This window comes from Mytilus edulis, chromosome 7, assembly GCF_963676685.1.
Source record: "Mytilus edulis chromosome 7, xbMytEdul2.2, whole genome shotgun sequence".
NCBI lineage: Eukaryota > Metazoa > Mollusca > Bivalvia > Mytilida > Mytilidae > Mytilus > Mytilus edulis.
The window spans coordinates 49,201,107-49,489,464 of record NC_092350.1 but is presented as its reverse complement, the minus strand read 5'-3'; the positions used below and the strand labels follow the sequence as shown (position 1 = coordinate 49,489,464).

At 32.1% G+C, this 288,358-nt stretch overlaps 11 protein-coding genes and 1 long non-coding RNA gene across 17 annotated transcripts; 4 read left to right on the top strand and 8 right to left on the bottom strand.

Moving 5' to 3' along the window:
• Positions 1–21,034: 21,034 nt before the first annotated feature.
• LOC139483175 (intestine-specific homeobox-like) lies at positions 21,035–59,667 on the bottom strand. The gene is made up of 4 exons (XM_071267211.1): positions 59,511–59,667; positions 23,170–23,357; positions 22,484–22,600; positions 21,035–21,281 (listed from the first exon to the last, which is right to left on the bottom strand). The coding sequence occupies exons 1-4, from the start codon at positions 59,665–59,667 to the stop codon at positions 21,105–21,107; spliced, it is 639 nt and encodes a 212-aa protein (XP_071123312.1). The 3' UTR covers positions 21,035–21,104.
• Positions 59,668–61,460: 1,793 nt separating this feature from the next.
• LOC139481696 (uncharacterized) lies at positions 61,461–63,823 on the top strand. Its single transcript, XR_011654664.1, has 2 exons — positions 61,461–61,959; positions 62,712–63,823. It is a non-coding gene; the product is annotated as an uncharacterized lncRNA (long non-coding RNA).
• A 10,896-nt stretch (positions 63,824–74,719) lies between these two features.
• On the bottom strand, positions 74,720–94,056 carry LOC139481713 (transmembrane protein 117-like). 2 transcript variants are annotated; one of them, XM_071265182.1, is made up of 6 exons: positions 93,979–94,056; positions 87,556–88,607; positions 84,572–84,807; positions 83,901–84,158; positions 76,515–76,638; positions 74,720–75,770 (listed from the first exon to the last, which is right to left on the bottom strand). In XM_071265182.1, exons 2-6 carry the CDS (start codon positions 88,565–88,567, stop codon positions 75,193–75,195), a joined length of 2,208 nt encoding a protein of 735 aa, XP_071121283.1. In that variant the 5' UTR covers positions 88,568–88,607; positions 93,979–94,056; the 3' UTR covers positions 74,720–75,192. The 2 variants fall into 2 exon arrangements, with proteins under 2 accessions (XP_071121283.1, XP_071121284.1); XM_071265183.1 differs by lacking the exon at positions 93,979–94,056 and adding an exon at positions 93,705–93,846.
• A 129-nt stretch (positions 94,057–94,185) lies between these two features.
• LOC139481695 (endoplasmic reticulum-Golgi intermediate compartment protein 2-like) lies at positions 94,186–115,792 on the top strand. Of its 2 annotated transcripts, none has more exons than XM_071265161.1 (11): positions 94,186–94,271; positions 98,842–98,965; positions 102,908–103,016; positions 103,803–103,849; positions 104,899–105,127; positions 106,506–106,601; positions 109,409–109,467; positions 110,370–110,468; positions 111,047–111,144; positions 114,449–114,611; positions 115,582–115,792. In XM_071265161.1, exons 2-11 carry the CDS (start codon positions 98,851–98,853, stop codon positions 115,758–115,760), a joined length of 1,194 nt encoding a protein of 397 aa, XP_071121262.1. In that variant the 5' UTR covers positions 94,186–94,271; positions 98,842–98,850; the 3' UTR covers positions 115,761–115,792. The 2 variants fall into 2 exon arrangements, with proteins under 2 accessions (XP_071121262.1, XP_071121263.1); XM_071265162.1 differs by having other exon boundaries at positions 94,193–94,304; positions 98,800–98,965.
• Positions 115,793–119,529: 3,737 nt separating this feature from the next.
• On the bottom strand, positions 119,530–130,145 carry LOC139481693 (probable methyltransferase-like protein 15 homolog). The gene is made up of 6 exons (XM_071265158.1): positions 130,021–130,145; positions 124,837–125,033; positions 123,553–123,689; positions 122,222–122,416; positions 121,332–121,523; positions 119,530–120,004 (listed from the first exon to the last, which is right to left on the bottom strand). The coding sequence occupies exons 2-6, from the start codon at positions 125,014–125,016 to the stop codon at positions 119,575–119,577; spliced, it is 1,134 nt and encodes a 377-aa protein (XP_071121259.1). The 5' UTR covers positions 125,017–125,033; positions 130,021–130,145; the 3' UTR covers positions 119,530–119,574.
• A 72-nt stretch (positions 130,146–130,217) lies between these two features.
• On the top strand, positions 130,218–145,003 carry LOC139481694 (uncharacterized). 2 transcript variants are annotated; one of them, XM_071265160.1, is made up of 6 exons: positions 130,218–130,414; positions 131,209–131,343; positions 131,977–132,107; positions 135,703–136,250; positions 136,741–136,793; positions 144,149–145,003. In XM_071265160.1, the coding sequence occupies exons 4-6, from the start codon at positions 135,767–135,769 to the stop codon at positions 144,260–144,262; spliced, it is 651 nt and encodes a 216-aa protein (XP_071121261.1). In that variant the 5' UTR covers positions 130,218–130,414; positions 131,209–131,343; positions 131,977–132,107; positions 135,703–135,766; the 3' UTR covers positions 144,263–145,003. The 2 variants fall into 2 exon arrangements, with proteins under 2 accessions (XP_071121261.1, XP_071121260.1); XM_071265159.1 differs by having other exon boundaries at positions 130,250–130,414; positions 135,713–136,250; positions 144,149–145,000.
• A 1,587-nt stretch (positions 145,004–146,590) lies between these two features.
• Positions 146,591–158,218, top strand: LOC139481692 (uncharacterized). Its single transcript, XM_071265156.1, has 4 exons — positions 146,591–149,632; positions 152,025–152,099; positions 153,297–153,388; positions 154,300–158,218. Exons 1-4 carry the CDS (start codon positions 149,604–149,606, stop codon positions 155,022–155,024), a joined length of 921 nt encoding a protein of 306 aa, XP_071121257.1. The 5' UTR covers positions 146,591–149,603; the 3' UTR covers positions 155,025–158,218.
• Positions 158,219–160,253: 2,035 nt separating this feature from the next.
• Positions 160,254–176,958, bottom strand: LOC139481691 (uncharacterized). 3 transcript variants are annotated; one of them, XR_011654663.1, is made up of 10 exons: positions 176,822–176,958; positions 172,837–173,004; positions 172,096–172,205; positions 169,721–169,862; positions 168,828–168,947; positions 167,463–167,648; positions 166,087–166,236; positions 165,554–165,629; positions 162,887–162,995; positions 161,336–162,366 (listed from the first exon to the last, which is right to left on the bottom strand). XR_011654663.1 is itself a non-coding variant. In XM_071265154.1 (9 exons), exons 1-9 carry the CDS (start codon positions 176,874–176,876, stop codon positions 162,024–162,026), a joined length of 1,350 nt encoding a protein of 449 aa, XP_071121255.1. In that variant the 5' UTR covers positions 176,877–176,958; the 3' UTR covers positions 160,254–162,023. The 3 variants fall into 3 exon arrangements, 2 of the variants coding, with proteins under 2 accessions (XP_071121255.1, XP_071121256.1); XM_071265154.1 differs by lacking the exon at positions 162,887–162,995 and having other exon boundaries at positions 160,254–162,366; XM_071265155.1 differs by lacking the exon at positions 161,336–162,366 and having other exon boundaries at positions 162,886–162,995.
• On the bottom strand, positions 176,875–216,271 carry LOC139481688 (uncharacterized). Its single transcript, XM_071265152.1, has 13 exons — positions 216,058–216,271; positions 213,855–214,025; positions 212,196–212,311; positions 210,351–210,516; positions 208,849–208,965; positions 191,325–191,501; positions 190,438–190,556; positions 189,757–189,916; positions 186,125–186,241; positions 185,182–185,364; positions 184,480–184,731; positions 181,928–182,006; positions 176,875–179,866 (listed from the first exon to the last, which is right to left on the bottom strand). Exons 1-13 carry the CDS (start codon positions 216,128–216,130, stop codon positions 179,542–179,544), a joined length of 2,055 nt encoding a protein of 684 aa, XP_071121253.1. The 5' UTR covers positions 216,131–216,271; the 3' UTR covers positions 176,875–179,541.
• A 1,476-nt stretch (positions 216,272–217,747) lies between these two features.
• LOC139481689 (uncharacterized) lies at positions 217,748–243,013 on the bottom strand. The gene is made up of 9 exons (XM_071265153.1): positions 242,882–243,013; positions 239,348–239,518; positions 238,400–238,518; positions 237,165–237,324; positions 224,715–224,831; positions 220,958–221,140; positions 219,205–219,438; positions 218,779–218,857; positions 217,748–218,385 (listed from the first exon to the last, which is right to left on the bottom strand). The coding sequence occupies exons 1-9, from the start codon at positions 242,961–242,963 to the stop codon at positions 218,091–218,093; spliced, it is 1,440 nt and encodes a 479-aa protein (XP_071121254.1). The 5' UTR covers positions 242,964–243,013; the 3' UTR covers positions 217,748–218,090.
• A 4,227-nt stretch (positions 243,014–247,240) lies between these two features.
• On the bottom strand, positions 247,241–264,207 carry LOC139481687 (uncharacterized). The gene is made up of 9 exons (XM_071265151.1): positions 264,079–264,207; positions 260,814–260,981; positions 260,288–260,400; positions 259,536–259,698; positions 257,824–257,952; positions 256,002–256,184; positions 253,443–253,586; positions 251,368–251,452; positions 247,241–247,712 (listed from the first exon to the last, which is right to left on the bottom strand). The coding sequence occupies exons 1-9, from the start codon at positions 264,137–264,139 to the stop codon at positions 247,280–247,282; spliced, it is 1,479 nt and encodes a 492-aa protein (XP_071121252.1). The 5' UTR covers positions 264,140–264,207; the 3' UTR covers positions 247,241–247,279.
• A 5,051-nt stretch (positions 264,208–269,258) lies between these two features.
• LOC139481686 (uncharacterized) lies at positions 269,259–283,679 on the bottom strand. The gene is made up of 9 exons (XM_071265150.1): positions 283,563–283,679; positions 283,103–283,264; positions 280,853–280,971; positions 279,984–280,137; positions 278,079–278,204; positions 276,356–276,532; positions 275,215–275,706; positions 273,506–273,584; positions 269,259–272,055 (listed from the first exon to the last, which is right to left on the bottom strand). The coding sequence occupies exons 1-9, from the start codon at positions 283,627–283,629 to the stop codon at positions 271,695–271,697; spliced, it is 1,737 nt and encodes a 578-aa protein (XP_071121251.1). The 5' UTR covers positions 283,630–283,679; the 3' UTR covers positions 269,259–271,694.
• Between the last annotated feature and the right edge of the window lie 4,679 nt (positions 283,680–288,358).

Below are 288,358 nucleotides of genomic sequence, written 5' to 3'. Positions count from 1 at the left end.
TAATGACTATCAAAGAAGTTTTTGACAACATAAAATTTCCTAAAATTATGCTAACTTCTAATCAAACAGCAAATCATAACAACTCATACAGTTGCCTAAAATACCGCCATCTGCGAAAAACAGCTTTTAAGCATTTCTTCCTATTTAAACATTGTATGTGGTCAATGTAAGATTTAATAAACAAATTCTAAAGAATCTGAAAAATTTAGAGTAAAAAAATATGTGCGCCAATCATCTTATTGCTTGAAATAAAGGGGTGAAACCAAGAGATTGCAATCTGCATTGTAACTACCAGACTGAAATAAACATATTTCGACTTTTCTAATTGTTTGATTTGTAGCTTCATTATAAATATTGATGTAGTGAAAAGACCTTTTATTTATTTAATGTGAATTGAAAATCTAGACCAAAATAAATAGAAAATAAATTGATGAAAATTGAAATTTCAAAGAATGTCAAAAACTAGTAAACACATTATAAAACTTGACTACTTGATTGCTTAAATTGTGTTGTTTATTGTTTACATGCATTAATTCATCAAATAAGAATAATTTTGAAGAAAAAATATCCATTAATACGCAACGATTCTAGTTACAACTAGACTTCCTGAAAAGCTTGAATGACTAGTTCATTTTTATAAGAGAATGACTTCATGCAAAAGTTTGTGATGACGACTGACAAGAAGCTATCATTATCTTGAAACTTCACTTTCCATTGGATTATAGATGATGTCATCTCACTGAATAGTGTAAAATTTGTGACAATGTTGGACTCGTATTTTCCATTGAAATTGAAAATATAGTTTACTCTATCACGTACCTTGAAATCGATGATGAGGGTTGGTTGAGAACAAGTTTTACGACAAAAGAGATGAGCATAAAACAACCCATAAAAACACCCCTTACTACCAATTTATAAACTTTTCATTTCTATGTAACAACATTATAGCAACGCCTGCATATCTATACTACTAAAGGAGGAGACCGATTTCATCGAGCCTCAACTCCTCTGAAATAAAGGCAACTATAGTATACCGCTATTCAATGGTCATCAATCGATTTACTAGTAACTGAAATAAATCCGGGTCACAAAGCAAAAACTAGGAAAACGCATCAACTATAAGAGGATCAAAACGATATAACAGAAATACAGAACTGCTGCAAAAACAAACGCCAGCATACAAAGAAACAGATTATTCGATACCAACTGCCATATGCCTGACTTGGTACAGGACATTTGAAGAAAAATGGTGGTTTAAACATATTTTAAACCAGAGTTCAAATGCAAAGTTGAAATCATTCCTTTGAAATTTTCATGGACGCCACTACGAGTTGGTTGACAATTATGAGATATCTGTTTCGCCAGATGACGACTAATAAGTTTCATCGACGTAACTAAATTGCCGTCAATTCTGCAATGAATGTCATCAACCGAATAAGGCTTGGCACCGAGTTAGGAAATACATGAGCCACAAGACGGGTAAAAGAGAACCGTGGTGTAGTGGTTAGTGCATCGGACTACTAACACAAAGGTTCCGTGATGAAAATTACAGGGACTGAATTTTCGGCTCTTCCTTGACACCATTCGTGAGTATGGTCTTGGGAAACGATGAAAGTCCGTCGGAAGGGGACGATAAATGGCTGACCCGTGTTAAGAGATAGCCATATCTCTTGCACGTTAAACACACCTTTGTAGATTTCGAAAAAGAGCAGGCTAATGCCGCTACAAGGCAGCACTCGCACCCGCAAGGTGGAACGCGAATAATTTAAGTTGCAAAACTTGTTTCCCAATCCAGTATGAATAAATATGTTTAAACTAAGACGGGTGTCACATGTGGAACATGATCTGCCTACCCTTTGGGAGCCCCTGAGTTCGCTAAAATTTTGTTTTTTTTGGGGGGGGGAGGGCTTGTGTTACTCAATCTGTAGTTTCATATTTTATGTATTGTATACTGTTGCTTGTTTTGTTCGTTTTTTACAAGGCTTTGTCAGTTAGTTTTCTATTATTAATTTGATGTCCCTTTGATATATTTCGTCACTATTCAAGTAGTAAAAGGTTTAACAATTATAGATCAGTGTAGCTAAATGTATCATGATAACGATTTGGTTCTATATATATATATCACCGTGAGCAAATTAAGTTATTTTCGCGGATATTTGTCTTATTGCGTTAATCTTCTTCACTTTACTTTGAGGTGTTTTTTTGGCCGATTTTCATTACTGCAAGTTAATGTCTTTAAAGTAAAATAATACTAAAGGGACAATCAACATCTCAAACCATGAATCAAATAAAGTTAATTAAAACCATGAACAAAATAAAATTAAAGTCCAAGAGACGAACAATAGTAAAAAAAACACAGCATACCATGAAAACGAACACTCCTAAAACAGCGAATGATCTTATGAGGTCAGGAAGGGTATTTAACTTTTTCATTTTGTTATTTCACAACTGCTTATAGTGTCATGCATTTGTATTTTTAAAGCTTATGTAGAAAATACTCAAAGCATCTTTTATTCAAATAATTATAGCGATTAAACTTCTAAACACATTTAATATGACTTACTATAACACGATTTTAAACTAAATAAGAAGCAGCCGCATTTTATTTAGTTCGTTTACATCCCGCTTTAGACAACCAAAAGTTTCTAAACAAGATTACTTATTTCAATGTTGCCTACGATTTAGTCACAAAATAATGTTTGCATTTAAACATGATTACAAAAAGTAAAAAAGTTTGACTTCGTAAAAAACATATTTTAACCTCAATTACCTTGCATATATTCTTTTGTTACTTTAAATACCCTTCTTTTATTATGGAAAATCATTCTCCTCCCTGATATTCACAATTAGCGATTAGCTATTTTAACATAGATTAACAAAATGATCGCTATATGCAGATGGCAGATTATTAAGCAACTGCAAACACTTCAATAGAAGGCTGTTCCATGAACAATAATTTATAATTGCATCTTAAAATTACAAAACAAATATTCCTTGACCTAAAACATATACATTGATCTATTTTTTTAGCATACAAATATCGATTCCCCAAAATATTTTTTGTTTCTTGAATAATTTTTTATTTTTTTTTGAATTTGTGATAAATTTCAATTTCCGGGAAATTTTGCGCATTGAATCTGGTATTTTTTGTTTGATTTGGAAATTATGTATCATGTTCCATAAAGTTCATTTGATCTTTTGGAAAATTTTATGGTACAAGAATTAGAAAATGGCGTTTTATTTAGTAATCGCAAACATTGGAATGTTTTTTCATGACCTTTGACCTTGATTTAACAAAAATTGCACGGTACGATTTTTTTACGACCGGGCAAAACAGAAAGTACAGATTAACAGCTTTCGAATGATATATAATACAGCCGTGTGTTAGGTGGGTGCATTAAAGTCGTTAACTATGCGTCTTTTTGAAATAAGTCACTCGCCTATATCTGATGACTCTCGATTGTTGTCAGATAATCAAACGTATATGTACTGATACTATTATGAAACATACATGTAATTTGACTAGTGTATATTACTTCAGGAAACATGAAAATCCGTGTTATTTACAATCATACGGGATATTCAGTAAAAGATTACGGGATGACTCAATCATAGAATACTAAAAAAATCAAAAATCAAATCAGCAAGAAAAGGTTACAGCAAGGACAAAACCGATCATGTTAAAATTTCTTTTTTCTTAAAGGTCAAATTTGATACGTATTTATGAGCAAACAATCCGTTAAAACTGCTGCGTTCCGCTTATATGACGTACGTTAGACACAAAATATGTTCAGCACAAATTGCACTTACTTATCTTCTATGGCATTGTATGAAGTTCGAATACATTGTTAAAAAAAATGACATTTCCATGTTCGAGTTATAAATGCTAAAGCAGCTTGGAATATTTGTGGTAGTCATATAATTCCATTTTGTCAAATATTATAGTTAATGGTGATATTATACAATCTTTGATTAAATTGTACAGATAGTTGAACAATTCACTACATAGTATGTTTTATAATAATATTATCTTGCAGATATTTTTCGAAGTAATTGAAAATAGCAGACGCATAGCTAAGAATGTGTTGCATTGCTTTTACAGAAATTAGAACGCATCAATAATAAGGAGTGATAGAGAAAAAATATGTTTATTTCATGATACAAATCAGTTTCATGTTAAACATAATTGATATTGAAAAGTGCCATTTTATGAATTTGGGTCATTTTAAAAACAATAAATGTATTTGGGTCTGCCAATTCAGATGATACAATATATTTAAGTATATTAACATTGTAGCTCTTGGAACCATAAAGTAAGATAGTAATTAAGATTCAACCAAAAAGATACATTTTTGCTAATTTTACCGAAGACCTAAAATATACCATAACATAGCTGATATTAATTTTGTACAAATATATCCAAGACTTGGTGCACACATTTCAAGAAAGAAGAAAATTTGAATTATAAGGTAAGAGACAGTTCTGTGTATAGTTGAATTTTTATCAAACTTCTTTAAAATATGACTTTGTAAAAATTAATCTCATCAAACTAGTTTTACCATGGTTAAAACAAAAACATAATTTTGCGATTTAACGTAGTAGTTTTAATGTTATTGGGTAGCCAATGCCATGTAATAGGGGACAAAAATATACATTACAGTAACGTACTAGTCAAAAGGTAGTATCTAGAGGAAAATTTTAAATATTTTTTTCCCTATTTTTGTTTGGCCTGCGACTCACAGCAAAAGTGGGCGAGACACTGGAATCTGCAAAACCCTTAAAATTTTGATAGCTGAATACTCACTGATTTTCTAGTTAGTATTACCATAACTTTTGATCAATTGACCATATTACAACTTTGTTTTAACAGTTAGTAAATAGGTGTAAAAATTCATTTTAAAATCAGTAATTACTGGTAATTACTGGGCAGTTTTAGGAATTACTTGTATTTACTAAGTGCATCGGGAATTACATGTAATTCCAAAATTGAAGTAATTACATGTAATTCCTAATTTCACCTATTTGCTGTAACATATATATTATATGACAAATTCAAAGTATAAAATTTATCTTATCAATACATCGTTCTGAAAAATAATCCACGGCGATAACATAATGTTATATGTACATTTCATGCCAGATAAATTATTTTCAACTTCATCTCATGACATTTCAACGACGTAGCGATATTTTATAGACATAGTATGAAGTAGATTGTTTTGAAGAATCCATTTGCGTGTTTTCGTGTAATTCTCACTTCTTATGAAAGGAATATTTATTCAATTGTTATTAAAATTATGCATACTATTCAGCTAATAATTGCTAATTGCATGATTCTTTGATAAATACATTATACTTGTCTGCGTAGTACCTGCTACCCCTATTTGGTCCGCAATGCTCTTCAACTTTATTTGGCCCTTTAAACTTTGATTCGAGCGTCACTGATGAGTTTTTTGTAGACGAAACGCCCGTCTGGCGTAAATACAAAAATGCAATCCTAGTATCTTTGATGAGTACATTTACAGACCTGACATAATAAAAGTAGGCATGGTCTACCAAATTGTTTGACCAGCAATGTTACAGGTTTTGATGTAACCGATAACATACTTGGCAGATTATCACATTTCAGCCACTTCTGATGTCCTCAAATAAGAACTTCAGCAGCATTAGCATTGACCTAGCTAAAATTCCATATATCGGTTAAACAGATTTTAAATACTTTGACATGAAGTTATATGATCTGGTTAAGCTGTCAACCTAGACTTTAAGAGATTATAGCAGCACGATGGGTACCCATTTTAGAAAATCATGACTTAAGAATATGAAAGCATACGTAATTATACTCGATTCATAAATTTTTTATCCGTTTATCCGTTATGTAAAGTGAAATTCTGGTTATTGCGGTAAATTTCTTAAAAAAAGATAATCTTCTCAAAAACTTATATATTACGAAAAGCTTTACATATATCATGCAGAAAGAATTAAAAATATTCACATTCATTGTTATGGCAGTACAAATAGGGAAGGATATGGTCAATGTTATATGAAACTTAAGGAATCCATGCTGAAAGGGAACATTTTAGTTACTTAAAAGAGGGACGAAAGATACCAAAGGGACAGTCAAACTCATAAATCTTAAACAAACTGACAACGCCATGGCTAAAAATAAAAAAGACAAACAGAAAAACAATAGTACACACGACACAACATAGAAAACTAAAGAATAAACAACACGAACCCCACCAAAAACTAGGGGTGATCTCAGGTGCTCCGGAAGGGTAAGCAGATCCTGCTCCACATGTGGCACCCGTCGTGTTGCTTAAGTGATTACAAATCCGGTAAATAGTCTAATTCGGTAGGTCATATTCATGAAAGGGAAGGGGATTGTAGTTACGACGTAAGGAACATATCCGATATCATTTGTGAAACGGTTATTCCATAACGGTCAACCAACTCGTGATGGCGTCCGTAAAATTTACGAAGGGATGATTTCAACTTCACCATTTGGAACTCTTGGTTTAATAGCTTCCTTGTGAGCAGCAAACCTCTATCAAGAAAATCATGATAGGAAATGCAAGCACGGGAATATCGTATCAATTGGGAGATATATACCCCGTATGCAGGTGCTGCTGGAATGTTGCTACTTAGAAATGAAAAGTTCACAATTGGAAAGCTGAAATCATCTCTTTTGTCGTAAAGTTTTGTTTTCAACCGACCCTCATTGTCTATTTCTAGATGTAAGTCAAGATATGAAGCCAACTGAACTGTATCTGTAACTTTTCCGACCTTGCGAAATTTTTTGGAAAAATTTCAACAAACGAAAACGTGTTGATTTACAGTATAGTGAAACAGTTTGGTGTCATTCACACAATAATAAAAAAACGACAGATGTGAACAAAGAAAGTTGCATTTGGGAAAATTCACAAAGGTTGTACAGTTATCTTGAAACATTTGAAAATGTATTCTTAGAAATAAGAAGATGTAGTATGTGTGCCAATGAGAAAATGAGACAACTCTCCATTCAAGTCACAGGTGTAAAACTCAAAGAAAGGCCCAGCAATTACCAAGTGTAAAACAATTCAAACAGGAAAACCAACGATCATGTTTATTTAGAAAAAAAACCAAAAAACGAGAAACACTTATGAACCACATTGACAAACGTCAATCACGTGCATTGAAGAGGCTACTGGCTTGCAGATCAAAGATAGAAAGATTAATGTCTTGAAGCAGAGCATAATCAATGAATACAAATTAAAAGATAAAAAAAAATACACATACAGTTCTTCTTTATTTATTTTCCTTCATCAGGACATCGACAACTTTTATCGGTTGAAAAATACGCTTAGAATGAAATAACTTTCTATAGTGAATTTTCATTTTTGATAAACAGCATTCCAGCTGGAACTGATATTATAATATTCAATAAACGCTCATTAATATCGAACTGATAAACTTATTCTCGCATTTTGTTTGACAGAAAACTTTGAAATTCACGTGTTATTGCATGACAATAAGAAGTCATTTTTATAAATTTTTGGAAAAACTAAAAAAAAAGAAGATTTTTCTTATCCCAAGCATAGATTACCTTAGCCGTATTTGGCACAACTGTTTGGAATTTTGAATCCTCGATGCTCTTCAACTTTGAACTTGTTTGACTTCAGTGGCGGATCCAGAATTTTCATAAGTGGGGGCCCATTGACTGCATAAGAGGGGGCCCGCTCCAGTCACGCTTCAGTGATTCCCTATATAAGCAACCAAATTTTTCACCAAAAAGGGAGGGCGGCCCCCCTGGGCCCCCCTAAATCCGCATCTGGGCTTAATAAAAATTTCCATATGAGCGTCATTGATGAGTCTTATGTAGACGAAACGCGCGTCTGACGTACTAAATCATAATCCTGGTACCTATTGATTAGTTTTACTTTGTACTAATACATTTCCAACATACAAAAAGTATACATATGCTTGATACGATGTTACAATGCTGGAGTCTACAGAGAGAGTTGCTGCTTACACGAAAGCTACATCATCGAATGATTCAAAGGACTTTCATCTTTTCGATTTTTAAAAGGACTTTGTTATGTTTAATGAATAAGTTAAGTTTTTCTTCCAAATAACAGCCATCTAATGTTAATTATTTTGAGAGATTGTGGTATCTATTGTAATGAATTGCACCTTAAATACCTTAAAAACTTTAAACCTCTTTTATTTAATGCACAACTGCAAAAACTTTTAAGATATTCTCATCTTCCGATCTTATCATTTTATAATTAAATTTCAGTCGACTTTTATCGAAATAGTGTTATAACTTAAGTATCATGTTGGTTTTAGTCATGGCTTATATCTATTGGGTCTTAAAACTTTATGTAGAATCTACTTTTGTCATTTATCTATACTTCAACATGTAAATGACGTCATATTTGTGAGCACTCTGCAATAATGTGTTCAGATTTTGTTTAAATGCTTATCTATAAAACAAAAAAGAAAACTTTAGTAGTCTGAGGGTCAAATAATGACTCTCAAAATTATATCACCTTGTAAGCCCATACACTTGTTAATTTTAGTATTTCATACGATTACATTTGGTTGCTAGAGTAGTATTTGATACATGAAACCTTTCTCGTAAATGTTTTGTCTTTTTTGCAAAGCTGCGGAAGATATTTTCGGTGGTGAATAACTTTACATTAATACTTCAAGCCGTATGTGGTGTTTCTTTTAGCTTTATTAAAGTACAATCAATCAAAATCAGTCTTAGTTTGGTTACAAACTTTGGTGAATTCTCTCAATGGTTCGTTTATTGATATGTAAACATTAATATTTTCAAAATATCAAATCAGCTTTATTAATCCATCATTTTCCTGTAAAATGTTAATACATTTTCTAAACTGAGTTATTAGGAATCATGTGCATTGAAGAAGAGAAATAACCGGAAATATCCTAGTTCAGTGCGTTCGAAATTAATATGCCACTCACTATTCTCAACAATAAATAATTTTCCGAAAATAAACAATGAAAGTTACAATTAGTGGTAACAAGTGCAAGTATCAATAACTGAATGAATTGACAAAGAAACACCGATCAGCGCAATGTACAACCGGGACAAATGCAAGCTAAGGGAGCTACCATTTGATTTTTATGGGGGGGGGGGGAGGGGGCTAGGATGAAATTTGAAAAAAATAGGCAGGACAGGAGTTTTGAGTAAAAAAAAAAAGGCAGGATGTGACACTTGCAAAAAAAAGAGGCAGGACCGATTAGAGTGAAAAATAAAAAGGCAGGACAAAATTTTTCATCCTAGCCCCCCCCCCCCCCCCCTAAAAATCTAATGGTAGCTCCCTTAAGTAATACACACTTTTGATATTTCCATCTTTATGATAGTCACATTCTGTATACATACTTAAAACTATCACTACAGGGTTGCAATGTATCATTTCCACCAGACAACATGTATTTTTGTAATTCATATCAGCAAATTAACACCGTTCAAGGAAGTACTTTCACTTCTAATTGTTTACTTTTAACACATTGTGACTTGGATTGAGAGTTGTCTCATTGCAGCTTATATCATATATTAAATCTCTTCTATAAATAAAACATATATCACTTCGAAAGAACTTGTGTTATAACATTGATGTAGCTGAAACGTATATCAATTCAATACACATTTAGTTGAAACTGAAACATAAACAAGGGTTTATATGCACCGATCTCAGAGCAGTTACTGAATCATGATAGCTCAAGACAGGATAAATGAGAATTTTTTACCCATCAAAATGCATGAAATAATGATTTGCAAAATCGAAAAATTATTTTCCCAGTCTGCAACAAAAACAGTTTATATTTCGTTTCCGGAAAATCCTTTTTTGTGTTCTTATATCTTATTCTAAATGCTGTAACTATAATATGAATAATCCCGACATCTTGAAACTGATTTACTTATTTATTGTTTAGCAATTTGTAGCATAAGGGATATATTGAAGATTCTGTTTTTAAATGAACAAGTAAAGAAAACTGTGGAAAATAGATGTCATTCTCTATAACATTTGACTGTGTGGTGGTTTTCAATTATGTTGTTGATCTCAGAATGATCTGTCATTCTTGCTCTAAGCAAACCTTTATTATTTTTGATACTGCACGGCCACATTTTTAAAACCATTTGACCTGTTGTATTATTATACATCTTCGTCCTTTGTTTTCTTGTGGATAATATCGTTTTTGGGAAAAATATATCGTATTGGCAATCAAATAACATTTCATTTTTTATGGACTTATGCTATATATTTTATTTCCTTTTATTACAACCAACAAAACATATATTCACGTATATCTGACAGTTAATTATATACATGCAATAAAACTCTTAATTTAATAAGTAATTGCAGTTGATTGATAACGTCCGACTGATAGACTCATTTGGTAGTGTGATTCATTTGTTGTTTTTCCAGGACAAAAAAGATGCATGGCTGCTTAAATATAAAATAGCAAATGTAAACAATAAACTCTTCTTGGTTCAAAAATTAGAATAACAGAATTAATATATAAAATAAAAATATTTCAATAAAATTTTTAAACAAGTGCTGATTTTGTTGGAAAAGAAATATTGAATAAGTGCTGTAGATACAGGAGTTTCAAATATTTATTTATATTAATTATAGTTTATAGTAAACCATTATCATACAAATTGTGTACCTTAAAGTACGGTATCAGATTAAACAGACATCTATCGAATAGTACGTTTTTCTTAAGACAAATACACTTCTCACATCATCATAGTAAAAGTCGTTTTAGAAAATTAGTAAAACAACAAGAAGTTGGTCTGATGACAATTTGGAATCGGTGTGCCTCTTTAAACTGATATATGCCATGTAAGGTTAATACAAAGTATGGAGATTATGATAAGTGCTTTGAAAAAACACCTATACTCCATGCACTGTAAGTAGGACAACAAATTAAAACTAAACAGTGCCGCAGACACTCAAATAAACCACTGGCACGCAATTGATTAACAATGCTTCCGGGTATCAAACTACTTGTTTTCGCAAGTGCTCAATATTCGTATTGCCTGATTGGATGTTATTATATAATAATGTCTGAAAATGGCCCTTTGAAAGCTTGACATAGGTCAAAGCGTGTAAATTGTGGCATGATTTGTCCAACTTTGGTTTGTTTTGAGTGTATGAATAAGTGTGATATGAAGCATTTTACAGCGCATTTACTGAGTTAACTGTAAAAAATGTGGAATATTGTGTGTTTTCTAGTTATGGTATTGGTCGTCATTCTTCGATTCAATTTATGTTGTATACCTCCTTGGTAATCTATCTTGCAGAATGAGAAGGTTAAGAACAATAGCTTTACATTCTGATGACCAATTTCAAATTCAACCTATAGTTTTCTATTAAATCATGTTTATACGAATACCGCTTATGTTTAAAGAATCTTGATTCTTCTTTGAATAAAAGAAACCCCATATGGAAAATATCTTACTGTGGTTTATATAATCAATATGGTATGGCTTGGGCGTCCGTCAAGTTAATGTTCCTGAATACTTTTTTTAATTTCATATCTTTATATTAGTTTCTAAGAACACATACGTTCATGGTCATTTTTTCAAGTATTCAAGGTCGTCTTTTCACTAATGGCAATGCACAGTTAGTTGTTTATCCATATTTGACAAAGACTGTGGAGAGGACAATGCATCCAATCATTTAAATGTGTGGCCATACTTTCTTGTCCGACAGTAAAAGTATATTCAAATAAAATAGGTATATGTTATTGTCATTCCCTGCAGTGTAGACATCCGTGTATCTGGATAGATATCGAAAACCATAAATACTAGAGATAAATTGTATAACTACGTAGCACGCACAAAACATTTCTTTTGAATAGAATGGATTGCTAGAAAATACAAGTTTGATGATCAAGGAAAGTTACAGAATTTAATTATCAAAATATCTACAAATATAGTTTTAAGATTTCTGACCCATACGGATTTTTTCAACAGCAAAAAAAGTAAAAGATGACGCGTTTCACTTTTTAGTTTGTTTGTGTTATCTAACTTTGTAGGATAGACACATACTTTACAAGGTCTAAACAAAGTTAACTAATTCAATAAACGTCTTATAACAGTTTACTTCCTGTATTTCAAATCATCATTTATCTACCACGCTAAATGTCATGAATACTGTAACTTGACTTGGTTAGTTATGGATTTGTTTCTGAAATATTAATTTTGCTTGATCTTGTACTGTTGCGTCAGTGCTTAGATCTTCCAACTAATAGCTATATGTCGTAGAATCATCATTGCTTTGAACGTATTTCATCAATTGTTTTGCATTATAAAAGTACAATAATGTAACAACAAGGAAATAGCTGTATAACGTAATTGCATGTCTTTTTCTTGTCATTGTAGTATTAGAATGTTTTTACTTCAAATTAAGATAAATGGCTGAAATGTAATTGCAGTAGTGCTACAGTTTTGAATTGACGAAACATGCTCTTACAGTGTAACTAGGTATGACTAAGCACTCAACACATGAGACTGTTAACGTCTCTTGCTTTTGGCATTTTGTCTTATATTCGGTACCCTCCAGTTTTATCCATATAGTTCCAATACAAATTTTGCTTGTTTACCTCTTCTTTTATCTTCATAATTATATTACATATACATGTACTTTAAAACCACTTGAACAAAAATAATATATTAAATCCTTGTATTATTTTATATAATTTGTGGGAGAGAAAAACATACAAATGTTAAATATATGACGAATCTTGAGAAAATCATTTCACTTTTGTTTTAATTGTTTATGTCTCACAAACAAGAGCATTGGTTTTTTTTCTGCTTGTTATGTTCCCTTGTTTCTATACCGACACTTTATAACAGTATTTTCTAAAGTTTGTGATTTTGAAACAGAGGAGCGACTATCCTTAAAAACAAATGCTTGAACGGGTTCAGGGTTTACTATTTAGTTCGATGGTTATATCTATAGTGCAATATTCTATTGACAAAAAGAAATCATCAAATACATATCCAATACATAAAATATTCAGAGGCTACTTTTTGAACATTCGCAATTTGACCAATATTCACTGTCATCAATGCTACAGTTGTTCAACATTCGTTTGATGTGTCTGATTTTTCGATTTTGCCTTTTGATATAAAGTAATTACAGTTTTAAATGTTCTTGACTTTTTCTTTTTTTATAACATAGAAAAGAACATAAAATTATTCAAAAAGATGAAAATAATCTTTTTAAATAATGTTGTAAGTTGATGTGTCTAATTTTTCGATTTTGCCTTTTGATATAAAGTAATTACAGCTTTAAATGTTCTTGAATTCTTCTTTTTTAATAACATAGAAAAGAACATAAAATTATTCAAAAAGATGAAAATAATCCTTTTAAATAATATTGTAAGTTTATGGCATCAATATATAAAGTATGAACAAAATACATAGATTCGACGCTATGATGTTATATAAGTAGTAAATAGTAGCTATGGATGTTGATCAATGTCGTCAACAAAGTATTCACCAAATCTAATTCCAAAGGTTTTTTTCAAGAATTAGTGTAAATCACATATTATTAAAAGCGTGCAACCTAAAAATAATATTACAGGCTTTTCTTATAATTTAATTCTAAATTCCATTTTAAACCGGAGTAATTCATGAAAAAACGTTGATGACGTTACGGTCACATGACAAAACTTTTGTCTATAAGTTGATGAACAAAAAACGCCAGCCAATTGTAAGACCCGTTACATCCAAAATGAAATTGTAGCATAACAGACAATGTTAACCACTTATTGGAAAAGTATCAATCACTGTAATAGAAGTGCAAGACTAAGAAAAAAATGCCAACTTCAAGCTTTATCTAAAAAATGGTAGAGACTAAATACATCGGCGTCAATTCCGGAACAAACCACCTGACGACGAAACTTTCAAACATAGGAAATTTAGTATGAATGTCTTTGAAAAAATTAACAATTATTATATAAGATTTTGTATATTTGTTACTATTTCATGTAAGAACGTTTATTAACCGAATTAAATGAATCAATTACTATGAATATAAAGTTGAAAAAGGTATGCTATGTTTCTCTGTGATTTACGTACGAGCAATTATTGTAAAAGCTAATGGTCAGAAAAATGACAGAAAGTCTGTCGAATCCAGACGATGACATATTTGAAATAACCATCTCGAAATTTTAAAGATTAAATGTAATTGTATCAACAATGGAGCTCAATAATATTTGAAAGTAAAAATCATAAACATCAAACATAAACACCGGGTGTTTTCTGGCATCTGTGCCGCTTCAAAATGTAATAAAATGTGATAAAAAGAAGATTTTTATGTGCAACGTGTAAGATTTTTGGCTTATTATTGTAGAAATTACATGGCAATACATTCAGCAATTCAAAATGTCGGCTTCCTTAGTTACAGACAAGGAGATAGAGAATTCTACGCTAACTGTAATCCATTAAAAACCATTAATACAAAATAATTGCATTAGAATTTCCTTTAAACATGCAAATAAAGAAAACTGTGGAAAATAGTTGCCATTCTCGTTAACCACGGTAACCTTTAGAATATGTTTTTTTTAAGTATGCTGTTAATCTCAGAATGATCTGCCATTCATGTTTTAAGCAAACTTTTATTATTATATTATTTTTTCTTGTCCACTTTAAAAACAACAACATATGACCTGTTGTATTATTTTGCATCTTCATCCTTTGGTTTCTGGTGGTTGATATCGTATTGGGGACATTGGGGAAAATATATTGTATTGGCAATCAAATAACATCTTTTTTTTATGTTCTTATGTAATATATTTTATTTCCTTTTATGAAAATGAACAAAACATATATTTACAAATATTTGACAGCTATATACATGCTATAAAACTCTTAGTTTAATAAGCAATTACAATTGATTGATAACGTCAGACTGATAGACTCATTTGTTAGATTGATTCCTCTGTTGTTTTTCCTTGAAAGAAAAGATTCATGACCGCTTCAAAATAAAATCACAATGCAAACTATAAACTCTTGCTTGTTCAAAAATTAAAATAGCCGAATTACTATATCAAAGTAAATTATTTAAATATTAATTTTAAACAAGTGCTGATCTGTTTTGTTGGAAAAGAAATATGGAATTAGTGCTGTAACTTAAAATATATTTATTTTGATTTAAGTTTATAAAGTACACCAACATTGCACTTATTATATAGTTTGAAGTACAGAATCAGATTGAACAGACAGTTGTCGAATAGTGCGTTTTTATTTAGAAACATACACTGCTCTCATCATCAACGTTATTGTCTGTATTTTAAAATAACTACATTAGACGTATGTTTCATTATAATACTTTATTCTGATTGGCTAACTGCACACCACGTGTTATTCCGTAAGCAGTTGCATTGCTCAATACAACTTTTCATTCATGATAACACGTGATCCAACAATAAAGTGCCCAGGTGAATTAAATGAAAAAAATATATAAAATTCGTGTTTTCATGATCATAGCTAAAAAATGTAATTATAAGTATTGAATGCTTCTTTTTGTAAATTTATTGGGGTGTAAAAGCGTTGACCGAAGTACATTTTGTATGAAGCGCGGAATTCTTAAATAAAATAGCAAAACAACAATAAGTTGGTCTGATGCCAATTTGAAATCTGTGTGCCTCTTTAAACTGATATATGCCATGTAAGGTTAATACAAAGTAAGGAGATTATAATAAGTGCTTTGACAAAAACACCTATACTCCATGCACTTTAAGTAGGACCACATATTAAAACTTAACATTTTTTATATAAGCTTTCGATTTCCAATATTTTGGCCACGAGCATCACTGAAGAGACATGTATTGTCGAAATGCGCATCTGGTGCAAGAAAATTGGTACTGTTAATTTTATTACTACCACTGGGTCGATGCCTCTGCTGGTGGACTATTAGTCCCCGACGGTATCACCAGCCAAGTAGCCAATACTTCGGTACTGGCATGAAAATACGGATTTTTTGTGTTATTAAAATTTGCTGTTACAAAATGATAGAAATTATTATAAATTAAGGAATGTATCTCCCTCAGGCAAAGCTCTGATTCCTTGCACGGATTTGGCTAAACTTTTTGGACCTTTTGGATTATAGCTCTTCATTGTTTTATATAAGCTTTGGATTTCAAATATTTTGGCCACGAGCATCACTGAAGAGACATGTATTGTCGAAATGCGCATCTGGTGCAAGAAAATTGGTACCGTTAATTTTATTAACAGTGCCGCAGACAAACAAATAAACCACTGGCACGCAATTGATTAACAATGCATCCGGGTATCCAACTACTTGTTTTCGCATCTTAACAACTCAATATTTGTATTGCCCGATTGGATGTAATTTTATAATAATGGTATTCAAATTATGTTGTATACCTCCTTCGTTGTTGTTATTTCATCTTGCAGAATGTGAAGGCTAAAAACAACAGCTTTACATTCTTATGACCAATTTCAAATTTAACCTATAGATTTCTATTAAATTATATTTACACGTATACCGCTTCTGACTAAATAATTTTGATTCTTCTTTGAATAAAAGAAACCCCATATGGAAAATATCGTAATGTGATTTTTTTTTTAAATAATATGGCCTTGCAGCATTGTTTGGGCGTCTGGCAAGTGAATGTTTCTGAATACTTTTTTCTTTAATTTCATATCTTTATATTAGTTTCTAAGAACAAATATGTTCATGGTCATTTTGTCAAGTATTCAAGGTCGTTTTTCACTAATGGTAATGCATAGTTAGTGTCCTCAATGTTCTTCAACTTCGTACTTTATTTGGCCCTTTCATTATTTTTGGATTCGAGCGTCACTGATAAGTCTATTGTAGACGAAACGCGCGTCTGGCGTATATACAAAATTTAGTCCTGGTACCAATGATGAGTTTGTTATCTAGATTTGACAGAGACTGTGGAGAGGACAATGCATCCAATCATATAAATGTGTAGCCATACTTCCTGTCTAACAGTAAAAGTATATCAAAATAAAATAGACATATAAGGGCTATGAGTTCTTATTGTCATTGCCAGCTGTGTAGACATCTATGTATTTAAATACTGGAAAACATAAATAATAGATATTAATTGTATAGTTACGTAGTTTACAAAAAACATGCAAACAGTTATCAAAGGAACCATGCAGGATAATAATTTAGTACGTTTTTGTCTACATAAGACTCATCAGTGGCGGTCAGATCAAAATAATTATAAAGCCAAAGTACAAAGTTGAAGAGCATTGATGACCCAAAATTCCAAAAGTTTGTGCCAAGGTAATCTATTTCTGGGATAAAAAAAATCCTTATTTTTTCGAAAAATTCTATTTTTTTTAACAGGAAATTTATAAATCGACCATATAATTGATATTCATGTCAACACCTAAATGCTGCCTACTGGGCTAGTGATACCCAGTTCATGAGACAGTTTCTTTTTCGTAAATGGTATATTGCAGACTAAATACTGAAATTCTGCCTGAATATGTTTATGAAGCAAACTAATCATGAGTAGACTTTACAGTTCTACAGTTTCTTGTATGTATTTCAAGAATATAAAAGTAGTATTTTTTTGAAGCATAATTCCTAGGCATAACGGTTAAAGATGATTGCAGATTTTCCCAACGGACAAAATAAAGATTATCAGAACATATATTATGAGTAAAACAAAAACTCATTCCGTTTTCTCAACTTTTTTTTAATATTTTTACTGCAACTTGAAGAAGTGACTAATACTGCATACAACATTCAACCATGTAATAAGTATTTTGAAAATGAAACACTTTGGAAAGTGTTTTTAATCTCAAATTTTACTATAGTGTTTTTCCACAACTTGCAATATAAGGACATACTTTTTGAGGACAAGACTAGATCAGTATCCCTTTGGGCACTGGTGGGTTTACAGTCATTAATACTTGTATTATTTCTTCGTAGAGACAGTTTTAGCTTTGAGACAATACCGCATAGTAAAAGAAAGAAGATGCCAATTTTAATTAAAAAAAAACTATGTTTGCAAAAGAGGGACAAGAGATACCAGAAGGACAATTGAAATCGCTACTGTTTGCAACCAATTTTCTTTAAACCAGTTTGTTGGTAAAACTTCTTTACTTTGACTGCCGAAAAAAACATTTCAAACGTCTACGTATTTGTTCAACATTGAGATTAACCCATACAACAAAGTAAGTCAAAATGGAACCTCATTCTTAGATTTTCAAATAAACTCTTTGATTTTCAAACATCTGACAAAAGTTGCAGCTGTGCGCCCGTTAGGCTTTACTTTGATTAAAACTTGATGCAATGATATATGTACAACCTCAATGTGCACAATTGGAGCTGTAATATTGTGAACTATATTACAAAACGTATTAAAATAGCAATTATGAGAAATGAAGTAAGGAGGATTGGTAATATATTTCAAACGGGACACACAGACGATTGCTTTTACAATTGCTAAAAAGGAAATATCATATTATTCATTGCAATAAACGAATCGCCTTTCCTGGTTTGAACTGTCATTTTTTCTTAATTTAGATGTAAGATTACCTGCACTATGGTAGAATATTCTTGTAATCGGTTTTGTAATAGCAATGGCTTGTTTTTAACGTATAGTTTAAACACAATTCATGATCGGTAGAAAAGTACACATATTTAGTTTCCATACGGCCTTCAACAGTGTTGATCACTTGCCTTCAGCAACATTTTGCGTGTTTGGTGATCTAACTTAAATTACATATCAGCGTGTTTAATTAACACATATCATCTTTATTTCATCCATCAGCCAAACTGCATATTAGAAGAAAAAGAGAATGATGATGTCCGGTTTGACGTACATGTCGTGTTCAAATATAATATAAGTCGCAATACAAGCATTACATATAGTTACGTTTTCATACTATTCACCGAGTCTACCCAATGCTAAATCCATGGCGTTGTTAGTTTATTTTAGACTTATGAGTTTGAACTTCTCTCTCTGGTATCTTACGACTCTCTTTGATGAAAATGTACCTATATTATTTATTTGATAAACAAACTGTATTCAAATCACAATGAACAATGCACGTGTCCGTTCATAAATTAAGAACTTACAGAAAAGAGTACAAATTCTATCTGGAAATGTTGACATTTAATGAATTATTGCGAATACGCCATTTTGATCAAATAGCTGTTTAAGTGTTTAGGCAGTTATACATCTTTTGATGAGCGTTTCTGATAAAGATAAATCCAGAAAAGTGCTTCGGACAAATCAAATTCATAGAGTGCTATTAAATTGAACTTCGGTTCAGCAAGCGCGCTCGATGTCACATGTCTTAATTAGATTGGTTGCAGCACCTGTTTTTGGTAGAATTCGTTTTGCTCAATCTTTATTTTTCTATGTCATATATAAAGCGTCTTTTAAACTTTTTGTATTTTGGGGATTTTGTTTTCTGTCATGCTGTCTTCGTAAATGGTATTGTATGAAAGGGAAATAAGTATGCTTGTTATGAATTTTGCATATTTGTTTAGCTAAATCTGGAAGAAATAAAGTAGTGTAGAAACACAAAGTATAGGTGGGTTTAGTTTGTAGTTGCTTATAACTGGGTGAGTAATGTTAAAGTGGTTGAACATACGATAGGCGATATAAAAGTGGATGAATTTTCATTGTTTTAAAAAGTAAAATTGAGAATAGAAATGGGGAATGTGTAAAAGAGACAACAACCCGACCAAATAACAGACAACAGCAGAAGGTCACCAACAGGTCTTCAATGCTGCGAGAAATTTCCGCGCCCGAAGGCGTCCATCAGCTGGCACCTAAACGAATATATATTCTAGTTCAGTGATAATGAACATTCTTTACAACGACACATGTTTTAGAAACAGAACCTAGAGTTTTGACGCTCCTGTCCACAACTACAGAAAGCTTAATGTAGTTCAGAGTATCAAACATAAATCGGTATAACGAGAGGAACTGTTTACTGCTGATGTCAACCTTGGCAAAGGGAGCTGCAAAAAATAACTTATAAGTCAAGCATTCATGATCAAAGGGAGTTATTCAAAACATGCCAATATGTGGTTCATAAAAGTACTTTTAGCTTGAATGACAGTAATATACTTAGTAATTGATTTTAACTAGACTACAAAAAGACATTTTTCAATCAAACGCTCTGCATTGTTACTCAATTTACATTAAAGTACATGTATTCAAAGCCTCCCACTATCTACCAACTTTGAATAAACTAATTATCCACATCTTCCTCAATTGATTGTTGACCTTTTTTACATGTTTACCGGTCTCCATGTCTCATCAATAAAGAAGAAAGATCAAAGTACGAACACAAATAAAGGGAATCGAATGTACTAAAACAGAGGCGACATCGGATATAAAGACTCAAACGTGACACTCGAATAATAAAAATCAAATGGTTGAATAAAATAGGCAATGAGAACGCAAAAATCCTAAAAGTATTGCCAAATACAGCGTAGGTATTCTATTTCTTGGGAATGAAATCCTCCGTGTTTCGAAAGATGGTTAATTTATTATTATGACCATATCTATTATAATACACGTCAACACAGAAGTGCTGACTATTGGCTGGTGATACCCCACAGGAACAAAACTCCACCAGCAATGGCATCCACCCAGTTATAATAAATATAATCATCATTTATACCAGGATCAAAATTGCATATGCCAGCGGCGAGTTGTTTTGTCTACAAAAAGCTCGCTGTTGACGCTGGAAAAAAAAATGTTGAAAAGACCAGATAAAGAACGAAACTGAAGAGCATCGAGGACCAAAATCCGCAAAGTTTTGCCAAATACGGCCAAGGTAATCATTTCATGTGGTAGTAGTTATCAAAGGTACCAGGATTATAAATTATTAAGACAAACGCACGTTTCGTCTACATAAGACTCATCAGTGACGCTCATATCAAAATATTTATAAAGCCAAACTATTACAAAGTTGAAGAGCATTGAGGATCCAAAATTCAAAAAAGTAGAACCGATAACACAAAATGTATTTTCTGAACTTTGTTCATATTTAATGAAGTTATCAAGGCCATTCATTCTCAGTTCTTAAGGCACTATCTATTGTTTATCTAGATTTTAAAACTCTTCAAGGTCTGTGGCGATGGTGGGCAGTGTTGAACAGCATCAGTTCTTGTAGCCATACTCTCCCGTCTGACGGCTGAAGTGTATTTAAATAAACTAGATATGTGAGGGATTGGAATTCTTGTCGTCGCATCCAACTGTGCAGTCATCAGTGTATATGGATTCTGAGAAAAGATAAATAATAGATATAAATTGTTTAATTAAGCAGCTAAAATGCGTATAAAGTGGAGTATATTATCATAAGAATTAATTTAAACGCCTTTTATTATCAGTTAACTTCGATTACAGTCTGAGATAGTTTTAATCAATTTAGTATGTTTCACACTGTGCATTGAAATTTCAAACTAGTGTAATTTTTATAAACCTTTCGAATTTTGTATAAAAAAGTACAATACCACAGCTTCACAAATATACTTAATATGGGGACGAAGTCCCCTATAACAGTAGAAAATTCAATAAAAAAAAAAAAAAAAAAAAAAAAATCGGGAAATTTTCCGAATTTTTCATTGTACTAATGACCTCAAAATCGTTCAATTTTTTTTGTCGTGTTTTTTAATTCCCGCATCTGCGTAGAAATCTACAATGTACTTCCTTTTTCCGGTCTCGTTTGTATGCAACTTTGAGTAAAATATATATATCATCAGTCTAGTATAAAATAGGAAGGAACGCAATACCAATTTCATTTTCAAAAATTCCTTGATATGAAAAAAACGTTACCTGATGATAGCGTCTCTTTGTTTACATTGTATTTGACGTCATAACTTAAATAACGTCACAACTAAAATCCCTAACAACAGAACCAAAATCGGAAACGTTACGGTATTTCCGTCTCTTTTCAGTTTAACAAATATTTAAGTTACAAAAAAATAGTTCATACAGACTTCGTCCCCATTAACAGGTAATGCCTGCCTCATATTACATATAATGAGTTTTGTCTTACTCAAACACTCAGTTTTACGTAATAATGTTCAGATGCAAACTTATCATGTTGGTACTAGTTGTACCACGCTTGAGCTAAGCAATTTTACAGGACATTTTTCTACTACGGATATATGTAGAATTATTTAAAAGATTATAACTTAAAAAACCTAATTATAAGTACTCTTTGTTTCGTCTGAAACCACAGTCTCGTTCCTGGTTTTTGAAATGTGTATTGATGTATCAGATGCTGATTTTGATTTCCCTTTTCTCTTTGCCTTTCTTCGAATTAGTAGTTTGTGTTGTTTACGAGAACTTAATGAATAGTACAAAACATCAGGCACAATTGTTATTTCTATTTACACAAGCAAGAATCATTAGAACAAAATCTATTTATGTACATCAAAAATTATAACAAATGTCTTATTAAAATTTAAAAAATATTTACCATAAAAGTTCTCCCAGAATTCCAGACAGGAAACTGAAGATTACAGGAAAAGGTACTAGGAGAAGAACAAAACTTCTCTCTTTTTCTCCACTTTGCTCTTCTATTCTGGAACCAAACCTTAAAGTACAAACAATATTTTGTGCAGTTTTAAATACTGGGAATATATGTAAGAGTTAAAAGATTAAGTCAAATATAAATTAAACATGAACTAAATTTCTGTTGTTTTTTTAAATGTCTGATTGTATCACTATACTGAGGGTTTTTGGGTTTTTTTTTTAATACTTGTCATTTCTACCTCAGGGATAGATTACTTTAGCTTTATTTAGCCCTTTACAATTGGTTTGTTCCAAATAATTTGACCAGTAGAGCTATTAAAGAAACATGGAATTATAACAAATATGTAATATAATACTGTATTTACTTTTCGTTTTTTTTTTTATTTTAAAGAACAAACAATTGTAAAGGCTTTACACATGAGTAAAACAGACATCAGGAAACACGTTATTTCTACACAGCATATATGTATATGTAAATAATCATCAAAGGTACCAAAATTATAATTTAATACGCCAAACGCGCGTTTCGACTACATAAGACTCATTAATGACGCTCTGATCAAAATAGTTATAAAGCCAAACAAGTACAAAGTTGAAGAGCATTGAAGACCAAATGTATATGTAACATACTTGTATTCTCGATTCTGGAAGTTTGACTTTTGATGCTAATCTTTCTCTCAGGAAGACATCAGGATAATGTGTCTTTTTGAATACTTTTTCAAGTTCTTGCAATTGTCTAGTGGAAAAGGTTGTCCTGTTGCGTTTATTCTTAATACAAACTTTAACCTCTGGTGACGGTTTTGGGGCTAATACAGTTTCTGAAAGGTAAAATATAGAGGATAGAAATTTTCGAAAAGATAAAAAGAGAACAATTTGTTTTAAAAGTATTGCTAAGTTACACAAATAATATTACTATTAGGGATAATTGACCCTACCTCTATCAAATATAAAACGTTTATTTCATATCTTTTATATAAATTTTATTTTATTGATATTCAAAAGACCTTATATTTAGTTTAAGTGCCAATATCAATTTTCATTGAGAGTATACAAGATTTGTTCATAGTATTGAATTAGTAAATGAAAAGAAAATTATATTATTTAAATTTTTGAAAAAATTATAAATTTCCTCGATGTTTAGAAAAATAGTTTCCAAACCCATCTTTGATAAGAATGCATTTTCATCTAAAAAAATGACAATCGACATTACTAGTTCGTATTGTTTGTTGTTCTACAAAATTAACGCTTTGTAAAGACATATTATTTACATTTTCCGAATATCTGACAAAGGTCAATAATAACAGACGCGAGCATACTTAAGTACTGTAACTTGGCTTCACTTGGTTATGGATTTATTGGGCATTTTGCTTCAAAATGTACTAGTGTGTGTGTCAGAGTGAACAATTATGGATATGATAGGTATTCATAAATATTACTCTTGTGTATTGGTTACACAAGAAACGTACTTTTTTTTAATAAGTTGTAAGTAAAAACATATATGATCACACCCAACTGTAGCTAGAAAGTTCAATCTCATTTCCTTTACAACGTAATAGCGGAAAGGTTTCAATTTTAAAAAAAAATTGTTTATTTGTCAAGATTTATAAATATCAATGTATCTGTGATTTACGTAAGAATAGTTTTCACAAATGTAGATTGTCAGCAAAACATGACAGCTGTAAAATAACAAATGTGAAATTTCCGTTTAGAGGTCACAAGAATCCTTTATATAAAGTATACCATGTGCTGGGGCACACCAATTAAGGACATACGATACAGTTACAGGGGAGGTAATGACGTTGCTAACGTAAATTGTTATTTTCGCGACGTCAAACTATGACTTATCGGGGAAAGATTCAGTTTTCGACTGATTTTTATAATTGAAAACGTAAATAGTGCATTTTTTTTTTTACATTTGATAAATATACAGCAAAAAATAAGTTTTTTTCTTTATTCATGAACATTTGATAAATATTAGTTATTTCTGAATAAAAAATGTATACATTTTTAGAATATTTTTTAAATACAAAAATTACAATTATCTAACAAAAAACAATTTGTGTTTATAAATCAAAAAAGTTATGTCTTTCTTTCGAAAGGGAAAATACGGCCACAAATCCGAATTTGAGCAAATATACAAAATTTCGACCTCATTTTACTCAAAAAGTAGGACATGAAGGTATATTTTTTATTACGTATTTGATTAAATCAGGTAAAAAATAGTCTATATGGAAATGTTTATCAAAATATAAATACGGGATCAAAACTGAATCAAATGCCCTTAATATTGAGACTACTTTGACAAGCTTTTATCTTTCAAAGAAATAGTTTTTTTTTTCAATTTTAAAGTACAAATAGCATATGAAATATAAAAAATCTGAAGAAAAAAACCCATTTCTTTGGAATTTGTAAAACAAAAGTCACACACAATAAAATTATGCAATAGAACGAGACAGAAAACGGCAAAACATACAAAACAAAAAGCAGAGCGATGCCCTTGAATTATATTACGCCTACCAAAAACAGAACTTTATTAATGCACGTTCAATACTATGTGCATACATTAGCAAGAGATTATCAGGTGTTGCTTAAATATCATGCAGTAAAGCATACCAGGGTTGAATTTTTAAATCCATTATTAAAGAAATGCATTTCAATATCATAACAAGCAATAATTGATGCTGAGTGGCATCATTGCGTTTTGATTTTTTAAAAGGGAAACTGCTGAATATTTAAGGTTTAGTGAAAACAAATAAAAGATCATATGCTTCAAATAGTGTCTCATGCACCAAAGAATAAGCAATCATATTGATTTATAATTGCCAGTAGAGTTGCAAGGGAAACGTGTGTATAAAAATTTAAGAAATACTTGACGCAAGCTATACTTTATTGTAGTTTTAACTTGGGTAGGCATTACATTCGTGATTTTTTTTGCCCGAGCAAATGATTGAAATAAGTTTAAAAAAAAGACAAAGATAGTACTTTTAATTAAACATTTAATTTGCACTTTTACATGCATGATCGGCAATAGAAGTTAACTGATGTTCAAATCCCGTAAATCTATTTAGACAATAGAAATTAAGTGAAAAGTGCTAAGGGGCTGGCATGCACTTCAAAAGGAGCTATATGTCCATGCATTATCATGCATCTACAATTTAGACAGTCAAAATGTCATTGATGGATTCGACAAGATCGTTATATTAACAATTCAGAGACGACTCTTGTATACTTGAGTCTTGTTACTTGAGATTTGAGACAGACTATTGAATCATCGATAGACCAACTCGTGATGGCGGTCCTTAATCTTATAAATATAAATTGTTTTCTTAATATCCATGTTTGGGGATTTAAGACCATTGTTTGAAGTCATACTTTTTTTGTCAATTTCCTCTAGCATGATACTGCAAACACAAATCTGGAATCAATGGTATTCACTTAAAATAATGCCATATTTTGGAGATTTTTCTGTCGACGATTTACATCTTTATAAAACATTCATGATTTTCTTGAATTCTAGGTACTGACGATGTTTATCATCTTAATTACGAGTTTCAGTTCACTTTTTGGGGTATTTTGAATCTTTACTATTTACGTATTTCTGACAACTTAATATACTTATGACGTGGATCGGAACTTATACATCCTGCCATCGCGGTATTGTGTTATAATCAATTTGAGATTTCTTGTCTTGCACTTCTACTTAATATATACTTTGTCTATATTTCTTTTCATTTTTCTTTGTTGGAACAGTTATTTGTTTTATAGGGATTAAGATTATATCACAATGTTCACTGCTGTATCTCAATTTTTGACGTTTATACCTATATTGTCTGCTTGATTTGCTTAACAATTTTAATAAATAATGGAATTATATGCGACTATCATACATTCAAGTGAAATGTTAAATAGCTATAAAACCAGGTTTAATCCACATCAGGAAATGCCTGTACCAAGTCAGAAATATGACAGCTGTTTTTCATACGCTGTATATGTGTTTGAGCTTTTGATTTTGCAATCTTATAAAGGATTTTCCGTTTTGAAATACATGTGATGCGAAAAAAGTACATCTATAAAAATGACAATATATTTGATATTCATGCCAACACCGAAGAAGTGCTGACTACTGTTGTGGTGATACCCTCGGGGGTACGCCAGACGCATGTTTCGTCTACATAAGACTCATCAGTTACGCTCAGATCAAAATAATTAGATAAGTTTGGTATATTTGATGTGTTTCTGCTATATAATCATATCTATCTGGTGATATAAGATACAATTATAATGTTCAGCTATCACATGCTCTTTTGAACACAGTCATTTAATACTTGTTAACAATGATTCATGTAAAAGATAAGTTGATCTATTTTACTCATATGATACAGGCCAGTCGTGATATAAGGATTAAATTTAAGAGCGTACACTTTGCCATGTCAATTTAATATGAATCCTCAGAATTTTTTCTTTTGTTTTAGAGATCAAATGTGAATAAGGACAAAAATGCGTGTTGAATGAAGAAACCAGACAGAGGTTAAATAATGCAATGTTTTTTCATCTGCTAAGGAAAAAATTGTGTGTATTTAATTGAGACTGAAATGAATGGACATAGACAAAACAATACAATGTCACTTTATATTGATAGGAGAAATTAGAACATACTCACTCCTTCTCGTCCAATGAAAAGTCATTGCTTTGCCCTCTATTTTTCATAGTACATGCACTATGAAATGCTATACATGAATGACTTTTCATTGTCAGTTAATTATGAAAGTGAACTCTTAATAGCTGCACTAACGAAGTGTACAATCCCCCAAGGCATTTTCCTTAGGAAAATAGCTTACTGATTAAAGATGAAAGAGCAAACATGGCAAAGATTAAAAACATTTTAAATTTTAGAAAATTTCTTGCATTTGCTAATGGTACACATATATAGAATACACAAAAAAATTATATTTATTTAATTTTTATACCTTACATTTGAGGGAATTATGTACTTTTTCATTCAAAAAAACACAATGCCAGACTGTTGATATATAAAGTAAAGGATTGTTTTCGAAGAAACACAATACATTTAAATGTATCAATAAAAAGTAAGCATTTAATGTTGAATGGTCAGAATTCAAATATTCATACAGAGAGTTTTATATTTATAAAAAAAATCAAATTTTAAAAAGGGAATTTATATAACATTGTGTTGCTGTTTAAAATTTTAAAAAAATCTAAAGATATATAAGTATTACATTTTACCTGAAGCAGAAGAAAAACAATTTATCCTTCACAAACTATGTCAGTGCTATTTTATTTCATCCATTCAAATGATCATTACCTATGTTTTATATTTTAGTTTATTATAAAAAGTTAACTCTTATTTAGGTTTGAATATACAATGGGAAAGGATAGTTTTGTAAGGTCACTCGAAAGTGTGAATATGTTCTGAATTGGTCAGACAATACTTGGTCATGTTTTATGAAGATATAAGCCCTCGGCTTCGCCTTGGGCTTACATCTTCATAAAACATGTCCAAGTATTGTCTAACCTATAAATAAAAAATAATCAAGATATGGTATAATTGCCAATAATATAACACTCCACCGGAGACCAAATGACATATAAGGTTATAACTGTATGTATAATATCACCGTACGGCTTTTAACCATAAGCAAAACTCATTACGCATTGTATGAGCTATGAACTAAAGCAACAGTAGTATAACAACCGTGCAAGGGCTGTGTAGCCAGTCAAAGTCGTTAATAACTTCCATATATATTCTTCTGTTCAAAAGTTACCAATTAGGGATAAACTTAAACAGAGGTAAGCACAACCATTATAAGAAGAAAACCGCTTAACAACATAAACACTGAAGTGCAACAAAAAAAAAAGACTCCAAGATAAAAAATATTAATCCACAACTGATCTTTAAGTATTAGCATGAAAGCTTATATTAAACTGTAAATCGTACTTCGTCATTTGACAGGATATGGCACAATTGTGCGCAGAGTACCGAAACACTTAAACCGATTATTCATTAAGGTGGCCGAAAATAGAATGTGGTAATTTGACAGCATTTTAAGTTGAACACAGTTTAATGGAGGACCATTTATAGTATCAGGTTTTACCTTATTCGAAAACACGTCTTCTTACGACATTTCTTTTTCAATTCATTGATCTTTTGGTCTTAATCAAAACGGAAGTCACTTGCGTCTTTGTATCGAATTTATTTCAATTATTGGATACATTCTTTGGTATACTTTGGATGTTTTGGAGAAATTTCGCTACGACTTAAAAAAAAAAAAAAAGAACACATAAGATTATGAACAAAACTTTCAATTGATCACTAAGTACCATTGCTTCAAATGCTCTTTTGTAACCAGGACTATATAAACATGTTATCTTCTCTTTTCTTGTGATCATTTCTAGGTGTTAATATATGAAAACACTTTTTTTTTAGATATCTTTTACTTTTTTAAAAGTTAATCGAAAGGTCATATAACAAAAAAAAACATCTTTATAATGGTTCCATGATAAACGTCAGGGAAACAATTTCACACTTGAGTCAAGGAGCGAATTGGTCGACAACTAGTCACTTCGACGACTCGATTAAGCGGCTATATATCCACGTATATTTGTTTTAATGATTGTTGCTCTTTAGATAGACACCCATAAAACTAGACCAAAAAGTCTCACCAATTACTGACGTTTTATAATTCGCCAAATGTTTTTATGGGAAGAGTATTTGATATTCGAATATCAATAAGGTGGTGCCGGGAGATGGTTGATGACACGGGGATTTTTTTCCGATTTTTTTTTTTTTTCAAAATCCTCTTGCTCTCCAATTTCCAACCAGCAGCAAAAAAACAAATTGTCATCCACTCAATAATGAGTGTTCTCATGGTGTTCAAATAAAGGCAACAGTAGTATATCACTCATCAATAACATGAAGCGATGAAGCAAAAACAAATCCAGGTCACAATCAAAAACCGACGGAAAAACAAATCAACTATATGAAGAAAACAACGGATCAGAAACACTGAACTGCTACATAATCAAACGCCAACATACATAGACACACACTATTTGATAACAACTTTTATATTCCTGACTTGGAACGGGACATTTTATGTAAAAATGAAGAGATGAACCTGGTTTTTATGGATAGCCAAACATTCCGTTGATAAGGAAATGTTAAGATAACCACTAAAATAACATCATTACGTGAAAGGAAGACAGTACAAATAATAGAAAGAACACGCAGGACAGAGAAATACATAATTGAATAATATAATAGTACATGGTAACCGCAGAATAACAACGGACATACTTCTATTCATTTACGACAGTTCACCATTACACCACAATGGAATTATGAAATATGCGTCACACAAATGTATCAACGCCACAAAATGTGACGTCACATGTAAATTTATAAAATAAGTATAAATCTGGATTAAGTTTGTAATGGTATTATTTCATTTATTTTCTATCCATTGCAATGAAAATAATATAGAATTGTCTTAGTAATGGTGTAATTATCAGTATTTCCTGACCATATCGGGTTTTCTTCTTAACCAAAACCGTGTGAAAACTGTAAATCGAGTCAGTTGATGTGATTTTTATTGAGTGTTAGATAGACAGTGTTTAATTGAGCAGATGTGGGGCTGTAATGTTAGGTATGTTTCATATGGTTTTAAAAGAGGCAAGGTCCATTTACTGTAAATTTATTTCACTGGCAAAAATCGTTCAATCTTACCAAATTTGTAACATTTTCATAGATTCGTGGGTGTACTTTAAGGTTGTAACACCATTAAAAATTAGATCAAGTCACGTTAAAAAAAATGTTTGAAAATGTCTGAAATGTATATGTGTTTATCATATATATGTATAATTTGCAATTATGTCTAAAAACATATTTTCAGCATCGATAAACAGATCTGAACTACGTATTGAATGTTTTGGTATACATAAAATTGCGTCAAATTCGTTTACAGTAAATCGTTGTGTAAAGGAGGGACGAAAGATACCAGAGGGATAGTCAAATTCATAGATTGAAAATAAATAGACAACGCCATGTCTAAAAATAAAAAAGACAAACAGACAAAGCTTAGAAAACTAACGACTAAGCAACACGAACCCCACCAAAAACTTGGGGTGATCGCTTTAATCATCCGTCGACAAATTAATAAATTCTTTAGAAATTTATGTTTATGTCCCTTTAGCAAATTTGATTGTATTTGGATTTTACTCATCTTTTCATATTCATTTTAGCTATGTTGTCCTAACATATATACAAGTACTTATACAACCTATTCTATTGTGGAGATTGTAGTGATTTTGGTGAAGATGAATCCAGCTTGGTACTTCAGCGGCACCAAATTAATAAAATTGTTTTCACTTCGACTCAATGATATTCTGGTTTCACTAAGTTGTTTTCTATTTATGAATTTGATCTCTGGACTGTCGTGTGTGGAACAAATTTGCTGGAAATTGAGGGAAAGTTTGTGAATTATATGTCTTCCTAAGATTCTCTTACGTAACAAATTTGCTTTATATTCATTCAGATAAATTAAAAGAGATGAGGGTTGTACAGTATTGATACAACAATCAATTAGATATTTAAAAGGTAAACTCCATTCTATATAATTATTTTTTATATCAAATTTAAGTTGTCTGACCAGAAAGTTGATGAACCCGGGGTATGTCAAAAAACGTCTCCTCGTTTTTTCTAAAAAAAGAAGTTCATCGGAAATTAACACGTCATTGTTAATACATATTCCGTATCAACTTCACAAATAATATGGTCTTGAAGTATAGATTATGCGTACTGACGTTGTTTCTCGTCTTAATAACGTGTTATACTATTTTTGTATTTGTCTCTATATTAGTTATATTACTTATACTGTTTAGTTTGCTTTTATTAATATCAATTTAATGTGACTCGATACTTGTATATCCCGTCATTGTGTTTTTGTCTTTCATTTTTGCTAATGCGCTTTGTCTATATGTCTTTTTGTGTTTCTTTGATACACATGACGTGGCTCTGTACTTATACATAGACAATAATAGTGCATTGACTTGACATATCAACGATATAAGGATGAGGCTTAGAAACGAAGAAATGCGAGGCTGTGCCGAGCTATTTCCCCGTTTCGGGCCGAATCCGTATATCGTTGATATGTCAAGTCAATGCACTATTATTGTCTTTATATTGCAATCTAAAAATTTTCAATTATTGTTTAATGCGTTAAGGTTATTTATTTGATTTAAATATTGGGGGAAATACCCTTTAAAAAGGCCTCACATCATGCTCGCGGAGAAATATACAACAATGAAATTTACATTTACCTGTTGAAATCAACACTCGATGGTGAACGAAATCGTTTGAGTATGGACTTATAAGCATAAAACATAATAATTTATAGGTTGCAAACAAACAAATATTATCAAATTAAATATGCTCAGTTTCCAATAATGTTGCAAAAGAAACAATGTTGAGTCGTTCCACGCATCGTTGTATGCATTTGAAACAAGAACAGGTTGAAGAGGTCGTATGAATAATTCAATATTATTTCGGCAATTTATATTTAAATATTCATGAGGAAAAGTGATATCAGGTCAGTGACTGTATATGACATAGAAATATACAGTCAACGCATTTTGACTGCTCAAATAGAACGAGTGCAGTATAAATCCCGTTATTGTGCTTTGGTAAAATATTTTGGTATGCTTGTCTTTCATTATTGCTAATGTACTTTGTCCATGTGTCTTTTATGTTTCTTTGATACATATATATGGCATGGCTCTGTACATATACATCATGTCATTGTGTTTTAATTGTACAATGGTAAATTTGTGTATTCTCGTCTTTAATATTTGCTAATGTGTTTGGTCTATATGCCATTTTGTGCTTCTTTGTTACATATTTGTTTGTTTTTTATAGTGATGAGGATTATAACACAATGTTGACTGCTGTAACCCCTTTTTGACATTTTTTTACCTATTATGTATGTTTGTTTTGTTCACACATCGTTGTCAATATAATGGAATTTGATGCAACTTTTATACAAGTGAGAGGTTTAGCAAGCTTTAATATATTAAGAAAAGCCTTGTCAGGAATATTCAGCTACACACTCAATGAAATCGGATCTTGAAGGCCTTGTCATTTTAGGTTGATATTCATTTAATTAAGATTAAAAACTTTGACACATTTTTGATTATATAGTTCTTCTTTGGCATTTGTGAACTTAGAATTGACGTTGGAAGTGTCACACCAGGACTTTTGAAACCTTCTTATATTTAAATGTGAACTCTGAATGAACCTTCTGCTTATAAGTAATCATGTTGATTGGCGTTAACAAGACAGCAAGGTGTGTACCAACTATCCAATTTGAAAGATCAATTATAAATGATATTTCTATAAAACCTCCTTGATGAATTTCTCGATGAGGCAGCTTACAACGTGTAATGAGATTACTGTGAATTCATTATTTTTCGTTGGATACCAATTTTCGTGGAATTTTTCGGGAACTGGTGAACAACGAATTCAAATGTTCAACAAACTGCAAATTTTCTATAGGATTAATATTGTATGCAAAATCACGAAATCAAATGTCCACGAAAATGCAGGTTTTCATCAATCCACGAAATTTGGTACCCACGAAAATAAATGAATCCACGGTAATTTATTTATTTATTATTGGTGTTTAACCGCTTCCATGGGGAGAGTTCGAGCTCACAATATGGAAAAGAAACACACATACATTTGTGCATCTCTAAAATTGCATGTGTCTCTTGAAAAACTAAATAAGGTCCTATGGTTACTAAACTGTTTGGACTTGCCTACATTTTGGGCGCCGAGCCCTTAAAGTTTGAAACAAATGATTTATGAATTAGTAAAAGGTTTTACCCCCAAATTGGACCTAGATAGAACAGCAAAGTCCATGTTAGTCATCGGAACAGCTAAAATTATCTGGATTTTTACTGGTATTGTAATAAAAGTTGTAGATACTCATCACGGATAACAGGCTTATATTTATTACGCAAGACTCGTGTTCGGTTATACTAATGGAGCTCCAATCTGAACAGTAAGGAAGAATTCAAAAATCCAAAAGATTGTATCAAATTTTCTAAGGTCGTCTATGGATGGGAGTAGAACATGTAGAAATATCCTTGGTGTTTCTTGTGACTTTTAACATTTCATAAAAAGTAAATTAATAGAAAGAAACAATATTAATGATACGATGAAATACTTTAAAAAAAACTGTGTACCATTGCATGCATCATTTGCATGCTAGATTTATAAATCATTTCAATCATGCCACTATAGAAACACATGTATTTTGTGAATGGTGCCCATATATTATGTATGGTAAAAACGTTACCATGTGAATTGTAATTTTAAGTGAAAATATCTATCAACGAATTAAGACTTTGACAAACTACTTAAAATCTTATTGCTATCTTTTAAATCTTGCTCTCTTTTGCGTTCTTTATGGTGTTTTTTTTTATACGTAACTTGACGTACAAACTGATATCAGAGTGTAAAACGATATTAAAACGCACTTTCTACGATTTCAATCCGAATAAAACAATTACCATCCTTTGTTCATATGTGGCTTATTAAAGTACTTTCCTTAGAATTGACTTAACTTAAGTCTGAAAAGGTCACGTACAAATAAATCGAAACTTACGATGACATTGAAGTACATATGTGTCAATCACCTCGTGCATGCCAAGTTAAACACCAGACTCAAGCTAGCGAACAATAAGCCAGCGAACAATAAGATGAAACAAGCTAGCGAACAATAAGCCAGCGAACAATAAGAAAACGCACCCACATGATCATGCCTAAAAACCGAAGATTTGCAATAACACGACACGTACTTATAAATATGATGACAAATAAATAAAAATGATGACAAATAATTTCCAATAGGAAGATGAAATGCAATTCCATTTAAACACAGAAAAGTTTAATAATTTATTTGTGTATTTAATAACTTTTTTTTTAAGGCCGGGAATTAAAAAAAAAACTTTCTCCTTTCTCTTTGATAAGGGATTGGTTATTGTCTGTATAATAATAATAACAATTGATAACAACAGGTTACACTATATTACTGTAGCGAAACAATAAGATCTTCAAGCTTATATAATTATACGATTAAAAAAAAACTGATAACCATTATATTCACTTTTCGCCAAAGAAATAGCTAGTTCACTTAATTATTCAAAAGTAAATAGTCACTCTTGTAATTTATTTATTACATTTCGATAAGAGCGATAAGTGTAAGAGTTACACACGAATACACCAATTACGTCAAATAGAATGAAAACGATTTGACATAAATATTTTGGTTAATCTAAACAACAATTTATTTAGAATCAAACCTAACTTGAATCCGTAAACATTTCCCTACGGCAAAGACCCGGATGGGGTAGGGTGACCTTACCATCCCCCTTCTTTAATTCATAAAAAAATAGCTACGGTAAGCCTTTGTCCCCACTATAATACACAAATGATAAACACTTGCCTAAGCTTGCCTGGGCCCAAAAATCCAGGTGGGTAAAGTTACGGAATTTTTTATTCGGAGGTCCAAAGTTGGGGTCGGGTGACCCTACCCTCCCCCTTCTTTAATTCATAGCCAAGTCCCTACCGCAAAGCTTTTAACCACACTAGGTACACTCGATAGGCAATTGCCTAAGCTTGCCTGGGCCCAAAGATCCAGGTGGGTAAAGTTACGGAATTTTTTTTCGGAGGTCCAAAGTTGGGGTCGGGTGACCCTACCATTCCCCTTCTTTAATTCATAGCCAAGTCCCTACGGCAAAGCTTTTAACCACACTAGGTACACTAGATAGGCAATTGCCTAAGCTTGCCTGGGCCTAAAGATCCAGGTGGGTAAAGTTACGGAATTTTTTTTTCGGAGGTCCAAAGTTGGGGTCGGGTGACCTTACCCTCCCCCTTCTTTAATTCATAGCCAAGTCACTACGGCAAGGCTTTTAACCACACTAGGTACACTCGATAGGCAATTGCCTAAGCTTGCCTGGGCTTAAAGATTCAGGTGGGTAAAGTTACGGATTTTTTTTTGGAGTCCAAAGTTGGGGTCGGGTGACCCTAACCTCCCTCTTCTTTAATTCATAGCCAAGTCCTACGGCAAAGCTTTTAACCACACTAGGTATACTCGATAGGCAATTGCCTAAACTTGCCTGGGCCAAAAGATCCAGGTGGGTAAAATTACGGATTTTTTTTCGGAGGTCCAAAGTTGGGGTCGGGTGACCCTAACCTCCCCCTTCTTTAATTCATAGCCAAGTCACTACGGCAAAGCTTTTAACCACACTAGGTAAACTCGATAGACTATTGCCTAAGCTTGCCTTAGCCGAAAGATCCAGGTGGGTAAAGTTACGGAATGTTTTTTTCGGAGGTCCAAAGTTGGGGTAGGGTGACCCTACCCTCCCCCTTCTTTCGTTCATAAAATTTTCCCTACTGCAAAGCTTTTTTGCCCACTAGGTACAAATAATAGGCATTTGCCTAAGCTTGCCTGGGCCCAAAGATCCAGGTGGGTAAAGTTACGGAACTTTTTTTTTTAGATGTAAAGTTGGGGTAGGGTGACCCTACCCTCCCCCCTTCTTTCGTTCATAAAACTTTCCCAACGGCAAAGCTTTTTTGCCAAGTAGGTACAAATGATAGGCACTTGCCTAAGCTTGCCTGGGCCCAAAGATCCAGGTGGGTAAAGTTACGGAACTTTTTTTTTGAGGTCCAAAGTTGGGGTCGGGTGACCCTACCCTCCCCCTTCTTTCGTTCATAAAATTTTCCCTACGTCAAAGCTTTTTTGCCCAGTAGGTACAAATGATAGGCACTTGCCTAAGCTTGCCTGGGCCCAAATACCCAGGTGGGTAAAGTTACGGAACTTTTTTTTTTTAGGTCCAAAGTTGGGGTAGGGTGACACTACCCTCCCCCTTCTTTCGTTCATAAAATTTTCCCTACGTCAAAGCTTTTTTGCCCACTAGAAACAAATGATAGGCACTTCCCTAAGCTTGCCTGGGCCCAAATACCCAGGTGGGTAAAGTTACGGAACTTTTTTTTTTGAGGTCCAAAGTTGGGGTAGGGTGACCATACCCTCCCTCTTCTTTCGTTCATAAAATTTTCCCTACGGCAAAGCTTTTTTGCCCACTAGGTACAAATGATAGGCACTTGCCTTAGCCCAAATACCCAGGTGAGTAAAGTTACGGATTTTTTTTTCGGAGGTCCAAAGTTGGGGTAGGGTGACCCTACTCTCCCCCTTCTTTCGTTCATAAAATTTTCCCTACGGCAAAGCTTTTTTGACCACCAGGTAAAAATGATAGGCACTCACATAAGCTTGCCTGGGCCTAAATACCCAGGTGGGTAAAGTTACGGAACTTTTTTTTTTAAGGTCCAAAGTTGGGGTAGGGTGACCCTACCCACCCCTTTCTCTCGTTCATAAAATTTTCCCTACGGCAAAGCTTTTTTGCCCACTAGGTACAAATGATAGGCACTTAACTAAGCTTGCCTGGGCCCAAATACCCAGGTGGGAAAAGTTACGGAACTTCTTTTTTAAGGTCCAAAGTTGGGCAGGGTGACCCTACCCTACCCCTTCTTTCGTTCATAAAATATTCCCTACGGCAAAGCTTGTCTACTAGGTACAAATGATAGGCACTTGCCTAAGCTTGCCTGGGCCCAAATACCAAGGTGGGTAAAGTTACGGAACTTTTTTTTTGAAGTCCAAAGTTGGGGTAGGGTGACCGTACCCTCTTCCTTCTATCGTTCATAAAATTTTCCATACGGCAAAGCTTTTTTGCCCGCTAGGTACAAATGATAGGGACTTGCCTAAGCTTGCCTGGGCCCAAATACCCATGGTGGTTGAAGTTACGTAACTTTTTTTTGTGAGGTCCAAAGTTGGGGTAGGGTAATCCTAACCTCCCCCTTCTTTCGTTCATAAAATTTTCCCTACGGCAAAGCTTTCATGGCCACAAGTACAAATGATAGGCACTTGCCTAAGCTTGCCTGGACCCAAATACCCAGGTGGGTAAAGTTAAGGAACTTTTTTTTTTGAGGTCCAAAGTTGGGGTAGGGTGACCATACCCTCCCTCTTCTTTCGTTCATAAAATTTTCCCTACGGCAAAGCTTTTTTGCCCACTAGGTACAAATGATAGGCACTTGCCTTGGCCCAAATACCCAGGTGAGTAAAGTTACGGATTTTTTTTTCGGAGGTCCAAAGTTGGGGTAGGGTGACCCTACTCTCCCCCTTCTTTCGTTCATAAAATTTTCCCTACGGCAAAGCTTTTTTGACCACCAGGTAAAAATGATAGGCACTCACATAAGCTTGCCTGGGCCTAAATACCCAGGTGGGTAAAGTTACGGAACTTTTTTTTTTAAGGTCCAAAGTTGGGGTAGGGTGACCCTACCCACCCCTTTCTCTCGTTCATAAAATTTTCCCTACGGCAAAGCTTTTTTGCCCACTAGGTACAAATGATAGGCACTTGCCTAAGCTTGCCTGGGCCCAAATACCCAGGTGGGAAAAGTTACGGAACTTTTTTTTTAAGGTCCAAAGTTGGGCAGGGTGACCCTACCCTACCCCTTCTTTCGTTCATAAAATATTCCCTACGGCAAAGCTTGTCTACTAGGTACAAATGATAGGCACTTGCCTAAGCTTGCCCGGGCCCAAATACCAAGGTGGATAAAGTTACGGAACTTTTTTTTTGAAGTCCAAAGTTGGGGTAGGGTGACCGTACCCTCTTCCTTCTATCGTTCATAAAATTTTCCATACGGCAAAGCTTTTTTGCCCGCTAGGTACAAATGATAGGGACTTGCCTAAGCTTGCCTGGGCCCAAATACCCATGGTGGTTGAAGTTACGTAACTTTTTTTTGTGAGGTCCAAAGTTGGGGTAGGGTAATCCTAACCTCCCCCTTCTTTCGTTCATAAAATTTTCCCTACGGCAAAGCTTTCATGGCCACAAGTACAAATGATAGGCACTTGCCTAAGCTTGCCTGGACCCAAATACCCAGGTGGGTAAAGTTAAGGAACTTTTTTTTTTGAGGTCCAAAGTTGGGGTAGGGTGACCCTACCCCCTTCTTTCGTTCATAAAATTTTCCCTACGGCAAAGATTTTTTGCCCACTAGGTACAAATGATAGGCACTTGCCTAAGCTTGCCTGGGCCCAAATACCCAGGTGGGTAAAGTTACGGAACTTTTTTTTTGAGGTCCAAAGTTGGGGTAGAGTGACCCTACCCTCCCCCTTCTTTCGTTCATAAAATTTTCTCTACGGCAAAGTTTTTTGCCCAGTAGGTACAAATGATATGCACTTTTCTAACCTTGCCTGGGCCCAAAGATCAAGGTGGGTAAAGTTACGGAACTTTTTTTTTGAGGTCCAAAGTTGGGGTAGGGTGACCCTACCCTCCCCCTTCTTTCGTTCATAAAATTTTCCCTACGTCAAAGCTTTTTTGCCCACTAGGAACAAATGATAGGCACTTGCCTAAGCTTGCTTGGGCCCAAATACCCAGGTGGGTAAAGTTACGGAACTTATTTAATTCAGGTCCAAAGTTAGTGTAGCGTGACACTACCTTCCACCTTCTTTCCGTCGTAAAGTTTTCCCTACGGCAAAGCTTTTTTAACCACAAGGTTCAAATGTGAGGCACTTCCCAAAGGTTGCCTGAGCTCAAAGACCCAGGTGGGTTAAGTTTCGAAACTTTAATAATTGATGTTCAAAGAAGGTTGACCCTACCATCCCCATCCTTTCCTTCATAAAATTTTCCCTACGGCAAAGCTTCTTTGCCCACTAGGAACAAATGATAAGCACTTGTCAAAGGTTGCATGGGCCAAAAAAAAATGATGGATACAGTTATGGAACTTTCTTAATTAAGGTCCAAAGTTTGGATAGGATGACCCTACAATCCTCTTTCCTTCATAAAACTTTCCTAACGGAAATCTTTTTTGCCCTCCAGGTACAAATGTGCGACACCTGCCAAAGGTTTTCTGGCCCTTTTTCTGAAGAAGGAGGGTAAAGTTACCGAACTTTCTTAATTGAGGTCCTAGGTTGGAGTAGTGTGACCCTACCATCCCCCTTCTTTCCTTAATAAAATTTTCCCTACGGCAAAGCTTTTTTTAACTACTAGGAACAAATGATAGGCACTTGCCCAAGGTTGCCTGGGCTTAAGGCTAAGGTAGGTAAAGTTATGGAACTTTTTTAATTGAAGTCCAAAGTTTTGGTAGGGTGACCCTGCCATCCTCCTCCTTTCCTTCATAAAGTTTTCACTACGGCAAAGCTTCTTTGCCCACTAAGAACAAATGAAAGGCACTTGCCCAAGGTTGCATGGGCCAAAAGACCCAGTTGTGTAAAATTATGGAACTTTTTAAATTGAGGTCCAAAATTTGGGTATAGGGTGACCCTACCATCCCCCTTTTTTCCTTCTTAAAATTTTCCTAACGGCAAAGCTTTTTTGCCCTCTAGATACAAATGTGCGGCACTTGGCCAAGATTGTCTGGCCCCAAGGACCAAGGTAGGTAACGTTACCGAAATTTCTTAATTGAGGTCCAATGTTGGAGTAGAGTGACCCTACCATCCCCCTTCTTTCCTTCATAAAATTTTCCCTACGGCAAAGCTTTTTTAACCACTAGGTACAAATGTTAGGCACTTGCCCAAGGTTGCCTGGTTCATAAGACCCAGGTGGATTAAGTTTCGAAACTTTTATAGTTGAGGTCCAAAGTTAGGGAAGGTAGACCCTACCACCTGCCTCCTTTCCTTCATAAAATTTCCCTTACGGCAAAGCTTTTTTTGCCCACTAGGTACAAAAGTGAGGCACTTGCCTAAGTTTGCCAGGACCCAAAAGAACCAGGTTGGTAGAGTAACGGAACTTTTTTAATTGAGGTCCATAGATGGGTCGGGTGACGCTACCATCCCCTTTCTTTAATTCATAAAAAAATCCCTACAGCAAAGATTATGTCCCGACTAGGTACAAATAATAGGCACTTGCCCACAGTTGCCTGGGCCCAAATACCCAGGAAGGTTAAGTTACGGAACTTTTTAAATTGAGGTCCAGAGTTTGGGTAGGGTGACCCTACCATCCCCTTCTTTCCTTTATATAATTTTCCTAACGGCAAAGCTTCTTTTTTCACTAGGTACAAATGTGAGGCATTTGCCAAAGGTTGTCTTGCTCCAAAGACACAGGTGGGTAAAGTTACCGAACTTTCTTAATTGAGGTCCAATGTTGGAGTAGGGTGACCCTACCATCCCCCTTCCTTCCTTCATAAAATATATACTAAGGCAAAGCTTTTGTGCCCACTAGGAACAAATGATAGGCACTTGCTCAAGGTTGCCTGGACCTGAAGACCCAGGTTGGTAAAGTTACGGAACTTTTTTAATTGAGGTCCATAGTTGGGGTGGGGTGACCCTACCATCCCCCTTCTGTAATTCTTTAAATAATAACCTACAGCAAAGATTTTGTCCCCACTAGGTACAATTGATAGGCACTTGCCTAAGGTTGCCTGGATTCAAAGACCAAAGATGGTAAAGTTACGAAACCTTTTTTTTTTGGTCCAAAGTTGGGATCGGGTGACCCTACCACCTCCCTTCTTTATTTAAAAGCAAAGTCCCTTCGGCAAAGCTTTTGTCAACACTGGGTACACTCGATAGCCAATTTCCTAAGGTTGCCTTGACCCAAAGACACAGGTGGGTAAAGTTACGGATTTTGTTTTATTGTGTACAAAGTTGGGGTCGGGTGACCTTACGACCCCCTTCTTTAATTCATAACATAGTCCCTACGACAAAACTTTTGTCCAAACTAGGTAAATTCGATAGGCAATTGCCTAAGGTTACCTGGACTCAAAGACCCAGTTTGGCAAAGTTATGGAACTTTTTTAATTGAGGTCCAAATTTTGGGTTTGGTGACCCTACCACCTCCCTTCTATATTTAAAAAAAAGTCCCTACGGCAAAGCTTTAGTTCGTGAAAAAAAATCTGTATGCCGAAATGCTTTGAACATCCCCAGATACATATACAATTGAATAGCATAAAGTTTACCTGATTAAATGATGCATGTGAGTCAATCATGTCCAAGATGTAACCATAAATCAAGATCTTCGATATAGGCAATGTTGACATGATATCGTACCGATATCGATGTTTGCTTCAAACAAACATAAACGGATGTAAATATCAACAATTTTCATAAGACAAACTCAGATATACCAGATGTCGACGATATCGATAAAGTCGAATCGATTTCGATTTGATATCGAAGCTTGCTCTATACATCCATCACATAACCATATTTCGATAGTGCATGAATGCTGGATATTTGAAGATCCAACAAAGTGGAATGTAATGTGTGCCAACACATTCTGGCGATCAACGCACAGATATATCTGGTCAGACCATTCAGAAAGCAAACCACAGTGATCATAACCTTCATGTGAACTGGGGTTGGGATAGCACACAAATCAGCTTCCAGAGATATACATCTGATAAAACCAACAGTTAGACGAGAAATGTTACCGTCAAGGAAGGAAAATATTAAGTAGCTAACTAATGCAAACAAAGTGATATGGAAAGCTTTCGATGATGATCTCATGGAAAACAACTTAGAGACAAAATTAGCAGGAAAAGTTGAGAGCAGTGACGTCCATTATTTACTTCGTAGGAAAGGAGAGATTTTGGGTTGATTACATCTGGGAAAAGAGAAAGAACACGAAGTCAGAGTAACCGCAAACAGTAGAGGAACCAATATAACTGCATGTGTATTTACAATTGATGAGTCAGAACTGAAGTTCAACAAAGTGCAGGATGTTTTGGAGAAAACAAGAGCAGTACCAGGGCCATACAGTATATGTTCCAAGCTAACCAGACGATTGTAGAAGTTTTTGAGAGTAGTTTGGAGAAGAAGAAAGATGATAGATGCTTGGTATAAAACAGATAGATGTTTTGTTCCGAAGGGAGATAACTCCATGAAGGTTGAGTTGTTTTGAACCATCTCTATACTGAACATCGAGGGTAAAAATCCTACCAGTTCTAGCAAAGAACAACACAATTCCTGCTAAGTAATGAATAATGCATAGACCTATCGGTTCAGAAATGAGGCATGACAGAGGTATCCGGATGTATTGACCATACTAGTGTTTTGACTCAGAGCTTAAGAGAATCATAGGAGAAGAAAAGCGACTTTGGCTAGACCTTGCATATGCTTAAGGATTCATACCTCACAAACTGGTAGATTTGACATTGCAGAGGTACTGTGTGCCAACCACAACATGACAATGCTGCAGGAATACTTTGATCACATAGAGATGGTATTTACAGTAGGAGATTTCAACACAGCTTGGCCAGACTATGAGAAGGAATATAAATGGGATGTACATTGTCCTAGTATTGTTTGCAGCAGCTGTTAATCCACATTATGAAGTCAGTTGAAAAACCAGGAAGAGGACCATTAATGTCAACAGGTAGAAGACAACAACCAATATGAGCATTTATAGATGACATGACTATTAATTATTATAAATTAAGAAATGCATCTCCGTCATGCAAAGCTCTGATTTCTTTCACGGATATGGCTATACTTTTTGGACCTTTTGGAATATATAGCTCTTCATCTTTAATATAAGCTTTGGAATTCAAATATTTTGGCCACGAGCATCACTGAAGAGACATGTATTGTCGAAATGCGCATCTGGTGCAGGAAAATTGGTACCGTTAATATTATTACTACCACTGGGTCGATGCCTCTGCTGGTGGACTGTAAGTCCCCGAGGGTATCACAAACCCAGTAGCCAGTACTTATGTAGTGGCATGAAAATACGGATTTTTGTGTTATTAAAATTTGCTGTTACAAAATGTTAGAAATTATTATAAATTAAGGAATGTATCTCCCTCATGCATAGCTCTGATTTCTTTCACGGATTTGGCTATTCTTTTTGGACCTTTTGGATTATAGCTCTTCATCTTTTATATAAGCTTTGGATTTCAAATATTTTGGCCACAAACATCACTGAAAAGACATGTATTGTCGAAATGCGCATCCGGTGCAGGAAAATTTGTACCGTTAATGTTATTACAGCAAACACAGAACTAGAGGGAAGATGGACCTTAGAGATATTGGAAGGAATGATAAATTGGGCATCAATGAAATTCCAACCCAGTAAATTCAAGAAGTTTACTTCTGAAAAAAGGCAAAGTGAGAGATGAAACTTTCGAATTAGCAGGGGAATTTTACCAACAGTCGGAGATAAAATGCTTTTAGGACAGTAGACAGTAAAACACAAAAGAAATACTAATGCAGCTGGTATAAATAGATTGGCTGTCGAAGATAGACCAACGTGGTCTGTCAGGAAGATACAAAGCTTGGATGTATCAACATCGTGTCTTGCCAAGAACACTATGGCCGTTATTGATATATGAGTTTTCCGTGTCCAAAGCTGAGGTTAAGAAAAAAAAAGACTTTGGTTCGGCGTAACAAGAAGTTTCAGCAGCGTTGACAATATAGTGACTAAACAGCAATAACCACTCACTTAATTCGTGGACTGAAGAGTTTAAAGTTACAAAAACACGACAGGTCATGATGGTAAGTAACAGCAAAGATGGCAAAGTTAGAGGAGCCAAAGTGAAGATGAATACAAGAAGAAAGTGAAAAGCATAGAAAGCAGGAAGCAGGAAGTTCGACAAATAAAAGAATAGAACAGTAATATCAATGCGGTAGGTATGAAGCAGCAAGGTGGCTGGTCTATTTGGCAAGGAACTAGAAGCGGGGTGTTTGCCAGGAGCGATATTTGGAGTATGAAGGGATATCGTTTCAGCATCAATCTGAGATCAGTGTATGATGTACTGCCAAGTCTATCAAATCTCTATGCATAGGGATTGATAGAAGATCCAATGTGCACCGTATGCAAAGACAAACCAGCTTCTCTACAACATGTGTTGTTGTCATCTTGTCAAGTGGCACTGAAAAATTGTAGGAACACATGGAGACATGATAGTGCACTGAACACATTAGCAGCGAGGTTGTACTTCGTCAGGAGGAAGAGGAAAAAGGTAAAAAAAAAACATCACTTTTGAGAGCATGGCCAGCACACATGAAGGCCAAAGGATCCATGCAAGAGCAACAGACTGGAGGTTTACTATAGTCTTGCTGGAACTGACAGTCCCTTTAGAAGAAAGGATGTATGAGGTACACGAAAGGAAGATGGTAAAATATCAACAGCTTGTATCAGATTGCCAACAATAGGGATTGAGGACTTAGTGCTTTACTATTGAAGTAGGGTGCAGGGGTTTTGCGGAACAAACAATATGACAAGCTCACAGAACCTAATTAGTGCTAGGAGCAGATAGGGAGAAGCTTATTTCAGAATTGTATAGACAAGAGGAAGTATCATCACAGTGAAGATAGGATGAGAGAGATGAGATCTGGAAAAGTGGCAATTAGATTTATTGAGTGATTTGAAGATATTTAGTGGAAATAATGGACTTATGATAGAAGAGACTTTATAACATGTACAGCTCTGGTGACAGCATCAATCAGTGACAGTACAAAAGTTACATCAGCTGACACATCGGGTGCGATGTAGGCCATCCAGTTTCAGAGTCAGACTGACCCGGCGCACCTCTGGAGATTGCATGGTGTTGAATAGCACAGAAACAGCTGCGGATGGAGGCTGCACATGATAAAGGAAATGGACCAGCATTGTTACGATGTTTACAAGGTTAATCAATATATGATTCTTGAAGTGCATTTTGTTGATAGAGATTATTATACTAGCTGAAAACTTCCAGAAGATCGTGGTTTGCAAGATGTTTGCAATTCTACTCTAATTATCATGAATCCAGAATAGTAAAATTGTTGCCCAAATATGTCAGACAGACATACACCTGTGATAAGGATCAACTTCCAAACAACTACTTGATTCCTTATATAACTCTGCAATTATAAACAGCGCGACAAACTCCCGCAGATGTATGCTTGTGTTCTGCTTGGTTTTTTTTATTTTACATAACTTTTTAGCATCACCTTTGTGTTTATTTTTACTTTTTGAAACATTTTATATGTTTAATGTCAAGATGTTTCCCGTTGTAGTAGATTTTGCTAATTAGGAATTTTCGAATGCTGATGTTGCGATATGAACAAGACATAATCTACACTTGCATAAAATGTTTCTGACGTGAGCATATTAAGGAAGTTCCCTTGTCATGTTTTGGAATTTTTGTCAGAATTTCGGTATCCTCTGGATTTATCCATTTGAATGCCTTAACATATTTTGCCCATTGACCCCCATTTTTCTTTTTATAAATCTTTAACATGCATCATCAGTAAAAGTAATATTAAAATCGTTGTTATTTTTAACAGTTTTTGAGAACATGTTGCCAATTTGAAAATATAAAACAGAAGAAAAGGTTTGATTGCCAAAATGACAACTCTCCATCAGAGACCAAATGACACAAGAATTAACAACTATAGGTCACCGTACGGCCTTCAACAATGAGCAAATCCCATTGCGCATAGTCAGCTTTAAAAGGCCCCGAAATGACAATGTAAAACAATTCAAAAGAGAAAACTAACGGCCTAATTTATGTACAAAAAAATGAAAGAAAAACAAATATTGAAACACATCAACAAACGACAACCACTGAATCACAGGCTTCTGCCATGGGACAGGTATATCCCTACATAATGTGACGGGGTTAAACATGTAAGCGGGATCCCAACCCTCCCTAACCTGACACAGTGGTATAACAGTACAATATAAGAACGAACTATCAAAATCAGTTGAAAAGGCTTAACTCATCAGATAGATCAAAATACATATACTAAAAATACAATTGAACGTGGCCTGGTACTTGTACATCCTATAAACAAAAACAAAAGACACTGAGTACCGATCTTATAATACTCTCAGTATTGACCGCTAGTTCAAAGCCACTAACAACTAATTAAAAAATCATGCATCTAAGACTGAATTATCAATCAGTACATACCCGACATCCAATTTATTTAGTAAAAGACGTCATAAACAGTCAGAGAAAAACATGACCTTGTGCAATGCCAAGATAAGGGTATCGATAGATTGTAGATTCATGAAATTAAAGTGTATATGTATATAACATAATAATAATATTTAGTTTGCTTTTACTTTACTGATAACAAAATCGATATTGATACCAATAAAAACAATATGTATACGATGATCTAATTACAGTGTTGATTTGGTAATCTTTTAGATCAAGTTTATTTGACGGATCGATAAGTTTACCAGGATCTCTTCTTAATTTCCGGACACGGTAAACAATATTTCCGAAAAAAAAGGATGTGTTTTCCCGTTAGAAATAAGTTTCTATAGGTACAGCAAAACTTCAAAACCAAATCTTTATATCTATGGAAGAATTACGTATAGGTAATTTGTGGTAAAGAACATAAATGGAAAGTTTTAAAACATGTTTTGTTGTTGTCCCCTACTACTTTATTTTTTGAAAAAAATAACAATTTTTGTCACATGAATCTACAGTTCCATACTAGAAAAGAAAAACAAATTCTTATTATCAGCTTCATTAACAACATGTTTGTTTAAGTAACAATAATGCTTATTAAAATATACGGGATTATTAGGCTTGCTTAGTGGAAAATAATACTTAAAAGTAATATTGTGTATTAATAAATACACATTCACTATCATATCTTATCTGCACTACAGGGTCAGTGTGAGCTTTTCACAAACATTGATCATGTCTGTCGTTTGTAATCCGAAGTCGTCCAGCGTCGACATTTGTTTACTTTTACAAAAGACGTAAGTAGTTTCCTCAAAAATGAATCGCTCATTAAGATCAAATTAGCATTTATTGTCGTCAGTTGACTGTTTATATTGTGTTGATACATTTCTGTGTTATGTTAAATCATCTAAAGTGTTAACAGTGTTCCTATTATTTTATAAACTTTTCAACTAGAAATTATGTGTTGTGTGAAATGGCTTTCCTTACTTTCGGCATCCGGTCAAATAGTTCCTAAAATAACATTTTCTGTAAATTAAACTTATAGACAATGTATAAACTATTTAGACGATAACCTTTCAAAACAAAAACGATAGAGAAAACTTACTTGTGTCGAAAAAGCTGATTTAATCCTCCTTTTCGTTAAATGACTGAGAACTATATTATGTATCAATGTAGGGTGAAACTTTTCACCTTACTCCAATTTTGGTGCTCCAAAAAAAAGTTCCTTAACTTTACCCACCTGGGTATTTGGGTCCAGGCAACCTTAGGCAAGTGCCTATCGAGTGTACCTAGTGTGGACAAAAGCTTTGCCGTAGGGACTTTGCTATGAATTAAATAAGGGGGATGGTAGGGTCACCCGACCCCAACTTTGGACCTCCAAAAAAAAAGTTCCGTAACTTTACCCACCTGGGTATTTGGGTCCAGGCAACCTAAGGCAAGTGCCTATCGAGTGTACCTAGTGTGGACAAAAGCTTTGCCGTAGGGACTTTGCTATGAATTAAATAAGGGGGATGGTAGGGTCACCCGACCCCAACTTTGGACCTCCAAAAAAAAAGTTCCGTAACTTTACCCACCTGGGTATTTGGGTCCAAGCAACCTTAGGAAAGTGCCTATCGAGTGTACCTAGTGTGGATAAAAGCTTTGCCGTAGGGACTTTGCTATGAATTAAATAAGGGGGATGGTAGGGTCACCCGACCCCAACTTTGGACCTCCAAAAAAAAAGTTCCGTAACTTTACCCACCTGGGTATTTGGGTCCAGGCAATCTTAGGCAAGTGCCTATCGAGTGTACCTAGTGTGGACAAAAGCTTTGCCGTAGGGACTTTGCTATGAATTAAATAAGGGGGATGGTAGGGTCACCCGACCCCAACTTTGGACCTCCAAAAAAAAAGTTCCGTAACTTTACCCACCTGGGTATTTGGGTCCAGGCAACCTTAGGCAAGTGTCTATCGAGTGTACCTAGTGTGGACAAAAGCTTTGCCGTAGGGACTTTGCTATGAATTAAATAAGGGGGATGGTAGGGTCACCCGACCCCAACTTTGGACCTCCAAAAAAAAAGTTCCGTAACTTTACCCACCTGGGTATTTGGGTCCAGGCAACCTTAGGCAAGTGCCTATCGAGTGTACCTAGTGTGGACAAAAGCTTTGCCGTAGGGACTTTGCTATGAATTAAATAAGGGGGATGGTAGGGTCAACCGACCCCAACTTTGGACCTCCAAAAAAAAGTTCCGTAACTTTACCCACCTGGGTATTTGGGTCCAGGCAATCTTAGGCAAGTGCCTATCGAGTGTACCTAGTGTGGATAAAAGCTTTGCCGTAGGGACTTTGCTATGATTTAAATAAGGGGGATGGTAGGGTCACCCGACCCCAACTTTGGACCTCAAAAAAAAAAGTTCCGTAACTTTACCCACCTGGGTATTTGGGTCCAGGCAACCTTAGGCAAGTGCCTATCGAGTGTACCTAGTGTGGACAAAAGCTTAGCCGTAGGGACTTTGCTATGAATTAAATAAGGGGGATGGTAGGGTCACCCGACCCCAAATTTGGACCTCCAAAAAAAAAGTTCCGTAACTTTACCCACCTGGGTATTTGGGTCCAGGCAATCTTAGGCAAGTGCCTATCGAGTGTACCTAGTGTGGATAAAAGCTTTGCCGTAGGGACTTTGCTATTAATTAAATAAGGGGGATGGTAGGGTCACCCGACCCCAACTTTGGACCTCAAAAAAAAAAGTTCCGTAACTTTACCCACATGGGTATTTGGGTCCAGGCAACCTTAGGCAAGTGCCTATCGAGTGTAACTAGTGTGGACAAAAGCTTTGCCGTAGGGACTTTGCTATGAATTAAATAAGGGGGATGGTAGGGTCACCCGACCCCAACTTTGGACCTCCAAAAAAAAAGTTCCGTAACTTTACCCACCTGGGTATTTGGGTCCAGGCAACCTTAGGCAAGTGCCTATCGAGTGTACCTAGTGTGGACAAAAGCTTTGCCGTAGCTATTTTTTTTATGAATTAAAGAACGGGGATGGTAGGGTCACCCTACCCCATCCGGGTCTTTGCCGTAGGGAAATGTTTACGGATGAAAGTTATTTTACATAGGTTTGATTCTAAATAAATTGTTGTTTAGATTAATTAAATATTTATGTCAAATCGTTTTCGTTCTATTTGACGTAATTCGTGTATTCGTGTGTAACTCTTACACTTATCGCATTTCTTATCGAAATGTAATAAATAAATTACAAGAGTGACTATTTACTTTTGAATAATTACGTGAACTAGCTATTTCTTTGGCGAAAAGGGAATATAATGGTTATCAGTTTTTCTTTTTACTCGTATAATTATATAAGCTTGGAGATCTTATTGTGTCGCTACAGTAATATAGTGTAACCTGTTGTTATCAATTGTTATTATTATTATACAGACAATAACCAATCCCTTATCAAAGAGAAAGGAGAAAGTTTTTTTTTTAATTCCCGGCCTTAAAAAAAAGTTATTAAATACACAAATAAATTATTAAACTTTTCTGTGTTTAAATGGAATTGCATTTCATCTTCCTATTGGAAATTATTTGTCATCATTTTTATTTATTTGTCATCATATTTATAAGAACATGTCGTGTTATTGCAAATCTTCGGTTTTTAGGCATGATCATGTGGGTGCGTTTTCTTATTGTTCGCTGGCTTATTGTTCGCTAGCTTGATTCATCTTATTGTTCGCTGGCTTATTGTTCGCTAGCTTGAGTCTGGTAAGTTAAACTTCGAATTTATGTGATCGTAGGCTTCTGCTGCCTCATGCTTTAAATCTTTATAAACAGGCAAATTTCGAGACCCTTAGTATTGTCTGTTTTTATTAGATTTATAATGTTGTAATGACATTTTGTAACTTTTCAATTTTTCAATTCAGAGAACTTAGTCGAGGGGGAAACATTCCGAAATCAAGACAAAAAATAAATAGTTTTCGCAAATATATCCGAAAACTTGAGAAACGAGATCATATACTAGTACAACGGCAGCAGTCCTGATTTTGAAAATAAGTAAAACTAATATTATGGTGTGAGATTACTATATCTCATTTAAGATCTTTGCCAAAAAAAAACAAACAAAAACAGCAAGTTTAGATATGTAATAAAAACCTATATATGTTTCACAATCCTTTCATCCAACTGACTTCAGTGTTATATTACCAATGAATGGAACGTTACTGTCACAGTGATAAACTAAGAGACGTAGGGAAAATGGGAGTCCATAGTGATAAAGTGCTTCCCGTGCTATGAGAATTTAGACTAAATTTAAAACTTTTTAAAAAGAGTTTAAGACACAGGACCGAGTCAGTTGGTTGATAGAAAAAATATATTGGTGAAACACATGCTTTTGCAGCACCTCGACTGAGATATGTTTCTATAATACGACGGTCATGCGAGCATGTCATTGTTTAAAAATGGGAAATCTGTAATGTTATTTAAGAGGGACAAAATATATAGGGGTCCTTCATTTCTGTATTCTTTAGTTTTTCAGGTAATATTCTCAACTCTTTGTAACTATAATGTATTTGAATTTTATAATGTATTGCTGTTTTTATTCATATAAATTCTATAAATACAACTTTGACAAATCACCTAGATGTTCGTGTCCATCTTTTTAAAGCTGTTTTTTAAATATCTTTTCTGTGTCTTTCAGACCGCTATAAGAGTGTGAAAAGGTTAAATGTATTGTACTGCGATTTTTCAGGTAATATTCTCAGCTCTTTGTAACTATAATGTATTTGAATTTTATAATGTATTGCTGTTTTTATTCATATAAATTCTATAAATACAACTTTGACAAATCACCTAGATGTTCGTGTCCATCTTTTTACAGCTGTTTTTTTTAAATCTTTTCTGTGTCTTTCAGACCGCTATAAGAGTGTAAAAAGGTTAAATGTATTGTACTGCGATTTTTCAGGTAATATTCTCAACTCTTTGTAACTATAATGTATTTGAATTTTTTTTATGTATTGCTGTTTGTATTCATATAAATTTATAATTACAACTTTGACAAATTACTTAGATGTTCGTGTCCATCTTTTCAAAGCTGGATTTTTTTTTAAATATCTTTTCTGTGTCTTTCAGACCGCTACAAGAGTGTGAAAAGGTTAAATGTATTGTACTGCGATTTTTCAGGTAATATTCTCAGCTCTTTGTAATTATAATGTATTTGAATTTTATAATGTATTGCTGTTTGTATTCATATAAATTCTATAAATACAACTTTGACAAATCACCTAGATGTTCGTGTCCATCTTTTTACAGCTGTTTTTTAAATATCTTTTCTGTGTCTTTCAGACCGCTATAAGAGTGTGAAAAGGTTAAATGTATTGTACTGCGATTTTTCAGGTAATATTCTCAACTCTTTGTAACTATAATGTATTTGATTTTTTTTTATGTATTGCTGTTTGTATTCATATAAATTTATAATTACAACTTTGACAAATTACTTAGATGTTCGTGTCCATCTTTTCAAAGCTGGATTTTTTTTTAAATATCTTTTCTGTGTCTTTCAGACCGCTACAAGAGTGTGAAAAGGTTAAATGTATTGTACTGCGATTTTTCAGCTAATATTCTCAGCTCTTTGTAATTATAATGTATTTGAATTTTATAATGTATTGCTGTTTGTATTCATATAAATTCTATAAATACAACTTTGACAAATCACCTAGATGTTCGTGTCCATCTTTTTAAAGCTGTTTTTTTTTAATCTTTTCTGTGTCTTTCAGACCGCTATAAGAGTGTAAAAAGGTTAAATGTATTGTACTGCGATTTTTCAGGTAATATTCTCAACTCTTTGCAACTATAATGTATTTGATTTTTTAATGTATTGCTGTTTATATTCATATTAATTCTATAATTACAACTTTGACAAATTTCTTAGTTGTTCGTGTCCATTTTTTAATAAAATTGAGAATGGAAATGGGGAATGTGTCAAAGGGACAACAACCCGACCATAGAGAAGACAACAGCAGAAGGTCACTAACAGGTCTTCAATGCAAATAGAAATTCTCGCACCCGGAGGCGTCCTTCAGCTGGCCCCTAAACAAATATATACTAGTTCAATGATAATGAACACCATACTAAACTCCAAATTGTACACAAGAAACTAAAAGTTAAAATAGTACAAGACTAACAAAAGCGAGAGGCTCCTGACTTGGAACAGGACAGGCGCAAAAATGCGGCGGGGTTGAACATGTTTGTGAGATCTCAACCCTCCCCCTATACCTTTAGTCAATGCAGAAAAGTAAACGCATAACAATACGCACATTAAAAATCAGTTCAATCGAAGTCCGAGTCTGATGTCAGAAGATGTAACCAAAGAAAATAAACAAAATGACAATAATACATAAATAACATCAGACTACTAGCAGTAAACTGACATGCCAGCTCCAGACTTCAAATAAACTGATTGAAAAATTATGTCTCCATCATTTAAAGCTGGATTTTGCATGTGTACGATCTTTTCTGTGTCTTTCAGACCGTTATAAGAGTATGAAAAGGTTAAATGTATTTCACTGCGACTTCAATTAACGACTATGCATCATATGTTGTTAATGGAATTGATTAGTATCTATAAACATTTCATAAATAACATCAGACTACTAGCAGTAAACTGACATTCTTCAAATGTTTATTTTGTTCCTTAACTGATGTTCATTTCAAGAGGATAAAAACCCTACATAAAAAAAAGATTCCCGAGGCCCATATTGTGACTTCTAAATACCCTTTTTGTACTGGATAAGAAAAGTGTTAGTAATATTAATTTCATGTTTATAGATAATAATCAATTCCATTAACAACATATGATGCATAGTCGTTAATTGAAGTCGCAGTGAAATACATTTAACCTTTTCATACTCTTATATCACTTTTCTTATCCAGTACAAAAAGGGCATTTAGAAGTCACAATATGGGCCTCGGGAATCTTTTTATTGTATCCTCTTGGTCTTGCTTGTTTTCCCTCCGTCTTCTATCTTCTTATTTGGCATAGTGTTGTCTATTCTTTATATTCGACTTATTATTTTATTGCCCTTTTGGTTTTTTCGTCCTCTTTTTAAAGGCGGATAAGTTATAATTATCGTCCGACTTACATATTTGAGGGAAAGAAGGACCTTTTTTCGGAACGTCGGGCTTTGGGTCTTATTTTTATATTTGTATTACCTATAGGGACTCGGAATTAAATGAATAATTCGGGATGATATCCTCTCCTACCATTCCTCAAATGTTTACTGTTTCACTGTTACTCAATCTTATGTCAATAATAGTTTATCTGATTGGTTTCATTTCTTGCATATAAAGCGTAATGGCAATGAAAAGGAGCTCCATGACTTATCAATATTTTTAGCTTATTTTGTTCCTTAACTGGTGCTCTTTCGACTAATAGTATCAATTTTAAATTCTTGATTTTTTTTATTTTCACAAACTCTCAACTAAGAACATTCTTAAGCCTGCCTTTTTTTTTTTATTCAATTCTCCGATCTGTACAAACATTGCTTGCAAGGATAAGAATAAACTGTATCGGCAAGTTATTTTTATGACAGAAACTTGCTACCTTACTCGAACTCTGTGTGTGAGGGAATTGAAACATGCAGTAAATTATTGACAGTTTATACATTTAAAAATGGCCTGAGAGAGCTTCGCAGTATCATGAATAACGTCACCATGATATAGTACTTGTTGATCGGGTCTTGAAAAAAATAAAATATTGTTAGCACTTATTCCCTGTTGGATTGAGATTCCATAAACAGTGAAAAAGACCTTTACTAATCTCGACTGTGGACAAAGGGAAGTTACTCAGTTTCAATAGTCATGTTTTGAATAATTTAGAAAAAAATAACCTATATAAAAGTATTTGTCGCAATGAAGATTAACAAAATGTAATTGGGATATTTTAGCCTTTTTGGTTACTAGTATGTACATCGTAAACATTTTGAATGCCAGATAATACGATACAAGTGTTACTAATGAGTGGTATTTCATGGTTAAATCGACAATAGGTATAGAATATATTAACATTAGAAATACATAATGTATATGAAGGTCCAGATTGGGTCCTAATTTTCTGTATCCTTCAATTTTTCTGTATTTTTTCTTTATTCTTTATATTTCCGTATCTCGTTATTCTCTATTCATTTTTTTTGGCCCATTTTTCTCTCATTCTTAACATTTTTGCTCAGTATTCTCTTTTCTGTAAACTCACATCCACTCCATCGTATATTAGTGACATAAGGCAATTAAAAAAGGCAACACTAGTATAAGGTATGCATAGCATTAAAAAACAAAAAAAGAAGCACACAAATTAATTCTAATATTGTTCTTACAAATATGAAATTTGTAGAACAATTTCTATACTATATTAATCGGCCGGGCAGTTTCCACATGATAACATGACAGAAAGAGGACTTTCAAGCATGATCGTTGTTTTTTTTCCAGAAACGACCCACTATGTTCCAAAATCTAAACTTTACCAAAGATTCTATATATAACTGTAAAACCATTCAAACGGGAAACACACGGTATAATTTATATAGAAATCGAAAAATGATAGACTGTACACAGTAACAAATTCCAAGATAATACTAGGGTATATAAATATTCATATATTTATTCATCATCAGTGTTTAAATGTGCAGTCATGTTCTTACAACAACTGTGAAGTGTTATGAATGCAATTATTACATTTCTAAAAAAAACACACTTTTTATAACACAGATAGATACTGATATCATAAATTGGCGAAAACTTTACAGAGTCAAAATCTGAAAGTTTCTAGTTCCTATTGGAAATGCAGTATCAAGTAAAGTGTCTATCATATACTAAAGATATAGTTTTCTACAATTTACCTAATTCTAAAACCTCAAAATATTGTTTTTCGAAGTTTTCTGATCTGATCAATAAGCCGGCTTAGTGTGTAAATTGATCTTGCGCAAAGCAGGGTTCATATCTTATTTTTAGTTACATATTATCTGTCCGATATGAATGTAAGATTTCCAACGGGACGTTAAGTACCAAACCGTTATGCAAAATAAATATAATAATTTGTGGGAGTGCGGATCCATTGCATTCAATTTTTATAATATGAATAATAATATGAAGAGAACTAACACGTTAAACTTTAAAGATAGTGCTTCACTATTAGTTTTATCTCTAAAGACGGTATATTCCTATCATTCTTTACCAATATCAATATGTCGTTTGAATGAAAATTGAATTAACATTTCTTTTGTTTTTTCTGCATTGAGATTCTATATTGATTATAATTTTGCACATGATTGTGTCCAAGTTCAGTTTAATTGAAAACACTATATGAAATCCTCTTTCAGGTTCAGCAATCGAAATGAGAGTGGTTACTGTATACATATAGCACTATATAAAATACGGATATATGGTATCAGTATGATCGAGACCAAAGTTCAAAGGTTTAGGCAATTATAGGCAACTGCTTGGTTTTTTTTTTTATATCAGCCGAATAAGTAATTTGAACTTGGTTCGATTATGAGGCTCCCACAGGGTACCCCCCTCAGGTCGCAAGGTCGCTTTTAAATTCGTCGAGAGGTCGTTTTTAAGCGAAATGTACAGGTCGCATGTCGTTTTTTTCCTAACACAGATGATGGAAGTTGGTCGGAGGTCGTTTTTTCCAAATTTTAAAGGTCGCAGGTCGTTTTTAGAAAGCCATCAGGTCGGAAGTCGCCTCTAAAAAGCCTTGAGGTCGTAGGTCGTTTTTGACAGTGCGGGAGCCTCGATTATCGGTTGTGATTTTTCTTTTAACCTTTCGTTAGTGAACTGTTGAGTTTAAAAGGGGTACTACACATGGGATCTCAAAACGATATCATTCCTTCCCCGTTTACTCGTATGCCTGTCCTTATGTCTAATCTCAAATGTCACATTTTGTTTTCGGTGCATATAGCATGTTCAGGCATTATTAAGTCAATTAAATATTGTTTTAATATCTTTGGTATAGTTTCTGTATTTATTCACAACTGTTTAAAGACTCGACGTATAAACCCATTTTTTGTTGACGCCTAATGATTCATTTGGGTGGTTTGGTTATTTGTGTCGGTGGGTTGTTGACCTTTTTCTAATGTCACTTTCTTCACAAAGAAAAACAGTTGACATATTAAAAAGATATGTAAACCAGTATTTGCGTAAATATTGCATAGAATTTTGTGTTTGTATTTTTTCCTAGATGATTTTAATGTTGATTGACCACGTCATTTGGAGATAATAATAGAAAAATAGCCTTTAAAAACCACGGTCGACACTCGGCTAACCGAGAGTTTGGTCGGTTAATCTATATTGAGTATGCGGCTATATCGGCGGTTGGTCTGTTAATCGGGTTGGCTAAAGTCTGTTAATCAGGTGTTATCGAGAAAATCATTGCAAGGTCAGTATGTTTCATTGTATAACTTTTTAATTATATTTATATCATAAAAACTATTCATGTCTGACAAAACGATTTGGAGTACTGAATCCAGTGTTGTAATTATTTTTTTTCTAGCTTCAATAAACGATCTATAAAATGAAAAGGCGAGTTACTCATCAGTAAATTTATACACATTTTACACACACAAAATGTACACAAAAATGATAAGTTGGTTGAGTTTACTTGCATGCAATATTTTGAACATCGAAAAAAGACGGGCATTATGTTTGTTTACCATATTAACATCAATATGTAAAAAATCTACACGAAAAACAGTATTTTGGTGACATAAATCAATTTTTGATAAAAATGTGGTCTGTTAATGGGTCGGATGTATAAAACTCGGTCTGTTAATTGGTCTGTTAAGAGTTATGAATGACATTACAAGAATAATTTAATTGCTATACTGTATCGGGTGTTATCTGAATAAAGGGATAGACTCATGATTAGTGGCTAGAATATATGGAAACAACACATGAACAATGAAACATAAGTTTAGACAATGGAATCTGAAAATTGATAGAAATGGTTTCAAAAAGTGTAATATCAAAGTAATATTAATTTCAAAAGACAATACATACCGGAAATAAACTCCTCATAGATACCAGGATTGAAATTTTATATTTACGCCTTATATCTACGCCAGACACGTGTTTCGTCTACGAAAAACTCATCAGTGACGAAAAAAAATGTTTAAAAGGCCAAATAAAATACGAAGTTGAAAAGCATTGAGGAAACACAACTAATACCGGAAAGCATTGAGGAAACACAACTAATACCGGCGTCACACATCAGCGTATAGCACTGGCGTGTTCAAAATCATTTACGCTGCCAATACGCTAGTAATTTTAGATGCATTTAACCTGTCAATCATATTTGTAACGTGTGCAAAACGAGCTTTAAGCGTGTATTGGGCGTACTAGAAACGTATGTTGGCGTATGTTGTATGTTTTTTATGCTGCATACAAATTTCCTGGGATTGTAGCGTTCATCAAGCGTATTTACTTTCCTTCATTGGCTAGAGGAATAGGGGAAGGGTTGATATCTCATAAACATGTTTATCCCCGCCGCAATTTTGCGCCTGTCCCAAGTCAGGAGCCTCTGGCCTTTGTAAGTCTTGTGTGATCTAGTATACATATTTTTAAGGGACCAGCTGAAGGACGCCTACGGGTGCGGGAGTTTCTCTCTACATTGAAGACCCATTGGTGGCCTTGGCCTGCTCTATGGTCGGGTTGTTGTCACTTTGACACATTCACCATTTCCTTTCTCAATTTTACCTTTGTATTTCGACGTACTACAAACTTATGCAACGCGCTTTGAACGATTGCTAAGCGTTCCTATGGCATGCAACTAACGTATACCGACTTTGTCAATTTTCTCTGTACGTTTGGTGCACGCCGGTCTATACGCCCATGTGTGACGCCGGCATAAGGTAATCTATTTCTGAGGTAGAAAAGCCTTAGTATTTCAAAGAAAACGCATGGAATTTAACCAGCTGCATTGCAACACATGACAGATTCATAGATGTTACAGACTTTGAACAGACAAAAAAAATAAGGCTGATTGATAACTTGGCGTAAATAATAAATTCGTGCGAATTCGAGCGACCAATCAGTCCATATAACGCTATATTGAAGTGACACACCCTTCAATGAAATGCAAAGAAATAAAATTAAAATAAAAGTTCTCTTTCTATAAGGATACTGTTGCACCGTATTGTAATTTTTCGTACATGTCATTTTTTTCAATGTGAAAATATAAACTAAAGTAGTAAGACTATTGTCGTGGCTAAATAACTCTTAACTGACACGATTTAAATTGTCCAACCCATTAACAGACTGTTAATATTCATTTAAATGTGGTATTACTCAACTTATATAACAATTATGAAATATTTATCAATGACAATTATTTTTGTAGAACCAAAGTACTATTTTGTGTCCTTTAAATCATATATAAAAATGTTTTTTAGCTTTTTATCCAAAATATTGCTATGCGTACAAGCATAAAAACCACATACTTGCGAGACGCCTTTTCGTTTTACTTAAAACTGTGCAGGCTATGCATTTTTTTTACTGGTGGAAAATGTTCTATGATAGATATCATTTTGTCAGACACTTTTCTTTTTTTGATGTGGTTCTCATAATATGGCAAAAATCTGTATATTTAACAGAGTTTAACAATAAATTGTGAGTTTTACTCTTAACAGACGTATAACCAACCCGATTAACAGACCAACCGCCGATATAGCCGCATACTCAATATAGATTAACCGACCAAACTCTCGGTTAGCCGAGTGTCGGCCGTGAAAACGAATTTATCTCATTAGTATTAAAGAGATCTTTCCAAATTGTGGATATGTTTTTCACCTTTCAAACGTGTGGATATTTTTTTTTACTCGGTGTTAATTGCTCCTTCTGTATACCCTGATGGCATTTTGGTGATCTTTAAGGGCGTTACATTGTAAGTCATGCATTATATTTTATTAAAAACAATCTTTCAAACTTACAGTTGTTTAAAACTATAACTGAAATTTAAAATAGGAAGAAGAAATGTTCCTTACCTTTTTGCACTGTTGACGTTTTGTCGTTGTCGACTAGTTGTAAAATGTTTCTTATTGAAAATTTAAGTTCATCTTCGGGAATCTTTTGATCAGGAGGAACACTAAGATCGACTGAAAAATTTCCCCCAGAGCCAAGACTTTCTTCTTGGTCACTCATCGTATCATACTATGGAGCAAAACTGACCACGGAGTAGAAGTTTTGTTACTAATGTTATAATTTTAAGTCAAATAATTTCATTACAAGAACCCACATTTGGAAACCTTATGAATTGTATTTAATATCCTCCATATCATAAACAAGTTATAGCAGATACATTTCAAATACATAAATTTAGAAATTAAGAGGAATATTACAACTAATAATTTTTGTTCAGTGCTTCTTGCTCATGTCAAGTAAGAAGAGGACGCGTTTTACCTTATGAATATATGGCTTCCATGAGGATATTTGATCCGAAAACGCTTCCTTTACATGGGAAATTAACTTTCAATACATTATATTTCATTGCTTTAATTATTGACAAGAGTTGGATTAGAAATTTAGTCAAACAGTGTTAAGATGATGTTGGTAATTAACCGACCTTGTATGGATTTGCAATTAAACCAGTTTTATGACAAACTGGCGGTATAATTGTAATAAATATTATATTCTTATATAAGACGAAAACAGAAATCATAACACAATTCTATATTAATATTTATTCATTTTTATGTCATTTTTTAAAGTAAATGTCTGTACTAAAGGAACCAGGATGTTTGTTTCTAGTATTTTGAGTAATAATTACAGTAACATCATTGATTCAACAACAACAACAAAAAAAAGATGAGGGCATCGAAGGACAAATAAAATGAGCAATATTAGAACGTGACAAATATTATATATACTGTCTATAACTCCAATGATATCATATTATATATGTTTATCTGTGTTGTTAGTATTTTCACTACGCTTGTTTTTGTTGTTTTTCATCGCTTGTGATAAGAGGGATAGAATTGCGTCGACAAAAAGGACTTCCGTTTAAACCGCACATGTATATATCTATATGCGCTTGGCATATGTCAGAATCTCAGAAGTGTTTGTTTAATGATTGTTTCCGCTGTAAGTAGAAGGTCTAGGGTATTTTTTTTTTAGAAAACTGAAGGCTATTTTGTCCTGAATTTGATTAACACAAGTAGGTTTTTTTAAGAACAAAATATAGAATGTTAATGGGTAATGTGTCAAAGAGACAACAACCCGACCAAAGAGCAGAAAACAGACAAAAGCAGCCAATGGGTTTTCACTACAGCGAGAAAATCCCGCACCCGGATGTGTGCTTAAGCTGGGCCCCTAAACAAAAATGTGTTCTAGTTCAGTGATAATGGACGTCATACATAAACTCCGAAATGTATATAAGTAAGAAACTAAAATTAGTGATTTAAACGTTTCTACTGCAGCATTATTCAAGATTTTCCAATGCATTTTTACATAAACAATGGTTTGAACCTGTTTTGTATAATCCATAATATGATCATAAAGTTTTAACTTGTAAGGAAGGGAAGTCACCTAGCAATTGAGTTTTTTTTTTGGGGGGGGGGGGGATTTCTATTGAAAGTAATCTTGGAAAAAAAAATGAAATTGTATTAGAGCTAAATCAAATCGTCCACTTGCGTACCATTCATCATATGTCAGTATTAGAATGACAACAAAATGCATGTCTTGAAAATGAGTAGTAATTAAATATATTCGTCAATAAATGGACCCGTAAAATTCACACATGTAATTCCCTTTAGGCTGCCACCGGTAGGTAAAAGAAAATTTCAAAATATAGAAAAAATTATGAAAAATACCATATTTCTCTCATTCAATCAAAATACAGAATTAATAGATGGAATTAAAATCAAATATCCTCAGCATGAGCATGAGTCATGATTGTCGAACTGGGCTATATATTTAAAAACTTGAATAAAAGAATCAATCTATCTTAGTTAGGTATCGCAACATGTATTTTTAAAAACAGATCAGCTGATCAGTTAGCAACAAGGGTCAATACCTAGGTCATACTATTGCTGATGAAATACAAAGTAATATTTGTCTATTAATAGAAATTACCGTTATGTCGAATTCAAAATGTAAAAGATAATTTTCTCGTTATACACAAATTGACATTGACTTTTTTACTCTTCCAATTGAAATATAATCCTGTTTATTTGTTAAGATTTGATATTTTTCTTCATATATATGACAATATCATAGTATATTATTAATTACTTTAGTAACATGTGGATAACAAAATATCATTTACTTTACATATTCTAAAAATAGATTTGGAATTTATTATAAATATCAACAACTTAGTTGATAGTGACATTATATTTTAATACGGTCGACAAAAAGACGAAAATGAACGCCTAAAAGAAATAGAAATCAGCCGATTGATTGAAATAATTAAAATGAACTGAAACTCCCAAAAAGGTAAGACAATTATTCTTAAATTTAATAATATGTGAAAATAAAAAAAAAATAACAGTGTTTCTGACATATGTCTGAATATAACACGCTACGGTCAAAGTTTCAAATCTGCATTAATTCTCAAGTTTGATCTACCAGTTTTTGCCATGATTGGCTACATACACATTGCGCAACTAAGTTTGAAGCAGTCTATGCATGGTAGTTTTTCTTTCGTATAATATTCATGAATGAAGTGTCGTATAAAGTAGGATGTTTCACTGTTGCCATGCATAAAGGGGGAAAGGTGGAGGGTCGTGTAAACACGCGAGAGGGGACTATTACAATTGCTTACAAAGTAAAAACAATGCGTGGGTAGTGGGTTTTGTTTGAACTTTCACAGTTCTTATACATTATTTTTTTTCGATGAGGGATTGGGGAATTAAAGAAAACCTTATACGGGATAGAGACCGTCTAAAAACTTTAACAATGTTTAAGAGAACAAGAGAGAGAGCTAGATCGAGTGATCGTAAAAGAAACTTATTTATAAGCCTAATTTTTTGTGGACGGTATATTTCATTGATGGTTACTCGCTAGGTACCGGACAGATCGATACATTAATTGTTCATTACACTTAATCATATTGTCACCGAACTTACAGAAATTGGAAAATAATAATAAATTCAGCTTTTGCCACCGGTGTTTAAAGAAAAAAAAAAAAGTGAAATAAGAGCCAGTTAGATAGGTAGATAATAATATTTATTTTTGTTTATTTATAGATATGAATGTATTTGTAAGTGGAGTTAATTACAAATGCACCAGAAATACTGACATGAAGCATTACTAAGCCTGTCCAAATGTGGAGGTTTATTCAAAATATGACCATCAGATAGTAAATGGATAGCAGACTAACCAAATGGTTAGTTTGAGAATGTATCCTGATATGCAACCTTGGCCAACGTAGGTTGTTAATGCCGGCTGACCTTCCAGGGTTAGCCCCAAATATGCCGCCATCATGGCTCGACACGCTAAATCCGGGATGTTGGCCGCTGGCCTCATCTCCGGAGTTACGGCTTTCATCATCTATCGACCTCATCTTCAAAGAGCACTCCGTCGTTTAACTATGTGGCTGATGGAAACTTCAATGAAGCCAATAGAACAAAACATGGACGAACACAGCACTTCAATACTAGCCGATTCACCATCTGGAAAGCAAAACTTTAACGCAAATATTCCTACACCACAAAATACTTCACCAAATCTAAACCAGACAATGCTTATTTCCCAAAGCTCCGCCAGCAACAGTGAAACAGATGAATCAACAACTTCAAGCGACGAAGAAGAAGTCCCTTCTAATAAGATTAGTCTAAAATCCTCAGTTTTTCCTGGTGATTTACTAGAAGAAGGAAAGGAACTTCTTAAAAACTTAGAAAACTATAGTATTTTTACTGAGACTGTTACTTACCAACCTAAATCAGATCGTAACAACACTGATCAAACTGTGTATTGCAAGAACTTGTTTCTTAAAGATCGAAAGGGCAAATTCTACTTTTTCATTTGTCGAGAGGAAAGCAACGTGCTTCTTCGACAACTGAAATACAAACTTAAAGCGCACAGGAACTTTTCGTTTGCATCACCAATCGAAGTTGAAGAAAACTTGCATGTGTTGCCCGGATGTATAACACCATTTGTATTTTTATCTGAGACAGTCTCCAGAGATATTCCCGTGGCAATTGCACGAGACTTGATTCTTGAGAAACGTCTGAACTTTCACCCCTTACATGCTGACTTCGCAACTAGAATTTCTTTCGGACATCTGCTTAAATTGTTTGGACATCTTAAAAGAAAGTTGATAATCATAGATGTATGAATAAAAAATGCTTCTAAATAATATGATCTTTTATTTCTTTTTGCAAATCTTGTTATGTATGCGGTTTTGCATATTATTTTATTTTTATGGTTAAACGTTGATCTAGACAAAATATCAGATAAACACGGGTAGCAGTACATTTTTGACAATATGCTACGATCAGTATAAAATACACAGGAATGGTTTATGTCAGGTGCATTGTCAGGTGCAACCGCATTTATAGCAAATTTTTGCAAATTCTAAGTATTCGTCCCAAAAATGTATAAAAAGACATCAATTGTTGTTAAAGAACAAAAATTTTCTTTGAAGTAAATCTATGTGCTGTCTTTCATAAACAAATGACTATTTATGCTAGATTCGTCAGAAACGTTTTTTTTTTGTCCAAAAGGGAGTTGAAATTCTACTTCGTTTGTCGTAATATTAGATCCTCTAGAACCTTTCTTTAGCTCACCTGGCCCAAAGGGCCAAGTGAACTTTTCTGATCACTTGGCGTCGTTCGTCGTCCATCGTCGTCCGTCGTCGTTAACTTTTACAAAAATCTTCTCTAAAACTACTGGGCCAAATTTAACCAAACTTGGCCACACTCATCATTGGGGTATTTAGTTTAAAAACTGTGTCCGGTGACCCGCCAAACCAACCAAGATGGCCGCCATGGCTAAAATAGAACATAGGGGTAAATGTATATTTTGGCTTATAACTCTGAAACCAAAGCATTTAGAGCAAATCTGACATTAGTAAAGTTGTTTATTAAGTCAAGATCTTTCTGCCCTGACATTTTCAGATGAATCGGACAATGGGTTGTTGGGTTGCTGCCCCTGAATTGGTAATTTTAAGGAAATTTTGTCCGTTTTCGGTCATTATCTTGAAAATTATTATAGATAAACTGTATACAGCAGTAATGTTCAGCAAAGTAAGATCTACAAATAAGTCAAATGATCAAAATTGTCAGTTGACCCCTTAAGGAGTTATTGCCCTTAATAGCCATTTTTTACCAATTTTTCGTAAATTTTTGTAATCTTTTACCAAAATCTTCTCCTATGAAACTACTGGACCAAACTTAACCAAACTTAGCCACAATCATTATTAGGGTATTTAGTTTTAAAAAAAGTGCGGTGACCAGGCCAACCAACCAAGATGGCCGCCATGGCTAAAAATAGAACATAGGGATAAAATGTAGATTTTGGCTACTAACTCTGAAACCAAAGCATTTAAAGCAAATCTTACAAGGGGTTTACTGGTTTATCTAGTAAATATCTATCTGCCCTGAAATTTTCAGATGAATTAAACAACTGGTTGTTGGGTTGCTGCCCTCCCCCCTCCCCCAATTGGTAGTTTTTAAAGAAATTTAGCCGTTTTTGGTTATTATCTTGAATACTATTATAGATAGAGATAAACTGTAAACAGCAATAATGTTCAGCAAATTAAGATCTACAAATAAGTCACATGATCAAAATGGTCAGTTGACCCCTTAAGGAGTTATTGCCCTTTATAGTCAAATTTTAACAATTTTCATTAATTTGGTAAATTTTGGTACGTTTTTACAAAATGTTTTCCTCTATAACTAAATGGCCAAGTTTATTATAGATAGAGCAAATTGTAAGTAGCAAGAATATTCAGTAAAGTAAGATCTACGAACACATCACCATCACAATTTTGTCATGAATCCATCTGTTACCTTTGTTTGATATGCACATAGACCAAGATGAGCGACACAGGCTCTTCTTATTAGCAGGGAATTTTGTGTTCAATATGTTTTCTTGTATTATGGATATTTTTTTTGGAATTCTCTTGTCATTAGGCAACTTTGGGAAACTTTTGTCATTTATCAATTTGGGGTTTGAGGTGATTGACGTATTGTATAGACATATTGTTTATTACTGTTGAACTCTTATCCTAGATTCCTTTTAGTTTTTGTTTACCCTTAGCGGTTTGTGTAACATCTTATTGATTGATTGTTGGTTACAAAACGTCTAGTGGCAAATATTTCATGCATATCCAGGAAAACAGTTTACAGTAAATCAATAGGAATTCAAGAAAACAATTTACACTGAATCAATAGGAATGTCCTGTTATCTGAGAGGTCTTATGGTGTGACGGTAAGGGAAATTTAACTTCCACTGAAAAATAAGGATATATTGAATAGTAAAGAAGTTTTGCCTTGGAAAAGACAATCTACTTAACCATCACATACATTTTGTAAGTGTTGCAAGGAATTTCAACCTGCATAGAGTGTGGCCCTCTTTTAACACAAGGCATCTGCTCTTAAATCCCGTCCTGACAAGAAGTGGCTGCCGGTACGTTTGCATGCCACACAGCCAAACTGACTCCCCAGTTGGATGAAGGGTTTTCAGTCTATTGTATAAAGAAGTGTGACCATATTTCTATTTCCCACTCATCCTTGGGGATGTTTTCTCCATATCTTCTGGTATTAAGTTACATACTGAACAAATTCATAACGTTCAAAACAATACATAGAGATAAAGGGAGATAATCTACTTGTTGGGGGTCCTTCATTTCTGTATTCCTTTTTATACGACCGCAAAACAAATTTGCGTCGTATAATGCTATCATGTCGTCATCGTCTGCCTCGTCGTCGTCCAAAGAAACATTTAGTTTCCGGCCAATAACTTATGTTTTACTGAATGGATCTTTATAAAATTTTACCAGAAGGTTCATTACTACTAAAGGAAGGTTGGGATTAATTTTGGGGTTATGGTCCCAATAGTTTTGGAATTAGGGGCCAAAAAAGGTGCCCAAAATAAGCATTTTTGTAGTTTTCAAACAAAAACTTAAGTTTAAGTATGAATCTCTCTGAAATTATACCACAAGTTTCCATATCATAAAGGGATAGTTAGTATTGGTTTTGGGGGTTATGGTCCCAATAGTTAGGAATAAGGGGCCAAAAAAGGGGGCCCAAAATAAGCATTTTTGTAGTTTTCATACAATAACTTGTTTTTAAGTGTATTAATATCTCTGAAATTATACCACAAGTTTCCATACAACGAAGGGATAGTTAGTACTGACTTAGAGGGGTTATGGCTCAAAAATGTTTGGAATTAGGGGCTAAAAAAGGGGGAAACTAGGTTTTTTCTTAACAATTAAGACAATTTAAAAGCAGTGTAAGGGAGGTAATTCAAAAACATTTAACATACAATGTTGGGTATGTTCGTATTAACCTCCCTTACACTACTTGTAAATAATGTTTAAAGAATGTCAGGTTTTGGACTAATTGCCCCAAAAATGGGTGGGTGGTATTACTGGATTTAATTCACTTGACTGGGAGGAATTTAACTGGTTCGCTCATAATAAACCAGTCCATCTATAGTTAGGTGTTTTAGGATAAACTCAACAATGAAGTGTTCAGTCATTGTTTTGTAAATGCCTTTGATGACACTGATAGGTGATTAGAAATCAGTATTATTTATAACGACAATAATCCTTATCAAACACATCTTCAAATAGACTGTCCTTATGTAAAATGCAAATAAAAACGTAAGCTCCGCCCGATCAGTTGAAATAACATTGTTAATAATTTTTCAAATTTTTTCCCCCCAAATTTTTCAAATTTCAAATTTTTGAAAAGTTTGAAGAAGAAATTTTTAATTAATTGCACAATATTGTGCAATAGATTTGTAAGATCTTGACATTTGTTTTGTGTAAAAACCCATATTATGTCAAAAATTTGATCACAATCCAAATTCAGAGCTGTATCAAGCTTGAATGATTTGTCCATACTTGCCTCAACTGTTCAGGGTTCGACCTCTGCTGTCGTATAAAGCTGGTTAGGCCATTCCTATTCTATTACCCTTTTACCCATCATTCTCTATTCTCTATTATTTTAGCACCTCATTATCCTCTATTTTTTAATTCCAATTTCTCTATTCTTTATAATTTTTGCCTATTTTTCTCTATTCTGCAAATGATTTTGGTTCATTTTTGAAGGCAGTATGGTGACCTGTAGTTGTGTCAATTTATGGATAGTTGACTAATTGGCAATTAAACAACAACTTTTAAGCTAGAGTGCAGAAATGAAATGGCATAACTCCAGAACAGTAAATTATGCTCTACCCCGATTGGAACTCTGTCTGCAAGTATTAATTCTCCGCATTGTGTATTAGTTTCAAAAAGTCATTTATATAAATGCCAAAAAAAATAATAATAATTTCAAGGGGCATAATTTAATATGGTAAAACTGCCCAAACTTGGTCTGCAGGTTTTGGTTTTTAACATTGTGTATGAGTTTCATAAATTTAAGTTAGAATGTTGATACGAAAATGGTAAAAACAGACAGACACACAGAAAGATCAACAGTAACGGTTAACACTTAATGCACAAGGCAAGGACATAAAAACTAATTATGACAGGTGACTGCAGTGACTGCACATCTAAATGGACTATTGGTTAGATTCCTGTTAACATTCCTTACTAAGTGTTTCAAGGGGAGGAAGAATGTAGTATATATCCGTGTGAAATCTCAAAGAATATATTACTATAACTAAAGTTTGGATGAGTGATCCTTAAATCTAACTGCCTGCAAGATTCTCTTCGCTGTGTTGAATACCCATTGGTGGCCTTGGGCTGGTTTTTTTTGCTTCTTTGTCTGGTTGTTGTCTCTTTGACACATTCCCCATTTCTATTCTCAATTCAATCAATAAATAAATAACATAAACAACAAAAACTTAGTGTGGGTAGACAGGCAGATATATAATATGAACAAAAAAACAGTTTTTCTAAACATATTTTTATTCAACTACTAAAGATGGCATGTTACTAGAAGTAACCTTGAAAAAATAGATCAGTTTGTTTGGATGGTAGGCACTATAATATTATTTAAAGGAGATCAATTTATAAAATTAAATCTATTGATCGAAAAATTATAATAATATCATATGTGTACTAGCTGTGTTATGACAAGAGTGTTCATAGGCCCCTATTAATCCTTTTTGACTGAAGACACTAACATATTGAATATTCCACCCTTCTCTTTATTCAAAGTGGCTTGGCAATTTTTTTTTAACAACATTGACTACCCATTAGGGTCTTGCACAGTAGGTCAAAGTAGGTAATTATCTTTTAGGGATTAATGAAATTGCACATATTTTTTTAACCAAATTTCTGAAAATAATTTTTTAACCTAAAAGTTAAGATTCATTACTGCCACTTGCCAAATGTCCATTCAAATCAAAATGTTTTTTTAATTTTCTGATACACTTATGAAAATGCATTTAATTTTCATTTATATTGGTCCTGCCAGGCTTTTAAACATTTTCAGTTGCACATATTTATCTTAATTTCCTAAATATAATAAGCCTGAAAAAATCATAAGGAAATTTACAGCTAGTTTTTCTTAAATTCATCAAATAAATAACGCACTATAACTCTGACATAACTCAGCTTAGAAAAAATGAACATAAATGTGCATTTAACATACCAATTCTTCACCTGAAATTATTTATGTGTAATAATTTTAATCTTACCCTGCATTGTGTAGCCATGCTAAAACAAGTTTCAGCATGTTTAAGGTACATTTTAATACAGATTTATTATTACAAACATTTATAGCTGCAAATTAAATATTGAGTAAAAGAAGAGAATCTATCATAATGCAGGATGCTGGTTAAACAGAAATGTTAAAAAAAAAAATGAAAAAAAAAATGACTGCTTTAGTTTGACGGTATTATTGATATTTTCAAAATCCTCTGGATTTATCCATTTAAATGCCTTAAAAAATTTTGCCCATGGACACCCATTTTTCTTTTTATAAATCTTTAACATGTATAATTATAAGCCATTTTTAAAAGTCTTATATATTTTTATTTATTTTTTAATAGTTTTTGAGAACTTTAACTGGTCAATGATAAAGCTATGAAAAATCAAGAGAGAACATTTTCCCGCCAAAATTTCAATGGTTTATATCTTGAAAAACAAGCACATTGACCCTGATATTTGTTTTGCTTTTTTTATTCCTCAATTAATCCCCTATCAATATATACTAGTTTTATGAAAAGTTATTTATTTTGAAACTGAGCAGCAAACATCCTTAAGCTAATAAAATCTGCTTTTGGGTTTGTGTAATTTGAATTTTTGTATATATATGCCACCAAAGACCAAAAGTTTGTAGAAGTTTTCTTTCATAGATATTATTTAAAAGTTATGTGATGTTTTTATTTCATTTTTTCAGTCATATATATATGCTTTGAGTGTTCTATTTATTTCAAATTCTTTATGATTTATTTATTCGGGTTATATTTTGATATATAAACTAATTTTGCTCTAAATAATGCATCTGAAACCAACATATAAAGGGTAATGCTTTTTCAAAAGCATGCCATGTATTAAGAAGATTGTCCTAAAAATATTTCAATTTGGTCACAGTCAATAGCACTGATATAAGACAACTGTAAAAACAGTAGATATGTGTTTACACATCCTGCATTGCAATAGATTTACTTCTTTTATATTTACAGTTACCCATTTATTTATAATGATATCCATTTCATAATAAAAACAGAATGCCATAATTAACTTGAAAATACTTCTTTTTTAACAGAAAAAACATAATTATTTTATGGCTATTTTAATTTTAATATTGTAAAGAAAATTAGAAAAAAAAAATTAAAATCTACAGAATTATAAAACCATTTCTTGAACTAGCTTGAAGTAATGAATTATTCTTGCTTGCATTAATATCATTGTTTCCACTAAAACAATAAATCAAATTGTTGAGAATGAAAATTTGTTAATTTGAATGACTGCGGAAAGCTTTGTTCTTTAAAAATTAAAATTAATGATTCACAAAAAATAAAGACTGGACACAATGTTTTCTTCCATTCTAAAAATATAATTTTTTTGAAAAATAGAATAGAGATCATAAACTACAAGGAATAAACATTTAAGTTTCATAAAAAAAACTTTGAAAAAAGAATTTACAAGGAGAAAAATAGAGTTATCATAAACTATTCTATAAACTATTTCACTAAAATATAACATGGCTCTAAATTTGTATTATACATAGTTTTCAAATCTAAAAATATACATATATTCTAATCCTCTGTCAAAATTAAATAACCTAAGGATACTTTATGTAACAAATTTTGGCATTCAAATAAAACAATCTGTAAAATTCAAACCTAGAAAAATATATCTCTGCCATTTTCTCTTTAATCATGTGACTTGACTTACAGAGATCAGCACTATCTAAATTTAAAATATGTTAGTTTATAGTCTAAAAAAAATCTGCCAATTTGCCATTTTTTCCTTATCCGTAAATGATATCTTGATGACAAACATGGTTTTAAATAATTCTGTTATGTTATTTGATAGAAAAACAAACGATTTGTCAGTGAAAACTATATACTGAAGTAATCCTTATTATGAGACCATTAAGCAGATTCAAAACACTCTATTTTGGGTCATTTGGTTTTATCATGCTTTTTCCCTATTCCTTATTATTGGGAGAACCAGTAATAGTTGGTATGAAAGGGAAACAACTCTATATTTTATTTTTATCGTCATAGCCATTATTTCAGTAATCAAAGTTTGTAAAGGGCTATAAGAAAATAGCAAGAATGTTTAAAAACCCCCAAAACTATGTTTTTCAGACAACCCATATCAGATTTGTTATATAAAAATAAAAACTTAAGTCCAAAATGTTGTCAATTCCCACAAGTTTCACTATATATATATATTATATATATATCAGTAGAATATTCTACAAATTACAATACAAATAATTCAAGTATATATAAATATGTGTAATACTACATAACATGTATCATAATACAATATTGCACCAGTACCATATATTATTATAATGCTTTTTATATTGTATTTAACATACACAAGATACATTAATACATTAGGTTCATATTATATATCAATTTATACAACAGTTAATTATCCTATATCAAGAATTAATACATAGAGGAGTTTAAATAGAAATTATATTGGTAAATATTTCACTTTGGACCCGTAAACATTACATTTTGTCATTTTATAATTTTCTTATTATCCCATGAAATTTGAATAAATTTGATAGCTGATTGAAATTTTCATCGGATCTATGAACTAGATATTGAAAAAAAAAGGAAACCATATTAAATGATTCTAGTTCAAAATTTTATTTCTGGTTCAAAATCTTGTTTCTAATTCAAAATTTATACAAATAACTTTGCACTAAAAAAAAAAAAACCACTATCTACTAGGAACCCCCTTTCCCCTAAAAAAAAAAATAAAATAAAATTTAAATTTTTTATGTTTGTAGTTTTCTTGGTCCCTTGTTTAAGTAAAGGTAATAATAAATGCAGCACTATTAAAAGTTTTGTACAATTGATTAACTACAGTTAAAATTAACATTTTTTGTGACTTGGTCAGGTTGTTAATAATACAGTTACTATGTGAGGTAGATCTATGCTTGTGTTCAGTGAAAGGACTTTCCTTTACTTTCCGCTATAAATACTGAGGAAAGTCACAGGCCTTGAAATTAAAGTTTGTTACAATGTATCATACCAGCATACTGTGGATCCATTTATTTTTCGTGGGTATCAATTTTCTTGTATTAAGGAAATCTTACATGTTTGTGGGTACTTAATTTTGTGGTTTGCCGAAGTCAGCATAAAAGCCTATAGGAAATTTGCCAATCGTTTTCATTTAATTTCACAATTCACTTGTACCTACAAAAACTGGAATCCTATCACGAATAAGAATGAATCCACAGTATATAATTTCCAAATACATTATATTAATACATCACAACTTTCTGTCTCTTACAATTCAATAATAAATTGAGGATGGCACACATTTCTGGGATTGTTAGTTTTCTATGCCCTCTAACTACACTTATTTGGCCTTCCCATTTGTTTTGATTTGAGCCCAGCTAATCAGTCTTTTTAAGATGAAAAGAGCATCTAGAATACTAAATCTTTGATGACGTTTTTCATAGGATATTTTCCAAATTTCTGAAAATTATTCAGAAATTCAGGGAAAAAAATCTGTTTTCTAATTTACATACATGATAGGATTTGCTAGGAAAACATCTTTACTCTTTAACCTAAACAAATTAAAGCTGTGTTAGAATTAAACAATTGTTTGTTGCTATTAACTTTTGGAGAACATATAATCTTAAACAGTTAAAAATTAATGACTGTGATTACAGGGTATATATTTTCAAGAATTAAGAAAAAATATTTGTTTCCTAGTTTTAACAAATTGGCCGTAAGGAATGATTATTTTGATGAAGACTTGAATTTTTGGTTATCTACACCCATAAAATCAACAAAAATGAGTACCCTCTAATATTAATGAATTCTAAATTTACAAAAATCTATACATCTCTCCATTTCAGAAAATAAGAAAGGCAAAGTTACACTAATATGTCATGTTGAGAACATTCAGAATGATTAATGATTGAAAATATAACATACTTTTGTCAATTTAAATTTAATATATAATGACCATATTTTTTTCAATAGAATATAAACATATGAATTAAAAATATATTGTATGGGGAACAAAAAGGCACATACCATATGAATTTTATGGTTTTAGAATAATAAATATTTTCTGAAAATAAGGAAATAACAAGAAACAAATAAACAAAGCACCAACTTCATAAAACATTATCTAAAAATACAAGAACACAATAAAAAGACTTTCAAGGAATATCTGTGTGTGTCAATTTTTTTTATTTTTTTTTCTCAATAGCTCTATTTTATATCTAAATTTTAGGGGTCAATTTATTTTAAATAAGTAGAATTTAATGATAGAAATCTGAAAATATAATAACATCAGATAGATAGCAAATTAAGTACAGTGTATAAACATAAAAAGCAGTCTAAAAAATAAAAGAAGGAAATAAATATAGATTTGTTTTACCTCAAACTGAATATGAAAACATGCCTTGAAAATGTTCTGAAAAATATATTAATTTACTGGAAAAGTAACTAGCACACATATATGTATGAATAAGGTGAATTAACAAAAACAATATACACATATGACAATGTTCTTTAAATATCAAATAAATTATCACAGGGATAGGATGGTAAATTAAGAATAAAAAATGTTAAAAATACAAAACAAATAAAAAAAACATCAACAGAAAATACTCGTTATGAACATAGAAATAACTGTTTAACAAAACTAAGATTCAACATAATGTTATGTACATGAAAAAACTAAACAAAAACTTGTCTTATTTCTAAATTCCTGCATCAGAAAGATTTAGAAAATTGTGATACATATTTTGTACTTGACATTTTACCTTAAAATGTACAAGGATGAAATAAAATCATTAAATTTACACACACAAAAATTTACATAAAAAAATTAACTTTAGCAGTTTCATGATTACCTATGATACAAAATCTAAAATAATGAATAGAACCATAAAAGTTGTAAAATTGTGGTACAATTGTATGAACTTTTCACTATGCTACTCAATTTTTACTCAAACTTATTTTCGTATTGCAAATTATTCTTCTAACCATTTGATTTTGTAGCTCCTAATGTTTGTTTTTTCACATTTCTATGGCTTCATCAAAGAGAACCATTTCAAATGCAGCAAACCTATATGAGTAATTTAAATCTGATATGAACTAATGCAACAATTTTGAACTAGAACTTCTAAACATTAATTCATGTAATTTTGCTTATCATTTCAAATTCAATACACATTATCGCTAATCCCAGCTGACCCGGCCGCTTGAACTTTTGACGCATACAACAATCACTTTTCCATTGTGGCGTCAGATATTTTGTTTTGTGACATAAAAAATTTACGGGAACCTGTGTGATATCCATGGCCAGTAATGGCGGACAAATAGCGATAAGGTGTATTCAATTGTATTATAAGGCATGTAAGGGTAATGCTTTCTATAAATTGGCGACACATACAACTTCCAACTTTGTAATATATTGGAATCACTACTAATGTTATTACAGTTAATAAGCACAGACATCATTTCAAATTCTATTGCAAGAACATGAAGAAAATGCTTTCAACTTCTACAAATCTGAAACATGTACAACTTTTATGAAAACATTGTACAACATGTACAACTTTTATGAAAACATTGTACAACAAGTACAATGACCATGTACTATATTTGAACAACTATCAATGTTATTTGAAAAAATAAGCGCAGCCTTATATAATTAATAACAAAGCATTAAAACAACAAACAAGGTATTAAGATACTTTGAATCTATTTTTAACCCAAAGAATACAGTAAGCATATTGAGTCCCACTAAAACAATTGTAAATATAAATTTTGTATCTTAAATAATTTCAATTATTCTAAGACTTCATTTTTTTGTCTAATGTATTCAAGGAGAATGAATACACTACATGTTATGGTAATAAGAAAATAAATTTCATACAATAATTAATTCTATGTTGCTGGATCTGTAGATGGTCGATCGTTTTCTGGAAAATCAGCCTTTGTATTTGTATTACGACGACGAGTAAAAGCAAGAAGTTTTGGAACAGCCTTCACTCTGTTTCTGAGTGAAAACTTCTTCCCAAAACCTTCTGTAAATAATCTGAATGAAGATTTCTTCTTTGGTTTTGGTCTTTTTAACAGCCTTCCTGCATATGGATCTGTTTTGGATGGTTTGAATCGCCCAAACTGCCAAACAAGTACTCCAAATGTGATGAAAGCCGCTATTGCAGGGATAAAGGCAATTGCCTTCACTGCTAAACTATTATCATAAAACCGTGAATTCATTACACCATCTTCAGAAATGTATGTCTGATTGGTCAGTGGGTTGATGGTAGAATTCCTGTAACTAAAACTCATCAAGGTTTCGTTATGGTTGTCTAAGCTAAAATCGTCATTGACGGTATGGATTTTCCCGTCATTATCCGTATACTGACCATAATCATATGGAGCGTAAAATATCTGATTCTTCCACATGTTTAGGTCAAGTATCATAACAAGGAACAGGATACCATAGTTGAACCATTTACCTGTAAGACAACATTTTGGGGTTACTGTGGATTCATTTATTTTCATGGGTACCAATTTTAGTGGATTGAGGAAAACTTCCATTTTTGTGGATATTCAGTATAATTGATAATAGATTTGGCAAAGTCTGCATATATATTCCTTAAGGAAATTTGTGATTTGTGGAAAATTTTACTTTGTGGATCCCCTGTACTCACAAAAATTGGTATCCAATGAATATGAATGAATCCACAGTTTACATGGTATATTTCTTCATTAAACCAAACAAAATCTATTTTTTTATTTTGTTCCCAGAAGTTACCAGATAATTGTTTTTGTCTGTCATAAGTTTCAAATATTTTCACCAAGTACTTGAATAATACTCAATAAAAATAAGTAATATTGGTACTTAATTAGTGATGCTGAAATTTCTAGTTACAGTTAAAGGGAAAATACTATTCAAAGGATGATTCAAATTACTGTAATCCATACCTATATTTCAGTGGCTGTCGTTTGTTTCTGTGTTACATATTAGTTTTTCATTTATTAATTTGTATATAAAACTAGGCTGTTAGTTTTCTTGTTTGAAATGTTTAACATTTGTCATTTCGGGGCCTTTTATAGCTGACTATGCTAGAATTTGCTCATTGATGAAGATGTACAGTGACCTTTAGGTGTTAATTTCTGTATCATTTGGTCTCTTGTGAAGAGTTTTCTCATTGGCAATCATACCACATCTTCTTTTTTATATACATATTTAAACATACCTGTTATATGGATCTGCCATTTATCTGGTCTGAAGCATTTAGGAATGTCAAACCTGATATGGGCTGTGTTTATACCAGGAAGCTTTATATCGATAGCACTCACAAAATATGGAAAGTCCCAATCCTGAAATAAAAAGATCTCTTATGGAAAGTTGTCTCAATACCAACAGTGTTCCAGCTAGACCGTTTTCAGAGGGTGCAGCGCCCTCCCTTTGCCGAGTGGCGCCCTTTGCCCTTTTTACAGTTTCCAGGGCGCCCTGCCTTTTTTGAAGATCGATTGCATATTAATTTGTTCATATTGATATGATACGCTAATTACTAAATTTTACCTGGGGAAAAGTTTATGACTTTGTTTACCACCCCAAGCTAATCAACGGTTGCAACTGGTGTCATAATCTGTTGTTATAGGTAATCCGTTTTATATCGGATGGGTCATTAATGATCATAAACATTAATTCATTCAAATAGAATAGGTCTGTCGGCAATTATCTTTGAGGAAATGTGCATACAACTTGGGCACAATTTGCGATGTTTACCGTAGTTTCATGGAGGAAACGTAATGACAGAAAGTTGAAAACCATAATAAACTCGTTGAAGAAATTGTTTACTTGTTTTCCGTGAAATAAACAGAAAATTCAGACGTATTTGTCATTGTTTGCCTTCATTTTTGATACGAAAATAACAAAATCGGCTGCCATATTGTGATCATATTTACATCATATTTATGTACTGTTTATAATCCTCCAAAGAAGGAGCACACCCAAATAAAGAAAGATAACTCAATCTGAGTTTTTCCCTAGCATTGAGTAAGGCAGCAACCATTTGATTTTCTGGGGGGGGGGCTATGGTTTTTTTTGGAAAAAAAAGTTTGTTTCCAGGTTTTGGTGAAAAATATAATTTGTTTTCGACCCTGAGAAAAAAAATTTGTTTGTTTCACCCGCAGCTGCCACTATATATATGTAATGCTAAAATTGAAAGAAAAAATTTGTTTTCGGTTTGTCGCTAAAAAAATAGATTGTTCTTCGCCGAAGACAAAAAAAAAAGTTTGCACAGAAAAAAAAAACATAGCCCCCCCCAGAAAATCAAATGGTTGCTGCCTAACCCATTTACATATTCTAAAATATGTCTTCATACTTCTTGCTTTAGAATATATATGTTTAGGTATTTATTTTGAGTTATGGGAAAAGTTAAAGAGGGTCTTAGTAGCAGTGTTGGTAGGGTGCCTTGGTTACTTTTTCTGTATTCTTTATTTTTGATACAATTTAAGCACAGCAGGGGAAGAAAGGTGAAACTGGTAAAATGTGGCAGACCATAGAAACAGTATGAAACATAGCATCTTTCAAAACATGCTGCATATAAAGTTCAACTGTGCCAAGCAATGATAAAAAAACTTGTGTGACAAGCTGCTTGACAAGTTTTTCAGCCTTAAAAGTAGAAAGATAAAGTTCTATATGGGCTAATGATGTTGTTCTTGTATAACCTGTGATTCAACGAATAAACACAATGTTTGATTAACATCTTTTATTAAAATATGCCCTTTTCATATTATCATATCGCGTGTTAAATGCCCTTTTCCAGGATTGGCACCCTGCCCTTTTGAAATCCTAGCTGGAACACTGACCAACCATAACACATCTTATTTTTATAAGAAAAGAATATTGAATTAAGGTTGGTGAACAATAAAAGAATATGATATTTTTATAGGTTAGTTGGTCATCTCAACATGATTGATTTTTCTTGCTTGAGAAAGAGTGAGAATCAAAGCGTGAAAGCGCTGTAAAGGCAGTTAATTACAGGTTGTGTGTATTTCTAGTCCAGTTATATCATTATCTTCCATAGAACAGAGGTGGTTTGTAGAATTTAAGATTTAGAGTTCTTTTGTACCTAGTTCACCTATATCTATAGTCTACTGTTTACAGTATATTTTCTGTGCCTCCCATGAAATGCATTTTTAGCCATGGTCTTGTCAGTTTGCTTTAAATTTATGAGTTTGACTGTCCCTTTTGTGTCTTTCGTCCCTCTTCTTTAGACATATAAGAACTTTTTCTTTTCAATATAAATAGACTATTTTTAATTATTGATTGTATACGCATATTCTATGACTCCCATAAAAAATAGTTCACAAAGATTGACTAGTCTCTGTACTGTGTGTATAGCAAGAACATCAAGTAACATAATGGTAAATGTACATAGAAACATGTCAACTTTTTTGATGACCATACCTGCCAACTGTCAGTATTTGCAGAGTATTTCCCCCATCGAGCTCGAGGCTCCCAAATGGCAATTTTGTAAGAGCAATTTTGTCGACTATTTTAAAGAAAACAATTAATTCAACAATGGCTATGAGCTTGTTAATGCACGAAGAAGCCAAAAACCACATTAGAATATATTTGAAGGGAATCCATGACAAATCGTCCCACTTTTTCACTAACTCGCCCCACTTTAAAAACAAGAGTGTACACACTGAAATGTCTCGCCTTCTTTACTAATCATTGATATTATGTTGATAGTCCTAATAATAAAGCTTTATTACAACTGTCACTTAATCTTAACATAAACCAAGAAAACTAAACATTGACCTTTGGACCATGAAAATGAGGTCAGGGTCAGATAAACCATGACAGGTTGGCATGTACAGCTAACAATTCTTCCATACAACAAATAAAATTGACTTATTGCTTATAGTTTAAGAAAAACAGACCAAAACACAAGAGCTTAACACTGAGCAATGAACCGTAAAAAATGAGATCAAGGTCAAATAAAACCTGCGCGACTGACATGTAGATCATGAAATATTTCCATACACCAAATATAGTTGACCTATTGCATATAGTATTAGAAAAACAGACCAAAACTCAAAAACTTAACTTTGACCACTGAACCATGAAAATGAGGTCAAGGTCATATGACACCTGCCAGGTAGACCTGTACACCTTACAACCATTCCATACACAAAATATAGAAAACCTATTGCAAACAGTATAAGAAAAACAGACCAAAACACAAAACTTAACTATAACCACTAATCCATGAAAATGAGGTCAAGGTCAGATGACACCTGCCAGTTGGACATGTACACCTTACAGTGCTTCCATACACCGAATATACTAGACCTATTGCTAATAGTATCTCAGATATGGACTTGACCACCAAAACTTAACCTTGTTCGCTGATCCATGAAATGAGGTCGAGGTCAAGTGAAAACTGTCTGACGGGCAAGAGGACCTTGCAAGGTATGCACATACCAAATATAGTTATCCTATTACTTATAATAAGAGAGAATTTAACATTACAAAAAAATTTAACTTTTTTTTCAAGTAGTCACTGAACCATGAAAATTAGGTCAAGGACATTGGACATGTGACTGACGGAAACTTCGTAACATGAGGCAACCATATACAAAATATGAAGCATCCAGGTCTCCCACCTTCTAAAATATAAAGCTTTTAAGAACTGAGCTAACATCGCCGCCGCCGTAGGATCACTATCCCTATGTCGAGCTTTCTGCAAAAAAAGTCGCAGGGTTGACAAAAAAACTGCCCCAACCTGGATTACCAAATCGCCCCACTTGTGAACTGTGTTAAATCCGGTTAATATTACTCCTGCCAACTGGTCCCACCTAATGGAAATCGGTGAAATCTAGATAAATATATTATTAACCAGGATGAATTTAGTAATGCCAACTCGCCCCACTTATGGAAAAAGATGTTTTCCCATTGAATATAAGTTCAATTCCTTATATTGCATTATGATACATTTAACAGGTTTCTTTTCAATTGTTATGCAAATAACTAAGCTTTAAAACTTACAGTTATTCTTCAACAATGAGTTTTTTTTTTAGAATTATATATAATTTCAGTATATATCAATAATAGTAATTAAATTAATTTTCGGTTTGTTTGTATTCTGTGTAGATTAGTTTTCATTAAAGTGGTGCGAGTTTTTATTATTAATTATATATATATATATATATTAATCTAAATATTACCGTTTTTTTATTAGTAGGGCGAGTTGGCAGGAGTAATATTAAACATGATTTAACCAATTTCACATGTGGGGCGATTTGATAAATCAGTTTGTGGCGGTTTTTTAAAAAGTGGGGCGATTGACCAGTGGGGCGACTTGTCCTGCTTCCATTTGAAGGCCCCCTTGAAGGTTTTGTATGACTATATGAACCATCTTTCACGTAAAACCCCCATGTGCATTTTGAAAAGTTGTCAGATATGTTTCTAACTCCAGGCAAAATCTACCGAAATGAATGAAAAAGAAGTTTTCAATTAAGGCTCTGTGGCCATAACAGCTGTCTCATTAGCATTTTAACAACTTCCCATATTTGCAATTAAAACAATAGAAGAAAATTATTCAACGCAAAAACAAAACTTACATGTAAATATGAAATTCTCTTTACGGTATGAGTTTTTCTCATTGTTTGAGATTGTACAGTAGTACCTGTAACTGCTTATACCTATTTCTTATTCACTTTTGCTTGATAAACTCACTAAATATCATATACATTGTACCACATCTCCTTATTTTTATAAGCATTCCAATAACATGAACAATTGTAATTCAATTCTATATACCAAAGAAAAATGAACTGCACCACTTTCATTCACTAGTATGCATCTTTTGGCAAAATACAAGTTCTTAAATGACACAATATATATTTATTGATAAAAAAATAAAATTTAGTATACAATTCTTTAACAGGTATAAAAAAAGCACAGCTGTGTCATAACTAGTGAAATCTGTGCTGAAAACATAGACATTGATGGTATTTGAGTAATTCCATATGTGAAGCTCAACATTAGCTCGTCAGTTGGTGGTGGACAGTTATAGTTCCTTCCTGCAGGCTAGGATGAATGACTTTTCAGGAAAACCAATTTCACAAATCAAAACTTTCCTCTAGATTTCTCCTACAATATTCATCCAGTTTAGTTCTTTTGTTTTAATTGGACACCGTCATGATTTTTAATTTTGCAAACCATTCAGTCTCTTGATTGCAAATGGTGCATGAAAATAGGATGGGTATGGCAGTAGACAAGTCTCTTTAATGTGGGTTTGTGCCCTGAAAAAAAGTTTTATAACTTAAGTTTTTTTGAAACTTGTGCAACACACATACCTAAATAACTATAACATAGAAGAGAGCATCATTCGTGTCAATGTTTCGTTCCTGTTTACATTGTCATTGATATTTTTTCAGAAAGCCTGAGGCATAGCTCATGAATTCCTGTCATTACATCCTAAATTAATATAATTACTGCTAGAATAATTATCAGCATGATATACGTACACTATCATTGTACAGCCCAAGTCTTCAGTATATATAATTGTTGCATTCATTCACTCCTGTGTTCAGTCGTTCAAAAATATTTAAACATCAACAAATGAACTTTAATAAGGACAAGAAAACACTAAAAAGATACGTACATACCACCCGTGTTTTATAAGTGTATTTAAAAGAGAAATATATCTGGTTAAACGATGTATAAAGGAGAAATATATCTGGTTAAACGATGTATAAAGGAGAAATATATCTGGTTAAACGATGTATAAAGGAGGAAAAATTGTAGATATTGCATTACGATGCTTTCTACCTAATAGCACGTGGATATGTTTACATATTTAGACTTGACCCAGTATGACCCGTACCTTGTAGGTCACCGCCGTCGTTTAAACACTAGACTACAGTCGTGTATAAGACAATAAAAAGCTTAAGCCTGTACTATTTGTGTGAAGTAAATGTGTTTGTTCTGTACATTTAAATTGTTTTACCTGATAGCAAGGACGTATATCTATCCGTTTCCTTCTCAATTCACTTTGTCAAATTCTTCGAACTTCTTCAAAACATACGTATTACTGCGCCCGGAAGTGAGAAAAATATGAGAAATCCTTGTAAAATAATGCTATCTTCAATTTTGTGGAATCCATTTTGTTATATTTATTATACAAAGATAAAAAAAGTTACGATTAATTATGAATTTGCATATCATTATACGGAACGTTTATGGACTATTTTTCCATAGCTGTATGTCGGTCATTTTGGCGGGAAATCATGTACACATACACACGTAGATTGGCTGGTACCACGTATACCCGATCGTAATGTTACACATCACATATATCAAATAGCTAAAACCTGGAACGTAGTACCGGGAACCAGGATAATACGTAGACAACATACATAACTAATACCGAAATTGAAAACGCTTTACGGTTTCTCGTTCATAAACCGAATTCCGCTTTGAATTATAGAAGATGCAATATTAATCATGTTCAGTCGACTTTTCATTGTTTTATCAACGTCTGAAAGAATCTTTAGATGTCAGATAACACTCGAAATTGACCCGACCTCTTTCCACACGGAATACACATAATGATAGTTTGTAGTCAGGTTGACTGCTTATAATGCAAAATACACACTAATAACAAGTTCTATAAAACGAACAATACACACTGATCGTTTCTTTAGTCCCCAATGTAAATGAAAGAAACAAAAACCATATCATACCATAAAAAGAAGAGGAGAAATTCGAACATTTCCGGATCTATTTCTGGCAAAAAGACCCCCTGCATAGATTGCTTATGAAAAGATGAACCTCATGACTTAAAAGTCAGGCCTTAAAGCACTGCCTTTAAAAACAATTGAGTAACTATAACCAATGATAATCTGTTTATCACTATTTTGTCTATGATGACATCGGTTTACATTGGCAAAAGCACATGCATCCTTAGTTTCTAGCCTTAATTTTTCATATCACTCTACTGTGCTCAGAAAGAAAATTATCAGTCAGTAAGATCAAAGAAAAATTTCGTAAAATAGCAATAAATAATATTATTAAAATTATTAATCAGAATATTTTCCCATTATGTGAGTCTGCTCACAAGATGATGTAGGTGTCTTTTGAGATAGTATTAGATCAATGGTTCAGCTGTTTTGATCATTCTGGTAGAAATAGTTTATTAGAATTTTTTTGTAGATCTAATTATGCATAGGAAGCAGGGTCAATTCTTACAACATCTCAGTGGAGTGTCAGCAAAGGACAGTAACATCAGTTGCATGGAAGCTTCACCATAACCATAGATTTCAGAGTTTTCAAATTCAAGTCTTAATGTTAGCTTTACCATTACAACTTTATTTTGATATTTACAGTTTCTTTTATATATTTCTGAGTTTAGTATGACATCCATTATCACTGAAGTAGTATACATTTATGTGTTAGGGGCCAGGTGAAGCATGCCTCTGGGTGTGGAATTTCCTTCTGCATTGCACATCCATTGGTGGCCTTCGGCTGTTATCTGATCTTTGGACAGTTTATTGTCTCTTCGACACAGTCCCCATTTCCATTCTCAATTTTATTTGTGTATATTTAAAATAAATATTACCTGTACAACAATTAATATATCCATGACCAATATAAAGGATGCTAAGAAAGCTCGGGAAACCTCGTTGCTGGATAAGAAGTCTCGATGAAGTTTATCCCATTGTATATAATCTGTAGCGATGGTGAACAGAACAGTGAAAGAAGTAACTGATGTCACGATCCAGAACAAAATAATTCTGTTATATTTTCTATTCCACCATTTTCTGACTGGTCTGCCCCAGTAAGGATATAGCTTCTCTTGAAGCATCATATCTGTAACCTGTTGAATTAAGAAAAGTTTGACTATTTACAATTTGCATGCAAAACTTCTATTGAATATACATGATATAATTTGGTTTGTAAAAAGTATATATTAAGAGCAATTAAGAGATAAATTCTGTTCAGAAGTGTTTAAATAATTTTGTGAAGAAAACTATCAAGTTCATTTAACATATTGATATATTCAAAGTATTACTATTAGCCTTTACCCTGATCAATACTTATTCTCAAAGTTCAGAATTAAATTTTATTTTAGAATACCCCCCTCCCCCTCCCCCTCTTAAAAATAAATGGTCATTTCCTAAGGAAGAAGCTACATGAACTAGCCTTTTTATATTGGACTTCAAATTCAAACAAGAGCACGCTTTATGTATATCTATTTGTCAAAAACAACTAAATAATGAATACAAGTACCATCCAAGCAGTAAAAAAATCTCCACACCAGGTTCCAGTGGCAGCTGCCTTCATAAAAATAGAATTGGATAATCCAAGTAATCCAGATATTCTATAATCTTCTGTGGAACTTCCTCCAGCTAGGAGGAAAGCATTATACAACCAGGAAAAGATAAATACACTGATCAGTGAGGATAAAAACATAATCATCCAAGATCCTTGGTCTTCACAGAACATCTTCAGTCTCAACAGTTTACCTGAAGAAAAAAATAAGGATGTAAATAAATGGAAAACAAGTTAAAATCAATATTTTATAATGAATATTTTGTTTTGGTTTGACGTTAGTGTTAGAATTGACAGGTGATTCATTTAAAAATGTGCACAAAAATTATGTAGGCTTAAAAGATTTTATAATTTCAACTGTTTTGGAGCATCATGATTCATATCTGTTATCTGTTTATTGAAGACAGGAATATGACAGTTGTTATCCATTCGTTTGATGTGTCAGAGCTTTTGATTTTGCCATTTGATAAGGGACTTTCCGTTTTGAATTTTCATTGAAGCTCAGTATTTTTGTTATTTTACTTTGTGCATAAAAATTAAGGTTCATAGAAGATATCTTTATTTGTAACTGTGTTGTCTTTAAACATTTAACATGTTTAAATGACATCAATCTCCTTATGTGATATATTTTCCACAAAGAGGAAACAGCAATAAAATTCAATGTTACACAAGTAAACAATGGTCAAATAACTTAAACTTGAGTTCTTACATGTCTTATACAAATGTTATAAAAGGTGCATTTCTGTTCATGCTTATTTGATCTAATATAGTTACTTTTATGCAGAATGACGCTTATTATATAACGCTCATAAAAATGATGTTTTAAACCGAATGCATAATAAATCGTGTAATTGAAAACAGACTAGAAAATGACATGCATTTAATTAAAATACATTTGTCATGCCATTTTGTTCCTAATGTTAAATACCTGTTAATATTACTGTTAAAAGAAAATAAGAAAGCTTCTGAAAAGTTTCAATTTCTTAATATAGAAATTTTAATAGGCAAATAGTATTGTTTGTGGGGTGGTACTGCATATTACCACATACTGATGTTATACATTTGCAGTTTAAAAACTATTATCAAGTTCTAGAACCTGATAATTCTCAATATTACACTGACTGGCATTTGATTCAAAGGAGGAGTTGTGTGCACAGCAAAACAACATGCAATCAAACTTTGTGGTCAGTCAAAAGCAAGACAAAGATGTTTGAAAGTTATTTTTGAGGGAATTGAAAGAATTTCAAGTAGACTTTATGATATGTTGTTCTTTTCAAAAGCATAAATATAGGAGAAACTTGTCATGAGAAATTGTAAATGGACAGATGTAAAGAGGGATGGACAAAGTTAAAACTAAAGAACTCTCTAAATTTCAATGCCAGGCCCTTATCAATTTCTATAATGACTACAGTTACCTCAGGCTAAGGGAGATAACAAAAAATTATGCATAGCTCTTAGAAATTGCCTCCCTTGATTAAAAAAAGTTCACACAAGCCGATTCTTTTAATATCACTATGTAATTATGGTATTACAGAGATATTTTATAGCGGATCACCATTAATGCATTTTTGACCAGGATTTGCTGAAAAATTCACCACAAAGAGTAAATTTTATTTAAATCACCTGTACATAATTAAATGCCTCTGAAAATGTCACCCATCATGCCCAAAGCATAATTTTGGGGTTTGCAAAATGAACCATGATGACACATTCTATACATGATCATAAAGGCTAGCCAGCATACCATGGTTCCTTCATTCCAACACAAATTTATAAAATCAGCTAATAATGTGTGCTTGCAATTTGTCAAACAAGGCTCTTCAAATTGGGAGAAGTATATATGAATATATCTGCAAAGTTTTCTATTCACTTCATTCAGGAGAGATAAAGTCTGATAAATAACATCACTTTTACTATTCCATTAAATTCAAAGATAAAGAATTTAAACTTCTGTACAACTCCTCCCTATTTCCCTCAGAGGAAGCCTTGTTAGGACATACATGTACAGTACACACAAGGTGATTCAACCAGAAACCTTTTAAGTGCTGATTTGTGAATGATATGAGTTGGTTTATTTTAGTTGATACCACTTGAACTTACTTGTGACGTAATTGTATTGTGGTGGATATTCAAGTTTTTGGTTTTACCAAATTCGGAATACAAGTCAATTGAAAATTTGTTCTTTATTGAACATTTAAATTTGTGGTTAAACTGAACCCCTTGAAATTTGAATCCCACAAATAATAATGAATCCAAAGTCTATATATAGGTCTTTAATTTGTGTTATCGCCAATATCCCCTCAAATCATCAGCAGTCACGATGATTCATTGTTAATCACTGGACAGCAGCAATAGTGATTTTTAACTGAATATCCTTGTGTGTACTGTATTACCTCATGTGTGTTGCATGTTTTATATATAATAGAAAAAATAAATATATATTAGCATTTGCACTGCTTTGTAATATGTACTGACTCGTATAATGAAGAAAAAGGTGATGTAATTAAGAACATCGAACACTTACCAAACTGGTAACCATCAAAGGTGAAAATATTACTTCATTAGTATGAATGCATAAGATGTAGTGATCATCTGGTTGGGTTTTTTTACTCCTTCATGTATAATTATTATTATTTTTTAGGACTATCAGGCCAATATGATCATGATGATGGTACTAAAATATTGTAATGACTTGACTATGTTTTGATTTATGTAATACATTAGTAAGCTAAAGATGTGTTATAGCCTACCATTAATTTGCATCAGAATCTATAAAAAAAAATAATCTAAAAAAAACGATACATGTATATTTCTGCCATACATGCCATAAAGCCAAATAAGTTACTTACAAAATATTTACTTCTATTAAAGGTACTACAGACATGTACAAACTTAGTGGTTTTTGTTATAATACTTATATGTATATATATTCATGCACTTACAGAAAAAAAGCTTGTGGACTACAAGCTTCCCAATAATCATCCCAACAATTATAGCAGAAAACCACAAAACAACTTTTAGTAAGCTCCATGCGTTTGACGGGTACCTTGTACACACGAAGGCAAAATCATTGCCAACTACAGGAATATTGCATTCTTTTTTACTGTGGGCTACAGGATCTTCAGCATAAATCAAGAAATTGCAAAATGTTACAAAGTAGGCTATAAATAACCTAAAATATGGGTGCTGGAAATAATATTTGAAATCTTTCGCCTCTTTATATGAGAACTGACTCAATGCATCCACTTGGTCTTCAGCTGTAACCTTGGAGTAACCATCTAATTCATCGACACCAGCTTCAATAGTAATTTCATCCATTTTATTAGTTGAATTGTTTAGTTCTTTTCCATTTAATTTTATAGATGGTTTTTCAGAATCTGTTCCATTTGTAGAAGGTTTATCTGAATCTTTTTTTGTGTCTTTAGCCGTTTTGGGAGTTTCGTTTGATTCTTTTTCATCAGTGTCATTTGCCTTTGTATGAACATGATGTAAATGAACAGTCATATCTTCCTTGGTTTTGCCTGTGTTTTCATTCCTCTGTTCCTTGCTATTTCTCTTGTTTTCCTTTGAACTGCTGTTGTTCATGTCAGCAGTTACTGCAGTAACTTCGTTTTCTTTTATTGATCTTTTCTTTTTTTTCTTTTTTGGACTTTTACTGCTTCCATTCCTCTGAATTTCTTTGTTTTCATCATCATTTCCTTCCTTATTTTCAACTATTATGTCTTCCTTTGCAACATTCTCCTCTTCTTTGCTTTCATTTTTCGCGATGTCATCTTTCCCATTATTTTCTTTAGAATCATTATTATTATCCGCCATGACAGAATTCTGTTGAATTTTCAGATCGTTGTCTAGATCTACAACCAGTAATCGATCTTGACTTGAAACACTGTGTTTGTCATCATCGTGGTGTTGTTCTTCAACTACGCCAGGAATTGAAACAGTTTTACTTGCCATTTTAACCCCATTATATTCCACACATCATGCACATTAGCTCCTGAAATGATAAGATACTAAAATTGACTTTTCATGTAACGGTAACATAAATTTTCCTGATCAGGCATAGTTAATGTGGTTCAAATGACAAAAATCTTACCAAAATAGTCAACTGTTATAAAACAACATTCATCTCTATTGCATTAAAAAGTAAAAACACAAAAATACTGAACTCCGAGGAAAATTCAAAAAGGAAAATCAAAAATCAAAAGGCAAAACCAAAAGTCCAAACACATCAAACCAATGGATAACAACTGTCATATTCCTGACTTGTGTTTATAATGCTGCCATTTCAAGGTCCATTCAGTAATATTTTCATACATAACGATCCTTCAAAAACAAGCTCTAAACTTCTGATTGAGTAAAGCCAATTCAACTGGTATTTTATAGCGTGTCACTCTATGTTGCAATATTACACTATTCATGCTATTGTTTCAGGTTTGGTGAAGGTTAGCACATGGTCGGTGTGGTCTATTAAAATGCATTTGATTAGGGATTTGTTTCTTGTTTCTCATTTTTTTTATAGATCAGACTGTTGTTTTTTCAGTTTGAATGCATGGTTTTATACTAGTAATTTTTGAGGCCCTTTATAGCTTGCTGTTTTGTGTGAGCAAAGACTCTGTAAAGTAGGCAGTACTTTGACCTAAATAAACGGTTAGCTTTTACAAATTGTGACTTGGATGAAGAGTTGTCTCATTGGCACTCATACCATATCTTCTGATATCTAATTTATTTGGATGGTGTGCACTTTCTAACAGTATCATTCTATATAAACATTTTTTAGGATTCAAGTGATCATCAGAACCACAACTCTCGAAAATGCTCATTTCTGGATTTTATAGTCATTTCCTGTCTGTGTACTGATCCAATTTTTAACTCATACGAAAACATATGACGCCGTTTTTTGGACATGCGAAAATTGCAAAGTAATTGGAAACAATAAAAAATTGTAGTAAGCCTTGCCAAAAAATCTAGATACATAAAAACATTCGACAAAACATGCTTTAAAATTTTGAGTAAACACCTGAATAAAAACTCAACAGGGAAAACTGTAAGCAGTGAAAATTATTATTAGTACGAAAACACATAACAAGATGATAATATATGATTTCTTTGCGGTCCATTACTGATTTTAAATTCACCTCTGATTTCAATATCCATCGTTAAAGCATAAAACCCATAAAACTTAAAAATACAAGTCAATAGTAAATTTGCAATTGATGAGGGGGGATAGGAGGGGTCCTGGTCCCGAAATCCCAGGCTTAAACACGGAATCCTGGGGGCCAAAATTTAAATAACTTTAATCCTGACATCCCGAAATTCGAAAAAAAGAATTCCCGGATCCCGAATGGGTCAATCCCGAAATCCTGATCTTAAAAACACCTGATCCCGGAGTCCCAATAAAGGTCCTATCCCCCTCATTGATATGTTAACATTTGCTGACATATTGAATCTGGTGGAATCTGATCAGTGTTTTCATTTCCAGAGTCCAGATATTTTGTGATTGTAATTTCATTCTTATTAGTGAAAAAATTAAGCAATAAAACTATACAAATGTATAAGTTTAATAAATTTAGCGTACATTGAGTGCTTTAAAATAATGTAACAATATATAACGTTTTTTTTTTTTTATCTTTTATTTGTTTTTCAATAGTCAGGATTTTACACACCCCATTATACTACCACCTGACAATGGTATCAAGGGGTAAATACAGAATATATAAGAAAAAAATATAGCAATATATAACGTTATCATAGTATGTAACCGTAGACACAAATATTATTGTCATATTCATAATTAACTGGATCCTTAACCAACCCTGTATTGCAACAATTAGCATGATTTAAGTCTCCAATGTAACAATATTTTTTTTATTATTGTTACATTTCCACTAGATGACTAGCATTTGTAACTGTATAAGATACATGTATATATGCACACTGTTAGTGTTACAGACACATATTTAGCAGTCAGAGCTCAGACATAAATAAGTCTGAATCTGCTTTTGACTCATAGAGGTCTAAAGTTGTAAGTTTTGAGATTTGTCTCCCTTTAATACAAGACATTTAATAAGTCAAATATTGTTAAGCAAGAAATAATTGACCAGAATCAAAAACTTGCAAATATCGACTCTTACAAGTATATTTATTTAAAGGTCATGCATCTAAATCAAATAATGACAACATTAAAAGACAATGCTTTGTCTTCTAAAGAAAAATATGAATGAGAGTCTAAAAAGTCGGAGACAATGTTAATAAACCTTACAATGCAACCACCTGGAACCACACTTAATGAGGTAAAACATCTGTGTTTAGTAAGGATGTTCAATAAGATAATTAAATATAGATAGCTCAAGTCCTTGTGAACTCTCAGACAGGTTTTTGCTGTCATAGGTGGTGTACTTTGGCCACCAAGTACAATAAAGTTTTTTCATTAACATAAATAGACCTTAAAACAAGTCTGTCATTTTCTGACTTAGATAAGTCTAAAATTGAAAACACATTTTTATAATAAATACATGTTTTGACTTCTTTAAAGTCATAAGAAACTTCTTTAAAGTCATAAGAAACGAGTGACCGGTGAAAAATAATGTTCTTCCAATTCTTGAACCAATGCATACAAACATTTTTTCAATCGGTCAGTGTTGTTGTGAAAATATGGCAGGTAATTAAAGTTTGTGTTTTGAAGCCGAAGTTTAACGATTGTCACCTGTTTGTCAACAATCAATGAACAACCAACAAAAAAGCATGGAAATTGAGCACGTGTTTAACATGTAAATTCAGATAATAGTTTATTTTAAGGACATCCATGCGTATTGCGATCATCAGATTTTTACGGGATGGGTCACACTGAGGTCACTTTGCATACAGAAAATATGTCGGGGGAATTGCTTCCTTCCTTCCAGGAAGCAATTAAAATAAAGTAAACTTCTTCTAAATATGAATATATTAAAGAATTTTCTTCAGAAAAAAGTATATGTAAATAAGTTTTATAATGAAAACTATCCATTGAGTTATAAAAAAACATATATGGACCATAATTTGGTATTCGGCCTTTGGTTTCTTTTTGTATCCTTTTTTATAAGTTCTAAAATTTTAACTTTTATTTTGTGGGTTGTGTTGGTGTTAGAATAGTATGAATGGAACAATTGAGTTTTTCGAGAAAAAATTAATACATTTTGATTCACCGTTTACGTGACAGGAAACCAAACAGGAAACCAATCTTTATTTTCTTTATTTTGCACAATATAATTCAAAAGGCATAAATAAACACCATTACTAGTGTTACTTGCTTCATGTTAATATTTAAAATCTATTTTCAATGTTATATTAAAGTTTTTTTAAACGTGACAGGAAACCATAAGAAACCGAAAGCATTTTTTTAGTTTTATTTTATTGCAAAATCTGCTTAAAATAATCTGAACAGTATACTTTTTCTTAAAATCCATCTTAAATGTAACAGTATTATAAAACTCCTAAATATGTGCTTGTTTTGAAAACAATTAGTACAATTTATTCAGAATTTTCCATATTTTCTTCATTGATACAGGATACCATAACCGTTGTATCTTGATGTTTTGGCCAAAAAAATATATTTATATTTGGTTTTGAAATTCCAGTTATATAAAATTTATTCCAAATCATTGGCAATGTAAAATTCTTTAAATCCAGTAAAGAAAAAAACTTTTAACTTGGAATTAAAATCTTTAAAATAGGCACCATGTGATATTTGTGACCTGTACACCATCTACATGGTTTCCACATTTTAACCTACTTTAGTGGGCTAAAATCAATAAAGTTCTTCCTTTCAAGTCATGCCTGGTAAAAGTTTACTTTTCCTTTGACAAGTTTATTGCGTTTCTGAAAAGTGTTTGCAGAACATGAATAAAAAAAAATAATTAAAAATTGTGACAAAGTTACCAACTTTGTACATTCCTAGTGTAACGGTATATTAACATGCATTTTTCATTTGATTATCTTTATTCACCTAAAATATCCAGTAATATTTACTGCTGAAGCAAAATCAATCCAACGAACATCGGCACCATGATAAGAGACGTAATTTCGATTGAATTTTCCAAGGACCCTTTACATCGTTATTGGGAAACGTAGTGTGTTTAAACGTCGGTCAAATTTGAAATCGATTTTGTCAAGTCATTGGGCATTTATTTTCACACAAGATCGTATGTAACATTATGCACATAGGAATAATAATAGACCCCCGGCGCAATCTCTTTGAAAATTGTATTTTCCTTTTTTAAACAAGTCGAAACAAGTCTACAGATTATGTTTGCTAACATCCCGTTGGAAACAAAAACAATGTTTAGAACTAGTATATCGTATGTCCGGCTGTAAGGGCGTGATCACATGTTAGTCACATGTTTCACGTATGACCGGAAATGATTAGAACTTAAGGACAAAAACAATTTTAATAAATAACTGGACTTCTGTTTCGTGTGAAATGTAACGCATAACGATAACGTCATTTTCTTACTTAATTATTACGAAGATCAAAACAAGAATGTAAATCATCTCTGATTTACCTGTTTGAACATCTCGCGAGAGTTCATATTTGCATATTGTTTTTAAGAATTCTATTACAACAAAGCAGATTACATCATCTAAAATTTGCGTTACGAAATCGGACACAAAAATCACGCCACTGTTCTTACATCTGCTACATAAATACTTATAGTTCTCGGCATTTTCTTCTCACTATTCTTATTGGTCGATGTTCTTTGTTATTTGAAAGCAAAAGTTACGAATTTGCTGGTGACGATTATCTATAAATCAGTCAGCGTTATGCTCTTCGGAAGCAAAAAGTAACGCGAGAAACGACACAAAAATACGGTTGTAGAATCTTTGAAATTCGTATATTTCAATTTTTTTTCTAGGGAAGAGTAGCATACACTTGTATGTTAATAAAAATAATGGCATCTTTAGATGTAGTTACAACTTTTCTTACAGTAATTCAAATTTTATCACTTTTCTATAGTTATAGGAAACGGAGCCCAATAGCAAATTATGGTCCATATATGCATTATTTTTTTTAATTTGAAGTTTCTTATGATTTAAGTCAAAAATTCAAAAATGTTACCTCTCAATAATTAAACTGACTTTTACTGTATGGCAAATTTATCAGTTGTTGGATTTTTATTTATCCGATGTGTGACTCTTCGTTTAATTGACCAAGACACACCCTTATAACATCAGATAGATGGATTTATAACAATTTTGATATGACACCCACGTAAACAATGCTATGTTGCTAGCACCCTTTTATGTCTGTTTGTGTCATTATATAATAAAAACTAATTGTATTTTTTGTGAGTGTGATATTTGTTATTTTAAAGCTTAGAAACTATGTTTACCATTTCGGCATTTAAAATCTTGACAGATTTATGTGTCTCAGGCATGATTTCACATAAGAATGTTGACACATTAGTTTCGTACTCAAAGATTTTTATTTATTAAAAAGGAAAAGAAAAATGTACGACTGAATAAATGAGAAGACATAGACTTTCAATAACTATTAGTTTTATTAATAGAAATCTCATATAGATCCGTAAGTACTAGTCAGCAAATAGGTAAAATGTTGTAAACTTCCGGTTGAAGATTGTTGATGATGTGGGAAGAACAAATTGGCTAATTTATAATTTGAAAAGTATTTGCACAATAAGAACATTTTTTGATTCCTGTGGCTGAAGAGAAAATCAAAAGAAAACTCAGCGAAACAGCGTTTCAGGCATGAATATTTCATGAATGAACATTTTCCCACACTATTTTTTACTATGTTTTACTTGAAATTAAGTAGAAGCCGGAGAGGATCTCCTGTAGTTGGTGATCGCAATACTGGTATACCAGTATTGTCCACAATACTGGTATAAAAATTTTGTACCAGTATTGTAACTTTTTATTAAAAAACCAGCAATACTGGTACATTACTGATATACCAGTATTGTTGTTGTATTGTTGACTAGACTATATTGAAGATCAAAGGGAGATTAAATGAACTCAAAAAGATTATAGAGGATAATTGTGAAATCAATTAACAACCTGTTAAAAGTCATTAATATACTGGCACAAATAAACAAAGGATTATTGAAATAAACTCAATTAATATCATCATTATTATTTAAACAATTGCTAATAATTTATCATATTTCTTTACTTTATTTAATTCAATATACATGATATAGATAAAATAGAAGAAACGCTTATTAATTATCTGAGTAAATATTTAATAAATTCAAGCAAATTATTACACTCTTATATTAAACACTGTAAATTCAGCATTTACATGTATGCCTGGCCATCAAATATTTTGACAGATATTTAATACATGTATACATTTTTTTGTGTACTAAGGTCATATTGTGCATTTCTTTCAGTTGTCTTTATTTTCTTATTAATCTCTCACAACAAAAGATATCAATTATAAAATTAGTTGCTGTATAGGGGAACCTGGTTATAATCCTTACCTTACCTTACCTCTGTATGTTTAACCCCCTTTGTAGAGGAACCATAAGCTAGTATGTATAACTTGTGATATTTCTTATATACAGTGATGCCTCCACCAAATATGTTGCAATGCTGAGACTATTTACACAGTGAGATCCTACCCACACACAATTATATTACAAATCCGTTATCATATATATGTGACACTTTTAATAAATGATTAATTACCTATACTGTTTATTTAAAAAAAAACACAATACTGGTACAATACTGGAATACAATACTGGTACAAAAATTTTATACCAGTATTGTGGACAATACTGGTATACCAGTATTGCGATCACCAACTACAGGAGATCCTAGAAGCCTGAGTGTATGGAAAGAGTCCGGTATGCGAGAACAAGTTGATATTTGACTAAGTTGTCGGATAATTGACAAGTGATAATGGTTTGATTTATTTTAACAAAACACTGTTACATGTGATAGAATATAAAATAATCAATAATTGTTAAAAGGAATCGAAGATATATCTTATGAAAGATTTTTTACTGTCATCAGTACAAATACCCGTGGGCATAATTGGAAATTAGCAAAACCTAGATGTAACACTTCTTTTCGATTAAGACATTTCTCACAACGAATTATTAATGATTGGAATAACCTACCAGTTGAAGTTATTTCATCAAAAACTGTGGAAGCCTTTAAAATTAGTATAGACCGTCATTGGGAATCAGTCATGTATCAGTTAAGAAATTGATGAGGACACAAATAGTTTTCTATATAACTTTTTAATTGTGTGAAATATTGCACCAAATCATGCAGGATTGATGATTGTATCGGTTTTGAAAGTGTACCAAAATAGGGTGGGCTAAAAAGGATAGGATCCTTCCATATGAGCCCCACAACGATCTTACAGGTATATGGCTAATCATTTTGCTAATGTCTCAGGCCAAGGAAGAGTAAAGGTAAATACCGGCTTTAATAGAAAAGTGCATTGTTTTTGTCAAACTGACATGTACATCGATCTGAAAGTTTTGATGCCAAAAATCATTTGAAAACTTTTAATTGCGTTATTTAAATACTAGCTGTTTCACATTCCAATGTGGATATAAGGACTTTCACTTGTTCAGTATGCTCTATCTATCTAATATCTATCTTCCTGTCAAGGAGTGGACTCATTTTTGAGTGTACATGTATATACTGTGGAGTAGTGTCGACACACTGATATCTTGGATGGCGTGTCGAAAATGTTCCACAGAAGGGGAAGCTCGGATGTCTGGAGGTATGTTGTTCTAGGATATGATGGTGGCTGGTATGAATGAATATTTGAAACAAGCTGGTATGAATGAATATTTGAAACAAGCTGGTATGAATGAATATTTGAAACAATCCAGTCTGGTCCTTATCTGTCTGATGTTGTTTGACACTGAACCAGGGGTTCTGGTGTTAGGATGGCTGAGCAGGTGGTGTACAGGAACTTCTACGATATGGTTTATGATTTTGTAGAACATGATGACTCTGTTCCTGGCTCTCCTGTGTTCCAGTGGTTCCCAACCTAGTTGCTGAGTCATTTTAGTTACGCAACCAGGTTCCCTCGAGAAAAAGTCCCCCATTGCAAATCTGGCAGCCTGGCATTGTACGTTTTCCAGTTGATGAATTTGTTGATGCTGGCAGGGATCCCAGACAGCACTGGGCGGCATACTCGAGGTTTCTACACAGGAATCCAACAGATCTGGAGGCTTTGTCTGTGGTCTGGTTAATGTGCTCACACCAAGACAGGTCCTTGCTGATGTATAAGCCAAGGTATTTCCTACCTGGGACGCTTTCAAGGGTGTGGCAATGCAGATGGTAATCGCATATGGTGGGTTTGCGTTTCTTGCTAATATGGATGGTGGTACATTTTTGTAGGTGGAATGCCATTTGCCAATCATTTTCCCATTTTTCTAATTTATCTAGGTCATCTTGTAGCTTGGTGGAATCGCTAGTGGATCGAATAGCACTATATAACAGGCAGTCATCAGCAAAAAGTTTCACGCTCGAGTTAACTGATTCAGGGAGGTCATTGATGAAGACGAGAAAGAGCAGGGGTCCCATTACTGTACATACCCTGTGGTACACCAGAAACTACCTCTGCTTTGTCTGACATAGTTCCTTCCACTAGGACTCAAGTTGATCTAACTGACAACAGAAAAACATTGTCTTAATGACATTTTTATCATAGCATCCCTATAACTTAAAAGCAACCGAGTTATCATCTACTTCTTAGAATATTATAGTTCAGTGTATCAAGACCAAGATCAAGCTTAACATTTTCTAAAGACAAGTGCCGTAGAAATTATTAAAATGATTTGATAACATGATTTGTCCACATACTAGAAAAAAATGACTTTCTTGGTGCTTAACAATGCAGTGGCGGATCCAGAACTTTTTTATCCTCACACTTTATTCCTGGGGCAGTATGATTCTTTAAGATTGACCTATAATTAACAATGTGTTTCCTAACACAGTGGCAATCAATGGCAATGATTACTAGTATATCAAATAAATGGCTTAAAACAAAAATTTCAAATGTCAAATTGTCTCAATGGTAAATTACACAGCAGCAACTTAAATGTGTTACAGGGTTATAAGCACCTCAGATCAACATTGTACATGTATAAATCTAGTATATAAACTTTTTATTCCTGTGGATTCATATTCTTTAAGAATTAAGTATCATAAATCTGGTCTTCAAGTTTGAGTCTTATCTGACTTGCTATACAAAAGGCAAAGTATATAAAGCCAAGAGTTTAAAAGAACATCATCATGCAAACACCATGAACACAAACATAAATGATCAACAACATCATTGACATTAAACCTGGGAACACAGTATATGTCTATATCTAATAATATGAGGCAGGCATTACATGTGAAAGGGGACAAAGCACAGGCACTTGTTTCTATTTTTCTATTTATATGGATAGTCCACCTTCATATGGATAGTAACAAGTGCCTGTGGGACGAAGTCTATATGAATTATTTTTTGTAACATCAAAATCTGTTAAAAAAGAAACAGAAATACTGAATCGTTTCTGATTTTGGTTTTTGTTGTGAGGGATTTTACTTGTGACGTAATTTAAGTTTTGACGTCATGTTCAATGTAAAAAAAGAAACATGATCATCAAGTAACGTTAATTCATATTTTAAGACAAAGAATTACATGTATTAAAAACTTGAAAAATGAAATTGGTATTGTGTTCCTTGAGCTCCTATCTTTTACCAGACTTCTCAAAGTCTCATGACAACGAGACCTGAAGAAGGAATTAGATTTTTGCGTTCTGTGCAAATGCAGCCTGCAGGAATTAAAAAGTGACCAAAAAATAGTTAACGATTTGGGTTCATTAGTACAATGAAAATTTGGGGAAATTTTCCAGATTTTTTTATAATTTTTTTTATAGATTTTTTCTAATGTAATAGGGGACTTAATCATTTAATATATATGTTCCTGAACAAAAACAATAAAAACATAGGAAAAAAACGTTGAGTTTATTTAAGGCAGCTGTTGCCTACGAAACTCAAAAGAGGACAAAATCATCAAATCTGACTTTAAAATACTTAAGGATAGCTATTGTTAAAAGCAGATTTATGTTGAGCCTGCAACTTCTGTCACAGAAAGTTTGACATAGTGATTGTGATACATTGGAGGCATTATCTAACTTCTTAAAAGCTTTCTTTATTAGATATGTTAGAAGGTGGAAGACCTCACATTATAATTTGTTTTCTCATTTTAGGATTAAAGAATGAGGCGATTGAATGCAGTAAACAGGAAGCAAGCATTGAAAGTTGTCAAAGAACTTGATGCTTTCCCAAAAGTCTTAGATGATTACAAAGAAACCACAGCTACTGGAGGGGGAGGTTAGTAATAATAGATAGTTCATCACAAGATGTAAGTTGCCAACTTAAGATACAGTTGTTTCTCTTGGCCACAAAGTTGAAGTGCAAATTTTTATATTTGACCGACTAAGTTAAAACATTTACTACAAACAATTTTGATTTGGGCACAATGGTGAAGTACAAACCAATTTATTTTCCTGTTTGACTAACCAATAAAACATTTATTACAATTTATAGAAGAAAACATTCTGATAAGAGACCATGGATACATTTTGTATATTGAAGTGGTTAATGAAGATTGTTAGTTTAGTTTAAACATATTTATTTAGTTTTTATAACAATTATGGTTAATTTATGAGTTCACCCCGAATATGTCCAACATTATCTCAACAATGCTCAAAGGAAATAAATCTTACTCAAATTAATTTAATCTAACACTTGTATAGTGTTCAGTGTTGGCTTTTATTTTGCGAAACACTGATTCAGAAGTGGTATCCCTGTCCTTGTTGTGTATGCCCTTATCATACTTATATTTAAAAGTTATAAATTGGTGTATTAACATAGTTGTCTTTAATATTGGCAATCATAAAACATTTCTGAATTTTTATAGATGTTCAATGGTTATTCTTGCAGTTCTTACAAAGTTGAAAAGCTTAAAAATGTTACTGTTAAAATTGTGTTGACCTACAATATAAAAAAGAAGATGTGGTATGATTGCCAATGAGACAACTATCCACAAAAGACCAAAATGACACAGACATTAACAACTATAGGTCACCGTACGGCCTTCAACAATGAGCAAAGCCCATACCGCATAGTCAGCTATAATAGGCCCCGATAAGACAATGTAAAACAATTCAAACGAGAAAACTAACGGCCTTATTTATGTAAAAAAATGAACGAAAAACAAATATGTAACACATAAACAAACGACAACCACTGAATTACAGGCTCCTGACTTGGGACAGGCACATACATAAATAATGTGGCAGGGTTAAACATGTTAGCAGGATCCCAACCCTCCCCCTAACCTGGGACCTGCATATAAGTTTAAATGCCAAATTAATTAATGTTTATAATAAATCAACAGTAAACTAGTTTTTTCCCAATGAGGAACAGAACATGTAGAAAGTTCCAATACTTTTATGTAGACTTACAAAACATCTAAAATTTTAAAAAAAATGTCATTTTAAGCTCACCAGTTCCTACATGTAGTTTGATTTTAATCAGGTGAAACACATGTACATGACTCAAAGTTGCAATTTTAGATTTTGATTGGTTATTTTTCGAAACTTTTTCTTTGAAAACTAAAAGGCAAAATGTTTTGAAACTGCAAAACTATTAATGATTTAAAGCTGTCAGGGTGGCATTGGTAGAACAAAGTTCTCGCTGAAACCTAGAAAATATTTAAACATAATTTTTTAAGTAAATAAACTTATTAGTCCTCCACTGATGAAGTTGAAGAGGATTTAAGGTTTGCACTCTGTCTGACCTAGAAAATATTTGACTTAATTTTTTATGGTAAAGTCCTTCTGGTAAATTAGTCTTTCACAATTTTTTTCTTCGTGCTTGAAGATATTCAAGTGATATTTGTTTAAACATGACAAGTCACAGACCAAGTTTAAAGTTTGTTCCAGACTAATGATTTTTTGCAGAGTTATGGTTCTTTGACTTCTTAGACAATTCACTAAAATAATCATTTTTCCCCATTTTTGTGGTTACCGGGGCATTCATGAATATATTGATCTTTTGAATTTTTTTTTAGTTTTCTCAAATTTTGTTTTTTAGATTCCTTGTTCAAATGAATATCTATTATTGCAATTATCATGATTATGATAAACAGCTAAACCAACACCTATATTCTAAGTCATAAGGTAGAAGTGTAGTCCTAAAACTGTTATATGTAATATAAGTGTAATAATAGGAGAACTTTAGCTAGGTTGTTATCAATTTTGAAATTGATCAGTATGAAATGTGTTATAGTAGAGTCCATTTTCACAATGGGGAAATTTGGCAAGGAATTATGGACTTGCTCATAAAGTCCAGTGACTCCAGTCGATTCTAAATAAGGTTTGCTGACTTTGGATAGAGATTAGTCCAGGTTTAATACATGACTTTTGTGGATTTTTATGGCCCTGCAACCCAGTAATATAGTTTTACCCTTGTCCACAATTCCGTAATTCTGTCATTCAGTCATTCCGCAACAAACCCTTATACAGAGTTTTTTTCTAAACGCCTTCAGATATTGTGATGATTTTTGGCATGTGAGTGAGTTAACCAAGATAAGTTACAGATCAAGTTTGAGTTTTGTTCCGCTCAGCTAATTTTTGCTGAAATTACGGGCTATGGACTTTGATAAATTGTTGAAAATCACAGTTATACAGACTTTTTTTCTAAACACTTTCAGAAATTGGGCTGATTTTTTGTATGTGAGTTACTCATGATGAGCTACAAATCAAGTTTATGTTTCGTTCTGCTCGGCTAATTTTTGCCAAAATTAAGGGTTTACAACTTTGAAAATTGTTGAAAATCACAGTTATACAGACTTTTTTTCTATATACCTCCAGATTTTGAAGTGATTTTTGATATGTGAGACTACCATCATGTTTGTGTCCACATGTGTTATTGAAATTGCAGATTTTTGAATTTTTTGAAACGGGGCCATTCGTGTTGCTTTGACACATCTAGTTTTCAATAAAAGTATTAATAGTCCATCTCAAATACATGGATTTATTTTTGCAATAATAGATTAGTCCATTTTAAATACATTAATAATGTTTATTTTCAATAATAGAATAGTCCAACTTAAATACATAAATATTTCTTTTTCCCCTATGGATTAGTCCATCATTAATAAATGAATATTTAGTTTTGTAAAAGATTAGTCGCCTTAAATACATGTCCATTGTTTTTTTTTCTGTTATAACTGATGATGTAATAAAAGGTTACTTAGTAAATGTCAGTGTTAATTTGATAGTTTGATCTAAGTCTTTAAGTATCAGTGAACAATATTTGCTGATTAATTCGTTTAGTATGAAGGACTTGCATATACATGTAATACACAGATTTGTGTATACTATTGAATGAAGTTTGTAATCCACTTGTTAACCTTTTAAGTGTCATTACTGAAGTACACTCTTAAGTTTAACCCAATGAAGTTCATCTGTAAAGTTTTTAGTACTAAGAGTATTTATTTGTGTATTTGTAATTTACATCTGTATTTGTAAATAAAATAGCAATAACTTGTTTAAAAATAATTTTTTTAATGAAATTTCAAATTAGCTTTAATATTTAAGCTTCTTCAAATTCATTATTATGATTATCAAGAGAAAACCATCTAGAGTAAAATTAAGTTTTTTAAATGTTTAATAATACCAGTAGATTTTAAAGTGTTTTACTTACATGAATTACAACCACAGTACATACAACTACTCCTGTTAAAAAATTCTACAAAGTGTTATTTAAACTTTTTTTTAAATCCTATAAATGCAATAAAAAAACATGTATATACATGTATTATTGAAGTTTTGCATTTAAATTTTGTATAAATTTAACTTTGTTCACACCAACAAGTTTTGTCCTTTGCTTATGATCAGATAAAATTAAGTATATTTTTCTAAAAGTGTATCATCTGTTGAATGAGAGGTTTTTCAGCATGCAGAATATAACCAAAACTGAGCTGAAAAATGTACTTTCAGACTCATTGTTTATTCTCTGATTTCTGTAGCAATGCTCTCCAACTTTATATTTATTTTACTTGTCCTTTGTAGTGTATAATTTTGAAATAAAATATAAATTATGAAAGAAAGATATGGGTCAATTTACATGAAACACCTACATGTATGCTCCAAAATTGAAAATTAGTTGAAGAAAAAATTGAAAGTGGCAAAAGAGGTGACCACTGCAACACTCCCCAGTGAGAATCATTAAAACATTTTGAAACTTTTACATATTTCATTTCAGTATCTTTGGCAGTGTTTGGTGTTATCATCATATTGGTGCTTTCTGAGGTGATATATTATGCCAGGACAGAGCTGAAGTTTGACTATGAAGTTGACACACAAATGGATGGGTGAGTTGAATAACAAAGTCAAGTACATTGTAATTGCTGATGTTTAAGAATGATTGCTAGTCTGTTTCAAAATAACAAGCTTTATAAAAGACTGTTATAAATTAATACTATATAAATCAACTGAAAAAGCAGAAAAAAATGAAGGGACAGTGTCACAGTGAGCTTGTTTTCTAGATATATAAGCCATTAAAAATTTGGCAGCAAATAATTCTCTCTAGATTTTTCATACACTTTTCAAAAACGATAAAAAGTTAACAAGGATATTACTAGATTTTCAAATATGACATTTGAAACTATATGTAATTAGATTAAATGAAAAGAAAAGTAGGTGTCAGTGGGCAATTTTTTTAATGGCCCTACATCATGTACATGGATAAAACCATATGTTCTTAATATCAGGCAAAAAAAACAAAAAAAACAAGGAGCAGTCATCCTTAATATGACTAACTAAACATTTGTACAACTTGTTTGATGGCAACCATGATTGTAACTAGAGTGACATGCAGTAAAACGTCATGTTGTAACAAATAAATGTACATGTAATTAATCACTGCTTACATATTTGTTAAATATTTAAATTTCTGGGTCACCTGTACCCATGAAAACAATATATATACACACATGACTTTTAATTCTGATAATGCTTGAGTGAGTCTTTATTTTTGTTTCAAACCTTCTCACTTTTGATTTGGTATTTATATTATTAAACTGCATAGTGCAGACTTCATCATATTTCTAGTACATGTCCTGAATACCATTTATAAATTATTAATTTATTTTGTTTAGAAAATTGAAGATCAATATAGATATAACAGTGGCAATGAGATGTAATGGTAAGTATTCATGGGGGAAGCCTTCAAGGGAACAACAAAAATTCTATCATGTTCGTCCATGTACATACATGTATGTTCATACGTTCGTTTCATATAAAACTGTTTTCATCATTTATGCACATTTCAAGCTATACATAACACATAGAATTTAACCCTGAAAATAAATACTCATTTATATTCTTTGGATACATCTTCTGACATCAGACTCGGACTTCTCTTGAACTGAATTTTAATGTACGTATTGTTATGCGTTTACTTTTCTACATTGGTTAGAGGTATAGGGGGAGGGTTGAGATCTCACAAACATGTTTAACCCCGCCGCATTTTTGCGCCTGTCCCAAGTCAGGAGCTTCTGGCCTTTGTTAGTCTTGTATTATTTTAATTTTAGTTTCTTGTGTACAATTTGGAAATTAGTATGGCGTTCATTATCACTGGACTAGTATATATTTGTTTAGGGGCCAGCTGAAGGACGCCTCTGGGTGCGGGAATTTCTCGCTACATTGAAGACCTGTTGGTGACCCTCTGCTGTTGTTTTTTATTTGGTCGGGTTGTTGTCTCTTTGACACATTCCCCATTTCCATTCTCAATTTCATTGAATAAATCACCCTTTTTAAAAATAGTTGATCTGCACTGATTTTGGAACCTGTTTGTGGAAATAAACCTTGAATATAGACTTCATAAAAATCTGAAAAGAATTGTACTGATGATAGTGCTTAAATATGCAATTTTCCATATATATAAGGGGCATAACTCTTTTAAACATGACAAATCAAGACTGATTTTTGAAATGGTCCACGAAGTTGTGAATATAAACCTTTGATTATAAAGAATTGATAAAAATATGGTAAGAATTGTACATGTAAGACTGGATGAATGGACTCTGGGTATTTTTATGCATCTAAAAACTAATGATGTAAGGGAAAATTAAGATATACACAGATCAGCCTTGAACTGAATGAAACTGTTATTCCGCAGGAAACCACTAAAATCTAAATGCAGTGAACCAAATAAATTAATAATTTGTTAACATGTTTTTGTACTTTTTATAGCATTAGGAGCAGATGTAGTTGATTCTACAGGACAAAATTTTGGTCATCAAAACTTTGGTAGTTTAGAGATGGACGACACTTATTTTGAACTTTCTACAGAACAGAGACGCTATCTAGATATCATACAAGATGTCAATAAATATTTGAGAGAAGAATATCATGCCATACAAGAACTTATGTGGTTATCAGGTTCTGTTTATACATCGTTTAGAAAAGGCATGCCAGAAAGGTGAAATTCATATAAATCACACTGTGGATTCATTTATTTTTGTGGGTACCAATTTTCATGGATCAAGGAAAACTAACATTTTCGTGATATTTTAATTCTTGGTTTTGCTTAAGTCTGTATACCAGCCTTTTAAAAAAAATGGTTATTGATTGAACACTTAATTTTGTGGTGCACCTGTACCAATGAAAACCACGAAAATTCATATCCAAGAAAAAATAATGAATCCACATTTAATTTAGTACATATAAAATTAAGCAGGTGGGGTTTGACTGCCAATGAGACACCTTTCCATCTGAGTTCATAGGTCAATGTGTACGGCCTTCAAAAAAGAGCTAAACCCATACACCACAGCAAGCCATAAAAGGCATTGAAAAGACAAATGTTAACAATTCAACTGAGAAAATGTCCTGATTTATGTACACAAAAAAAATAATATAATGCAACAAAAATTTCTGAATAACAGGCTCTTAACTTACATACCTTTAAAGCAAAAAGTGTGACAATTGGTATTTGAATACATAGAGAAACAAAATAAAATTCCACAATATATTGACGGAATTTTTCTATTTTCCTGCTATAATAAAATTGAATTACACTTTTATCAGAGTAACAACTGTTCTATAAAGTAAAAACAAACCATTTCTTACAAGATAATCATCATTAGCTATATATATATATATATATATATGTTTAATCTGAATTTCAGATGAAAATGAAATCATGTTGTATTAAAAATGCAAAAAAAAAGGCTTTTCTCCAACATAAACCAATCTTTTTACTTATAGTTACTCAGCAAATGCTTAAAATATTGAATTTATTAACATCACCAGTTATAATATTCAAAATTATTACATTGAAGTGAATTCATGGCAGAGAAATGTTTTAGTAAAATGGCAAAAGGATCAATTAGGTAAACTTACATCAGACATATTTCCAGGGGTTGAAATTAGCGCTAGTCCGGTAGTCCGGGACTAGTAAAATTTGCGTCTGTCCAGTAGATTTTGTCAGCTGGTGGTCCGGCGGACCAGTAGAAATTTGTCGATAAAAATCACTGACTGCTTCGCATTCTCCGTTTGTTAACGAAACAATTTACCTGTGAAATCAATTACACGGTACTGGGGGGTATTACAATTGCTCAAGTTAATTAATATCTCGGGTGAGCGTCCTTCACAACAATATAAAATGTGGAATTTTTTGGAAGGAGTTAAACTGCCGGACAAAAAAATTAAGATAACTGAAAATACCCGGCTATTGAAATGTAAACTTACATCAGACATATTTCATGCGAAAGCAGGAAAATCACAATCTTGTAAATATATTTTTTTTCAAAATGTAATATTCTTTTAAATATAATAATTATTATTTTTTTTTTGTACAGAAAAGATAAACCATCCCACCGTCCAGATGCCTGTCGTATCCATGGAACTCTCGTTGTCAACAAAGTTGCAGGAAATTTTCACATCACTGCTGGAAAGTATGTACAGAATGCAGATGCAAAAATAAAAAATTGTCACACCATGAATACAAACAAGGCTAACATAGGAATCCCCTCCACAATATTCATTTTCATTTTTACAAATTTGTTTTATTTTTGTCAAAAAAAATCAATCATTGAAATACTGGTAATCTCTTCTATCATACTTTTTTCTTTGAGTTGTTTATAATTACAGATAATGACTTTAATTTGTCCACAATATATTTATTTTCAATTTGGTAAAAATAATATTGACCATGAAATAGTGTTTTAAAATACTTCTTGTTTACTTTTGTGGTTGATGCACATGAAAATGGGAATTTATAAAAATTGATATTTTCAAGTAACAAACTTCAGAATAAAATTGAATATATACTGACCGGCTTTAGAAACGCAACACTAGATTATTCTTTTCAATTTTCATTTTTAATTATGCTTTTTTTTGTAATCAAACTGATGAATAGAAAGTTCTGTCATTACTTAAATGTTTGAAAAAAAAAAGCAGTTCGAAAGTTGAATTGATTACGTCATTTTCGATGTTCAAATATTGTGGTATACACTGAAACCCTGGTTTTCCCCTTACCAATGAACGTGTCACTGTCAAAAGCAATGCCTGCCTATAACAAACGCCAAAATGATTGTCAGAAAGGTCAACCATTATGTTCGGCACGTTTTGGTTTCTGTTTTGCACCTTCTGATTTTGCCGTTGTTCCACCCATTACAATGTGTTTTGTCAATTATGCGGTTTAAACTTTAAGGCTCTAAATGTTTTTCTGCAGTCGATTCTTTGCTAGTTCAGTTAATGGGAAACATTTATGGCATAAATCTGTGCAAAATTTCATTCATCAAATTGGTTAGCAGTTGACGTTGCGGCCGTAGATCTGTCTCACAAATGACGTTGTCTAATCAAATTCTATTGACGTTGCATTGTCACTACATGTTGATCTAGTCTTTGATGGTCTTCAACAAATCCAGTCTACCGGTATCATTGTCGGAAGGACAGTAAGACGAGTTTCTGAAGTCAATTTTTTGTGTTGCAGCACGTTCACGTTTTCCTGTTTGCAGAATTCTAATGAGTTGATACAGCTTTTCATTCCTGAGTTTTGGCAATATGGAGATGCAACATTTTTTAAATGATTAAAGTGTGTCCAAGGATTGAACGAACTGTTTCACAAAGAAAAAAAACCGGAAAAAAATCTTTTATTGGCTCGAAATTTCTCTTTCTGAAATTTCGTGCGATCTAAAAAATCTGGTATGTTCAATAACCACAGGTAAGTCAGATGTTTTTTTTTCGAAAGGGAAAGACATATGATGAGCATGAATAGTAGTTGGATGAGGATCAAACATTATTTGGTGAAAAAAAATCTACAAAATGGGTGTTGCGTTTTTAAAGCCAGTCAGTATATATAGTAAATTTAGAAGTCCTTATTAGCTAGCCAGTTGTAGAAAAATCCAACTATCTCTCTTTAAATGGTTCATCCATTAAAGTCCCTTTCATTTTAAGAAAGGTAAATGTAGCTGAAAAATTGTTTGTCCCAGAAAAGACTTTTCTATTTTCCAATTAGGTAACTTTTTCAAAGTGCAATCCATTTTAAAAAGGGTAAATCTTATTGATAATGGTATATCCCAAATTAGATCAGTCCATTTTGTCTCTAAATGAATACTGTTTTCAAATCAGAGTATGAATTGGCTGCTGAGTAGCAGTTTAAGAGATAATACTTGTAACTGTTAATGACTATTTTTTCTAAAATCTGTTAATCATTGATTCATTGAAGACCCATTGAACATGTTGAACAGTTTTTAGTGATGACATCTTACTTAAGTATGATAGTTTGTTTACAAAATCTAGATATTTGTTCACTCCTAATGATTACTCATGATGAACTAATGTGAATTCATATAACGTTTTGATAACATCTCTTCTGAAAGGTGTTTAAGTTTGATTTTTTTTTTGGTTGTAGGACATATTATATTTTGTATTAAGAGGGATGTATTTTTTTTCAGAAAGTTTTCAGTTTTAGTTTATTTCAAGGTAGATTCAAGACTTTTTTTTAATATTCTATTGTGCTTAACCTCAATTTATTGTCAAATAAAAGCTAAACCTAGAATTATTCTAATTGGCAATACTCTTTTATTTTATTGGTCACAAATAGTAATAGCATTTCGAAACTTTTAGTAGAGCAAAATTTTGCTTTCAAAATACCACTGCGTACCCAGTACATTTATACAGAAAACTTTCATCAGTTTTTTTTTATGGTTTTTGATATAACACAATTTCTTTCTGCCCATCCCTACATGTATACTTTTACAAAGGTGTAAGTAATCATGAAATTATTTGAAATTATAAAATGTTAAAGTGAACAGTTAAAATCAAATAAAATTTGTGTGACAGTGATGAATTATTATCTCCCTACCCCAGAGGCGGATTTTGGGGGAGGACCCAGGGTGCCCCCCCCCCTTTTTCTGACCAAAAAAATAGTTGATTATATAGGGAATCACTGAAGCAGGCCCATAGAAGGCCCCCTCTGAGGCAGTCAGTGGGCCCCCACTAATGAAAATTTCTGGATCCCCCTCTGCACCCCAATACAAAATAGGGAGGAACTATGTATTTCTTCACCCTTGTCTGTACAACCATCCCTCGATCCATCCCTCAAACCTTCCCTCCCTCCATATTGTTGTTGAACAGTGTCATTTAAATTATATATGAGGCCTGCAATGTCACTGTGACTTATACATATCTTAAACCAGCGGGGGCAGCATCCTTTGTTACTTTTTCAATTGCTTTCATGAATATTTTTTCTTTTTAGATCAATACCAGTATTCCCAAGTGGTCATGCTCATATTTCATTTAACATTGGAGATAATGGTAAGAAATAATGATTTATTATTTATTGACTATATATAGCTAGACAAATAGCACATTTATTTTTAAGGTGGTACATACCACTACAGGGAGATAACTTCGAAAAATCAGCAGAACATTTTTAATCATGTTTTATTGCTATTAGAAATATTTTAAGCTTTCAATTATCAAAATCAAACTGCTATATATCATATGTAATTTTTTCGACATAGTGTGTGGTTCAAGTTTTTTCAACAATAAGAAAACCCCTGGACATGAAAAATGTTAAACAATTCAAATGAGAAAACTCATGGCTAAATATAATACAAAACAATTTAAGAAAAAACAAATATGACAGACTTGAACTTGCAACAACACCTGAACTACATATTCCTAACTTTAGACAGGATAATAAAAAATGTGGCAGATTAAAAACATTTGTGAGCGCTCAACCCTTCCCTGACATGGAACAATAGTGTATGGAAATATCATAAGGACCAACTGTAAAAATCAGTTGCAATTGAAAAGTGAAAAGATTTATACAAAGCACAAAAACAACAAACATAAAAACAAGACACAAAAGCACTGATAGAAGAGCTCTTGCAGAATTTGAATCTGGTTTTATTCTTATTACAGCTTATAAATAAATCATGTTCTCTTAGACTACATAGTTGGTCCTTTATGTGACTACTCAAACCTTCATATATTACTACAACAACTATGTAACTGATTTATTTATAGTCTAAAGATAAACTAAATCTTTTTCTTTTTTCTAGCTCACATGAAAGCTATATTTTTGATAGTATTTTGATACATACTTTCTTAATATGCATTTGTTCTGATTGTTGTTATTTCATGTAAAAAGTAACAAATAATATATGCTGTATAAATTTGTAATCTTTCTTAACGCGTATGATTTATTTCAGAAATGAATTATACCCATCGTATAAACCATTTGTCATTTGGAGATATAGTCCATGGCGTTGTCAGTCCATTAGATGGAGAAGAAAAAATTACCAAAGATAGTAAGTTAAGGAGAAAGACTAAAGTTAAAAAAAACAATGCTACAAATTCCCCTTTCATAAAAAAAAACTTATGCTAAGCTTTGAATCTTTATTGATCTAAAGCTGTAAACTTCTATATCATTTGGTCTGTGGTTATTAGTTGTCTCATTGACAATCATATTAAATCCTCTCATATTCTTAGAAACATACATTTAGACAATTTTGATAATATATTAAACACTCAAAAGCAAAATTTGAAAATATTCTAAAGGGTAGAAAAAGTTTGAAAACATCTGATGTTAATGTTTGACATCAGAAGTGACTTATGACATCATAATGTTCAGGTGTAAAAGACAAGGGCAATATTTCACAGAGGTTTCTTTTTTGCAAAAAGATAGTTTTTACTAAAAGAGATGTTTGTTTTATGATGACGTACATTTGCTAACATCTAAATCATTTGATCTCTGGTGGATAGTTGTCTCATTGGCAATCATACTACACAATTATATTTTTATATTTTAATAAAATCTATGCAAATTTATTTAATGTGGTATAATGGTATACTGGTATACGTTGTGACCAAATACTTTTTTTTGTAGATTATCATTTATTCCAGTATTTTATACAAGTTGTACCCACAGAAGTTAGAACCTACAGAGCTAATGTTGATACCTACCAGTATGCAGTTACTGAAAGGGTAAATTATCAAATACTATTCTCCAAAATTAAGTTTTATCTAATGCTTAATATGTGCATACGGAAAATTTACCAGTATGCAGTTATTTTTATGCCCCACCTACGATAGTAGAGGGGCATTATGTTTTCTGGTCTGTGCGTCCGTTCGTCTGTGCGTCCGTCCATCTGTCCGTTCGTTCGTCTGTTCGTTTGTCCGTCTGTCCCGCTTCAGGTTAAAGTTTTTGGTCAAGGTAGTTTTTGATGAAGCTGAAGTCCAATCAACTTGAAACTTAGTACACATGTTCCTTATGATATGATCTTTCTAATTTTACAACCAAATTAAACTTTTGATCCCAATTTCACGGTCCACTGAACATAGAAAATGAAAGTGTGAGTTTCAGGTTAAAGTTTTTGGTCAAGGTAGTTTTTGGAAAGATTAGAACTTGTTCTAAATCTTTACTTAGGCACCAGCCTCCCTAACAACAGGACAGGTTAGCTACTGTTACTAAATGTATTCACACTGAAATATAGTTCCCTATGGTTCTGATATATGTGCACATAATACACATATAAACTGAAAAAAACTGGGTATATTATTGGAGCAGTTCATTCAAGAATGTATGTCATTAAGGTGTGTTGATGTGCAGGCTTTTAAAAAACATTTTGATAGGTAACTGGGTATTGATTCAACTAGTATGATTGACAACTGTCATTATCACTAAACAATCAGAGACAAGGTGAACCTTTAATTACAATGCCCCACCTCCTAAACTGCCAATCAAATTGACCACATTACCTATCAACCTCAGTCTTACATAATTATACAGACCACTCAATATAATTCTTAATACACAAGTATTTGACCTCATAATTGAATACACAAATGTGTATATTAGATGTTTGATATTTATAAGGATGATAGATTTATTTATTGCCAAATACTTTTGATCTACATTACATACAGTGATTCTGTAAATTATATCTGAAAGATAAATGATTAATGGATTAACAAGATCTTAAAAAAATGAAATATGAATATAAATATGAATAAGTAAAAGGTATTCAAGTAAGGCCTATAATTTACTTGATTAATTTCCAATAATCATCTGTAATTAATCAACAATTAAATTAGTAATTTGGGGGGGGGGGGGGTAACTTCGATATTTTCTTGGTAGGGGTGTGCCATTTTTGCCTCAAAAAACGTACCCATTTTAATATAACATTCACTGAAATTCAGTACCTATAGTTATATAAATATTTAAGAAAGAATGACCTATACTTATATACAATATTTAAAATATGACCTATGCTTATATAAGCATATAAGCACTGCTTATATATATAAGCACCAACTCACCGGGGTTCATTTGGGAACTTATTTGAAAGCACTTTGTTTAAAAGGTGAACTTTCAAATGAATTGATATAATTTAATATAATAATTGACCATTAATAATGTATGATTCTCAATAGCATATTTATATATGATATGTAGATCATACCCCGAATCAATATATAGTTATCAAACGTAAATGCATTTTCATATAGGATATGTCATTAAAAAGGAGGGTCAATTTTATATAAAATCTCGCAAAATTATGACCCATATTTTTGGCACATCCCCGTATACCCAATAATAGGAAGTTGACCCCCCGTGATTATAACAAACCATTGTTTATTAGTTTATTTCCCATCAATCATTATGTCTATTTTAATCATTTGAATTTTTATGAGAATTGAATACATATGTTTGCAATCAAGAAAGAGTTACGTTGAAAAAGTACATTTTCAATGCCCTGTGTTGAAAAATACTTTAAAAATTGATCAAAAGGCACTCTAAAACTTTTAATCTTCAATGCCCTATAACCTCTGTTTCAACTTACAAAATGCCCCATAACAACATTTTTCAATTTTGTTTGTTGACACTTTAAAGTTTTAAGCTGTTGGTCCAGATTTATGTCTTACAAGGATAGTTGGTAACATTTACTAGAAGAATTTTTGCATTTTTTTGTTTTTTTGAAACATGTTCAGAACCGGCAACATAATTTCGATAAGATATAAACTGCAGTTTAAATAAAATTGTACAAATTAAGAGACCCATATTATTTAATTTGAGCTCATTTTATCTTCATACTGGAAAAGCAAGTTTCCTTCTAAAGACCTGCTGTAAATGCAATTTTCAGCAATAGTGCTTTATTAATGTTCATTTTTCCCCACCATACCTTAATATGAAATAATTCAAACTACTCTTCTAATCTTTCCATGAGTGATTTCCATCACTTTGATTGATGAAGCTGAAGTCCAATCAACTTGAAACTTAGTACACATGTTCCTTATGATATGATCTTTTTAATTTTACAGCCAAGTTAAATTTTTTATCCCAATTTCACGGTCCACTGAACATAGAAAATTAAAGTGTGAGTTTCAGGTTAAAGTTTTTGGTCAAGGTAGTTTTTGATGAAGTTGTAGTCCAATCAACTTGAAACTTAGTACACATGTTCCCTATGGTGTGATCTTTCTAATTTAATGCCAAATTAGATTTTTTACCCAATTTCACTGTCTATTGAACATGTAAAATAATAGTGCAAGTGGGGCATCCGTGTACTTTGGACACATTCTTGTTATTTAGGTAATAATTCAATTGCCATTTTAGAATTTAAAGGATTATGGGTAATTCAATGTTTGTACCCTGAAATGAAAATATTGTAGAGTTATTGATTTTAGTTGTTTGAGACATTAATAGCCAGTCATTGTGTTTTAATGTAAGCTCAAAACATAAGCTGGAAATCTTCAGATTTTAAAATGACAGAATTAATGAAACCGAAATAATTCCTAAACAGTTTTATCTGATTAATGTTAATTGAACAAAGTAAAGTTCTTTTTTCCCATAATATGAAGTTCTAGTTTGAATCCAAACACTTTCTACATGTAATGGTAGTTATCTCCTTCAGAGATTGAAAATAAAAACAAACTTGAGCATCAATTTTCAAAAATGACTTCTCAACAAGGGGAACTAACTTCTTTTTTTTTCTCAAAAACAATTATTAGAAATTCTTAGTGACTGGAATTATAGCAATGCATTTATTATTGTGTTTTTTCAAGAATGGACAAAACTGTGAGTTTAATTCTTGCAATTTCTTAAACATCTGCCTATAGGTATATATTTCAGTGAGTTATCAGAATGCAAGTTCTTATTATCATGATCCTCACCCAGTTGCATTATTCACATTAATAAAAACCTGCAATAATTTATGAATAAACAGTAACCATAGTGGTGTTGTATATCAGTTTATAGAAATGTCATGATTTTTTCTGTTTTCCTTTTCAGAATAGGACAATAAATCATGCTAAAGGAAGCCATGGAATCTCAGGGATATTTTATAAATATGATTTAAATTCATTGAAAATTCGTGTAAGAGAACAGCATCAACCAATATGGCAGTTTTTGGTTAGATTATGTGGTATAATAGGTGGTGTATTCTCAGTTGCAGGTAATTTTGCATTATGGTAACTTCATTAGTGTAGGTACTATAGATAGTTAAGTTATCACTGACTGAAGATTGAATATTTGATTTGAAAAATGTGACCTAATCACAAACTAATACATAAATACATAGGTTTGTTTAAAGGGAACTACTTATTATAAGTCATTTGTACATGTTATGCAGTTGTATTAGCATTGTCACATCTCATTTCCATGGTTATTGTTTAGTCATGTACCTTCAGTCATGATTCATAGACTTTGAATATTTGCAAAACTTACATGTTAGAGTGTTGCTATTTTAATTTCAACATTTTCATTATCAAAAATACAAAAAAGCAAGACATATCTGGAGGGGACTTTAGGTTTGCACTCTGTCTGTCTGTCTTTCCATCTGTCAGTCCGGTCAGTCAGATTTCCACACTTTTTTTCTTTGTTCTTGGAGATATTAATTTGATATTTGGTGTAGAGTGTTATCATTCCAAGTTATAGATCAAGTTCAAATTTTGTTCCGATCTGATGATTTCTTTTTGTTTACACCATGACAAGTTATAAAACAAGTTAAACAAATTTTCTAGTATAATGATTTGTCACCCGGTAGGGGACTATGTATTGCCATGCCATACTCTAAGAATGCTTGTATATTTTCAAATTAAATAATTATTGCGAGTGTGTTTATTTACAAATTATGAGTTATAGAAAAAATTGAAAACAACAGGTTTAATAATTTCAATGCGTCTGAAGTGCTTTTCTCGATTTACCTTCATCAGGAACGCTCAAAGCCAAACGTTTGAAATCAGAAGTGTTATACTGTGAAAAAAAGTATAGTCTCTGTTTAAAGTTCTGACATTATTAACAATGTGAATAAGGTTGTTATTTATGCAAGAATGTAAATATTTTAAAAGGTAGGAGCAGGTTAAAACCAAGGTTCCTAATTTAAATAGCTGTACATGAATTTTTTCATAATTTTTTTATTTCAGGGATGATGCGAAACTGGAGTGGATTCTTAGCTGATATTATATGCTGTAGATTTCATTTAGGAAAATATAAAGAAAGTGACAGTTCTTCATCATCTTCACAAATTTTAACACAATCATTGACAGATGACAGCAGTTTTAACAATTCACCAAAAGTTAATTTATTACAATCTGGTACCTGATCTGAAATCCAAATAAAATAAGTTTTTACAAACTTTGTATTTATGATGGCCATTTATACTAAAGCAATATATGGCAGTTCTACACTTCTGCCATTTATTTTTGGCTTTGTTTATCTTTCAATAGTTTGATTTCAGTTATATTTCTTCTGTCCATCCAAAAAAAAACAACTTGCCATGATGTAGCTAACAGTGTTGAAAGTACCGTCAAACACCAACAATCAGTAGATCAATGGAATGTGTAACTGTATGAACTCAATAAAAGCTCACCTTTTTTCTTAGTTTATTGTACCATAGTTACCTCTGCTGGTGGACTATCAGTCCCCGAGGGTATCATCAGCTCAGTAGTCAGTGCTTCGGTACTGACATGATTAAACAAACTTTACTAAAATTGTCCGTTTATAAATTTTGAAATTATTATGAAACTAAGGTTTCAACTCCCTCAGGCAAAGTTGGCTTTAGATGAATTTGGCTATTTATTTTAGGTATTTTTAACATATAGCTCTTCAACGATTTTCGGTACTTATACATCTTTGGATTTCAAATGTTTGGCTTTGAGCGTTCCTGATGAAGGTAAATCCAGAAAAGCGCTTCGGACGCAATAAATTATTAAACGTGTTGTTTTATATTTTTACATCACTGGGTCGATACCTCTGCTGGTGGACTATCAGTCCCCGAGGGTATCATCAGTTCAGTAGTCAGTGCTTCGGTACTGACATGATTAAACAAACTTTACTAAAATTGTCCGTTTATAAATTTTGAAATTATTATGAAACTAAGGTTTCAACTCCCTCAGGCAAAGTTGGCATTAGATGAATTTGGCTATTTATTTTAGGTATTTTTAACATATAGCTCTTCAACAATTTTCAGTACTTATACATCTTTGGATTTCAAACGTTTGGCTTTGAGCGTTCCTGATGAAGGTAAATCCAGAAAAGCGCTTCGGACGCAATAAATTATTAAACGTGTTGTTTTATATTTTTATATTTTTATATTTCTAATGTGTCAAATTTAATGCAAATTGCAAGATTATAACAATACAATTTGAGTGTGTATGGATCAATTTACTTCAGATTTTAAGATAAAGTAAGGACTGATAAATTGACCTTTTGGTTTGCACTATGACATTCAAGACAGCAGAGAGCCTTGTTTGAAAAGACATTATGAAAAAAGAGTAACCACACATAATAGCCATTTTGGAAACCTACATACACTCACAACTTGAACAACATAATATTTCACACACACCATTTGTGGGAAATTTAAGTTGCCATCCCTGGGTCTATTTTTTTTAAGTAGAAGAGGGGTGAAAGATACCAGAGGAAGTCAAACTCATAGATTGAAAATAAACTGACAACGTCATGGCTAAAAGAAAAAGACAAACTCAAACAATGGTACACAAGACATAACATTGAAAACTAAAGACTAAGCAACAGGAACCCCATCAAAAACGGGGGGTGATCTCAGGTGCTCCGGAAGGGTAACCAGATCCTGCTCTACATGTGGCACCCTTCATGTTGCTCATGTGACAAACCTGGTAAATAGTCTAATTCTGTTGGTCAAATTCGTGAAAAGGGAACAGAATTATAGTTACGACATAAGGAACATATCCGATATCATCTGTGAAAAGGATATTCCATAACGGTCAACCAACTTGTGATGGCGTCCGTAAAATTTATGAAGGGATGATTGCAACTTAAGCATTTGGAACTCTTGGTTTTATAGCTTCCTTGTGAGCAGCAACCCTCTATCAAGGAAATCATGATAGGAAAGGCTGGCCCGGGGAATATCATATAAACTGGTTAGGTTTATGTAATGCTATTTGAACCCCCTACCCATGGAGTTTGAACAGGACTTTAGCTTTGTACTACATCTGTCTGTGTCTATCCATCCTGCAAATCTGGCAAATCAGTTTTTCTTTATGCTTGAAGATATTGATTTGATATTTAGTGTATTGTTTTGTCTGACATGACAAATAACAGATCAAGTTCAAATTTGGTTCCAGTCTGATGATTTTGTGCAGTGTTATTACTTTTCTGCACTCTTTTGGTCTAATTGATTTCATAATTGTTATATATTGTTTTATCTTGACAAGTTAGTTCAAATTTGAATTTTATCGGTCTGATGTTTTTGTGCAGTTATGGGCCTTTGACCTTTAAATTTCACTTAAATAATATTTTTTTTATAGGTATAAACACCATGACAAGTTAAAGATCAAGTTAGGATTTTGTTCCAATACAATGATTTTTTAACCAGTAGGGGAACTATGTTTTGCCATGCAATACTCATGATTGCTTTTTTTTCTGCAGGTTCATTTACGTACCCATTTTAACATGTTTAACGTTTTCTGCTCTATTCAATTAAATTTTTGTAATACTTTCAAAATACAAAAGTAATCCTGGTACAGCATATTATTAGAAATAACATTTTTTTAAACTGCTTCTTTAATTTGAGGAAGTTTAAAAAGAAATTATTTATGACCTTGAAAGTGCATTATACCAAGACTTATCAAAATTCCTTTCTCAACTTTAGTCTTTTTAATACCCTGCTAAAAGGAAGGGTTACACCAGTTAACATATGTCTTGAATGAAATATTCCTCATATCTGTTGGTACTACAATATCAGACCTTCCTGAAATTAAGCATCAATATTCATGTAGGGCAAGCTTAATTCACAACATTTCTCTTAATTTCCTTTTGATATTTTTGTTGTTTGATTTGTGCCATTAATAAATACATAGAATTGTAAGTTTGACTGTGGTACATTGTTGAGGGTTGTTCCAAAAACTTTGGGGATAGGAGGAACCAAATCTAATTACATATATGTGCTGGGTAGTTGCATTTTCATGAGAGTTTTGTAAGAATTGTAAGTAAAATAACTCTAGTGCACATGATGAAATGTATAACTTGTTTTACTGAACATTAAATTTATGGTGATAGTCTTAAAGATAAAGGATTTACTACACAAAGTATCACACAAAGTTTAAAGATTTAAAACATTCAGGGCAATGAGGTTAAGGTCAGATAAATGATGTCAGACAGACATGTTCACCTTACAATTATTCCATACACCAAATGTAGTTGACCATACTGCTTATGGCAACTGAAAAACAGATCAAAACACAAAAACTTAACATTGACCAATCAATCATGAAAATGAGGTCAGGGTCAGAATATACCTTTTAGACAGACATCACATGTACACATTACACAAATTTCATGCACCAAATATAGTTGACCTACTACTTACAGTATATGAAAAACTTATCAGAACACAAAAATTAAACATTGATCAATGAATTATGAAAATGAGATCAAGGCAAAATGAAACCTACCAGGATGACTGACCCCTTTCAATCATTCCATACACTGTATATAGCTGACTTACTGCTTATAGTATAACACCATATTCCTTTAGCATTGATCACTTATCCATTTAATAAGGTCAAGGTTATGTGAACTCTATCTGAAAGGTATGTAGACTTTGGAAAGAACCCACATATACCAAATATAGTTATCATGCTAGTCATAATAAGTGAGAAATTCACATGACAGATATAGTAATCCCAATATCCAAGGGGATTAGTCTTGATGTTGTTTGGTGTTTTAGTTGTTTGATTTTTGTCTCATTGATTGACCCATATCATCTGTTTTTTCTTGTTGTTGACAAGGTGGAAGTATGTGAGACACAAAGAGCTAATACTGCAACAGTGGTTTACCAAATACTCTGTATATGGAATATTATTGGCAGGACCATACATACAGCAACATCATTTATGGGAATTTCTTTTATTTCATTGTATACAAAAACTTGAACACTATAATTTTCTGGCAGCTCTAAGTTTAGCAGATCTAGCTCTGGGATTCTCCTTGCACTCTTCCTCATTAGGATGCATAATTTTCTTAGAAATTGGAGACCATTTCTTATCATTTAACATTATGTTCAAACTATCTACATCATAGGCATCATTGAATTTTCTAAATTTGTCACTTAATCTCGATTTATCTCGTAAAGACATGTTAAGTTTCTCGTCAATGTCAATTCCATGAAAATGACGTTTAACAATCCGATCTTCCAAGCTATGAAATGTTAATGCAAGACATTTCCCCTCTGGTTTAAGGAAATGATGTGCTGCCACAAGTCCATTATGCAGTTCATTAAGTTCATTATTAACAAAGATCCGTAAAGCTTGAAAAGATCTTGTAGCTACAGAGGCCCTTCTATTCAATTTGTCATTGTGGTATTGCCTATAAAATAACAATTTAATACTGAATAAGTATGAAGCTAAATATGTAAGTCAGAAAAATAAAATTTACACAACCTTCCAAATGATATATATAAAATAAATACTATATGAATTAGGTGCATCATGATCAGAAGCATTACACATGATTTACAATCAGGAATTTTCACTCTTTTGAAAGCCAAATATGATTAAACATTTTTTCAAAAACTTGAGCTGTGTGACCAAAAGGAACTGCAATACAATAGACAAATTAAAAAATCACACAAATATATCTATATATGCTAATTTAACTAAATCTCATTTGATGTTAAAGTAGGGATAAGATACAGTTGGTAAGCAGTGCATTTAATACATCTACTGACATCAAAATCTTCAAGATTAGTACAAATGTAATACATTTAAGGCAAGAGTTTTATAATATGTTATGTTTTTTCTTCCTTTCTAACATGCCATTTTTAACCATCAAGGATAAACTCTTGAACAATGTCATTTACATTTCTTGCGCTTGACTTTCATTTTGTCATCACAAACAATTTAAATTTGATTTAACAGATATTTATAGATTATCATTGATCATCTCAACGAGATTGATTTTCTCGCTCGAGCCAGTACGGCGAATGCGAGAAATGCAATCGAGTTGAGATGACCAATGATAATCTGTTTATCGCTATTTTACCTATGACGACGTTGTCAATTTCATGTCAATTTCGTTAGCAACGCCACATGCCTCCTTAGTTTCTAGTGATAATTTTCCATATCAAGTGAGTAACATGATATGAAAATTATCACAAAAAAAGATCAACGGAAAAATGCACAAAATACCGATAAAAAGTTATATCACAGAAACAGCTTGGGCAAACCACTCACTGTTCCCTACCTTCCCTACACCTACCTATCTGCATGCTGTACAACTTAAATCAAATACTGGATTTCTTTCAGAAAAAAGGGTTAAAAGATTTTCATTTGTAGCAGTAGTACTGTATGCTGAAGAGTCAAGGATAGCTGCTTTTGTTGTCCTATTTTAATTCGCCTTTTCAGAAACTAGAGGACTATGGGTAATCTCATTGTTCGTACACCAAAATGAAAATAACGTTACTTCATAGTTGAATTTCAATTGTTAAGAACGTTTTCAACCAATCACTTTGGTGTATGTTTTTCAATATATTACCCAGAATGCATCAGATTCTGAAACGGCGAATTGACTGGAAAATTTAAAACAAATTTCAGCAAATTTTATAAGGGCTGTAATATATAGTACAACTATAATGACATTAACTTTCTGAACTGATCTTTACAACTACAATTACAAACTTTAGTTATAAACTCACTCTCCAAAAACTGATTCAATAATGTCCACAAGTTGTTTGGTTTTTCTGATTTTACCAAACATGTATCTCCACTCCACCAGTGCTCTAGCTATTTGTTTGGCTTTTTTCTCGTCCCCATACTTTCTCAATATTTCTGTTAGGTCTTTTTCTTCTAAGTTATTCACAACATCCATGGCTGACACAGTATTCTCTCTTAAAAAATATATTTACATGTACAGAATTATCTAGTGCTACATTTGTAATAGTATTTTCATGGTTGATTATTTGTTTGTACTTATAATAAAAATCCAAACAAAGTTTGTCAATCTTAGTTAAGCCTTTGGTCTTTACCACAAAAGAAAAGACAAGGAAACTTCGTCTTTTCTTATACTTGGCTCTTATTTTGTATTGTGCATTGTGCATTTTGTATTATGTATTATATTTCCTTTCATGCACACCTCTATATTATGTAACTCTTGTAAATATTTTTAGATTGGTGTTAAACTATATAGCTATGTGTATGTATCCTATAAGCTGTATTGCTTTCGGAATAAAGTATTATTTTTATACTATATACAGTCATGACAGTGGTGTCTTATTGTTGTCTTTTTGACACATATGTCATGAGACATGTCACTTGATAAAGTTAAACTCCATGATTGTGTATCTTTGTTCTTTATCAAGAGTAAAAAATTATATTAATATCAATTTGAGATATATAATATGGCTCTCCCTTTAATGTTATGATTTAATGAATATCTGGAAGAAAAGAATTGGAGAGATCCAAATCTGTATTTGCATAATTAATTAAATTGTGTAGAAATGTCAAAACAAATTTGCATGTCAGGATTTGATAAAGTCAAAGCTAAACACATTACAATAAGTGTCGGAAAAAAATTAATGCATGTTACCTGCCCTGATCCATTCTCATATCTAAGATTCCATCTTTAGACAGACTAAAGCCTCTTTCTGGTGTGTCAAACTGCATAGAGGAAGCACCAACATCAAATAGAAATCCATCTACAGATTCTGCTTCTATATTTAGGTCTGCCATAATCTTTGGTAGGCTGGAAAACGTTCCAATGCATGGCATGATTTGTCCTGGGCTATGGAATAAGGTAATATGTAATTATGTTTCAATAGGTAATGTAGGGAGACGGATTTATAAAGTTTTTCTTGTTTCCACATCCCTGTATTTATATTGTATATTTATATTTCATGCACTTTTTGAATAAATATTGTTTAAACTAATAGGTAATGTGATGGTGCAACTTTAATTCCTGAAATACATGTAATAGATTGCATAATTTGTATTTCTGTATATCAACAATGAGTGAAGTGCCAAATTACGATAAAAACATATTTCCTTCAAATGTGTCAACGATGACCTGATGCAGTGGATTCCATACTTATTAAAGCTTTCTTGGACAAACTTTATTGGTATGTTATCATGAATCTTTTGGTTGACCACTGTTTACTCTTACTTATAAAAGATCCAATTTTAGTCTCTCTATTGAGGAATAAATGATAAAACCAATAGCCTCACATACTGCTGTGGATTCATAAATTTTCGTTGGATACTTATTTTCCTGGATTTTGGCGATACAGGGGAACTACGAATTTAAATGTTCAATGAATTACAAATTTTCTAAAGAAATGTATGCCAACTTTGCCAAAATTACAAATTTAAATATCCACGAATATGCAAGTTTTTCTCAATCCACGAAAATTGGTATCCACAAAAATAAATGAATCCACAGTTTATAGGCAATCCCACTACAACAAGTCACAGAAGTGATGTTTTATAATACCTTGGCATGTATTGTATATAGACAACTTTCGAGTTAGAACCATTTCCGTCAAAAACTCTGGTTTTAGTGAACGCCATTTGTGCGTTTAGGGGCGTCCTCACATCCATTCCAATGTTGAGCGAGTGGTTGGAAATTTATAATTCTATATTGTACAAATTATTCGGCAAATTGAATTCTCAAAATTGAAAATCGGCACTGCTGTCATTAGGGAATTTTCATTAAGTACCTACAAAACAACCATTATTTCTAGTTTATCGTGCTCAATGACGATCAATAAGACACTTGATGAAAGTAATTATATATATAAATAGTGCAGGGATACAGGCGACCCCTTCAATCTGGTAAATGACTCATAAAGGTGCGTATAATTGACGAGTTTTTACCATTGACGGATGAATTCGAAAGTGGTCTATTGTGTTATTTCACATTACTTGTAAATTTTGGACAAAGCTAAAGCTGACTCGTGTGCTTTTGGATCCTGGTCAAGACAAACAATTCTTGCTTCCGGTGCTCTTTGTAAAATTGCTTTTGAATGACCTCCAGCTCCAAATGTCATATCAACATATATCTGAAAGTATAACATAAAAACATTATCCTTGGTATGGTAAAAAATCAACAGCTGTGGATCAATTTGATCAAATTGGGGCAAAAATTAAGCATGTGAATTTCTATAAAATTAATATCCAAGGGCATATAACTCGTTTAAATATAAAAGAACAAAGTTTCACTGTCAACCATGTTGCACTTATGTAATATTTCCAAGGGGCAAAATGCTTTTAAAAAATGTTGATTTCCACAATTTAAGAACTTGTCGTAGATACTGCTGATATTATCTACAGTAAAATTTTTATAAAAATCTGGCAAGACTTGTACCAGTGAGAGGGCTAATAAGACGGTACAGATAGCCAGTATTTCAATGTCCCCACACGTCACACAGGGAAAAAAAGTTAATTGGCACTGATGTTAGAACTTGTCTGAAACCTTACTGATAAAAACCTCTCATATAAGTTTGATTTAAAATAGGCAAAAATGGTACTTGTGAATGTGCTTTTAATGCAATTTTCCTTATAATTTATATTTGCAAGGGGCATAATTGTTTTAAACATGTTAAAAATAGCTGATAGGCATTGACATTTGTACACATGTGCTAGGCATTGCAGATACATTTTGTATAAACCTCTGATTCAAGTTTGATATAAATCTGGAAGCATGGTTGATGTTCCAGTAAGAATGCTTACAACATGTACAAGACAGAACAGAAGGTTGTACACACAAAAATAATTTAGTACATACTTCTACACATTCTAGGTCTCCAGAAATGTGTTGTATGGGTGATAAAAAAATACTTCAAGTTAAGGTTGGGGCCTGTAAAAATGTATAAACCCGCTGCATTTGTTTGAACCTGTCCTAAGTCAGGAATCTGATGTTCAGTAGTTGTCGTTTGTTGATGTGGTTCATAAGTGTTTCTCATTTCTAGTTTTTATATAGATTAGATTGGTGTTCTTGTTTAAATGGTTTTACACTAGTTATTTTTTGGGGCCCTTTATAGTTTACTGTTGGCGGTGTTAAGGTAGTACTTTGACCTATAATGGTTTAGTTTTACAAATTGTGACTTTGATAGAGAGTTTTTTCATTGGCTCTCCTACCACATCTTCTTATAAATATCTATTTAACATTATATTAAAATACCTTCTCTGAAAACACAAAGTACTTACGTTTGAATCTTTAGGGTCAAGAACATCAACTACTGTGTCCACCATGACAGGGATATGACCACCATACATCTCTGTAATCAGTTTAGATGTAGATGATATACAATTATGTTGGGTCATCTTCATGGTCAGTCTCATTCTATGGAGGACTGACCAAGTCAACATTTTGGTTCTTTGTATCATTTAATCAAAAATCTTATCTGAAAATACAAATATGATATGTAGACATTACTAGTTATTTTGTTTCCCTACATTGTTATACCAATCTGACCTCAAGTATTGATATTAAAGAATTCTTTCTTGCCAAAAATGAAAATAAAGTAGCATGCCAGGGATTTAAACTAGAGGCTCTCAAGAGCCTGTGTCACTCACCTTGGTTTATGTGCATATTAAACAAAGGAAACAGATGAATTCATCAAAAAATTGTGTTTTGGTGATGGTGATGTGTTTGTAGATCATACTTTACTAATCATTCTTGTGATTTACAATTTTCTCTATCTGTAATGAACTTGGTCCTTTAGTTACAGAGGAAAACGCTTTGTAAAAACTTACCAAAATTTACCAAATTAATGAAAATTGTTAAAAAATGACTATAAAGGGCAATAACTCCTTAAGGGGTCAACTGACCATTTTGGTAATGTTGACTTATTTGTAGATCTTAATTTGCTGAACATTATTGCTGATAACAATTTATCTCTATCTATAATAGTATTCAAGATAATAACCGAAAATGGCTAAATTTCATTAAAAATTACCAATTGGGGGGGCAGCAACCCAACAACGGGTTGTCCCATTCATCTAAAAATTTCAGGGCAGATAGATATTTACTAGATAAACAAGTAAACCCTTGTAAGATTTGCTTTGGTTTCAGAGTTATAAGCCAAAATCTACATTTTACCCCTATGTTCTATTTTTAGCCATGGCGGCCATCTTGGTTGGTTGGCCGGGTCACCGCAAACAATTTTTAAACTAGACACCCTAATAATGATTTTGGCTAAGTTTCGTTAAATTTGGTCTATTGTTTCAGAGAAGAAGATTTTTATAAAAGATAACAAAAATTTATGAAAAATTGGTAAAAAATTACTATTAAGGGCAATAACTCCTTAAGGGGTCAACTGACCATTTTGATCATGTTGACTTATTTGTAGATCTTACTTTGCTGAACATAATTGCTGTTTACAGTTTATCTCTATCTATAATAATTTTCAAGATAATTACCGAAAACAGACAAAATTTCCATAATATTACCAATTCAGGGGCAGCAACCCAACAACCCATTGTCTGATTCATCTGAAAATTTCAGGGCAGATAGATCTTGACCTAATAAACAATTTATCACTGTCAGATTTGCTCTTAATGCTTTGGTTTCAGAGTTATAAGCCAAAATATACATTTTACTCCTATGTTTTATTTTTAGCCATGGCGGCCATCTTGGTTATTTTGGCGGGTCACCGGACACAATTTTTAAACTAGATACCCCAATGATGATTGTGGCCAAGTTTGGTTAAATTTGGCCCAGTAGTTTCAGGAGAAGATTTTTGTAAAAGTTAACGACGACGGATGCCGGACGCCAAGTGATGGGAAAAGCTCACTTGGCCCTGTGGGCCAGGTGAGCTAAAAATGCACTTTTTGCCTTTTAAGTAGCAGGGTTTATATGCCTTTGTTGCTATCATTTAGCTGCAAATTCTATTATAGTTGAAAAAATGCTATAATAATGGCTTTACATAATGAACTGATACTTTCTGAACAGATTTTTCCCAGCAGTGGGAGTATTTTTCCTGTAAAGTTCAAGGTTTCATCTTTCAGATTATGTTATAAAATTCTACTGTTGGTGATAAAAATTGCTCTGTTCGGGGGTGTTGAAATTAGTGGAGGTTATTAAAATAATGATACTTAAGTTAAAGAAGTGATTTTTGGGAAGGAAATTGAGGTACAACATATGATACTTAAACAAGTGATTTTTATGTCATTATCCTAGATTCAGTACAAGGTTATCACCTGAAATGACCTGGTCATCCTATCAACACAGATGTTGGTTCTGATAATTTTAGAAACATAATTAGTCCCTGGATCATTAGTATTCTATATTTAAAGCTAAAATAAAATTAAGTCACTTCTTCTAGTGATTAATTTGTAATACTGAAATAGGTGATTATTAGAGAAAGACAACTCTGACTTCCAACCTTTATGGAAATAATGTTACTTGAATCAGTGATTTAGAAAATCACTCATTTAAGTAAGTCCCCTGAATGATAACTTCTTTGTGTTCTTAGTACATTATAAGTGATACAAAAAGGCACACATTTATTTTATTTGAAGAAAATTAATTGTCTGAACTATACATGGTAAAGTTTCTGATATAATATTTCAGTATCTGCATTATGGATTTCCACTGCAGAACAATAGTATAGATGAATATGGTCAAAACTAATGTCAAAATAATTGTATTTTAATTTTTTTCCCAGAATTTTTTTTACAATATAGCCTTGCAAGACAGACATGACAGAGGCGTCCCAGAAAAAAAATTAAAATAGCCTTGCAAGACGTCATAGACATAATTATTTGGACTAGGTCAAAAAATGTCCAACAATTTTGTAATACAAATGTACTTATTAATAAAATTAACGGTACCAATTTTCTTGCACCAGATGCGCATTTCGACAATACATGTCTCTTCAGTGATGCTCGTGGCCAAAATATTTGAAATCCAAAGCTTATATAAAAGATGAAGAGCTATAATCCAAAAGGTCCAAAAAGTATAGCCAAATCCGTGAAAGGAATCAAAGCTTTGCATGAGGGAGATACATTCCTTAATTTATAATAATTTCTAATATTTTTGTAACAGCAAATTTTAATAACACAAAAAATTCGTATTTTTATATTAAGGTTCATCTGAAGGAATTGAAAAATATGGCTGTTTTTACACCCCAAAATCTACTATGAGTACAGACAAACTGATACATTTAGGAAAGTATTAAGGCATGGCTGGACCTAGGTATATAAAAGTTATATGAAGTCTATGTTTCAGAAAATTCATTTCTTACCTAGGTTTTGACGTGCATTTTTTTCCAGACTGCAGAAGATAGCAAAATATACATACACACAAGATTCATTTGATATGGTCCACTTAGTTACACAGTTTAAATCACCTATTGTTTACAGGTGTCTACTGTCCATCTATTGTCAATTTACATCAATACTACTCACAACATCTATTATAGGAGGGGAGCCTCTCAAACGTTTTTCCAACTTAGTTTATTTTTGCATCTTCTGCAGGAATGAAAAAAAATGAATAGCAAAATCCAGAAAAGTTTTCAATTTTCTTAACCATAAAACATGTAAAATGCATTTACAATTTAGTTATCTAGGTCCAGCCATGCCTTACAACTTCAACATGTGCACAGGTTTGTCTGTACTCAGAGTAAAATTAGTGGTTTAAATACGGGCATTTTAGCCAAAAGGTTATGATGAACCTTAATGAACAGACCCAGGCCCAGGGTGCAAACCACACCATGACAGGCACTTGGGATCTCCTGTAGTTGGTGATCGCAATACTGGTATACCAGTATTGTCCACAATAAGTATTGTCCACAATACTGGTATACAAATTTTGTACCAGTATTGTATTCCAGTATTGTACCAGTATTGTGTTTTTTTTAAATAAACAATATAGGTAATTAATCTTTTATTAAAGGTGTCACATATTAACATATGACATTTATTGGGAATGATTGTGTTTAACTGATGATGCCATAGATGGTACACTGTGATTGTCATCAAATAAAGTTTTAAATCTTCTGATTTTTTTTTCTTTTAAAAGGGAACCGTATTGTCTCAGCATTTTAACAAACTCTGTACGTTCTTCTATGTTTTCTTTCAGTTCTCTCTTTCCAAGATTCATGCAGTATATTTTAGTGAATTTTATATTGACATTAATGCTGATATAGCTTCTGTATCAATAGCATTGGTATTGTCTATTTCTTCTTCAGATGTGATTTCTGCAACCCCTCCCCCTTTTTATATTGGTATTTAGGTATTCAGTCTCTGTGGACTTTCTCTAACGCTTATTAGATTACAAGCTATTTCAATCGTTTAAACTTGGCTTCAAAACACAGCATTTAATGAGCATCCATATTTGTTAAATCATAACAAACAGAGAGAAAAAAAATTGACGATTATATGATATATTTGCAAAAATAATGATAAAATCATGCACAGAAGACTAAGTTTATGATGTATAGATGCATTGGTTCAAGAATTGGACAAACATTATTTTTCACCACTCACTCGTTTCATATGACTTTAAAGTCTAATTATTTGCTTGAATTTATTAAATAATTACTCAGATAATAATTAGCTTTTATTTTATTTATATTGAATTAAATAAAATATAGACTATGATAAAATTATTAGCAATTGTTTAAATAATAATGATGATATGAGTTAATTTCAATAATCCTTTGTTTATTTGTGCAAGTATAGTAATGACTTTAAACTGGTTGTTAATTGATTTCACAATTATCCTCTATAATCTTTTTGAGTTCATTTAATTTCCCTTTGATCTTCAATATAGTCTAGTCAACAATAAAACAACAATACTGGTATATCAGTAATGTACCAGTATTGCTGTTTTTTTTTAGAAAAAGTTACAATACTGGTACAAAATTTTGGACAATACTGGTATACCAGTATTGCGATCACCAACTACAGGAGATCCGGCACTTGTTTCTATCCATGGGAAGGTTGTCACTCATATAAATAAAAGTTTTATATGGATACTAGTCGACTTTCCAATGGTCCATGGAAATGGTGGCATGGATAGAAACAAGTGTCTGTGGTGCCAACATGTGGTTGCAAACCACAGGCACTTGTCTCAGAAAAAAAATTCCTATATACCTTATTATAATTTTTTTTTCTGAGACAAGTGCCTGTGTTGCAAACTCGTCCAAATAATTATGACGTCAGTCTGTCAAGGCTATTTTACGACGTCGTAGTTAGTCATCCCAGAAAACATTAAAAAAGCCTTGCCAAATTTCATAATAAATTATTTGGACTAGTTGCGAACATGCTGAAATTATTGATCAATGCAATCAATGCAATAATGAGAGCGAAATTTGGGCAAACAACAGACCTGGATATAGGCTATTATTTTGAACGTGGATACTATTTTAATATGTGTAAGCTTACTATCTTTAGTTGTCTGTCAGTATCACCAGTGTGTAGTAGTTCAATATTTAATTGATAGACTGATAGTGACGATATCCTGGATATTGAAACATCAACCAGAATCAAGTGGAGACAATTCGCTGGAAATTATCTCCCCTTATACAAGTACTTTCACTTTTTAAAAGCAAAACTACATGATTCCCGTCATTTATGGGCGGAGTACTAGGGTACTAACCCATAAGGGAAACATTTATGGGGGTCCATATAACATTTTAAAACTTTATTTTATGCAGAAAGCGATGATTTAAACCAGGATGTAGTTTACAATCTCTTGCATCATATATGCTTCAAGACACAGAAAGATGTTTATTTCGTTTTAAATAAGGGATACACCATGTACATGGGCACCACAGTAGTAAGAACTAGAACACAATAGATGATAAACACCGTATTTGTGATCTAAATGTTAATAAAGATTTTTTTTTTGAATTTTGCTCTTGCTGATTAAAATATGTATATCAAGGATTATCTATAGTAAGATAAGATAAGTATTAAGATAACTCTGTACCACTATTTCCAGAGGATTACAAGAACTTATTGATATCCAAAGGACAAATAAATTTTTCTTGCTGAAATTGATATTTTTTTTTGGGGGGGGGGGGGGGGGGGGGGTTAGGAGGGTCCTGATCTCGAAATCCCAGACCCAAAAACATGAAATCCCCAATCTGGAATTTAAATAATTAAATAAATTTAAATCCTGACATCCTGAAATTCGAAAAATAAAAATTCCCGGATCTCGAAAAGGTCAATCCTGAAATTTAGAGCTTAAAAACACCCGATCCCAGGGTCCTGATAAAGGTCCTATCCCCCCTCATATTTGTCTTTTCACAGTCATTTTCCAAAAATATGAATCATATAAATACATTTCATTATTATTGCAAGTAACTGCACACAGTTCTGTATTATATACTAGTTATGCATGTACACAGCAGTCTTCAAATAGCTTCTAATTTAAAATGTTTATCAAAATAAAAGATATAGTTTACTGCATATTCCTCCCTTCTCAATGATTAAAGATAAAAATTATTTTGAAAGAAATGTTATAAATTAAAAAAAATATATATACATATTTCACTATGAGTCATATCAATATTCTATTTAGAAATCCATTTTGTGATTATATATATATTGAATCTTTAACTCTTTCAGGTTCTTAATTTCTAACCAGACATTACTATTTAATTTTATCTATTTTGTGGATCATGAGCCATCTTCACTTGTCATCAGTTAAACCAGAATCATGATACAGACCTTCAACTATTGTTTAGTGAAGCCAACAGTGAGGTACATTATGATATATAAGATCATTGGTTTTCCTGTTTGAATGGTTTTAAACTATTAATTTTTGGGGCCCTTTATAGCTTGCTGTTTTTGGAGTGAGTCAATGCTCCTTGTTGAAGACAATACATTGGTCTATAATGGTTTACTTTATAAAATGTGACTTGGTTGGAGAGTTGTTTCATTGGCACTCATACCGCATCTTCTCATATCTGCTATAAGACTATCGTTTTCCAATAAGTGAATACTGCTGTTTATAAATATGAATGTATACATGAGATAGCATTTCTTTGAAACTAGATTAGCATGGCATAAGTACATCTTATCTTGGTCTCTTAAATAAACAAATTAACTTCATGATACTCATTTTTGGTGCACATCATTTTCCATCATACATGGTTTTTGTTATGAGCTTTCAAATGGTGAACAGATGATGGTAAACAAGACTAAATTTTTGTTTTATTCAAGTTCTGCAGAAACTCAGAAATTTAGGTAAAACAAAAATTCTGACCATCAATTTTGAGAATGATTACTTTCAAAATACTACTTTAGTATTTTCAATCAAGGCAGGAAGATTATGTAAGGTTTATAACATATGTTTTTGACAACTGCATAATATTTAACCTTTTACTCTTTCAGGTTTGGAAATTAACAGACTGTTCGGTTTAGTGTTATCAATAATGGGGATGGAGCCATCTAGACTTATCATCAGTTAAATCAGAACCTCAATCTTTGACAGATCTTCGACTTATTGTTTAGAATAGCCAACAGTGAGTTACATAATAAGATACATTGTTATACAAGTCATTATAAAGAGAAAAATTTATTGACACAGTTAAAAAACATGTATCACAGGATTTTCTTTTTCTCCATTTTCCAGACTTAGACTTAATCCTCTTCATGTTCTTGAACACATAAGGCATCAACAAGGGACCTCCAACTCGTTCTATCTTTCGCGATTCTTTCTATTTGTTTCCAGGTGTATCCATGTCTTTTTATCTCTGCTGCTATATCTCTCCTCCATGTGCCTTTCGGTCTTCCAGGCTTTCTTTTCCCTTGCGGTGTCCATGTCAATACCTTTTTCACATGCCGGTTGTTATCCATTCGCAGTATATGTCCAATATATTTCCACCGCCTTCTCATGATTTCATTCACTATATTCTTCACACCTGTTCTTTCTGATAGTTCACTGTTTGAAATTACACTTGGCCATCTGATGTTAATTATTCGTCTCAAACAGCGTCCTTCGAATCCTCTAATTCGACTTTCTACTTTTTTGGTTGTTTTCCATGTTTCTGAACCGTACAACAGAACTGATCTTACATTGCTCACATACAATCTGATGTTTGTCTTTCTGGATATTTTGTTGTTTTTCCATATGTTATTCAGGTTTTTGAATGCAGAAGCTGCTTTGCCAATACGGATGTTAACTTCTTCTTCAATATTTCCTTCTGCATTTACTCTACTACCAAGATAATTAAATGAGTTTACTTGTTCCAGTTCTTTTCCATTCACTGTTATTGCTTTATTGTTCTTTGTACCTATCTTCATCACCTTAGTTTTCTTTACATTTATCTTCAGTCCTACTTTTGCTGCCTCTGATGTTACTTTATCTGTCTTTTTCTGCATGTGTTCATGTGTGTGAGAAAAGAGGCTGATATCATCAGCAAAGTCCATGTCCTCCAAAAATGTTGTTAGTCCCCACTGTATACCATGATTTTCAGTTGTTGTCTTCTTCATTACCCAGTCAACCACCAATATAAAGAGAAAAGGAGATATTATGCATCCCTGTCTTACTCCAGATGTTATTAAAAACCAATCTGATAGTTTTCCATCATGTCTGACTGCACATCTAAAACCATCATACATTTCCATAATGATGTTAATTATTTTTTGTGGAATTCCATACATACTCATGATGTACCAGAGTGACTCTCTATGGACGCTATCAAAGGCTTTTTCGAAATCCACATAATTTATATATATGGGTGACCTCCATTCTAGTGCCTGTTCTATAATATTTCTCAGTATGAGGATGTTATCTATACATGCACGGTTTGTTCTAAATCCACTTTGTTCTTCCCGTAGAATGGTATCGATTTTGTCTTTGATTCGTTCTAAAATTATTCTACAAAGTATCTTACCAGGCACTGATAGTAATGTAATTCCACGCCAGTTGTTACAATCTGTAAGGTTACCTTTCTTTGGTAGTTTTATGATGATACCATCTTTCCACTGGGTAGGTAGTATTTCTTTTTCCCATATTTCATTCAGCAAATCACGTAGGATGTTCACGTTGAGATTTATGTCTGATTTTAGTACTTCTGCTGGTATGCCATCTACCCCAGGAGCTTTGTTGTTTTTAAGTTTTTTAATGGCTGCTTTGATCTCATCATCTGTTATGGGTCCCATTTCTATTTCTATTGGTGGTGGAGCTTCCTCTGTCCTGTCAACTGAGATTTCTGGTTCAGGCCTATTCAACACCTCTTCAAAATGCTCTTTCCATCTTTCCAGTTGTTTCTCAAATTTGCATATTGTCTGACCATCTTTATCTTTGATGTGAGTACTGTTGGTATTTACTCTGTCACTAAGCTGTTTTGTAATGTTATATAGCTTTCTCATATCTCCAACTTTAGATGCATTTTCAGCCTCTTCTGCAATCTTATCTATGTATGCCTTTTTGTCTGCCTTAGCATTCTTTTTCACTTCCTTTTCCTTACTATTGTATAGATCTTTTGTTCTCTCTTGTTGTTCTCCTGTTGCTTGGTTGGTTTTTGATTTTAACAGTTTTCTTTCCATAATTAGAGCCCAGGTTTTTTCAGATATCCATTCCTTTCTTTCTTTATTCTTGTAACCTAAGATGTCTTCACTTGTTTTTAAATAAATTTCACTCATATGTTGCCATTTAGAGTTTATGTCAATCTCATTTTCTTCAAGTTGTAAGACCTCAAATCTGTTCTTCAGTTCTATATTGAAGTTTTGTTGTATTTCAGGTTGTTTAAGTTTTCCAAAGTCTATGATCTTGCTTGGTGTTTTGCATTTATTTTTTCTTAATTTTAGTCTGATCTTTCCAATGACTAGGTGATGATCGCTGTATACATCTGCACCTCTTTTCACTTTCACATCTAATAATGATGACCTCCATTTCTTATTAATCAGTATGTGATCGATCTGGTTTTTCACTTTCCCATTTGGAGACACCCATGTGGCTTTATGTATGTTTTTATGCTCAAAGATTGTTCCCCCAATTATCAGATTGTTCATAGTACACATCTCCACTAATCTTTCACCATTGTTGTTAATTTCTCCAAGCCCATGTTTTCCCATCACTTCTTCTGAACCTATGTTAGTTGAACCTACTTTTGCATTAAAATCTCCAATGATGGTAAGTACATCATGCTTTGGTGTATCCATTATGATCTGATTTAATTTATCATAAAAAATCTCTTTCTCATTATCTGTATAATCATTTGTTGGGGCATAGCATTGGATAACGGTCATGTGTCCATAACTGGTCTTCATTCGTATTTTTATTATTCTTTCATTTATTGCTATCCATTCTACAACAGACTTGCTTGCCCTCTTACTCAATTTTCCAATTCCTCAAAATTTTACAGGAAAGTGAACATTTCTAAAAAATTGAAGAAACTTTGAAACAAGCTAAAGCCTATTAGTTTTTTGGTTAAAAATTCGATTGACCCAAAAAATGCCCAGAATTTATGTTCCCATCTATAAAATAATGCTCAAAGAAGGACAAATTTCCTTATGAAATTTAGTCCATTATAACACAGATAATATTTAAAAAAACAGATAGTTTTCAATTTGAAAAGAATGTTAATCAGTGATATATATTTTGTGTATTTTTGAGACATTATTTCATAGATGGAATTGTCATGAAATTTTGTCTCATGAGAGGGAGGTTATCATTATTTTATATTTTGGCTACTTTTGTGATAAAGATAAATTGCAAACCTCGATCCTATTCTTAATTTAATTTAGTCAGCTAGGTAAGGAACAAGGGAAAAATCCAAGGTGCCTGTGATGCTCACCTGCTATTTTTATTTACAATTGATGCATGGAATAATGCAACCTTTACAAGTTTGTTTTAGTTTCAGAGATACTAATCAAAAACTGCATTTCCCCTATGTTCTATTTTTAGCCATTTCTGCCATGTTGGTTGGCAGGTAGGGTCATCAGAAACATTTTTTTTAAACTAGATACCCTAATGCTGATTGTTGCCAAGTTTTTTATTTTAAATTGTCTCACTTAATTCAGGAGAAGACTTTTGTAAAAGATTATAAAAATTTACGAAAAATTGTAAGATTTTACTGATTTCCCTGAAAACAATCCACTGATTGTATTTAGATCTTTTCAGAAATTTCCACATTAAACATAGTAACAGATTGATGAAGTTGTAACAGCAGCAGTCATGGGAATAAGCAGTGTATTATTTATTAAAGATGTATTAGAAGTCTCAAAGTTGTTCCTTCTGAAGGTTGTAGAAAGATCAGGGATATCAAAAGATGAACTCTACAGACGAGTCAATAACTCCAATCTTAGATATTTGTCACCGAAGACAACGACAGATCTTGATAGTGCAATCATTAAGGGGGATGCTGCTGACATTATAGAAATTAGTACTTTAATTATACATTTAAATATTGCATCAGATTTTAAAAAAGGTTCAGAATTTGAGGGAAAATTATATGATGATGTCAGAGCTGTAAGGAGAATAAGAAATAAATTGAAGCATACTGCTAGTCTATTATCAAACGAGGAATGCAATGGCTACTTAGAAGAGCTTAAGGATCTGGCAGTTAGATTTGAAAACCATTTAAATGCTGCACCAAACAAATATCTTCACCTTGTCCATGAAATTAGTATCAAGAGAAGGCAACATCTTATTGTGGATGGTAAATAACATATTTATTATATTATATCTGTTAATTTTCTAAGATTCCTATGATAGGCATCTATCAAGCAAGGCTGTTGCTTAAACATTTAATAGTTGACAACTTGTGTGTGTTTTTTATATTATGTAAATAAATAACAGTCATACCAGACATTTTACATCAGTCGCCTGCTTGTCAGAAAAAAATAAAAGACATGCATACAAACACAGACATTTTTGGTAAACATCAAATACATTTTATATAAGTGTCAGTGAGACTGTCACCAAACAACACAAACAACAAAAAAGATTAAGATGTCATTTTTCTTTTCTACATAATGTCTGTTCAATATTGCATATTGTTTGAGTGATTGCAACCGAAGTATAAACTTTAAAACATATTTAATATGTTTTTGTAAAATAAGCAAGACTTTGCTTAGTTAAAAGGATAACAAACCTAATAAATTACTACCTACATTCATAAATATGGTTAATTTTTATATTTAATGTAGCTCTCAGAAAAAAATATTGCCTACAAAAGATACAATTGAGGGAAGAAAGGGAGGTAAGTCATGCAGTGATTATATATAATTGAGTGTATATATATATTCACATGATACTATAAATTCAGAAATTATTGCATTTATTATTGAGATTTTGTCATTCTAGACTAAAATGCGATTTTGATTTTTAGGATGAGAAAAATCCAGTTTAATTCATATGATTCTTTTTAAAATGCAAATCATTGAGATTATATAACCATGGTTTGCAATAATAAAAATATTGCAAAAATTTCGTAATTTACTGTATATAAACATGATATAGCATATTAAAAAACAATTACTAACCAAAGATTTTAAAATTGGTATTTCTTTCTTCTCTGCTAAGCATGCAGCATTAAGTAGTAATTAGAGCAAAGAATTGGGACATGGAGCCAGAATAGTAAGTTTGGTTTGTATGACATTTCTTCCTTTGATCAAGGCACATTAAAAATCTGGCTCAGTGTGTTTCTCAATTCTATTGCAAAGCAGGCTTTACATTATTATTGCATTAACATTTTCTCATCCATAATTTTTCATATCAAAGTCTTTCATAGTTGACTGTACACTATGGGATTGAAGACTACCTGTAGTTGCTTACATCCACATCATTCTGATGGATATAGGGGTTTCATTGGCAAGCATACCACATAACTTTATATGTATGTTTACTTGAAAAAGTGAAGTTGAAAGCAGTTAAGGGGCTCCACGGGTCTAAATCAAATTTTTTTTTTAAAGATTAAATTTTTTTTTTAATATAGGATTTCCCTATATTTTTCTATAAATGAACTTTATCTTATAACTAATAAAGAAATAAAACAAAAAGTTGGGGTCAACGTTCATTTAAGCTAACAATCTGCCTTGAAAAAGAAGCATACATTTTTGTAAAGGTACCTTTTTATGTTGAACTAATAGGAGAAATAGAGGTAATATCGAAATTAAAAAAAGAAATTAATTACAGAAATAGAACAAATTTTACAATAGTATAGTTTAAGTACAGCTTATTTGAAAATAATAATAAAAAATATAGGTCACCGATGAGATAAAAAAGATATTTCAATTTTAATGCCAAAAAAATGGGCATTTTTGCACCAAAGGGAGATAATTTGAAATTTTTCAATGATATATACATTTTGAAAGCCATCTTGGCTAACACAAATTGTTTTTTGAATGATTTTTATACGACCGCAAAAAATTTTGCGGTTGTAAATTGGTATCACATCTGCGTCGTCATTATGGTCCTCAGCGTTGTCCCAAGAAGGATGGTTTCCGGATAATTACTTTAGTATAAGTAAACAGAAATCAATAAAATTATAAATTTACGTTTGAAGTTGGATTCATAACAAAATGGACATATATATATATATATATATTATAGTTAATTGCTATTAATAAGTATTGCAATATGCATTGTGTTTAAATGTAATATCAGTATTTAGTTCTATTATAATCTTAAATTAATCATAATTCTATCTTACTTTTGAGATATAGTTTTTCATATGTGACGTCATTTTTGTGATGTTTCAAAAATTTCATAAATTCAAATGTGACGTAATTGTGTGCCTTTTCACCACTTCGTATTTGATGTCTTTTTTATGATTTATTGCGTTGAGACCTGGACTGAGTCGGGTGTGTCTATTCTGTGTTGGTCTTTGCATTATGTATTCGGGTTTTGTTTTCTGTAATTAGTTAATACCTCAGTTTCATTATATATATATCTTTTATATTCATTTGATAAATTTTATTATTATACTTCACGTTAAAATGCCATATTTTGATTGGCTAAGATGAGGGTGTCAATTTACTCTATCACATGGCTGACTGGGTGACATTTTTTTTTAATGTTACCCTCTCGTCTAGACCAATCGGAAATCGATAATTCAAAGCACAATGAATTGAATTTACATCAAGGAATTAAATACAATGCTTGAGTTCTACGTTTTGGCTCAGATTTTATTATCGCCTGTTAAAATAAATAAAATAAAACATCTTGCTTGACTTTTGTTGTGTTTTTCTAATGCCTGTAACATTGTTATGAACATGACGTCATAGAAAATACTTTTAAAATAAAAGTAATCTGTAATTTTAGCCAATACTGATAGGACATTCAGTATAATAAATTAAATAACACATAGCTGAGAGGGTGATAGAGCAGATTGGAACCCCTCGAAAAGGCATTGTCGACCTTGGCTTCGACGCGGTTGACAATGTTTTCTCGGGGTACCAATCTGCTCTATCACCCTCTCAGCTATGTGTTATTTATATACTGTTTGCAATAGCATTAATTGTTGTAAATTATAAGGATGTTCTTATCCCAAGCATAAAAACATAGCCGTATATGACACAACCTTTTTCAAATTTTTATCTTCAGTGCTGTACAACTTTGTACTTTTTTTCACTTTCGATCTTTTATATCTGGGCGTCACTGGTGAGTCTTGTGTGGACGAGGCGCTTTTTGGGCATATTGAATTTTAAAGCTGATGCTTTTTGTTATCTATTAATCATGTGTTTCTTTGTCTAATACGTTCTCCTATTGATTTGTATTGTAGTCCTGTAATATTTATAATATGTTGTCATTTCAATGTTATATTTAACATTGCCATTAAAGTGCGAGGTTTTGGCATGCCACAAAACCTGGTTCAACTCACCATTTTTGGCAGTTAAGCTGCCTATTTTTTATGCGAGCACCCTATATTTGTGTTTTACCCAATAAATGCTGAAATATGTGCCATTGTTATTATCTAGCTGGATGTTATGTTATTTATAACTAATTGGACAATTTTTTTTTATTTCATTGACTTGTTTCAAAATGGAGTGAGATTCTGACTACCTTTTTTTTTGCATGTTGAATAACTTTTATAATGTTTGATCATGTTTTGGTTATAATAGTGTATTGCTATATTTTATTGTTTCATTATTTCAGATCAAAGGGACCAAGCTGATAAAAAAAATTATCTTTTGTGTTTTTCATTTAAAATCTTCAATCTTTTACTCATACCAAGCTATAAATACATTCAGTATAACACCAAGCAATTAAAAACAACAATCATGATTTTCCAATTATTCAACTGGAATTTGAATTAAAATTGGGTGCGAACGTGTAGAGTGCGAATATTTTGTACTGAAACTCAAAATTACTTTTTGACAAATTTTATTGTTAAAATCCAATACAATGTGAGTCTTTGTGACAGCTGGGAACAGTTTATCTAACAATATATATGGTCCTGGTGACAGTATATACATTTTCTTTATCAGTAATAAATGTTGGTAAAGCAAGTTAGATGCTTTTAAAGTGTTAACATATTACTGCAATTTCAATGGGTATTTTTTTTCTCAATTTTGATGGGTCAGTTAAAACAGCTGAAATTTTCTTATTTTACACATATAGTTCAACTAGATTATATGATATCTGAATGTAAGCACATCATATGATATGTATGTGGAGTCCTTTGTGGCACGCTACCCCCTCCTGTTTGATAACTTTGAAACAAATGAGATCCAACACCTAAACCATATATATTCATGTATGGGACAATAAACAAATCATATAAAAAATATAGGTGGAGTTCGTGGGGCCACTCTTTCTCTTACTGTTTGATAATTTGAAAACGGTTGAGATCCCCACACATAAACCATATATATTCATGTATTGGACAATATAACAAATCAAATGAATTAAAGGGGGAGTCCCTAGGGTCATTGGACCCTCCTGTTTGAGAACTTGGAAACAGTTGATATCCTCACCCCTTAACTATTTACTCATGTATGGAACTAAATAACAAATAAAATAAAATATAGGGGGAGTCCCTGCGGTCACCCCACCCCTCCTGTTGTTTGAGAACTTGGAAACAGTTGAGATCCTCACCTTTAAATTAAACCATATATTTTCATGTATGGGACAAAAGAACTAATCAAATGAAATATAGTGAGACAGTGATATTGTTGGCTTTTTTCAAAACTAACTCTACCCTTTTGAACCATGAATTTGACTAAAACTCCAATTTACAGACCCATTTTCAAGAGTCAAACCCTGCTTTAAAATACGACCCCATTTTGTCAGTGATGAAACATAAATAAACCCTCAAATGTGCACATATAGTCATTTTAGGCAAGAAAATTGTTTAAGTGAGTGTTTTTCAGTTTCTCTGCATGCACAATTACTACTGAGACTGCACTGTTTGGGAAAAAGTTGTCTTTTTTCGGAATAATTTTAAGCCATTTTATTTTTAAATTGGGATTTTTCTCCAGGAGAAAAAGCCTGTATTCTCCACTAATTTAAGGCAAACAATATCACTGGGAGAGTCCTAAGGGTCACCCTACCCAATCCTGTTTGATAACTTGGAAACAGATATATATAATGTATATTCATGTATTGGGCAATAAAACAAATGAAATGAAATATAGGGGAAGTCACTGGGGTCCACCCCCTCCTGTTTGAAAACGTCATAGAAAATACTTTTAAAATAAAAGTAATCTGTAATTTTAGCCAATACTGATAGGACATTCAGTATAATAAATTAAATAACACATAGCTGAGAGGGTGATAGAGCAGATTTGGAACCCCTCTAAAAGGCATTGTCGACCTTGATTTAATTTAAATCATTAAATGAACATAAATGTACAATTATATATGAATGTTTAATGTTTGTTCTTTTAAATCTTAAAAAAAAATTTGAAGCAGCATTAATATTGCCACAGTTTTCAAAATTATGTTTGCTTTGGTTTTTGGTTAACTGCCTATAGTGCTTACAGCGCTTTGATTTCCTTTAAAAATGTCCTGTACCAAGTCAGGAATATGGCCATTGTTTTATTGTTGTTCGTTTCAGTGTGTGTTACATTTTAACGTTGCATCGTTTGTTTTCTCTTATTTTTAAGTGTAAATTCACCTTGCGATAAGACGTGTCATGGTACTTGTCTATCCCAAATTCATGTATTTGGCTTTGATGTTATATTTGTTATTCTCGTTGAATTTTGTCTGATGCTTGGTCCGTTTCTGTGTGTGTTACATTTTAGTGTTGTGTCGTTGTTCTCTTATATTTAATGCGTTTCCCTCGGTTTTAGTTTGTTACCCTGATTTTGTTTTTTGTTCATGGATTTATGAGTTCTGAACAGCAGTATACTACTGTTGCCTTTCTTTAACACAATGTTTATAACTTCAAAAGAAAGCTTGGGATTGACTTTGGGGGTTATGGTCCCTACAGTTTAGGAACCTAAGGGGCCCAAAGATAGCTTTTATCTAGTGTCAGAACAATAACTTGTGTATAAGTCTGAAATGTTAAATACCACAAGTAGAAGCTTGAGATATATTTTAAGGGTTATGGGGCAAACAGTTGAGGAATGAAGGGTCAAAAAGGGGCCAAAAACAAGCATTTTTGTAGTTTTAAGTCAATAAATTGGAGTTATCTTTCTTTGTCCAGAATGGTTATGGAATCACCTAAAACCAATGCTTTATATAATCTTCTTTGAAAATTGGAGTTATCTTTCTTTGTCCAAAATAGAAGTTGAATCAATGATTTATATACACTATACAATGCAATATTAACTTTACTACCAACTGATAAATTAAAGCAATCTTCAGTGATTACAAGCGCTTTGATTACCATTCTAGGCTTATGCCCCTGTACAAGTTGAAAAATTGAATTTTTTTTTAGGTTATGTTCTCTTAACATAAGTTTGTCTCAACTAAATTTAATGAAATGTGTATATAATGCTCATTACCTCTAAACTTAGTTTAAAGTTCAATTTTTGGCAGCTTCACTTTTACAGTTCTTGAGTTATGTCCCTTTATAATGTTATATGCTAGCGGGGGAATCATCTGTGTCCTTTAGACACATTCCCCATTTATTTTTTTAGAAGTTACTATTAATATTAACTGACCCATGTTAAGAGAGAGCCATATCTCTTGCACGTAAAAGACACCCTTGTAGATTTCGAAAAAGAGTAGGCTAATGCCGCTATAAGGCAGCACTCACCTGTGACACACAAGTTGTGGCTAATCACATGAAAATGTGGCCAAGCAAAAAAATAGATATTAGTCACTTTGGCTATTGACATTTATTGACTACTGCTAACACAGACAGGGATTAATATAAGTGGCAAAACTTGTTTCCAAATCAACTATAAATAAATATGTTTAAACTAATTAATATTAATTTTAACCATGACTGTATGACATTTTATATTTTAATATTTTTTGATGTATTTAAATGAGTAGTTAGTGTTGCAAACTCCATTAGAAATTTGAATTGAGATTATTTTTGGAATAAGGGAAAGGGGGAAGTGAAAAAATAATTGGGGTGGGGGTAATTTTTTTTTCTCATTTCAGATTTCAGAATTTAAAAAGAAAATTTCTTCAAATATTTTTTCTTTCAACAGCATAGTTAATTGCTCAAAAGCAAAATAAAATTGTTAAGTTCATTAGACCACATTCATTATGTGTCAGAAACCTATGCCGTGTCAACTATTTAATCACAATTCAAATTCAGAGCTGTATCCAGCTTGAATGTTGTGTCCATACTTGCCCCAACCTTCAGGGTTCGACCTCTGCAGTCGTATAAAGCTGTACCCTGCTGAGCATCTGGTTTTACCATATGATAAAGTAACAACTAATTAAGGTAATAAATAAAATTTGTAATGAAAAAAAAAATGTTTTATTTTTTTCAGAAATTTTTATACCCTCGAGCCTCCTTAAACAAGAACAACTTAATTGCTACAAATTGCATTGCTCTTTCCATGCATGTGTTTAAATGCATTTGATATAACAGTTTTTGTTTATTCGTTTTTGATGTGACACATATTTTATTATAGTCTAATTTCAATAAATTAATATAAAGAAGTGTTGTAAGGCTGAATATGGGGTCTCCAACATTTAAAAATTACTTTCTAAAAATATATCCTAGTATTTGATGTTTGAGGTTGAATCATCACAACAAGTAAAGAACATAAGACTAAATGTATTAGAAAATCTTTTAAAAGTGCAATGAAATTATAATTAATAAGTTTTAAAATTACTTAACCAAGTGAACATGCATTGATGTGTTGGTAATTTTGATTTAAATTATAAGAAAAATGTACCATAAATTCTGAAATTTAGCTCGAAAAAGTTCGTACATGTTTTGATTCTTTAATGCAGGTCATGACCTGTATTTTTATTGTCACAGGTCGACAGGTATGATGTGTTTTGTCATTTGATTTTGCCATGTGATTAATTTACTAGGACTAAATTCCAATTAGATTTTCCTCTGAGTTTAGTATTTTTGTGATTTTACTTTTTGAATGTCTGTACCAAGTCACTAATATGACATTTGTTTTCAATTTGTTCTATTGGTTGATAAGTTTTGTGACTACTGGAAGCTTAATCATTTATATCCATATTTTACAGAATCCTTTTCAATGTATTGATATATACCCTAGTGAACATATGTCAGAAGATATACCAAGAAGGTACAACAGCAAAGTAAGACCAGTGGAACTAAGGTATGTACAGGCGTGGTAAGGGAAATACTTTTATGATGAAAAACAGTCAAAATCTTGCAAATTGACTCTAACGATAATTTTAGTGCATGATGCTATTGTACTGTAACTTTCTTCATGAGGATAAGAAAATTGACTCATTTTGACAGACAGTAGTGTTTGTCATGATTTCTATTTTAGTCCACAATGTTTGAAGAGTCCATTCGTGAAGATTTTGATTTAAGTCCTGGGTGAACGACAGGCTCATTATAACCTGTTTGATGTTACTGTTACATCTTGAAATAGCTGAAAACATTTTAATATTTTATCGAAATGGTTGAAAACATGTTTTTGTCCATATGACAAATGTATGATATTGAGATTAACCTTTTAAAATTGATGTTGTTGACCATGTTGACAGATATCTAGATTTTACTATAAACTTGTTCCTCTTCTTTCATGACCAATAATTAAGTCATTAAGATATTCAGGTAAATATTACTTTTATATATTATTCTTCCCCTTCTGTTCATCCTCTTCCTTTATGATGTAGTGTTTTGTTTATGGGATATGTAATTAAATGTTTTTTGTTTGTTTTCCCTAAAAAATACCTTTCCCTAAGTGCTGAAGTAATCCGTAAGTAAATTTGTTGAAATAAGTGCATGTTGTTAGAGAGTTATGACATGGTGTTTGCTTTTATATTTGACATTTTTGTCTTCCTTTATATGTTTGACATTTTTGTCTTCCCTTTTTATATTTGACATTTTTGTCTTCCTTTTTTATATTTGACATTTTTGTCTTCCTTTTTTATATTTGACAATTTTGTCTTCCCTTTTTATATTTGACAATTTTGTCTTCCCTTTTTATATTTGACAATTTTGTCTTCCCTTTTTATATTTGACAATTTTGTCTTCCTTTTTTAGCTCACCTGGCCCGAAGGGCCAAGTGAGCTTTTCTCATCACTTTGCGTCCGGCGTCTGTCGTCGTCCGTCGTCGTCGTCGTCCGTCGTCGTCCTGCGTTAACTTTTACAAAAATCTTCTCCTCTGAAACTACTAGGCCAAATTAAACCAAACTTGGCCACAATCATCATTGGGGTATCTAGTTTAAAAATTGTGTCCGGTGACCCGGTCAACCAACCAAGATGGCTGCCATGGCTAAAAATAGAACATAGGGGTAAAATGCAGTTTTTGGCTTATAACTCAAAAACCAAAGCATTTAGAGCAATTCTGACATGGGGTAAATTTGTTTATCAGGTCAAGATCTATCTGCCCTGAAAATTTCAGATGAATCGAACAACCTGTTGTTGGGTTGCTACCCCTAAATTGGTAATTTTAAGGAAATTTTGCTGTTTTTGGTTATTATCTTGAAAAATATTATAGATAGAGATAAACTGTAAACAGCAATAATGTTCAGCAAAATAAGATTTACAAATAAGTCAACATTACCGAAATGGTCAAATGACCCCTTTAGGAGTTATTGCCCTTTATAGTCAATTTTTAACCATTTTTCTTAAATCTTAGTTATCTTTTACAAAAATCTTCTCCTCTGAAACTACTGCGCCATATTAAACCAAACTTGGCCACAATCATCATTGGGGTATCTAGTTTAAAAATTGTGTCCGGTGACCCGGTCAACCTACCAAGATGGCCGCCATGGCTAAAAATAGAACATAGTGGTAAAATGCAGTTTTTGGCTTATAACTCAAAAACCAAAGCATTTAGAGCAATTCTGACATGGGGTAAAATTGTTTATCAGGTCAAGATCTATCTGCCCTGAAAATTTCAGATGAATCGAACAACCTGTTGTTGGGTTGCTACCCCTAAATTGGTAATTTTAAGGAAATTTTGCTGTTTTTGGTTATTATCTTGAAAAATATTATAGATAGAGATAAACTGTAAACAGCAATAATGTTCAGCAAAATAAGATTTACAAATAAGTCAACATTACCGAAATGGTCAAATGACCCCTTTAGGAGTAATTGCCCTTTATAGTCAATTTTTAACCATTTTTCGTAAATCTTAGTTATCTTTTACAAAAATCTTCTCCTCTGAAACTACTGCGCCATATTAAACCAAACTTGGCCACAATCATTATTGGGGTATCTAGTTTAAGAATTGTGTCCATTGACCTGGTCAACCTACCAATATGGCTGCCATGGCTAAAAATAGAACATGGGATAAAATGCAGTTTTTGGCTTATAACTCAAAAACAAAAGCATTAAGAGCAAAACTGGCATGGGTTAAATTGTTTATCAGGTCAAGATCTATCTGCCCTGAAAATTTCAGATGAATCGAACAACCTGTTGTTGGGTTGCTACCCCTAAATTGGTAATTTTAAGGAAATCAATTTTTAACAATTTTCATAAAATATGTAAATTTTTACTAACACTTTTAACTGAAACTACTGGGCCAATCATTATAGATGGGGATATATGTACGCAGCAAGAATGTTCAGTAAAGTTAGATCTACAAACATATCACCATCACCAAAACACAATTTTGTCACGAATCCATCTGTGTCCTTTGTTGAATATTCACATATACAAATGTACCAAGGTGAGCGACACAGGCTCTTTAGAGCCTCTAGTTATATTTGACAATTTTGTCTTCCCTTTTTATATTTGACATTTTTGTCTTCCCTTTTTATATTTGACAATTTTGTCTTCCCTTTTTATATTTGACATTTTTGTCTTCCCTTTTTATATTTGACATTTTTGTCTTCCCTTTTTATATTTGACAATTTTGTCTTCCCTTTTTATATTTGACATTTTTGTCTTCCCTTTTTATATTTGACATTTTTGTCTTCCCTTTTTATATTTGTCATGTTTGTCTTTATATGAATAATAGTTTTGGAAAAAGAGTGTAAACATTTACTTATTAAGTAGTGGCAAGACTAAAAATCAGAGATGGGTTTAAATATTTCATTGTAACTTTTGGAAAACTATTTATGAAGATTTCATGATGAGGTTTCTCTCAACAACTATACATGAGGTAGGTGAACAATATGTTTTTTTTTTGCTTTGTTTGCTTGAGTGTATGTCTGACTATGCTTGATATTCACACAAGACTTGTACTGTGGTTTATTTATTCAAGTGTATGTCTGACATTATACCTTATATGGTAACAGTACTAAATGAGTATTTTATATGCTTGAGTGTTTGTATGCCATTTTTGTTTCAAATCACAATCAGTGGTGATTCAGTTCTTGCATTAACTATAGCTAAGACTTGCAATAAATGTTGTAATACAAATGAAATACATGTTATATCTTAGAGTTATAGAATTGAAATAATTGTATACATACCATACATTGACATAAATTAGGTCAAACGATTTTTTCTATAGCTTATAAGAAATTTGATAATTTCATATAATTTGTTTTATAACAGCACCAAAATTGTTATATTGACACCTGCTTGACTCAATTTCCTGCTACAATCTATGTCTAGCATTGAAAAAACTGCATAAAGCTTTTTCAAAACACTAAATCACTAAATTCAAGGTGAAATTGGACTGGTAGTAATGCGTTATACAAAGAAAACACTATATGGATAATTTTAGTGATGAATATGACACTTTCTCAATTTTTACCAGTTCTTATTTGTTAATATCTTACTCAAATAACAAAATTCTTACATATATGTCTTAATTTTATCAGATATTATTACCTATATAAGTTTACACCAATTCCCTTTAAAATAAATGATACACTAGGAAACCCAATAAATCAAGAACACACTAGATAATTTGACTGAAAGAAATATTTATACTATAAACCAGTCTTAATATACATATTTCATTGGTTGCAGTCTTGGAAAATGCAAAAAAGTAAATAATCTTCGGGTAAAATCTTAACTGTGTGCATGCTAAATGACCAAAATAGACAGAAATACCTTATTCAATAGCAATTTCAGGGGTGTTATTTGACACCAACATAATTACTACATAAAAATTAATGTGAAATGAATACTAACAGTAAATGTGACACATTTTTATTGTTATGGCTATGATTTCTAAAAATTTTATTTCACATGTCTTTGATCAGTAATAGGTATACCACTAATTCATTGCTCCATTACTTTCTAAAATGGATTATGCAATTTCAAACATAAACGGTAACTTTGTCTTAAATTCAAACAAAATTGCAGTTATTTCATGTCAAAACTATACCTTATCCTGACTTGTGCTGAGAAATTGCATATATAGAGCATATTGGTTTCTGGAAGTTTTATAGTACAAAAACAGGTATTTTTTATTTGAACAACAGGGCAAAAGTGCCTCCTATTAAAATGTTATATACTTCTTTATTATTCAAAAAGAAACTTTCAACAAGGGTTCTACTGTGATCCTAAGTCTCAAAGCCTTCTTTCGTTACCAAAATTACGCAAATATATCAACAATTGACAAAGATACAGCTATACAAATAGGAACTATTCTGTTTGAAATATGTACTATGTTTTAGTATGTCCTTTCCCACCAGACCTGTAATGATGCATCTTTAGAGTGTTAATAAACATGAGACACAATCAAATATCTTTTTATAAAAATGTAGTTAGAATGTATATTAACAGCCTCTCACAAAAAGAATTCACTGACCTATATACATTTAGGCTTAGTTCATTTTCATTATGATTAAGGTTAAAGTTCATAACACACTTGTAAAGTGGTAATTGTTCAGTACTTTTCTCACTGATGTTCATTTTCATTTCAATATTGAACTGTTTATATACAGCAATTAGTGTGGTAAGGGGACAAAGAAAATATATTATGTGAGAAAAAAAATATGAATAATGTTTGAATCTCAGTGAGTTAATGATATGAGGCTAAAATTATCAATTTGCAAAATTAAAGTAAACAATATATGTATATTTTGCAGGCTTTTGCCTAAAAGAGTTGACCTTTATAACATGTTTGACTGTATATAATAAACAATTTATGGGTAAATTTTGAATATCAGGAGTTATAATAATATTAGGTTCTACTATTTGACCTTGAAGTTAGTTTCAAATATGTTAGCTTTTGTTTTTGTGTGAAATAACTAAGATATTGCAGGTGAGTTGCAATAAGATAGGGAACTAAGTCTTATGCCTTGTCCGAAAAATAAGCACCAACACTTACAGTATAGCTTTATTTTCTATACAGATGTAGATAGTTATAGTTATATGACTATAAATATTGCTTTTTATTTTGAGTATTCAATTTGATACTATTTATTCTGTGCTAGATTTGACAACAAATCAGATGAGTATGTTGAAAAGGACTGTGATGCAGAAAGAATCAGGCATGGCAATGCAAAACTAAAAATACAGGGCAAAGCAGAAACAAAGATTCAGGGCAATGCAAAATTTAAAAAACAGGGCAGAACAGAAACAAAAATACAGACCATGACCATTGCTGATACAGAAGATGAAAGGTACAAAGAGATTTCTCTTACCCTCCTCCTCTCTCTCCTCCTTAACCTTCTTCTCCTCTTTTTGATCATCACAATATCTGTTGTTATTTTCATCATATCTTATAACAAAAGTGTCCCTGGTTAATTTATAATGATAGGCTTTTGATCAGGGTGGTACATATAATTTATATTACTAAAATTCATTGGCTGTTATACAATGATTTTCCACTCCAGAAAGTTTCATATTTAAAATGCAAAACTTGCCAAGAATGAATTTAAATTACATAAAACCTAGACAGTAGAGAAAATCTTATTGCAAGATACTCTGCAGTAGAATCTGTTTTCTGATGATTTTAAATGATAAGTAAAGAAGCATATCTCTTTTTTTCACTGATCTTAAAATATTCGTTATCTCTATATAATGTGATGCCATCAGACATGGACGCCTTTTTAGCTCACCTGGCCCAAAGGGCCAAGTGAGCTTTTCTCATCACTTGGCGTCCGTCGTCCGGTGTCCATTGTCCATCGTCCGTTGTCCGTCGTCTGTAAACTTTTACAAAAATCTTCTCCTCTGAAACTACTGGGCCAAATTTAACCAAACATGGCCACAATCATCATTGGGGTATCTTGTTTAAAAATTGTGTTCAGTGACCCGGCCAACCAACCAAGATGGCCAGTCCATGGCTAAAAATAGAACATAGGGGTAAAATGCAGTTTTTAGCTTATAACTCAAACACCAAAGCATTTAGAGCAAATCTGGCAGGATTAAATTGTTTATCAGGTCAAAATCTATCTGCCCTGAAATTTTCTGATGAATTGGACAACCCATTGTTGGGTTGCTGCCCCTGAATTGGTAATTTTAAGGATTTTTTTTTGTTTTTGGTTATTATCTTGAATATTATTATGAGTAGAGATAAACTGTAAACAGCAATAATGTTCAGCAAAGTAAGATTTACAAATAAGTCAACATAACCAAAATGGTCAGTTGACCCCTTTAGGAGTTATTGCCCTTTATAGTCAATTTTTAACCATTTTTTGTAAATCTTAGTAATCTTTTACAAAAATCTTCTCCTCTGAGACTACTGGGGCGGGCCAAATTAATCCAAACATAGCCACAATCATCTTTTGGGTATCTAGTTTAAAAATGTGTCCTGTGACCCGGCCATCCAACCAAGATGGCTGCCACGGCTAAAAATAGAACATAGGGGTAAAATGCATTTTTTGGCTTATTACTCAAAAACCATGCAAAGCATTTAGATTAAAACTTACTGTGGTTACATTGTTTATCAGGTCAAGATCTATCTGCCCTGAAATTTTCAGATGGACCGGACAACTTGTTGTTAGCTTGCTGCCCCTGAATTGGTAATTTTGAGGAAATTTTGCAGTTTTTTGTTATTATCTTGAATATAATTATAAATAGAGATAAACTGTAAACAGCAATAATGTACCTACAAATAAGTCAACATGACCAAAATGGTCAATTGACCCCCTAATGAGTTATTTTTTTTCCTTTATAGTCAATTTTTAACAATTTTCATAAAATTTGTAAATTTTTACTAACATTTTCTACTGAAACTACTGGGCCAAGTTCATTATAGATAGATATAATTGTAAGCAGCAAGAATTTCAATAAAGTAAGATGTACAAACACATCACCAAAACACAATTTTGTCATGAATCTGTCTGCGTCCTTTGTTTAATATTCACATAGACCAAGGTGAGCGACACAGGCTTTTTAGTTCCTCTAGTTTAGTGATTTCATAATCGAAATTTCAGAGAAAAGCAAGTAACTTTGACCTATAAAGAACTAAAATGAACCAGGTTGGTTGTATAAAAAGAACCAACCTGTAGGAAAAATGTATAAATCTGGTACAAATCAGGGAAATTAAATTGACTTATCACATACTGTGCAGTCTTTATTATTTGTTGGATACCAATTTTCGTGGGTTTTGTTGGTATAGTTGAACCACAAATTTAAATTTTCAACCATTTTTAACATATTTTCAATAGGCTTTCTATACAGAGATTGGCAAAACCACAAATACAAATATCTACGAAAATGGAAGTAATCAGCAATCCATGAAAATTGATACCCACAGAAATAAATGAATACAAAGTTAATCAATGGTCAACAATTATATTATGATATGACTTTTAATATAGTACTGTAGTTTCATTTATTTTTGTTGGCACCAATTTTCACAGCTTCAGTAAAACTTTTATTTATATGGAAATTTCATGGTTTAAACAAAGTCTGCTTATATAGAAACAAGTATAGAAAATATGTAATTCATTGAAAATTTAAATTCATGTTTACTGCGTACCAACTAAATATAAAAAAATTTTATCCAACAAAATAATGAATTCACACCAATTAAGATTGAGAGTAATATTTGATTGAACTTTATTGTAGACAATTTGAAAACTATAGCAAAGACTGTAAACCTTGTCCAGTAAATAATGAGAGCAGACTAAAGACAACTGATAAGTAAGTATATACATGTAATGTATATTTCTGAAAAAATTATTGTTAAAATATTATTTTATAAAAGAGGCAAAAGGTACCAAAAGGACATTTAAAATTCATACATGTCATAGGTTGAAGAGAAAAGACAACACCATGGCAAAACAAAACCCCAAACCAAAACTGTTTTTTAAAACAACAGTCTACATAGAAAAAAGACAGAGCAATTAAAACACCACTTAAACTTAGAGGGATGGCAGGTTGTAACCCTCATTTGTTGTATTGGAACACAGAAAGTAGGTGACTGACAGATTTGAAATGTTCATAACTTAACATTTTTTTACTTGCAACTGTTCAGCTGCTGATTTTATTTAAAGTAGTATTTATGAAATATGTGGTGAAAAGTTGAAGTTCATTCCCAATATATTGAAAAAAAAAAAGAAAAAATCACAATGTCTGCAAATAGAAAGCAGATATCTGATAACAAACAAAGTGCTGTTTATGTGCAACTCATCACTGAAAACCTGTTGACAAAAAAATGAAACTTATTTCTGTTCAGTAGTTTCAGAATTTTTTTTATGAATCAAATATGTTTATTTACTAAACAGACATATGAATGGACACGTTTTTTTCAATATGCCTACATTCAGGTAAAATAATTATATAGAAATAGGGATAGCAGAAATGCCAAAAATACTGCACAAAACAGACCACATCAACCAGCAGTATTCCTATATATTGATTATAGTTTTACCTAGGAAGAGAACCTGCTTAAATTTGTTTACCTGAGGCATGATTAGACAAATCACATGGAGATATGGGCTATACTTCTTTAGACAGCAACATAAAGACATAAAAAAACACATTTTACATCCAAAAAATCAAAATAAAGTTCTCTTTATTGTCCATGTACCAGCAACATTCAATTCTTTTAGAAATGTCTTGGTGAATAAATTTTGATTCTATGTTGATCTCTGATAGATAAAGGGGTATGCATATACCATAATTATCAGAATTTGGAAGCCTTTCAGATTTTTTGTTTGCATGATATCAAAAGTTATCACCAAAATAAAATAATCAAAGGAAAAATGCAAAAAATATGTAGGGATAATGTTTCATTCATTATATTTTAGATATATTTAAAAACAGAAGGAAGACATTTTACAAATTTATGAATACATGTATAATTAAAAAAAGAATTTTGTCATATTTATGTTTCAGAAAGATGATACCCTCCAATACAGTATGGCATAAAGCTGAACCAGAAAAATATGTCAAGCTTAAGGAGCAAAAATCCTTTCAGATTATTGAAGGTTTGTAATAAAGTCTAGATTGTTAAAAGAAGGACTATAGAAAAATCCAAATTTCTGCCTATTTTAAAATTATCAATCTTCATTTTGTAAATTTACAGCATATAGAAGTACATGTTTCTGTATGCATACAATGTACTTTGTCAATTTTGACCTCTATATCTTAGTGGTTTAAATCTAGTTTACAGTGAACTCTAGCCTGTCAACAGTGAGTTTATTTTGAGAAAATCAGGAAATGTCCCTAGGATATAAACAGGAAGATGTAGACTATGTAATAAAGTGCAGCCGACCATGCAAGGGCTGTATAGCCAGTTGAGGTTGTTAAAAACTTCCATCATCAATAAAGTATACTGAGGATTGATTAATATTTGTTGGATACGAATTTCCTCAATCCACGAAATTTGGTGCACATGAAAAAAATAATTCCAAAGTACATCACTTAAAAAAAAAGATAAAATAAAAATCTCTGCATAATTGATTGGTATCAATCTTCATTTGGTAACATATATAGAAGGACAATTTTTTCTAAACTCCTTCATATATAGAGGTGATTGTTCATATGTGAGTCTACAATGATGAGTTTCAGATTGACTTTCGTCTTGTTTTTGCTCTTCTGTTTTTTTGCAAAAATTGAAGAAATAAACAATGTATATATCTAATATTAATATATATTTTAAATTATATGACTTGTTTTTAAACAGATTAGGATCAGTTTGTTAAATTTTGAAAAAAAACAGACATTGATTAATTTTTTCTAAAGTCACTTCACTCCATAAATTTGGAACATTGAACAAAATATTTTCAAATGTATCATTATTGAAACAAACAGATTCTACCACTTTATATCTTGTATGTACAAAAATGTACTTCTTATAAATGTATGAAAGCCTTTACATTTATACATGTCTTTGTAGATACAGTTGATATATTATTCTTTGAGGAGGGTGAAACAAATAATTATGATAATCTAAAAGAGGACCTAGAAGAAACTGGAATTACAATCATGTCGTCAAGAGAAGTCAGCCTCCCAGGAAGACCAGTTTTAGATAAGCTAGCCCAGATTAAGCCAGCATTGGTTTTGTTAGAGAAGGAAACCATTTCTTCTCTTCAAGCATACCAGCTTCATGTTGGCTTAAAATATCATAATAAAGCAACATTTTTATTATTATCACAACTAGAAAGAGCCAAGAAGCCTTCAATACAAATTAGAAAATCTGGTTTAAGTGGAAATTATGAATATGACCTACTTCTATGCTATTGCCCAAATCATGCGTATGACAAAGAAAAAGCCATTGCAATTAAGAGCATGATTAATGCTGCTATTGATGATGTTAGTGTGAAATTATATGAAGAGGTTACAACTCCTGGTCATTGCACCTTCTTGCATGCAAGGCCAAAACGCTACATTATACTGTTAACCAAAAATATGATAGAGCCCATGCCTTTCATTCATAAAATTGAGACGTTCATTGTTACAAGAATGGCCGCAATGGAAAACCATATGCCACAAGATTTATTTATGTTACTAGTGGAGGACAAATCTTTAGTTCCACCATCTTTAATCCCATTGAAGCAGATTCCTCTTCAAGATATGGTAGAGAAGAATCAAGATTTCATTGACTGGTGTAAAAGGACTTAAAATCAAAATCATTGAAACATTCAGTACTTAACCTGCCATATTTTTTGTGTTTTATTGAAGAAAAGTAAAACTCAGAATTAAAGTTTGTAAAAGATGTAATTTTTAGAAACAAGTGAACTCCAACTTTTATGTCTGAGATGATTTCGGATACAGCACTTCATAACTTTTATTTTTATTAGAAAATTTTATTGTATCTTTTCAAGTATTAACTATTTTGCCTAAATGATTCATCATTGGCAGTTATAAAAACTAAACTTTTAACAGAATTTTCTCATTACCATAATGCAACAATGATAACAATATTGTTAAATTTTCAATTATTGCTTGTATTAGATTTTGTTCTAATAAGTGCAACTGTATTTTTATACATTTTGATTACTTGTTGTCTGGAAATGGAATGAGCAAAATATGATTGTGTTTTTTTATTTTCCTAATCCTTTTATATTGGTCAACTGCGAATGAACTTATTTTGTCAAAAAGAAAAGATGTTTTGAAATTATCCATATTCCAGTAATGCTTGGTCCTGTTGGTCCGAGACCACAATTGTTGTCCCTTGATTTTCGTAATATATAGTCCCTAGTGTTGACAGTGGGTTACTTGCCATGAATTTTTATACCCCTTCCAAATTTATTCCTCCATGTTTAATGTGTCAAATTGCAAGAAGGGGGGTGAAATAACACTGTAAAAAAATTTGGGTCCAGAATTTTAAAGGAAAGTAGTGATTTGGTCCAGCTAAAAAAGGTTTAAAATTAACACTTCGGAAAGCTGTCAAAAGATTTCAAAACGCCCTAAACATAAAATTGTCCATATTTTGAGTTAGAGTTGATGAAGTTTTCTATAATTTTGATATAATTTGTCCCAAAATTAGTACAACACACTGTAAAAGTTTCTTTGAGAAAGCACAGGTGGGATTTTTTTAATTTTTATTTATGTTCTAAAAGAAATGCACTACGAAATATTTGTGGTCTCGGACCTGTTAATGTATGGTATAAATGTTCAAAAGAAAGTTGAAGCATTTACTAAGAATGAAATGAGTTTATTAAATTTCTAAGGATACATTTTTTAATTACATTTTATTTTTATACCTGCCCTTTTTGTAAGATACAATATTTAAAAGTCATTTTATCCTTTAAAAATAACTTATTATATTCTCATAAGCTTTAATTTTGAAAGTTTTATTTTTTACAAAATAAAAACTAATAATATTTTATACCTTATATAATTTTTTACACAGGAATAAAAAGAACTATTCCTGAAAAAATAGCATACTGCAAGAAACATAGACTTTAAACAACCACCTAAAGTTTTATTATTAGGCAAGGTAAAACAAACTGCTTGCTTCAAAAAATTATATGTCAGCTGGATATTTGTAAGTATAACCATGAACATCATTATCTTTTTTAAAGTTAGATGTATCTTTCCCTGAATGCAAGTTTTACTTTGCTATTCGTTTAAATAAATTTGCAAATTAATCTCTTTGTATATTTGAAACTTATGGTCTTCAAATTTTCAACACATCTTTTAAGAATGGACGCTAATATAACATTAAAAATTTCTACTTTTTTTAGGGGATTTTTTTTATGTCACAAAAAAGGCTTCTGGTCTGTTAGTCTGCTGGTGGTTAATTCTTTTATCTATTTTCTATTTCTAAACTCAGGATAAGGTTCTGTTTAATAAGATGGTTACCATGAAGCTTTATATGTTATACAATTAAAGCTAAGAACACTTGTTCATTGGTGTGAACTTTTAAAACATACACCAAATAAGGGTTTTATCTATATTTTGTAGTTCACTGTCCATAATTGTGTGATAGTGAGAGTCTGTCCTGAGAACACATATTAATGTCAGATTTTTTATATCTTTATTGTTTGTTGTTGAATATATTTTGTTATATATATTTTTTGATAATATATCATTGATGTTTTTATTTGTGGTCAGTGCATGTGATTAGAATATAATACATGCAGTGGTCTACATTCAAAGACCTTTATACTGTTGAATTAAAACTGTAAGTGAAATGTGAAGGGACCAAAATTGCATTTGTGTTGACTTTTCCTCCAAATAGTATGACATTGATAATAGATGTGACCACTGAATGATTATTTGTTAACTCACCTGGCTAAAAGGCCATGCGAGCTTTATCCACTCATAGGTATCAGTTAATAGCTTGATTAGTATGAAATGTGTGACACAAGATTAAGAATTAGGTTTTTAAATATCTAAGAATTGCTGTTGAAAAACTTTTTTTTAGCATATTTCATTTTTAAAACCTATTTATTATTATATTTTAACACCCCTTTTTTGTAGTATTTCATGTTACAAATTATCATTTAAGTATATTTCTTGTACTGGCATGACTGGTATTGATTTGATTTTTATTCATATTATAGTCATTGGTTTCAAGTTCATACATTCCCGCTTTTATTTTTGATGAGAAAAATCTTTTTATGTTTAACTGATCAGTAAATCACTTATTTTTTTCTGTTTTAGGTCTGAGACAGTTGAATTTCACTTTGTAGAATCTTATAATCGTTTGTACATTTTTAATCTTTTGATGTTCTTTAGTTTTATGCATTTTTATATACTTAATCTCATTTAGATAGGATGTTTGGTTAAAAATTGAACAGTGATATTATAATGCTTAGTTTTTAAATGTTTGTTTCATTTACAGTTCAGGCTTGAATACTTCAGTTTTGTTGGTTTAATTGTAAAATGTATGGGGAAATAATATACAAGTATTATTACATCATGTTATTTGCTGATATATAAAGCTTGTATCACTGTGTTGACATGTGCAAGATTATAATATATAATTATGATTTTAACAGTGCAGTACAATTTTACATTTTTCAAATCTGAGAGCTAGAATGGCACAGATAACTTGTATAATAGCAAATCTGTCATAAAATTGTTATTAGCTGGAAAAAGTTAATGGTACAAATTTTGAAACATGTTTTCACATCTCAACAACTCAGACTTCTTTTTCCTAAAATGTGTTCATCAAAAGAATACCTTGGGAAAATATATCGTCACAAATTTGAATTTTGTACTATTTGTTGGTTATTCTGTTTGTTTTTTTGTTGTGAAGAGTATTTCATAACTTTGTCAGAGTAAGTTGACAGTTTCCTGCATGATGAACAAAAACATTCTACATGTTATAAATTATAATTGATCTAGAATGTCCAAATATACAATTTTTATAAATTTCCTGTTTACAAAACTTTGAATTTTTCGAAAAACTAAGGATTTTCTTATTCCAGGCATAGATTACCTTAGCCGTATTTGGCACAACTTTTTGGAATTTTGGATCCTCAATGCTCTTCAACTTTGTACTTGTTTGGCTTTATAAATGTTTCGATTTGAGCGTCACTGATGAGTCTTATGAAGACGAAACGCGCGTCTGGCGTACTAAATTACAATCTTGGTACTTTTGGTAACTATTTGATATTATTTGATGTCTCTCAAATAACCTTCGATCATCCATCCACAAATTAAGGCATAATTAATACATCCAATATCAACTTATCAACAAATATTTATCTTTTCATACCACAACTAATACACAAATAATATATATAATTAGCATGACCCATTAAATCAAGGTTACCATGAACAATGAACAGTATGTTCTCGACTGTTAAATTTGTGCAAAAATGAACCTCTTCCAAAACTGACACACAAGCTGATTAAGGAAATAAATATATAGAAACTGGTTTTAAGCAAGCAAGGAATATGACAGTTTTCCATTCGTTTGATGTGAATAAGCGTTTGGTTTTACTATTTGATTATGGACTATGAATTTTCCTTGAAGTTTGTTATTTTTGTTATTTTACTTTTTATAAATAGTTCTTAAATATTCTTGAATATATTTTAATGTATTTTTTTTCAAGTGACTTTTTTTGAGACAAATAAATAGACTTACATTTTTGAAATTCTTTACGATTGACAACTACAAATGTAGTCTATAATTTATGACAATCGGTGTCAATTTTATCAACTCACCATCATTCAGCCCAACTCATAGCGATAATATATCTCAGATTGGGAAATATTTTCAGAAAAATGCTCGGACCGTTCTAATTATTTGAAACCAATTTTAAAGATTCAATTGATTACAAGTATTGAAATTTAACTCACCATTATACATTTTAACACAAATACTTCCCAGAAAGATTATTAAAGGCATTGACTCAAAAAGAGACATGTTTTCATAGTATAATATCTAACCAAACCCGTAATTTTCCATCCGTATCACATTACTATCGAGAAATTTTGTCAGGTTTAGAAAGTTTTGTACTGCCTACATGATAGGTAGAGATGGACACGAGAAGTCTGGCTCCTTTATGAATTAAAGAAATCCCCTCATTTTTGTAAAACATGTCTTGATAAATGATTTTTGAACACATTTAAACTACTGTTGCCATTTATTTCACTCAAGCTTAGTAACTTAACTTTAAAAGTGTCTGTCGAGTGACCAGACCTTTAGAAGCTAATGTTTATCATGTCTTTTCTCCTTGTTTTACCATGTTTTCAACGCTGTATATTCCATTATGTTTACTTGAATTTTAATCTGATTAAAAGTAAAATAACAAAAACACCAACTTCTCGGAAATTCAAAACAAATAGTCCCTTATCTAATTGAATAATCAAAAGCTCAATCACAACACACAAATGGAAAACAACTTTCATATTTCTGCTTTTGTAAAGACGTTTAATTATGAAAAATATGGTGGATTATACCTGATTTTAAAGCTAGCGGGCAGCATTATTACAGATTGATATTTGTTATTGATGTTCGTCGGTTCGTCGTAACTTCAATCCCCTTCTCTTTCATGAATGTGACCTACCGAATTAGACTATTTACCGGATTTGTTATAACATGAGCAACACGACGGGAACAGGATCTGCATGATTACCCTTCCGGAGCACCTGAAATCACCCCTAGTTTTTGGTGGGGTTCGTGTTGCTTATTCTTTAGTTTTCTATGTTGTGTCATGTGTACTATTGTTTGTCTGTTGGTCTTTTTCATTTTTAGCCATGGCGTTGTCAGTTTATTTCCGATTTATGAGTATGACTGTCCCTCTGGTATCTTTCGTCCCTCTTTTATATCCGTATTTGATTTTTTTGGTCATGTGTGTTTATTTGAAATACGGAGGCCTTGCTCATAAAAACACTCTATTTTTAACTTTAAATAAAAGCAATCAATGCAAAATAAGAGAAAACATATCATTTTGAGTATACCGTGTTGAATTAAAACAAACAAGTAACTATTGTTCATGCTCATCATTAGAATGGTAATAAATCAATAAATACAGTTGTTAAGTTCTTGTCGAACAAAAAATGTTCGTCAAATGTTTTTGTTACAATTCTCATCAAATATACCAGGATTCATTTTTTGACATATCTGTTAGATAACATAAATTGTACACATGGCTATAGATATACGATTTATAATCCACCTTTATATATTTCCAAAATAGTGTAAATTAAATTATTTTAACTTTTACCATGCATTACCTGATCAAAATCAAACAGTCTATGCATCAATATACAGAAATTTCAATCAAAAAAAGTCAAGTCCACTGGACGGATAAGCTGTTCCTACTCAACTAGTGTCAGCCATCGTGTTTATATAGATAAATATAAGTCCACTGAAAATCGTTTTCTGTATTTTGGCATTATCGAGGAAACGTTTCCATAAAAAAAAAACAGCGCCTTTCATAAACAAAAGAAAGATTTCTAGTTAACTGATACACAAGGGATCAGATATGACTTCTAAACCATATGATAAATAAAGTTGATTATTCTGTAATTTTTTCAGGCATATCGCTGTATAGTAGATTTACCGTCGTCAATGTATTTGATCCTTTTTTAAACATTTGTTTTATGTACGAGAAAGTTTTTTCCGGTTGATTAAAAATCGGTTGTTAATTGATTAATATTTGGCATAAAAAAGAATATTCGAGAATTGAAAAAAAAACCAATGCGCATTGTCGTCTTGAGCTGAATCATTGAATGTATGAATTACATATTGAAGAATAAAGCTAATACATGCTATTTTAATATTATCCAAAGTGTATACATGTTTTCAACAGTTTACCTTCTATTTGTTAGGACACTGGTCCTGTTTAAATGAGCGCAAATAAAAGAATGAACATCATGCTTAACTCTTGTAATGGGGGGGGGGGGGGGGGGGGGTGATATGATTGTATCGTATATCTTAAACCTATTACGATTATTTTGTCTTCCAAATGGCATCGATTGTAATTAAATAGTGGACTATTGATTAAACATGAAGTAATAACAAAACCTTTGTTATGATTTGCAAGATTACGCTTTTAATAATTCATTGATTCTAAGGAATTTAAAAAGAGAAATGACAAATGTCCCCTTGTTATGATTCACACCAACGTTTAAGGTTAAACGATAATAAAGGTTATAATGATAGAAAATTAAGTGCTTTTATCATTATACATGTATATCAAACAAAATCATCCTTCAATATAGATGAATATAAAAGCAAAGAATAATACTGCGCGTCATATTACTGACAGTTATAAAACCAATTTTTTTTTTTAAAGTTTGCGTACTTTTAATACTTTTAAAGGGCAGTCAGGACCACATATGGTATTTTTGACAGACGATGCAAAGCTTCCAGTTTTATATAATTGTGTATCTTGTATGAATACTTTTTCGTGTTCAATGTTAGTATTTAAATTTTCAGTTAAACACAAGAATATGCCAACATCAATAAAAAGTGTATTTAACACTTGGGTATAATATGTATAAAAGAATATCGTTGGAAACCATATTTATCAAATGAAGCTGTAAAACGTCTCGTTTTGGTCAGGGTTAATAATCTATTAAATGCCCTTGTAATAAACCAATCAGAGCCAAGCGGCCCAAACTGATAACATAAAGTATACAGTCATCAACATGATACTTAAGAAATGTTTCGATATGTTTGTATACTTTGTATCATTAAAATACAGATACACTTCATAAGGGAGACACCTCGTTTATACGAACTGATATTTGCACATAATCTCCCGAGCTAACAGCAAACTTTTTTTCAGGGTCCTTTGTATTTGTATGATCATATGAGTCTTCACATTCTTCAATAGCATTCGTAGTGTCATATATATTTCCATTTTTATTTTCTGTCCCCTTTTTGCAATGATTAATGTGGTCATATTCCGATTGTGTCTGTACACTGTAAATGTTTGAGTTTTGCTTGAGATCTGTATCTGGCTTTCTGATTTCAGCATTTGCTTTATCACAATCTATAATCTTTGAAGGAGGATGTTTCGAATGGAGGCGGTGTGAATGATTCTTTTTTATCCTAAAATAAAATAATAAGTTAAGATATATATTAGATTTATTCATATCTTTAAAATATGTTAGCTGAATTGTTGTTATCAAGCTTTATTTTATCAATGGTATCATGCTCTCCGTTTACGTTCTTTAATGCCCTAAAACAAATTATTAGAATTTAGATTTTTCAATCAAAGCATTAGTTTGTTTGTATAGTAACTTTGCATATATAATATACGAACTCTGACAATTGATTCCAAATTTTGTTTTTAACAATTTTAAAGGCTACCCTCGAGATCATGTAATGCATATATTAAAAAAGAAATTATCAGGTGATAGGATACATCAATTAGTGGTGACAGATCAGCAGGTTTTAAATAGTTCTTACGCGTAGATGTTTCTTTCACAATGTGATAAATATTTGGTACATTTTTGTATGAAATGGTTACTTCTGGACCTATTTTAACAGTCGAACCCCTTCAAAATATATTTTATTCTACAAAGCTTGTTTAACTTGAAATGAAAGAGATTTCACCTATCGTAAATACCTGTTTTGTGCTGTCGGAACACTGTGAACCAGTCCGTTCTTTATCCAATTAACGATATGTTGCAATTTTCAGCACAAGCCAGCTTAAGGTATAATTATCACTATTTTAACTGAAGACAAAATGGCTGAATTTAATATATATAGTAATGTAGTCATGGATTGGTGGATGTTAGACTAAAGGGTGATGGTACATAAAATTAAATATATAGACCTAGTGGGCAATTTGATTTAAATGAGTCTTTAACAATTATCAAATGTAGATGTCCGAGTTCGTATAACAGTAAGAACAAGCAGATATATATATAAAGCTAATACATATTTTTGTTTTACATTTCTCAGTATCACTTTTTATTACGTCAAACATGCAGCAAAATAACAACCCTTGATGCTAGATAAGAAATCGACCAATAGTTGTGCACAATCACATTGGTATATCTACTGTCAGTTAGAATATGTATCCACCAAACTTTTGCTGTTATCACATCTTTGATGTATTCGTTGTTGAAATTAGTGTTGTTTTTCATCTAGTAAGATTTTCCATGACCCCAAAAACAAGGATACTGCACATAAAATACAAAACTATACAAGAAAAGTTGCAAAGTAAGCAACATGTAATTCGACTAAAGACCTGGATAATCACAATTGATCCGGATGGGTTATATGATCTTACTCTTTATATGACAATACGAGTTTATACGATACTGCTCAAACAACGGCAGGTTTGTCTATATACGCACAACTAATTACAGTGAGTTGACTGTTAGTGTTGCTCTCCACCAATTGCAACTCATTCAAAATTTTGACCAAATTGCAATTTGTTTTTTTAAAATCAAATTGTTCAACTGGTCAGAAATTTGAACCAACTGCTGTAGAAAAACCACAGCCAAGTCATGAAAGTGCAAGGTGATAAAATAAAACATACTTACAATCCTATAAGACTTTTAACTCCACTATAATGATGTTGTGACAAAATTAGTTTATCAGTGTGTATAGTTATATTATAGTCATTTCCATGCTGAAGGGGAACTGTTTATTTTGAATTGCTATTAAATTGTCCAAACTAAGCTTTCATATAGTTTTTCTTTCTTAAATTATTCTATATTTATAAGAATCAGATATCATTTTAAATAAAACATCATATATTCAGTGAAATATGTGTGAAATAACAATATGCTATTGATAAGTTTTCAGGGGAGATAACCTAAAATATTATTCTTGAAACTTTGAAACTTTTTATTTCACTAAAGGCCTCACATGAGGCATAATAGTACAATAAATTTAACAAACAATAGTATGCATGAACTAACATATATACATATGAAGTAGGTGTATGCAGATGAAAGGGTAATATCCATATATTATCATTTAAATACAGACATAACAATTTTGCAAAATTTTGCCAACCCAACAAGTACATACTTATCTTGACTACTCATTAAATTTGACAAGCTTACAGTATTTTTGTTTTTATATATATGATCAGGTATAAACTTTAGTCTTTCTTGAGTAAAAAAGTTACAATTACATATCTTTTGAATAAAGACTTTTTGAAAGAAAAGTTATTATCTCCCCCATGGAAACTTCCTACAAACATATATTGCAATTTTACACATATTTTATGAGAATCAGACATTATATGAATTAAAACATTTCATATTCAGTAAAATATGTGTAAAATTGCAATATATGTTTGTAGGAAGTTTCCATGGGGAGATAATAACTTTTCTTTCAAAAAGTCTTTATTCAAAAGAATAATATTTTAGGTTATCTCCCCTGAAAACTTATCAATAGCATATTGTTATTTCACACATATTTTACTGAATATATGATGTTTTATATAAAATGATATCTGATTCTTATAAATATAGAATACTTTTAGAAAGAAAAACTATATGAAAGCTTAGTTTGGACAATTTAATAGCAATTCAAAATAAACAGTTCCCCTTCAGCATGGAAATGAATATAATATAACTATACAAACTGATAAACTAATTTTTGTCACAACATCATTAAAGTGGAGTTAAAGTCTTATAGGATTGTAAGTATATTTTATTTTATCACCTTGCACTTTCACATTTTGACTGAACAATTTGTTCAATATTCTGACCAGTTGAACAATTTGGTTTAATAAAACAAATTGCAATTTGGTCAAAATTTTGAATGAGTTGCAATTGGTGGAGAGCAACACTAACAGTCAACTCACTGTAATAAAACGTATTCAAATGATTTCTTTTAATCTTCAACATAATGAAGTTCAGAGGAATTACGTAGATGAAGATGTAAAAACTCTAAAAATCAAATTTTAATTTAAAAATTTAAATACAAAAAATATGCTTGACCTCCAAACTAGGCAAAACCAAGTATGTCAACAAATTAAACGTCTCCTATTCCATGTTCAGTATGCGTCACTTGCAAAATCAAAATATGACAATAGGAAAATGAATACAAGAAGCATATATATCAGAAAAGTATTCCATTCTCATTATTATAAAGATATCAAAAATGCATCGTCGTCGGATTTGAAAACAAAATACAATCACATCTAAACTTCAAAATCCTTAATAAAATTCAGACATTTACTGACTTGGACAACCAACAGTATGTAAATTGATTTTACAATCCTATAGTCAGACATCACAATACATCTACTGCTCGGGTTTGTACTTACCTCATACATAAAAGGACAATTACTAATCCAGCAAAAACTACTACTGATATAAGAACAACTATTAGGGTAATATGATCTACAAAGTAAACACCACATGTAAAAGCTTACATCATTATTTTATTTATTGGTCTAACACAAAATATAAGCAGAATTATTTCGTATTTGTACCTACGTCTTGCATACGGCAATTGTGAACATAGTAGTACATTTTGCGGAGTTTTTGTTTTTTTTACCTCATTTGCTTTTTCTTTAAATAATATAAGCGTATAGATTAACTTGATGTCGTGACAAAGATCACATATGACCGTAGTGATTTATCGAAGAGGTTAATGCTGTATGAAAATTGTGTAATATAATATTTTATAATGATTTGTATGTTATTTTCATTATTGTTGTAGCACAGTCATTGGGGTTATTGGTGACAAAATACATTTTCTGGTGATTCGTTTTCTACTTTTTTATAAGTCTTGTAACATTCGATTGTATAAACAATTTGTCGTATCAATATTGTTTTATTTAATTATCTTACATACCACGTTCTACATCTAAACCACCTGTAGGAATTACATCTGGGTTACTGCATAACGCTGGCAATGATTTCGTACAATCTTCTACATATCTTTTTAGGTTACCACTTCTGTCTATTGTGGCAGCTACACAGTGATCTCGTGAATTTGTTATGTCTTAAAAATATTTTGAATATTTATACACCAAATCTATATTGCTAAAACTTTAGTAGGTTTCCTATATGAAAGGGATTTTGAATAAATAAGCATATTCAGCTGCGGAAAATGTATATTCACCGCGCAAAACGTCGCGTGCTTTTACATGTTTAATTTTGGTAAAAAACGTTTGATGTACAATTGGTTTTGGTAAATAATTTCAGTTACAAACATTTCTCTCGGAATATGGAATAAAACAATAAGCTGTCTTTTGTTTCGGTAAATAAGTGGTTTAATTGACTTTTGAAAAACTGATATTCACTTCGGCCGTTGGCCTCAGTGAATATCAGTTTTTCAAAAGTCAATAAAACCACATATTCACCTCATCAAAAGACAGTAATTGTATATTATTTTTCTTGAGAAAAGATTATCTTGAATTTGTAGTACAGTTATAGATTTTGCAAACTTAAGTTTATATACGACACAAAGGAGGTGACTGTTATTTTTCATTAAGCATGTCATTTTCTTTAAAAACGACATCAGATTCCAAGGTTCGTCATATCAAATCATACGATGAAGACAAATATACCAGACCGTGCCATAACGCATCAGCCAAAACTAAGCAACTCAATTTTGGCAAATGCGAATTTGGTCATAAGTCTCATTCGAAGGTATCATAATCGAGGAAGGTCAAAAATGTTGCAAATTTATAAAGATACAAGAAGTTCACCTTCAAACTTCTGTTGAAGAAGAGTCTTTGAGAATTGGCAAACATAATGAAAAACCAATTGCAGAATTGCACACCTAATTGGATTTGTTTTTAAATTTAAAAAACCAAAACAGTGAATATGATGTACTTGATTTAAATTAATGACGTACAATTGATACACCCACATTTACTTACCAGTTGCAAAGGAAAATATTTTTAATTTTTGTTCCTGTTGAAGGAAACCATGAAAGACACTTCAGCCGCAAAATGTTTATGAAAGGTTATAGCTTTTAAAGCACTGGGTAAATGAATCTTTTTCATACGATTTTGGTAATTAGATTCGTTATCATTCAAATTGCATGGTTTGAATGTTTCTTCTGAAGGTAAATCATGAAAAAACCGTTAGATGTACTAATTGTTTATAGCGTTATATTCAATTTCTTTTGTTTGTAACTTTGAATCATTTAAAAAGTTCATTCAATGACATATCTTAAAACTGAAATCCTATTCTTTTAATATAATTACAAAAATAACATACCGCTGTAAAAAGTATATGTAGGACGTCTGATATCCCCAAGCCAATAATAGGTATCGCTTAAAAGCTGCAGCTTCTGCAGACTGGTAACAGAATACAATCCTAGTTTGCCACTGGAACAGTGCTTATGAGACAGTGTCCATAAATCACGAATCGTCTCCGCCTTTTGTATGCCAGTCTTGTTTATTTCTATAACGTAGTATAATAATAAAAAAAATGTGACCTTGGATGGAGAGTTGTCTCACTGTAACTCATACCACATCTTTTAATTTATATTTAACAACTGACGATTTTTCGTACGCCGATATATAACGTGAGGGCACCCAAATTACGCCTATTTTGACAGTTTTTTTAACCTACGTTTATTTATGCTTCAGACAAATATTTTCATTATGTGTTTATTTGGAGATGTATCATTATTTACTATATGGTTTCACCAATTTATTTTGAATCCATATGGAATCATAGAAAAATTGGCCTGAACTGACCTCCAAACCATCAATGGTTCTGTAATGAGGAGTATCGAAAGTTCCTCCATGCTTAAATTCGCATCGTCAAAAGTCGAATAACAGAGCTTTTGTTTAATTTCTTCAATTATTTTGAACAATTTGATATTAGTCCATGTTTGCTCTCCCTTTTTTTACGACATGGATAATTTTCAAAAGATGACGTTTTGATAACGTCGCATGGCGACGATTCCGTACATTTTGCTTTTTCAGTAAACACTTCATCTGTTGAAAAATACTGTGAACGTTTTGTGTATATCTAAATAGTTTTACCGATGTTGAAAGACGTGCATAGTATCAAATCATAAAAATACAAATTATTTAGTCTTTAGGAAATCTTGTAAAGTTATTGCTGCTATTTTTGCTAAAAAGGTGGTACTATTTGGGTACTCGGTGCAATTTGGGTACCGTTACGTTAAGGGTATAATATGCATAAAGACACATTCACCATTTCCTTTCTCAATGTTATACTATACAGACAGTTCAACAAGAGGGGCAAATAATATAAAAGCCAAGCTAGCACGTAAAAAAAATCCGAAGGATATTCGAAGTATAAATCGAAGTTCTGACATTGCAATGGAAAAAAGAAGCAAAACAACGACAAGACAGACAATAATCTTCAAAACACAACATAGAACACAAAACTGATACCACGTTAATCATTCTCAGAGCACCCCCCCCCCCAAAAAAAAATAAAATAAAATAAAATAAAATAAAATGAAATGAATAAATAAAAAACTAAAAATAATATAGTAATTTTAGGGTAAATCATGGAGTAAAATACTTAGCCTTCATGGATTTAAAAGAGTTGGCCTCTTATTTTCAATTAGTAATTGCTTTAATAATTCGATATTGCTCTTACCATGTTCACAAACTTGGTATAATCTTAAATCACAGCGACTTGCCCAATAAAAGTCTGTCCCAGGATTGTTCTCTACCACTGTCAAGCAGTCCCCTATTCCTACCTCTGCTTCAATTGATACTATAACAATTAATCAGTAAATCATTTATTTTGCACTGTAGGAAAATAAAACTATGTAAGACAATTCGTTCTGAATATTTGAGATAATTCAATATTTCATTTTTTTAATTCAAATTGTCGTCATGTCATCAGAATTATAATATATTCTTTTTTGTACAATTTAACCCCCTATAAAAGTTTTTCGGAAAATGCTATCACATATTTTTACAGTTGAACCTTAGAATACTTTTGGATAGTTCTACTGTAAACGTGGTCCCAGGAGTTCTCTGTTAAAACAGTGATATGACAATTCTAAAGAAAGGTTAGACTGTCCTAACTGTCCTTACCGTTGTATATGGAATACCATAAATACGATATTATAAGATCGCTGAAGGAAATAATAAGTACAGTGAAATTGTCTACACCGACTATTTTAAGAATAAGAAATTTGTTAGATTAACTATAGGTTTTCACGAGTGTCAACTTAAGAAGCAGTGTATTGTGTTAAGAAGAGTTTGGTATAAACAAGTGTATTTTTTTGGAGAGTTGAGTTCAGGATTGTAAGTGTATTACAATAGTGTTAAAATACACACTGATACCACATAAAAACAAATCTGTTTTTACTAGTTTTGAATATGATCTACTACATTTAATGAATTAAAAACGAATAATTTTGAACTCGCTTTTAACGAAGTTTGGCGAATACTTTTTATTCAATATTTTGCAATACGTCATATGTTTTATTTTTTATATAATTGTATATGTTTTGTGGTAGCTGTGAGTAGTGAACAAACCTTTTTTATATACAGCATACATAACTTCTTCATTATCATCGACACACAAACCATCATTGTCTTGAACACATGACATCGATTCACATCTTTGATCATTAATTTCTACCATAGAATCCGATAACGGGCAAATACATCTTGTTTGCTGTAATACGATGCATAGAATATTGTATACATCTCCGTATATTCTCATATTTGACCAACTTTTATTTTTCTAATTATTTAAAAATGCCTTGCAGAATCTTTTATTTCTTACTCAAAGCCTAAATGGAATGTAGTAAACATGTCAAAATAATAAAATTACCGACCTGCAAGGAAATTAAAATCGGAAAGCCCGTAATCAAATGATAATATTCAAAGTTCAAACATACCAAACGAATGGATAACAACTGTCATATCCCTGACTTGGTACAGACATAAAGCGTCTTAAGTGTGTAATTTCTTTCGGTGAATAAGACGCGTTTTTGATTTATATTTTTTTTTGGAAATGGGCAATTTCTATTTTGCCGGTCCTTGATTAATAACGTGATCATTTATTAATACAAAGAAGTCAGAAAAACAAATGTTAAGCCCCTACTGTAGAACAAATAGAAAAATCTTTATTATGAGGCATAATTGGTAGACTCGATTTGTATAGTCTGATATACATGCACCGATGGTATTTTATTCCTTTAAACGTTTCATACGTAAGTTAAAAAGTTCAAATAAAGTTCGAAGTTGAAGAGCCTTGAAACCTTATCAACCAAAACGGGCAAAAGGTACAATAAAAGCTTAACAAGGAATCAGTGTTTTGCATGAGGAAAATATATTCATTAAGTTTTAAAAAGTTATATAATTTTGTATATAATTTCTACAATTAAACTCTGTAAAACAAATATGGAATTAACACTTAATAAAATGTATGCGTCCGATGCGCTTTTTTATATTGATCTTCATCAGAAATGGTCAAACCAATATTTGACATCCAAGGATTATCAGACAAGAAAAACGTGAAGAGTTAAATGATTTTTTTTTTACTAAACATTAAAAGCTAGTTAAACCTTTTCCGAGGGAGTTTGAACCTTAGTTTCTAAACAACTGACCTTTTTGTAAGTGGCAATGTATGTGAGGTTTACTATAAGTCTTCCCAATACCGAAATACTAATTACTGAGCAGTCAGGATTTTACTTCGTCAGAATTATCTCCCCATTACGCCAGTTCATTTTCACAATCGTAGAAATGGAAGCCATTGTAGGGATGAAGCGCTACCAATTTTGCTCATGGAAACCGATAAATTTATCCACATTGTACCATTACGATCCTTATATGTCAGTTTTATTTTAAAAGACAAATGTATCAACTAGCTAATGAGCATCAGTTAATGATCGTGTCTGCATTGTTTCAACTTAAAACTATTGTCTGATCGGTTGTCAGGAGGAATTTTCGAAAATTCATAAACATCCAAAAAAATTCTAATTAAAAATTTCGTGGAAGGGCAGACTAGATTTTGTTAGTGTATAAAGACTATAAACCCTACTTTTCACACACAAAAAAATAGATTTTTTCAAAGATATGCATTTTCATCATCCAACTTGTAAGACTGTCGTCAAGTACTTTCAGTAAAAAATAGCTATTCGAACACACCTTCTTTGTTTTTGTGACTCATTAGATAGGTATTTCACTTGACCCATATATTTCATCTTTTAGTACTGTTATTTCTTTGTGTTATAAAGTCAATCTGTAGCTTTGATATATAAAAATAATAGAATCTGAAGCGAGACAATGCATGAAATAATCTTACTTTGTACGATAGCAAGACAAAATATTCAACTCAAACACGCCCTAACATAAAAAGGTGCACTCGATTTTCTCTTTTCGATACAATTGTTACCCATTTTTTGGATTTTTTTCTTGAGTCACATAATGGAAGGGCAGACACGAAAATTTTTGAACTAATAGATAGATATGTTTTCCGTCCGTGGTAATTTTTTCAAAAAAATCGGAGGTTATGCATTTTCTTCATCCAACTTGAAAGATACCCATATCGTCGACTTGAAATTTAATTGTTCTGCTTAACTATGTACTTGATAAATTGAAAACTTATGCAAATGGTGTTTTTAAAATAAAAGACCTCGTAATTGAAAAGAAAATTGTAATTTTGTTTGTTTCTATTAACTTTTAAAATTTTTGTCACTATAGTAAACAATACAGTACACATTTATCGCCTTCTCTAACAAAGAGCTTCGATTCTTTTGTTCTATTTCAACCAGGTTTCCGACTGTGAGCGTAGGCTACAGACAAGAACTCATTGTCCACCTACAGCGGTATATATCTATTGGATATTTACTTTAACTTTATTACTTAAATCAATCCTTATCATGTTATTTAAGTCAGACTACCTGGACTCCAATATACTGATAATCACTGCAAATTTTCAAACACTCATGGACTTGTTTTCCTGCTGTTACGTACGAAAACGCCTTTTTTTGTCTGTTCACTTGAAAGCAACCTGATGAAAAAACAAAGAATTAGGCTCCTCAATACAGTTTCTGTTTTAATTTATTTTCAAAGAATCTTTATTCAAAATGACATTTAACTGACGACAAATAATTTATATTCATGTTTCAAAATCCTCTGAAATTCATTTGATATTAGCAGACTTAATAATACAAATTTTCCCATAGTAGCTTAGGTTGTTTCGAGTGCTTATTTCTTCAGTTTTCGCATATTTTTCGCCCTTGCACTGATCTGTTCTGCTTTACTCCCATTTTTATTTACCTATAATGTCTGTTTGTTTTGTTCACACATCGTTCTCTATATAATGAAATCTAATGCGACTATCATTCAGGTGGGAGGTTGAGCTAGCTATAAAACATGGTTAACTCAACCATTTTCGTAATTAGAAAATGAATGTACCAAGTCAGGAATATAACAGTTGTCATCCATTCGTTTAATGTGTTTGAGGTTTTGATTTTGTCATTTGATTAAGGAATTTCCTTTTTAAGCTTTCCTCGCAGTTCGTTTTTTTTTATTTAATTTTTTGCAGTAGTTTTATTAACAACATCACCCGAAACGTTCTTTCATTTGTAGTAGGACTTTGTGAAATTCCTGGTCATTGAGAAAATTTAATGCGAACATACCTAAGTATTCTATCCATGGGGAATAAGTAGCCGTTGCGTCTATCCATACTGCCTGTATCATATCAGATGCTGTTTTCACATTACTATCTTGTCCAATCAGCTTACAACTTGATTTTGCCTGCATCCATGTGAAACTGTCATTTGTGATAAATGCCTCATTGCTCTTTACTGTAAAGGATTGACAACGTTTTGAAACACAAGACGATAAAAGTCATGAAATGTCATGGAGAAAATTGGACTTAATGTATGATTCTGTGTGTTCCTAATATAAACTTTACAACTATGACCTTTGAAACAACCAGACACTGTCGATTGGACAGTTAGATCTTTTAAACTTTTTACAAAAAAATGACCTTTGGAAGAAGTCAATAAACTAGAAAAGAAAGAACTCATGCGTCAAACCTAATACGTAAATTCAAATATGAAGAATGATTTGATTTCTTCAGTTTTGAAACAATAAATTTGAGGATCAGGACATAAATCCCACTCTTTGCCAAATACTGAAATATCCTATTTAAATCTTAGTCACCAAAGAAGTGTATTTATAGACGAATACATTTATAAAACAAACCACGCTTATAATTTATTGTGTCAAACGCGCATGTTGTCTACATTAGACTCATTAGTGGTGCACTAATTAAACCAGTTACAAGGCTGAATGAAATACGATGTTGAAAAGCACTGATATCAAAAATTTGTAATACGGCTTAGGTCATCTCATATATAGTGAGGTACCTTTTCCTGGGAATACGAAATCTAATTGATTTGAATAATTCCCCATTAAACAATCAGTAAATTTACAGAAACAGAACGTATTGATGATCTTTCCTGTCAAAATATAAGTGTTGACTACAAGAGTATTATTGGCGTAACATTTTATATAGATATATTAAAAGAAGATAAATGTTTATATGACAGATGTATGAGACATTTATTTGTCTTTTAAGAAGACGTGCTTTCATCTTTCAATTTATCATCTTAAATATAACAATTTTAAGGAAATGATAGTATGTTTTCCATGTATTTCTTATAAATGGAATGGTTACACAATATAATTGTTAAACGTTTGTCAAACATGAATGAAAGTTTAAAGTAAAAGTCAGTGTCAGCCTTTTTCTAACCATTTAAAAAAAAATATCTCGATAAGGAGCTTATTTTTTTCCTTGAGTATTGTTCTAATAACTTTAAGCATTAATTTTTAATTCTTTTAATCAGGGTTTCCCCTGGGTCAATTATTTTTTTCGCCACCTCTTTCGCCAAAACAATATATTTTTCGCCACTTTATTATTTTTTTCGCCAAGTAACATAAATATATTTTTCGTTTAAAATTTACCTTTTATCTACCCCCCTTTTCCCCTTAAATAAGAAGATTTTGCCCAATTGTTATTATGACTATTCTCTCAAACTTATTTTAGAATCTACATTTTAATGAATAAACACTAAACATTTACTTTAAAACAACAGAATTTTTTTTAACTTAAAAGGGAAAAATATTTATTGTGTTTTAAACAACTTTCCTAAAGAGGGGCCCACTATACTTTAATAATAAAGAAGATATAAGTCCTGGAATATAACAAGATTAATGGACATGTGTTGGTCATTTTATACTAAGAAGTGTTTTTTACAACAAAACAAAAGCTTTTATCATATGAAATTGAGGCCTCATTTCATTTGTAGTCAGTACATTAAAGGGTTACTCTCATTCGAGGGGTTGTTTCAACCTTTTGGATAGATTTCTTCATAACGACAGTTTTCTTTCATTGACCATCGTTATGAAAAAGTTGAGACGTAAAACTATGCTTGAAACACGTGTGTCACTCAAACGACTTTAAAGTAGTCTCCCTAATCAATTACGTATATTAAAGTCAAAGGATAATTAAAGTTTTAAATCAGAGATTTTTCTTGCTTTTGAACATTTTTCGTCCCAACATCTTTCTTTTCTGAACTATTTTTAAGAGGAGAGGAGACGTCAAAAGTTTGCTCCAAACACGTGCGTCGCAAAGTGGTAAATAAATTCTGTATGTGACATTTAGTGGAAGCCATTTAACCAGATCATTTTGTCAAACAATTTAATCAACACCTTTATTAATTAATCTTTTTTTGTCGATAGCTATAAAATGCAATCAGCTGATTATTGATTTTCTGTCAAAATCTTAATAAGGTCAAGATAAATTCCGAGTATTGTCTGATCAGGTAAAGTCCGAGAAACTCGAAAAAAGTAAATAAACAAGATGGAGGAAAATGAATCGTTGTATATATTTTTATCGCCAAATTCTTTCGCAAATGACGAATTTTTATCGCCACAATTATTATTTTTTCGCAAATTGCGAAAATGGCGACCGCCAGCGGAAACCCTGCTTTTAATTTCAACTTAGTACACCCTTAAAGTCAAGCGCTTATGACGAAACATCCAGCGTTTATGATGTTTGAAAAGTAGAAATAAAGTAGAGAGGAAGATATAGAGATATCCACCGAAAATCTACACCAAACCGCTACTACACTGTAGACATATTAAAACATATAGCGATAAACATCTCACCCCTTATTTTATTGATTTTGTATTAACATTGACATGTAAATTCGAGAGCCGTAATTATAAAGTAGATAGCTGTAGACATATAGCATAAGCTGTTAATCTAAATAATCTGGGGATTTAAAATCATGTGCAACAACGTCCATAAATGGCATGTCTAGCACTGTACATTGCAAAATCAGTGCTTGAGAGAGTAAAAGGTCAAGTACTGCATAATGCGGGGTTCACACATTGCCGATTATTGCTCCCGTTTGAGATCAGACAGCGATACGACACGGAAAGTGAAAAAGTCGGATTACTATCCTCAATTATCTGGAATTGTCTGAACGCAGTCGTGTAAGATCGTAACAGATTCCTACGGGTCGGATTGGGTCTGAATAGTTCGGCGAAGCACCCCGACAGTTAGGTGCATCCCGTAACATTCGTGGAAACTCAGCCGATTTTGTCTAGTCGGATTAAAATCGTGCCTATGTCGTGACAGACTCTGATGTATCGGATCAAAATCCTAACAATGTTCTGTGTATTCTGGACGGTGTCCTGTAGAACGGGAATGATCATGAGAAATTTTTCTTTGCTGTTTTTCTGCCGATTGAGTCCAGATTGCATTCAGATCTGGTAAATTGCGAACCGTTTTTTCCGAAACTGTTCCGGAACAGTCCCGTTATTAATACGAAATTCGTCAATGATACTCACGTCAGAGTCCCGACAATTAGAGAATACAATACGACTGAGACCAGACAAAGTCGTTTGCAATGCGATAGAATGGACCGTGTTAGGATTGCGTTCCGACAGTACCTGATCATTCCGAGTAAGCCGACAGTTATCAAACGGATAACTTCCGTCAGCGTCGGTCCACTTTCTGGTCACTGTATGATCTCTGTCGTATTACATTCGGTAGAATCGGGGCACCGTCGTGACAGACTCGGTCAATTTTACCAGGCGAAAATTACAAATTGGATCAGAAGCGGATTGAGAACGGGATTACCGGGTTACATTTGCTTGGAAACGGTTGAACATTGACGCTTCCGGAACAATATCTGATTGTTGTCGTGATTGAATTATTTGTTTTACAAATTTTAATTAAAGTTTGAATTTTCTTTCACGATTTAGTTTACATCTACAGCGTAGGATTTGGTATTTCCAGCGTTGGATGCGACACTGAACTTAACATATCAAGCCCTAAACGCTAGACTTAAAACTTTCAGCGCTTGATGCTGACTTATCATGTGCAAGGCAACAAGCTAGAATCAACATCTCCATCGTTTTGCTTTAATAATCACTACTCTTTATTTGTACGAGTGGTTCTATTGACAGTAATCCCTTTGAAATAGGTTGAACAGGGGTAAGAATACAAATACTTGTAGCCTAAGATATTAAGTTGGAGAAATATATGACAAGATTCCACGAAGGTTAAGGCATTATATATCATGCATTTAAATCGTCAAGACTTACCTTCAGAATCAACTATATATACACAGAAAATAGTGAGGCTCCACAAAAAATTCATGACTCGTTACATCTTTAATGGGCAAACATGGCTCACAAATTACAATATAAACGACACACAATCGTTGAACTCTCAATACTTGTCATTACTACGGAAGCAATTGAGAAAGTACCACTTTCACATAATACTTTACATATTGACAGCTACATCCGTCTTTTTGTCATCACTTAGATTAGATGTACACTCATAAACCTATAAGCTTTACACTAGGCCTATATGTAATTTTCAGGTTAAAATGTTTGATAATCATATGCTTAAAACAATGTTCGCATGTACTTTTTCTCGTGTCCGGAATAATACATGAGAGATGAAATTTACCTGTAAAAAAGATCAAGGTTTAAATATATAATTTATTCAGAAAACATGTGATTCATACGGTCTTCGTGCGTACACCTTTGCGATTATGGCGAATTTAAGTAGTTTGTTTTATTGTATTACATGCAATTTATAACTTCACGGATATTCCGACAATGTTTAACATAGAAATGTACAATCTAATGTCATTTAAAGAAAATTAAAAAAAAACCTGTTTGTTTCAAAAACATCCAGTGACCCCTCCCCTACAAAGCAAAAATTATCAGAAAACAAACTAATAAAACATAACAAATATGAAAAAATAAACAAAACCTTAATTAAATAAAATGCATTTTCTCCCTTATTTTCCTTTTTTAATAATTTTTTTAATAATAGGAATAAAAGCTACACATGCAACAAAGTCCACAAAATTACTTAAAAAAAATATTGTATCTTAAAGTATTTAATGGATTTTTAAATTGATTTATCTAGTCTATAATATGTTGCTCATTATTTTATGTTCCACATACTGAGGTATTTGACATTCACCATGATCAAACCCATTCAAAATATTGATAGTCTGTAACAGCAGAGAAGGTTTTTTTTTTTAACTTAATTTGTTTTTTTAAAGGGGCATTTACTATTAAATGAATGTTCACCGATTTCTCACATTTGATTTGTGGCACACTGAAACGTACGTATATTCAAATTACAAAAAGTCAAAATTCAACAATTGACACAGCATGAACTAAAAACATGTTTCAACATTTTGGGTGTTATTTATTCTTGACGACATTATATTAACTAAACAAGATAAGCTCCTAATTTAAGGCAATGAATTCAGGAATAATATGTTTTACTGTAAAAATTCTATTTCACATTCATTAACAAGCGTTTTAATTTTTTAATCTAAAATGAGAAAAAGATATATGGTACTTTTATTTTGAAAGTTGTACATATATTATCATTACAAAAGATGAAGATCTAGAGAAAAAAAACCAATGTGAAACAGACATATATAATTTATTAGGAAACCCAACCAGACAAGACTGTGTAACGGGATTATATGTACAAAATAGATAACTGCACATACATGTAATACATGATAGAGGTGGTAAATTAAACTACATTATCATGAATAAAGGCGTTATATATATAACATTTAAATTTAGTTAAAATTCTACATTTTGGCATATCAACCACCCTTTTCACGTTTGCATATTCATTCAATATAACATGATTTTAAAGGTTTGCGCATAGTACATCGTGGTAAGAATCTCGAAGAATAGATAACAAATCGGACGAAATCTCTCATTTATCGGTATGTTTCTCAATCTCGTTGTTTCGATGGGATGGGATGTATGTAATACACTTCAATTCACAACCCTGCTTTAATTTCGAAAAGGTATGTTTCCCTGCAAAATTTTGCTTTAGCGTTAAATATTTTTTACCCAGATGAGTCTATTCTATAAAACAAAACATCTTTTACTTATCATAAAAACCCCGTTTTTTTAATAATTGTTCTTGGAGACAAAAATTTAAATAGATTTTCATAAGAATTAATCTTTACGCGTTTTGGAATATTATGTATTTCACAAAAGTGACAGTCATTAATATATGTTTCATATAATTTAACCATGTTAATTATAACCTTCAAGTTCCTTCACCTATACAGTGTACCTGAAAGCCTGTTATTATTATTATATGTGGCTAACTTGTCCCATAAACATACCAATTTGAATTTTTGCAGCTAATTTATCATTTTGTTAGTTAACTGTAAACGGATGAATTATGTATCAAACAGTTCTGATCATTGTTCAGCATATATATTTTTTAAATCGTTCTGTGATAGACGTCTTGACATGACGAATTCATAGAAATTTCTGTAAGACGGGAACATACTCTTAAAATCGATTGCAGAGCATGTAAATACTTCAAACTTATTTTTAGAATTACATATGAATTCGTCTGCTTGGGTTCATATAAGTGTTTGCTTATAACATATGATATAATCATCCTAAAGATAGACATGCCCTTTGCGTGTGACATTAGTATTGTATATCAACACAACTGAAATATGTACATAATGAACAATATTCTGATATACACTCGTATTTACTTGAATAAAAAGAAAATACAATTCATTAAATGGAATAATTTCTAAATTGATATGGTTCATAAATTGTATTAAATCTTTAAAGATGCTTGTATTTCTTATTGACATCCAAAGAAAGAACAAATTGCTTACAACTCTTGAAATTACTATAATATAATAGACAGTAAATATTTTTTTCTATCACAAGATATGGATATCCTCCAAAACAATTTGATACTACATTCAATAATTAAACTCAGTTTATAAGTCTTTACTTTATGATGTGTCAACAACCTCACTGACTTGACTGTAACCCATGGAATGGCAAATAAACAACTGCTCTCCCATTTCTGATTCGTTTGAAATTTCGTATTTGTTTTCTTCCTCAATTCTTACATTCTCCATTGTGTCATACGTACTTCCGTCTGGGTTTTCTCGATTACGACGATGGTCTATGTGATCGTATGTGTCCTCTGATGTAGAGGGCACTGCTGTTTGATTGGTGCTTCCTTTTCGATTAGTTACCTTTTCAACCTTTGCATAAACCACATCCTTTCTAGGCGCTGAATGATTTTGAGAATTTGCAGGTAGTCTCTTCATTCTACAATTGACAAAACCTATGAAATATCATTTGCATTTAGATTTATTGATTCAGTACACATGTCACGTGTAAGTTTTATCCAACCAAAAGCTTGTGAAGCTCAAAATAAGCATGATTCATTTGGGATAAAAAATTAAGGATAAAAAAACCGAAACAAAAAACAAAACAGTAAAATCAAAATCTTTTAATTGAGAAAAGTATCACTTTACAAATTTCTTTTCATATATAAATAATCAATTCCCCCCCCCCTTAGTAGCAATATATCAACTTCACCTGCGTATGGAATATACATTTCCAGACTTATTTGATATTCAAGAGCTTGTAGCTGCTACTCAGACTCTGTGAACCAAGGGAATGTCAAAGAACGTCTCAACCTTTTTAAAACAAAAATCATCGCAGGATACCAAATCCTTGTTTTATATTCTATATCAACTTCAAAAATAATACCCGACGGTCTTAAAGTTTAGATTATGGGCACTACTGACGTTGTTTATCATCTATATAACGTGTTATGGTATACATTTGTTTCTTTTTGGTAAATTCTTGTATTTTTATTTTTCATTTGTGCTTTATTTGTTTCTTTGTTTAATATTTCGTTTGTTTTTATAGTGATTAAGATTATAACACAATATTGACTGCTGTACCCCTATTTTAATATTTTTACCTATGATGTCTGTTTGTTTTGTACCAACATCGTTGGCAATATAATGGAATTTTATGCGACTGTAATACAAGTGAGAGATTATGCTAGCTATCAAACCAGGTTCAGTCCACCATTTTCTACATATAAGAAAATGTCTGTACCAAATCAGGTATATGACAGTTGTTATCCATTCGTTTGATGTGATTGAGCTTTTGATTTTGCCATTTTATAAGGGACATTCCGTTTTGATTTTCCTCAGAGTTTGGTAGTTTTGCGATTTTACTTTCTGTGCTCCTTGAGAAAATACTATAAATGGACGATATGAAGAATAATGAATATAATAATAAAATGATTATTACAATAAACACAAAAAAATTAACAACACGCTTTAGTCCAGTCATGTAAGTTAAAGAAGAAACAAGATCGAGAGAACCTTTTCTAGTCAATGTGTGGATATTGATTTTATATACTTTTTCCTATTCGTTCTGTTGATAAGCAATTTTATCAAAATTCAGTTTCATCAACAATGGAAATTAATAAGGGACACACAACAAGTGACATCATCAAACAAAAGATAAAATGTATATATGCGGATATACAACCTCGTGGAAGGTCAAAAATTGGTTCGCTCATCCAGCTTTTTCGGTAGGATTTATGTTGCTTATTCTTGAGATTTTCTGGATATTGTTTATAGTTTGATGTTCGTTTTTCGTTTGATTCAGGTCTTGTCGGTTACTCTGTGAGTTGTATTGTTGTATTGTCCTCTTTATTATTTATGTCTTGTTGTTGTATTGTATAAGAAACCGAATATATCGGTTGTTACTGACAGTGATACGGTTTCTCAATTATATATAATAATTACTCATTTTGTAGCTTGCTCATTGGTGCTAAATTCTATGTCATTTAGAAATGTTCCATTGGCAACCGTACCACATCTTTATTTTCACAATACAATTTACTCTATCATTTACTGGTATATTCATTCTTATTATCTGAAATTATTATCCGTTTTGTCACATACCTAAGTAATAATAGATTTTGGAATAGATATTTTTTGAAACATGTGCAAGTTTCATAATCCAGCGACTACCTTTGTGTAGTTCGTTTGCAGTTCGTCAGGTTTAAACTACAATTTTCTTCAACATTTCTTGTACCACGTCAATACTTTGTTTTGTCGGTTATTGTGGACTTTGCCTTTTTGAATTTACATTATGAGTTCGGCATTTTTGATATACCTTTTTATCGTACAGTTTACTAGTTTTCAAATCCATATATGACTTTATAAGCCTTTTCTTTGCCCTTACTAATAAGTTGGAATTAAAATATCTAATATGTTTTAACTTTTAATGTTCAGTAGAGTCGTTTACTAGAACCATTTATGTGTTTAATATTTAATAAAATGATCATATTATACAAACCTTATGCACACAATAATTATTGCAAGAACCACTAGAAATGTCAGACTTGATACAGCTATCAATCCAATACGAATCAAATCTGCAAGATAGTTTTATAATGATCAAAACTAAACTGATTTCCTATTTAATTAGACATAAGAAGATGTGGTATGAATGCCAACTCTCCAAACGCGCGCCTGTCACTAATACAAAATTTCAATCCAGGTATCTTTGATGAGTTTATCTATCAAACGTTTAAGACACAATGTGTAAAAAGTAATCCAATATGAAACAAATCTGCAAGATACTTATTTTGTATGGAACTATAAATAATAAGATGTGATATGAGCGTCAAATCTCAACCCAAAACACAATGTGTAAAAGTTAAATAATTATAGGTCAAAGTACGACCTTTAACACCAGGCTTCTCTCACACCGAACAGCAGGCCCTAGACCACAATTAATTCCTCTATTAGTTCTTTATAACGTTTTGTCTCATAAAAAAAAATTGAACTGTTCTTTTTGGCAGATCTTTTGTGTGTGTAATGTACAGTACAAGTCCAAAAATATGTCCACGTTTCAGAAACATTGCATGTTTACAACTTACAAATTTAGCCAATACACATCCATACCCCTATGGACAAGTCAAGAGATGTTCCGAAAACTGTAAATATCACCTTTTTGCACCTGACCTAATCACTCTTTCCATATCAAAATCAGTTAAAATAAAACATCTAAAAAATTATTTCACCTCTCTTCTTTCATTTCCACCTTATAAAAGCTAAGAAATGTTTGAGAAAAGGAAAGAAAAAAATTTAAGAAGAAATACACTTAAATTAAAGGGAACTATATTCGAAAAGTGGGGTCATTAATTGTGGTCTTGGGCCAGCAAACTATAAAAGGTTAAACTCAATTAAAGAAACATATTAACAAAAACAAAAGATACACTGAACGAATAAATTGGACCTATGACACAATATGATTAAAATAATAATGTTTTTATGTTGGACATTTCCTTGTATATTATTGTTATGCAATGGCTGTTCTATAACATTTATCTCTCTTATGTATGTAGGACTCAAATCTATGGCGGGTTCCAAATCTATGGCAGATTCCTAATCTATGGCAAATGTGACGTTACAAACGTCAAACAAATCAAATCTATGGCAGTTTTTTGTTTTCTCCAAATCTATGGCAGATCTTTTTCATAACGTCATATAACATGATGGAACCCATAAATTTGAACAACACTCCAAATGAAGGCATTTATTTATAAAGCGAAAGATCAAATTACCAGATACCAATTATTAGATTCGTAAAGTAGGCGAGGCACCGGGTTCAGCAGAACCCTTCTGAATTTTTATTGATTTCTTTTGCATAAAACAAACTGCCTACTTGTTTGTTAGAAGACTTACTTGTTGGTTTAATGAACAGGTCAAACAATTCCATGCAGAGATTAGAAAGGGTATATTTCAATTCTGAAGTTTGTATAAAGGTATATGAATTTGATTAGTTTCGAAATATGTTGGTTGCCATCACGATTTGGTTGACCATTATGGAATGTTTATTGACATGCTCACGTACATTTCCACTTGTTTAAGACAAGTCATTGGTCTGTACTGCACTGTTTCTCATTTGCCGTAAATTTGCCATTGATTTGGAAACAACAACAATCCGTCATAGATTAGGAAATTACAAAACTTGCCATAGATTAGAATGGTGAAAATCTGCCATAGATTTGGATAGATAAGAATCTGCAATAGATGGCTCAAACTTTGCCATAGATTTGGAAACAACAAAAATCCGCCATAGATTGGTATAGTAAAAATCGACCATAGATTTTGGATGGCATGACGTCACATTTGCCATAGATTAGGAATTTGCCATAGTTTTGGAACCCACCACAGATTTGAGTCCTGCATATATATTGTCGAAAATAAGATAGCAACACTTTATAATTTCTATTTCTGAATTTACCTCCATCAGCGTCGGTAACAGCCGAATATATAGAGGTCAAATATAGATAAGAACCGAAAATGTTGAAAACTGTATGACAAAAAGACCTTTTAAAGGCATATCCGATACAGTTTTAATCCCACGGTGATTTATTCATTCAGTATCAATTCAAATGTAATTCTGAGAAGAGGGTGCGATTCACTCTTTGCAAGCTTATGAATTCAATCACTCTAAAATGCATATTTTCTCGAAATGCAGCAGTTTTACGTCGCCAACAATATCATTTTAGGATAACAATGTCATTAATTCCCCTGATACTGTATCATATGCCCTAAAGGTAAACTTTTCCTGCTAAAACTGTTCATGCTTTTCTTTTGCGTAAGCTGACACATATATAACTACTGTACAGTAATTGTGTTTTCCTTAATGTTAGATTACATTAATGCTTAAAATTTAACCAAATATGCAATGATCCTCAAAGTCGAAGATAAATAGATAAAATAGAAAAAAAGGCAGGATGACAATTTATATAAAGAAAGTAAAGATACACTAATAATAATCCTCCCCTCACCCATAAAATCAAATAATAGCTTCCCAAGAATAACATTAAAACTTACTTTTACTCGAAAACTGACCAGCAGTCACTTCATATTGATCTTTTGATATCATATTATTTCCCTTTTGTTCTGTCTTTGGCTCCCCAGTTGGAGCTTGGGAGGTTAACATTTCTCTTCCAGTGGAACCATCATGTGGACTATATGATGGAGTCATGCATAGACCTGGGAGTTTTTCATTACATCTGATGGGAAATCTTTCAAGATAGCCATTGTGCTGAACTCTTGCAGCGACACAATATTCTGGGTTTGTAACTAAAATATAGATGTAAATTTAACATTTAATTCAAACTTAGATACAATTACAAAGAAGAAGAAAAACACGAAAAAACGAACCACAGTAAAAATGAAATTTCGTTACTGGCAATTCTCCTATGACAGAATATTCAAATCATTTTTTTTTAAAACTTTTTCCATGTCATTCATTGTGTAAACTGTAGCTTTAACTCGTTCTTATTAATTTTCCTAGGATTATTTTTTCCTGAAGTAGTTTCCCCTAAAATCCCGTTCAAAGAAATAGCGCCCTGGTAACAAAGAACTATTTTAAACACATAATGTGGATCAAGATTAGCAAATACAGTAATTGCTGCATATGTTTACATGCATGTTAGATGTTATGTAAATCGTTGAAATTTTTTAAAAAGAAGATTTTTGTAACAATTCATTTGTATGTTTTGAATCCCATAAATGATGATGGACGCTTACGTTGTTCTTGAATCCACCTTCTCGTGTTAGACAACCAATATGTCCCGTCGACTGTAAAATGAGTGCTATCGGGCATCATGCTGTAACGGGCTAACATGTATGAGTCCGGGCACGTTTGGAATGAACTTATCCACGAAAAGCGTGAATATGACTGTGGATAGAAGGCATTGGAATAAACGCTTTCTGTGAAGTAAAAAAAATAACCCAAATATAAAAAAAAAGGATATGTCATAATGTGGCATGCTTTTCTTGTGGAGCGTTGTTTTATTGGCAATCATACTACATCTTCTTTTTTATATTGTCAATAGAATAACTATCAAAAAGAGTTGAACATTTTTTTAAGCAATTGTACGGCCTTTAACAATAAAATTACCGTATAGTCGATATGGAAAATGTGAGACAATTAAAACGTGAAAACTGATATAACAAACACCCGTTTCATATAGTCAATTGTTACACGATTTCAAAACAATCCCATAAAATTTTACATTTCATCAACTTATATTACCTACAAAGATTACCCTGTTCAATGAAAGGATAAAAGGAATAGAATTTCTTCTACGTAACTATGCCGATGATAAAATTGAATGTGTCAAAGAGACAACAAACCGATCAAAGAGCAGAAATTAGCCAAATCCGATGATGTTTGTATAAATGAATTTCTCATTAGGTTCTTTTAAAGTGTTTAATTTGTCAAAGAGATTTTCTGACAGGATTCATATCTTTTAAACGATAAGAATTTACCAGATATGTGTATGTTAAGGATTAATCTTCCCACATTTATGATAGTTCCAACGTCCAGTAGTAAAAAACTTGGCCGTCAAACTCTTATTGTGAAGACTTTCAATAGCCTTGAAAGCACAAAACTGACCGATACGTTAGTGTGGAAGGTACTATAATAAAGTCTAATAAATTTGATAAAGATTGTATACATTGTACTTACTAGAAAGGCAAAGTCGATGAAGTTGTGTTGAACATTTCAGTGCTAGGAAATATGATGAACCGGGTCTAATAGAAATAGCCAGACAGTTTCCAAAACCATTTGCTTCATTGATGGTTGCTTTTTAATGAAATAAATATATTGAAAACCAGCACACTACATGCATGATATACTCGAGTTTTAGAAAGAAAAAAAAAACAATCACCCTAAACACTTGCAATTTTTTGGCTTAGCATATGCAGACATTATGTTAACTATCATTGTCCAAAATAAATAGATCCTTACACAATGATATAACTGTTTTCACGACTGCATGAATTATCACAATTTAGAAAGTCATTTGTGCAAAGCCTCGAGGTAACAGTATTTAGATATTTTATCATCAAGGATATTTAATGTCCGCATAACTCTTTAGACGGTGATATAAAACATCCTCTCTTTTCCATAACACTGTACTAACGAGGACTCGTATTTGTTTTAAACAATCTCAAAATACTTTACATTTCGATATCATATATTTGAATATCTGCTATCGTACTAATGCGTCGATAGCATAGAGTAACCGTTATAAACAGTTAAGATGGTATTGGAGTCTAATAAATAATGATAGAATGTGTTACTTCTTTGATAAAACGTATAGTATATATTGAAATTTGTTCAAAGATATTATAAAAATGATAGGTCACCGCGCATTTTCTCAAGCTATAGGTTATGACAAAATGACACATTTTGTATGGATTATACAGGAAAAAAATCATTATGTGATTAGAAGCTAAACCAATAATAGAATTTCAAAATAAAATACGAGAAGATAGCTTTTAAAAAATGCTTTCAGTTAAGGGTGAAGGTTTGGTACTATTAAAACATTTAAACCCGCTGCAATTGTTTGCACCTATCCTAAGTCAGGAATCAGATGATCAGTAGTTGTCGTTTGTTGATGTAGTTCATAAGTGTTTTTCGTTTTTCGTTTTTTATATAGATTATACCGTTGGTTTTCCCGTTTGAAGGGCTTTACACTAGTATTTTTTTAAGGCCCTTAATAGCTAGGTTGCTGTTCGGTGTGAGGCAAGGCTCCATGTTGAAGACCGTACTTTGATCTATATGGTTTACTTTTATAAATTGTGACTTCGATGGAGAGTTGTCTCTTTGGCAACGGGTCGCCGTACGTTTTTTCCGGCTAAAATACAAAATAGGAAAAATTCCACGTAGATTCTTTCAGAAAATGCACTATTCAGAGGTAACTCCCCTTAAAATGTCAATTTAAAAACATTGAAAATAAAGTAAAAATAATCTACACTTATAAAAAAAATTAAACATTTATAAGTTATTATCTTTTAAATTACTGTTTGAATGAAAATTCATATAAGTTATCTGCATTCCTGCAACAAATTTTGCTAAATAGGTTGAAAATTAAATCTGGAATCAATTTCACAAAACATCGTAAGTTTAAGTCTTAAGTGTTATACTTAAGACTTTCCTAAGTGCAATCCTAAGACAATTTCACAAAGCATATCGTAAGTTTTAATCCTACACTTAGGACCACTCTTACGATTAAATCTTAAGTCTTATCTTACGACCAGTCTTAAGATATAAATACCTTAGCAACGTACTTTCGTTTCATCGAAGCATGCGCAGCGGTATCTCCCTATGTAAACAAAAAGGGACGGAATACTTTCCACGTAGATCTGATGGAAATTAATAAAAAGAAAGCCACACTATTCAGAGAGTGGGCTTCTCGTACTCTCTGCCAGTTACATCCAACATTTCTGTGATAAGAGGAGAGTTCCCACTAGACCACGATCGCACCACGCTCATTGCGATCTAAAATATATTCAGATCGTGGTGAGGTCGCGGTATGAGCGGCATGAAAATGTAAATTTTCGTTGCTTTCACGATGCTACTATATATACGTCCTCATTACGCTTCTAAAACGATCCCGCTACGATCATACCACGTTCTCACCGAGCTTATTCTGCGACCTAACTACGCTTATCAAGATCTTTGATACCACGAGTTATCCGATTGCAACACGATCTTATCACGCTTCTACTGCGATTATAGCACGTTCTTATCACGATTACACTACGTTCATACCGCGATCTTACTACGTTCTCAGCAATAACGTCAACATCGTGTTCCATATCATTACAGTTCCATTCCTTCTATTTCTGATTAATACGTAGATTTCTCGGAAACAATACAGTCATGACACCAAAATCTACTAGAACACGTGGGCGTGGTGGGAGGGGTTGATGTAGAGGCAAAGGGAGCTCTGATAGTAACGAATCCTGACCCAGCAGAGATGACAGACCGACCAATCAAGCCTAAATTACAACCTATTGCTGGTCCATCAAGCTCAAATGACGATATTTTAGTATACGATAGCAGAAATGACACAGATGTGTCAATAGATATAGGAAGATGTGGTATGAGTGTCAATGAGACAACTCTCCGTCTAAGTAACAATTTATAAAAGTAAACCATTATAAGTCAAGGTACGGCCTTCAACACGGAACATTGGCTCACATCGAACAGCAAACTATAAAGGGCCCCAAAATTACTAGTCATACCATTCAAACGGGAAAACCAACGGTCTAATCTATATAAATAAACCGAGAAGGATGGTTGAGCCGTTAGAGAAAATGGACAAGAAGTGCTAATTACAAAAAGACAAACAAAACCTGAAGAGATTTCATATATTTTATGTGAAAATGACAATGAGAATGATGGTCGTAGTATGAATGTAGTGAGGTCGTAAGAAGAGCGTGATGAGGACGGCAAGGGCGTGCTATATCGTACTGTGGTCTTGAACAGCGTGGTGTAAACGTGGTATGGTCGTAGTGGAAGCGTATAGTCGCGGTGAGAACGTGATGGTCGTAGTGAGGTCGTAATAACGTCGCTGTGAGATCGTAGCGCAGTCTCTCTGAATAGAATCACGATTTCGCTACGCTCTCGCTACGATGGCACAGCGATCTTTGCGATCTTACCACGACCTCAGTGCGCTCTCACTACGCTTCTACTACGACCTGATTTCACCACGACCGCACCACGATTGTTTTGAACATGTTCAAAGTTGACCACGCTCATCACGACCTTGAACACCTCACCACGACCGTGCTACGACCTTACTGCGATCTACACGATCGTACTACGATCATCAAAATTTGCATTTTTTTCACAGATCGTAGTGCGATCGTGGCCTAGTGGGACTGCGGTATTAAGTTCCCTGTTTTTTACAATCCAAGATGGCGAAAGACACTAATACCACCTTAAGGGAGACACGATAATGTGTTAAGCACCGGGTAGATCTTTGTCGAATTTCAATACAGAAAGATACAGGAAACTTCTTGAACCCTGGTTTATTCAATAGATCAGGTGGATTTACATCAGTCCCAGAAAATACTAGACGCTTTGATTTAACAGCCAACAGAGCATTATCATCATAGAAAAGCAGGTTAACAAGTAAAACACAGAAAATGAAAAGTTGACCTATTTGTTGAAGTTTGAGCGGGAATATCAAAAAAAATATCAAATTATTAGCACTTCAACAATATCTACTTTATGATGATTTAAAACAAAAATTACATGGTCCTTGTAATATAACACTATTTCTATAAACGTTGTTTTTAAATTACCTGTTTTATAAACAGAAAAGAAACAGGTATCTTTCGGAACACCTTGTTTTCCACAAAAAGTATCTGGATCTCCTCGGCATTTCACCGGGTATATATTACAAGGACTTCTAATGAAGTGAGAGTTCCACTCGATATTATCTAAGCAGATGCACTTGCGTTGCTGAAAAAAGACGGAAGAGATATCTGAAAAGTAACAGAGTTTTAAACGATTATATATTTTACACACACACAAACGCGTGTGTATATATTTCCTTGCAGAGGTTCAAAAAGGATGAAACTTGCATCTTAAATTGTAATTACAATTTTAAATATAATGAAATTGTGGATGCTAACTATTAAAAATGCCCTTTACTTTATGACTTTTTTCATGAAAATTGTATGTCATCAATCCACTCAAACTTAAATTTTGATTTTGATTCTTTCAACACAGACTTCATAATTATATATATATTACCTGTAAAGGGGGGGGGGGGGGTGGTAGGAGGGTCCTGATCCCGAAATCCAGGGCTTAAAACCACAAAATCCCGAAGTCCAGAATTTAAATGAATTGAAATCACAAAATCCCGAAATTCGAAAAAAAAAGGGTCAATCCCGAAATCCCGAGCTTAAAACATCCGGATCCTGGAGTCCAGATAAAGATCCTACCCCCCCCCCCCCCCCCCTCTTTTGCCACCCTCTTACCTGCAAGCCAATGAATTTAAATCCTTGGCAATACAGCAAGCAATCGGATAACTGTGTTCCTTCTTTCACTATTACACTTTTTGCTTCCTTTATCCTTTCTTTCTGCAGTTCAAAACAACCTTTTATAAAATGAGAAATAAATGTGATTTACTACAACTTCATTTATTTACCGTGCAAAAAGTTATTGCAAGTTTTATATTTACAATTTCTTCATAATTTGTACTTTGGGCTATAACAGTTTACTTTTTTTTCAAATTTTTATGTAGATAGAGATTTGTCTAATTATAGCACTCATACCACATCTTCTTGTATCTATATGATAGATTTAGAAAAAAAATACATCAAAAGCATTCTAATAAATCAAATTACATTTTAACACTCAGTTAAGTTTTACATTAAAATTGTGTTTTATAGTTTCGTTTGTCAGTTGCTACGTGGAACAAATGAGAATTGGATATTACCATGACCTTGTGTACAAAACTTTCTTTTAGATATGACGTTTTCTTTCTCTTGGTTGACCAAGCCATGTTCCTTTTCCAATAGAATGGAGTGCCCATGTTTGACGTAGCTGACTATGCGGTATTGGTTTTGCTCATTGTTGAAGGCCGTGTGAAATTTTGAATACATGTTATGTTTTATGAACATATTAACATGCGGTATGGGTTTTACACATTGTTGAAGGCCGTACAGTGATTTATAGCTGTTAATTTTGGTGTCATTTTGTCTATTGTTGAAGGTGATATCATTGGCAATCATACTACATCTTCTTTACACATATACATAAGACTTTTTGTGAATAATGCAACGTTTGACATATCATAGCCAACCCATGTTTAAAGTAGAATAAAACATGACATTAGAGAATTATTTCTGAAATTTTATTTTACCTAGATATTCTACCCAAGGTAGAAATGTAGCAGTCCCATGTGTCCACATGAGACGAGACGTCACGGTCAAGCCGTTTATCTGTACATGCGTAGATTCAACTTCAAATAGGGTGCAGAGATTCCTGGCTTCAAACCACGTGTAATTTTGACTGGTTATGTACACACGTAAAGGTTCATCTGAGAATAGATATAACACTTAAAGCAAAATTACTGGAATAAGACATTGACCAAAAAGAACATATTTATTGTACAGTGCACTTGACATCACCTCCAGTTTTTGGATAGGGTTCGTTTTCTCTATCTGTAGTTTTCTACGTTGTGTTTTGTATACTATAATTTTTGTTTTTGTTTTGTTCTTTTTTATTCGTTTATCGCCGTAGCGTTGTCAGTTTATTTTCGAGTTCGAATATCATTTTGATATCTTTCGCGTCTCTCTTTTACTGAAATAGAGAACACTGCATTCGAAGTTTAAAGAATTGTTGAAGGCCGTACGGTTCTTGATTTTATTTCTTTTGTTTTGAGACCCAAATAATACCAATGCAAATATAAGGTAAAAGTCCGAGTCAGCCTTTTCCCGCCATATTTTAAATCTCAAATATCTCGTAAAGGAGATCCATGACCTATCAATATTTTTAGCTTATCTTTATCCTTAATTGATGCTCTACAAGCTTATAGTATCAATTTTGATTTCTTAATTTCTTAATTTTTACCTAACCTCACCTAAGTACATCCTTAAAGTCATAAGAAACGAGTGACCGGTGAAAAACAATGTTCTTCCAATTCTTGAACCAATGCATACAAACATCATAAACTTAGTCTTCTGTGCACGAATTTATGATTTTCTTCTTGTAAATTTCGTATAATAGTCATTTTTTTATTTCAATCGGTCAGTGTTGTTGTGAAAATATGGCAGGTAATTAAAGTTCGTGTTTTGAAGCCGAAGTTTAACGATTGTCACCTGTTTGTCAACAATCGACAAAAAATCAACAAAAAAGCATGGAAATTGAGCACGTGTGTAACATGTAAATTCGTATAATAGTTTATTTTAAGGACATTCATGGGTATTGTGATCACCGGATTTTTACGAGATGGGTCACACTGAGGTCACTTTGCATACGGAAAATATATCGGGGGAATTGCGTCCTGGAAGCAAGCAATTAAATTAAAGTAAACTTCTTCTAAATATGAATAAATTAAAGAATTTTCTTCAGAAAAAAGTATATGTACATAAGTTTTATAATGAAAACTATCCGTTGAGTTATAAAAAAACATATGCATTATTTTTTTTAATTTGAGGTTTCTTATGACTTTAATTAAGTATAAATGAATATAGTTTGATATACATTTTACACATAATGCCGGGGAGACACATGTACAACATTAGTTGGTTCAAATATAATATTACTATATACTACAAGGAGGTACAGTTCTTTCATTACGGCATAAACAAAATGTTTAACCAAAAAAAAAAATGTGCCAAACGCCTAAAAGAGTATAACGTGTCATAACCCGATTTGCAACATTTCTCCTAAAACTAAAAATTGTAAAACCTTGTTGTCCATCAAGAAAAGAAACAGTGTGACAATTTTCAAGGAATGAAATGCCGCTAAGGAACAAGGGCGTAGAGGTAAATCGACAAAAATGGGACAGACATAAGCACGCAGTCTACAATGTTAACGTTACAATATTGACAAATGATACGTGTACACTTGTGTGAAATAAAGCCGGTCTTTTGTTTTACTTTAGACGTACATGGACGTTGCATTGTTGTGAAGATAGATATTGCTTATGCTCCGAGGCATTCATGCTTGCCAAATATTTTTGGCGAGGCTCTTGTTTCTGAATCCTTAGTTTTCTGTTTAGTGCTTTGTGGACTTTTGGTTATGATACTGTTTCTATTTTCCAAACTTTTGACCTCAAATGCTTGTTATACTAGAAACTATCAATATAAGAACAAGAAAATGTAATATGATTGGCTAAAAGACAACTCTCCACAAGAGACCACATGACACAGAAAGTAGCTGTAAGTCCCCGTACGGCCTTCAACCATGAACAAACCCATACCACGTAGTAAGTAATAAGAGACCCAGAATGTCAATTGTAAATTAATTCAAACGAGAAAATAACGGCCTATATTGTCTATATCCCCATCTTCTTGAGCATCATTGAAATATTTGCCACTGGACATTAACACAAATGGATCTCTATCCTAATAATTTTGATTTGAAATCATGTTTTTTTTCTCAGTAGTATAATATAATATGATCTATTTTATAATTCGTTCAACAATTTAATCTCAGTTTAATCAAAATAAAACGAGCATTGTCGAACGGTATATAACGTACGGCCGTTGTAAAATCGCACGTGTATAGGGAAACTCATACAAGTAAGCTAGACTGAAAAAAACCCCAACAGTGTACTATTGACTATTACGACTGCCTATACGTTAGACAGAAGGTGGCTATACATGGTCAAATAGAAAGTTCGAAACAAATTATACTATAAAGCTACATTAAAAAAAAATTCCATCTAATCAAAATGCAAATAAGAAAAAAAAACCTTACCCTTTAGAGTATTTACTAAACCAAGGATAAAAGTTACAACACAGGGTGTGGTCACGTTTCTCCAACATTTGGTAATTAGACTAAAATAACATTAGGGATTATGGGGTCCTCTTAAGGACTGGGTCTTGATATCTACCTGTAATTCACCTGTTCTTGACCAAAATATTGTTAAAAAGGTATATAATTTTTAAAGATATTGGAGACTTTTAAAAAATGTAGACTATTAAAAAATGTATATATGATATATACATTTTTTAATAGTCTCCCAAAATTGTAAAAGTCCATATAGTCTAACACAGTGATGTAATTTTTTATTTTATATAAAAAAAAGATGTGCATGGTATGATAGACAATAAGACAACTCTCTACAAGAGACCAAATGAAACAGAAGTTAACAATTACAATGTATACAAAAAAAGAAGATGTGGTATGATTGCAAATGAGACAACTATTCACAAGAGACCAAATGACACAGACATTAACAAATATAGACCACCGTACGGCCTTCAACAATGAGCAAAGTCATACCGCATAGTCAGCTTTAAACGGACCCGAGAAAATAAATGTTTAACAATTCAAACGAGAAAACTAACGGCCTAATTTATGTACAATATAATGAACGAAAAACGAATATATTACACAGCAACGACAACCACCGAATTACAGGCTCCAACACTCCCCCTTATCTTGAGACATTGGTGCAACAGAACGATAAAAGAACTATACAAAAACATACATAAACAAGCAACAAATAATCTAAGACTAAATTATCAATCACTACACATCCAGTATCCGTTTCCGTACTTTTTTGTTCTCTATTTTTCATAATAATGTATTATAGATTACAATGTTGCGATCTTGAATAAAAATTAACATTTTATATTTTGAGAGCTATTAAGAATTTATATATCTTGAGTCATTAGTCTTATATAAAAGTACAAAACGCAGTTTATTATCACCGATACAGTTTATTCAAAATTCTTAGTCAACTTGCATTAATTATCCAAAACTTAAGTAACAAATTGAAAATACTAGTAGTGCACAATATTCACCAAGCCAGTTCCCACAGTTAAACACTATAGAGATCACGACGCGACGTGATGTACCCACTTTGTATCAGCTCCGTTTTCGTGGAAAAAGTGGATAGATATACGACTGACTATTCATCTACTAAGACAGTATACCACGAAAACTGGCTTCGGCTCTAGTGATATACAGACAGAACGTCTAGGTAGATATACGGTTCTTTGCACTAGAAGACAATCGCTTTTGTGACTTTTTACATAAATAAAACTTGGCTGTTTTGCATCGGTTTAGATTTTAACATCTACATGTAACACAAATACAAAAATATATCAAGTAATAGAATAAATTACTAAAATGAGGTACAGTCAGTGAACATTTCGATTTTTCATGTTACTTTTAATAAAAAAAAATCTTTTAAAAAAAAAAATTTCGAGATTATTTCTTCATAATGTTTTATGAAATTTTCAGTTTGATTAGAATTTCCCTTGTTTATTTAAGGATTTTTTTGTCGAATAACCTTTTTAATTTTGTAAATCAAATACGGCGGATGAAAATAATTACGTAACCGTTTCTAGTTATACTCGACCAAAAACATATGGATATAGGAAGATGTGGTGTGAGTGCCAATGAGACAACTCTCCATATGGTTTGTTAATGTTTTAATATAAATATTTTTTAACAATATCCAATTTTACAATATTTTAGTTAAGACCTGATATAGTTGAATTACAGGTGATTATCACGATGCCAGTCCTTATGAGGACCCCCTAATCCCTAATGTTGTTTTAGTCTAATTATCAAATGTTGGAGAAAAGTGACTAAACCCAACACAGAATGCTAAACCATGCCATGACATAACATACGCCATAACTACTAAATATGTTGTTACAAGTGCTGTCACCCCATTTATTATTAATTATGTTCAAAATCGGAAGTTAGCGCTTATCTAATCAATTTCCTTTGATAGGTTTGGATTATTTATAAGAAAAAATACACGTAATTATATCTTGTTTCCTGTATAATTGAGATCTTATGTATTATTTTGTATACATTTTAAAATGTTTACAATTATGTATTAAATTATATGTTTAAATTCATTTTTGCTCATATATGTAAAAAGCAAAATATTGTATATAATATGGATAAAATGAGAGGAAGTATGAAATACCTCGATGAGAAAAAACACCCCAAAAAGTTAATAAAAATATTTGTTTACTTTAAACAGTCCATGCTGTTCGTCAACATTCACACCGACCGAGCTATACACATTGGAAATTAATTAAATAAGACTTACAGTTGCAAGTTTGATGGTTGTTGCTTACCGTTCAGTGACAAATATTTCATGCAAATAGTGAACGATAATAAATTTAACAAAATTATATTATATGTTGTTTCTGAGAGTAGATTGACCACAATTGCGAATTTTGACTACCATTATGAAAGGGGGCATGGGGAATAGTGACAGAGGTATGCCTTTCCACATGCCAAACGGAGTCTCAAAGAGTTATAGGAACGGTTATATGGCATACAGACAATAGATAGGATAGATGTCTGCAATCCAACTTGTCACGGCTATGTACATTCGTCAAAGCCAATCAGACAGAAAATGTAAGTTTTTTTAACAACATCAGGATGAAATGTACTTTGGGAATAAAAATTGGTATTGTTTTGAAGAGTCAACAACCCGGCCAAAGAGCAGAAAAAAACTGAAGGCCACCAATGAAATAAAACAAAAAAAAATCATACAAGACTAACAAAGGCCACAGGCCGCTGACTTTGGACAGCCACAAACATGCAGCGAGGTTAAAAATGCTTAGTGAGATCTCATCCTCGCCTATACCTCTAGTCGATGCAAACCGCAATACACACAGTAAAACTCAGTTAAAAAGAAGTCCGTGTAACTCAGTTTGAAAAGTATCTTATTTGGTCGTTTTTACTGTGATATGTAGAAGCGGATTTAGGGGGGAGAGGGACACGCCCCCCTCCCTTTTCTGAAAAAAAAGAGATTGATTATTAATAAACAAATTTATATATTATATAGGGAATTACTGAAGCATGACCGGAGCGGGCCCCCTCTTATGACAATTTCTAGATCAGTCACTGATATGAACGGTTCACGAAGTCGAGGGAAATTATGACTATTAAGTTACATCTGATACGACGATAAACACAAGCACAAATCGCTGATGCCACTAACGTCCATCAAGCGGTAATTAGTTAATTAGTCAACGCAGGCGCCACTGGACATTCAGCAAGCATCAATAAATTAGTCCATCACAAAACACTGGTACTTCATTTACATATATCCAATATCAATAGAAAGTATTTAAACTTTCTAGGAATGTCATTGTGCATTTTGAGCTCCTATTGTTTAGGGATTTACTTAGCGTATCACGAATTTTGACATGGCATACTATCTTTCTAGTGATCGTAAAAAATATTTTTAATTATGAGATGTTCTATGATTGCCAATGAGACAGCTATCTATTAAAGACAAAAAAAAGTAAAAATGATAGGAACAATTAAGACTTATAAGTATAAGTCATGTTTATGTTGTTAAATTGTTGCTATAGACTCAACTATAAGACAGTTATTTTTAGTTTTGATTTTCAAAGCTTTTGATTGGCTATTAATTAATTATGACATCATTGATCGTTTAACATTGTTACTGCCAGGTCTTGTGTCTTATCAAAGTTTATACAAAGTTTATTCATCATTCTATATTTTATTACAACTTATTTATACTATTGACATTATTATCATCATTCGATATTGATACGTTTTCCAAGGATATAACTGTTCTCAGATTATTTGCGAAGTGTAATTAAATCATAAACACTCGGACATTGACCTTTCAGTGATCATGGCCGATCGCCGTGCACCTCGTTTCAGACAGAGGTCTAATCAGTGGAACAGTTCCGACCCAGCTAACTGGACTGCTAACAAATTGAAAGTTGAATTGGAAAGTATTAACATTTTTGTTCCTGTTTCTCTGGGAAAAAACATGCTTAAGAAAATTTACATGGATAATATCGCGCGTAGGAACATCGCCCCAGCTGACCAATAGATGACAGGCAACACCTCACAGACATTTCAGCATCATCAGACAATGCATCAAATTCAACTACTTCTGATGCAAGTTCTAATTTGAACACAGACACAATAATAATTATTGCCAGTTCTAATCAAGCTCCCGTTCAAAGAGATTTAACCTCGGACAGCGGAAGTAATTCGGCTAGAAGCAGATCCGTGACAGAACCGCGGATGAATTTTCAGATTGGAATGACCGGAACTACGTCATCTAATATGGCGGCGCCCAGTGCCAATGTTATCTACATAATTCAGATATATTTATTTTACAATCACCAACAGTATGTTACACATTGTCATTATTTTGTCCGGCTTTCTCATCTTATGATTTTAAACTATAACTTTATATTATGCAGAATGATTTTAAGGATGTGGCAATTACAGGGGTTTTATTTGTCAATGTATTTTTTCATAAATGACAGTATTTCTGACTTTTTCATAGTTTGTCAAAGTACATGCTGGGTATTTAATTTGTCTCACTATTTCCCCGTACGGTTTTCATGAAAGACTTTTTTCCTGGCAGAACTTTTGTACATTAGGTCATATTTGAGAAACACCCATTAACAAATTTTCTTCATCATCAATTTTACTTAAAAAGTAATCTTTATGCACTTAACTTAATTCTGAGGCGGATAATTTTCTTAGTTGTGTTAACATAAAGTCATCTCTTATATCTTTGAAAGTTGGAGTACTTTGATTGATTGTCATGCAACATGTCCTAGATAACTACGGAAATAAACCCCACATCGTAGTCATAAATTTGTTCTCGTTTTCTGGATTGCGACATTGCCGAATAAGAAATGGAACAGGAACTGCTCTGATGCCACTCTGATACATCTGACATTGATCAATCGGAAAAATTGAAACGTGAGGTCAACATATAGATCAAGTATGTTTATTCCTTTCATATTGTCATACAGTAATAGTTAACGGTAGCATCATAGAATTGATAAAAAAAAAAAGAAGGTTAAATGTAACACATATGAAGTCATAATGCAAAACAATGTACAACAAATACATTGAATAAAAGAAGAACACATTTTATCTTACCTCCTATACATTTCCAGGAATATGATTGGTTAAAAGCATCCGCGTGCAAACCGTGTATATTTGATATTAGGTTAGTAGGGAGGCGGGGCTTATCTCATACACGGTTAGTAGTGGAGTTACGTCCCTTTATATTCCTTATTAGGTAAGAATGGGGCGGGGCTTATTTCATACACGGTTAGTAATGGTGTTATGTCCCTTTGTAAAAAACAAAACGGTACTGAGAAAAAATCTTAAAAGTTCCAACAAACGAAGAAATTGATGATTAAGATTGAAAGAAATTCATAAAACACATTTAAACCTTACAAGTCGTTATTGTTGGCATCTGTTTTTGTAGGATCAATGGAAGTATTTTCTTAGCGCTAACAGTATTGAAGACTTGCTCGTTTTGAGAATCACTAGTCTTAATTTCACACGTTAAGATAGTCGGTAAGATAAATTCGTTACATAGTGTGCTAGTGACGTAATACGGTATATATGGGGTCAGTAAATTCCATATGGGGATTCGAGCTTCGCTCTCACCCCATATGGAATTTACTGACCCAATATATACCGTATTAGGTCACTAGCACACTATGTAACTAATAGTATTTGTTTAAAATCTAAACATTAACAATATGATTGTTTCTAAATCACACAACGTAAAAAACTGAAAATAACATATCAAATATACACAGACACACTATTAGAAACAGACATATATCTACATTGATTTGACATGCACATTTTGATAAAATTGATGTTCACTTTAGACATAGTGTTGTCATGATTTTAACAAAAACAAGGATCAACCTTCAACTTTTAAGGACTTTACCTTCGATAATTTAGAAATTTTAACTCGCTTTTTCTTTATTCATTGATCCACCCATTCATTTTTTTGCTATTCAAGACATTTTATTTCACTTGATATAGAACTGGGGCCTCGAAAGGTATAAATAAATCCAGGGCACATAATCCCCATTATCAAACATAAAAACATAATCATTGCTTTTTATAATCACTGTTTGAAATTTTCGTCACAGTACGTCACATTGAAGTTGCAACATCGATTTATTTTTTGATAATAATCGTAGTGGACTTTATTTGCATTCATATCAACAAAACAAATCGTAGTTTCATTATTATAAGCAACATGCAAATATTGTTTAATTCATACAGTTTCTATCAAACAAGTTAAAATATCTGTGGCAAGAAGAACATTAGAAAAATACGTTTACAATGATAGTTTTTAAAATGTGTTACTTTATGATTTTTTTTTAATAATAAACAAAAAAAACAAATCGTCTTTCTAAGATCAATTTGGTGCGGTACACCCATTACCAACAGTGAGGAAAGAGCAATAAAAATAAACATCGATACAGATAGAAAAAAAATGTACAAAAATGTTCGAGTGCATAAAACAAATCCTGAGATTTCTGATACTCGATATAATAAAAAAAAAAAAAAACCCACCTTACATTGATATATATCATAACAGACATTTCATTACTAATATTTACGTTAGTAATATATGATTTTTTTTCAGAGCCTCTGAATATATAAAAATGGACCATGAGTTTTTACAAAGCATAAATGTTTTCATTCGTCCTACCTTTACACATATAATGACTACTTATTGATTAATGCTATTGAAAAACAATGATCTTAATGAATTTTTAAACACTTTGGCATTTTATTTATAAAAGTTATGGTCAATAAACGTTCTAGCCAAATGCAATATTAAACAAAGAAGCTTAAGCTCATATAATATATAACTAAAGATAACGCCCCCATTAAACGCGGACATGTGTTTTGTGTTTGTTTTCACAATTACTTTCATTCTATTTACATAGTTCTTTGATAGCATAGAAAATATATTTCCGAATCAAGGACGTATATTATGGGTTAGTTATACATCCTTGGTTTGAATATAATAAAACTGGTATTCCATTGTTTGTAAAATAGATAGCTGTGAAGAAAGTATAAAATATAAACATTTAACAAAAAAACATCCAAACCATTGTCATTGAGTCATTGAGAATTCAAATGATTACATTCAGAAAAATCAGTAACTTTAAAGCATAGAAAATAGAGCAAATAAATTGAAACAAATGATCAGTCAAAATCCACCAAATGATGTAATTGAAGTAAAACGTATAATATGGTATAGACACCTCTAAATTATAGAAGACCGTATATAAAACTCTGATATTAATAAGCAGATGTGATATTAGTGCCAATGAAATAACCCACCATCCAAGTCACAATGTGTAAAAGTAAACAATTATATGTCAAAATACAGTATCTAAGTATGTTTTGGTCTTCTTGTCTTGTTAGGTTGCTGTCTGACCCCCAGTCACACCTCCTTTTAATCCATACTTATGATCTGAACACTTGATATAAGTTTCTTAATCTATAGTTTTCGGTTTTGCAACTACAGTAACATGACTGTATTCCGAAGAAGCATCAACAAAGCACGGTCTTTCCCTGCCAGTCTCATTTGTATGGCTGTAGTCATTTTCCTCCACAATTCCTATTTTGGACATCGTATCATAATTGCTTTCATCTTTGGGCGGCATGTGATTCAAACAGCTATGATCCATGTGATCATAGGTATCTTCTACTGGAGATTGTCCTGTTGTTTGATTGGTGGTTCTGTCTTGATTCATTGACCGATCAACTTGCGCATAAACTACATTTTTACCATCAACAACGATTTGATTTTGGGAAGAGTTTGATTGTAGTCTTTTCATTCTGCAAGTTAATGACAAACAATAAAAAAACCCATAATTTGCGTAAAACGGTAAGTTGCGTGAAACGATTTCAAAGTTACGAAATATGAAACTCTTACTTTTAGCTTGCAATATAAGAGAAACATATGAATTGAAATTGAGAAATTATCACATTTTCCCGACAAACGAATGTAGTATTTTAATTACATATTCATGATATCAATTCGTACAACACGTGTTTTAATGTATATGTCATTCCACTTTTACTGCCATTATTTGGTATATCACTTCATTTGAATTTTGGTGTATAGTTGTGTCAGTGGCAATCATACCACATCTCCTTATCTTTACTAGTATATTAAAACATGTAAGGGAAATTGATATCTATATATATAAATATAGCTAATGAATGCATAATAATTGAGTTATAGCTACCGAATGCACAATAATTGAGTTGCTGACCTGTTTAGTAAAAGAAAAGAGATGTTTACTTCATATTTTAACTGATTTCCATTGACAATATGCCACCACTCATGAACATATGATTTTGTTTCATTCTTTAATGAAGACTAACCCCTTTTACATTATTTTAACAGTTTTCTTCATAAATGGATTATTTATCATAAAATAACAAAATAAAGGCTCAAATTTACAAACCTTATGATGATACAGATGATAAATATTACAACTGCTACTATAATGATCAAACTTGTTGCAGCAATCACAGAAATAAGAAGGATCTCTACAAAATAATTTAAGATTAGCTTAAACAATACACCGAAGAACAAACAAGCGTATAGCTATTTGTATGTGTGTGTGTTTGTGTTTGTGTGGTTGTGAGAGATTAAGGAAGTGCAGTTATTACATGAGTTTTGAAAATGAATTATATAATGAATTATTCCTCAATTTCTTAATATCGTATGTACAATGTATTATAATTTGAACTGTTTACCAAATATCTACTTGAATTTGGAAATAACGGTATTGTATTTAAAAATTGAGTTCACAGAGCGATGCTACTGAATGCTTTCAATTTTGATAAAAGAACATTTCGAGGCTCAAAATGTGACTTTCATGTGTATCTTGTGAGAAATGACATACCAAAAAAAATAAAATAAAAAAATAAAAAAAATCGGATTTCAAAGTGGTGGCTTTCTTAGTTACGGACTATTAGAACGTGGAATTTACCCCTTCCAAATATGTGTAAAATTATCGTTACAAACGAATTGCATTATAATGTGTGATTTATTGTGTTAATTTCTAAATAGAATAAGTGATGCAAGATAAAAATTAGTAAGTTGGAAGCAATGACCATATTTTCCAAATTTACATATTGACACAGTTTCGGAGAATGTTTTTGCCGATTAATTGCATCTCAATGATTTTCATTACGCTTTTAGAAATGATTCCATATGTTAAGGAATTTAATAAAAATCCATCATATTTACTATTAATCGGAGGTTGGTCATCTGGTGACTTCATTTTATTTCCATTAGTTTCAAGGTCAGGTATTTCACGACTTGCACACATACAATGTAGTTTTCTATCACATCTTATGGGAAACCGTTCCAAACGTCCATCTTCTTTAACTCTAGCAGCGATACAAAATTCAGGATTTGAAACTAGTTTAGATATAAAAATAAAATTTGAAAATAGAATATTGACACTTGCTTGACATTTCTATTTAAACGAAAGGTACAAAAGGCAAACATGTTATTCAATTGGGGAATAAAGCACATTGAAAATAGCTCCTAAAAATGCATTAATTGCACCGATGTGAAAACACAATTCAAAATAACGAGAAAGCGCATCTTAATGTCAATTCTAATGTGAATGCATTATTAGGTTTGATGCAGTCAGATGGAAGTGGAATCTGAATTGATGTATCATACGAGATACTGGAAGAACTTTAAGGTTATCAGCACTAGACCAAATCATACTTAGTTTATATGTTTATATGTTCGTGAGCTAATTGAGTGAGAGGAAACATGAGTACATGCAGTTGTGTTACGTATCATACCAAATACATATGCCTTCCAATATTACGGGTTAGAATGTACATCAATGATATAACAATGAAGAATTATTTGCAATTGACAAAAAGGATACGTCTTCGGTCACGCGCATGTACACCAAAAAAAAATTTTTTTTATCTAAAAGGTTCAAATTATCAGCAGAAATTCTATGAAAACACAAGTGAACTTTTAGTCCATTGTCTTAAACTGTCTTTTTATACTAAATCAAAACTTCAAAACAAACAGTTCTAAACGAAGTCCGACTTTATACAAGGAGACGTCACAGGGGTAGGAATGACACTGAGACAACTATCCACCAAAATTGAAATGAAAAGTAAAATCACAGAAGTATTGTACTCCGATTCAAAACAGAAAGTCCCAAATCAAATGGCAAAATCAAGAGCTCAAACAAATAAAACGAATGGATAAAAACTGTCATATTCCTAATTTGGTATAGGCATATAGTCAATGCACATACGAAACAGGTATCAACAAGGTCTCGAATACAGAATAAGTTAGAAAATGTTTATCCCATATGCAGGTGAAGTTAATATATTACTACTAATATGAGAGAAATTGATAATTTCAAAATCAAAATCTTCCGTTTGTCATATATTCTGGTACTGAGATGACCGTGTATTTCAAATTTGAGGTATAAGTATAAAAATGAGGCTGAGGGAGCCGTGGTTATGGTTTCTTTAATTTCTATTTTTGGGGGATATTTTAAGGAAAACCAGAAAAAATTTGATTGTTAATGGAAAAAAAACCCAACATCACCAATATATCTGAATGTGAAAATTAATGACCTGGCTTCTTTGATCTTCTTGTTTTTGACAAGTGTATAAAGGAATTCCGACTCATATTAAAATGAGAAAAGGTAGATTTTAAAAAATTAATAACTCAGCCTTGATAATCACAAAAATAAATGGTTTGTTCTGTGGTAGTTTGACTTACAATGTATTTGAAAATAAATATCTCAACAGGTCTAATCGAAAGTATGAGATGGCATCAGATTCTTCATAAAATTCATCTTTTTTCCAAAAAAATAAATCGGGAAACACTTCCAAAAACTTTTAACAATAAAAGTATAAATATTATCAAATATACTTGAAATGATTGAAAATGGGTTTCTTTTAACTTGAGGTATATTGTCTCAGGAACACTTACCTCACTTTTATTACAGGGAAGTAACTTCATTGAGGCAAATAAGCTCATGTAGGAAATTTCAAAACCAAAAGCTTGTCTTCATATCAAATTGTTTTCACTGAGAGCTTCTTGCAAGAAGCAAGTTCTGTTCTCCTTGGACATGGGCCCTTTTTTTCAGGATCAATGTTTCTTATTTATTTGTCATTTGTTCGTTCTGTATTCTGTTATTGTTGCATTCCCTTTTTTAAGTTAGTAATTTTGTTATTAACTTAATCATGAGTTTAAAAAAAAAACAGCAGTCACATACTTAACTATGAGAATTACATTTTTGCTTTATCCTACATTTTGGTCTTTTAATGTTGTCCCTAAAAACTTAATTCCTACACTGAATCTACACATTTTGCTTTGAGACCAAAATATTGTCAAAAAATGATTAAAGCAGAACTTGCATTTTCAGACTAAGAAAAGGTCTGGGATTAACACCCAGAAAGCATGATTTAGCATCATTTGTATAGCTTCTTGGGGGCTTCAGCAGCATCAAAACCCTTCTAAAAAAAATTGTAATATGTTTGGCACTAATTAATAAAAAGGCAAGTTGCAGCAAAACTTTAATACTGTGTATGTATGTAATACATGTATACGCAGTTGGCAAGATTCAATCATGCAGAGGATAATGGTTAATTCTAATTAAATGGTACTTAATGACAATGATTATACATAATAGTTACATGTATTATTTATAACATGTATAATAAAATTCATTTAAAAATTGTATGTTTTTAAATATTATAAATATAGTTGTGAAAATGAATAATCAGTCCCATGTTTTAATGAAAATGAAAAATCTTGCTTCAACAGTGCAGAAAATAAATAATCTGTCCTCTTAGTTTACAAAAATAAATAACCGATCCAAAACAAATCTTCCTGCCCCCCCCCCCCCCCCAAAACAATATCAAATGGTCGTCCTCTAACTCTTTTTTTAACAAATATTTTGTCAATAAGAAGCTCAAGCTTTCTGATCACTGATTCCTCTGTGTAGCATGTTTTATATTTTTTATTCACTTTATCAAATATGCCGTATGTTATCCAAAAGTAATAAATTTAAAGCGTATGCTGACATTTTTATGTTAAAAGGCATTGTGTATTATTTCTTTTAAACGATTTTTTCAATTTCACACGGATAATGGTGATATACAGGGTTGAAAAAACAAAAAATTGATAGAACAAATATGACAGAAACTAAAGTTATTTTTTGTGAACGTGTAGTCGATATAATTACTTACATGTGCCCTGAATCCATCGTCGAGTATTAGATAACCAATATGTTCCCATTCTTTTTACAATGTCATTATCATATACCAAACTGTAACGTGATAACATTTGAGATGGTGGTGGACAGATATCAAAAGAATCGATCCATGTTCTGTTATCCATATTTTGCAACCGGTTATTTTGAAGATGTACAACACCTGCAAAGAATAATATGTTTTCATTTTTTAATAGAAATTTATAAAACAAATGCATGCATGCAGTTTAGAATAATGCTACTACTATTGCCGTTTGCTATCATTCTCTAGATTGCATGACAAAAAAATTTGAACGTTCTTTTATATAAAGATAGAACGCATAATTCGTTAAAAACAAATTGAAAAACAGCGGTTCACACAATGCTACACGAACCAATAAACATATTAAATTGGCACGGGAGGGATTGTACTTTCATATATGAATACACTATCTTTCAATTAGTTTAAGTGGGGTCTGGAGCTGGCATATCAGTAACTGGTAGTAGTCCTTTGTAAATGTATTTATCATTGTCATATTTAGTTTTTTTTTGTTACCTATTCTGACTTCGGACCTGGACTTCTTATTTAAATTTAGTTTTACTGTGCGTTTTGATATGTGGTTCTTCATTCTATATTCCTTTTGCACCTGCCTGAAGTCAGGAGCCTCTGACCTTTGTTAGTCTTGTATGTTTTTTTTTTTTAACTTTAGTTTATTTATATGTTTTGGAGTTAAGTGTGACGTCTTTTTTCACTGCACTAGTGTACAATTTTATTTCGGGTCTAGCCGAGGACCACCTCTGGTAGCGGATTTTTCTGCATGCGTTGAAGACCCATTGGTGGCCTTCGGCTGTTTTCTGCTCTTTGGTCGGGTTGTTGTCTCTTTGACATAGTCCGCATTTTAATTCACAATTGCATCGCTCTATTCTACCTCAAATGTACATATAATAAGTTGCATTCGCGTTGATGCCAAAATGACATTGATGATACAATTATTTGGACTATATTCATCTCCATTGTAATAAGTGACACACTATTTTCATCAAATCAAAGTATAAGTGATCATTTCAAATTAACCAGCAGACAGCAAATCTCGACAGAAAGCACAAGCCCAGGAATAATAGATGTTACATTTAAACGGAAAAAAAAGAAGTGTGGATAAAGAAAAATCATCGCTCCTTTCCGAAATTGTTAACATATTGCATAAAGTCTTGCATTTTACTGCATTATATCAGCCTATCACTGCATTATGTCAGCATATTACTGCATTATGTCAGCATATTACTGCATAAAGTATGTTTCTTTATACTAGTTGTTATGATATTCCAAAGCTTGCATAATCTACCTTGAACTGCTTGATAAAGCACGGTTGCTTACCAAGAAGATATTAAACTAGAAGTTCCATGTGTCCAAGTTAAAATCTTAGAAAAATATCCTCCAATTGTCGAAACCACAATCCCCTCCTTTTTTCATTTCATGAATTTTGCCGAATCAAACTTATCACCGATTTGTAATTACATGAGTAACACAACCGTGTGTATATTTTTTACAAAGTCGGATTTGTATTTCGTTTAAAATGATACATTAAGCACAGTTAATTTGATTTATGAAACAAACATTCATCAATTTTCCACACTGTTTATAATTCTATAATTGTTGATTTACAATGTAAACGAGAGAAAACTGAAAAATATATTGTTAGTATTGTGCGAGCTCGGCCACTTAGGTTGTATTCACTCTAATTGAAATTTGCAAGTTCTCCTTATTAACATCTAATTGATCAGTTTGTCTTTTTTTTAGCCATTGCGTTGTCAGTTTATTTTCGATTTATGAGTTTGAATGTTCCTCTGGTATGTTGCGCCCCTCTTTGAAAGTATTTTAAAAAGATGAAAGGCCTTTTGGACAGACGACAATATTTAGAGAACTTTCGTCAGTTGTTTGTTCATTATTTAGACGACAATGACTGCTGATAACTCTTCTTGCTATCACAACGGATAAAATTACGTCTGATGATACTTGAAATTGGTTTAAAAGCTTGACTTATTTTGATGCGTATGTATCTGTAAGTTAAATGAACTAAACTAATTATCTTTGCTAGCCAAGGGTAACGATCCAGTTCCCTCCTCTCCACCCTTGGCAGATAAAGCCAAAATTTGTGATAACAATGTTTGGCCATCTATCGATTGATTAAAGACACACCCATTCCGAATACATTATTCTTGACCAATGGTAGCATTTGAAATCTCTCTAGTGTGGAGGTAAAATACGGTGGCGTCTAGAGTCTACAATCTTCGTGAGGCAGGAAACGAAAATATTATATTGACATTCCAACATTTATGCAAAAGCATACACAGGCACTTTTATTGGTTCTTTAAGAACACTTTAATTGTCACTAACTAAGTCTGATGTTTTTAGAGATAAAGACTTACTGCACAATCATTACGTGGCAATTGTTTACCTACATTTTCTACATTTACACGTAATTATGCTAATGACGCATTTTGATTCACTGCAATGAATGAAAATCATTACCTGGTAGTTCCAAAATTCTCTCATAATCCGCCAAGGATGAAGAGGAGCGAAAAGGATCTTGGCTAGAGAAAATTTAATCTAATTAATGAGAGTTTGTTTTTCATTCTTACCATCCAAGCAAATCTGAAAATATTCCGTTGAACAGTTTTGGGCTACGTAGAACACTGAATTATTTTTTCTGCCAACAGCTAAGCAATTTCCATTATCAAGTCTTTCGCTCACATTAACTGTTCCAATAAGATACTAAATATTACAATATTATTGATAAAATTTGTATTTAAATACCTTTTTGAAAAAAATAAAAATAGAATAAGATATATATACTTTATTTTTTTTTTACTTTTTACATAGTTATCATCGTGTAATGTGTTTTCGTACTAATAACAACTTTCACTGCTTACGGTTTTCACTGTTGAGTTTTTATTCAGGTGTGTACTCAAATTTAAAAAGCATGTCCTGTAGATTGATTTTAGGTATCTATTATTTTTGTCAATGCTTACTACGATTTTTTTACTGTTTCTGATTACTTTTCGATTTTTGTATGTCAAAAAAACGGCGTCATATGTTTTCGTATGAAAGAAAAAAATGGATCATTACACGGACAAGAAATGACTACAAAATCCGGAAATTAATATTTTCCAAAGTCGTGGTTCTGGTGATTGCTTGAATCATAAAAAAAGTTATTAAATACTTTTCAGTATTAAAAATTACTAGTAAATCGTTTTAGGTTGGTGTTTCGTTTGCTTAAATTTTTAGATTTTGATTAATTTCAGATTGGCACCTGGTTTGTACAAAATACATGATTTTTTCTAAAATAAAGTGCAGTTTTTAAAAATGTAGGATTACATATATAAAGTTAAGACTGATGTCATCTTCTTGTATCAAGGATGTATAAAAAAAAATGTCAATGAAATATTGACACGACGATAGTACTAAAAACGTATTGCATAGAGTTAACAACAGCATTTTCAACATTTTACTGTTAAAACAACTATATTATAATTCAAATATTCAAGAAACTGACATATTTTATGACAAAATGTCAAACATATTTCGTTAATAAATCAGAAATTTGTAAACCATTTGTTCATGTTGGTTCAAACTTATACAAAGTTAACATTGACCGGTTTGCTTTTAATTTAAAGCATCCGTTCTCAGAGGGCACATAGCCCACCAATTTTAGCACACCTGACCCAAGAGGGTCAAATAATATGTGTGCATCCCTTGTCGTCCGTCGTCCGTTAACTTTAACAAATCTTCTCCTCTGAAACTACTGACCTAAAATTAGCGAAACTTACTAGCCACAATTTACTAGAGTATTGAGTTAAACAAAATGTGTCAAGACGGTTGCCATGGCTAAAAATAGATTATAGGGGTAAAATCCATTTTTTTGGTGTTATGTCTCTGAATAAACAAAAATATATCAGTTGCATTTATTTTGTGACCCCCCCCCCCCCAACCCCCTAAAAAAAACAGGTAATTGTTGCGCCCTAGCTGAGTTTATATTACAGTTTCCAGGGCGGCCTGCATCTGCTTGATCAATTTGCATAACATCTCTTTAATTCCTACCTAAATTATGCTCATTAGTTGACCATGAGTTTGTGTTTTATACCTTTTTGATATATTGAAAATGCATCCTTTATATAACCATCGTTTCCCGATCCACAAAAAGCTGTCTTGTCTCCTTGGCATTTTGCTGGGTATCCTTTTGTGTTACAGGGTTGTACAACGTAATCACCTGTCAATTCTAAATAGGGCAGGCACACACAGTTTGATTGCTTCGAAATGTTAGAATTAAATACATATAATGATAGTATATAAGATCAAAATGATGCAACGAGTGCTGGTACAATATGGTATTATAAATGTTATTCTTTATAAGTTTGTTATATTATTTTGATTTAACTACATTTAAGAATTGAATGCTACTTTTTGTAACTTTATTTGGATGTAAAAGCGTTGACCGAAGTACATTTTGTATGAAGCGCGGAAGCGTGATGTGCAGTTAGCCAATCAGAATAACGTATTATAATGAAACATACATCTAATGTAGTTATTAGATATTATTCCTGCAGCAACTACAGAATAATTGTTTCATTGGTTGTTTATGAGGTACGTGTTGATCATTCTTTTGTTTTCTCTGTTGTGATTTGTTTACATTTATTTGTCTTTCGGTCGTTTTTTTTTGCCATATTTTTTTCGGCTGATGAGTTTACATGCCCATTTGATCTTTCTTTCTCCTTTGTTCTATGCCATGCCACTATTAGGAATTTGCCTATAAACTTACAGATAGGACAATCAGTTATTTTCATTATTATATGATAATTATTAACCGGGCAGATGCCTCAGTCTTCTTAATAATTGAAGTAACGTCACGAAAACCTCATCAAAGTTATCTGGCTAATTCAGTACGCTATATGCGCATTTTGTGCGCATAGAACTCATTAGTGTCGGGTGCATTATTATACTGATCTGAGCAAGAAAATTAAACAGTGTGTATATGTGAAAGTATTATAACACCATGGGTAGATGATATTAAACCGGATATGTTAAATAAACATCTTAGGATCTTGGGGTACAGATACCAGAGTGGAACATTCATTAATTGCATATGTATTGTTACGCCCCTTCGTCACTTATCTAACAATCAGTAGGATTGGAGGTTTGCCATCATAAGATACATGTACAGTAATATAAGTCATCCGAAGTGGTAATCGTCATACTTGCCTGAAGATATTGATACAAAAAGGCGATGATGTCATAGCAGAATTTCAATCAAATATAAAGGTTTGAAAAATTGAAAAACTTATTTATTGTGGTCGTTTCCCCATGTAACAATTTTGGACTGAGTCTTGAGTTCAACGACCAGTGCTGTATGTAAAGATGGCAAAGCATACTCTGTCGACTTATTCGCTCTCACTGCATATTTCAATTCAATACGAATATGTCTTTTGGTTTTAAGTCAAATCCGACTTATTTTCGAAATGATAGTCAATGCTATTACGCTACTTATAAGCTTGCGAGACCGTGAAAATTGAGCCATAAAATAAATTGCTTAGTGTTAGAAAATAATGTCAAAATACAATCCCATGTTTTACCGTACGGTATTTTAATCCCATAACGAGAAAGATTTTATTTGTACTTTTGTGTGACATTTTGATGTTTAGATATTTTAAAACATGCTGACCGAAAGTCGAACTTTCAAATTTATTTTTGTGTATGCAAAGTTTAAATAAAGTAGGCGCATCTATTTGAAAAATTGACCAATTATTGCCCGTATCATATTTGTTTATCGATATTCAATCTGGTTTTAATGATTGTTTGATTATTTTGTAGGATTTAGTGTTTTGGATATGCAAGTAAATAAACGAAGTTATCTTATAAATCAAAGAATACAAACACAAATAAGATGAGTGTTATCAGCATTACCATTTATGTAAGGTGATGCAATACTTACCTGCAAGCCAAAAAAATCGTATTGTTTGCAATGCAACAAACATTCTTTCAGTTGTGTTCCTGGTTTTACATTCACCTTTTCTTCTATTAAACCATGATATTTTAATCCATAGCATCCTTACGAAGACAAATGTAGTTTTTGTTAAACTTTATGACTTTAGAGTTCTTCTTAAATTGCCATAATAAATAAGGGAAAACATTATCGCGTACTTCCCAATCCAAGAAAGGAAGAGAAAAAAAACCCCACAGATAACTTGTCACTATAATAATTGCTCAATAAAAGGACATATTTAGAAATCAGGTTTTATTAACTGTTGCATATAAAGCCATTGTAAGCTTAACTCAATTGAAAGCTGCTTGTCAACACCACAATGTTACCGCCATGAATTGGTATCATAAACAAGAAATCTTGTGGATGTATACAACATTTTATTTTACATCTGCATACAGAAAATGTTCTATTAGTTGTTTCAGTTCTTCAGATATATATCTGCTATCCAAACCGTATAGGAACTTGCTATGGAATACTGTGACAAAGCATTTGTCAACTATATATGGAGTGTGAACAACTCCTTGGGTAAGATGTGATTCTTAAACTGTTAGCTAGGCTGCCTTCGTTGATAGTTATGATTTATAAATTTTCTACCTTTTATACTACATTATCATGAAACCTAATTAAAGAGTTTCCTATATGACAAAAGTTTCTTTGATTAATCTGAGTATAACTATTTATGTTACAGTCATTGCAATCAATTTTTTTTCAATTTCATAACTGTAAAATTTGCATGCAAAGAAATGATTGACACCATAATTAGTTTTTTGATTGATAATATGTATATTTGTTTTAAAAGATAATGTCAACCGGTAGCTGTTTTATATTACAATTGAACATTCCCTGTTCTTGATTTTGCAGATTCACTTTGTTAGTGTTACGAATCTGAATAAGTTGTTTTGAATACAAGTCAAGATATAACTATATATTTTAAAAAAATCATCTGGTAAGAATTCACATTCATATTACATATAGAAATTGTCAGAGTCCGCCTGAACTCAATTTTCTTAAAAACCAAACATCAACAGTGATAAGTATCCTATTATAAACATAACATGATAACATCCGTTCTTAAAAATATGATAAAAAATACTTCCATGTTTTCTAATTGTTAATTTGTCCTTCCTTAGTGGTTTTTCATTTTATCAATCCGTCTTGTTTCCATGATTGATCTCAAAATGTGCTTTCGAAACAAATTTGTATAGCAGTAACACGGCAGTTGTCACTGTAGACCTTTCCAAACCATATGAGGTCCCCAATGTCTTGTTGGGGTTCATGTATTTGTTTTACCAATTTGTTTTTCGCATTTCGTGATAATTTTTTGTTTTACTGTAAATACCAATTGTCATGGGTGAAAGTAAAGCACGAATTTAAATGTTCAACAAAATACAAATCATATATAATCCTGAATGCTGACATTTATAAAACCACGTGATCAAGTATCCATAAAATGACCGAATTTCCTCTATCTAAGAAAATTGGTTTTGAGAAAAAACAAATCAAATTGCCAATTATGATTAGATTTCTTTAATTCTAAAAGTGTCCTATTTTTATTGCACAATAGGTGAACTAAAAATACAAATAAGTATATACTAAACACTAATTTACCTAAATATTCTACCCATGGTAGATATCTGGCACTGTCACCAGTCCACATTAGGTCAGAGCCAAAAGTTTGAAAAGTTATATTTGTATGTTCATTTCCAATCAGTGAACATTTATTCCTGGCTTGATACCATGTATGTGTTGTCTTCGTTAAGGAAATTTGAACATTTTCACCTACGATTAAAATAAAGAATTCAGTTTATTTCTCAAAAGACAATTTGAAATAAGATAAAATTAATGCTCTCGGAAATACTCAAAACTGAGATATCAATCTTGTGTATGTGCGTATATATCTACTTCTTTTGCTGAACATAAAATTCGTTTTATGTCTGCTTCTGCATCACACCTGTTTCAGGTTGTCGGACTAGTACTCTTACAACTGTTTAAAAGAACTCGTTATATTTAGAACTCGTTTTTTGGGAAGTCTTAGGTATGTTTTGCCCTTTTTGTCGGCAGTTAATCTCTCTTAAAATGTATGATTTGTTTTTCTGTTTACTGCAATCCGCACAATCTTACCAAAAAGAAAGTTCCTTATTTGATAAAAAAATTGTATTCAGATCTTTAAGAACCTAGTTCTATTGCGATCGATACAGTTCCCGTTTTCTGTATCAAAACTTATAAACATTCACGAATTGGGCATGCCAAGTAATCAATTTGAATATTACGTTGCTATATGAAACATTCATGAATCAAAGCCACCGATATAGAAATATTGGACGACATATATTTCACTTTAAAATTCCTTTCAGAAAACTTGAGAATTCTTTATTGTTCGTATTTGTGTTTTTGTCATGTTATTTATGAGTTTTCTTCTGAGATTACTCATTTTTATTATCGGTTCTTTAATGCACGTTTTAAGTCGACTGATCCCAATTTAAAAGCAAAAGTGTTAAGATTTCTAAAATTCAACATATTCATATTTCTATCCAAAGTAAGGAGCTAAGAAAGTGCTTATATCTTATATTGTAATGGTATTTGGTGCAATAATGTAATCCATTATTGGAGCCACTGTTGTAGTTTTGAGCTTTTTTGTATCAAAAATTGCTGATTAAATTGGTACTTATTGAAATTGAAAGATCTTTTTTTTTTTTACATAAATAGTATTTATTGTTTATATCAGTGTAATAATGTGATCGGAGAGAAAATGTTTCGATTGAAAAAATGCACATAGAGTATCAATAATTCAGGGGGAGAAAAAGTAACATCGCTTATAATGCTCTTTCATCTCAAAGCCAACAAGATACCTTCATCATCGAGCTCCACTGTTCCCTGGCATTACTTGTGGAATTGGTTTAATGTAAATCACTCACACTACATGTGGGGTGATATCAATAAACTATTAAGTGATATATCTAGTGGAAATATCTTACATATACTGTTTTGAGTCTGTTTACTGAGTACTTTTTATGTCCAGACATTATATTTAACTTTATGATTAAACATCTGAAATTATAGACTCGCATATGAAGGAAGTTAGTGTAAACGTCACATTTTAAATGCATGTTTGAATAAATTTTACCCATCCCTGCACTTTTATTAATGTTCTTCCTTTTTATTGAACCATTAACATGATTAATGTATTATTGAAACATTACATGTATGTTTCAGAAGAATCCGTTATTTTGGTGGCATAACAACGCTTGTGCGTCATACTACAATTCACCTTCATATCCAAATGAAGTTCAACTTCCAATTCTTAAATGAACCTGATCCGAATTTCAAACTGAATTTGTTATTGAATACCAATGTTAGATATACTATTGGTTAACTCATTATATATTTTGTAATGCGACAGGTTCCCCGGGTGAGAACCCAGTTTAATGGTAATAGTTTGAAAGAATATTATGATTTTGAAATCTCTTTTGCCAAGTAATCTTTGTTGCTGAGACTTAAGAAAGGCTAGCATAAAATGTAAGTTTAGATTCAACCTTGAACAGGCCAATTGTTCCTGAATCAAGATATATGCGTACAGAAAAATAAACAATGTTTATTGCATTCAATGATCTAAGTTTAATAGAGTAAAATTGTTCATGTCAAACATTGCTAACATCAGCCTAACTACAAATTACTATTTCAAGAATAAGCCATTGTCCTTCGTTAGTTGCTTATTGAACCAATTACAAATAATCTAGTACATGTGGGAAATTCTAACAAATGAATATATAATGTTTTAACTCCATGTAAAAAATGAAAGAAACTCACTTACCTTTTACATTAATCACTGAATCAAAAATTAAGACCAACAAAGGTAAACAAAGGAGCTGATTCATAATTTCCATTTCTTTTCTATTCAAAGAGGACTTTTCTATACTATTTTAATCACATTCAAAAATTATTTTGAACAAATTGAACGAGGAAGTCGTAGAACATACATATACATTACAAGTGATAAAAAAATCTAAAAAAAATCACGTGTTTCCTTACATCAAATATAACTTGAAAATATCATAATCATTAAAGCCATAGAATATTTGTAATGATTGAAACGAATTTGTAACGTAGGTGTTTGATGAACAAGAATACTTCCTGGCTGTTTTGTTTTTTACATTTTGTGTTATAACAACCGTATTCTCTTCATTATCAATGTATATATGTATTTGGTGGATATAAGTTTAAAAAGGTCAATTTTTATAAAATATTCCATGTCCATAGATGTTTTTTGTTTTTTTCATCTTTGCTTGATTATTCATTAATAAATCTGTGTTTGTAACATATACGCGCAGTGTTTATAATGTCTTTATATTGTAAGTTAAAATATTTCATGTTAAAGCTAGTGCATATACCAAGTTGAACATAATAATTTGTAGATTCCTTTCAAAATATCCAGCCATAGATTGTGCGAACTAAACTATTTTTAGAAAGATTTCTGCCTCAAATTAGTGAGACAAAGCTACTTTGAGTATCACATGACTTTTTAAATCACTTTATCATTTATTTTACTCAATTAATGACATGTATCAAAAAACGTCTTTATCTTGATGTTGGCGGAACGAACAGGTTTTATATAACAAGGATACTTTATCGAAATTGAAAAAAGAAATTTGGATAATTTATTTTCTGTCGTAAAGTGTTAATGTAAGAGTCTCTTAAGAACAATAACTATCATGTTGTTTGTCTTTCCAAGAAAAGTACAACATGCGTCATACATTTATTCGACACTCCTGCTTTAAGATTTTTTTCTTAATCCCGATTTGTCGTACTTCTAATATATCATTATTATTTGGGCGTTTCAGAAATTCAAGTCATTTTGCTCAATACCAACTATATTTTGGGAGTCCTCAGAAAGTTATCTTATATTATTTTTATGATCTAATTGATTATTTTCTCTTCTACCTCCATATTTTGATTATAACAGATGCAGGGTACACGTCAAAGAAGCAGACGAAAATCAAACGTCTAACCACCTTACAGAAAAACAAAACAAAAAACAAAAACCAAACAGAAACTAACAAGAATCTGATATCAATGTCAAATTAACCAAAATGTATTACAACAAATGTCAGTAGATTTTAGTATAACATTAGTTGATGATTGACACGAACGAAATGAAATTTGAAAAGTATCACACGATTTTTAAAAAGGGTCAGGATATTAGTGAGTTCTTTAATTGCTAACACATTACTGCAATGCGATTCAAGTGTGCAAGGATTTTCGTATATTGTTAATACACTGAATCATTATATACGTCACAATAATGTAGGTTGTATTGAGTTTCATCGTATGTATTAGCAATTCTCGACAATATTTGTGCGCTTTATCATTTGAAAGTACTGCCCAAATATACCAATGTCCTGGTGAATTTTATGTGGTAGGCAATATCTATAGTCTGTCGTATCGATTACGCAACGATGTTTAAACGTCTTTGATTCAATTGTTTTTGAAAAAAAAATCACCTCTGTTTGTCTGATAGACAGTGAAATAAGTCCTTTATCGGTTGGTAAATCTTTTACATTATCTATAAGCAACATAATATTTCAAAAGCAGGAAAATGAAATCGTAAAACAAATTTGATCAGCACTGAGTCAGGTTTAGACAATTCATTAAATTCAAGTTTTGCTATCGCTCAGGGTAAAATATTTGTCATAAAGGGCCAACCCGTGGTAAAATCACGATATATTCGAGCCCCCATGAATTATTTCTTAAATATTACACTCCATTCCAATGAAAAACAATGCAGCGTTAAAGTTAATGAGCTACGTCATTGAGTTATTTAAAGCACTATCAACATGGTTTTTTTTTTTAAATCGAAACATCTTCTATTTCTTGATAATCCGCCTCCATTTTTCTTTGTTCTGCAGTTTTATTAATATCACGCTGTGGCTGTCTGTCACTTGTGACATCAACTTCAGCATTGTGCAAGATATCGTAATTGCTATCGATTTGATTCCGATTCTGATTTAAACTTTGATAGTGCATGTGATCAATTGTGTCGTTAACTGTTTGATTTCTGTTCAAGTTGTTAGACTCATTCTCGTAAACCACTTCATTTTGTGAAACAAGTGTCGGTTGCTGTTCAGTTCTCGTTGAAGTTCGTCTAAATTAGAAAATATATTAACTGATTTGTGACAATATTTCAATAAACCATTTTCTACATATAACATATGAATATACCTGTACAAAGTCAGGAATATGATAGTTGATTTTCATTCGTTTACTTTGTTTTGGCCTTTGATTTTCCATTTGATAAGGAGAGTTCCATTTTGAAGTTTCCTTAGAGTTAAGCAGTTTTCTATTTAATTTTTCAATAAATATTCATACTACTGCAATAACATTATGTTTATATTTATTAACTAAAAGTTATCTTCAAATGAGATATGATAATGATCAAATATGTTTGAAAGGCTCATCCCTCTACAGCTCTCAGAGATACCTTTTTATTGATCAAGGGGAAATGCAGAAATAAGATACTGATTATAAAATAACAAACCTTATGCAGATGATAACTATCACAGTTGCCACTAGTATTATAAAACCTGTTGCAGCAATCACGGATATAAGAAGGACTTCTACAACACAAAATAAGCTTAATAAAGATACCAAAGCACATAATGTGTGTGTGAGTGTGTGTGTGTGTGTGTGATAGACTTTATAGTTTTAAGATATATAATAGTTATCAAAGGTACCAGGATTATAATTTAGTACGCCAGACGCGCGTTTCGTCTACATAAGACTCATCAGTGACGCATTGATATATAAGGGTTCAAGCTATTTCCAAGTAAGTCATTATGGTCAAAGTATAAAGCATAGTTTCGGAGAACGTATTCGACGATCGAATGACAATACAATTTAGTATTTATATTGCGCTTTAATTTTACATTGCACCGTTTAAATAATTAAATTCAAACATATTTACCATCAATTGGTGCTTGGTCATCTGACGGCGTCCTTTTATATCCATTTGTTGCATGCAGATATTGTGTTGCCTCAGTTATAGCTGTTGAAAAAGTATTTTCTGACGGGACATAAGCCGACGTCCATTCACGACTTACACACAGACCAGGAAGTTTCCTTTCACATCTTAGTGGAAATCTTTTAAGACTTCCATCTTCTTTGATTCTGGCAGCGATACAGAACTCAGGATTTGTAGCTAATTATGAAATCATTAGAAATGATGTATATTCTTTATAGAAATTTCTATTTAATAAAAATAAAGTGAATGGGTAGCATTCAACTCAAACGTTGAGTACACTACTTTACCACTATTTCTGAACAGATACATACAATTTACATATATGGAAACAAAATGCAAAGGACGTATCGTAATGTTGATAAAAATGAGCGAATGAATTATGTATACTGGATTTTCTTATTAGAAAAAAATTGCGTCAATGATTAAAATGTTATTAAATCTATTTAAATAAAAAGGACCGTGTGTGTAAAAACACAATTCAATTGCTATGATAATATTAGTCTCTTTGTTTCGCGAGTTTTCTTAAATACGCTTTGTTTTGTCACAAAAAATCATGGCAGGTTTCATGAAAAGGAGGAATTTAAAATTTTTATTTATGAAGAGTTTTTTTTGTGTGTGAAATAAAAAAAAACCAAATATTTATATTAGTTTCCTTTTGTTTTGCTACTATACAATGACACATATTCTAGCTTTATGATGCTAATAATCACTAATTCTCGAAGTATATTACTGAACACTTAGGTGATTAGCTTATTTATCAGGTTCCACAAAATATCTGTTGGCTTCTGCTTAAGTAGCTTATTGCTGTTTCTGATTCATTTCAACTGCTTTAAGCGGGCTTATCCTGTTTCGTTTCGATTAAAGTTAATTTAATAAATACTAGTTTGGATTATATGTGAAGACGTTTACCTCATGGATTACATCACTATACAACTATTGTCACAAGAGGCTAATTGTGGCTGTCGATGTTGAAAAATACAAAGCTGTACTCGAATTGAATTGAAGAGTCTCATGTGGAGCAGGATTTGCTACCTTTTAGTAGCATTAAGATCACTCGTAGTTATGTTGGGGTTCGTGTAGCTTCGTCTTTATTTTTCTATGTTGTGTTTTGTGTACTTATGTTTGTCTGTAGATCGTTTTCTTTTTTAGCCTACTTTGTCAGTTTATTTCTGATTTTTGAGTTTGAATGTTCCTCTGGTATCTTTTGTACTTCTTTTAAAATCATATACACATGTTGGTATATTCCTGCTAAAGGAATTATAAATGTATTGCTATTGTAATGGTATGTGATGTTCTATTACGGATATTTACTCGAAGATTCATAATTCAGAATTGAACATTTCATATATCGGATTGGATTTGGCGGTATGAAAACTCTTTGTATCATTAACTTCAAGTTAACAATACGCATCTGACTATCTCGTTCGAAGGGTCCAACATAAAAAGTAACAGACATGCTGTATCATCGACGAATATCCCACATATTGTATCAATTCAAACAGAAATGTTATTCTAAAATTCTATCAAATAACTATGGACTAAATAAGATCACTATCGAACCATATTCTTACTTTGAATCCTCGCACAAACACCAATGAAGGGCAATATTCTTATCCCCAATTTAAAGATAAAAAGCGAACATTTCTTATAATCATTGTATTCTGATATCTATAGATAGTCGAAATAATACACCTACAAGTGCCTTGAATCCATTTTCGTGTATTAGATAACCAGTATGTTCCCGTTGCTGAAAACTGAGGTTTATTATATACCAAACTGTAACGTGCTAGCATGTATGATTTTTGGCACAACTTAAAAGAATCAATCCATGTTCCAATTGATGTATTTTGCTGGTAAAATTTGTTCGATGATACACTATCTGTGAAATATAGTAAATCTTATTTTTTTTAAAAAGAAGATAATTAAACAAATGACTGTTATGTTGTCTAGTTTGTATATCAGTTCTTTTTCTAATTACATACTTATAATAATATCGTAAAATCAGTTTTTGAAGTCTTTTTGCAATAGGCCTGCATATAGATATGAGTAAATATATATCTCTATGTGAGCCCCATCTCGTAGATAGTTAATAATAACATATGCCATATCAAGTCTCTTGCATATTTTCGGAGACAATCGAGTAATTTACCCATTAACGAGAAACAGAAGCTTACTCACGTCATCCGCTATAATTATTTTGAATATTTTATTCTTGTCATTCGTCCTCATAGTCATATACTAGAAGTTTGAGGTATATAACACGATCGAATAATATTAATCACAAACAAATACCACGATCGAATAATATTAATCACAAACAAATACCAACAAACGAACATGTAAAAGAAAACAACTGCGTCTGAATAACATATCGTCATGCATCATTTTCAAAATCACGTCACATGTTATCATCTAGGAGGTGTACTAATATTTTTTTTAAAGTGCAATAAGAACCATTAAAGTTCAGTATGACAATAGTGTTATAAAAGTATAGGTAGGCATTATTTTTGGACTTGATAAGTTCTTTTGCAGACTGAGAAACACTATATCTAATTTATTTCTAATCTTTATTTAATTTGAGGAAAATAAACTTGGTTAAATAATGTCAATGAGCTTTGTTCGCCTTGAATCATCCATTGCAAAATAACCGATATTTCTATATTCAGACAAATCTAAAAGTAATTGTTCTTACATATGCAAAGACATGATACTGTCCAATTTATGTTTGACAATATATGTGAACGATGTTTACGAAATAGTTCATGGCAGCCGTAGATATTTTTTCATTAGGCATCTATATTCGATTATTTTACCCTGAGCGTTAGCGAGGGGTGAAATAAAAATATAAATAGCCAACCCATTATTATATGAAAACAAATCTACGGCTGACATGAATTATTTCGATTCTAATTGTACAAATTCGGTAATTTTGTTAACCGTGAAAGCCCTATTGAAAAGATACTGTTTTGGCTGTTCCGTTTTACCAATTTTAATAATATTATTAATATAATATAGTTCAATGATTATTTGTTTAGTCGCATTTTTCACTTATATATTTTCTTCCAGTGTAATTTTATTCGTTCTGAGGCGTACAATAAACTTTAGAACGCCCGTTATATACATTTGATTTTTTGTTTACTGAAATATACCTGTGACGTCACCTTATTCCGTTGCTATGCCAAGACAATAACATCATTTAACCGCCTTAGCTATCTCCCTTATCTACTGTCTAGTACATGTACATGTAATATGTTAAGTATTTGTTTTAAAATTCTCTCCATTGGTAAGCCTGGTACTAGTATATTAATGATTTTTTTCCACCACTGGATCTGAGCGTTTTTCTCCGAGCAATACGAACACTCACGTAACTGGAGTAATACAGTACTAATAAAGGAAGATCAAGTTTCAAGTCTTTGATTGAAATTCCAAAGAATCATAACACACACCTATGATTTATCATGCTTTCGTCTTTGGTAAGTATCGTGGAAGTATATGTTTGGTTTCATAATGAATTATCAATGCCTATTTCCTTTACCAAACATTCTGTATATTGCGATTAACAAATACCAAAAATAAAATTTGGGGGAATTTGTCGTCTAGGTAAGGCATGTGCTTAGAAACATATGGGTCTTTAAAATAGCATGACTATTCATAGATCCATTTAGTCTTTTGGTTCTAAGTTCTATGAAAAACAACACAGCCTTAACCCATTTGGGAAGGTATTTGTGTCTTTTGTTTCGCATTTAGCATTTTGTATTTTTTTTGTATTCTAGTGTTTCATTTTTGCGTATGTGCTTTGTTTATATACTATTTTGTTATCTCTGTTGACATATTTGTTTGTTTTCATAGTGACTGAGATAATAACACAACGTTGTCTGGTGTATCTCTATTTTTGAAATTTTACCTAATATATATAAAAAAGAAGATGTGGTATAATTGTCAATTAGACAACTCTCCACCAGTGTCCGAATGACACAGAAATTAACAACTATAGGTCACCGTATGGCTTTCAACAATGATCAAAGATCATACCGCATAGTCATCTATAAATGGGCCCGACAGGAAAAATGTGAAACAATTCAAACGGAAAAACTAACAGCCTAATGTATGTCCAATAAATGAAAGAAAAACAAATATGTTAGACATCAATAAACGACTGAATTACAGGCTCCTGATTTGGGATAGACACAAACATACAGTATGTGGCGGGTTTTAACATATTAGCGGGATCCTAACCTTCACCCTAACTTGGGACAGTGGTGTAACAGTACAACCTAAAAACAAGCCATAGGATTCAGCTGAAAACTGCCTACCTCATCAGATGGATACACATAGAAATCAATATAACAAAAACACAGAGTGGGCGAGGGCGGATACTTGTATATTCCAACAACAAAATTTAATTTGTTCAAATTCAGGTCAAAAAAATCGATTTTATGGTTATTTAATGTTACAAAGTTTCACATAATTTTGCCGTTTTTTCCATGTTCGTTTCATACTTTGTATATTTAATTTTGATAACCTTTTTAATTATTTGGATTTTGAATGGTTAGCTTTTATCAGTTTATCATAAAAAATACTTCCTATTTAAATTATCTGTTTAACACGGTTGTATAAATCTGCTTTTTAAAACGCATTTAACAGTTGCCGTCAACTTTGTGCACCCCGTCATAACGTTCGTTTGAATAATAAAACATATAATGGAATTTGATGCCACTTTCATACAAGTGAGCGGTTTAGCTAGCTTTCAACCAGATTTAATCCAGCATATTCTACATGAGGAAATACCTGTTCCAAATCAGGAATATGACAGTTGTTTTCCATTCGTTTGATGTGTTTGAGCTTTTGATTTCGCCAATTGCAAAGGAACTTTCCGTTTTGAAATTTTCTTGAAGTACAGTATTTTTGTTGTTTTACTTTTATAGAAAATTGCCTTGTATAATCCTGAATTTCATCAGTCTTTTTAATGAAACTCATCATAGATACTACGATTAAAATTTTGTACGCCAGAAGCACGCTTCGTCTACAATAAACTCAGTAGTTACGCTCGAATCGAAAAGTTACAAAGGTCAAATATAGTACAAAGTTGAAGAGCGTTGATGACACAAAATTCAGAAATAAGTGTTTCTGATGGATATATTAAGAAACATTAAAAGTGTTCGTTATGTACAGTTAAATCCACCACTTTCGAAAGATTACATTGGAATGCCGGAGTCCGAGGCGACTGAGGATAATTAGGATTCATTTACCGTAAGAACCATACGCTTCATTCTTTAGAATCTCTTGCCAAAAGAAGACGATTTTGTTTTGGTAGTTTTTCTTGACTTTAAAAATGGACATGATTATCTCAGTCTTTAATTGATTATTATAAAATAGATAGTAACTTACTATGATGCATATGTCTTTATTGATATGGTATCACATTAGTATTAGTTAGTCTTGTTCCTACTCACCTTTTATACAAATCTGAAAAGCTGTCGTTGAACAGTTTAGTGCTATATAGTTAAAAGAATCATTGTTATTGTCAACCGCTAAGCAATTTCCATCATCAACTCTTTCAGTTACATTCACTGTCCAATGAGAAAAACGGAATGATTGCTAATAAATACCATGCATTTCAAAGCCGTTTTACAAATAGCATTCAAATTTCTCGTTTAACAGGAAGAAAAATAATCATTACCAATATAATACACAGTTAACCATGAAAAGCACTCGCTAAAACGGCTGTTGGACTTTAATCAATGAAGGTTTCACCCACATAGTAATCAGTGCTCCAGTACTGACATGACTTATAATAAATTTTTAAAAACATTCTTCTTTGAGAAATAAATCAATGAAGGAACTAAGGTTCTAACTCCTTTGGGAAAGTTTGATTTTTTTAGATCACTGTGTAATATAGCTCTTTACGTGTTTGCGTTTCTATACACAAATGACTTTAGGTGTTTCGGAAAATTGTTCCTGATGAATTAGAATCAGATCAGACACACGAAAATTATGAAGTTATCTTTTTATATGCATCGATACATGTATTTAAAAAAAAACCCCAAAAAACCAAATAGTTTGACTATAATTAAAAGTTAACAACTCTAATTTAAAAAAAAAATCAATCAAATGTAATCACATTGATACTTCCTGCAATGATTCTAAAATGAATATGTACGACCGAAACTAATGGCAAATCGTTTTACGTATAAATGTTAATCATGATAAGTCATAGTTATCGTGGTAAAATTCCTTACTCTGCTATTATCCGACAAAAAATTATTTTTAAAAATAATACAAATTTCATAACAATTAAATGGTATCGTGTGTTGAAAATAAGATTCAAATGTGCATTTTTCGTCCTCGGAATATTATAATACAAAAATAATAAAGGATTTATTTATAGTCTTTTAAATAATAGAAGAATAAAGTTTTTGTCTAGTAATATATATATATATAACAAGTCTAAAAGGGTTCAACATCACCAAAAACACAATAAAACGAACAATATGTTAGATATTTCGAATAACAGATATCCTTCCTCGGTAATTGCACGATGACAAATGAATCATGTCAATTCAAATTAAGAATCTATCAAAATCTTGAAATTTATACAATTTGAGCGAACGCTGGAACAATTTTTAAAAGGAGTAGGTTCGATAAGGGCCTAAATTGGCCCCCTTTTTTAGGCTAAATTTCAAATTTGAATTAATTGACCAATATCACAATGAATAATATAGGGTTATTGCATGAATATTGGGGAATATTGTCCCGAGTAGAATTTTATATTGCACGAGCTTGCGAAGCATCGTTTTGGAATAAAGAACGATAACTCTCTCTACACGACCCATCTGAAAAGTTTCGTCACTCTCGTTAAATCTCGTACGATTATTTTTTTTAATGGCGGCCGAATTTAACGTTTCAACGCGAGCTTGAAAAAACGGGACAGATCGGAATAATTTCGATGTTAAATACGACATGAATTTTTATTTGTTTACAAAAACAAGAATTCAGAAATTTTGGTAACTTGTGTAGCTTATTTAAATTTTATTGTACCACGGAAATTACCGAAGTTAGGACAACAACATCTGACGTCATCATTCGTCTGCTTCAACTTTCCATTATCAGTGAGGTCAAAACAAACTACTTGCATAATCACAGGTACTTCATTTAAAAGTCACAAAATCATAATTAACGATAACATATTTAGCGTAAAAGTTCCTTCCAGCCATCTGCAAGCAATACATTTCTTTTTTTTTTATTATGACCTAGTCCAAATAATTATGACGTCTGGCAAGGCTATTTTATTTTTTTTCTGGGACGCCTTCCTACGACGTTGTAGGAAGGCGTCCCAGAAAAAAAAATAGCCTTGCCAGACGTCATAATAATTTTGACTAATTATGACCATGCGGCATGCAGGGTAAACTCCGGTGCACTGATTGACCAAGACTACTTATGTTGAATCTGCCACATAATTCCACACATCAAGGAACAGTGATAATGACGTTGGTTATACTGTTGAATATGATCACGGTTATTCATGTAGCCAATGGCGAATCCAGATCTTTTCATAAGGGGGCACACGCTTCATAATCAACAAATTTTCACCCACGAAAAAGCCCCCCCCTCCTTTGGATCCGCCTATGGTAGCCAACAGACTAAATCACAACTTTAAAACAAAACAAAAATATTCAAATGATTCACAATCTTTTAATTCTGTACTTCCTTTGGCAAACTCTAAACACATCTTTTTATTGATTATGTCACATATCAGATACATGTATCTACCTTATAAGTCCCAGGAGAAGGAAACTGTTTTGTTTTCTCTCTCTCTAAGTTTAATCATAAAAGGAGACTTGAGTCTGAGTAGTATATATTTTATGCATCAGTTTAAACCTGACCATAACATTTTCACTCTACCAAGTACTTTATCACTATATTACTACCAGGTTCACATTTCAACCTATTTAGCAATACACTTATGGTTAATACATGTATATAACATCACAGTACCAAAATTACACTCGGTTACCAAATTGCACCTATTCAGCAAAAAAAAAAAACACCTACAGAAATCATACAAGTTTTTTTTTTCACCATGTTAAGTTATAATTATAATTATCATCTTTCTAAAATGAGCAAATTAAATTTGTTTCCAGCATCCTTTTCTTCAAAAAATAATAGTTGAAGCATGGAATAATGTCAAATTGTTTGAAATATTTTAAGAAATAAAACAAAACATCTGTTTATATTCCAGTTTTAAGGATTTGAAATTACCCATACATGTAATGATGTATGGAATTTGGGTACTGACCTCATTACAGTGTCATGGATTGTTTGGAGGTCATTTCAAACCCATTTTTCTATGACTCTACATGGACTCAAAATTAAATTGGTGTAACTATATTGTAAACAAGGATAGTCTACAAAATAAGCAAAGAATAAACTTTTGCCTGGTACATAGAAAAGTTGGTGAAAAAAACTGATAATATAGGTGCAATTTGGGTTTTCTCATGTTAGCAACTTCACAACAGAACTACAAATTTATTTTCATGACCAAAACAAAAAAAGTACAAAACTAAAGGCAATAAAATCCTTCTCCAAGCACAACCTGATACGACCACAGATGTATATTTAGCATATAAAAAACACCAAAGTTTTTATGTCAGTTGAAATCAAACATATTTTAATTTTGGACCCTTCAAACTTCAATATGGACTAATTTGAAAACATGTATCAGGTGAACTCAAATATTTCTATTTAGCAGAAGTCTTTAACTCCTTAATTTCATATGATAGTTAGTCCTACAAAAATATTGAAAATGTGTACATTTTATTTTTTTTTCTAGCTTAGTCTCTCTCACCTTTTTGATCACTATTTATGTGTTGCGTCTAAATAAGAATTGTAACACTTTGTAGTGACTGAACAGGTTAAACAAATACTTCTCAAGAAACAGAAAAAGAAGACAACTTGGAACAGCACAAGTCATGCCAGTATACATGTTTGTATGAATAAATACTCAGATCAGAATAGCATGGACAATATGTTAGGTATATGTCCTTGTGAATATATAGTGAGGAAAGTTATCAATAAATCTGCAGATAATGCAATTTTATCAAGTGTTTTGTACAGTTTCTGTTAAAATTTTCACACAATAAGTGAAACATTCAAACAGGCTAAACTAAATTTTTATCACTGAAAGTTTCAAACAATGACAAGTGTTTTATTTACCAAATAACTCATGTGTTTCTGTGAGAGAAAAAAACATGTGCAATAAATGCCAATTTTGGTAATTAAAGGGAAAGAATATCCTTTTGCAGCGCACTGGCGCATGTCAATTGTGAATATATATATACTTACCAAATATATTTTCTTTATCATGATACTCACGTCATTATCAAGAAGTACATATCATAGGAAAAATGCACCAATTACAGATAAAATATTCAAAACACCCTATTTTGTTTGCATCTCCTGCCAAATCAGTATTTGTTGCATCTATCTATATATACTAGACCAGTAAAATCAATGTAATTAAGTTAAATTTTGGAAGAAAAACCCAAAAGTTTGAAAAAAACCAACCCAAATATGTTTTACCATAACCAAAAAATCAATTCTAATCTTCCTTTTGTGTATTGATCCTTCTAGTAAAATTTCATAGAGATCCATTCACTTATACTCAAGTTATTGTGTGGAAACCAAATGTGTCTTCTCGAAAACAACTATGACATGATTAAGCATTACTTGAAAGCAAATTTTTGACATGCTTGTATTTCCCATTTCCATTCTCAATTTTATTCTGCTGTCATATAAAAACTTGAAAAGTAAGGTACATCATTTACATGTAACAAAAAAATATATATTCAAGAAATGACATAAAACTGACTCTGAATACATGAGACTCACAAACTGAAGATGATCGATCAGGAATACAACTGTTTTTTTATTCGAGTCAGATTTTTTTCACCGAAGCCTTTCAGCGCTATCAATTGAAATTGTTTAGTCAAAATTTAACACTAGTATTAAGGTTTATCATAACAAATTGGCAAATATGGCCAGTATCACCTAAAAAACTACTGTTTACAGACTTATCTGTGTGGTTTGGGAAGTTTTAAATGTTTTAGATATATAAAAGTTAAATTTATTTTGCATATCTGAAAGATAAAATCAATTTTGGTGAAGGTCTGGATTCAAAATATTTTTTTTGTCCTCTGCTTGAACAGATTTTTTATTCATCAATTTGGGAATCAGGATATTTTTTTAGGAAAAATACCATAACCCCTCCTGCCTTTTCAAGTTCAATGATCGTTCCCTAAACATTTTCCATCTGAAATTATAATTTTATTTTAGACATAAACAATATGTTAATGTAGCCTGAGACATTCGTTCTGAACATGCATAAAATATTTGCACTGGAAGTTAAACAACCAACAAACAATCAATATATATAGGACATTGTCTTAGTATTTATTTAACAGTTAGCAATACAGCTTATAGGTATATCATAAATATGTACATTGTATAAAGCTGGCATTTAAGGTAGCGCCTTCCTCATACTACATAAATGATTAGGGAGCATGCGAGTGTGTTTGCAAAGTGATTTAAAACCAGTTGTTTTTTGTTAGAATACTACAAAACGGTGACCACTGCACTCGTCTGGCGACCTGTTTCCCATAGATATGCGTTTTAAGTTTTTATGCCACAAATAGAACATAATGTATTTTAAATACAATTAATAATATAAAAAAGAAGATGTGGTATTATTGCCAATGAGACAACTATCCACAAAAGACCAAAATGACACAGACATTAACAACTATTATAGTTCATCGTACGTCCTACAACAATGAGCAAAGCCCATACCGCATAGTCAGCTATAAAAGGCCCCGATAAGACAATGTAAAACAATTCAAACGAGAAAACTAACTGCCTTATTTATGTAAAAAAAGAACGAAAAACAAATATGTAACACATAAACAAACGACAACCACTGAATTACAGGCTCTTGACTTGGGACAGGCACATACATAAATAATGTGGCGGGGTTAAACATGTTAACGGGATCCCAACCCTCCCCTAACCTTGGACAGTGGTATAACAGTACAACATAAGAACGAACTATAAAAATCAATTGAAAATGGCTTAACTCATCAGATGGACAAATATACAAGTGGACGTGGAATAAGTTTTCTAATTGATGATTAACTCCGATATCATCCATACGAAAAATATAAATCATAATAACACCTCTCACATAGCTTCGGATTCTATAAAATAATACGATAATATTATGTTTTAACGTCCAGTAGGTGATCTTGTGATCACAGATTCCGCAATGTTGAAAAATAAATGATTTTAAAATTTTGAAATTGAAGGTTTTCAACAATGAGAATAAACTGATCGACTCTTCTTGTCACCTTCTTATTTTCATATAAATCGTATTTCCTTAAGACACTTGTCAAAAACAAGAAGATCAAAGAAGCAAGGTCATTTAATTTCACTTTCAGATATATTGATGATGTTCTTTCAATTAACAATCCAAACTTTTCTGATTAGAGGTTCCATTAATATATCACAAAAACTAGAAATTAAAAAAAAAAAAAAACAGACACGGCTTCCTTCGCCTTATTTTTAGACTTATGCCTCGAATTTTGGAAAAAAAATACACGGTCATGTCAGTACGGAGTTCCGTATTTTTGTGATTTTAATTTTTATTAAGTAGCTGCATGTGTTACCTTTTATCTATTTAATAACTAAAAAATATCAAAGTAGTTTGATTGGCTGATTGTTAATATCTTCATGTCAATAACCTATACAATACTCATGTTCTTGCCGTATAACATAACTGACCTAGCTTTAGAACAGGAATATTGTCACTTCTTGATTAACTTGCCAGAAAAAGGTTTGATACATTTTCCGACTCTTACTTTTAACTTCCTGGATCTTCTATTCAACATTTTTTTTTACATTAATCGGAAATGGGTTACTATAAATAACAATAAAAGGAGAATGACAAATATTGTAGAAAACACCTACTTTATGACGGGAACACACATCTCACATGATATAGGGAAATGAATTCCTTAAACAAACGTCAAGTACCGGAAAGACTTCATATAAGTTGTTACTAAAATAAGCTTATGATTAGAAGGCATATTTTATTAGCCTTAAAATGTCATTTATAAAATAAAAAATAGCTTAGTGAAACTCATCAGTAAAAAAATTGAAATCATTTTATTGTATAGCAATATAATATTTTAAAGTAAAACTTGGTTTAAACTAAGATTTAAACGTTGATGACGTCATGAATTTTGAAGATTTATTGCACTAGTGCAATATTAGAATTTATTGCACGCTAACTTTTGGTTACGTTCTGTGGGAAATATTATATTGCTATACAATAATAGCTAATATAGTGACAACATAGAAAATAAGTCTTTTTGTTGCAAAATTACGTTCCTGTGTATTATTCATGACGTCACAAATAGTACTCATTTTGATTTTCCACGAAAAAACAAGGAAAATGGGTAAATTTCCATTGAATATTTGGACAGGAAACATAGAGCGCATACGTCGACAAAAAAGATCTTTGACAAGAATGTTTGTAAAGACATTTTACATGTCTAGCTTGAATATTAAGGTTGTCGACGGCTGCGCTTTATGTTTCCTGATCATAAATTTGGCTGAAATCCTGCCGATTTTGTCATATTTCACCAAAATCCCTTATTTTGACCTAACTCGGATGTAAAATTCAAGGCCTTAGAATAAAACTATGACAGAAATTGTTCTATAACACTTTCTCACATGTATTTAGGTCAACTAAAAACATTTTTTATCTTGTAGTATTGAACTTTATAATTGGGGCCAAATATGACCCTTACCGAACTTACTCCTTTCCAAACACGGCGCAAAGACTACAAAGATATGCCAAAATAAAAATAGTTATTAACGATGTGAACTGGCACAACTCTAAATTCCCAATGGTGGTGACAGTTGAGATGTTAAACAACTGCGTGGAAATACAGTCCTAATAAACAGTCCTGACAGATCTAAGCTGGTATAATATTTAAAATATGACAACGGTAGAGCAATTGCAACAGAGACTGCGTTTTTAAACATCCCAAAAATATAGTAATTAGATGATAAGAAAAATGAGTAATAAATTTTTACTAAGGTTAAAGTCACTGATAAGGTCTTTGAATCGGAGCTAAACACATTTATTCTTTAAACAGTTGTTGGCATGACACGGGTTATGTTCTTCTCATATATGTTATGATGGTATGATACTAAACCCCTAACGGGAAGGATTGTGCCTGATGTTCACATGATGAAATCATAATCTTTCAGTCAGTTTAATTGAAGTCTGGAGCTGGCATGTCAGTTAACTGCTAGTAGTCTGTTGTTATTTATGTATTATTGTCATTTTGTTTATTTTCTTTGGTTACATATTCTGACATCAGACTCGGACTTCTCTTGAACTGAATTTTAAGGTGCGTATTGTTATGCGTTTACTTTCTACATTGGTTAGAGGTATAGGGGGAGGGTTGAGATCTCACAAACATGTTTAACCCCGCCGCATTTTTGCGCCTGTCCCAATTCAGGAGCCTCTGGCCTTTGTTAGTCTTGTATTATTTTAATTTTAGTTTTTTGTGTACAATTTGGAAATTAGTATGGCGTTCATTTTCACTGGACTAGTATATATTTGTTTAGGGGCCAGCTGAAGAACGCCTCCGGGTGCGAGCATTTCTCGCTACATTGAAGACCTGTTGGTGACCCTCTGCTGTTGTTTTTTTATTTGGTCGGGTTGTTGTCTCTTTGACACATTCCCCATTTCCATTCTCAATGTTATTAAGTAATAGAACGTGGCTGCGTATTTACACATCCCTGCCAACTGTAATTAAAACTAGTAAAATTCAAAAATTCCTGAAAAGTGTAAGAGTCCAGTACGGAAGCCGGAGTTACTGGACACGAAGTGATGGCAGGATATTAGTGATGGTAGGGAAAATGAGTGACTCTTCTATGTTTTTTCGTTAATGCCCTCTGGGGAAACTGTCCTGAGCTTTCTTATCCAAAAACTTTCCTGAGCAAGTCTGTCTGCCTTTGACCAGTCCTCGTTGGGATCTATGATGGTGATGGTAAGTTTTTTAAGATCAGCTTGGGCGTGCCCATGTGATTTTAAATGACGACTTACGGGGAGGTCGGGCTTGCAGGTGTAGTCACTACGATGACCATTCATGCGTTTGTTGAATTGCTGTTCTGTCTCGCCATCATACTGCATGCCACATCGACACTGAAGAATGTATACAACATTCTTGATTTTGCAAGTTACATTACAAAATATTGTGTACACAGACCCAGTGGAGTGGCAAGTAAATGTTTGAGTAACTGAGGATGAAACTAAAGTCTTATCTAAAGGTTTAAATTTTTGCCCTACTCCTAGTTACATAGATAATATGAAACTGGAGGATGACCTTAATAACTTTGCCAGAACCCTCAGAATTAAAGAATACTTTGGTAACAAGGATAAAGAGGAGGATAATGAGGAAGACACAGCCACGTCCAACTCGGAGGACGAAATCATAATTCCGCATTTTAAAGAGAAGAGTTCATGGATTCCAAAGCCCAGCAAATCTGCTACACTGGAAGATGTTATTGACAAAATCAAATCAGATGTTGTTCATCTAGCCAGCAATAGGTACTCATCGTTTTATAACACCGCTTCTGACGAGAAAAAAGCCATACAATCGCTGTGAAACCGAGATGATATTGTTATAAAACCAGCAGACAAGGGAAGTGCCGTTGTGATAATGGACAAAGCCAACTACATCGCGGCAGCAGAGCGTCAGATCTCTGATGAGAGATTTTATAAGAAACTTGACCATGACTCTACTTCCGAGTTTAGTTCCAAAATTAATCCTGCGTTACAAACCATGCACAATGACGGTCACATAGATGAGGATACAATTGGATATTTAAAACCAGAAAACGCCAAGCCTGGTCAATTGTATATTCTTCCTAAAACCCACAAGGTTAACAACCCTGGTAGACCCATTGTATCCGCCAACGGCCACCCGACTGAGAAAATCTCGGACTTTGTAGACTTTCATTTAAGATCTCATGTAGAAAATCTTCCTTCTTACATTCAAGACACTACAGATTATCTTCGCAAAGTGGAATCCATGAACCCTCTTCCTCCGGAAACCCTCCTTGTCACTTTAGATGTCACCTCATTGTCTACCAACATACCTCATGATGACGGAATACAATCGTGTAGGGAAATATGGGACTCGAGCAACACTTTAGAACCACCTACCGAATGTTTAGTCCAGCTGCTTCCTCTGGTCCTGAAATGCAACAATTTTACCTTTAATGGTGAGAATTACCTTCAAATAAACGGAACAGCGATGGGGACGAAAATGGCACCGTCTTACGCTTATATTTTCATTGGCAAATTAGAGAAACAAATTATTTCAACATCTTTATCCAAACCTTTGTCTTGGTTCCATTTCATCGATGATGTTGACATGAAATGGATTGAATCCCAACAAAAATTGGATGCTTTTATCAGACATGCAAACAACGCCCACCAGTCAATTAAATTTCCGACTCTAAGATATCTTTCTTAGACACAACTACATCTATAAAGGACGGTCTCATATCAACAGACCTCTACTGTAAACCTACAGATAAACATCAGTACCTTTCTCCCCAAAGCTGTCACCCCAAACACTGTACAAAAAGTATCCTGTACAGTCAAGCTCTCAGAGTAAAGCGGATTTGCTCCTCTGAGGAGGCTGTCACTCAGCGGTTACAGGAACTTCGCGGATTTTTAATCAAACGAGGCTATAAGAAATTGGACATAGATAAGGGGTTTGCGCGTGCTAACAATAACAGCCGCAATGACCTGTTACAGTACAAAAAGAAGAGGCGCGGCAAAATAGTTCCATTTGTTTTAACATACAATCCCGCCTTTACTAACCTTTCACGTTTGATCCGTGTCAATTGGTAAAGTATTGCCAATCACCCAAAATTATCCAAAATCTTTCCCGATCCTCCTGTCTTAGCTTTTCGGAGACCAACAAGTCTAAAAGACTTATTTGTGAAAGCTGCCGTCTCGCCTAATAAAAGCTGTTCAACTACAGGATGGTGCAAGTCATGTGGTAACAAACGATGTCTGACTTGCCAACAAATACTGAATACTCAAACATTTACTTGCCACTCCACTGGGTCTGTGTACACAATATTTTGTAATGTAACTTGCAAAACCAAGAATGTTGTATACACTCTTCAGTGTCGATGTGGCATGCAGTGTGTTGGCGAGACAGAACAGCCATTCAACAAACGCATGAATGGTCATCGTAGTGACTACACCTGCAAGCCCGACCTCCCCGTAAGTCGCCATTTAAGATCACATAGGCACGCCCAAGCTGATCTTAAAAAAATTACCATCACCATCATAGATCATAACGAGGACTGGTCAAATGCCGACAGACTTGCTCGGGAAAGTTTGTGAATAAGAAAGCTCAGGACAGTTTCCCCAGAGGGCATTAACGAAAAAACATAGAAGAGTCACTCATTTTCCCTACCATCACTAATTTCCTGCCATCACTTGTGTCCAGTAACTCCGGCTTCCGTACTGGACTCTTACACTTTTCAGGAATTTTTGAATTATACTAGTTTTAATTACAGTTGACAGGGATGTGTAAATACGCAGCCACGTTCTATTACTTAACCTTAATAAAAATTTATTACTCATTTTTCTTATCATCTAATTACTATATGTTTGGGATGTTTAAAAACGCAGTCTCTGTTGCAATTTCTCTACCGTTGTCATAGTTTAAATATTTTACCAGCTTAGATCTGTCAGGACTGTTTATTGGGACTGTGTTTCCACTCAGTTGTTTAACATCTCAACTGTCACCACCTTTGGGAATTTAAAGTTGTGCCAGTTCACATCGTTAATAACTATTTTTATTTTGGCATATCTTTGTAGTTGGAAATTTAAAAAATTGTTCCAGCGTTCGCTCAAATTGGATAAATTTCAAGATTTTGATAGATTCTTAATTTGAATTGACATGATTCATTTGTCATCGTGCAATTACCGAGGAAGGATATCTGTTATCTGAAATATCTAACATATTGTTCGTTTTATTGTGTTTTTGGTGATGTTGTACCCTTTTAGACTTGTTATATATTATATTTTGTAGTGTACTGAATCGTTTTTATGATCCATCGCTCCGTAAGATTTATCGTTGACTATTTATTCAGTCATTTAATATATATATATATATATATTTCTCGAATCCCGGCGAGGGAAGAACCAAAAATTTGCGAAAGCAAATTTACAGATCTAACATTGTTGGGTTGATGTTTAGACGAGTTGTATATACATTATGTACACAGCCATGTATCACCATCATTGATGGCGATCCGATGGATACATCTGTTATAGAGTTGTCACTGACTCAGACGTACTTATATATATAAATATATATATACAACTCGTCTAAACATCAACCCAACAATGTTAGATCTGTAAATTTGCTTTCGCAAATTTTTTGTTCTTCCCTCGCCGGGATTCGAACCCATGCTACTGTGATATCGTGACACCAAATCGCCTGCACTGCAGCCGTCCCACGCTAGACCACACGACCACCTGGGCTCTATTAACGTTTGTCAAATTAAAAGGTTTTCTCTTCCATTTTACAGTGTAAAAAAATTGCCATCAGTCTTTACAAAATAACCCGATGCAACTGAAAGAGAGAATAACCACTACGTCCATGACGTTATTGGGTGTTTTTATTTCTCTTTCTGTGATAGCATAATCTATAATCTGCAAGTTCGCATGTCATCGCCATATTTCCAACTAAAATATGTAAAACTATAGTCTGTAATCGACTTTGAGATTGAACATGTTGTACCTTTTTGATATATTGAAAAGACCTCTGAAATATATCTCGACTCTATCGTTCCACAGAAAGCGGTCTGGTCTTCCTGACATCTTGTTGAAAATGCGTTACATGGGGTTTCAAGGAACTCACTTGTCAATTCCAAAAAGTGCAGACACACACAGTTTGATTGCTTAAAGAATTTAAAATTGCATACAACAAATGAGGGTATAGTATATTAAAATGATGCAACAAGTAGAAAATGATACTATGAAAGTCATTAAAAAATAGACTGAGTTTTAAATGATACAATGGCGATTGATATTTTAGAATACCTGGATATTTTTTCTTATACATTTGACGTGTATTTTTTTTATATTACACAAGAAGATATGCATTTTACTACGGCAGCATTGTACTTTTTACTTGTATTATAATTGTTTAATTTTACTGAGTAAAGATTAAAGAGCCCTCCGGTGTAATGTTTTTCACATATAAATGACTGTTATTTGTATAAAGCTTCCATATGCCAGTTATTCTATTTGAATAAAATCTTGGAACACATATGGCTAAAGACAAGATTTGAATGTGATTTATATTTATAAACCTGATGAATGAACGCATGTTTGAATGGTGTGTATCTGTAACTTATATGAGTTATAAAATTAATATATGAATAAACTTATTATAAAAAAATCGGCTTTGATTAAAAAGACAATGACAGACAAACATCTAACGATCTGGGGGCACGAATAAAATATTTTTTTGTAAAATAAAATTTCCTTTTTTCTGTTTATATCAAGCTCGCAATACTCAAAAAAATAAGTCATCAGATTACTGGCCTTGTGTCGGAATAATTTGTCCGGATAAAGTCATATGTTTGACTGTACGGCCTTTGAATCCTTTATCGTAAAAGATTTTGTATTCGTACATTTTGCAATATTCAGATGGTCCTTATTTCACAAACGTACTACGTACTGGAAAGTACAACTTTTAAACGTATTTTCTTCATTACCTTTTTACTATATGAATTGGTTAAAAGGAGCGAACCATATCTGTTTTATAAGTAAAGTAATAAAATAGTTATGTTAACATTTCTTTTTATCGGTAAAATGTCTTGTTGCAATATGTGTTCTTTTTGTAATCATTCGGTGTTTTATCTATAAACAAAAACATGTGTGTGTTTTAAGCTGTAGAAAAGTGGGAATACAAATAAGATTAGTCGTATAAACAGATTTACTATTAATGTTGGGTAAAACAAACTCTACCTGCAAGCCAATAAAACTTGATTGTTTGCAATGTAACAAACACTCTTTCAATTGTTTTCCTGATTCCACATGTGTTTTATCTATTATCAATTGTCGTTCTTCTTTTAATCCAAAACATCCTTACGAAAAGAGAAAGAAAAGTAGGTTAGTCTGTTTTTTTTTGTAATTTACTGTTCTCCAATTGCTAAAAAGTGAAATATGGCTTTCGCTAAAGACTTAAGCAAAAACAGAAAAAGAAATTGAAGACAACCATATATACTATAATACAGTTAAATTATATAATGTGTGTTGGAATAAATGTATTTTTTAATCCCAACGAAAAAATGTATATTTTCAGCAATATACACATATATGTGGATGATACATTGTCTTTGAATAGTTAGTGATGTGTCTACATAAACACATTATTTTCGAATTCATATGTATGTACTCAATTTTACGAAAGCAAACATTAAAAGTGACCGATGACCTCTTCAGACCTTGACATGAGTATTTCACATGATAATATCCATACCAAATATTTTGAAATGCGGGGCAACGTTTCCTTTCCTAAAGGTAATTTTTCTAACTTTATTTCATCTTTGTTGTTACGACTGATCACTAGATACGCTTGCTAATCATTTTTTTATATAGAAGAAATACGACGGGTGTTATTTAAACAGAAACCGATGCCCTTTCCGGGTCACCTGAGTTGCCGAAGTCTTTGATACCGGTTATGTTCAATATGTTCAATTTATCCATGGCGTTGTCCTTTGCAGTTATCGTCTTTGAATTTGTAAAATCCCCTTGTTATCTACACTTTGCTTTTAATCTGCAAATTAAGGATAATTTGACATCCATTTCACAATAAAATGGAACATTTGTGACTATGGTTAACAGTAAACTTGACACTTATACATGTTATACTGTCCCTTTTCATTTTTTTGTTTTAGCTATAAACATATTTACCTAAATATTCTACCCATGGGAGATATCTGGCACTATCACCAGTCCATATAAGGTCAGAGTTTAACGTTGGAATAGTTATATTTGTATGTTCATTTCCTATCAGTGAACATTTATTCCTGGCTTGAGACCAAGTATATTTTGTCTTCGTTAAGGATGTGTGAACATTTTCACCTACAAATGAAACCAACAATTCGTCTTATTAACTGAAATGATATTTAGAATTTAACATTCGTGTTATGTCAGAGTCTAGTAAGTGTTTAACTATACCAGGGTTGGTTCTTTTGTGTAATGACTTTTAAAAAAATAGTAAAATCACAAAAATACTGAACTCCCAGGAAAATTCAATCGGAAAGTCTCTAATAAAATGACAAAATCAAATGACAAAACACATCACACGAATGGACAACAACCTGTCATATTTCTGACTTGGTACAGGCATTTTCAAATGTAGGAAAATGGTGGATTGAATCTGGGTTTATAGCGCTAAACCTCTCACTTGTATGACAGTCGCATTAAATTCCGTTACATTTACAACGATGCGTGAACAAAACAGACATAATACATAAAATACTTTTATCAAAATATGGGTACATCAGTCATCACTGTGTATATATTTCAAAACACAACAGATATTCTAAAAACGCCTTCTTTGGAAGTCTAAGACCCCGTTTACACCAGTGTAAGATCTATCTTCAATCGGACTTAAAAACAGTCTACCTCTAGAGGTGGTTTTAAAAAGATCGATGTTATTTGAATCGATCTTTTTTGGTGTAAACGCTTAGGTCGATCGCAATCGATCTTTTTTCGGGTGATTGTTATATTTAGATACAAAAAAATAAAGGTCAGACAGGTTCTTTTTATGTTGTAGTGTAAACGCACTGGATTAAATATGATCTATCGCGATCGATCTTGCGTGGGCAATGTAAACGCAAACTGGTCCTTTTAAGATCGATTCAATTATTTTGTGGTGTAAACGGGGTCTACGATATGTTTTGTTATTTTTGTCGACATTTAATCTTTGTTTACAGATTGGTATTTTATTCTATGTTTACTACATTCCGCACAATTTTATCAAAAAAGTAACCTATTTAATACAACAGTTTTTGACCTTCATGTAACTATTTTTGTTTCGATTCCGTTTTATTTAAACTTATAAAGATACACTAATTAGACATGCAAAGGAATCACTTCTTTAAACATTATTTTGGTATTTGAGATGAAGTAATCCGCCTAGTTCGTGGTTTATCTATCAGAAATGGGTACCTCTTATGGCAAATTATTTGTCTTTCTGATATGAATCACAGTCAACGCAAGACCTCAACAAGACCAATTGAAATGCCATATCATAATGCCTTTTTAATCATCAATATCTGCATGAGTTAAGAGTCTTTCCTGTTTACTTTAATTGTATAATTTGTGTGTATCTATTGTTAGTTAATCGGGGTTTAAAGGGGTGATCTAAAGAAACAAGATGTTACCGTCAAACTATTACCATATACCAAACCAGAAATGTTGGTGCTTGTATTATAAGATAATGTTATAGTCATTAAAAAATGGTTTATACTTAAAAAAGAAAGAAAACACCATTTAATGAATTTCTTCTCAAATGATATATTGTAGTAAAAATGTGTCAAGTGAAACCTAGGTAACGTTACCTAAATCAAAGATTGCTATTTGAAGAATGACCACTTTTACTTATTTGTTGTTGTCTGAACGTATATAATCTAGTGTATGCAGAACATACGTGTAAAAACGAATTGAAAACATCAAACTTACAATTCAGTTTATTCACTGGATCAAAAATGAAAACTAAGACGGACAAAGCTAAACAAAGTACATTATTTACAGATCCCATTTCTTTTCTATCCATAATGCCCTTTTTGTTACACTAATGCTCAATTATAAATGCACTTAATGGGAAAATCTTAAAATGACAACAAAAACACTTTTAAAAAAGCTCATTGACAAGTGCTTCCTGACATGTAATACATTCAATGGCAAGCATTCATCATGCAACATTTAATAAAAATATGTATGTAGGCAAACAAAATATATCTAATGATTCTTATTACAATATGTTTTATAACGTGAACATATAATAAAAATACATTAATCTTAATGTTTGTTATTTTTTTAACAAATTTGGTCAAGAAAAAGTTTCAGCTCTTTGGATTTTTTTTATCAAGAATACTTTTCGCCTGTTTATTGTCATTTTTTGTATTATTGCTTGCTTTCAGCTTCGCTTCATTATCTTTGTAGTTCGGTACGTGAATATGTTGGATATCAAACAAAAATAGAAGATCTTCTCTCGTTCAAACATAGCTTTCTCTCATCTTTACGGGCGCTGCGAAAGACTGACCACCACAAAACAGCACAAAAGTGATGAGTCTGGCGTTAAACCATAATCAATTAACCAATCAATCTATCATCTTTGTTGTAACATTTTAGTTTTTTCACTAAATTGGTCTTGCAGTGTCAGTCTTTTCCCCCCAAGTTGAATTATATTTAAGTTTCAGCTTAGTGCATATACCAAATTAAATTGCCCATTTAGTAAATATTATTTGAAATATGTAGGTACAGATTCTCACAAAGAAACGATTTGGCAAGTTCAAGTATTCTAAAAATTGTCTTTAATTGAGTGAGACATAGTTATTATGATAATCAATATAAATTTCACTTAATTATTTCTTTCACTATTATATGCATGTATTAATCAACGTCTTAGGCAAAATGTATTTGGAAATTGATAAGCCCGTTGGAATGTAGTCACAGAAGGAACAGGTTCTATACGATAACATATATATTTATATAAATTCATTGAGGCCATTTGGAAGATTATTTCTGTTTCAATGTAAGTTTCTTATATGAACGATTAATATTGTGTATTATTTGAAATGTGAGAACGGTATCAACTGTTGAGAAGGATCATTCATATTTCAGTCAGTAACTGCAAGTACTCTCAAATCTTTACTATGCGTATTTTGTTGTTGTTAAGAATGAGGGATGGATAAATACCCTACCTGTCTGTGTTTTTGGTTTGATGTTTTTTTTCTGCTTTGTATCGGTCTTTTGAACTAAGCTTATACATTTGTGTAGTTAGTTAATATATTGTGCTGTAAGACCATTGTCGCAGGTTATGGGGAGGGTTGAGCGCTCATACATTCTTGATTGCTTTGTCCCAAGTTAAGAGCCTGTAATTAAGTGGTTGTAACTGGTTCATGCCTGTCATATTTGGTTTTCGTAAATTGTTTTGTAATAAATAAGGCCGTTAGTTTTTCTCAATTGAATTGTTTCTGAAGTTTCATATCGCAGCCTTTTAAAGTATAGACTACTAAACGGTTTGGTTTTTTTTCTCATTGTTTAATTCATTACTGTTACCTATGATTGCTTACATCCACTACATTTAAGTTTGGGGAAAGTTGTATCATTGATAAGCATACCATATCTCCTCAATTTTATATTGATAACAAATGTAGTAATTAACACTGTTTAAATCATGAGACATTCCACTTAGAAATTAGAAATGTAACTTACCTCTAAAACTATCGAATAGAATAAGGATAATGATAACGTCGACGTCGAATGTTAAACCACGCCATGGTGTTACATAGTCCATACCAACAAGTATGTAATAAATTGTGTTGTGACTTATATATTTATATATATGTATATAAATTTAATGCAAAATCGGAAGTAAACGCTTTTTAAAGATTTATTTAAATTTCCTTAATAGGTAAAGTTATAGTTGTAGTACTGAATATGTATTACAATAGTTAGATGCACGTAATTATGACTTCTCGTGAGCCATGTTTTATATGAAAATGTACAATTTAGTAAAGCAAAGTTTACTATAAACTATAAAAATACTACAGGCAGTTAAATTTATAATCATGCTTTATGTATAGGCTAGACAATTCTAATTCCTAATGCGATTTAAGTTCAATATTATTATTTTTTTATATTAAACAATATTTTTTTTTATAGAAAATAAAATAGTTACCGTAACATTCAATCACTATACACAAGTGTCCATGATGTATATGGAGAGTCAAACTAACCAGATTAGACAGATTATAATAGAGTAGCACCAAACTGATATTGGATGTGTACTGATTGATATGTTGGTCTAAGATACATGATCATTTTTTATTAGATTTCATTGGCTTTGAACAAGCTGCCAGTACATGGGAGTACACTCAGAACTGTACCTAGTGTCTTTGTTTGTTTTTGATTTGATTCCGTTCGGTGTGTGTTTTTGATTGATGTTTTCCTGCCTGGTATCGATTTGACTAGTTTATAAATTTTCAATTGATTTGTATAGTTTGTGTATATGTTGTGCTGTTACAATATTGTTCCATGTTTATGAAGAAGATTGAGCCTTCTAAAACATGTGCAATTCCGACACATTATTTACGTGCCTATCCCAGGTTAAGAGCATGTTGTTAAGGCAGCAACCATTTGATTTTCTGGGGGGCTATGGTTTTTTTTGGAAAAAAAAGTTTGTATCCAGTTTTTGGAGAAAAAAATAATTTGTTTTTAATTCTGAGAAAACAAATTGTTTGTTTCATCCTCAGCTGCGACTACATGTAATGCTAAAATTGAAAGAAAAAAATTGTTTTCGACTTGTCGCAAAAAAAAAGAGATTGTTTTTCATCGCAGTCGAAAAAAAAAGTTTGTACAGAAAAAAAAACCATAGCCCCCCCCCCCCCCCCCCCCCCCCCAGGAAATCAAATGGTTGCTGCCTAAGTGGTTGTAGTCGGTTCATGTCGGTCATATCTGTTTGTCGTTAAAAACATTATTTAAAGTAGGTCGTTTGTTTTCTCAATCGACTTGTGACATTTTTTTTTATGTCGGGGCCTTTTATAGCCGCTATGAAATATTGTGTTTTTCATTGTTAAAGTCTGCCTATAATTTTTTATAATTGGTTATCATATCACATCTCCGCATTTTTATATTGAAATTAAGTATCTGTAGGAATTAGATATTACACTTTGTACCTGTACTTCGTGAATAATTACTAGACAAAACCATAACTGGAAAACAAGAAAAACTTCCTGCAAATGTAGGTGAGTTTTTACTGTATAAATATAAGTATGATATAACTTGGTTAAAATGAAAAGTCCCTACTTCAAGAACGTCGTGTGATTTTTGAGTGATATAAGTGATACATACCATTGAGAATAGAAACGAGGATTGTGTCATAGAGACAACAACCGATCAAAGTGCATAGAAATATATAGAAACAAACCACCGAATGAGGAAGGTTCACTTCTGTTTTTGGGGATATCCATTTGACGTGACTCTGTACTCATGCATCCCGACATTGTGTTATTGTTTTATTATTTTTGTATTCTTAATTTTCATTTATAGTAATGTGCCTTGTCTATATGACTCTTTGTGTTCCTTTGATACATATGACGTGGCTCTGTACTTAAACATCCTGTCATTGTGTTATTGTTCTATGGTAATTTTCGTATTCTTGTCTTTCATTTTGCAATGTTTTTTTTCTATACGCCGTTTTGTATTTCTCTGATACATAATGACGTGGCTTTTTTTTAAGAAGAAATTCACAAAAAAACAAATTGACAAACACAAGCGGGTCAAGGGAAACTTTGAACTTAGATTCTGCAGATGATATGCCTTCACATACTATATACTATATTCTGTTCATACTTCAGAACGACATTTTCTTTATATATATATATACCTGTGTAACGTTGATATGCTAATCAACGGATGTACGTCAAACGATTGATTCTACATCAGAGTTAATAGTAACCCAACCAGGTGCCTATCATGATAAGGATTCGGTCCCAGTACTTTAAACCGTTTAATCCTTTATGGGTGGATTTAACATGAATAGATCAAATCGTATAATGAAAAGCAATGAATGAGGTTGTTAAATTTGATACATGCCTTTGTTTGCTTCTTTGTTACATATTTGTTTGTTTTTATAGTGATTAGATTATAACACAATAGGGCAATTCCAGGATACAGTTTCAAACGAATATGTTATGTAACTTCCATTACCATGTGATAAACATATATGCATCGTCATTTCCAAGTCATGTTGAGCAAACGGGTAAAATGTTTGATTTTATACTGCACAAAATATTTGGGAAGTTAAAATCTATTCTGTTGACCCGATTATAAAGGTGCTGCAAAGTTTTAATAGAACAGGGATGCAGCACGCCTTCTATCGGATAAACGACGGCATAAAGGCGTGAGAAATTGACTGATCTTTTCCGTTGAGAAACATGATTCAAGGAATTACGTATGTTGATTGCTGTACCCCTAATTTTGACATTTCCACCTATTATTTCTTTTTGTTTTGTTCACGCATAGGTGTCAATATAATGGAATTTGATACGACTGTCAAACAAGTGAGAGGTTAATCTAGCTAAAAAAAAGGTTCAACCAACCATTTTCTACATAAGAAAATGCCTGTACCAAGTCAGGAATATGAGAGTTGTTATCCATTCGTTTGATATATTTGAGTTTTTGATTTTTGCATTTTTTTACGTACTTTACGTATTGAATTTTCCTCGGAGTTCAGTATTTTGGTGATTGTACTTTTTCAGTGAAATTGTAATTAAGTAATAATAGACCAATGTTTATCAGAAAGAAATATGCATTCTAAATGCATAAAAACGGTTAGTCGGGCTGATATATCTAACTATTGAAGTTGCGAAAAATGTAAAAAAAAAAACCAAACCAGCAGATATAATTAAGGAGGAACTAGTATATCAAAATTAAGAAAATAAGATGTGGTATGATTGCAAAAGAGATAACTCTCTACAAGAGACCAAATTACACAGAAAATAACTCCTATAGGTCACCGTAAGGCCATCAACTATGAGTGAAACACATATCGCAAAGTTAGCAATAAAAGACCCCGAAATCACAAATGTAAAACAAATCAAACAAGAAACCTAGTGGCCTAATTAATGTACTTCTATGTTGTGATGTTACACTTTTGTTTCGAATAAGGGTCAATTCGTACCATTCAAACGATGAAACCCGCTGCAAATGTTTGGAACTGTCCCAAGTCAAGAATCAGATGCTCAATTGGTGTCGTTATGTGGTTTGTTTCTCGCTTCTCGTTTTTTATATGGATTAGACTGTTCGTTTGCCTGTTTGAATGGTTTGACGACAATTTATTTTGAACCCCTTTATAGCTTACTATTAGGAGTGTGTCAAGGTTCCGTATTGAAGAAATTACTTTGACCTATAATGGTTTACTTTTACAAATTTTGACTTTGATGGAGGGTTGTCTTATTGACACTCAAACAACATTTTTTCTATGTAAGACAGCAACATACTTTAACCACTGAATTACAAGCTCCCAATTTTGGACAGGCATATACTACAATATCTTAATCATAGGATTTTACACATGCTGCACATGATATAAAAAAAAAATTACGGCAAAATTAAGACCATTGTGGCTCTTATTTATTGAACTGATTCACCGTCAAAGTCTCTATGATTTAAACAACTGATTGATGTAACTTTATAAGATTGATTTATATTAATGGGGGCTCGTTCGGTAAACCATGTACTTAAACCATAACTATGCGGTATGGGCTTTGATCATTGTTCAAGGCCGTACTGTGACCTATAGTTATTAAGTTCTGTGTTATTTGGTTTCCTGTGGAGTGATGTCAAATTGGAAAAAATACCACATCTTCTTGTTTACATGTACTTTACCGTGTTGGCATCTACTGTAATATCTGTAATTGCTCCTATATATTACTTGTGTATTAGTTTGTATGTGTGTACATATGCATTATGAAATATGTATTGCGTGTGTCTCTATGTCAATAGAATTTGGTTTGTAGAGAAATAAAAGATAATGTCATTGTCTCATTCGGATAACATTTAAATAACAAGTTAGCTAACAATATTTTAATTGATGACAAATGATTGAAATTAGTTAACAAAGCTGGTCTCACTGTAACCAGTAGCAACGTTTGTGGTTACTTTCCCCTTATTTCTATCAAGATGATGATAATTATCTTCGTCATACTTTTCAATAAGTCGCACAGTGTCATATTCATTTTGAGGTTGATTTTGAAAATGTCCATGCATGCCTTTGGATATATTAATTTTATCATAACTGGATTTAACTGTATATGACTGGTCGCAATATCTCGCAGGTACATCAGTTGTGGTGTCATAAATATTTCCGGATGCTTTATTGGTAACATTTTGGGAATGATTAAGGTGATCATACGTAAACTGTTCATTAGCTATTTCGGATGGTCGTTTCGAACATTCGGAAGCTTCGTTGATTTCAGTATACACGTGGCCATCTTCGGAAGTATTGTGATGTTGGTCTAGACTTAACAGTTTCTTTTTCAATCTATTATAAAAGGAAATGAACGACAAATGTTAAAGCATAAATATTGACATCTCAAGGAAAAACATAAATTAATTTTACAAGAGAAATTATACCTATGTTTTCATTCTAAGAGCTGGAAATACGTCAATTAAGGTGAGAGGTACGTAAATGAACGCCTCTAGCGGAAAACGGGAAAATCGACGTTTGTTGCTATGGAGTTATCTCCCGTACACCAGAAAAACTATTTTCAAGAAGTTGGAATATATTCCGCTTCGTCGGAATAATGGTCAATTTGGTGGAAGAGTATTGAATGCATCTCATCAATATGTAGCAAAAAATGAAAAATGTAAAATAAAATATCTTGTAACAGTTAAATAGTGCTTCCAATGAAAATGAAAGAAACTTGGCATGTGTCGTGATGGCCGGAGAGTTGGTGTACTTGTTCCGTACTCGTTGACCAACTTCAAGTTCTATAAAACTGTTTAAAGTACAAAGAATGGGTCTCGGAAGTATTTTGTTTATACTTTGGGGTAACTGTATATAATGCTAGGACGCATCGACACAAAAAAAGAGATTAATACTTATATTCTTGATTTGATATTCCTGTTATGACTGTAATATGACCCTTATTTTTTCTCATCACAATATAATTACATAAACCTTTCTTTACAGTGCTTTCTTTCACGTCCGCGATATGGTCTATATATATAGAATTTGAAAATGAAAGTAATATTTAAAAAAAATAATTTATAGTTAAAGTTATTGAAAAGCAAAATAGTTTAATTGCTGCCTGTGTGACATGAAATTTGTGAAATACTAGTATAATGTCGGAAATTACTTCAGACGGGTAAGCAAGAGAAAGGGACAATACACATGAACGAGAATCGGAATGGGGATGAGGCCTTACGCACGTACAAACGGGAATAAAACTGTCTTTCAAAATGAACGAACATTAAAAATAAATGTTACACGTTGCTTTTCACTACAAGCTTTCCAACATGAAAAAGCGGCAAGGGAAAAATAGAGATCCGCTGACTGAAAATTACTCTTTACCGCCACTTCACAAATAAAATAATTAGCAAAGTACATATATTATACTGAAGATTAAAAAAAAAGTCTGCGTGCATCAATCAATTCATTTTAAAATGCGCCAAATTTCGGAACTAGTTATTTCGATTTCAGTTGATACTGTTTGTATACATGTGCAAATGCTGCTATAAAAAAAAAATTAATATAGTTTTAATTTTTGCTATACGTATTTCTTCTCAATTTTCGCAAAACTTAAAAAATTATAAAGTATGAACAGGAATTTTGTTGGCATAAATTACGAGGTAAATAATGCTGTTGCCGATTTCCAATCGCTGCATGCAGCTTTTCTATTCAGTACATTGTTAGCTTGATCATTACAGCTCACAAAGTCTAGACCGGATACATTTATCTGAACGTCGTACAATGTGTGTTCAAAGTCCATGATGAACAATTAAAAACAACACATTGCTGAATGGGGGATAGATCAGATTGGTACCCCGAGAAAACATTGTCAACCGCGGCGAAGCTGAATAAAAAAAAAAAAACACAAACAAAAGATGAATAAGTTGGAATTTATATACAACAAAAAGTAAGGATAATATTCAACAAAATTTGAAACATTCTTTTTGTTTGTCTCTTGCCTATAATTTACATTTGTCCCACATTTCCTTTTGTGTCATATTAAACACAAGTTTGCAAACGACCAGTGCTATTTGGATCGAAGTATGTGTTCATGTTTGTGTTGTGTTCTCGTGCCTTTGGAACATTATTTTAAATATTTCATATGCATGACCCCCTGCAACTATCGGGGGAATAAAAGTGTACTGTTGTATTTTTCTTTATGCACCTGTCGTAGCAGAGGGGACATTAAGTTTAACGCTTGTTCGTCCGTCGTACCGTCCAAAATTGATTGCTGTTCTCAAACTTCAGTAACATTATATGCAAGCAGGAGCATCATCTGTGCCCCACGGAAATATTTCCCCATTTAGTATGTTTTCGGCTTATTAGGTTCAATTTACCGTTGTGCGGTATATTTTGCCTTCCTTATTGTGAAGCAGTAAAATTGTGGTCGAAAATGTGAACATTGAATGTATATCGTCATTCGGAGATTCTTTTTTTTTTTAAATAAGAGGTATTCAATATCCTTTTACAGACAGGATGACATGCTCTATAGCGCATTTGAATAGCCAAATAAATTATAATGAATAATATAAGTCGTTGTATTAGCCTTGACGTTGCGTAATCCTTTCGGCGACGTCGTGGGTTTTCTCTCTTTTCCCGTCAGCAACACGCTTTCAACGGCTGCTTTATAAAAAGGGAGTTCGGTAACCCCATGAAAATTATATATCAAAATAAAGGAAAATAATACCTTAAAAACATTTGATTTTTATAAAAAAAATCGTAGGATTGGTTTAAACTGCAGATGAACTAAAACTTGAAATTTCTAATTTTTTGTTTAAATTTGACGTTATGACTATGTACTTTATGTTGTTTCCTTACCATCTTCAGATGTCTGGAACTCGGAAATTAGATCGGTGACCAACTTAAATTTTTCGATTTTTTATTTTCTTTTAATAAGTTCTACGTGCATGCAATTTCTTTTAACAATCACAGGACAAGCCATTTACGTACCTGTTACCTTAACCCAAGACAAGATTAAAATGATTAGACTGCAACACAAAATGCAGGAATTATTGGTGTACGAAAGATACCATTCATTTGCATTCCATGTTTATAAACACTAAACGGGTAAAGACAAGCCTGCGTAGGAACAGATGAAAACAAATGATCATTCCTACAGAAGTCCTCGTCACATTTGAACAGTAATTGGTCGCCCTGCTATCAGATCTCTTTCATTTTTAAATGAGGAGCTCCACATTTAAAATAAACGGATGAGTTTATAAGAAGAAATCCTTAAACAATGAATAATATTTTTGAGCGGCACCTATTATTTAAAACGTGAAATATTGACGAGATAAATTATAAATCCTTGTATTTTTGTCTGACTATTTTCAAATTACGTCTGAAAGTTTTTCCTTCATACATTATATATAGTATCTCGGAGCCTTTTTTTCATATTACAGAATTTCGTCTCAGAATTTTATAATTTTTCAACTAGTACCGTCTCTAATGTTGGACATCTTAGTTTTTGGTCAGGTAAAATCAACAAAAATAAGTAAAATCAAATATATAATTGATGCCATTTGGAGGAAGTGTATTGTTACCTGAAGATTTTGTCGTGTATTGGAAACTTGAAACAGTTAACTATCCCAAAAATCCTACCTTTTGAAAGCTTTATTTTGATTTTTGACGTTGCTCTTACTAGACCGAGTACCAGAATGTTCTTCCTCAGAGCCGTTAAACCGTCGAAAATTTATAAATTCCGGAATCAAAAACTGGTTATTATGAAAATTGTTGAATTTCCCAAAAACTGAAAAAGGTCAACTTTTTTTATTACAATGTATCACAAACATGTTAAATGGGTGGCAATTTTTCTAGTGTTGGACGTCTAGGTGGGCCGAGGGGTATGCGATCATGATCACTACTAATTAGTCTATCATATCAATTATATTGTACCATGACATCGGTTAATAGGCCGAAATTATCCGTATTTCTGCATAGATTAATGCGAATTATGTGTACTTGCCTCACACGCCAAACGATTACACTCAGTACGACAGAAACTGCTAACACAACTACTACTGTAATAACAACATTCAAGCCAGGACTATCTGTAAATGTATATCCTTAGTTAGCATGTAAATTACTTTTTTTTTCGAAAAAGTTTTGTTCAGTTGCAAATGAAGGAAATTTTATGAACTTTAGAGAAAGGAATACAGTATATGAAAATCACATAGCTGATAGGTGATGGAGTAGATTAGTTACCCGAGAATACATTGTTAACATGAGACAAAGCCGAGGTTGGCAATGTCTTTTCGAAAAGAAACAGTCGGCTTTATCACCCTCTCAAATATGTGTTATTTAATTTATTATATTTAATGTTCTTTTGTTACTGTCTATTAAATTTCGAATTCAAAGTAAAACAAGAGGCTGTCACAACGACAGCAAACCGTATTTATTAATATTTATTTGTGTCCTGGCAATATCACAAGAACCATTACTGATGAATGGTGAAAGTGAAAATCGTCAATATCAAATTTGACCTCCATTTTGTCATCAGTATCAACATATTAAAATTTGAAAAGTTTAGTTTGAATGGTTCATGAGTAAATGCAACAACGTGAATGGAAACGCCATTTTACAATCTTTCAAGAACCATAACTCCTGAACGGTAAAAGTCAAAATCGTCATTATTAAACTTGACCTCTATTTTGCCATCAGTAACAACATATAAAAATTTCAAAAGCTTTGGTTGAATGGTTCATGAGAAAATGCATGGACACGACTGGAAACACCATTTTTCAATCTTTCAAGAACCATAACTCCTGAACGGTAAAAGTCAAAATCGTCTTTATTGAACTTGACCTATATTTTGTCATCAGTAACAACATAAAAAATTTGGGAAGCTTTAGTAGAACAGTTCATGCGTAAATGCACGGACACGACTGGAAACTCCATTTTTCAATCTTTCAAGAACCATTACTCCTGAACGGTAAAAGTCAAAATCGTCATTATTAAACATGACCTCCATTTTGTCATCAATAACAACATATTAAAATTTGGGAAGCTTTAGTAGAACAGTTCATGCGTAAATGCACGGACACGACTGGAAACTTCAGTTTTCAATCTTTCAAGAACCATAACTCCTGAACGGTAAAAGTCAAAATCGCCATTATTGAACTTGACCTTCATTTCGTTGTCAGTAACAACATATTAAAATTTTAAAAGCTTTGATTGAACGGTTCATGAGTTAATGCACGGACAACATTTAATTGCCGCCCGCCCGCCCGTCCGCCCGGCCGGCCGCCCGCCGTACATCCCCAAATCAATAACCGACATTTTTGTCACAAAAATCCGGTTAAAAAAACTATGAGGTTTTGTACATATTAATAATTTTTCGTCTGTAATAGAGCACACAAGTGACTTAGCGTCTCCTTGAACAGGAACAGAGTATTTGCCATGGAGGTAGAGTAAATTATTTCTTGATACTAACCAATCAAAATTTGACATTTTGACATGAAGTATAATATTCTACAATAACATATAGCTGAAATGATAGGTACCACTAGCCACTCATTCTCAACCAGACAAATCTTAAATTGCCCATGTTTATATTTTCCTCGAGCGCTATATAAAGGCAACAGTAGTATACCGCTGTTCAAAACTCGTAAATCGATGGACAAAAAACAAAATAGGGGTAACAAACTAAAACTGAGGGAAACACATTAAGTATAAGAGGAGAACAACGACACAACATTAAAATGTAACACACACAGAAACGGACTAAGCATCAGACAAAATCCGATGAGAATAACAAACATAACATCAAAACCAAATACATGAATTTGGGATACCGTGACACGTCTTATAGTAACACTTAATTTCTTCTATGTGTTATTTGATTCATCATGTTTAGTTATCTGTTCAATGTTTTTTTTAAATTGCTGATTATTTTTGCCAAACTGGTCTGTTATAAAAGTTTTTTAAATTGTTGATTTTCATTTTTTCCAATTTTTTAATAGATGTATGTACTGTCGTTGTTTGTTTGTTTGCTGTTTTATGGCAGCTTTTGCCGAATATAATATCAAATAATAAAAGTACCTTTATCGGGATTTGAATCATGATATTCCTGCCGATTTAAGCATAGTGCCCGTAAACGTGTGTCGCATTTTGCAACAGATCTCTTCAGTCTACCAATGCTAGTGATTTTTGCAGAACCACAATATTTCAGTTCCGGTTCAGGTTCTTTGAAACGGTGAAAAAGAAAAGTTAATTTCATTCTTGAATAATTATTGTTTCATATCAGATTAAAATTCAGCTTTCCTTTATTAATTATATTTCCCTGTCTGTCGTCAACAAAGTATTATAATGATTTGTTGACTGACGTCGGCTATTTCTATCACTCTTACTTATTACCAACCCGTTGCAGCAAAACGATTACAATCAAATTTCTTGGATTTTTTTTCTTCAATAAAATAAAAATGAGTGTTACTTTTTTTGGCAATATCGTACTACGATATATATTACCATTAGAATGGGAGCATCCATGACATGAACGAAAATCATATTGCTACATTTATAAATACCCTCGTACGTTATTTTAGTATAATGGTTTGTTTGAAACAGTAAATGAGTTTCAGAAAGAAAAAATAAAACTTTATAAATTTCGTGGGTTCGAAGCGCTTTTCATCAGACACGCCAAAAATACATAGATTTGAAAGCCAGGGGATATATAAAACGTATAAATCCTCATAAGAGCTGTACGTTCAAAAGGGACCTCAACAGAATAGTCAAAGTCAGTAAAGGTCATACTCTGCACGAGTTAGAACACACGTTTTAAGTAAGTGGTAGTTGTTGGATGAAATATGTTCTTATCATCGCGAACAAATATAAATTAAAACGTCTATTCAATACGTTACTGAGTGCTAAATGTAGCTGTTGACTAGATGGTATTGACACGCTTAACTGAATTCGCTCAATTTGAACTTCTGTAAGCTAGAACACGGCGTCTGTTGCATATAAAAGCAGTTATACTTTTTTTTAAAAACGGCGAAAAAATAAAGCTTTTAAAACCCAATAGAAAGAATCAAACGTAATTGTTGCATGTAAAACATTTTCCTGAAATCGCAATAATTGCATTTTTGGCCGCTACTCAACAATTCAAAAATAAATGCAAGCAAATATATCTGAATCTACATACAGTTGGGTGCAGACCAAGCATTACATAAAGTAAACGCAAGTTAACGCGGCGTGCACATATTTCGTTAGTTAACTTTAAATTTCGCGTTTACTAGTAAACGCCCGTTTACTTCATTAACGTTAACGCGGTCAAAATGGAAATTTCTAATGTCTACTCGAGTAAACGCGCGTTTACTTTGTGTCCGTTTAGTCAGTAGTAAACGGCCGTTTACTTCAGATTTCACAAGTTTAATTTTACGTGCACGTAAAAGTAAACGGGCGTTTACTACAGATTTCTCAATTGTATTTTTACGTGCACTTGAAAGTAAACGCGCGTTTACTTTTCGCGTTAACTAATTGTGTATCTTATAAAATAATCGTCGTGTGCATTTGTACATTTATTTATGTTGTTAAAATGACTTAATATTTTACGTATATGTGTTTTGAACCTTAACATTCAAAAACACTTTTTATTAGAAATATAAACATTTATCTAGCGGATATTTCTAGATCATTACGAATTGTTTCGTCAATAAATTCTAGATGTACTTCCTCTAACATTTTCTGTCTAGTGTTTACTTTAAAGTCAGTAACAGATCCACTCTGACGGAAACGTCGTAGAAATGCACTTATCCCCTGTCTAGAAACTTGAACATTATCTGATCGTATCAACTCATCTCTAACTTCAGTATGTTTTTGCCAGATCTTCTTAATATACTTAATATCCTCTCACGAATGGTTTTACAGCTCCAGGACGAATTTCCATTTTGTTCTTATATGCAATGATTAATTTTCAATAAATTAATTAAATAGGTGTCATTTCATTAAATGCAATCGTCAATGTGTTGATCGAAAATGGACAGATGGATATTTTGATGTACCTTATCATGTGATATATTAGGTCAGTGTATCCAGGATACGAGGTCAATCTGCGTTAACGCGCGTTTACTACAAACAGTAAACGGGCGTTTACTTTTTTTTTTACAAAAATAGAAGACACGCCTTTTTCGCGTTAACGCGAAGTAAACGCGAAAGTAAACGCCCGTTTACTCTTTACAAAATTAGAAGACGCGCGGTTTTCGCGTTAACGCGGAGGTAAACGCGAAAGTAAACGCCCGTTTACTATTTATGTCTACTTAAATTTCTGAGTTAACGCAGAGTTAACGCGGCGTTTACATGAAGTGCACGCGAGTAAACGCCGCGTTAACTTTTTAGGCCCGTTTACATGTAATGCTTGGTCTGCACCCAACTGTAGTTGCGTACAAACACATCGTCTGGACTGGCAACATCTCCCAATAATAGACTGATTTCTCCACACAATTGAGTTATTTTTTGCATTAAATATCTTATTTTATTAAACTTATTTTCGCAAAAGATATAAAAAAACAATATTTTTTTGTTAAATCTGGACATACAAGCACCAGAATGCACAATGATTTAACTATTAGCAAACATGAAACTTACGTAAGCTTATTTACTTACCTGAGTAAAAGTGAAAAGTTGGTCTTCTTATATTTCCAAGCCAATAATGTTCACCTGATCTTAAATGTATTGTCTGGTTTAAAACCACTGAATATCTTGCTAGTGTTCCGCTAGAACAAGTACCAAAGGCCTTTGACCATACATATTTATTATTTCCCGCTGTGGGCACATTAATTTTGTGACCTGTATCAATATTTATAAAACTGAAGATTAAAACAGTGATTGCTAAAATTTTTAGATGATATAAAATAAGGAGATAAACATAATAGGGTATGGTTGCCAATGAGACAACTATCCACCAAAGTATGAATGAAAAGGAACAGATTACTCAGAATAAACAGAAATACGCAAAGATATAACTAAACACAAGATTTTAAAACTATATTTTAGAGTTGCAAAGTAGCATTTTTTTTTTTTTTGAGTATTTGCCCCATTTAAGCACACCTGGTCCCAAAAATGACCAGGAAGAAAAAAATTGCAAATAGGTCAACATCGATTAAATAGTCAGTTTTCTCTTACATGAGTTATTGTCCCTAAATGACGATTTTTAGACGTTTCACTGTTTTGGTACAACACTATATAAGATAGATTGATTGAGGTTTGGATGCCTTATGTCCCTATATAAGATACAGAAAAACTAAACATAAAATACCACCAATACAAGATAAATTAATAGATTATATTCAAGTTGATGAGTGTCCATTGTTAAAGATGAACATATATGAGCTAAACAGGCTCTTTAGAGCCTCCAGTTTTTCTCGGAAAATAGAATAACAGAAGATATTTGGAAGAAAGTACAATGTAGAAACAGAATGATAATATCGATTTACAGATGTTTTTGATAATAACCAGGTTAGAGAAAACAATTCAAGCGCAAGTGAAACCATACTAATACAGTCAAAGCCGGCCATGGGTGCTTCAGAGAAGAAGTGCAATTGATTTAACCTGTTGATACAGATATATCTGTTTGCGCTACATCAACCACTAAATGCGCAAAAAGACTTATAAATTTATAAATAGAAAAAACGCCATGAAAAATTCATGAAAAAGCGATTTGGTCAATACATAAAATTGTGATTCTTAATTATATACACATGTAGTAGTGTATTTCTATTTGTTATGTTTCTAGCATATACTTTATTCCATAACTCAAATCCAGGAATTATTTTTCTTCTTTTTGTATGCAATTATAAGCACATATAAGAGGTTCTGAAGTGAGCACAATTGTTCCAAAATAAAATTTTACTTGATAGATATTCTTTTTAGGGATAATTTGTACATTTTTTATGACTGAAACCAGAGCTTTCCATAATATAAATACATTTGTAGTAAGAAAAGACGAAGAACAAACAACCCAAATATGCTTCATTTAGATTGCAGGAAAAGAAAGATACACCAAGTTTACTTCAATTACATAAAACACTACGAAGAAATCATAAAAATGAGGGAGTGAGGGAGAAAAAAAATCCACCATATGGAGAATAATTAAAGTTTTAAGTGAATTATTTAACGTACCCCCAAACAAATTTTTTTTTATTCATTTTATTAAAATATATATTCTCATTCTAACGTTCATAAGTTGTAAATTAACATATAACAATTAAAGAGAACGAGATCACACAGATTCATAGTATGTCAAAGTGAAGTTTTGGCTATAGCTAGCGTACAATTTTACATACCCTTTCTCACCCTACACCTACCGAATGTCTCTCTTTTGTTTGAACATCAGGATAAATGAATGCATAAAAAGCGAACTTAGCGGAAGAGAAACGCATACTTTTAAATCTAAATCATATTGCATGGATATACACAATAGTCCCACCTGTTTGACATACACGAAATAAATGACGGTCACAAGGAATGGCCTCGTACGATGTTACTCCTTTTCCACCGATATCATTCTCAACTACTGATAGACAATTCCCAGCTCGTATGTCATTTCTAGAAAAGACTAACATCATAGAAATTAATTAGCTACCATACTACAAAATAAACCTTGTCTATATAATATATGTATTTATAATAACTACAATGAATGTATTATAAAACACTAAACTCTAGGTGAGGTCCAGTTGCACTTAGGGATCAGGAGAGTTTAATTTTGAGATGATGTTGCACTAAAGTTTATAATTTATCATTAATGGTTATTTCCCTAAAAAGGTGTTTATACCATGATTACTAAAATAAAAATACGTTTTTACATGTTTCACTCGTTAATACATCAGTTTCACTTGCTATCTAAAAATTAACCAGACGTTTATCTAATACATGTAATAGTACTGATCATTTTCCTGTTTTGATTATAAGAAATTTTGAAGAAGTAAATTTAACCCTGCTATAACTTTAGATTAGCTGTAAATGATACATCCAACACACTCACTTATATACATACTCTTAAATGTAGTAATTTGTTTAATATGCATTTTCACTTTTTTTTTCTTTTGAAAAATGCTGTTAGTGTCGTATCTAGACCACTCTCCTCAGAAATTTGTTTTGCATCCACTCGTATACACATTTCAGTTTTTATCCAACGCAATCATATGTGTGAACGTTGTTTTCAATTTGGACTTGTTTATATTTTTTCGTATGGGTTTGCGTATGGGTTTGTAAAATATTTGCCTTCTAGTTTATATGATCCGTTTATCCTATTTGGACTCAAAATTAAAGAGTATATCCTGCATTGCGGTAAATTGTTTGGCCTTCCAAATATCGTTTTGATACTCACATCACTGAAGTGACATTAATTGTCGATACCCAGTAATGATGTTTGCACCTCATGTTAGCGATATACTCTCTTTTCCGCTAGTTATTTGTTTTTTCAGTTTGGTATTACGTGTATTAAGATCCATTTTGTTACATCTGCTGTCCCAAATGGCAGTCAGCTGGGTTTAAGAACTTCCATTGTTCGACCCTTTGCTCTCGTCCCATATGAAATTTACTGACCCCAAACATATCGTATAAGGTCACTAGCAAAATGTGAATATAATAATACTGAGTTCTATATAACATATGGAGATGTGGTACGATTGTCAATGAGATAGTTATTAACCAGAATCAAAGGACGTGGGTGGAAGTAACCTTCCAATTGAAATAAGTAATAACCTATGGATTGTAATCTAGTAAGCAGAGTAGCCAAGGCACTGTTCATGAGATGTCTAAACAGGTTTAATCGATTCCTGCTAAAAACTATATCCAAGGAATTATATGCAAATGCTAAAATGTAGTTCTAGATATAAGAAGATGTTGTATGAGTGCCAATGACACAACTCTCCAGCATGTCAAAATTTGTAAAAAAAGTAGACCATACAAGGTCAGAGTACAACCATCAAAACGGAGCCTTGGTTCACACAGAACAACAAGTTATTAGGAGATAGAGTGACAAGTGTACAACCATTCAAACAGGAAAATAAACGGTCTATCATTGATAGACTAAATTCGACAAAAACTAGTTTACATACAGATATGTTTATACATTTGGTCGTCATACATGTAACTTCAGCTCGGTTTTTCTTTATGAATTTTTAAATGAAAAACCTTGTTTTCTGTACACGGCATAAATCTCTAAATCATTACAATTGGTATCTACACATAATCCATTGTCATCATTCTCGCATTGCTTTGCCTTGCAATCAGGATTAGAATCACCATTATTTGGCGGATGATGTTCATGATGTTGTAGACAAGCACATCGTCCTTGCTTTAAAAAAAAATGAAAAAAATAAATTTAAAATACTAAGAAAAAAAAAAACCCAAGAACCTGATAGTTTCATTATAAATATATAAAAAATAATTTGTTATCAAGTTTCAAAAAATCACATTTTTCTATGAAAAATTGAAGACAGAATTCATAGATTTATAAATTAAGTGTTTCAATAATAATATTCTTTCCATACATAAACATACACCACTTAATATGAATAGCATTAAAAGCTTATATAAAGAAAATGTTTTAAATACATGTACAGTCGAACATTGAAAAGTTGGAAGTCGAAATTTCTTAACAAATTTATCCAAAAACTTATCCGAGCTTCGAAATAAATGGGGTCGCAAGTTGGGTCATATTTTCCGATTTCAGTCCTGTTACGTAAATCGTCGTTATGTTACATGTATGTTGAGATTGAACTTGCTACTCCAATCTATCTGCATCAATAGTAAATGTATTGTTAAAGTGAATTAATATACAATGTGCTTTTGCTTTGTCATGGCGGGATGTTTTTGATTTAGATGAACGTAGTATCTTTGAATATGTTGAAACAATAAAGGCCGGACTATGACAAATCATTTACCTGAAGACCGATGAAATTATATGTCGTGCAAATTTGCAGACACTGTTTTATCTGTTGTCCTGATGTAACATATTCGGGATTTCCAGCAATTTCATTTGTAACTTTATAACACCCTAAGATAGAAATGTTTTTTTATTATGAAGACTTAATACTACAGTCATATGCAAACTAAACATTCTTTGTCATCTTTCATAACCTGAAAAATAACAATTGGGCAGCTTTGGTCCTAATTTGTTATATTTTTTTTTCACCATTGAAGACTTCCAGCAACAGTAAAAATACATCTACTGGAAGTTTTCGTTTCTCTCTTTTTTATATAGATTAGACCGTTTGGTATTCCGATTGAATTGTTTGACACTTGCCATTTTGGGGCCGTTTATACCTTGCTGTTCTGTGTGAGCCAAGGCTCTGTGTTATAGACTGTACTTGGACCTATAATGGTTTTCCGTTTACAAATTGTGAATTAGATGGCGAGTTGTCTCATTGGCACTCATTCCAGCTCTTGTTCTATTTATCTATATAGTACCTAAATATTCTATCCATGGAGAATAAGTTACTTTAGCATCTATCCACAATTCTTCGTCAATGCCACTTGATATATTTACGTAGTGCTCTTGTCCAATCATAGTGCAGTTGTGTTTTGCCTCTCTCCATGTATAACGGCTATTAGTAACGATTGCGTTAGCTACTTCTCCTGTAAATGGCATCAAATTTTTTTTTATAATTTTCACAAAACACGTTGACCTTATACAGATTTTTGTTATATTTGCTTAAATTTATAGCTAGTGTTCGACTTTCAGACGATTTTTTTTATCATTCGCTATGGATCTCAAAATATCCAAATGAGGTTTTATTTTAAAGAGCACGTATTAATTTACATTGTACACAGCAATACTGCTGATCGATATTAATGTAGAGAAAAGTAAAATCACCAAAATACTCAACTCCAAGGAAAATTCAAATCGGAAAGTCCCCAATCAAATGGCAAAATCAAAAGCTAAATATCAGAACATATTTAGAAAATGGTGGATTAAACATTGTCTTAAAGCTAGCTAATCCACCAACTTGTATTACAGTCGCATTTAGTTCTACTATATTGACAACGATGTTTTAACATAACAAACAAGCATAATTAGTAAGAATGTCAAAAATAGGGCTACAACAGTCAACATTGTATTAATATCTTAAGGGAGTTCACTTCTCAGTTTCAAAATAATTAACTTTGTCAAAACACCAGTTTATATTGATATCGGATTAATAAAAAGTAAAATCACAAAAATACTGAACTCAGAGGAAAATCAAATCAAATCAAAGCAAACAAAAGAGCAAAAACAATATATAGGTCAATGTGCTTACATGTATGTTCGAGATATAAGTCATTGAAATTTTGGCGGGAAAATATTCTCTATTGACTTTTCATACATTTATGATTGACAAGTTTAAGTTCTGAAAAACTATTAAAAGATAATTAAAATTTAATAAGACTTTTGACTTATCATTATACACGTAAAAGATTTATAAATAGAAAAATTGGAGTCAATGGGCATTTTTTTAAGGCATTCAACTGGATAAAACTAGAGGATTCCGAAAAACTGACAAAAATCCCCAAAACATGACAAGCGAACTTCATTAATCATTATAAACAGTCCTGTCAATTGTATACCTATAAGAAACATTAAATTAGTTTACTCATATCGTATACGGTTACTTCCCGATTGTCCAACTTTAAAAAAATTTAGAGTTCTGATTGTCCCACATGAAGATTTCTGATTATCCAACATTATTTTATGAACTAAAATATTCTTAGATAAACAAGGTAACTGTTGTTTGTTTTGCTAAATCAACAAAAGAATTAATTATTGCACAATATATATAGAAAACTGCATTTTTGATAGAAAAAAAATAAAAAATCTGATTTATGAAATATATATATGTATACAATGTTACGTTATTTATTAAACCAATGTCAATACCGTAATTTTAATTCCTTTTTTTCTGTAATTTTTTCAAAATAAATACAGAAATAATGCATGGAATTTAAAAAAAAAAGGATATCTATAAACTCATTTACATTCTTCACTCTACATGAACTTGTTGATGGAGAGATGTACCCACTAGACTAAGTCTTTACAATTTTACTAGGGAAGACAGGATATTCATACAACACTCTCTGCACTATTGAAGGATACTAACACCCATCGTCAGATCCACCTGAACCTAACAACTTTCTTTATTGATATTTATGATAACAAAGCTGCTGTCTGGAATTTGCCAAATTAGCCTGTCCAAGAATCACAATTGAAGGTTAACCGGTTGTTTTCTAATATAAAGGCTGATATCATCAGATGGGTACAAACAGAAACACATCTTACTAAAACACAAAGTGGACGCGTAGACGTACATTACTACAACAAAGACACTAAGTACTGTAAAATATCTAAGAGTATTCGCAGTTACATTCAAAGCTAATAAAAATAAATAAAATAGGAATCTTAGACTAAGATTTTATGACTTCATATTATATTCCTTGTTTGGTGATACTTCAATTTTACTTATTATGTGCGAAGAAAATATGTAAATATTATTATTTGTAATTCATGTTTGTTTTCATGGAAATATTTACATTGATTAGTGACCTTTAATTGGCTGCAATTGTTTTTGTATGAAACAAATTAATCCCTATCAAAACAAGTCCCAATTGTCCCACATTTACACTTGCCAATTGTCACAAAAACATAGTGACGATTGTCCCACATTTCATTACTTTTTTACCTGTAATTTTAAGAAGTGGGACAATCGGGAAGACACCTCGAATACAATGACATTTGTACGAACTTAAAAGGGAAAAACCCAAGGATACATTGTCGGTAGTGTAATTCATTATACAGTTGTGTAAGTGGTATTTTACATGTTTCAAGTGTTTACCGAAAGTACATACTTTCGTTGTTATAAATACATTTGTACATCGGAACTGAGTCATTCACTTATTTCTATTTTTTGTGATATGTGATCTTTATGTTAACACGAAATATTATAATTCTAGCTCGTTATACTTTCTTCCTCGAACTTAACTAACATTTAATTATATTTCCCGATCGATATCTACTTTAATACAATGTACACAGAATTATCTTAAATTTCTTGAAATTGAAAGAAACAAGACATAATTAATTTTAGAATACTATAAACATATTTAAAGTTGCATACTTTTTGTGAACAATTCGTATGTTTTTTTTTTTATTTCGAATCCCTTATCTGTATAATTTGGCTTCTATGTTTTGCGTATTATCATGCGTTTACTTTTCTAAATTGGCTAGAGGTATAGGGGGAGGGTTGAGATCTCACAAACATGTTTAACCCCGCCGCATTTTTTCGCCTGTCCCAAGTCAGGAGCCTCTGGCCTTTGTTAGTCTTCAAGTTGTATCATTTTTAATTTTAGTTTCTTGTGTACAATTTGGAAATAAGTATGGCGTTCATTATCACTGAAGTAGCATATATTTGTTTAGGGGCCAACTGAAGGACGCCTCCGGGTGCGGGAATTTCTCGCTACATTGAAGACCTGTTGGTGACCTTCTGCTGTTGTTTTTTTCTGTGGTCGGGTTGTTGTCTCTTTGGCATATTCCCCATTTCCATTCTCAATTTTATCTCTTTTCGTTTAGATAGAAATAATATCAAATAATTGCTATGTATACATATCATTTAGGATTATTGAAATGAATTCTAACGATAGATTTCGAGGAAAACATACATGTACCTTGTATATTTTAAAAAATGAGAACAATGTAACTTACCCTTAGAATAATGTACATTTATGCAGAAACCAATTATGAAAATGTTGAGGACCATGTTCATACAACAGTTGTCCTCCGAAATATCTTATCAGTAATACATTTATGTATCTTTGTTTTTATTTATAAATTGTATAGAAATCAAAGTAAAAAGTTGATGAACTATTGTTTCGACCGCTAATATGGTTAAAATACTTGTAAGGTAGAGCTTGTTTCCGTTTTTTCCTTTTAAGTGGATATTACATCATTTCGTATGTATCAACAATAAATAACTAAATACGTACTTATTCCCCAAGGATACAGAGCAACGTAGAGGCTATTGACTATTGTCCTTATTTTCTCAAAACATTGCTTTCCATTCGTCAGTATAGAAGAAATCCAACCATGTACATTTAGCTACTATCTAATTACTAACTTATTCCCAAAGCACGTCATAAAATTACTTTCAGATCATGAAACCTTTCAAATAAGTCGTTAGAAACGATATTTTTAATGTTCGTTTTTTTCATTATTATTTTTTAATTGTATCCCTGCACCCACATGATAAACATTTTTTTAAACAGAAAGTAGAAACGTTTACAAGTCCTTGAAATAAAACCATGAACACAAAATCTATAAATACTGACCAGATACAATTTGGTTTTTTTTTGTGTATTTTTTTCAGCAATGTTTTCAGAGCGCGTGTTCCTTTTGGCGCTCTGGGATAGAAAACCTTCTATTATATTTGAAAAATAATTTAACCAATGCAAGTTTTTTTCCATACGAGTTCGTTTTTTTGTAAAAGTCTATTATTATTTTGAAAATTCACAGAATACGAAGCCTGTACACTCTTTCTATAAAATAATTTTATATTCAATTAGTCGATGATTCAGCTGTAAGTTTAGGTAAAAAGTCTGACTGATACAAACTATATAAAATAAAAATAAAAAAAAAAAAAATACCGAACTTCGAGGAAAATTGTAAACGGAAAAACCCTCATCAAATGGCAAACTCAAAAGCTCAAACACATAAAATGAATAGATATCAACTGTCATATTCCTGAATAAGTACAACACAATGACGGGATTTATAAGTACAGAGCCACGTCATATGTAACAAAGTAATTCAAAAAAGCATATGGAAAAAAACCAAAGTTAACATTGATGTAAGACAAGATTATGAAAAATATATAATAGAACAATATATGAGAATGTTCCTATAAATGCTTAAAAATATGCTTGTATAATATACTCAATATGTCGATAAAAAGAATAAGAAAAAAAGAACTACCTTTTCGCTTCGTCTTATTTTTGACGTATATAGTGGAATTAAGCAACGTTATATTGTAAATGTTAGCTGTTTGCGGGGCCAGAAAATAGACTCTTAAAATAAATTCGATCATCACCGAGTCAAGTTAAGACATGTTATTATTTCTCCTATATTTGCCTTCTCGATAAATTTGTTGCAGAATAATATATCATACAATAACTACAAATTTAAAATTAAAAGTAATTAATGATTACAGAAAACGTTTAAACCCCTGTTTACGTGAAATATAAACTGCCAAGTGTTTCAATTGGGTTTCTATTTCTACTTATACGTTACAGGAAATTATTTAATAATGTACTTTAAACGTAGGTCATCCTTATACTTCCGTGTATTATCAAATACGTCATAATGTAAGCAGTATAGGAAAAAGCTGATTAAAGAATTAGTGCGGCAGTAGTAATATCATGAATATAGTGGACGAAGATTACTCGTTCTTTTAAAGTGGCATTATCTACGAAAAATGTAATATAAAACAAAAGAAAAAGATTCTTTTTGTTCAATCATTAAAGAAATTACAGTGAAATAGTGATATAATAATTATTATTTGGGAACATTCATTGACTCAAATATTTTGGCCTTTGTGATATCAATTTCAAAAATGAATTTTAAAAGGGTTTGTTTCTATACAATTATCAAATGGGGGTGATCGATGATAAAACAATTCAACGTCGCAATGAATTTGAGTTTACTGATATAACAGATATTTTTTGTGCTTTGCATTAATATTTACCAGGAAATTTTATTTTGTTTAATTTGACCTAAAAAATCGTATTTCCTGTCGTACATTTACAATCATTTCTACTTAACAAGTACTTAAAATTGATTTAATGGAAAAGCAACTTCTGAAATTTTATTTGAACTATAGAACTTCTCGTGATTGTTTTATTTTTGTTATCATTGCATTTCTACTTATCTGCGGAAGTCTGCAATCATACTGTTGTATTGTGGGTGTTGTTTGTTTGGCAATTCTCAAAGTCACGTCATGCAAGAAAATGTATTACATTATAGATAACACTGTGTTTGGTTATAATAAAAGTATAACAACATATATATAAATGACCGTTGCGGGTTGTTTTCTTTTGTTTTCTGCATCACCAGTTGTAAGTTTTAATAAGGGTCAGACATAGCTTACGAATAAATTGACATTAAATATGTTTAATTGATCGATACGAAAGTTCGATACATTTCATAGAATCTTTAATCTTATATATAATACTGCAAACAGTATGAACTTTTTCTTTAAAACGAATGTTTAAGTCCATTTAATCAACAAAGAAACAAGGTAACTTATAATTACAAAAAAACAAAACAACACACACACACACAAATAAAATATAAAAACCCACCACAGCACAACATTGGAAAAAAATCGTATTGCACGAGATACAGTGATGTTATCAATAATGATCAATAATATAAAGATGATGCATAAACAGTTCTTGTGAAATGATCTGCTGTACGATGGATTTTGTTTTCAATTGGATCTTTATGAAACTGGTTACAGTTGCCCTTTTCGTGTCAAAACAATGAAATATAAGAAGCATGAGCACTGTTGGCGCAATTAGAGATTTGTAACACTTATTAATTAAGTTCAATATAGCAAACTGTGGATTATTAATCTACTTACCCACTCGTGGAAATGTTGATTTGACCTTTTAACTTTTTTTTATTCGGATGAGTGTTTTACAGACATGCAGCTAGCGTCTGGCAAACAAAATAATAATGCTGCTATACTTCATAAATTGTATTTCCATTAGCTAAGATTTTGAGAAATAGGAAACCTCTAAATTATAGACATTTCGGTGTTTTTCATGTTATGTAGAGATTAGCGTATTTCAAGTAACAAAACATATAATTGACATATGTGGAAGAATCATTGACTTTAAGACGATACCGGAGATTTGAAGCATTCAAGATTCATACCATAATTCTAATCATTTATAATATTTTGGAAATTATAAGACATAACAGGTGGTATATTTATTGTCTTTTCTAAACTTTAGATTGAACTGGTATTGCAATATTTACCAAGGATTTTTCATGTGTAAAACATATCGTATATTAATTCTCATATTAACAAAACATGTTATATGTATAATTATGGTAACAGGAAGGCCTTTCCATAATGTCTTAATATGTCAAACAATAGAATAACTTTATAGTAACATTTTAGGACGTGTGTAAATTCATATTATTTCAACCTTCTTCCGTATGCACTCAAAGAAGTTATTCACACCATTCATCAGAAATTGTCTTTCCGTATACACTCAAAACAAGTAGTTTAAACCATTTATCAGAAATTTTCGATCTTTTTTCTAAAAATGAATTGAGAAGGGATGATAATTTTCAAATATCGATTTTTAAATTCTTGTTAATAGGTCACACCATACAACATACATTGTTATATGTAGCTATCATCATGGTTGTTATATAAACTCAAAGTAAAGGGCCTAACAAAATTCTCAACAAAAGAAAGAATGGTAATGGAAAGTGGAAGCGGTAGCATAGGTCCCCATTGATATCTATATGAGACTTCTAGAACCGTAACATTGATATATATCCAAAAAAATATGAAATAATGAGGAATATCTACCACAAGTTTTGTTTCGAAATTGTTAAATATCTATTTTTAAGTAAACAAATCATACATCATTTGAATCTTTTAATTTTGGATTGTACGAATATCTTTCTTTTCAGACGTGTCATAATGATAAAAAATATCATAATGACATCCGTTCATCGTTCGAAAAAGAGAGGCAAAAGATAATAAAGAGACATTCAAACTCCTATGTCGAAAATAAACTGACAATACCATGGCTAAAAAAGAATAAAGACAAAAAGACAAACAATAGTACACGAAACACAATACAAACTAAAGACTGAGCAACACGAACTAAATCAGATGCTACGGAAGGCTGAGCAGATCTTGCTCCATATGTGGCATCCGTCGAGTTGCTCATGTAAGTACAAACCCGAAAATACGTTTAATTTTGTAGATCACATTCGGGGAAATGCGGATGAGATTGTGGTTTGTGTTAACGTAAATTGGAACCTATCCGTCGTCATCTGTGAAACGGATATTCCATAACGGTCAACCGACTCGTGATGGCTTCCTTAATATTATTGCCTGGTTGTCGTATTGATGAGTGTATCTTGTTTACCTAATAAAACGAAAATGCGCATTGAAAATTCACAACATACAATGCCGAAAGAAAGGGGAGGATAAACATATTTACAAACACAGATGCAACATTTTAGCTGCGAGGCTAAAACTGGTTTGTGATAACAAAAATGCATGAAATGAATGCTTGAAAGTCTAAAATGGTTGAGTGTTTCCTTTTGTTGCACTGCTGTATGAAATTAGCAAATGTTCTCTAGTTTACATTTTGTAGTTTCTCAAACTGATAGCAAAATATTGCTCATTGTATCGTGTAATATCAGTTTAGACGTACTAGAAGTAATGTAGACTAAGTACTTGTTAGCATTTATGTTTTATATCAACACACTTTTCACTATTTATTATGGTATTTTTGCGATTGACATATTTTAGGATTTGAAAATTTGCGTGTCGAAAAATTTTGCATGGAAAATGACTCATTCGAACAGCTGAACCCCGTCTCCGGGTGAGGGATTTTTCTGGCTTTGTTGAAGACCTATTATAGCCCTTCTGCTGCTCTTTGATCGAGTTGTGGTCTTTTTGACCCATTCTTCATTTTCATTGCATTTTATATCCAGTATTTCCAGGTTTTTGTTTTTGAGAAACCAACAGATCCTCATAATTTTTTTTACAGCAAATTGCCATTATTGTCTTTCTAAAAACACGAAGGTAAGAATTTTACTTTTATTAAATAAAATTCAAGCATAAATGATTTAAATCGTTGCACACACTCATCTCCACAAATTAGTAACACCACAATACCCAAATTGCACAGAGTACATAAATTGCACCTTTATAGCCAAAAACAAAAAGCAGCGGATGTTTTTTTTAGACAAAACATTTTTTTTTGGACATTAATATGCTCGTTTTCAAAATAACTAATTATATGTAGATATGCATAAAACTTTCACAGTATGTATCAACCGATGAAGTGTTCTCTGGAATTAAAGTAAAATCTACGGAAACGTCTTAATGCGACCTCTACAACTAGTCGTATATAAACATAAGAAAGTAAGATATCTTACGAGCATTAAACTCTTAAAAAATGACTATTTAGCATGGAATTATGTCAAAATTGTTCTAAATATTTCAGGAAATTAATAAAACACCTCTAAGTCGATTTTAAAGGATGTGAATCAAAGCATGCATGCAATATAGGTTGTCCTCATTACAGAATCAAGGATCGTTTGGAGGTTGGTCCAAACCCATTTTTACTATGATTCAATTTGATTTCAAAATCAAATTGGAGAAACTAAATAGTAAATAAGGATGTATCTACAACAGTAACACAGAATGCGAATATTTGTTTTGATCATAAATAAAAGTAGGTGAAACAACTGTAAAAAAAAATGCAATTTGGGTTACTCTCACGTTATACACAATAGTTTATCGAAATAAAAATTATCAGCTGTAAAAACAAATGACAATTAATCAGATTACTATGTGAAATAAAATAAGCCTATGGACAATGTAACTATTACATGACAATTATGTATGTTATATTATTAGCAGATTAATACAATACACAATGCGTTATACTACAATTATTTTTTTTAATATTGTGCCAAGCATTTTTGAAAAAAATTAAGGTTAGAAAAGTAATAGAGAAATTTGTAATTTATTTATATAAATGATGTGGTATGATTGTCAATGTGACAACTCCCCACAAGAGACCAAAATGACACCAAAAACTAACAACTATAGGGCAACGAACGGCCTTCAACAATTAGCCAAGCCCAATACGCATAGTCAGCTATAAAAGGCCCCGAAATGTCAATGTAAAACAATTCAAACGAGTTTATATAACAGAGAAAACATAGTGTAATCTTGGAAATAAGAAGAAAATTAAAAAAGAACCTTAGTTGTAATCATATCTCTGACAAGAGGCAGTTAAAAATAATTAACCGATGTTTTTGTGATTTTGATGACCTATATATAGTTTGGCAACAGTTGAAAGTGAAAAATGTAGATATTGAATGACAACAGCTGATCCAAAGTACCATTCATCAAGCAGAAAATATTTAACATCTTAGTTACGTAAAATAATAAGAACAGGTGGCAATCACAATGACACACCTATCCACAAGAGTCAAAATGACACAGAAACTAACAACTATAATGTATAGGTCACAGCTTGTTCTGTAACCATGAGAAAAAAAACCTACAACTTAGCCAGCTATAAAAGGTCTCGCAATGAGAAAGGTTAAACAATTCAAACGAGAAAACTGACGGCCTGATTTGTGTAAGATATAATTACAATCTGTTTATCTAATGATTGTCAAATACATTTTCTTTTGAGTAAACGAAAATCTCATTCAAGTGCATTTACATTCCTGATTTGAACGTCATACATTCACGAAATTGATGCGCACAAACTTCATTTATGCAGCTTGGGATCAAAAGAAAGCAAAAATTGACAAAAACTTCTTTTAATCAAAAGCATTGAATGTAAGCAAATATACCAATATATATAAAAGTAAACAATCTTAGCTAAAAAAAATTTACATGTTTTAAACGTAGTAAAAGTGTTTTGAAAATACTGATTTTCTTCAGTCTTTCACATCAACCTTTCCATGCAGATACTTCTATTTCTTGTATAAAAAAGTGAACTCCGATAACTTTCTTGTATAAATAAAATTAAAAACACAATAATAGTGACTTGTGTGTAAACTAAGATTCAAGTTTACAGTGGTCACTATAATGTTATAAAATTTTAACACTTTCCATGTTCAAAAAATTATATATGTTAGAAAGATAAACATTAATCACATTTTCACAGAACTATTGATTCAATCTGTTTTTACTATTTTTAAAATAAATAGGGCTACAATTAACTTGACTTTTTTGTGGTCACTGAAATATGATATTCACATAACATGAATTTTCTGTGAATGCATCACTAATTTTCCATCTTTCTAAGCATCATTTAGAAGATTTAAAAATGTAATTTACTACAGAACTCAACATTGACCGTCCTTTATACCGACAATCATACTTTACATGTTGAGTATATCAAGAATTTGTAAAGTAAGACCTTTCTATACAAATCCTTGATTATATATTTTAAGGGTCTTGGCGTACTTAGAATGCATGCTTGATGTTCTTCTGGAAATTGAGCAAAGTACATATATCAACTTAATTTCAATTACTCCAACTATATGTCTTTAACCTCGTGGAATTCCACTTCAACATGACTGTAATTTGAAGCACTATCAACTACAAATCGTTTAGGTTCCATCTTAGTTCCAGTCATGTGGTCATAATTGTTTTCCTCTTCTCCTGTATTAGCAATACTGCGCATAGTGTCATAGTTACTTTCTGTTTGATTGTGGGTCTCACTTAGTCGACGATGATCCATGTGGTCGTATGTATCGTCGGATGCGGCTGGCTGAGATTTTTGGCTTGACGTGCTTTTTTCACGTTTAACGGTCGGCTTGTTTACTTGTGCGTACAATACTTCTTTTCCTACATCAGCCATTGGTTGGTCTGATACTGTAAACGGTGTGGTTCTTTTTCTGAATTAGTAAAAGGCAATACTTGAATGTTTGCACTAACCATTTATAACTATGTATTTATCATTATTTTATTTTATAAAGGGAAGACATATACACGTTACGTAGGTAACTGATGATGTTTTTTTTAATGATAACATGGATAAGTTATTAACGGAAAGCTTTTTAATTCTACTGCATGTTCCTTAAATGATTCAGGAACCGAGTAAGACATATGTGCGAGCTTTGAAATAATTGACAATATTGATATTTTCACTGAAAAGTTTTGATTTCACACATGAAACAATTATGTATCTTAGTTTCTTTATTAAAAAAAAAACATGTACTTAACCCCAACCCATTCATACACTAAAATGAAAACATGACGTTCTCAATGTCATTCGTTCAAAGTGCTTTGATCGATCTACTTTCAACAGGAACGCTCAATACCGCATATATAAAAGCAAAGGATGTTTAAAAACCTAAACACATAAAGAGCTGTCTGACCAACAAGAACATAAAAAATGGCCAAATCCACATAAGGCAAAACCTTATTTTCTTTATAATTCAATAAAGGATTGTTAATAGTACTGATTTGATGATAACCTCGGGGACTGAAAGTCCACCAGCAGAGGTATTTACCCAGTGCCATAAAAAATGAAAACAAAACGCAATCATTTAGCACATTAATTATGCCTCATTTTTTTGTCATATATTAAGTTTGATTGATTTCATCAACGATCTACGTTTTTCAAAACAAAAAGTAACAAAACATGTTATCATCAAAATATATTTTCTATCTATGTACTTATGACCGATTGGTTAATTGTTGGTTATCTAAGGCGCTATATATGTTTGTTTAGGAAGAGTTCACATGCTAACATAACATGAGTAACACAATCATGAATATAAATATTATTCTTATGCATCCACATTGTATTTAAGAATCACCTGACTAATTGGGTACACCCGAGGCCTCCCACGATGTATTTCTTACACATTCACGTCTTTATTTTTTTAATTTGCAGCTAGTTTTGTCGGGGATTGTACAACTTTTATCCCAATTGATTTGTATATGCAACATAATTATAACATATGAATCAAAATCATTAAAATATAAAAATATTTCTATAATATTTTAATTGACCATTGCAGGTATTTGAAAAATCGCAATAATTGATTTTCATGCATAATTAGTTTTGTTAAAAGAAGAGGGGATATCACCCATTTTATTCTACATATATTACATGCATTACATACTGTGTACCAAGTAATGCATAGAGAAGTCCCAAAACTTGATTAGCGGAAAGGTTTATCATTATGCACATGCATGTTGTTTTACAAATACAATGTAGCTTTGTGCTGAAGAAACCGACAAATTGTTTGTTTTGAACTAAAAAGTGTTACTCAAACTTTATAAATTCTGCAAGTCATTAGATAAAAGATAGCTACCGTAAAATTAAAACCACTGTACCTTTTACAAAATACAACAGTTGCTATTATAATGATGATTGTCAGGCTTACTGCAGCGATTATTGCAAGAATGGGTATTGCTGTAAATAGTATAAATTGATCAAAAATAATAATTCGACCCTCTTTTTCATCAAAATTTGTTTTTCATTTTCATTTTCATTTTTTTGCAGGACCAGCATACATTATGCATATGTAGTTAAGGAGTAAGCTACTCACTTATTCTATTTTTTTTTCACACACACACACACACACAAGTATATTTTGGTATCCAGCTTTGAATTGTTGTTCACATCTTTCATTTTCTAAATTCCTTTTGTTTGATGTGGATTATTCACATATGTTTGAGCTATTTAAACCAACTGTTGATTTTTACGACCAAAACTAACTTGTATGCAAAATTCAATTTGAAAATGTTTAAGTGAGCAGCTAAACATGAAATTATTAATCGGAATTTATATTGTAGGAGTAAATCCCAGCAATTCATACAGATAATTGTACCATTTTAAGAAAGTTTCAATTTTATTCAGAATCGATATTTATTGACCTCTAGTGAATATATAACATGCACCATAAATGGCCCAAACATTTTACATGTATATCTTTTATTCAAGATGAAAAATTAGTTTGAATCTGGGTACATTTTAACAATTTGTAAACTTAACAGTAAAAGTAAAAAGTTGATAAATAAACCAAAGTTTCAAAGACGGATGTTTGTATTGTTAGTTGATAGGCTAATCCAAAATAAGCCTGAAGAAGAGATGATGTTAAAATTTACACATGCATGTGGATTTCATCCACTTTTAGGCATGGGAAAAGTTTAGTGCATACTAAGACAAACTAAATATTCAGATTTGTTATTTGTAAAATCAAACAAATGGTGAACAGATTTTGGTTGTTGGCGCAAGCAGTTATATGTTTCTGGTCCTGAAATCTAATACTTGTTCGCCTGTTTTCATTAAATTGACTGACATTTGAGTATATACTAATTACCTCTGTTGTGAAAAGAGTTTTCTAATAGCAATCATACAACATTTTCTTTTTTTTGTATTTGATGTTGCAAGATTGACACTGGTATATATAATTATAGATAAACGTTATTCACAAGTTATTCTGTAAAAGTGATTTCGGAAATTGCACGGACTTACTAGATCATTTAAAATAAAAATTATCTATTATAATCAATGAATGCCGATATGTAGGCTGTTCAGTGGAAATGCATAAAACTATTGTTACTAGTCCATGTACTCCGTACTATGGCACTTTTTAATTGAGTCTCTCTCTTGCCCATATTGTAACGAGAAACTGCACTACTAAGAACTGTTCCGTTACGCTATATTTTCTTTTCAGTGTAACTTAAAGTTTCTCAACAGTAAACTAAAGTTGTTTCACTAATTTATTTTTTGTAGCCTATTGCATTGCACAATTTACTGATAATATTTCGATGTCCTAATTTATATACGATAATCTTAGCTACTATTAAGGTACTAAAACGATAGAGTATCACCTGTATGTTTGACATGCTTAATTCTTAGAACATCGTAAAAGACTAGTCAAATAATAATCGTAAAACAGATTTTAGAATTTTTGGCAGACTATTGAGGTTTCCGAATAAAGATTTTTGGCAGTATCAGGACGAGTCAAATAACTAAGGAAAAGACAATTTTAATAAAAAAAAAACCCAAGACAATGTATTAATGAGTCTGTATTTACCATCAATTCCGTCTGATACTGGCACAGATGAAGAAGAAGATTTAAGGGGAAATGTAATTTCTTGAAATCCTGGAGACGTAGTTTCGTGAAATTCTGGAGATTTTGTTTCCTGAAATCCCAGAGAGGCAGTTTTCTGAAAGCCTGGAAATAGAGTTCCCAGCGTACTCTGGAGTTTTGTTTCTTGCAGAACAAAGGATGTTGTAGAATCAACTATAGCTACAACTGATCTTTTTGGTAGGTGAGGGAACGTTGCCATTGTTGGACCAGGCAATGCACTACTTTGAAGAAATGTAGAAGTATGTATACGTCTACTCAAATGTGTTGTATTTTGGGACAGTGTAGAAGATGTTACAGGTGAAGTCCCAGATGAAGCCTTTATAAATCCAGTACAAAGCCCTGGTAGTTTGTCTCTACATTTGCGCAGAATTGTTTCGACGACACCATTTTTGTTAATTTGTGCAGCAACACAATAATATGGTTTTTTGGTATACTCTGAAATAAATTGCATATCAAGATTTTAGTTCTGAGCAGATATTATTTTCTGTATAATAGTTATCCTGGTACCTTTGATAACTATTAACGTGTGTTATCATTGAAACTGATCCCACGGTTATTATAAAGACGGACCCCGGGGAAGTTACGAAAAGAAACAAATATATTACTGACAAATTTTATATTCGATTTAAACTGGACTGATACATAAGGAACAACAGATAAAAGGCATCTTTGATAATAATGCATACTAGACGCTTCTAGTTGAGTTCAATTTACTATGGTACAGATGATATATAAAAACATATCAATTATACCGTTTACGGTTGATATCAACATAAACATAATAAATATGAGGCAATCATCATATGAGGTCTGCTACAACTTTAAAATGTTGGGGCGAATTCCAGAAATGAGCGAAATTATTTATTTGGTGTTTGGATGAATTTTGTATTGTTTTGTTTGCCACCAGTTTGGATTTCAAATCACCATTCAATTAGAGAGATCAACCTACTGTATCTCCAGAGTCGATATATGATGTGAAAATAAAAAAAGTATAAATAATATCCTAAAAATAAGTTTGTAAGGAAAATAATTTTGAACCAAACCAATTGTAGACGTGTAATGTATTCTTTCTTCATTTACTTACCCTTTATTCGTTGCCATCGCCTTGTATTAGAAAGCCAAAATGTTCCCAAAAGCTTAAATGTTGTCCCTTTGTCTAATACTTTTCTATAGCTAGCCAGTTTCTGACATGGACAGTTGTTAAAAGCATCTTTCCAGTTGGATTCAGTTAGATTTCCTATTTTCAAAATGTCTTCCTCATCTGAAAATGCGTGCACTTAAACAATAAAATCTAAATTCGTAGCTTATGCACTCATGCACTTTTGATTGTTTATTTAACCCTTTTCTTTCTATGTTAATATGTAAATTATGTCATCTTAAGGTAGCACAATACAAAGATTTGTTCATTCCCAATCAGACAACTTTAAACTGATGTAATTCATTTCATCCTTCTTTATATTTTATAAATGAGGTACCAAAAGAAAGAAGAAAGATTACTCTTTCGTATTGTGATAATTTCATTATGACATAATTATTACATAATCAATTGTTATGTAATTAGTTGCTATATTATGATGTCCACACTTGAATGAATTTAGCTTCTTTGTTCTTCATAGCATCCCAAAATATTTTATAGATTCCTGTACAACACAGCTTGACCTCCACAACTGTGTCTCAGATTTCCAAAAACATCAATAGAACAAATTTTATACCAAATTGAATTTAGTGATCTCTTATGAATTGATGTTGCAAACTTCATTGAAGATTTATGAGAGAATGAAATACAATAGGAAAAATCTGAGACACAGTTTTGGAGGTCAAACTGTGTTGTGCAAGAATCTATAAAATATTTTGGGATGCTATGAAGAACAAAGAAGCTAAATTCATTCAAGTATGGACATCACAATATAGCAACTAATTACATAACAATTAATTATGGAATAATTATGTCATAATGAAATTATCACAATTTGAAAGATTAATCATTTTTCTTTCTTTTGGTACCTCATTTATAAAATTTAAAGAAGGATGAGTGGAATAACATCAGTTTAAAGATGTCTGATTGGGGATGAAAAATCTTTGTATTGTGCTACCTTAAACTTGTTATATGAAAATTGTGGAATCAAAACATATGTGACACAAAATGAGTTTTAAATAAACAATAAATATCTATGCGACACTTTTACTAAAATGTTAACTATCGTAATTTGTAATTCATGTAGCAAATAATATAATATGACTATGAATTGTCGTTTTTCATTATAGACATGACATTTGTCCACAAATATTTGCCGCAAATATTGTTGAACATGTATTTTGAAATGAAATAAACGAAGCTTTACAAAGGAAATGTTAAAAAGTCTAAATACTGGAATGTTGTTACACACGCAAACATAAACACCTAATTCCACACCAATCCACACACAGCCACACTAAGCCATACCACCTCTACAAGTTTTGGCATGGTCATGACGTGTATGCAAAATAAACGGATCCTAACGATCATTGAATGGTAGGCAAATTAACACGATCAACTACCCCCCCCCCCCCCCCCATTTTAGGAATATCTACATACACATTTATGACATGGTCATGCCATGTATGCTAATACATTAGATGGATCTAAAGATCATTGAATGGTAGGAAGATTTACAACAGCCACACACACCTTAATTGTATTGTCATGACGGGTATGCCACCAGATCGATGAATCAGAAGTTCAGTGGTATGGAAACGAAATCATATTATCTGAGAGAAAACGATATTCAAAGATAGGCATAGTGTTCATTCAAAATGTATACACTCACCACTGAAACATATTGGATACAGTTTTGTTGAACATGTTTTTGCTTTGAAATTCCCATTATTTGTTTTATATTCCAAACAATTTCCGATCGTATCCTTTCTGTAATTACGATCGGTATCAATGGTAACTGAAGAAAATGAAAAGAAAATATTAGTCAATTAAACAATAATTAATAGTTCTCTTTTTTTTAATCTAATCTGTGCAGTACTTAACTTGTAAGCAAGTCCTACTTTAAATAATAAGGAAAAAAACATTACAAAAAAACCAAACTACAATTAATGTGAAAACAATAACCGAAAGATAAAAGTAAAAAACTAAATGTTAGATAATACTTCGAAGTTTAAGACTTATCGGAAAATTATGAAGATGCTGATTAAACACAATGAAGAAACTTGTTATATACTCTACTGAAAAATGTATTATGTGATAATAGTTTCAAGGAATTTGCTTATGGAGATATTGGTTCGACCTCCTTAAGGTTGACCTTTGTTGATATGTAAATTTTTGTTTGTTTTACATATGGAAACCGTTACGGCTAAAACTGCGATTAATTTTGATATGAAGTTTCGTCCAAAAATAACATCATAAACTAGAACATTTATAATCACTGCTTTTTCAACGGTCACAACGGTCAAAGGATTGGTCTGTGCAGCATATTTTTAACATATATATAAACTTCGAACTTTGAACCTGTACACAAATTCTGTACTACCCCGCCCTTCGCTGAGGGTCTTCCTCAGAACTTAATTAGGCCGCTTTCCATATTTATTTATACAGGTTACATAGTTATGTCTCTTCGAGATGAAGCACATAGTTCATATCTTAAAACATGTAGGTAAACAAAACAAAAAACACATAAATATTCTAATTATATCTCTCTCAAAGAGGCGTAGTTTGTGAAATAGCTGTATTTTCACAGAGCAACTTATTTGAATATTTCTGTGTTATTTCATCATTGAAGGAACTTATGCTCAATTAGCAGATTTTGAAGGAAAAAAATATAAAACGATATAGTGATCAATTCTAATGAAATTGTTGATACCATTGTTTGAATCCCAACAAAGCATCATGTCATGGCATCATCCGTCATAAGATGCTCACAATTTACATTGATTAAAATTACGATTCCACCTAATATACTATTTAATGAATCACTACAGCAGTGTAGGATTAGCTTGAAAATTGCATACGACCAACATAACTAATTAGTTGTACAGGTAAAACCAAGGGACGTGTTATATATAAAACTGTAACTATAATCCCCTTCCCTTTTCGCGATTACTAGTATTACCTACCGAATTTGACATCTAGTATTTACCGGGGTTGTAACAACATGAGCAACACGTCGGGTGCTACATGTGGAGCAGGGTCTGTCTACCCTTCCGGTTATCTGAGATCGACATCAGTTTCTGTCGGTGTTCGTGTTGTTTAGTATTTAGTTTTCTATGTTGTGTGCTATTATTTGTATGTTTGTCTTTTTCTTTTTTAACCCTGGTGTTGTCAGTTTATTTTCGATCTATGAGTTTGACTGTCCCTCTGGTATCTTTCACCCCACTTTTATACAGTTTTAATAGTTCCATTAAAATTAAAGATTTAGCAATTTAAACCCCCAATATTTGGTTAGGGATCATTCGAGTTATAAACATTGAGCCAGTGTATTCATCGTTTATATGCATATAACTTGATTTGATAATTGATGATACGTTATTATTGTGTATATATTCAATGACAGAGAAGGATCAGTTATTAACATAATTCTAGGACACTTCGGCATTGGCCTTCCGAAAAGGTGCGAGTCTTTTAACCTTGTTAAAGCGGTTATGTACATTTTGGTTTTTCACGTAAGTATGTCATAATTCTTTAAAGTAATTGCTTCCATTTTGCTTCCATTAAACTTTATATTTACCTTTTTGATAAACAGACAGGAATGCTCTACCGCCTTCAGCACAGAAAGCAAATCGATCTTCTAAACATGTTGCCACATTCGTATCGCACGATTTCACAACATGTTCATTTAAATCTGATTGATTGGGACTATTTAGACATATACAGCTTGATTTCTAAAAAAATAAATTATTTGATATAAATACATGTAGATGTATTATAATTTACTCGTATTAGAATTATACACGCCATGAGTTTTATTTTGAACTATGTTTACTGCCGAATAACGATTTTTTTAGACATCCATGGAAACCTCGAACATCTAAATATTAATGATTATATACTAGTAACCGAAGGAACGCTTGATTTGGATGTGAATAGATTGCAATAGGATTTTTTTATAGTGATTGTTATCATTGATTGTTAAATGCTTAATGAACTATTATATTATTTTTCAATCCTCTGTGCTGAGTGTTATTGCGTTGTTAATACCGGATTCTGTCACTCAGTTTTGCAATTTTAGCCGTTTTTTTATAACAATGCCTTATAAGCAGAAGGTTATGCTAGTCATGAAATCAGGCTGAACCATATAATTTATTCTTAAAATATAATTAACCAAATCAGGAATATTGCAGTAATTATCTACATAACGTTCTATGTTTTGTTGTAGTTCAGTGTTGCTGTTGTTCGTTTGTATTCCTGCTATAGGTATTATGTTTAGTTTGTTTCCCAGATATATTTTTGCTGAATCGAATTATGACTATTGAAAAGCAGTATACTCCTGTAGCCGTTATTTATAAATACATGTATGCATACAATTAGTATTATATAAAAGAAAAATCAACAATAACAAACAATCATATCAGAACTCTTTATATGTCCATTAATTACCTGTAAACCAAAGAATTGATATCCATTGCAATATATAATACATTCTTGAAGCTGCTCTCCTGATGTAACCTGTTTTTCAAGCCTGTACAATCCTCTTTCATGCCGAAATTTGAAGCAGCCTAGACGTTAGAAATATTATAACAAGAATAATAACACAGTTTTATAAGCAGTATGATATCTAGTAATGTAATAACAGTTACATGATTATCCATGCAGCCTCAGTCGATTGTTGAAAAGGAGGGTAATTGCAGCAGCATACATGTACATGTTCATTGGCCACAATTCTTACGTGACACTTTGAATCATTTATTAACACTAAAGTTGTGATACATGTACGTCTGTATCTCAAGAGTAACTTGCGGTATAGAAATAGTGTCATGCATGTACTTTTCATGCTCCGGAAGTAATATTTGCTAAGGTTATCTCCCGGTTTTGCTTTACGCAATGTATAAATAAGCAGCCACGGTCGTTCGGAATATTCATAAATACTACTAGTTAGCAACAACGTACAGTCAAATATGTATAAATAAGCAGCCACGTTCAATCTGAATATATATAAAATAGCAGCCACGTGCACATTCAGTCGGATTAGGACACTAAAGTCTAATGCTTTTTGGATGAATAGTGTCGCTGTTTCTTTTTGTATATACGACAAATCTATTGCAAGGATCGCCTTTTGATTATTTCATATATACCCTCGTTCTTCAGTGGCAATTATATTTCAGTCTAAGTGGACCGTACTTACAACACATCAAACAAATAGAAAAACCCTTACTAGGGTATAATTTGTTACTTTGTTTTCGTCACTAATATGAATGAAATATGTGCGAATGAAAATATATATTAAGAGACAATCAATCAATCATTGATCATATGTTCGTTATTATCAAATGTGGTCGTTTTCATGAATTTGATGCTTTTTTTTTATAAACATGTCAGACGACACATACAGTAGAGTTTAGGCAGTTTGAACAATTTCAATTAATAGATTTAATTAACTCTTAATATAATACTGCATGTAGATATGTTGTATACAATGCACTTTTAGCCATTATTAATTAATCTGAACTTCTTTTTATAAATATTCCAAAACGAGAGGATTTCTGAACAGTTGAAGCTGTTTCCCCTTAACGTTTGATACGAACTAAATCGGTTGCTAGCTGAGTGACATGTGCAGTTGAGCAGATATAAGTTAAATGAGATAAGCATTACCTACTTATGATATCAGATTTGAACGCACTGGACGACATGTCATAATAATCATGCCAATAATTTAATAGATTTAAAGTGAAAAAAAGACTCATGAAGAAATACGAATGACATAAGTACATGTAGATGATTATTCCTGGACATTGAAATATCTTCCGAGAATTGTGATAAATGAGGAATACACATTTGTGTTATCTAGACCATACATGTTTAGTGTTTTACAGAGATCTGGTTTGGTCTTATTTACATGCGTGACATGGTTTCATATAAATATTTCAAATCAGACTTTTGTTGTACTCTAGTGTTGTTTGACATTAACCATGGGTGTCAGAAAGATCATTTTTTGTCGTAAGTGGCTGTTCGTAATGCTTTTGTCGATAATTTGAAGACCTGTAGGCTGTTTCTTTCTTCTTTTCTCTATATACATGTATCTATATATTGTCACTCAGAAATTGTCTTATACTACTATGTTGTGTATATGGTTGGATTTTATGCATGCTTAGGAACATTGCCAACTCAAAATTCAACTTGCCTCAACAATATAAAAAAGGTAAAATCACAAACATACTGAACTCGGGGAAAATAAAAAATGGAAAGTCCCTAATCAAATGGCAAAATCAAAAACTAAAAAGCATCAAACGAATGGATAACAACTGCCATATTCTTGACTTTGTATAGGTATTTTCTTGATTATATCTGGTTTTTAAGCTAGATAAACCTCCCAGTTGTAGGACAGTCGTAATCTTTTCCATTATATTGACACAGATGTGTGAAAAAACCCAACATACATAAACGATAAAAATGTCAATAATAGAAGTACATCAGTCATCATTATTTTATAATCTGAATCACTATAAAACAAACAAATATGTAATAACGAATCACAAAAAGGCATATACAATGTACACAAAGCACATTAACAAAGATAAAAGACAACATTACAAAAATTGCAGTATCACAATAAAACAATGGTTACTTTCGTTCCTGTTTGAAATATATATTCAGCACGTTATTAAGATAATAAATATTTAGTTTCCTTACCTAAATACTCTACCCATGGCAAGTATTCTGCAGAATAATTTGTCCATCCCAGTCTTGTCGTTAAAGCAGAAACGTTTCTTTCATTTGTTAGCAGTGTACACTTGTGCTGTGCATCAAACCAGTCAAATATTTCGTTTGTTGAAAATACACGTGATTGCTTTCCTTAAATGAAAGCAATTGTAAATCTGTGTATTACATTGTTAGAAAGTCAGTCAATAAAGTAAATAAAACTTAATAATTAAGTGTATCTAACCTATAACATATGTTATGATACTGTATTACTACTAGTTGGTCATTTATGAAAAGTTCGTATATTTTAAAATAATATTTGTTGTTGTGATATAACAGAATAGTGGACCAGGTCATCGAAATTAAGACCAATTATGATCAATCTCAAACACAGTATGAGAATACAAAAAAACATAAATCAATCATGTTATTCAAGACAGAAACATCTTACCTCGGGTACGTGTGACTATGAAAAGAAATACAATTCCAACGTGAAAAACAAACAGCGACTGCAGCATAGTTTTTATTGTATAAAAAAAAACGATGTCGTTTAAACAACACAGCTACATCAACAAGGAAGCTTTTATTCAAGATTGAAACTAAAGGACTTAATTTCCTGGTATATATACACATACAATTCTGAGTAGGTACAATGTACGGTGAACTGATTTTTATCAACACTTAAACTCAAATTTGGTTTAGTGCAAGTACTGTGTAGTATTTGACGTGTAATGTTTATCAATGAAAGTCTGTCAAAATGATTCAGTTTTTTTTATGTGCTATTTGTTCTGGAAACCCAAATGTATAGTTCGGAGAAAAAACAAACATGACAATCGAAGATTTTTTCCTATTATATGTCATATATATTCAACTTTTTGGATTTAATCTTATATTTCTAACAAAATGATGGGATGGCTAGTTAAAGTAAAAGAATACAACAGATAGTGGAAACTGAAGAGTAAAATATTCATCTATAATTCAGTAGTTAATTGCGTAAATGTCTTTTTTTGATAACAAAATTCAAAGACTTGTTCTCTCGCTGTTTTTCTGAGCCTATCAAAAAGTAAAATCACAAAAATACTGAACTCCATGCACAATTTAAAACGGAAAGTCCCTAATTAAATGGCAAAATCAAATGATAAAACACGTAAAACGAATTGACAATAACTGTCATATTCCTGACTTTACCGTAAAACAGTTAATTGCAAAATTGATATCAACAAAGAGATTGCTTTATCCCTTTTTGTAAATGTGTTGATTTAGTAAGTCCAAAATTTTAAATATTTGTAAAAACCAAAAACTAGCATTTTAACCATCATTTTAACTTATTCATAACACATAAGATAGAGAAACTCAATGTCTGATTTGAAGATATTAAAAAACGATTTGTTACCATACAACACTACTTTTAGTCGTGATCATAAGATTTTTTTAATTATAAATGATTAAATAGTCCCTTTTATTTCTGGGACATTAACGTGTTAGGTGTGCACAAGAAGCAGGAAAAATCCACATTGAAAGACGAGTTAGGCGATCGCAAAGGATATTTCTTTTATTTTATTTCTTTGTTCCTTGAGAAACCTTTAATAGATATGAATACTAGTTATGTCGCAATATATTTAAATATTGGAACTTTAATTGACCCTCAGACATATCAGACTTTTGTCTCACAGTAAAATAGACGGCAAATATTTGTATTACTTTGAAAAGTTTTCAAATAACAATCTAATTACCAGGCTGTTATTTTCGTAATTTAATGTTTATACCTATAAATTAATTTACCAGGTGTGCGTCCTCCTAGTCTGCCTTATTACAAGTACATGTATATGTAAACATAGGTGGATTTTTTTTTCATTTTCCCCCTAAAATAATAGAGATTATAACTTTTTTTCTATTTTCAATAATCTGGTTTAATTCAATCAAATATTTGTGTTGGTGTTGCAGCCTGTAGCTCATTGCCATGTTTGGTATGGCCATAGATGGCGCTCGCAGCTTGAATCAGTATTTTCGAATTCCCGTATCAGCTTGAATCAGAATTTGGAAACTTCCGTTTCGGGCACTTGTTAAGTTGCTGTCGATCAGAAAGCAGGCCTTACACAAATAAGTTAAACTATTTAAAACACGCCCACCCTCCCTATGATAATAGTTGCTGCTGTTTTATATTTTCAGGCACTTGTTTGCTGTATTTGATTGCAATATTATGGTTACCAGTATCCAAGCAGGACCTTTATAGTATTGGAACAAAACAGAATATTTTGAAATACACTTGCGTTTCTATGATTTGGACATTTCTCTTATTAAGCACTTTATTCATATATGGACTATAGTGATTTAAGCATCCATAATTAATTTTAGTTTTTAGTAATTAACAATTTAATTAATTGCAAAGAAAGCAAGACATTCTAAACAATTTAGTTATCTTCGTCTATCCTAAGGCGCAGAGTAAATTTTAAATGGGGGGAGGTCCAGGGAGAGTGGTAGTGATTGGGGGATTATTTCACTCGGTCCTTGCTCTGGGCCTTACAAGTTCTACAATTTGCAGGTTTGAAAAATTTGGTTAGTTGTAACGGGGGGTGGGGGGGTTGGGGGGTTGGGCGTGTTTTCAGATGGGTAACTATGGGACCTCCTTCACCTCATCTTATAGCGGGAAGGCATACACCTGCCAACAGAACAGGTGGGGGCACTAATAACTGGAGCATTGGTAATACGAGTGTTTTCTCCGGTCACTCCCCATTGTAGGTGGTGGTGTCACCGTGTTTTACTACCAGGGGTTTTAGAACACTATGTCAACATAGGTCAGCTGATAGCCAGTGTTATTAGGTAATCGGTAGTCACTCTGGTGCCTCAACAAAATATTATAGAATACTCTGTAACCAAAGTAATGACACAAAGTAAAAATGTAAATTCTAGTCTTGAAAACGTAAATACAAGTTGGTGTAATTAAATGTATGTTTGATTCAAAGGATTGTAAAAGTTATGAATGAAAAACAGAGGATGGAACCTCTACACAAATGAGTATAATATACAGAAAGTCTGTAGTATTTAAATTTTTGTATTTGTGAATTACAATTAACAACAGACAAAGAAAGACAACTCTAGATTAATTTTTAATCATTTTGTGATAAGAAAATGTCAACAACTATTGTCCTTCATCTCATTGTTATTCGTTTAGTATTGATATAGGGTCTTCTTCTATGAGTATTGCAATTAATATCTTTATTGCACTTTTCTTTACTGTTTTGACAAATTACTCGACCTACAGCAGTTGGTCGAGTATCCCTGTGAATTAGTCACTGGATAACAAGGGAATTTATTCAGTGAATTCATATTTATAGGTAGTTTGTTAGTTTTACAATTCATAGTTATTACATACATTTTAAAAAATATATTGTGTCATGATTACGAAAAGTGTACAGATTTGTCCGGTTTTGTTTCTGAAGATTAAAACTTTGTGATCATTGACCTTAACCTTTTTGTGGAAAACCGTTAAAGGTGGTTGATCAGTTGTCCTAATTAATTTATGCGTTTTATTGATTCTCGCGAACAACTTTTAAAACTTTAGTTAAAATTTGTATATAGTAAGGCTCGACAGTCTAATTGAACATTTGTTTGATTAATTAATCATAAATGAGTTTGGAGACAAAATTCTGTACATTCCTTTTCAGTAAGCAAGCTGTTTTGGTTTATTTCCACGTGTTCAGATACATTACCAACCTTTACTTAAATTGTCTATATGCATCTTTTTACATCATTTAAAAATTTACTTTTTTTAACCAATAATTTATTTGTTAATTTCGTATGTGTTTAAAAATTTATTTCTGAACACTGCATAAGCGACTATGCCTTTTTGTTGATAATTTGATATATGTTTACTTTTATGGATTGCACATATTGAGATAGTTAGGAAGACATTTATATCGTGATACATAGCATGATCTATTTTATAGCCCAGTACTAAAGTTTTCAAATTAGATATATATCAGCCAATCTTGATTTTGCTTACAAGTACATATACTTCCAAAATTCATTGAAGAATTGACATTTAAGAAAAAAGTGCACTTAATCTTCAGCCAAGTTACACAAGTCACACATACTTGTGTCTTGTATGTTCCATTGTAGTAGTAATTACTCACACGGGAGGATATAATGGAGTCATTTCCATCTTAACATTTTATATTTGTTATTAATTAAATAGTAAACGTAAGTTGTAACATATTATTTATTGGATTTATTGATTCTAGTTTGAAGATTTGTTTCCATTTGGAGAATTATATGGCTCTCTCGATATTTAGGTAATTTGAATGGTGGTATATATCTTTGGATGACATATTTTCAATTAGGTCTTTTTTTTGGTTAACAGGCATGGACAGGTTTAATTTTGTTTTTACAAACGTTTTCAACGATTTGTCAGATTTTAATGTATTAACCCATTGTTTTGGAATATAGTTTTTCAATTTTACAATTAAGAGATCCAATTAGGTTTTGAAGTTAATTTCTCTATTATAACTTTTTGTGAAATAAGCCCTGTTTGATCAATAATATCATGAATGAAGATAATACCGTCTTTATCAAATTCAGGTAATCTAAACATTTTCCTTTAAATTTTAGATTTTTATTACCCCACAAAATGTGCTACCTAATATTTCTGTAGTTTGTGATTGATGTGTTACTTTTTGATGATGGTGTATTGTTTGCTTTGTAACAGCTCTTTAATATTTTGAAGTGAAAAGAGGGTAGTGTATTACTTTAGTTAGGTACTGAGTTAATGTTGTTTGGCATTATATTAAACATAAGGTTGTTTTATCTCCAAATTTGTTGAAATAATATGTTGAATTGACTTCCCAATTAGCGAATTCCTTTGCCGTTAATCGTTTAACCCATGAAATTTGTAATGCACTCAAGAAATTATCAATGTCTCTCATTTTCAGACCTCCATTTGTGTAATCTTTGGTAAGCGTTGAACGTTTTACATTTTCTTGTTTGTTATTCCATATAAAATTGCACAAGTTTTTTTTAAATATTTTTTTTGTAAATTTGGGGTATCGGAACCACCGAAGCTAAAAAAGTAAGATTGTGTAAAATAAGTGACTTAACAACAGTCATTCGACCTATCGTTCTTAATTTTCTTTTTTTCCCAATCAAGTATTAATTGTTTTGACTGTTTCATTGTTTTGTATCAATATTCAATTTGTCACATTTATTTTTATTTAATTCAAAGAAGAAACCTAAACTTTTAATTGGTTCTTT

Coding starts and splice junctions, on each gene's coding strand:
- LOC139481693 (XM_071265158.1), bottom strand. CDS start 125,016: ATGATACAAAGAACCAAAATGTTGACTTGGTCAGTCCTCCATAGAATG. Junction 123,690..124,836: donor TTGACCCTAAAGATTCAAAC/GTAAGTACTTTG, acceptor TTATACTTTCAG/ATATATGTTGATATGACATT. Junction 121,524..122,221: donor ATGAGAATGGATCAGGGCAG/GTAACATGCATT, acceptor ATATTTTTTAAG/AGAGAATACTGTGTCAGCCA.
- LOC139481695 (XM_071265161.1), top strand. CDS start 98,851: ATGAGGCGATTGAATGCAGTAAACAGGAAGCAAGCATTGAAAGTTGTC. Junction 109,468..110,369: donor ATTTAACATTGGAGATAATG/GTAAGAAATAAT, acceptor GATTTATTTCAG/AAATGAATTATACCCATCGT. Junction 114,612..115,581: donor TGGTGTATTCTCAGTTGCAG/GTAATTTTGCAT, acceptor TTTTTATTTCAG/GGATGATGCGAAACTGGAGT.
- LOC139481688 (XM_071265152.1), bottom strand. CDS start 216,130: ATGGAAATTATGAATCAGCTCCTTTGTTTACCTTTGTTGGTCTTAATT. Junction 208,966..210,350: donor ATTTTCAATATATCAAAAAG/GTATAAAACACA, acceptor TTATTGGAACAG/TTAATGTGAGCGAAAGACTT. Junction 184,732..185,181: donor AAGGTGGATTCAAGAACAAC/GTAAGCGTCCAT, acceptor TCTATATTTTAG/TTACAAACCCAGAATATTGT.
- LOC139481687 (XM_071265151.1), bottom strand. CDS start 264,139: ATGAACATGGTCCTCAACATTTTCATAATTGGTTTCTGCATAAATGTA. Junction 257,953..259,535: donor TGCCGTGTACAGAAAACAAG/GTTTTTCATTTA, acceptor CTATGATGTTAG/TCTTTTCTAGAAATGACATA. Junction 251,453..253,442: donor TGATTCAAATCCCGATAAAG/GTACTTTTATTA, acceptor ATACATTTACAG/ATAGTCCTGGCTTGAATGTT.
- LOC139483175 (XM_071267211.1), bottom strand. CDS start 59,667: ATGAGTGACCAAGAAGAAAGTCTTGGCTCTGGGGGAAATTTTTCAGTC. Junction 23,358..59,510: donor AACGTCAACAGTGCAAAAAG/GTAAGGAACATT, acceptor TTTACCTTTCAG/AAACTGTATTAGCCCCAAAA. Junction 21,282..22,483: donor ATTCTGGGAGAACTTTTATG/GTAAATATTTTT, acceptor ATCTTTTCTCAG/AATCCATATACACTGATGAC.
- LOC139481689 (XM_071265153.1), bottom strand. CDS start 242,963: ATGGACTATGTAACACCATGGCGTGGTTTAACATTCGACGTCGACGTT. Junction 239,519..242,881: donor TCTATTCGATAGTTTTAGAG/GTAAGTTACATT, acceptor TTTCATTTGTAG/GTGAAAATGTTCACACATCC. Junction 221,141..224,714: donor TTTTCAGATTTGTATAAAAG/GTGAGTAGGAAC, acceptor TATATTTCACAG/ATAGTGTATCATCGAACAAA.
- LOC139481694 (XM_071265160.1), top strand. CDS start 135,767: ATGGGAATAAGCAGTGTATTATTTATTAAAGATGTATTAGAAGTCTCA. Junction 136,251..136,740: donor GCAACATCTTATTGTGGATG/GTAAATAACATA, acceptor TATTTAATGTAG/CTCTCAGAAAAAAATATTGC. Junction 136,794..144,148: donor AATTGAGGGAAGAAAGGGAG/GTAAGTCATGCA, acceptor CATATTTTACAG/AATCCTTTTCAATGTATTGA.
- LOC139481686 (XM_071265150.1), bottom strand. CDS start 283,629: ATGCTGCAGTCGCTGTTTGTTTTTCACGTTGGAATTGTATTTCTTTTC. Junction 276,533..278,078: donor GTATCCAATATGTTTCAGTG/GTGAGTGTATAC, acceptor ACGCATTTTCAG/ATGAGGAAGACATTTTGAAA. Junction 275,707..276,355: donor GCGATGGCAACGAATAAAGG/GTAAGTAAATGA, acceptor AATTTATTTCAG/AGTATACCAAAAAACCATAT.
- LOC139481691 (XM_071265154.1), bottom strand. CDS start 176,876: ATGAATTTTTTGTGGAGCCTCACTATTTTCTGTGTATATATAGTTGAT. Junction 167,649..168,827: donor ATACCAAGTTTGTGAACATG/GTAAGAGCAATA, acceptor ACTACGTTATAG/AAATAAACAAGACTGGCATA. Junction 162,367..165,553: donor ATTGTCCTTTTATGTATGAG/GTAAGTACAAAC, acceptor ATTTTATTTTAG/GATAAAAAAGAATCATTCAC.
- LOC139481713 (XM_071265182.1), bottom strand. CDS start 88,567: ATGGCAAGTAAAACTGTTTCAATTCCTGGCGTAGTTGAAGAACAACAC. Junction 84,808..87,555: donor AGTCCACAAGCTTTTTTTCT/GTAAGTGCATGA, acceptor TTTTTTCTTCAG/GTAAACTGTTGAGACTGAAG. Junction 84,159..84,571: donor ATTTTTTTACTGCTTGGATG/GTACTTGTATTC, acceptor TTAATTCAACAG/GTTACAGATATGATGCTTCA.
- LOC139481692 (XM_071265156.1), top strand. CDS start 149,604: ATGACCATTGCTGATACAGAAGATGAAAG. Junction 149,633..152,024: donor GCTGATACAGAAGATGAAAG/GTACAAAGAGAT, acceptor ACTTTATTGTAG/ACAATTTGAAAACTATAGCA. Junction 153,389..154,299: donor ATCCTTTCAGATTATTGAAG/GTTTGTAATAAA, acceptor ATGTCTTTGTAG/ATACAGTTGATATATTATTC.